The sequence below is a fragment of the Theropithecus gelada genome, chromosome 4, assembly GCF_003255815.1.
Source record: "Theropithecus gelada isolate Dixy chromosome 4, Tgel_1.0, whole genome shotgun sequence".
Classification (NCBI taxonomy): domain Eukaryota; kingdom Metazoa; phylum Chordata; class Mammalia; order Primates; family Cercopithecidae; genus Theropithecus; species Theropithecus gelada.
Window position 1 is genome coordinate 166,810,859 of NC_037671.1, and position 288,358 is coordinate 167,099,216.

Genomic DNA, 288,358 nt, shown 5'->3' on the forward strand with positions numbered 1-288,358 from the left:
TCAAGGGAATATAAGAAAATGATACAAATAATTTAACATATGAAAGAAAAATTTATCAAAGAGTTAAACACTATATATATATATATTTTTTTTTACATTTTCTTTTTTTATTTTTTATTATTATTATACTTTAAGTTCTAGGGTACATGTGCATAACATGCAGGTTTGTTACATATGTATACTTGTGCCATGTTGCTGTGCTGCACCCATCAACTCATCAGCACCCAACTACTCGTCATTTACATCAGGTATAACTCCCAATGCAATCCCTCCCCCCTCTCCCCTCCCCATAATAGGCCGCGGTGTGTGATGTCCCCCTTCCCGAGTCCAAGTGATCTCATTGTTCAGTTCCCACCTATGAGTTTTAAAGAACCAAATAGAAATTCTGGAGCTGAAGAAGTCATTGAATGAAAAACAAAATACTTGCAAAAGTTTCAATAATAGACTAGATCAAACAGAAGAAAGAATATCAGAACTTGAAGACAGGTCTTTCAAAATAACACAATCAGAAACAAATAAACTTAAAAATAAATGAATAAGGATAATAAAGTATATGTAACATAGGGGACATCTTAAAGCAACCAACTATCCAAACTATTGGTGTCCCAGAAGGCAAAGATAAATGAAGGGGTTAAAAAACCTATTTAACAAAACAAGGGCTGAAAACTTCACAAATCTAGCAAGAGATTTAGACATCCAGAGTCAGAAAGTTTAGAGATGTCCAAACAGATATACTACAAAAAGATATTTTCCATAGTACATTATAATCAAACTATCAAATGTTAAAGACAAAGAGAATGCTAAAAACAACAAGAGGAAAATATCTAGTCATTTATAAGGAACTCCCATCAGACTGAGAGTGGTTTCTCAGCAAAAACCTTACAGGCCAGAAAAGAATGTGATGAAATATTCAAAGTGTTGGAAATAAAAACCAGAATTGACACTCAATGATAGTATATCCAGCAAAGTTATCCTTTATAAATGAAGAAGAAATAAAAGCTTTCCAAGAGAAGCAAAAGCTGAGGAAATTCATCACCAGTAGACCAATCCTACAATAAATGCTTTAAAAAGTCCTACATCTGAAAGTGAAAAGATTATATCTATTATCATGAAAACACATGAACGTTTAAAACCCACAGGTAGTGCAAACACATAAATAAAGAAGAGAAAGGATTCATATGTTACCACTACAGAAAACCACCAAGCCATAATGATAAACAATTAAAGAAGAAAGGAACAAAGGATATACAAACAACAAATAAATTAATGAAATGACAGGAATAAGTCTTCAGGTATTGTTTATAACCTTAAATGTAAATGAATTAAAATTTCCACTTAAAAGATACAGGCTAGTTAAATGGAATCAAAATACATAACCCAACTATATGTTGCCTTCAAGAAACTAATCTCAGCTGTAAAGGTACATATAGAGCAGGGGTGTCCAATCTTTTGCTTTCCCCAAGCCACATTGGAAGACAAGGAATTGTCTTGGATCACACATAAAATACACTAACACTAATGATAGCTAATGAGATTTTTTAAGAATCTCATAATGTTTTAAGAAAGTTTACAAATTTGTGTTGGGCCACATTCAAAGCCATCCTCGGCTGCATACAGCCCACAGACTGTGGATTGGACAAGTTTGATATAGACTGAAAGTAAAAGGATGAAACAAAACATTCTGTGCAAACAGAAGCCAAAAGTAAACCAGAGCAGCTATACTTATATCACATAAAACAGACTTTAAGTCATAAATAGTAGAAAACAAAGGTAATTATATAATGATAAAGGGGTTAATTCAGCAAGATAGTATGATAATTTTTTAAATATACACACCTAACACCAGAGCACCCAGATATGTAAATCAAATCTTATTAGATCTAAAGGGAGAGATAGACTCCAATACAATAATAGTTGGGTTGGAACTTTACCACCCTACTTTCAGCATTAGACAGATCATTTAGACAGAAAATCAACAAAGAAACTTTAGATTCAAACTGCACATTAGATCAAAGGGACATAAAAGACATTTACACTTATAGAACATTTTATTTAATAGCTTTAGTATACACTTTCTTCTTATCAGCACATGGAACATTCTCCAGAACAGACCGTATGTTAGGACATAAATAAATTTAACACATTTTTGTATATTGAAATGAAATCATATTAAGTGTCTTCTCAGATCACAAAAAATTAAAACTAGAAATTAATAACAAGAAGAAACTTGGACACTTAAAATTAAACAACATGCTCCTGAATGACCACTGGGTCAAGGAGAAAATTAAGGAGGTAATAAAAAATACTCTTAAAACAAATGAAAATAAAAAATACCTTGAAATCCAGCATACCAAGCCCTATGGGATACAGCAAAAGCAGTGCTGTAAGGGAAATTCATAGCAATAAATGCCTACATCAAAAAAGAAGAAAGTTTCTAAACAAATAATCCAGTGATGGTGGGACCTCAAGGAGCTAGAAGAACCTCAAGAAACCAAACCCAAAATAAGCAGACGGAAAGAAAGAATAATCGGAGCAGAACTAAACAAAATCAAGATTTAAAAACTAATTCAAAAGATCAACAAAATGAAAAGCTTTTATTTTTTGCAAAAAACAAACACAGTCAACAAACTTCTAGCTAGAATAACCCAGAAAAAAAATGCAAAAAGGCTTAAAAAATAAAAACTAAAGTCAGAAATGAAAAAGGAGATATTAAAACTGATACCACAGAAATACCAAAGATCATCACAGACTATTATGACCAACTATTATATGCTAACGAACTGGAAAACTTAGAGAAAATGGATAATTTCCTGGACACATACAACCTACTAAGGTTGAATCAGAAAGAGCTAGAAAGCCTGAACAGACCAATAATGAATAATGAGATTGAATTAGTAATAAAATGTCTCCCCTAAAAGAAAAGACCAGGACCAGATATCTTCACTGCTGAATTCTACCAAGCTTTCAAAGAAGAACACAGACCGATTTTCCTCAAACTATTCCAAACAATTGAAGAGAAGGAAATTTCCCCTAACTCATTCTACAAGGCCAGCATTACCCTGATACCAAAATCAGACAAGTATGCAACAAAAAAGAAAACTATAGGCCAATATGCCTGACGAACACAGATGCAAAAATTGCCAACAACATACTAGCAAACCAAATTCAACATCACATCAAAAAAAAAAAAAAATGCACCATGATCAAGTAGAATTTATCCAAGTAATATAAGGATGGCTGAAAATATACAAATCAATAAATGTGACAGATTATATTAACAGACTGATGGGGAAAAAAGCATATGATCATCCTAGTTGACACAGAAAAAGCATTTGATAAAATTCAACACTGCTTCATAATAAAAACTCTCCACAAGAATCTTGAAGGAAAAATACCTGAAAACAATAAAAACCGTACAGGCCAAACCCACAGTTAACAGGATACTGAATGGTAAAGCTGAAAGTCCTTCCTTTAAGAACTGGAACAAGACAAGAATGTCTACTTTCATGACTCTTATTCAATAGAAAACTGGAAGTCCTAGCCAGAGCAATTAGGCAACAAAAAGAAACAGAAGGCATCCAAATTGAAAAAGAGTAAGTCAAATTGTTACACAATGCAGATCTAGATTGTTACATCTAGAAAAACTAAAGACTCCAGCAAAACATTCTTAAATCTAATAAATAAATTCAGTAAAGTTGCAGGATATATCAACATGCAAAAATCAATGATAAAAATCAGTAATGTTTCTGTACGCCAATAATGAACTAGCTGAGAAACATATCAAGAAAACAATTCCATTTACAATAGCTATAAAAAAATAGCTAGGAATAAATTTAACCAAGGGGGTGAAAGATCTCTATAAGGAAGACTATGAAATACTGAGAAAAGAAAGTTAAGAGGACACAAAAAATGGAAAGATAGCGCATGGACATGGATTGGAATAATTAATGTAATTAAAATGATCATATGGCCCAAAGAAATCTGCAGATTCAATCTAATTTCTATCAAGTTGGCAATGCCATTTTTCACAGCAATAGAAAAAAATCCTAAAATTCATTTGGTATCAAAAAAAGAGACCGAATAGCCAAAGCAATCCTAACAGTGGTAATGAAAACAGTAATAGTATGGGTATAAAAATAGTAATGAAAACAGCATGGTATTGGTATAAAAACAGACACATGAAACAATGAAACAAAATAGAAAACCTACTTATAAATTCATGCATTTATGGTTAACCCGTTTTCAATAAAGTCACCGAGAATGGACACTGGGGAAAGGACACCCTCTTCAATAACTGGTACTGAAAAAATTTGATATCCATATGGAAAAGAATGAACCTAGAGCCTGACTTCTCACTATATTCAAAAATCAAATCAAAATGGATTAAAAATTAAGATGTAAGACCTGAAGTTGTAAAACTAGTAGAAGGAAACGTAAGGAAAACACCTCAGGACATTGGTCTAGGCAAAGATTTTATGGCTAAGATCCCAAAAGCACAAACAACAAAAACAAAAATAGACAAAAAGGAATACATTAAACTGGAAAGCTTCTATATAACAAAGAAACCAGTTAACAGAGTGAAGAGGCATCCGGATGAATGGGAGCAAATATTTGCAAACTATTCTTCCAGAATATACAAGGAACTCAAACAACTGAACAATAAGAAAACAAATAATCTTATTAAAAGGTAGGAAAAGACATGAATAGACATTTCTCAAAAGAAGAGATACAATGGGCACCAGGCATATAAAAATATCACTAATTATCAAGGAAATGCAAATCAAAACCACAGTGAGATATCATCTTACCATAGTTAGAATGGATATTACTAAAAAGACAAAAAAAATCAGATACTAGCAAGTATGTGGAAAAATGGGAATTCTTACAGAAAATCAACAAAGAAACGTTAGATTCAAATAGCACATTAGACCAAAGGGACCTAAAAGACATTTACACTTATAGAACATTTTATATAACAGCTATAGTATATACATTCTTCTTAACACATGCAACATTCTCGAAAATAGACTGTATGTTAGGACATAAAATAAATTTCAACAAATTTTTATAAATTGAAATCATATTGTCTTCTCAGACCACGACAAAATAAAACTAAAAATTAATAACAAGAGGAACTTGTTACTGTTGGTAGGAATGAAAATTAGTGAAAATAGCATGGAGATTTCTCAAAAATTAAAAGTTGAACTGCCATATGCTCCAGCATTCCCACTAGTGAATATAAGGGAAAAAAGATCAGTATATAAAAGGAATACCTGCACTCCTGTGTTTATTGCAGCACTATTTATAACAGCAAAGATACAGAATCAACCTAAGTGTCTATCGACTGACAAATGGATAAGGAAAATGTGGTATATATACACAAAGGAATATTATTCAGCAATTAAAAAGAATGAGACCATATCATTTGCAGCAACGTGAGTAGAACTGGAGATCACTGTGTTATATGACATAAGCCAGGCACGGAAAGATGAATATCATATATTCTCACTCATTTGTGGAAGCTAAAAGTTTGATATCATGGAGGTAAAGAATAGAATGATAAATACCAGGAGCACGGAAAGATGTATAGGTGACTGTGGGGTATAAAGAGAGGTGGGTTAGTGGGTATAAATATACATTAGACAGAGAAAGTAAGTTATAATGTTTGATAGTAAAGTAGGGTGACTATAGTTAACAATGTATTATATCTTTCAAAAAACCTGGATGAGAGAACTCAAAATGTTCCCAATATAAAGAAATGATAAATACTCAAGGCCATGGACACCTCAGTTACCCAGACTTGATCATTATATAGTCTGTGCATGTAAAAAATTATCACATGTACCCCATAAATAGCACAAATATTTGTATCTATTTTTAAAAGCATATAAGTGCACCTTTGTTATCAGACATTACATTAATCTTAAAAGTCAGATTATTTGGAATGGAAAAGTCAAATGACATCAAAATGTGATCTGAACACAATGTGTATTGCCAGTTGTGCCCTGTACAAAGGTATCTGACCAAATGCAGAGGGAACTGATAGAAGCTAAAATTTAGTTCATGTTGCACTTACTAAACCACAGGCTCTAGTTTCATTTGCCAAGGAGGGTACTCTTTTCTAATTCTCACAAGGTGCAATACAAGCAAATAGTTACTCTGTGTAGCACATAAGACATGGTGACAGTTCCTAGGTTTCTTTCTCTCAAGAAGTCTGAAATTCAGAGGAAGCAGCTATCACTGGAGATTCATGTGTTGGAACAAGGCTACATGTATCATGCAGAATGTGAACTGGGTCTCGAAAAATTGGTAAAATTTGGTTCAAAAGATTAGGTGGAAAACTGCTAATGAAAGAAGCATGAACATTTAATACCCAAAGATGAGAATGAACATAATGTATTTAAGAAATGTAATTGTTCCTAGAAATCTGTAAATCCATATTTACATGCATATTTTCGTTACCCAGACATAAACATTAATTTATTGGTGTCCTTTCTCTTGTCCCTTTTTTGTGTGTGCACGTGCATGGGATGTGCATGTACACCTCTGGCTACTGTAAGTGGGAAGAGAATAATGAAACCAAGCAAGGCTATAAAGATGGGAGAAGATCAGCCTGGCCAACATGGTGAAACCTCATCTCTACTAAAAAAAAAAAAATACAAAAATTAGCCGGACATGGTGGCAGGTGCCTATAATCCCAGCTATCCCAGAGGCTGAGGCAGGAGAATTGCTTGAACCTGGGTAGCAGGGGTTGCAGTGAGCCGAGATAGCTCCAGTGCACTGCAGCCTGGGCAACAGAGAGAAACTCCATCAAATAAATAAATTTAAAAAAAATATAAATCAGAAATACATGTATGAAGTTGACTTCTGTTTGACAAAAATAAAGATAGAAAAGTAATATGATGGAAATGCATATGAAGGAGATAGAAAGTGAAGGAGATAGACATCACAGAATAGCCACCAAATTAGAAATAAAACCATGAGAATGATTTTCAGGAGTCCACAGTAAGAAAAAATATTCGGTCAAGAGTTCAATCAAGAAATATTCATTATTATTTACCCTATGCCAAACAGAGAGCTGAGGGTGAGAAAATATAAAGATGAGGAAAGGAAAGCTCCTGTTCTCAAGAAGCCCACAATCCAACAAAGACATAAGACAAGTGTATTAGTTCGTTTTCATGCTGATGATAAAGACATACTCAAGACTGGGTAATTTACAAAGAAAAAGAGGTTTAACGGACTCACAGTTTCACGTGGCTGGGGAGGCTTCACAAGCATGGTGGAAGGTGAAAGACACGTCTTACATTGGCGGCAGGCGAGAAAGAGAATGAAAACCAAGTCAAAGAGATTTTCCCTTATAAAACCATCAGCTTTCATGAGACTTATTCACTACTATGAAAACAGTATGGGGGAAAACACTCCCATGATTCAATTATCTCCCGCTAGGTTCCTCCTACAACATGTGGGAATTAGGAGAGCTACAATTCAAGATGAGATTTAGATGGAGACACAACCAAAACATATCAACAAGTATATCGATTACAGTATTTCAAATCTCATAACCAGAGCCCTAATTAAGGCACACAATGAGACATCAGAGCCAGCTGGGAAATTAGAGCAGATTTCAGAGAGGACAGGGAAAGCACACTCTGAAGGATAAACTGGGCTCAGGTATGTATAGATTAAGAGATAGGAAAGTAAACAGAATGCCTTAGAAATGGCTGAGAGTAAAAAGGTGGAGCCTGTCCAGATGGCAGCAAGCAAAGGGACAAATAAAACAAAGATGTTTTGGAAAGTCGAGTCAATGGAAGTACTATTTCCCTTGTGGATCTTTAAGCAGCAATATTTTTGCTTGTATATATACATATATATAAATTTATATATTTATTTATATTACATATATATTTAGAATATAGAAAGAATATATATTCTTAGAATGTCTTAGAAATATTCTTAGAAAGAAATATATATTCTTATAAAGAATATAGAAATATAGAAAGAATATATATTCTTAGACCACATATATATTATATATGACATATATGTTTTATTCAGAGAGATATAGAAAATACATATGTTATATATAAGATATGTAAGTTATATATATGATACATATGTTTTATATATACATTATTTTACCTGCTAATCCTCCATGGGTGCTGATATGTTTCCATTACTGATGTTATGAAGAAATTGCTACTCACACACACAAATTAATCAGCAATTATGGCCTTTTCTGCTCAAGCACAGTTGATAATTTACTGAAAAGATTTAAAAATAAAAATTATGAGCATATTGCCTACCATGTTTGGCAACAATCCACAACACTAACACCATTTTATACTTCAGAGTTTTCTGCAAATATAAATGTATTTTCAGGCAGGAAACAATTTGAGAAACCACAGTATTCCCTAGCTCATCACTGGAAATGGTAATTAGCGCATCAGTAAATCACCTGTAGAATTTTATTTCCATGAACAAGAAAATAATGTTATCTCACTCAGTGCAGCAGGCCGATGTGAGTTATGACTTTCAGAAAAATGAAGCCTTATGATTAGCCACCAAAGGTGCAAATTTATGAAGATGATCTTGCTAGTACAGCAACATATTATTCTGAAGCACAGAGTAATGTTCACAGAACATTCTAAAGAATTCCCTAGAATAATGTAAGAGCACAAGTATGTCCTGCCCCATTTCCTTCCCCCTGAGATCAGAGTGCTGAACCTTTTTATTATTATCTTTGTTTGGTTTGGTGCTCTTAAATACTCCAAGAGAGTTTCTTTGAATGTATCTATAGCAAGTTGCTTTGTACTATAAATTCATTTTGCTAATTACAATTTTAAGAAGAAAGTTGGTTAAAAGCTGAGACTCCGTCTCAAAAAAAAAAAAAAGCTGATAAAATGATCTAGGCTATTATATAAATAGTCGCTACCTCCACAGTATTTATGCATCACTTTAAAGCTCAATATAGCTTGTAAATTTTTTAATCTACTTGTTCCTTCATTTTTCAGTGATTACTTTTATTTTGGGGTTATTACACAGTTCATAGAAAACATAAGTGTATTTCTTCTGTTTTTCTGCTGAAAATTACTTCAGAGAAAATGTCGTATTAGACTGCTTTGAATTACTCATTTATTAATCTAGAACTCCCTATGACTAACAACGTCACAAAAAGGAAATAATAAAATAATAGAATAAAAGCATGGAAATGGGACCTTAGAGATAATCTATAGAAAATCTAAAGTGGCAATCTACAAGAATCCCACCAAGTTATCTCTCCTGTGCATCCATAGCTTATTCATGGAGAATTTATCACCAGTGCATATTTAATCTTCATCCACCCGTGGCAGTTACTCTTTACATCTCCCACAGGTCTTCTCTGTTATTCTGCATTATACTTGTGTAAGATGAAATAAAATAAAGTCTGTTTGTACATTAGATTGCTTACATATTTTCAGAGAAAGATGGTAGAGTAAAATTGATTTTACCCTAACCCTTCTCAGGAATCAACTAAAAGCAATATTTACATAACGAAAACAAAATTAAAAAGACAACTTCATCTCTAATAAAACAAAGAAGTAGTGACTACCTCATATCACAAATTATGATGATATATATATCAAGTAAAGTAAATTTGGGTCAAATCATGAGATGATGCAGAAAGTAAATATAGATTTCAGGCAACAGTCTGAATTCTTCAAAACTGATGGAATTTTTTTAAGAACCCAACGAAAGGTTGTTATGTAGAAAAGCAGAGCCTAGAAGAGGATTTGAGTTATGACAGCAACCTGTGCTCATTTCATACTTGAGAGGGGAAAGAGAAATAGGGCTTATGAACAATCATCAAAAGGCACCATAATAAAAGTAACAAGGATAAACTATATAATATAAAACCAAAGAATACCTAAGCAACATTTCTGAAAAAAAAATGAGAGTCTATTGTCTATCAGAGTTTCTTAGAATAACATGTTGGAATAAGTGAATATTTGATGAAGAAAGTTTGAGTTATAATAGCATATACACCCCTAATTTCTCAGATAAAAAGCAATATATTTGAAATATTGAATTATTAATAAAATTTCTGACTGGTCGTATCTTAAGGTATTATCATTTCAAATCCAATTTATTTCTAAATAATCTCTATTTGTCAAAAAAAGACAAAAGGGACACAGATTCTTCTTATGAACTAATGAAGAAGCAGAAAGAAATATTTAAATGTAATAATGTTATGGTGATAAATGTCTTTAAAAATAAATAAGGTTCTATAAAATTCAACTAGTGAGATTACATTTCTATTTTTGAAACATCAAAATAAAGGCAGGAGTTTTCCCCATTTCCTAAAAATAATCACCATCAAGTAGCAAAAATGAGAACCAGAAGCAATTATAATCTTAAAAATGATAAATTCATTAAACAAATATTTATTATGTCCCTACATGGTATACATATTTTACGAAGTACCCTGACATAAGTACGAAGACAGGTAAACCAAACATAATTTTTGTTCACATGAAATTTACAGTCTACTGAGAGATTCAAATCTACTATGTTCTACTGCCTTATCTTTAAATAATGAGAGAATTTAAGAATTGAGAAGAAATAACTAATTATGACAGGTGAAAATTAGTTAATGTTTCTTCTAGTTTGATTGTGACAAAATAAATACATGTGACAATGTTGATTTGGAGATGATTAAAATATAAACTAAATTTTTCCTAATTATTGTCACTTTCTTATTATGTGGAATGAATATTTTCAAAAGTCTAACAAAATGTGCTTTGTGTCATATATAATACAAAAAATGTATTGTTATGATGCCAATTCGTTTCAATAAAATATATTTGGCACAATAAAAGACAATAACAAATAAAATGTGTAAGTATTAAAGAAAATTGTTAAAAATTATTTTATTCTCAATCACATATATGGGAAAAATATATTTATCACAAAACATCTATTATGAGCCTACTATGCAAAAAATCTCAATGCACTATTATATATTTTAAGTCCAGGATTTTTACTTTTAAATAATCTCTATGGATTAAGAGAAAAAAGACAGTCTGCTTATTACTTAATAAAAAGTGAGATACTTCACTATAAAGATTCATATGGTGACAAATATATGTAAAGTGGATGAAATGCTGTAGAAATCCAAGTCATAAAATTAAATTTATAGTTACAAAGTTGAGATAGAAGACAGGTGTTCTCCTTACCCCCTCAGCAAATAATCATTCCATGGCAAAACCAAGAATCAGAAGCACAAACTCCATGCCTTTGGAGTTCAGAAACAGTTTACCGAGCACCTTCTTGAAAATAAGTTGTATACGCAATTCTACATGCCATATTTATCTTGGGGGAAGACATACATCTCTTCAAGGAGCATTCTATTCGTGAAACTCAAAAAGGAAAAAGGCTGCATTGAGAGACATAACACTCTGTATTCAGATGTAAAACTCCAATTCTTCTGGTTAGCCCCTCACATAGCTCCGGCCCCACTCCAGTCCTGTGAATCACTTACAAATGGCTGATCTAGGGGAAACTCATGTTACCAAATCCAAGTGAAAATTTTAAAATGACCATTGTATGTGTATCCAAGGATATTTAAAGAAAAAAAAAAGTTGAACACAGAGAAGAGAACACAGAAAAACAAATAGCAAGTTAGGGGTATTCATTAGAAAAATATTGCCACAAAAACAGATAAAAAGATTGATTAACTATATTGCCACTAATGAACAGTATTGATGAAGAAATCTTTTATAGAGATCAAGAGCACAATGTCACAATACAAGAGTTTAGAAATAACAAGTCAAGACCTAAGATGTGATCAGCTTTGTTTACTCTTCTATACTTCTTGAGAAGAAAAGTACCCTATTCATATAAGGGTGTTAATTTCAAAAATATCTGTGAAATCTACTGGTTTTTTTATGTTATACAGGTCTAGATCTTTATTATTTTGTATGTACTTGACTTGACTTGGACTGAGAGTGATATATTTAAATATCTTACTGATCCAGTTTATCTGTAAATTTTATTTTGCATCTCATGCAGTTCCTGCCTTATGATGGATATTTGTTATAATATTTGGTATGCAGGTATTGAAAATTTCTACATCTTCATGGTAAATTGGAAATCTTCACATCATTAGTGTCCTACCTACCTACTTTTCAAGTTGAATTTTTCACTTTAGTACTCCTTAACCCTACATATCCGCCATACCAAGTATCTTACAGTTTCATTAATGAGTCATTCATTGTATCTCTCTCTGTCTCAGTGGAACATGCTACCCCAATTAGTTTACCTGTCACTTCAACAAGACTTTTCTGAAGGTTATGTTCTTTCTTTTTTCTCACTAGACCATATAAATATCTCTGCTACAGTATTAAAAATATAAGGTCAATTATTATTTCCCATTCATGTCCTCTTCTAGACTATAAACTTTTTAAGAATAATTGCTCTGTGAATTGGAAAAAAACTGCTTTAAAGTTCATATGGAACCAAAAAAGACCCCGCACTGCCAAGACAATCCTAAACCAAAAGAACAAAGATGGAGGCATCACGCTACCTGACTTCAAACTATACTACAAGGCTACAGTAACCAAAACAGCATGGTACTGGTACCAAAACAGAGATATAGATCAATGGAACAGAACAGAGCCCTCAGAAATAATACCACACACAGCCATCTGATCTTTTACAAACCTCAGAAAAACAAGAAATGGGAAAGGACTCCCTATTTAATAAATGGTGCTGGGAAAATTGGTTAGCCATAAGTAGAAAGCTGAAACTGGATCCTTTCTTTACTCCTTATATGAAAATTAATGCAAGATGAATTAGAGACTTAAATGTTAGACCTAATACCATAAAAACCCTAGAAGAAAACCTAGGTAGTACCATTCAGGACATAGGCATGGGCAAGGACTTCATGTCTGAAACACCAAAAGCAATGGCAACAAAAGCCAAAATTGACAAATGGGATCCTATTAAGCTAAAGAGTTTCTGCACAGTAAAAGAAACTACCATCAGAGTGAACAGGCAACCTACAGAGTGGGAAAAAATTTTTGCAATCTACTCATCTGACAAAGGGCTAATATCCAGAACCTACAAAGAACTCAATCAAATTTACAAGAAAAAAACAAATAACCCCATCAAAAAGTGGGCAAAGGATATGAACAGACACTTCTCAAAAGAAGACATTCATACAGCCAACAGACACATGAAAAAATGCTCATCATTGCTGGCCATCAGAGAAATGCAAATCAAAACCACAATGAGATACCATCTCACACCAGTTAGAATGGCAATCATTAAAAAATCAGGAAACAACAGGTACTGGAGAGGCTGTGGAGAAATAGGAACACTTTTACACTGTTGGTGGGATTGTAAACTAGTTCCACCATTGCGGAAAATAGTGTGGTGATTTCTCAAGGATCTAGAACTAGAAATACCATTTGACCCAGCCATCTCATTACTGGGGATATACCCAAAGGATTGTAAGTCATGCTGCTATAAAGACACATGCACATGTATGTTTACTGTAGCACTATTCACAATAGCAAAGACTTGGAATCAACCCAAATGTCCATCAGTGACAGACTGGATTAAGAAAATGTGGCACATATACACCATGGAATACTATGCGGCCATAAAAAAGGATGTCCCTTGTAGGGACATGGATGCAGCTGGAAACCATCATTCTCAGCAAACTATCGCAAGAACAGAAAACCAAATACCACATGTTCTCACTCATAGGTGGGAATTGAACAATGAGATCACTTGGACACAGGAATGAGATCATCACATACCGTGTCCTATTGTGGGGAGGGGAAGGAGGGAGTAATAGCATTAGGAGATATACCTAATGTAAATGATGAGTTAATGGGTGCAGCAGACCAACATAGCACATGTATACATATGTAACAAACCTGCACGTTGTGCACATGTACCCTAGAACTTAAAGTATAAAACAAACAAAGAAACAAACAAACAAACAAAAAAACCTTATTTCCTTCTTAAAGGAAAAAAAAAAGAATAATTTTTTATTCTCTGTGGATTTATCTCTGTACCCCCAGGGCCAGCAATGTAGCCAACGCTCAATGGATGTTTATGATTTTAGGCAGTGTGATGAGATTAAAGCTATAATCCAGGCATTGGTTAAGGCTGTAAGAAAAACTACTTAGTTCTATGCAGAACAGCATTCAAGGTAAAGCTCTGGGTAAAATGTCATGGCCACAGCCAGATAGGCTAGGCTCATGGAGAGAAAAGAAAAACATATGATTGGGCACAATTGTTGGGTAAATAAAGTAGAGTTTAAGAGGAAAGATGGTTCCCATGACTGTGGCATATAAATACAGAGATGGCCACATCAGATGCTGGAATCTGGACAAGTACAGCAGGCAGAGTTCTGAGAGGATACTAAGATCCTTGGTTCCTGATACATACATGCCTTCCTCTAATTATTCAAACCAAATCTATGTGCTTCTGTGAAGGAATTTTGCAGTATAGTTAGATCCTAGATCAGTTGACTTTAATAAAGTTGACACAGTGAGTCTGATCTATTTATGTAAGCTATTAAAGGGGATGAGGCTCTTCTTGACCAAAGATATTTAAAGTATGAGAGGGACTCAGTAAGAGCCATTATTCATTGCTGGCTTCAAAGGTGGAGGGAAACATGTGCCAAAAATTTGAGAGTGGCCTCTTCCAGCTGAGATAAACTTTGACTGACAACCAGCAAGAGAGCCAGCCTCAGTCCTGAAACCACAAGAACTGAATTCTCCAACATGAATGAGCTTGAAATAGGAACCTAAGCTCCAGATATAAACAAGTCCAGCAGAAACTTTGATCTAGTATGTTCTTGACAGGTGGGTTACATTATGCTTAAAGTTCTCACATACAAAACTGTGAGCTATTAAGTGGCAGACTTAAGGTAACTTAAGGTATTAAGTTTGTAGTAATACATTGTGTAGCAATGGAAAACTAATACAGTAAGTAACCAATTATATGTCCCAACCCCTTTCTAATGAATGTAGTCAGAATTGTGTCAAAAGCCATGGGTGGGACTTAGTGTCTAGCTTGAAAATCTTTACCATATACTTCTAGACCACATTTAGCAGGGCAAGACTGACGTTAGCAAGCCTTCTAGAGACTGGGTTCGTCCCTCTGAAACTCAGTCCCTGCTACTGGAATATAACTTTCTACTGCGGGAATGCTTGCTGCCTCCTGTGACCTGCAACCAGAAAGCAATCTACTCAGATGGCTTTCAGATCCTATTCTACCATTTAATTGTTGAATGATCTTGGATAATATATTGAACATAACTAACCCTCTGTTTCCTCATCTATAAAATGGGGATTGGAGTAACCATTTTACAAGGTTATCGTGAGGATCAAATGAGATAACACCCTTAAGCTTTTAGCGCATTTTTGAGAATATAGCAAACACTCAGACATATTAGTATTAATTCACTATCTCAGAAAAAATTCTTTCCTTTTCTAATGTTCTTCCTGGCCTAAAAAAAACACACATATGCATGTATAACAGATATAACAGCCAAGAATAAATACCCATATGTTCAGGATATAATACACAAAATTTTGTAAATAATGTCTCTTTGTAAATGTTAGAATATAAATGCAAATAAACACTTATCTGACTTCAACAGCAGGTGGATTTACATAAGCAGCACACAGTTAAAAAGCTGGGACCATGTCCATTTTACTAATACATTTTGTAATATGCTGCCTGCATTTTAATTGCAACACCTGCTCCTGATTCTGAAAGAAAAATGTTTGTTTATTTATCCTTTAATTAGGTTAGGTGAATAAATATTGCCATGTTTTAACCCATCATATATTACATAATTATTTCATATTCCTAGCAAAATATTTTCGTTTTGAGTTCCAATAGTGAAAATTAAGTCAAAAATTTTGTCAAGCATTCTACTGGATTCATGGTTAGTTAGTATGTCTGAAGATATTAGAATGAAAAATCATTGCCCTGACTTGAAACTCAGGAGATACCAGAGTAAGAGAGACTGGATATAAAGCTATTGTAATAATTACTAATAAGAATAAGGAGGTGAAATAAGGAAATGTGAGCTGAAAAGAAAGGGAGATACTGATGTGAAAAGGAGATACTATTGCTGAGATAAAAGAAAAGCATTTGGAAACTGACCAGTTGTGGAGAATGAAGAAGAATGAAGAGAGAAAATGTTTCTTTTTCATTTCTTAGTCCATAAACAATGAGTAAGCAAACCCTGTCAGGCCTATGTCCACGATTCTGAAATCAGAGATTAAAAAAAAAAAACAAAAAAAAAACAAAAAAAACTACATTCTTTTTAAGTTAGACAAACCTGAGTTTGAGTCTCAGTTCTACCATTTATTTTATTATTATTATTAGGTATTGCTCTGTCACCCAGGCTGGAGTGCAGTGGCACAATTACAGCTCACTGCAGCCTCCAGTTCCTGGGCACCAGTTATCCACCAGGATCAGCCTCCCAAATAGCTGGATTATAGGCATCCACCATAATGCCCTGTTAATTTATTTAATTTTTTTGTAGAGACAGAGCATCCCTGTGTTGCCCAGGTTGGTCTCAAACTCCTGGACTGAAATAATCCTCCCGCCTCAGCCTCCCAAAGAACTGGGATTATAGGCATGAACCACCATGCCTGGCCAGTTCTTCCATTTATAAGCACCATGACTGTTGGCAAACCTCTCAATTTCCTTGAGATTTGATCTTGCTGATGGTAAAATACCCATGATAGATGTCTTTGCTTATCTATATCACTCAACTCTCTTGAAACTCAAACAAATGTGTGCAAAAGTCTCCTTAAGTTTTCTAAGACGATGATGTCATTGACTATGGTAGTTATCAGAGGTAGCAAAGTAAATTTCTGTCAGGCTCTGAGGAAGATAGGGAGTTCAGACCATGGCATGTTTTAGATGAGAAAGCATCAGGATATGCAAGTGTAAATTTCAAAATAGACATTTGGAGATACCTCTGGAACTTAGGAAAACAGTGAGTGAGGGCTAAACAAAAATAAACCAAAATACAAAAGCAAACAAAAAATGATTTAAGAATCACTTCTGTAGTACTGATGGTTGAAACTGTGGGAGTATATCAGATGGTCAAAGAAGTTTAAATATTTTACCATAGTATGAAAGAAGAGAGAAAAGAAGTCACAATTATAAAATCAAGCTGTGCATACAAAAGATGATTAGGATGCATTATTTGCCTTTAAGAAGCTTATATTTTAAAGGCAGAATCCCACCCGAGCACATATAATTTTAATTCAATACGAGTACTAATAGAGTATAGAGGCCTTATTTCTGAAGTTCCTTAGAGGCAAGAGAGGTCATCAGGGAAGTTACATGGCTGATGCTTGGGAAATTGAGGAGATTTTAATGAAATGAAAATGAAAAGAACATTGTGTTTCATACTTTGTTGACTCAAGTGGATTTTCCTCTTATGTGGCTTAAATTAGTAAAATGTTTCTGATATTTGGCAATCAATTCTCTCACTGACAGGCAGCCACACAAAAAAGTGATCTTTTCTTTGTGTCCAAAAATATAAATCTGGCTCCGGATTTGTATCTTGGCCCCTTGCATTTGTTTAAAACGAATACTTTAATGAATATCTTCCAATATCAAGCTCGTAATCTGAGTTCACCTTTCCATGACCATATTCTTTAATCTAACCTGTTAGAAGGGTAGGCCTTGTGGCTACAACTATGAACTGCAAAATCTAGATAGAAAGGAAAATAAATATGAGAGGAAGATTTTTGAACACTTGACCCTCTAACATGGCACTTTATAATATAGAGAGTGTATTTAGATTTTAAAACAAATCATTCAAACCTTCTTTATAGTATGCACTCCACAACAATGCCTGTGAATTTCTATTTTTCTGTGCCCTCTACTATATGAAGAATCATCATTGTTGAAACTGTTGCTGATTTCTTAAAGAACACATTAAAAACTGGAATTTTATTATGTCTTTAATGCATTTATTAATTATTGAGTTCAAATATATTTTCACATATTTATTTAAATTTTTGCTTTTGTCATTATCTAGTTGCATCATTTGATGATATCTCAAATAATTAGGTTACTATTTTACCTCTGACCCTCTCTCACCTCTCTCCTTGCCTCCCTCTTTCTTTCTCTCTCTCTATCATTTCTCTTAGTATTCTTTTCTTATACTTTCCTTTAAACATTGGTTTCATAATAACCAAAAACATAATTATGGAGGAAGTAGTAGTACAGTGAAAACATATACCACAAACAGGAAAATTTGGAAACTTTCTTCACCCAAGCTAACCTTTCAGAAGTTACACATAGATTTGCCAAGCCCCAAGAACAGATTACTCACCCCTAGATTACTATTGAAGAATAGTCATTTGGGGAGACTACAAAACAAGGAATAATGACTCAGAACTGTAATTCTGTTTGTGCAGATGACTCAACTAGCTTATTGAAATTTTCTTACTTCCTGGACTCTTTCATATAAAAAGGTGAGTATTTTAGGATCCCAGACTACTATCTATCTATCTGTCTATCTATCTATCTATCTATCTATCTATCTATCTATCTATCTATCTATCTATCTATAAATAGATATATATGGAACACAACCAAATATAGATATAGAGATATAGATATATATATTTGCCAAGAATCAAGATTCTAAAGGAAATGGTAGAAGGGAGAACATGCAGAAAATGACAGAGGAAGCACTTATTCAAGTTTCCACCAATAATTCCCAGAAAGTGGTATGCAAATCCTCAGGTACTATCTCCAAAAAAAACTTAATCCTAACCCTGAAATCTGCATTCAACATGTCCTCCAGAAGATGCTGACACTTGCTCAAGTATAAGATCTGTTGGTTTTGAGGACCATGTGACGACCCACCTACCCTGCCACCAAAATATTATTTACAGGCTACTCCAGCTTTGTCTTGGATCCCTACACATTGCAGTTAGTTGATGCTCACCACTGTGACTATGACTGTTAAGGCTTCTGAAGGTGAAAATACAACTAAACAAGATTTGCAAAACAACATTTCTGCTCAACTAAGTTCTAAGATTAAGTTTTAAGATTCACATTGGGCTTCTTTAGTCTGATCAGGCATTGGAACCTTAAAAGAAGGGGAGGATTCTTTTCTACCTCCATGTCATTATCCACAGTCCCTCCCAGACAGATTCTCGGAGACCATTCACTCATGCATTCATTTGTGTGTTCATTCATGCTTGTGCTTTGTGCCAGGGCACATGCCTGCCACTGAGATACAAAAGTTAACCAACAGATATGGGCCATGGCCTCACAGAAATTAGATAAATGTCTTTTAAAATGTCTTAAAAAGACGATTGATGTGTATTATGAAAGTCCCACAGATATTTAATTTTAAACTCTGATCATAGAAGTATAGAAAACTATGAAAGAAAGAAGATATAATTTCTAAATTCATAAAAATTTTCCCAAATAAATGACAACATAGGAAAATATCAAGGTCTTCCTTGCCCAAATGTTTGTCCATCCCCTCAGGGAATAATAAGACACTCAGCTGGGAAAATTTGGTGTGGTAGGAAGAAAAGAAATTATTTTCTTTCTCTTCCTTGGAGATAAAATAAATATGTGGGGGGAAAGTACACTACAACAATATTTATTCTTTTTACCTATCCTGCTTACTTTCAGGATTATGATTATAAAAAAGTGCTAGCCTATTAATTTAGAATGAAATACTGAATATGTGTTAAATCAACCAACTTACATAAAGGTGAAGATATAGACTGGGTTTTCAACTGAGTAGTTGTACAGCACCTCTTACCTGCAGATATTAAATGCAACCTTGTTTTCATCAAATAAGAAGTGGGGCAGGATGCAGTGGCTGATGCGTGTAATCCCAGCACTTTGGGAAGCCAAGGCGGTTGGATTGCTTGAGCCCAGGGGTTCAAGACCAGCTTGGAGAATATGGCAACACTCTCCCTGTCTCTGCCTGGCTAAAAAAAATAGCTAGGGATGGTGGCATATGCCTGTAGTTCCAGCTAATCAAAAGGCTAAACTGGGAGGATCACTTGTGCCTGAAAGGCTGAGTCTGCAGTGAATTGTGATCAGATCACTACACTCCAGCTTGGGCAACAGAGGAAGACACCGTCTTCAAAACAAAAACAAAAACAAACAAAAAGTGGGTCTCCCCATTAAAGATAAGCTCAAATGATCAAGCATCGCAATGAATGCTTCTATGATCAATGATCAAGATCAAGAATCCCAGGTGTCAAGGAAAAATGTGATCACTAATTCCAAGGGACTGGTGAAGAAAGAAAGAACTCTAGGTCAAGAGCCAGATAGAGTGGTCAGGAAGCAAAGGCAATCAACAATGATGAAATCCAATAAAACAAGCTGTAGGAAGAGGAGCCTCAAATTATGACATTACAGGTGAATGGAACACAACCAAATTTTGATATCCAGTTCCTGCAGTTAGTTGAAGTGGAAGAACATGCCCAGAGTGGTTACAAATATCAAAATATTCATAGGGAAAGATTAGCATGAGGATGAGAAAATGCCGTTTACTAGTCGATAACAGCTCTATAGTTGGTACAAAGGAGAAACTCTTCTGTGACCAGAGGGAAAAGAGTAATCTCACTCCATGGAAAAATTTAGATGAAAGCCAGGATTAGTCTTATGAGCAAGCAAAATAGATTGCAATCTCTGCAGTGAGATATATTTTTCTACTTCTTCAATAGTTACAGTTTTATTCCATTTTCTTCTTATTTGTTCACTTAATAATTAAAGAGCTAGTGCATTTCACGTTTCTAAAAAATTAAAAATGTAAAGAAAAGTTATGAATGGGAAGGAATTCTCCCTGCCACTACTCTGCTCTTTTTGTTCAGCACACCTCCCATAACCATCCTCACCAAGTAACCACTTTATTGTGTATCTTTCCAAATTTCCTTCAAGCATATAAAATAAAAAGCATACATTATTTTCTATATTTGTCTACCATTTATATACCAGATCAGCATGCCATGCACACTGTTCTATGCTTTATACTTTTCATTTAACAAAGTATTTGAATAATCTTCCTGTAATATTAAAGAAAGTTGTTATATTTTACAGTTGCATATCATTGCATTGTATTGAAAAATTATATTTCATAACTAGTACCCTTTTAGGGGACATTTAGGTTGTTCCTAAGCTTTTCCAACTACGAATAATTATCCAATCAATAGCCTTGTTGAAGAATCACATTTGGATGTGCAAATATATCAGAGCAACAAATTCCCAGAAGTCAATGAGTTAGTCAAATTCTATTTGTCTTTGTAATTTTGACAAGTATTAGCAAATTGGCATCCACAGAGATTGAACCAAGATACACCCTCACCAGAAATGGATCAGAGAACCCATATTCCCAGAGCCCAGCTCAAAATATCTCAGGTTTTTCCATTTTTTACTCACGTGATAGATTAAAAATAGGCATTCAGCAAACTTTTTGTATGAATGAGGTTGAGAATTTTCCCATATGTTAAATATCCACTTTGCATTATTTTCTGTGAACTATCTGTTCATATTACTTGTCCTTTTCTCTGCTGAGTTATCAGAAAGTTTGATATTCAAAAATTTTAACAATCAATTTGGCACGATTCCCAGCCAGTGGCAAAATATGCCAGCCTAATTAAAAGGGGTGCCAGATGTAAACACCTGGCATGTCCAGAGCAACACATTCCAGTGGAAAATTAGGCCTGATGGTTGGTCTTTCTCTAGGTGTTTTCAGCATAGAAGAGCTGAAAATACTTTTTCCAAATTAACCATTTATATTTTGACTTTGCTTATGCTATTTTTTGAAAGGCAATTCATGTGTTTTTAATTTTAGATAATTAAATTTTCAAACCTCTTTTATGCCATCTTCATTTTCAATTAAATTAAAAATTTTCCACTCCCAAATGTTTTTAACAAATTCTTTTTATTTTGAGTACATATGATTTCAAATTTTTACATATAGTCTCTTAAGACATTTGGATGTCATCCTAGTAGACGTTGTGAGATATAAATCCATCATTATTTTTACCAGATAGTTATTAGTGGTCCAGCTATATCTATTGATTAATACTTCTTCTTCCCTAATGAAAACAATCTTACCCATTGCTAAATCTCCTTAAGTATTATAACTTATTTCTACACTTTCTATTCTATCTCATGGATCTCCATCACATTAATTTAATTAGTAAGTCTTTCTTGTTTATCTTCTTACATTAGATTTAGAGTCAGTTGGTATAGACTCCTTCTTCAAAAAAGATGTAGGTGTCGTTTTCATATACTTCTCATGGAAACAAAAAATTTAGAGGGGAACTTAGTAATATCTAGCAAAATTGCATGTGCATTTTATCCTTTGAACATGTCATTCTAATTCTAAAGACCTAGCCCAGATATTTATTAGCAAAAAAAACCATAAAAAGACATATGCACAAAACAATTCATTGTAGCACGATTTATAATAGCAAAAACTGGAAAGCCTACACTATTATTGACAGGAGGCTGGTTGAATAAAATATGTCTACCTACACAATGGAGTAAAGAGTAGCTGTTTGTATTGAGGATTATCTCTCTATGCTATTATGGAGTGACCTGAATTAAGTGGTATCTAATGAGTTTTTAAATTTTTCTCTATTTCTCTGAGGTTTTACCTATTGTCACTTGTTTTTAGTGCATTTTTTTAATTAGTGGATTAAATAGTGATTTATCCCATTTTTTTCTCAAAACAAACAGCTTTCATATTTATTCTACATTTTTTCTGTATTTGAATGTATTTTGAGGTTATTTTATAATCCCTAGATTCAGATGCTTCATAACTTTGTTTAAATGTTCTTTATTGTTATGTAACTATTTAAGCCTGTATGTTTCTTTTTAGCACTCCTTCAGTGAATTCCATAGTTATTCAATGTAATGTTTTTATTGTTTTCTAGAAATTCTACAGTTCCAGGTTGCATTGTATATTAATTCTGAAGAAGTTTAAAAATTATTGCTTTGTTCGTTTGTTTATTTTAATTTCCAGACAGAAGTACCTTTTTGTTTTCTGGTTTTGTTATATTTTCTATTTTTACCACATTTCAATCAGACACATTTTCTATACTATTTACATTTTCTGGAATTTCTTGAGGTTGCTTCATGAGCTTTTACATGATTAATTTTCATAAATGCAACAAGGAGACTTAAAAAATTCCATTATCCTTATTTTTCAGGGATCAAAGTTTGATACATACCAATCAAAGGAGCTTTTAAAATTATGTTATTTATTTCATCATAGCCTTAAATTTTGTCCAGTTTGGTCTGTCATAGATGAAGAAAGGTAAATTCATTCGCTTGCAGTAAGTGGATATATTCTCCTTTCATCTCCTATATTTTCTCAGCTACTTCTGTGTATCTCCATTTTAAACTCCTCATATTAGCATTACAAAGGGGCCTTCTCTTCTTCTTTGAATAATTGATGGACTAAGCTGCATTTTGTTTAATATCTTAAAGTCAAGATCTCCACATTATTTTTATTTGCAATGGCCTGGAAATACATTTGCCCATTTCTCCCCCAAATTTTCTACATTGTCTTGCTCGCTGATCTGATTTTCAACCTAGAGTTAGATTAGTTTATGGTCTAATATGAAAATCTATTTCCTTTAATGGATTAATAAGTTCATTAATATTTGCTGTTTGTAAGAATAAAATACCTAGGAATACAGGTAACCAGGGAGGCAAAAGACCTCTACAATGAGAACTACAAAACACTGCTCAAAGAAATCAGAGATGACGCAAACAAATAGAAAAACATTCCATGCTCATGGAGAGAAAGAATCAATATTGTTAGTAACCATACTGTTCAAAGCAAATGTGGTACATATACACAATGGAATACTATGCAGTCATAAAAATGAATGAGATCATGTGCCTTGCAGGGACATGAATGGAGCTGGAAACCAATATCCTTAGCAAACTAATGCATGAATAGAAAGCCAACTACTTTATGTTCTCACTTATAAGTGGGCGCTAAAGGATGAGAACACATGGACACATAGAGGGAAACAACAGACATTGAGGCCTGAGGGTAAAGGGTGGGAGGAGGAAGAGGATCAGGAAAAATATCTAATAGGTACTAGGCTTAACACCTGAGTGACAGAATAATCTGTACAACAACCCCATGACATGAGTTTACCTAAATAAGAAACCTGTACATGTACCTCTGAACTTAAATAAATATATGTGTGTGTGTGTACGTGTGTGTGCATGTGTGTATGTAATCGTTGAAATAAGTTATTTGGGCCTTTTAAAAAATTTCAACTATTATTTTAAATTTGAGGGGTGCATATGCAGGTTTGTTACACGGGTGTATTCCATGATGCTGAGTTTTAGGGTACAAATAATCCCATCACCCAAGTAGTGAGCATAGTACTTTGATAGGTCATTTTTCAGCCCTTGCCACCCTCCCTCTCTCCCCCTGCTAGTTATCCCCAGTGCCTATTGTTTCCATGTTTATCTCCATGTTTGCCCAATGCTTAGCTCCCACTTGTAAGTAAGAACACGTGGCATTTGGTTTTCTGTTTCTGCCATTACTTTGCATAGAATAATGGACTCCAGCTGCACTCATGTTGCAACAAAGGACATGGCTTTATTCTTTTTTATGGCTGTGTAGTATTCCATGGTGTATATATATATTTTCTTTATCCAATCATCATTGATGGGCACCTAGGCTGATTCCATGTCTTTATTATTGTCAACAGTGTCGTCATGAACATGGAAGTGCAGGGGGTTTTTGGTAGAATGATTAATTTTCCTTTGGATATATATCCAGTAATGGAATTCCTAGTTCAAACGCTAGTTCTATTTTAAGTTCTTTGAGAACCCTCCAAACTGCTTTTCCTAGTGGCTGAACAAATTTACACTCCCTTCAACAGTGTATACGCGTTCCCTTTCTCCACAGCCTCACCACCATGTTAGCTTTTGACATTTTAACAATGTCGATTCTGACTGATGTGACATTAATATTTGTTGACATGCAGATGTCAATAAACATTGCGCTGCCAGAAATATCTATCTGTTGCACCACATGGATGTGTGCTTTTAGGGGGATTTCCTCTCAGGTTTGAGATATTAGTTCTTCACCATGTCTTTATCTTTTCTGAGTATCTCTACCCTACTCTGTACATATTTCTCCCTGTGAGATCACATACATTGTCAGTAACACGTTCCATAAAAATGCTTTTTAAATCTATGTAAGTTGAACATCAATCAGGTAATAAAACACATTCTTGTTTGATTTCTGAAATTACACTCAATGCTACATGGGACATTTACCCCTCTAATACTGGCCTCAAGGATACAGTCTTAGATTTCCACTTTCCTTGGAGATATAATGAATATTCTGCCTTCTAATATAGCCAGAATAGAATTCAAAAATGTCTGCCAAGTCACTGTTCTCCAATATGAACTCCGTATTATCCTCAAAAAAATATATAGTAAATTGACAGATCACCGTCCTTTTTCTCATTTCATTCCCCTTGCCTAGAAAGCTATATTCATGTATGGAGAGCTAACTCACCGTTTAAGATCCACCTTCAATTTGAAACTTTAGTTGTCCTCCCAGTGTAGCATATTCTCACCTTCTTTAGAACAAAATCCGTTTGAGATATACCACTGAGTTTTGCATTTATTAAAATTCATCATCGTCTTGTGAATTTCCTACAAGAACATTATTTTTGCAAATGAATTGAAATTATCTCAGAAAAATGGAATTTCCTTATAATTCTATAGACATATACTTGTCAGTAATATTCAACTGCAGAGATTAGACCTCACTAGGAGTTTGTTTATAATTATTAGCACCTTAGTCTAATTCACCTATTTAGTTTACTGGTTTTAGAGTAATTCTGAAAGAAATCTTAATAGAGATATTTAGTGATGAGCAAAAAGTTCATGCATACCTAGAAGCAAAGAAGAGGCAGAAAGAAAAGTGTTTTAGTCAGGGTTCTCTAGAGGGCAGAACTAATAGGATAGATGTATATATGAAAGGGAGTTTATTAAGGAGAATTGATTCACACGCTCACAAGGTGAAGTCCCTCGATAGGCCGCGTGCAAGTTGAGGAGCAAGGAAGCCAGTAGTGGCTCAGTCCGAGTCCCAAAACCTCAAAAGTAGGGAAGCTAACAGTACAGCCTTCAGTCTGTGGCTGAAGACCTGAGAGCCCCGGCAAACCACTGGTTTGAGTCCAATAGTCCAGAAGCGGAAGAACTTGGAATCTGATGTTCAAAGGCAGGAAACATCCAGCACAGGAGAAAGATAAAAGCCTGAAAACTCAGCAAGTCAGTTTCTTCCACCTTCTTCTGTCTTAAATCCAAGCTGACAGCCGATTGGATGGTGCCCACCCACATTCCTCTCCCAGTCCACTGACTCAAATGTTAATCTCCTCTGGCAACACCCAGCAACACCCAGATACACCCAGAAACAATACTTTGCATCCTTCAATCCAAAGGATTAACCGTCACAAAGAGCGAGAAACAAAAAATGGTAGAAAAAAGAAGACAACATACTTTGTTACACTCACATTTTTATTGGGGCAATCCCTTTTCCTAGGTCAAAATTGTTAGTTATAGAACATTTAATAAATCTTTCCACTTACAGATTTTTCCAAAATCTTATAAAAATCTTCAAATATGCAGCAAAGTTGAAAGAATTTAAAATAAACACCAGTACATTCACTTCCTAGATTTACCACTAGTATTTTATTTATTTTAACCCTGTATTTACTCAACTCCCCATCACCAAGCTCTATTCATTTTAAAGTAAATTGCAGAATCTATATTATTCTGCTTAAGTACTTCAGAATGAATATTATAAACAAAAGTGTGATTTTTTTTTACAGTTTCTTTGCTTTTGATCTAAAATTTACTGCATACCATTATCTGACCATACCATTATGTGACAGCTACACTGGGATAGCTCTGTGTTTAACAACTGGAGATGCCTAGAAAAGTCTGGTAGCAAGATAAAACAAGTGGCTTAATTAAAGATTAATAATGTGCTGTTTAATTTTCCCCTTTTATACTTTACACCCAGGACCAACTTGTTTATTGATCACTTACATCTGGTGTAACTGGTTAAATGTTTACTAGCTTGGCAATGTGACTAGTCGGCATAAAAGATCCTGCTGGAAAGATTTTCCTGGTCTCATGAAACTCATATTCCTCATTCCGTATTGGTGGCTTACAATCCACCGACTAAGAGTGTTCTATGAGATAAATCTCTGCGGAGCTGTGCCCAGGAGTCTCTCTGGCCCCCAGACTTGCTTGTACTTTCTTTCTCTGGTTGTGCCATTCTTTTCACCTTGATTCAAGCTTTACATGAGTATTCTCTATGAGGGCTTTTTTAAAAAATCTAATCTTGTAACGGTTTTGCATTTTTATACTATGAAATAAATAAAGTGTAGGAGAGATTTGAGTTTCAATAAATGGATATAACTGGATAACCCAAACTCCTTTTGAGACATAAAATATTATTTTTACCCCAGAATGTTCCCTTATGCCCCATTCCAATCAATCCCTTGAATATTCCCAGAGACAACTCCTGTTCTGTTGGTTTGATTTTTCTCACTATACCTTAGGTTTGCCTATTGCCGGACGCCATATACATGGCACCATACAGCATGTGCTTTTATGGTTAGCTTTTTATGCTAAGCATACTGTTTTTGAGATTAATGCGTGTTGTTGTATCACTACATTGCTGCTTTTTATTGTTGAAAAATATTTTCATGTATTAATATACCACAGATTTATTCTCCTATTCATGTACACCAAGGGTTTTTTTTTTTTTTACAGTTTAAAGCAATTCAGCAAAGAGCAAAATGATTGTAATTATAAAAGCCTTTTGGTTTTCATTTCTTTGGGGTAAATACCAAAGATTAAAAAAAAATGCTAAGTCTCGTGGTAGGTAGATGTTGAATTTTATAAGAAACTGTCAGTACTTTCTCGAAGTGGCTGCTGCATTTTACATTCCCATCAGTAATATATGGAATTTTAGTTACTCAATATCCTTATCCATGTTTAATGTTATCAGTCTATTTACTTTAGCCACTCACATGGATGTATGATGGTATCCTAGCATAGTTTTAATTTATATTTTCTGATGACTAATGATACTGAGAAGTGTAACATATGCTAAAAGGACATTTGTACATGTTCTTTTGTCAAATATCTTTTAAAACATTTTGCCAATTTTTAATTGAATTGTTCGCCTTTTCATTACTGAGTTGTAGCATTTTATTATGTATTCTAGGTCCTTTTGCAGTTATATGTTTTACAAACCTTGTCACCCATGCTGTGGCTTGCCTATACATATATTTAACTACAATGCCTTTTGATAAACATAAGTATTTAACAATTTTTTAAAGCCTAGTTTATCAATTTAACCTGCAGAAGCATAAAAAGTAATAAATCATTGTTGTTTTCAACTGTAATTTTGGGGGTGGTTTGATAAACAATAATAACACACTTGTCTATATACATAGGTTAAAGGTAAATTTTAAGAAAAGAAGTTTAAAAAATGAGAGATTTGATACAGTCTCACCCATCTAAAGGGTAGTGAACTGATAAAAGCTGAACATTTTTATTACAATAAATATAAATCATGACTTTCTTATACATTCCCCCATTCGGGCATGAATACTAAGGAATTCAAATTATTCATGCATTATGCAAAAACTGACACAGAAATTCTTAAAATTTCACAAGAATGGAGCTCCACTTTAAAATTTTGATTGGTACTTTTTTTTAAGTGCTAGCTCTTGATAATTTGTTTGATGTAGCCAATAACACTTTTTCTTTTTATTTATTTATTTATTTATTTATTTATTTATTTATTATTATTATTATACTTTAAGTTGTAGGGTACATGTGCATAACGTGCAGGTTTGTTACATATGTATACTTGTGCCATGTTGGTCTGCTGCACCCATCAACTCGTCATTTGCATCAGGTATAAATCCCAGTGCAATCCCTCCCCCCTCCCCCCTCCCCATGATAGGCCCCGGTGTGTGATGTTAAAGGATGAGTTTGTGTCCTTTGTAGGGACATGGATGCAGCTGGAAACCATCATTCTTAGCAAACTATCACAAGAACAGAAAACCAAACACCGCATGTTCTCACTCATAGGTGGGAACTGAACACTTTTTCAATGTGAAAAATCAGTCGACTAAAATTATTTGAGCCACAAAAAAATTGGAGATGAGATTTATATAGTTATGGTTGTCCTGGTTATAATGTAAAACAATCAATTTAAAAGATTGTAAGAGCGCCTTTCCTCATTTATACAGGGGATAATAATAATATGATATGCTCTTATTGAGGGTATTAACTAATTAATGTCAACGAGGATTGTGGGTGTTTTTTTTCCTTGAGAAGACAATTACAAACTTTAAAGCTGTGTTTGACTCACATATATTTTAATACAAAGAGATTAACAAAATCAAAAATATTTTGTAAATAAATTATATTATTTTGTGTTTTAAAATTTCATGTGTCGCTGGAAAAGAGTAATTTTAAAACCTTAAGAACAGTATAGCCGTCTAAACTTGGGGGAGATACAGAAAAAGTACATTATCTAAAATAATTTTCTTTAATTTGAAATCACAAAAATATACAGCCTAATAATTAAATGATTATATTATGATTAGGATAACTTATTAAAGAGTATTCCTTTACTCAGGTTATTTTGCCTTAAGACTTGGTTTTTATCCTGAAAGTGTATACTAGGATCCATGTCCATTCATTCACTCCACAAATATTTATTAAATACCCAACTTTATGCCAAGTATTGTTAAGAGCTCTGCAAATATACAAAAAAAAAAAAAAAAAAAAAAAAACCTAAAAAGTTTTTACCCTCATGGAGCTCACTTTATAATGGGAAGAAGGAATTCTTAACTAAATTCTATATCTGGTGGTAATAAGTACTCTAGAGACAAATGGAACAGGTTAAAGTGTTAGTGAGTAGTGAAAGAAGAGGGAACACTATGTGCTAGGGAAAGACCTATCTGATAGATGATGCTCGAGGAGATAATTGAAGGGCATGAGAGAGCCAGCCATTTAGCTTGCTGGAGGAAAAGTGGTCCAAGAAAAGGAAGAGAAAGGGCAAAAACCTTGCGCCTATCTTCCAGAAATCCAGTGAGGCTGGCACAGAGTGACATCAGGGATATGTAGCTGGGGTCAAACTGTATGGTGTCTCTTAGGCTACTGTAGACTTCTTTTTTTTTTTTTTTCCCTGACTGAGAAGGTAAACTACTGGATGACTTTGAGTAGAGAAGTGACATAATTTAACTCTTTCATAATTCACCCTTTCTGCTCCATAGAGCAAACATAAAGTTTAAGAATAGAAAGCGTCACAGCAATTAGGAGACTAGACAGTTACACACTTAAGAGATATTTGTGCCTTGGACCAGCAGGGCTAGCACTGGACATGACAGTAATGCGACTGGATAAACAAGTCTGGAATTCAAGACAGAAGACTGGGTTGGAGTTCTAAATTTGAGGGACCATATCATGTAAGTGGTTTTAAAGCTTCAAAATTGGATGATACCTCTTTCTAAGTGGATATGGATAGAAAATAAAGTGTTGAGGGAGACAGAGGAAGAACAAGCTAAGAAAGTGTGAAATAAAACCAGAGAGGTTGGAGGTAAAACAGGCAAATGTTATGTATCAGAAACTAAGTAAAGAAAGTGTACTAAGAAGGAAGGAGAGTCATCTACTCTGTCAACTGGTGCTAGTAGATTTAGCAAGGTGAGGTCTGAGAAATGACTGTTGGATTTGTCAATATGAGTGAAAGGCACTGGTGAAAGGAACAATTTTTTTTCTTTTTTTTCGTTTCGTTTCTTTTCTTTTTTTTTTTTTTTTTTTGAGATGGAGTCTCCCTCTGTTGTCCAGGCTGGAGTGCAGTGGTGCGATCTCTGCTCACTGCAAGCTCCGCCCCCTGGGTTCACGCCATTCTGCCTCAGCCTCTCGAGTAGCTGAGACTACAGGTGCCCGCCACACGCCCGGCTAATTTTTGTTGTATTTTTAGTAGAGGCAGGGTTTCACCGTGTTGGCCAGGATGGTCTCGATCCACCCGCCTCGGCCTCCCAAAGTGCTGGGATTACAGGTGTAAACCATTGCTCCCGGCTGAAAGGAACAATTTTGATGGTGTGGTGGGATAAACACTTAGGAGATAGACCATTCTTCCTTAGACTTTCGGGTAAGAGAGGACTGAGAAATGGAGATGACAATTATAGCAGAAAAGTTGGCCAGACGAAGGAATTTTTAAATGTAAGAAATCACAACACTTTCATAAGCAGCTAGAAATGATGCAGAGGAGAAAAAGAAAAACCGATGACCTATGTAAGAAGAACCTGATAGTAAGACACCATGGAACATTCCTCTAGATTCACCCAATCCCCGTGTTCTGTCTTCACAGCTAACTCTTGCTCTTCCTTCTGCTGCCATCTTTGTGGAATGACTTCTTTTTATTTTATTTTATTTCATTTCATTTTGTTTTATTTATTTTTTGAGATGGAGTCTCGCTCTGTCACCCAGGCTGAAGTGCAGTGGCAGAATCTCAGCAGAGTCACAACCTCTGCCTCCCGGGTTCATGCCATTCTTCTGCCTCAGCCTCCCCAAGTAGCTGAGACTACAGGTGTGCACCACCACACTCAGCTAATTTTTGTATTTTTAGTATAGACGGGGTTTCACCATGTTGGCCAGGCTGGTCAGGAATTCCTGACCTCAGGTAATCCACCCACCTTGGCCTCCCAAAGTGCTGGGATTACAGGGGTGAGCTACTGCTCCGGGCCTTGTGGAACGACTTCCAAAGCCTCATTAGTTGCTTCTAGCTCTTAATCTCTGGCTCCCTTCTCCAGAAATCTATTCCTCAGGCCTCTTCTCTTGTCTCAGTAAAGCATGCCCTCATCCTTCGTTAGACAATTTTAAAATGTTTTCACTTTACTTTCCAAATGTATCCTACCCCTATTTTGAATCTAATAGTCTTAAATAGTTTAGCAGGAGGCATTTGTTACGTGGGTGCATACTTTTGCAATATTTATAAGAAAATGTTCGGTTTTATTCGCACTAACTTTAGAGTCAAGTAAAGAACATTTATTTCTTTATTGGAAAATTCTGAAACGTGTGGATATAATTTGGATATTTATCCCTGCCTAAATCTCATGTTGAAATGTAGTACCCAGTGTTGGAGGTAGGGCCTGGTGGAAGGTGTTTGGATCTAGGAGTAGATCCTTCATGAATGGCTTGGGCTATCCCCTTGTTGATGAGTAAGCTCTCACTGTGAGTTCACTAGGGAGATCTAGTCATTTAAAAGTCTCCGTCACCTCCCCCGCTTCTGCTCAGTCTCCCTCATTTGCTCCTGCTTTCCTCATGTGAGATGCCTGCTCCTCCTTCATTTTCCGCCATGATTGGAAGCTTCCTGAGACTTCCTTAAAAGCCTAGCAGATGCCAGCACCATGCTTCCTGTAAAACTTGCAGAACCAAGGCTAATTAAACCTCTTTTCTTTATAAATTATTCAGTTTTGGGTACTTAGCTATACCAATGCAAGAACAGACTAACGCACCTAGTAAATCATCTTTGGGAATACTCACTAGATTTCCCAAGTTCCTTTGATACAATTTCTCCCACAGGAGGTAATCATTCCCATGAGGAGGCAGTACTCACTTCTCTCCATATTGTCACCCACTCCATCCCTTGTTTTCTAACCTACTTCTCCTCCTCTCCTCTCACTTCTTTTTTTGAAACAGCAATATTTTCTGAGTGGAAAAGGAATAGTCCTTTGTTGCAAAAAAGATATACTGGAAAATATAAGGAAAAAATTTAAAAAGAAGAAAATTACTGAAATTTTAACCACTCACCATAATATTTCTGATTCATTTCTGTTACTTTGCAACTTGTTTTACGAATAGGAAATCACCCATAAAATTTGCACTTAAAATGATTAGAAAATGACCACCATTTTCTAAATATAATAAAAATACTGTTTTATATAACTGTTTTATAGATTTTGTAATATTTCATTGTGTAGACACACCGTAGTTAAGTTTGAAACAGTTAAGTAGTTGCTGGTATTTTGTCATTATAAAACATGTGTTGTAAATTGTTATTCTGTAAATGTTTATCTGTTCTTTGGAGTGTTCCTTAGGGCATATATCCAGAAACACAAATTCTGACTCAAAGCGTGTGAACCTAGGCTCTGGGTCATATGTTCTATGTTCACACATTACAGTTTCCAAAAATTCATGTTTTACATCTCTAGTAATTTGCTAAAAACTGGTGTTGTGATTTACATATTTATTATTAATAAGCATAATCTCGTTCAAATTTGATTAAACCTTTGCCTTTCTGGTTTTGTGAATAGTTCGAGTGCCTTGTCCAGTTATCTATGACTTACTTTAAAGTATTTCCCCCTCTATAAAGTGGTTTAATGTCCTTTTAATTAAGAAAACAAACTATCTTTCACATTTTATTTTAAATACATTCCTGTGTTTTTTAATTCCATTTTGGGTTTTTTAAATTTGTTTGTTTCTGGGGTTTTGGGGGGTTTGTTTGTTTGTTTCTGAGTTTTTTGTTTGTTTTTGTTTTGTTTTGTTTTTACTTTACTCTCTTGAAGATGTTTATAAACAGTAAGATAGAGTGGTTGTTTTTAGCTGTTTGGCTTTATTCCAATTCATAAAGCTTGTCTCCACTCACAAGTCAGATAAATACCTATCTATATTTTCTGCTGTTTTAAAGTTTCATTTTCTATGTTTGGCTTTTTCATCCTTTTATAATCTATTTTGATAAAATGGAGTGAAGTGAAATCAAAATGGATTTTCAAAACTATCTCACCAACACTCTCAGCAATACATTTTGAAAGATCTATCTCTTTCACCTGATTCATGAGGATCCATTTATCATGCATTTTGTTATAGGGTCTGGTTCCATGATAGCTATTCTACCTCATTGATCTGCCAGTCTGTTTTTCACCACTAAGTACAACAGTTTAATCATTTAAATTACACAATTAATTATTCTAGTTGTATATAACATTATCTTCTAGGACTGGTCCCTATATGTTCTTTCCTTCAAAATTTTCAAAATGTTTTACACTTACTTGTTTGTTCAGATAATAATGAAGTCTATTTTTGTTGCAGTTTTGTATAGTGATTGAGAAAATCAACTCTAAATCCAGTTTGCATAGGTTCAAATATCCCAGCTTCATTAAATATTAGCTTTATCACCTTGGGCAAGTTATGTGAATGCTCTTTGCCTCAGTTTTGCTTCTGTAACATGAGTATAATAATATACATACCACATATAGCTGCTGTGATGATAGAGAGAATTATTAAATATATGTAAGGCACTTAGAAGAGTACCTGGCAACATAATACAGAATATTATGTAGAGATATTTTCAACTATTATTTAGTGACAACCACTTTACTGAGTTTTACATGCATCCTATCACTGAATCTATGTTTGATCCCAGTTCTCAGGACTCTCCCCATATGACTTAATGATCTTGTGAAAACTAATGAAGCTAAAATAATTTCATATTTTTTCATGAGCAAAGAGTTCCACAGGGGAAAAACCCTGAGATTCATTTTTCCATTTGTTTCAATTATTTTTATAGGCTACTGATTCTCTTAACTTTCCAACCAACAGAATGGGAAGAAGAAAAAAACAAATGCTAGTGTAAATGTGCTTGTTAACACCATTCCTAGCTTATTTTTATTGAACCATTTCATTATTATGTGTCTTTTGTTGTGGTTTTATTCAATCTTTAAAATAGAATTGTAGAAATGACTTTGCACTTTCTAGTTTGTCTCAAATAAACACCCAGATATAAATGATATTCTCTCAGTTGGTCCTTTGTGATATAGTGTGGGCTCTCACTTGTTAAGATATGTAAGATTTGCTAATAGGGCAGGTTAAAATTCTAACTCAGTAGGTCTGCACATTTAATAAGCCTTCATCCCCAGGTGAGAGAAAGCAAGTGATCCCGAAGGAGGGACACAAAGGGAAGCATCTGGCACTGCCTATAACCATGGCTGCTTCCTTGTTAAAAAACAAAGAGGACAGACTTCTCAGATTAAGAGAGATGTTATCAGATTACAGTGTGAAGCAGAATGGGTCAGGGATGGAAAGAAAATACAGACACAGCTACATATGCTACTGGTGCTCCAGTAACAGCTGCTTAAAATCAATAGCTGCATTGTCAAGCAGGGTCTGAAGATACTTCTCCATGATGCAGAATCCCTACTGCAGAGACACAGTCTACTTCCTTAATGCCACCTCTTCTCTGGTGTCCACTTACACACACACACACGCGTGCGCGCGCGTGTGCAGGCTCAAGACATAGTGACCTGTTAAAAGGTAATATAGAAACCTCAGTCTCCACTTTATGGTAGGCTCTCAACAGATTCCCTATTTGAGTTGAGCCCTTCCCTAATCACCCCAGAACTCTGGGTTGTAGCTTCCATGCTTTTCCTTCGCATGACTGACTCTTCATTCAACTACAGTCATTTCAAGAGGAAGAGAGGAAAATCATTAGATCTTTCTACATTTCAATGTAAGTATGAGAACAATCTCTTTCAAAAACATATCCAGGATTATATAGTCAATGATTCCACACTAATTGAGATTTTACCTCTGGAAATGTCATCACCAATATGTTATTAAATACAAATTAAAGTGTGCAGTTTTCCAGTGGGTCAGCATAAATGTCTTGTCTTGCATACACAGTATTTCCTTTCTCTCGCCAGTCTCTTCTCCTACCAGCAGCACTATGTTGTAATGAATTCCACATATCAGTGAGAGCCACGGTATTTTGAGAACCAGTCTAGAGCTTAATGTTTCAGAAAGTTCGTAAATAGTACAACATTTGAGTAAGAATTATGAGTGAAATGGGTTCTCAGAGAAGTATCAATCATGTGTAACTTGCAAGTTAATATTTCCATAGTCTGACATGTTTCAAGTGTATGATAAGCTTGTACAGGGAGAAAATAAGGGTGGGGATTTTCCCAAAAATTGGTTATCACTCACTGAATTTTTTCAATGGTTTAATATTTGCTTAGAGTTTTACAGACCATTCATTGTGTTCTGTTAAAAATATTCATTAATAAATGATGCTTAAGGATAGTAGGTTTTAACACAGTCAGTTTTCTGAGCAGTGATAAAATTGTCTTAAGTAATAGCATTCATCATTTTCAACTCACTGAAAGCTAATGGTTTTAGTGAATGAATTATAAGTTTCACTGACCAATTTGCTTCATTTAAGGAAGAATCTAAGTACTAGCACAAAGCCCTGTGGAGCAAAACTTCAAAGAAATACAGAATGGGCAAAAAAGGATTACACAAACAGACAATGAACTAATACTCAGGCACACAAAGTGGAATTCAACGAATACTAAAACTCTTAGGTGTGGAAACAATTGGCTCCAAGTAGAATGAAGCAGAAATGGACTCTTTTTCTTAGGCCATTTTAAAAACACTTCTATGGTATTAATTACCCTTGCAAATTCCACCAAGTCAAATAAACAGTTAGGAACCAGAAACTGACAACATTTATACATTTCTGGAGTACCATTTAGGGAACATAAATGGAGCCTAATACGACATTTTAATATGCTGTAAACTATTATTATATGCAGGAATCTCCCCTTTGATGCTTGCCATAGTCTAGTCATTTATGTACACAATAATAATTTACTTTTAGTGACTATGGCTTTTTCTCATCCCCATCTTCATTCCGTAGAATGAAGTGATGTCCGTAGAATGAAGTAATGTCAGTGAATACCATGAGGCTGTAAGGTCACTATCCTAGAGTTCCAGGAGAACTTCAGAGCTGAAACAGAAAGTTGCTAGCATTTTGTGACAAGGTCAACTTCCAGCTGATTGTGGTGGGAGGAATCCTGGACTTTGGAGTCAGAAATTTTGAGTTCAAATCCAGGTTCTTCTGATTTCTACGTGTGCAATCTTGAGCAAATCACACCACCCTCCTACCCCGTTTCCTCACTGTGAAGTAATGATGGTAACTCCTAGCCTGTAGAATTAAATATGACATTATATGCAAAATATTTGTGCTTGTCTAGCACTTGACATAAAGCAAGTACTCATAATTGTGGCCTAAATCTAAATGTTGCAGAGATTCCAGAACCTTTCACTTAATTTCTACTCTCAATCGAATGGAAGAATTCATGTAGACACAACCATAGAGAGCACCACTCCTCCACTGCATACACAGCTTTAGTAAATGTTCTATTTGTTACACATTGGGGGTCTGCAAAGACGTGGCATGTATTTGATGTGCAGGACACTTATTGCTAGGAGAAGTAATTTCATAAATGTTACTGATTTGAATAACAATAATAACAAACACAATGTGCAAGGCACTGTTCTAAATGTATTACCTGCATTAATTTATTTAACCCACACAGTAAGTTCACAAAAGTAAAGAATTAATTTATTTTCTGTGTCGAAAGGTGCAACCAATAAAAATAATAGAATCCCTTATGTCATAAAAATGCTTCTACAATAATCAGAAACCTGATTTTGTGCAGCTGTTCTTTTTGCATCCTCTTCAGCTGCAGTTTGTTTTAAGAATACGGGAATCATGCCAAATCCAGGATGCAGAGTTCCACAGAAATGGTCCAGGTGGCCAACTGTTTAAAGTAGGTGCATACAGTTAGAACTATAAGCTTCTCAGCTAAGGAAGAGGAAAGATCAACCTAATTTAATCACAATATATTAATCAAAACAACTTTTCAATAAATAATTGGAAATTAAAAAGGAAAAAAGAAAATTTCCTTCCTTTCAGTTTTTACTCTTTCTTGATTTTATGTATACTGCTAATACAGGACTTTTTTTTACATTGATGACTGAAATAGTAATTTCTTGAATTCTGTCAGATAGCTGAAAATATTAAGAAGATTTCAGTCTAAGATATCAGAGAAAGAGACAGAACAAAGACAGGCTCATGTTGACAGCATTTAGTGGCATTCAGCGATATTTTCACCCTCTAAGTAACTGTGATTCTTATCATTCTTTCTTCCCCACTAAACTTGCAGCTCTTATATAAATGTTTCCTGATATTCAAAATTTTTTGTTTTAACTATAAAGTTTTTAAAAATATTATTAAATAATATTCCAGCAAACAGCAGCATTTCCTGTATTTGTACATTTTGAAACATAATGAAACAAGAACTTCATAACAGAAATAAGACATTAACCAAACATACAATGATTTTATAGATCAACAAATTTTGAAAGGCTTATATATTAAATTTTCCAATATGATAACAAGACAATGCTTCTTTCTCTCATAATACTCCTTGTTTCTTCATATCAAAATTTTCAGTGCATGATTATTCTACTTTCAAAAGTGTGAGGTTCATTTTTGTTTTCTTTTTAATTGTAATAACTTAATACAAATTCAATAACTCTGTAAGTATGTTGCCACTGCCTACATTTCCACATAAATTGGATTCTCTTTCATTACATAGTTAATTTTTAGAAGGGAACATCTTGAAGTTTATCCATTATTGCTAAGAATATTTTGCATCCCTGGAGTTTTAAATCATTTTAGTTAAATATTGTTTTAATTTAGAATGAAGCAATTTTTAGTTGTTTAAGTTATTCTACATTTATATAATATATAAATTTACAGTTACAATTTATTTGAAATATATAATCAAGAGTTTAAAGTTTAAGCTAAATAAGATAAAACTGAGTCATATTCTACCTTGCTACATTTGGACATGCAATTGTCTTTAAAGCCCTGAATTATAAAAAATGATTAAGATTACCCTGATTTAAAAATGGATAATACTGAAGCATGAAGGAAAAATGTTTAGGCAGAGGAAAATGGGGTGGGGTAGTGGCACTAACTACTGGCTCTGCAAAGGTCCAATGACAAGAGAGCTTGGGGAAAGAAAACATGACCCCAAACAGAGTGACTGAAAGTATTTCTGGATTATCAAAGAAAAGAGTTCAAGTTTCAGAGAAACAAATGAAAGATTAGGGAAGAGGTAAACAAAAGCAGACTTTGAGACACTCTGTAACCATTCAAGGACATTGAACTTCATCCCAAATCAGTGATTCTCAAGCTTGAGTGTGCATCAAAATCAACTGAAAAGGTCTGTTAAGGCAGTGCGGGTACCCACCTCCAGAGCTCCTGATACAGTAGGTTTTGGGTGGGGGCAGAGTATCTGCAGGTTTAATTGATTCCCAGGAAATGTTAATGCTGTTGATTCAAAGACTGCACTTTGAGAAACTGTTCTAAGAGAAACCTCTGAAGAACTTTCAAGAGGGGAGAGATTTACTCTTTGGAAAACTCTCTTTTGCTGTTGAGTAGAAAATAGATTCAAGAGGAGAAAATGTGGAGGATGCCAAGAAGCAGTTTCTATAGTAAAGACAAGACAGCAGAGAAGGAAAAAAGCAGAGCCTAGAACTCTGGACAGGTGGATGTCACAGATTGTTCTCAAGGTTCTGGCTTGAACACCTGGGTGAATGGTTGACATTATCTGCAATAGCACTGGAAAAGGGACCACTTCCAGGGAGAGGACAGTGTGGGACATGTAAAGGTTGAGTGCTAGGGGTATTCTGGTAAGGGTTTCACACCTGTTCTCTGTGGGGAGAGGAAAGCCCTGGTTTGTAGACCTTGCTAATTTACATGGGGTAAACCCTCCCTCTGTGGCCACTGTGATGTGGCAGAAGAGGGAAGAGATGTGTAGTAACATACCATTATGTAGCGTTCCCACCACAAAAATACAAAGCCAAATTCTGGATAGGTGTGCTGCATAGGAGTTGTGGGTAGACTTAAGAGCATAGTAAGTCACAGATACAATGGTAATTTTCAGTAAATAAGCAAACCACAAGCAAGGGTCTGTTTGTGACACAAGATCACAGTCTAGGTGAGCCTATGAGTAACCAAGGTGGTAGGAGCATCAGTCTCAAAAGATGTGCAAGGAGAGGTGTGGACAGGGGCAGTCCTCAAAGAAAAGGAAGTCACAATGGATATAGAGGAGATCAGTTATCAGATAGCAGGCTCTTGGCAACCCATTATGGTTCAAGGCCAGTATTCTTCTCTTCCTAGAAAAGCAGTAGCTAGAATTATGCAGTGACTTAGTATCAAGGAATAGAGATATTAGCTCATCTAAACAAGAGCTATGGTATGAGGCAGAAGCTGAAGTAATATAAGGAGGTCATTCAATGAATATGGTTTTAAGAAAAGTTGAAAACCTAGTTTCCCAGATTGTTGTTCAAGGGATATCACCAGCAAGGACAAAAATGCCCGGCTGGATAACACTGGTATGAACCCAGGCATTGGATCAGGATGGACCCTAGGGTCTAAGATATTTAGGAGAGGATATGCTTTCCAGGAAAGGCTAAAAGAGGTTTTTAGAGGCTGAGAATCAAGCAGAATGTAATAATTTTACAGCTCATTTAGACTAGTCCGTCTTGATTATCCTGCAGAACATCTCGTCCTCATGTATTATCACTGTTCATGAGCAAACAGTTCTTACTCCTAGGACAGAGAAGAAATGTGCTGTATTTAAATGCAGTTTTTTTGTGTGTTGCTTATGCTCACTGGTTAGTAGATTTCATGTATAACGAAAATATTATAAATCATAGGCACCCTCAAGTCCTAAATACAAAGAGAGAGAGTTTGAGTGTCCTAATGTTTTTGAAACTATTTATTTGAGTAGTCAAAAACCATCAGTCTACCTTGTAGATGCCATAGTAAATAAATTCAATGAATCAACTGCAAATTTATCTGAATTGATAGGAAGGGGGAAGCAAGACAATGTTGTTTTCCATATATTGCACTCTTTTAGACTATTTTGCATGAAAATCCTGTACACTCAATTAAAAAGAATAAAAAATATCTTGGTCTAGTTCTTGTTCTGAAACAAATCATTTTCGTTTCCTATTATTTGGATATTTATTGCACTTACATCAGTCCAAATTAATTTGTTTTAAAGCAATAGGAAATTTCAAAAAACAACTTTATATATTTCCATTAAGAAAAAACTAATAGAAGGAGATGTCTATCTAAAATAACATAAAAGACTCAAGGATTTCAGAATGCTGCCGTAAGCAGAGAAAAAAATGTTTTGTTTTCCCTAGCACCTATTTTCTTTTTTTCTTTCTCTTTCTTTCTTTCTTTCTTTCTTTCTTTCTTTCTTTCTTTCTTTCTTTCTTTCTTTCTTTCTTTCTTTCTTTCTTTCTCTTTCTTTCTTTCTCTCTCTTTCTTCCTTCCTTCCTTCCTTCCTTCCTTCCTTCCTTCCTTCCTTCCTTCCTTCCTTTTCTAATTTTTAATTTCTGGAGTACATGTGCAGGATGTGCACATTTGTTACATAGGTAAACATGTGCCATGGTGGTTTGCTGCACCTATCAACCCATCACTTAAATATTAAGCCCAACATGCATTAGCTATTTTTCCTGATGCTCTACCTCCCTCTGCCGCCCCCTTCTGCGGAGAGGCCCCAGTATGTGTTGTTCCCCTCACTGTGTCCGCATGTTCTCATTGTTCAGCTCCCACTTTTGAGTGAGAACATGTGGTGTTTCATCTTCTGTTCCTGCATTACTAGCACTTATTTTCTAGCACCCTTTGTTGTTTTTACCTAATTTTGGAGACCGGTTCTTTAAAAAGAAAAAAAAATCAGTTATTCCATTTGGTTTCTATAGTAACAAAAACTAATTTCTGGGTTTCTTCATGAGCCACGATCATGTTGAAACCAAAGAGCACTCATGGGTCTTGCAAAATTCATAAATTCCTGAACAAATAGGACTGCCATCTTCTGGCATTTGTCTGAAATGACTGATAATTATACTAATTCTGCACTGTAATCATAAGATTTTTATCCTCACTTTTCACCTGCTATTTTTTAACAAAGCATGACATAGTACATGCTCAGACAGTTCTTGGGTGATTTCATCAACTTGCAAATAAGCCATTCGTCCCAAAGGGAACATGCAGAAGTGAGGATATCTTAATATAAATGTTTATTCCAGAAAGTTGGAAGTAAATGCATGGGGTACTGAAAGGATCAAAATCTTTCTGCTTCTTTCAAGGGGTTATTTAATCCTTTTAGAATCAAAACAATTCAAAGCATGCGTTGTGCAGTTCAAGGGAGATTTCACTAGTGATTACTATTACAGTGTTTTTCTCTTATAGGAAAGAACAGAAATAGGACTAATGGAAGAGGGCATATAGGATCTGGAGACTTCCTCCCACCCTTTACAGCTGACAGCAGTGAGTTATGAGGTGTTACAGAGTAAAACAGAGTTACCGTAAGAGCTGTCCAAATAACTTATGGCCTTGAATCACAACACCATCTTCAGAAGATAATTCATGTCACAAGTGAATGTTCAGTAATATGGATTTTCTCCAAAACACCATATTTAACAGGCAACATCATTGAGAGGTGAATTTAATGGCAGAGTGAATTATTTAATAGAATTGAACTATACTCTAACATTGAACAAGAGCTGATTAAAATGTATGCATAGTTGATAAAGAAACTTAAATACTGGATGTGAATAGCAAATAGTAATCAGAATAAAATTTTAAAATCCTAGCCAAATCAAAGATTCAAAAGAGTTAACATTAATACAATTAGAGTTTGGACATATTTCAACACTATCTCGTTATTACAGACATAATATTACATTAAATTTTAAATGTATAATGCAATGTTTATTCTACCAGAATAGTTTATTGTAGCAATATCTATTCATTACAAAATTAGGCACATAAATAATTACTTGAATAAATGAAAGGTTTTGTGAAAACGATAATTTATAAATTAAAGGCTATGTGTAGCCTGTCTCCAAAAGTGAGCTAGAATCTGCTCAATAATTGATTAACTGAAATAACTATGTAACATTATAATATGCAAGGATAGTAGTAATATATGATTATTGATTCTATTTCAACACTATTACTACTATTTGTCTCAAATCTGAAAAAGACCAGAATGGATCTTTAAAGCATTCTTCACAGATTATTGCCTCCACAAGAGGAGAGTTGGAATATTATAGAGTTGGAATACTATAATCAACCATTGATCTTGGCTGTATGATCAGTGTGGCATTCTGTCCTAGTATAAGTCCCCAACTCTGATCCATTGTTAAGTGTATCTGGTTTGTTTGCCCTCCATGTCTAAAGATATTTCTCTGCAATTGATGATGTTACTATATTTCTCTGCACTCTGTTGATTTCAGGTTTCTCTTTCTCTGAAATTTGAGAATTGGTCAGTGTCCTTGCTCTCTTTCCAGCTGAAGTAATTTTCCACCTCACAGACTTTCTCAATAAAAGAGTTAATTGTACCAGTCATAAATTTTATAGACAAGCAATGATTAAAGTAAAAAATAAGCACCTAGTAAAATTCTATGTATCATATTGAATATTCTCTGTGTTCAATTTTTTGCTAAATTATCCTTTGCATTCACCATCTTCTTTCAATTCTAACTCCAATACCCTAGTTCAGGTTCTCCCAGCTTTCATCTGTATTGTTCCAGGCAGTAATCTCTAACTCATTTACCTCACAACTTCTTCCCTCTACAAACCTTTGTACATACTACTTTCATAGTAGTCACCTAAAGAAACAACTCTGATTAAGTCAACAATTGTACTTAGCTTGCAGCACAGAACCTTGTCTTAGTGTCCCTTTCAAAGCACTCAGTCTGACATCAACTTACCTTCTAAGTCCTATTTCCTCAATTCCACTTGGGAAGTCTATGCTCTCACCAAAATGGACTCATCACCATTCCCAAGACTTGAAAATTATATAATATTCCTTCCTTCATCCCCTATCTCCACTTATTAAATTCTAACTATCCTTCAAGGCCCTACTTAAATGCAACCAGCTCTTTATGCCTCTTCTAGTCACTCAGCATGAGGGAACATGATCCCTGCCTCTCTCATTTTTTGTACATTTGTTGAGATTTCTTTTCTTTTTTTTAAATTATACTTTAAGTTCTAGGGTACATGTGCACAACGTGCAGGTTTGTTACATATGTATACACGTGCCATGTTGGTGTGCTGCACCCATTAACTTGTCATTTACATTAGGTATACCTCCTAATGCTATGCCTCCCCCCTCCCCCCACCCAGTGTGTGATGTTCCCCTTCCTCTGTCCAAGTGCACATTGATTTTCTATCCTTAGACTTTACTGAAGTTGCTTATCAGCTTAAGGAGATTTTGGGCTAAGATGATAGGGCTTTCTAAACATACAATCACGTCATCTGCAGAGACAATTTGACTTCCTCTTTTCCTAATTGAATACCCTTCATTTCTTTCTCTTGCCTGATTGCCCTGGCCAGAACTTCCAACACTATGTTGAATAGGAGTGCTGAGAGAGGACATCCCTGTCTTGTGCTAGTTTTCAATGGGAATGCTTCCAGTTTTTGCCCATTCAGTATAATATTGACTATGGGTTTGTCATAAATAACTCTTATTCTTTTTAGATATGTTCCATCAATATCAAATTTATTGAGAGTTTTTAGTATGAAGGGCTGTTGAATTTTGTCAAAGGACTTTTCTGCATCTATTAAGATAGTCATGTGGTTTTGGTCTTTGGTTCTGTTTATATGCTGGATTATGTTTATTGATTCATGTATGTTGAACCAGCCTTGCATCCCAGGGATGAAGCCCACTTGATTATGGTGGGTAAGCTTTTTGATGTGCTGCTAGGTTCGGTTTGCCAGTATTTTACTGAGGATTTTTGCACTGATGTTCATCAGGGGTATTGAACTAAAATTCTCTTTTTGTGTGTGTCTCTGCCAAGCTATAGTATCAGGATGATGTTGGCCTTGTAAAATGAGTTAGGGAGGATTCCCTCTTTTTCTATTGATTGGAATAGTTTCAGAAGGAATGGTACCAGCTCCTCCTTGTACCTCTGGTAGAATTTGGCTGTGAATCCATCTGGTCCTGGACTTTTCTTGGTTGGTAGGCTATTAACTATTGCCTCAATGTCAGAACGTGTTATTGGTCTATTCAGGGATGCAACTTCTTCCTGGTTTAGTCTTGGGAGGGTGTATGTGTCCAGGAATTTATCCATTTATTCTGGGACTTCTAGTTTATTTGCATAGAGGTGTTTATTGTATTCTCTGAAGGTAGTTTTTATTTCTGTGGGATCGGTGGTGATATGCCCTTTATCATTTTTTATTGCATCTATTTGATTCTTCTGTTTTTTCTTCTTTATTAGTCTTGCTAGTGGTCTATCAATTTTGTTGATCTTTTCAAAAAACCACCTCCTGGATTCATTGATTTTTTGAAGGGTTTTTTGTGTCTCTATCTCCTTCAGTTCTGCTCTGATCTTAGTTATTTCTTGCCTTCTGCTAGCTTTTGAATGTGTTTGCTCTTGCTTCTCTAGTTGTTTTAATTGTGGTGTTAGGGTGTCAATTTAAGATCTTTCCTGCTTTCTCTTGTGGGCGTTTAGTGCTATAAATTTCCCTCTACACAATGCTTTAAATGTGTCCCAGAGATTCTGGTATGTTGTGTCTTTGTTCTCATTGGTTTCAAGGAATATCTTTATTTCTGTCTTCATTTCGTTATGTACCCAGTAGTCATTCAGGAGCAGGTTGTTCAGTTTCCATGTAGTTGAGTGGTTTTGAGTGAATTTCTTAATCTTGAGTTCCAGTTTGATTGCACTGTGGTCTGAGATACAGTTTGTTATAATTTATGTTCTTTTGCATTTGCTGAGGAGTGCTTTACTTCCAACTATATGGTCAATTTTGGAATAAGTGTAATATGGTGCTGAGAAGAATGTATATTCTGTTGATTTGGGGTGGAGAGTTCTGTAGATGTCTATTAGGTCCTCTTGGTGCAGAGTTGACTTCGATTCCTGGATAGCCTTGTTAATCTTCTGTCTCATTGATCTGTCTAATATTGATAGTGGGGTGTTAAAATCTCCCATTATTATTGTATGGAAGTCTAAGTCTCTTTGTAGGTCTCTAACGACTTGCTTTATGAATCTGGGTGCTCCTGTATTGGGTGCATATATATTTAGGATAGTTAACTCTTCTTGTTGAATTGATCCCTTTACCATTATGTAATGGCCTTCTTTGTCTCTTTTGATCTTTGTTGGTTTAAAGTCTGTTTTATCAGAGACTAGGATTGCAACACCTGCCTTTTTTTTGTTTTCCATTTGCTTAGTAGATCTTCCTCCATCCCTTTATTTTGAGCCTATATGTGTCTCTGCACATGAGATGGGTCTCCTGAATACAGCACACTGATGGGTCTTGATTCTTTATCCAATTTGCCAGTCTGTGACTTTTAATTGGAGCAGTTAGCTCATTTACATTTAAGGTTAATATTATTATGTGTGAATTTGATCCTGTCATTATGATGTTAGCTAGTTATTTTGCTCATTAGTTGATGCAGTTTCTTCCTAGCATTGATGGTCTTTACATTTGGGCATGTTTTTGCAGTGGCTGGTACCAGTTGTTCCTTTCCATGTTTAGTGCTTCCATCCAGAGCTCTTGTAAGGCAGGCCCGGTGGTGACAAAATCTCTCACCATTTGCTTGTCTGTAAAGGATTTTATTTCTCCTTCACTTATGCAGCTTAGTTCGGCTGGATATGAAATTCTGGTTAAAAACTATTTTCTTTAAGAATGTTGAATATTGGCCGCTACTCTGTTCTGGCTTGTAGGGTTTCTGCTGAGAGATCCACTGTTAGTCTGATGGGCTTCCCTTTGTGAGTAACTCGACCTTTCTCTCTGGCTGCCCTTAACATTTTTTCCTGCATTTCAACTTTGGTGAATCTGACACTTATGTGTCTTGGAGTTGCTCTTCTCAAGGAGTATCTTTGTGGCACTCTCTGTATTTCCTGAATTTGAATGCTAGGTTGGGGAAGTTTTCCTGGATAATATCCTGAAGAGTGTTTTCCAACTTGGTTCCATTCTCTCCGTCACTTTCAGGTACACCAATCAGATGTAGATTTGGTCTTTTCACATAGTCCCATATTTCTTCGAGGCTTTGTTCACTTCTTTTTACTCTTTTTTTCTAAACTTCTCTTCTCACTTCATTTCATTCATTTGATCTTCAATCACTAAATACCCTTTCTTCTAGTTGATCGAGTCGATTACTGAAACTTGTGCATTTGTCACGTAGTTCTCGTGCCATGGTTTTCAGCTCTGTCAGGTCATTTAAGGACTTCTCTACATTGGTTATTCCTTTCAGCCATTCATCAAATGCTTTTTCAAGGTTTTTAGCTTATTTGCGATGGGTTCGAACTTTCTTCTTTAGCTCAGAGAAGTTTGATTGTTGGAGCCTTCTTCTCTCAACTCATCAAAGTAATTATCCATCCAGCTTTCTTCTGTTGCTGGTGAGCAGCTGTGTTCCTTTGGAGAGGGAGAGGTGCTCTGATTTTTAGAATTTTCAGCTTTTCTGCTCTGTTTTTTCCCCATCTTTGTGGTTTTATCTACCTTTGGTCTTTGATGATGGTGATGTACAGATGGGGTTTTGGTGTTGATGTCCTTTCTGTTTGTTAGTTTTCCTTCTAACAGTCAGGACCCTGAGCTGCAGGTCTGTTGGAGTTTGCTGGAGGTCCACTCCAGACCCTGTTTGTCTGGGTATCAGCAGTGGAGGCTGCAGAAGAGTGAATATTGCTGAACAGCAAATGTTGCTGCCTGATTGTTCCTCTGGAAGTTTCATCTCAAAGGGGTACCCAGCAGTTTGAGGTGTCAGTCTGACCCTACGGGAGGGTGCCTCCCAGTTAGACTGCTTGGGGGTCAGGGACCCACTTGGGGAGGCTGTCCATTCTCAGGTCTCAAACTCTGTGCTGAGAGAACCACTTCTCTCTGCAAAGTCGTCAGACAGGGACATTTAAATCTGCAGAGGTTTCTGCTATCTTTTGTTTGACTCTGCCCTGTCCCTAGAGGTGGAGTCTACAGAGCCAGGCAGGCCTCCTTGAGCTGTGGTGGGCTCCACACAGTTCAAGCTTCCTGGCTGCTTTGTTTACCTACTCAAGCCTCAGCAATGGCGGATGCCCCTCCCCCAGTCTCGCTGCCGCCTTGCAATTTGATCTCAGACTGCTGTGCTAGCAATGAGGGAGGCTCCGTGGGTGTGGGACCCTCCGAGCCAGGCACAGAATATAATCTCCTGGTGTGCCATTTGCTAAGACCCTTGGAAAAGCACAGTATTAGGGTGGGAGTGACCTGATTTTCCAGGTGCCGTGTGTCACAGTTTCACTTGGCTAGGAAAGGGAATTCCCTTACCCCTTGCGCTTTCTGGGAGAGGCAATGCCTCGCCCTGCTTTGGTTCTCACTCAGTGGGCTGCACCAACTGTCTGACACACTCCAATGAGATGAATCCCGTACCTCAGTTGGAAATGCAGAAATCACCCATCTTCCGTGTCACTCACGCTGGGAGCTGTACCCTGGATATGTTCCTATTCACTCATCTTGGAACCGCACCGATCTTTCTTGAGATTTCTAACACATTTCTCAAAATACTACAATTCTGTGTTTAATTCAAGTCAGCTACCAAATTTATTTTAGTTACCCTTTCATTCACAAATTCTATAAACACTTGAGCAGCTACTAAATCTCAGTCCCCATATCAGGCACTGGTGATAGAGATATGCACATGCTAGAACAGATTTGTTCTCACATGGAACTCACATTGTAGAGGAAAACAGACCATAAACAAGGTAATAAATAAACAAAAAGCCTAGATACTGAGACAAGTTTTTAAAGGAAATAAACTTGCTTATATAAATGTGAAAGATTCTTTTACCTTGGGCAGAAGAGATGATACATCTGAGACTTGAAAAGTGAGGATTTAAAGTGGAGGATGGCTCTGGATTAGATGCTGTCAGAAAGTAAAAGTAATTGTATGATTGAGTATGTTAATAAACTGGACCCAGAAGGGGATGTGGAGCAAGATGGTGGAATAAAAAGCCCCACTCCTCATTTATAAGAACCAAAATCAGGTGAACACTCATAGTACCTGGTTTAAATTTCAGATTGCTGAAAAAATGCACTGAAGAGATAGAAAAAAAACAGTACTGAATCACCAACACCACTTCTCCCCGTGGTGGCATGGTGCAGAGAGCCTCTCTGGGTGCTGTGGAATGGAGAGTACAAGAATTACAAATCACTGAAGGAAGATCAGACCAAACTCAACTGATGCAAGCCCATGGAGGGAGCATTTAAATCAGTCCTAGCCAGGGTGAATTGCCAGTCTCAGTGGTCCGAACTTGAGTGCTCACGAATGTCACTACTCAGGGCCAAAAGGCTTTAGGTCTCTAAGTAAACTTGAAAAGTAGTCTAGACTATATGGACCAGAACTCTTCAGCAAGTCCTACTGCTGAACTAAACCCAGAGACAGTGAACTGAGAAGGCAAGAAAAGTACACCCGCTGGGGAGGCTAAAGGAGAGCTGGCATCAACCCTCCCTAGCCCCAGGCTGCACAGTTCATGACTCCAAAAGAGACCTCTTCCCTCCACTTGAGGAGAGGAGAGGGAAGAGTGAGAAGAACTTTGCTTTGGATACCAGCTCAGCCACAACAGGATAGGGCAAAAGTTAGAGTCATAAGGCCCCTTTGTAGGCCCCAGATGACACTTTAGGCATGCCCTGGGCCAGAAAGGAACCCATTGCTTTAAAGCAAAGGACTCAGTGCTTCCATAATTCATCACCTGCTAACTGAAGAGCCCTTGGTCCCTGAATACCAGCAATGATAACCAGGTACTGTATCATGGGCATTGGTGAACCTCTGAGACTTGCTGGCTTCAGGTGACACTCAGCACATTGCCAGCTTTGGTGGCTACAGGGCAAAACTCCTTCTGCTTAAGAAAAGCAGAAGGAAAGTAAAGGAGATTAGTTTTGTACCTTAGGTATCAACAATGCCACTGGAGTATAGAGCACCAAGTGGGCTCTTGGGGTCCCTGATTCCAGAACTTGACATTGGGTGGTATTTCTGTACCTACCCTGGGCCAGAGAGAGAAGCTGCCCTGAAAGATGAGTCCCAGGCCAGGCAGTACTCACAACAAGCTGACTTGAAAGACCTTGGGCCTTAAGAGAACATTTGTGATAGTCTGGCAGTACTCTCGAGGCAAGGTAGCAGCTTTGGGGTAAGTCTCCTCTGCATTTGAAAGGGGTGGGAAGAGTGGGAAGGACTGCATCTTCTGGCTTCAGTGCCAGCTCAGCCACAGCATAATAGAATACCAGGCACACTTCTAAGGTTTTAAACGGTAGTACCAGACTCCCAAGTGGCACTTCTGAGCCCACTCAGGGCCTGGGGAATCATGCCACTGAGAAGGGAAGGACACGCAACTGGTTGGCTTTGCTACCTGCTGATTGTAGAGCCCAGGGCTTTGAGTAAACATAGGCATTAACCAGGGAGTGATTACAGCAGGCCTTGGGTGAGATTCAGCAGTGTCCTGGCTTCAGTCTATCCCAGTGCAGTTGTAGTGGTGGTGGTCAAGGGGTATATGTGTCACTCATCCTCCACCTTTAGAGGCTCAGAACAGAGACAGAGATTTTGTATGTTTGGGAGAAAATAAGAAATGAGAACAAAAGTCTCTGCCTGGTAATTCAGAGAATTCTCCTGGATCTTGCCCAAGACCATCAAGGTGGTACCTCTAGGAGTCTGCAAGAACCAAAGTGTTATTTTGTTTGCAGTATCACCTAAAACAGAAAAAAGTTAGATCATAATACCCGAGTGCTTTCAAATATCTGGAAGACCTTCCCAAAAAGGACAGCAATAAATAAGCCCAGAGAGTGAATACTACAGTAAATACCTAACTCTTCAATGCCCAGATACTAAAGAATATCTACTAGCATCAACACCATCAAGGAAAACATGGCCTCACCAAATGAACTAAACAAGGCACCAGGGATCAATCTTGGAGAAACAGAGTTATGTGCCCTTTCAGACAGAGAATTCAAAATAGCTGTGTTGAGAAAATGCAAAGAAATTCAAGAAAACACAGAGAAGGAATTTGAATGCTATTGAATAATACATTTAAGGAAAAGAGATTGAAATAATTAAAAAGAATCAAGTAGAAATTCTGGAGCTGAAAAATGGAATAGGCACACTGAAGAATGCATCAGAGTCCTTGAATAGAATGGATTAAGAAGAAGAGAGAATTTATGAGCTTGAAGACAAGCTATTTCAAAATACACAGTCAGAAAAGAAAAAATATATATATATGACGCACACCCACAAGATCTACAAAATAGCATCCACAGGGCGAATCTAGGAGTTATTGGCCTTAAAGAGGAGGTAGAGAAAAAGATAGGAGTAGAGTGTTTATTCAAAGGGATAATAACTGACAACTTCCAAAACCTAGAGAAAGATATTAATCTGCAAATGCTAGAAGGTTATAGAACACCAAGCCAGTTTAACTCAAAGTGATTACCTCAGAGCATTTAATAATCAAATTCCCAAAGGTCAAGGATAAAGAATGAATTCTAAAAACAGCAAGAGAAAAGAAATAAATAACATAAAATGTAGCTCTAATACATCTGACAGTAGACTTTTTAGTGGAAACTTTACAGGCCAGGAGAGTGGTATGACATATTTAAAGATCGAAGGAAAATAACTTTTGCCCTAAAATAGTATATCTGGCAAAAAATCCTTCAAACATGAAGGAGAAATAAAGACTTTCCCAGACAAGAAAAACTGAGGGATTTCATCAATATCAGACCTGTGCTACAAGAAACACTAAAGGAAATGCTTCAATCACAAAGAAAATGACATTAATGAGTAATAAATAATCACCTAAAAGTACAAAACTTACTGGTAATAGTAAGTACACACACAAAAAAAACAGAATATTATAACACCGCAACTGTGATATGTAAACTACCCTTTTCCTAAGTAGAAAGACTAAATAATGAACCAATCAAAAATGAAAACTACAACTTTTCAAGATACAGTCAGTGCAAGAATATTTCAGCAAAAACAACAAAACGTTAAAAAAAAAAAAAAACAGGAGGAGCGGAGCAAGATGGCCAAATAGGAACAGCTCCAGTCTCCAACTCCCAGCGTGAACGACACCAGTGATTTCTGCATTTTCAACTGAGGTACTGGGTTCATCTCACTAGGGAGTGCCGGACAATTGGTGCTGGTCAGCTGCTGCAGCCCGACCAGAGAGAGCTGAAGCAGGGCGAGGCATCCCTCACCTGGGAAGCTCAAGGGGGAAGGTAATCCCTTTTCCTAGCCAGGGGAACTGAGACACACAACACCTGGAAAATCGGGTAACTCCCACCCCAATACTGCACGTTAAGCAAACGGGCACACCAGGAGATTATATCCCAAACCTGGCCAGGAGGGTCCCATGCCCACGGAGCCTCCCTCACTGCTAGACAGCAGTCTGCGATCTAACCACAAGACAGCAGCAAGGCTGGGGAAGGGTCGCCTGCCATTGCTGAGGCTTAAGTAGGTAAACAAAGCTGCTGGGAAGCTCGAACTGGGTGGAGCTCACAGCAGCTCAAGGAGACTCCACCTCTGGGGACAAGGCACAGCTAAACAACAACAACAACAAAAAAAAAAAAGCAGCAGAAACCTCTGCAGACGCAAACAACTCTGTCTGACAGCTTTGAAGAGAGCAGTGGATCTCCCAACACGGAGGTTGAGATCTGAGAAGGGACAGACTGCCTGCTCAAGTGGGTCCCTGACCCCTGAGTAGCCTAACTGGGAGACATCCCCCACTAGGGGCAGTCTGACACCCCACACCTCACAGGGTGGAGTACACCCCTGAGAGGAAGCTTCCAAAGTAAGAATCAGACAGATACACTTCCTGTTCAGCAATATTCTATCTTTTGCAACTGCTGCTGATGATACCCAGGCAAACAGGGTCTGGAGTGGACCTCAAGCAATCTCCAACAGACCTACAGCTGAGGGTCCTGACTGTTAGAAGGAAAACTATCAAACAGGAAGGACACCTACACCAAAACCCCATCAGTACATCACCATCATCAAAGACCAGAGGCAGATAAAACCACAAAGATGGGGAAAAAGCAGGGCAGAAAAGCTGGAAATTCAAAAAATAAGAGCACATCTCCCCCGGCAAAGGAGCGCAGCTCATCACCAGCAATGGATCAAAGCTGGACGGAGAATGACTGTGACGAGATGAGAGAAGAAGGCTTCAGTCCATCAAACTTCTCAGAGCTAAAGGAGGAATTACGTACCCAGCACAAAGAAACTAAAAATCTTGAAAAAAGAGTGGAAGAATTGATAGCTAGAGTAATTAATGCAGAGAAGGTCATAAACGAAATGACAGAGATGAAAACCATGACACGAGAAATATGTGACAAATGCACAAGTTTCAGTAACCGACTCGATCAACTGGAAGAAACAGTATCAGCGATTGAGGATCAAATGAATGAAATGAAGTGAGAAGAGAAACCAAAAGAAAAAAGAAGAAAAAGAAATGAACAAAGCCTGCAAGAAGTATGGGATTATGTAAAAAGACCAAATCTACGTCTGATTGGGGTGCCTGAAAGTGAGGGGGAAAATGGAACCACGTTGGAAAACACTCTTCAGGATATTATCCAGGAGAACTTCCCCAACCTACTAGGGCAGGCCAACATTCAAATCCAGGAAATACAGAGAACGCCACAAAGATACTCCTCGAGAAGAGCAACTCCAAGACACATAATTGCCAGATTCACCAAAGTTGAAATGAAGGAAAAAATCTTAAGGGCAGCCAGAGAGAAAGGTCGGGTTACCAACAAAGGGAAGCCCATCAGACTAACAGCAGATCTCTCGGCAGAAACTCTACAAGCCAGAAGAGAGTGGGGGACAATATTCAACACTCTTAAAGAAAAGAATTTTCAACCCAGAATTTCATATCCAGCCAAACTAAGTTTCATAAGTGAAGGAGAAATAAAATCCTTCACAGATAAGCAAATGCTTAGAGATTTTGTCACCACCAGGCCTGCGTTACAAGAGACCCTGAAGGAAGCACTAAACATGGAAAGGAACAACCGGTACCAGCCATTGCAAAAACATGCCACAATGTAAAGACCATTGAGGCTAGGAAGAAACTGCATCAACTAACGGGCAAAATAACCAGTTAATATCATAATGGCAGGATCAAGTTCACACATAACAATATTACCCTTAAATGTAAATGCACTAAATGCTCCAATGAAAAGACACAGACTGGCAAACTGGATAAAGAGTCAAGACCCATCAGTCTGCTGTATTCAGGAGACCCATCTCACACGCAGAGACATACGTAGGCTCAAAATAAAGGGATGGAGGAAGATCTACCAAGCAAATGGAGAACAAAAAAAAAAGCAGGGGTTGCAATACTAGTCTCTGACAAAACAGACTTTAAACCAACAAAGATCAAAAGAGACAAAGAAGGCCATTACATAATGGTAAAGGGATCAATTCCACAGGAAGAGCTAACTATCCTAAATATATATGCACCCAATACAGGAGCACCCAGATTCATAAAGCAAGTCCTTCGAGACTTACAAAGAGACTTAGACTCCCATACAATAATAATGGGAGACATCAACACTCCACTGTCAACATTAGACAGATCAACGAGACAGAAAGTTAACAAGGATATCCAGGAATTGAACTCATCTCTGCAGCAAGCAGACCTAATAGACATCTACAGAACTCTCCACCCCAAATCAACAGAATATACATACTTCTCAGCACTACATCGCACTTATTCCAAAATTGACCACATAATTGGAAATAAAGCAGTCCTCAGCAAATGTGCAAGAACAGAAATTATAACAAACTGTCTCTCAGACCACAGGGCAATCAAACTAGAACTCAGGACTAAGAAACTCAATCAAAACTGCTCAACTACATGGAAACTGAACAACCTGCTCCTGAATGACTACTGGGTACATAACGAAATGAAGGCAGAAATAAAGATGTTCTTTGAAACCAATGAGAACAAAGATACAATATACCAGAATCTCTGGGACACATTTAAAGCAGTGTGTAGAGGGAAATTTATAGCACTAAATGCCCTCAAGAGAAAGCAGGAAAGATCTAAAATTGACACTCTAACATCACAATTAAAAGAACTAGAGAAGCAAGAGCAAACACATTTGAAAACTAGCAGAAGGCAAGAAATAACTAAGATCAGAGCAGAACTGAAGGAGATAGAGACACAAAAAACCCTCCAAAAAATCAATGAATCCAGGAGTTGGTTTTTTGAAAAGATCAACAAAATTGACAGACCGCTAGCAAGACTAATAAAGAAGAAAAGAGAGAAGAATCAAATAGACGCAATAAAAAATGATAAAGGGGATATCACCACCAACCCCACAGAAATACAAACTACCATCATAGAATACTATAAACACCTCTACGCAAATAAACTAGAAAATCTAGAAGAAATGGATCATTTCCTGGACACTTACACTCTTCCAAGACTAAACCAGGAAGAAGTTGATTCCCTGAATAGACCAATAGCAGGCTCTGAAATTGAGGCAATAATTAATAGCCTACCAACCAAAAAAAGTCCAGGACCAGATGGATTCACAGCTGAATTCTACCAGAGGTACATGGAGGAGCTGGTACCATTCCTTCTGAAACTATTCCAATAATAGAAAAAGAGGGAATCCTCCCTAACTCATTTTATGAGGCCAACATCATCCTGATACCAAAGCCTGGCAGAGACACAACAATAAAAGAGAATTTTAGACCAATATCCCTGACGAACATCGATGCAAAAATACTCAATAAAGTACTGGCAAACCGGATTCAGCAGCACATCAAAAAGCTTATCCACCATGATCAAGTGGGCTTCATCCCTGGGATGCAAGGCTGGTTCAACATTCGCAAATCAATAAGTGTAATCAAGTATATAAACAGAACCAAAGACAAAAACCACATGATTATCTCAATAGATGCAGAAAAGGCTTTTGACAAAATTCAACAGCCCTTCATGCTAAAAACGCTCAATAAATTCTGTATTGATGGACGTAACTCAAAATAATAAGAGCTATTTATGACAAACCCACAGCCAATATCATACTGAATGGGCAAAAACTGGAAAAATTCCCTTTGAAAACTGGCACAAGACAGGGATGCCCTCTCTCACCACTCCTATTCAACATAGTGTTGGAAGTTCTGGCTAGGCCAATCAGGCAAGAGAAAGAAATCAAGGGTATTCAGTTAGGAAAAGAAGAAGTAAAATTGTCCCTCTTTGCAGATGACATGATTGTATATTTAGAAAACCCCATTGTCTCAGCCCAAAATCTCCTTAAGTTGATAAGCAACTTCAGCAAAGTCTCAGGATACAAAATTAATGTGCAAAAATCACAAGCATTCTTATATACCAGTAACAGACAAACAGAGAGCCAAATCATGAATGAACTTCCATTCACAATTGCTTCAAAGAGAATAAAATACCTAGGAATCCAACTTACAAGGGATGTAAAGGACCTCTTCAAGGAGAACTACAAACCACTGCTCAGTGAAATAGAAGAGGACACAAACAAATGGAAGAACATACCATGCTCATGGAAAGGAAGAATCAATATCGTGAAAATGGCCATACTGCCCAAGGTTATTCATAGATTCAATGCCATCCCCATCAAGCTACCAATGAGTTTCTTCACAGAATTGGAAAAAACTGCTTTAAAGTTCATATGGAACCAAAATAGAGCCCGCATTACCAAGACAATCCTAAGTCAAAAGAACAAAGCTGGAGGCATCACGCTACCTGACTTCAAACTATACTACAAGGCTACAGTAACCAAAACAGCATGGTACTGGTACCAAAACAGAGATGTAGACCTATGGAACAGAACAGAGTCCTCAGAAATAATACCACACATCTATAGCCATCTGATCTTTGACAAACCTGAGAGAAACAAGAAATTGGGAAAGGATTCCCTATTTAATAAATGGTGCTGAGAAAATTGGCTAGCCATAAGTAGAAAGCTGAAAATGGATCCTTTCCTTACTCCTTATACCAAAATTAATTCAAGATGGATTAGAGACTTAAATGTTAGACCTAATACCATAAAAACCCTAGAAGAAAACCTAGGTAGTACCATTCAGGACATAGGCATGGGCAAAGACTTCATGTCTGAAACACCAAAAGCAATGGCAGCAAAAGCCAAAATTGACAAATGGGATCTCATTAAACTAAAGAGCTTCTGCACAGCAGAAGAAACTACCATCAGAGTGAACAGGCAACCTACAGAATGGGAGAAAATTTTTGCAATCTACTCATCTGACAAAGGGCTAATATCCAGAACCTACAAAGAACTAAAACAAATTTACAAGAAAAAAACAAACAACCCCATCAAAAAGTGGGCAAAGGATATGAACAGACATTTCTCAAAAGAAGACATTCATACAGCCAACAGGCACATGAAAAAATGCTCATCATTGCTGGCCATCAGAGAAATGCAAATCAAACCACAATGAGATACCATCTCACACCAGTTAGAATGGCAATCATTAAAAAGTCAGGAAACAACAGGTGCTGGAGAGGATGTGGAGAAATAGGAACACTTTTACACTGTTGGTGGGATTGTAAACTAGTTCAACCATTATGGAAAACAGTATGGCGATTCCTCAAGGATCTAGAACTAGATGTACCATATGACCCAGCCATCCCATTACTGGGTGTATACCCAAAGGATTATAAATCATACTGCTATAAAGACACATGCACACGTATGTTTATTGCGGCACTATTCACAATAGCAAAGACTTGGAATCAACCCAAATGTCCATCAGTGACAGACTGGATTAAGAAAATGTGGCACAAATACACCATGGAATACTATGCAGCCATAAAAAAGGATGAGTTTGTGTCCTTTGTAGGGACATGGATGCAGCTGGAAACCATCATTCTTAGCAAACTATCACAAGAACAGAAAACCAAACACTGCATGTTCTCACTCATAGGTGGGAACTGAACAATGAGATCACTTGGACTTGGGAAGGGGAACATCACACACCGGGGCCTATCATGGGGAGGGGGCTGGGGGGAGGGATTGCACTGGGAGTTATACCTGATGTAAATGACGAGTTGATGGGTGCTGACGAGTTGATGGGTGCAGCACAGCAACATGGCACAAGTATACATATGTAACAAACCTGCACGTTATGCACATGTACCCTAGAACTTAAAGTATAATAATAAAAAAATAAATAAATAAAAAATAATAAAAAAAAACAGAGAGATGAAGTTGCGGTAAGTTTTTATTAGTTTGCATTTGATTTGTTTATTTATGCAAATAGTGTTATTATCAAGTTAAAATAATGGATCACAAGATAGTGTTTGCAAGCCGCATGGTAACCTCTAACCAGTAAACATACAATGGATACACAAAAAGTAAAAAGCAAGAAACTAAATTATATCATCAGAGAACATCATCTTTACTAGAGGCAGAGAGAAATAAAAGAAAGAACAGAAGGCCACAAAACAACCAGAAAACAAATAATAAAATGGCAGGAGTAAGTCCTTATCAATAATAACATTAAATGTAAATGGAATAAACTCTACAATCATAAACATAGAGTGGCTGAATGTATGGAAAAAACAATACCTACTGATCTGTTGCCTACAAGAAACACACTTCACATATAAAGACACAGATAGACTGAAAATAAAAGGATAGAAAAAGATATTTCATGCCAATGGAAACCATAAAAGAGCAGGAGTCACTATATCAGACAAAATAGATCTCAATACAAAACCTATAAAAAGAGGCAATGATGGTCACTATATAATGACAAAGAGCTCAATTCAGCAAGAGGATATAGCAATCATCAATATGTATGCACCCAACACTGGAGCATCAGTAAAGGAAATATTATTAGAGCTAAAGAGAGCAATAGGCCCTGATATAATAATAGCTGGAGACTTCAACACCTGACTTTAAGCATTGGACAGATCATCCAGAAAGAATATAAAAAATAAAAAAGATCAGGTTTATTCTGCATTATAGACCAAATAAATCTAATGGATATTTACAGAATATTTCATTCAAGAGCTGCAGAATACAGTCTTTTCCTCAGCACATGGATCATTCTCAAGGATACACCATATATTATGTCACAAAACAAGTCTGAAAACATTCAACAAATTGAAATAATATCAGGCCTCTACTCTGACCACAATGGAATAAAACCAGAAATTAATAACAAGAGGAATTTTGGAAACTATATAAATACAAGAAAATTAAACAATACACTTTTGATGACTAGTCAGTCAATGAAGAAATTAAAAAGGAAATTAAAAATTTTCTTGAAACAAATGATAATGGAAACACAATATATCAAAATCTATGGGATACAGCAAAAACAGTACTAAGAGGCAGTACTAGGCTGTAAGTGCCTACAACAAAAAAGACAGAAAACTTCAAATAAACAACTTAACAATGCATATTAAATAACTAGAAAGCTAGAGCAAACCAAGCCCAAAATTAGTAGAAAAATGAAATAATAAAGATTAGAGCAGAAATAAATAAAATTAATCTTAAAAATACAAAAGATCAATGAAACAAAAGGATGATTTGTTTGAAAAGTTAAACAAAATTGGCACACCTTTAGTCAACCAGCTAAGAAAAAAGAGAGAATATCCAAATAAGTAAAATCAGAAATGAAAAAAGAGACATTACAACAGGTACTGTAGAAATCAAAAGGATCATCAGTGGCTATTGTGAGCAACTATATACCAATAAATTGGAAAATCTAGAAGAAATTGAAAAATGTCTAGATACATACAACCTACCAAGATTGAACCAGGAAGAAATCCAAAACCTGAACACACCAGTAACAAGTAACAAGATCAAAGCCTCCCAGTAAAGAAAAGCCATCATGATGGCTTTACTACTGAATTTTACCAAATATGTAAAGAAAAATTAATAACAGTACTACTCAACCAATTCTGGAGGGAATACTTCCAAACTCGTTCTATGAGGCCAGTATTACTCTGATACCAAAGCCAGACAAAGACACATCAAATAAGAAAACTACAAGCCAATATCTCTGATGAATATTGATGCAGAAATCCTCAAAAATACCAACAAATCAAATTCAATAATATAATGGAAAGATCATTCATCATGACCAAGTGGGATTTATTCCTGGGATGCAAGGATGGTTTAATATAGGCAAATCAATCAATGTAATACATCATATCAACCAAACGAAGGGTAAAAACCATATGACCATTCAACTGCTGTTGAAAAAGCAGTTAATGAAATTCAACATCCCTTCATGATAAAAATTCTCAAAAAATTGGGAATAGAAGGAACATAATAAAAACCATGTATGACAGACCCAGAGCTAGTGTCATACTGAATGGGGAAAAACTGAAAGCCTTTCCTCTAAAATCTGGAACATGACAAGGATGCCCACTTTCACTGCTGTTATTCAACATAGTACTGAAAGTCTCAGCTAGAGCAGCCAGACAAGAGAAATAAATAAAGGGACTTCAAAGGGAAGAAAGAAGTCAAATTATCTTTGTTTACTTATAAGATCTTATATTTGGAAAAACCTAAAGACTATCTAAAAACTATTAGAACTGATAAACAAATTTAGAAAATTTGCAGGATACAAAATCAACATACAGAAATCAGTACCATTTCTATATGCCAACAGTAAGAAATCTGAAGAAGAAATCAAGAAAGCAATCTCATTTACTGTAGTCACACATAAAACTTAACACCTAGGAATTAACTTAACCAAAAAAGAGAAAAACCTCTATAATGGAAATTTGAAAACATTGATGAAAGAAATTGAAATGGACAACAAAAAATGGAAAAGTATTCCATGTTTATGGATTGCAAAAATCAATATTGTTAAAATGTCCACACTCCCCAATGCAATCTACAGATTCAAAGCAATTCCTATCAAAATACCAATGACATTATTCACAGAAATAGAAAACAATACTAAAATTTACATGTACCGACAAAAGACCCAGAATAGCCAAAGCTATCTTGAGCAAAAAGCACAAAGCTGGAGGAATCTCATTACCTGACTTCAAATTATACTGCAGAGCTATAGTAACCAAAACAGGATGATATTGGCATAAAAACAGACACATAGACCAAGAGGACAAAATAGAGTATTCACAAACAAATCTGCACACCTATAGTGAACTCATTTTCAACAAAAGTGCCAAGAGCATACATTGGGATAAAGATCATCTCTTCAACAAATGGTGCTGGGAAAACTGGATATTCAAATGCAGACGAATGAAACTAGACCCCTGTCTGTCACTACATACAAAAGTCAAATAAAAGTGGATTATTAAGACTTAAATCTAAGTCCTCAGAATATAAAACTACAATCCAAAAACATTTGGGAAAATCTCTAGGACATTGGTCTGGGCAAAACATTTTTGAGTAATATCTCAAAAGCATAGGCAACCAAAGCAAAAATGGACAAATGGGATCACATCAGGTTAAAAAAACTTCAACACAGCAAAGGAAACAATCAACAAAGTGAAGAGACAACCCACAGAATGGGAGGAAATATTTGCTTATTCCAAACTACCCGTCTGGCAAGAGACTAATGACCAAAATATATAAGGAACTCAAACAACTCCAAAAGAAAAAAATCAAATCATCTGATCAAAAAATGCACAAATGATTTGGATAGACATTTCTCAAAAGAAGACATACAGATGGCAAATAGGTATATGAAAAGGTACTCAACATCATTGATTATCAGATAAATGTAAATCAAAACTACAGTGAGATATCATTTCATGCCAGTTAAAATGGCTTATATCCAAAAGACAGGCAATACCAAATGAACAAATACTAGCAAGGATGTGAAGAGAAGGGAACCTTCACACACTGTTGGCAGAGATGTAAATTAGTATAACCACTACGGAGAACAATTTGCAGGTTCCTCAAAAAAACTAAAAATAGAGCTACCATATGATCCAGCAAACCCACTGCTGGGTGTATACCCAAAAATAAACACATCAGTATTTTGAAGAGATATCTGCACTCCTGTGTTTGTTGCAGCACTCTTTACAATCACTAAGATTTGGAAGCAACCTAAGTGTCCATCAACAGATGAATGGATAGAGAAAATATAGTACATATACACAATGGAGTACTATTCAGCCATAAAGAAAGAATGAGATCCTGTCATCTTCAACAACTTGTATGGAACTAGACGTCATTATGTTACATGAAATAAGCCAGGGACAGAAAGACAAATATTGCATGTTCTCACTTATTTCTGCGATCTAAAAATCAGAACAATTGAACTCATGGACATAGAGTAGAATGATGGTTACCAGAGGCGGGGAAGGGTAGCAGGGTGTGGTGGGGAAGGGGAAGGGATGGTTAATGCAAACAAAAAAGAGTTAGAATGAATAAGACCTACTATTTGATAGTGCAACATGGTAACTGTAGTCAATAATAACTTAATTGTACTTTTTTAAAAGAGTGTATTTAGGTTTTTTGTAACTCAAAGGATAAATGCTTGAGGAGATGGATATACCCCATTCTCCATGATGTGCTCATTTCACATTGCATGCCTGTGTCAAAACACTTCATGTATCCCATAAATATATGTACCTACTATGTACCCACGAAAATTAAAAATCAAAAAATAAATAAATAGATAAAAATAAACTAGAACCAGACAAACACTGTAATTGAAAAAGAAGAAGCAGCTACTCATTTTAGCCTGGATAGACGGCTTTGGAGTAATTTCTGTGGCTTCGACAATGCGCATGCTTTGTGTTCAGATATTACTACACCATGGTATTGCTTTTTCTCTGTTCATCCCAGTCACAGCACTGCCTTGTCTGATGTTAATACTTTGCCAAATTGTTTATGTTCAACAGAAGAACACTGAGGTCTAGCTAAGGGCACCTCCTGCATATCAGACAATATTTTTGTCTTTCTCACAAGTTATTCTATATAGTTGCAGTGGATTTCCATAGCTTAGTTAGTTTGTTTGAATATACACAATAAGTTTTCCCCAAACCCCTGCTAGGACAACAGTGGCTGCCCCTCTTAGAGGTAGGCATATGCACCAAGCCTTAGACATAATGTTTAATCACTATTGCACAATTGACACCCAAGAAGAACTTATCAGAGTTCTTCTCAGAGACTATGTCTGGGTGAGGAAATATCTCTCATTCCTCCGATGTTTTTAACCTAGGGCTGCCTGAGATCTTGTGGACTGACACTTGAAAAAAGGATAGCAGTACATTTTTCTTAAAAGAAACAGAGATAAGAAATTAATACTAAGTTTGGAAGTAATCTATAGGCTTGGATACAGCTTTTCCTAAGTCCTAACCCACCCTTAGATTTCCCAATCATATGAGGCAATATGATTTATCAGTAAATTATTTTTAAAATTGCATTTTAATTAAATTTCTGCCATTTGTAGTCAAACACATCTAGAATAAAGTATAAATACCACATACATAAGTAAAAGTTCTCCATTCAAGAACTGAAGGTTAACTATTAACACTGGTACATAGTCTATCAACCAGTCCTGGCATATATACTTTCATTTATATCTTATATTTGACCACTTCTCCCTGCATTGCCCCCACGCAGATAAAACACATTAATGATACATCATTTTCATGTGCAGTAGCAGTGGCCTCCTTACTTCACTATTTCTTTCTACTCTATTCTCCACACAGCAGTCAAAATAATCTTTAATAAATATAAATAATAAAAATCCATTGGCTTGGTTAAAATTCTTCAAAACTTCCAATTTCACCTCAAATAGATTCCAAAGTCTGTCATGACCAGATCACTCTTCACCTCCAAAACCTCATTTCTTTTTAACCTTCACCTCATCCACTCTGCCTCAGCCACCCTGGGTTCCTTTTGACCCATCAAATATATACTAGTGTTTTTTGCCGTCAAGACTTTATATGAATGAATTCTTCTGCCTGGAACATTTTCCTAGCTACTACAGTTCCCTCATCCCCATCTCTATCTCCCTAGGAATCAGTCAGATCTCCTAAAGGTGCAAGTGATGTATAAAGCAATATCGATAATAAAAGGGTTTTCAAAACAGCTATACTGTAAGACTTCTTCTCATGCTTCCTCTCAATTTAAACATCAGCATTTTTCCCATCCCCACTCCCACATTGTCACTCTCTTTCACAGCAACAGCACTCTATTTTTTTTTTAAAAAAGCACCAGTCTCACCTTATAATTATAAATGATATTTTGGGAATTTTTTGGTAATAGTATCTCTCCCACACTTATTTATAAGGTCTGTGAAGACTGGACACTTTAGCTATTTGACATTTGTTTCTGTCTATATTTCTTGCCTAGCGCTCCAGTTTCCATTTAGTATAGAAATTCTTAATATGTTTGCCAGGGTGTGTTGCTGACAGCTAAAGATTCTCTTACCAAGTCTATTTTCTTCACACCATATACCCAAACTTAATAGAGCACCTATTGTAGACTTTTTGTTCCATAATATTTTGCTGTTTCTTATAGAAAGTGTAAATCTAAGAGTTGTTGCTATAATACTTCACCAAAAAAACCTAGAAAAGTAATCAAATCAACATAGTTGAAGACAGACTCTATGAACAAGTCCAGGCAAAGAAACTCATTATAATACTTTTTTATCTGAGGCAGAGAGAGATTTTGAAATCCAGGAAACTAGTGATTTTGCATCTGGTCAGGACTTTTATCATCTGGAGATTTTGAGATTAAAATCAACATGATCAAATATAAGGTCTATAAAGTAGACCACTGTGCAGAGTAACAGCTGGTTTTCAAGAATTTCACAGGCTTAAATTGTATGGTTTGTACATGTTTTCCTTACTACTTGAGTCTCCTGAGTAGTTTAATGTAAAAAATATTGTCTTGAGAAATTTAACCTTGGAGTTCCAAAATACAGTGTTTTTTATCTCTAACATGGATCATAACAAAAGAAAAGGAAAGATGACCTATCAAGAAAAAATGTTTCAGACACTGAAGCTGTACACTATAACATGTTACTAAGAAAGCTGTACAGTGGTTTCTTATGGAGACTTTAAGGGTGAGATACCACAGTTCTCCTACTAGTGGTTTAGGTGTCATCTAACACTCAGATAAAGCTTCACACAGATTATGGTTCTAGCAAACTACAGTTGTTGAAAACCTAATGCAATGAACCTGTAAGTAACCACCGTGCTCAAAATTGGTTATCAAAGCCACAATTTAAATGCCATTTTACCTTGGAAGATTTAAGGATCTGAAGAGGAGACCCTAAGTTAAACTTGCAAAGGACAGTCCCTAGTTATCCTGATGTGTTCTATTTCACATTTATCCCAAGGTTGATTATTTCCCCTCTTACTAGAATTTTGCCAATGTTTACATCTGGGAAACTTTATTTTTGTGTTTTTTATTACTTAAAACAAGAAAGTATAAAAGAATAACAGACCAGTCATGTTTATCTTCACCTTCATTTTCTGTGAGTTAATGAAACAGTCTCTCTAGATCAAGAACGCATCTGGTATCCATATGTTAAAAAGCAAGAATTATAATTTTAGCTGTTCTCACTGCTGTCGCTTTATTATCCCTCAGCATTTTTAGGTAATATGCATCCTAGTGACTAAGAAAACCACATTTCAGTAACGAACAGTGGTAAATAATGCAAAGTATGAAACTTACAGCATTCAGAATTTCCTAATTTTGGATACAAGAACTAGATCAGATAGCTAAGTAATCACAACAGCAAATGCCACAGCTGATCTAAGTCTCTGGCCTATGAATTCTAATCAGTCAACAATATTCAACCATAAAACAGTTGAACTGGAAAATATATGATAGGTTTTTTATACATTTTATATATTACTTAGAAAGCAGATTGATCAATTTTATGAGTAACTTAACACTATCCTAGATTATATTGCATACTAACTCTTTTTTCCTTTTTCTCACTTTGTAGAACTATCAGAAGAGAATACAGTCGTTTTTTAGTTATAAATCCACAGAAAGGGAAGGGAACCTTCATGCAGGTATAATGGGAATCTGGATTGCCTTCCAGCTTCAGGGGAAGCATGATTCCCACATCATAAAGTGACTGCTTTAACCTACACAAAGGATTTTCAGGGGCATAAAAAGTTGCTTCCTGATGAGCAACTGTGAGCTTTCTTCTCACTATAAACCACAAAGTATTTAAGAATAAGGCAAATCTAAAGGCACAAGCTTCTCATGTGGCTTTCAGGACAAAGGTTCCAGTTGCACTTTATGCCCTTATTGTTTCTCCTAAAAGATATCATCCAAATGATATATTCTAAGAAACTTTAAGCTTTGAGAGGCCAATAAAACAAATCTGTCAAATTCTATGGATTCCTGACCTGGAGGAATCCATGTTTATATCTGCATAGTACTGAAGAGGATATAGGCAGGGTATAAAACAATGATAAACTCAATACTTCATAGAATTGGATCAATTAAATCTAATTTCTATTCAAAAGAAGTGCTTCTGTTTTACATCAGGTAAGAAAGAAGGTTGTAGAATAATCCCTTGAGACATTCCACAAAACGTTTCCATCTTTTATTTTCAGGTTCTCTCTTTATCTCCCAACCCAGTACCACTCAACACTTTTTTTTTAAATTATACTTTAAGTTCTAGGGTACATGTGCACAACGTGCAGGTTTGTTATATAGGTATACATGTGACATGTAGGTGTGCTGCACCCATTAACTCGTCATTTACATTAGGTTTATCTCCTAATGCTATCCCTCCCCCCCCTCCCCCCACCCCATGACAGTCCCTGGTATGTGATGTTCCCCTTCCTCTGTCCAAGTGTTCTCATTATTCAGTTCCCACCTATGAGTGAGAACATGCGGAGTTTGGTTTTCTGTTCTTGCGATAGTTTGCTGAGAACGATGGTTTCCAGCTGCATCCATGTCCCTACAAAGGACACGAACTCATCCTTTTTTATGGCTGCACAGTATCCCATGGTGTATATGTGTCACATTTTCTTAACCCAGTCTATCATTGATGGACATTTGGGTTGGTTCCAAGTATTTGCTACCATGAATAATGCCACAATAAGCATACGTGTGCATGTGTCTTTATAGCAGCATGATTTATGATCCTTTGGGTATATCCCCAGTAATAGGATGGCTGGGTCAAATGGTATTTCTAATTCTAGATCTTTGAGGAATTGCCACACTGTTTTCCACAATGGTTGAACTAGTTTACAGTCCCACCAACAGTGTAAAAGTCAACACTTTATAACACTTACAATTACTTGGTGAGCACCAACTACTTTAAACTACATTCCAGGAACTACTTAAGCCTTGGGGATATAGTATACACAGACAAGTCCCTGCTCTTAAGGATTTATATTTAAGATGAAGGAGAAAGACCATACAAGTAAGTGAAGAGACAAGATAAGTGCTATAAGTACATAAATCAGGGCAAAATAATATGATGAAATAATCTGGTTGGGCGCAGTGGCCCACACCTGTAATCCTAGCATTTTGGGAAGCCAAAGTGGGTAGATAACTTGAGCCCAGGAGTTTGAGTCCAGACTGTGCAATATGGTGAAACCCTGTCTCTACAAAAATTACAAAAATTAGCCAAGAGGGATGGCATGCACCTGTAGTCCCAGGTACGCAGGAAGCTGAGGTCTGACGATCACCTGAGCCTGGGGAGGTCAAGGCTGGACTGAGTCAAGATCACACCACTGCACTCTAGCCTGGGTAACAGAATTAGACCTTGTCTTAATAAAATACACATATATGTTTTACAACTGATGTGAGAGTGCTACTATAGATTGATCATGGATAGCCTTTTTCGCAAGAGTTAGTCATGTGAATATCTGAGCAAAGAGAGCTATAGACACAAGACACAAGTGCAAAGGCATGGAACTGGGAACTTTTTATGTGCTTAAGGAATACAAAAGAGTGCTGGTGAGACTGCAGTCCAGTAAGCTAAGTGGGAAATGAATTTGAAAAGAGAGTCAGGAATCAAAATATGTAGACTAAACAAACAGCTTTCACTTTATTCTAAGTGTATTGAGAAGCAAAAATGTGACGTGCTCTAATTTAGGCTTATCATGATTTTTGTTTGCAGGGTGGAATGTGGATTTAGTTTGGGACTGGGTGAAAGCAGGGAGATTAGTTAAAAAGTTGTTGCATTAATCTAGGCAAAAAAATAGGTCACTTGTGTGTGACAACCATGGCAATGAAGAGATAGTGAAAATCTCAGGATACACATACTTTGGAAGTAGAGTCAATCAATAGGACTTGCTGATAAATTAGATGTGGAGGGGCAGAAAATGAGGAACTAAAAATGACACTCCTGAACTGAGCTTATGTTCCTTCAGTAAAGGGTAGAAGTTATGACATTTACTAAAATACAGAAGAAAGGATCAAGTTTGAGAACAATGAGTTAGCTGTAGACACATTAGCTTTGAGATGACTGAAATATTCAGAGCAGATGTCCCAGTAGACAGAGGAATTTGCAGGTCTGAAGCATAGTTGTGCCCTCTTCAAGGCTCCACCCAACATCCTTGCCCCTTGCCTCTTGGGCAAATTGGCCTCTGAGCTATAATTTGAAAATGAGTGTTACAATAACTCAACAACCGCAACCCATTTTTTCTCTTCTATTTTCTTACCCTTTAGTGGAAATCTTCCTTTCCTTACTCCCAAAGACTTGAACTGTTCAGCTCAGGACACTGGAACATATTTCAGCATAGCTTTGAGACTTCAAATGATTAATTAGTTGATGCTAAACATACCAACACCATGAAAAAGAGTTCAATCCTATCACCGTTGTCTTAGTAATGACTGATGGTGAGTGCACTTCCGTTGGACTCCCTTAGTTTATACACTGACTTTGAAAGACCCAAACACAACTCATCTCTAGTTGGTTAATTCTACTTAAGTCTTATGTTCCTCTTCAAAGTCTTCACTACAAATAAAAACAGAAAACAGTGTCTCCTTTATTTGTTTCATAAGTTGTGAGTCATTTTATGAAACAACCTAGTGACTGCAATGATAAACAGCAGTTTCTAAAGTTCTCTAGAACCTTCATAAAAGAATGCATCAAAGACAGCTAACAGTCTATACTAAAGCAAGAGAATGCTCTTTGAAATATATAAAAGCTATCATATATAACATTTTGCATATACTTCCCTGATAAAGAAAAACACCCAATAAAATAAGCTCTTATTAGTTACATTTCTGATTTTTTTACTCTATGACTTTTTTTTTTTTTTTGCTTAAAAAAGCCAATTTCTGCCTTTTCACAAGGAATTATATATAGAGAGGCAATTTCTTTGATATACCTGTTCTCGTTTTTGTCTCTTACCTTCTATATCTAATTAGCAGGTTTACAAAAGCATCACTGATTATTTGTAGTGGTTATTCTTATTCCTAAGAGATCTTACATACAGAATCTTAATTATTTAGATTTTTTAAAATGTATTCTTTATTTTTCTTTAAGGATGATTAGCAAGTGACAGAGACATTAAGAAAAAAATTGATTTCGTATACTTTGAGGTAACTGACTCAATTAAGAAAAGAATATAAAACTTATACTAATAAAATAATTTATTTGTATTTAACCTAGCCACTAGGATCTAATAGGAGATTTTAACCTGCATCAACAAGAAAATATTCAGATAAGATGAAAGTTTCAAATAATCATATAGTGGTTTCATATAAACACCAAATATTAAGAAACAGATGATATGTGAATATTTTGTTTTCTATGCAAGTGTTTTGACACTCCATCAAAATACTATTGTTTTTAAGTCTCTAGAGAACAAGTATGCTATCCTACCATAAAGTATGTGTGCAAAAAGGAATGAAATATTGTCTTTAAAGATCAATCAAGTGCAGCAATTTTTGCTTCAAGATTCCAGACCCATCTTTCACTTTGCGAAGCAATAATTACATTATGAAACTTGAGTTAAGACACTTAAACATTTGTCACCACTTTTGCAGCCTTTCTATTAGAATAGCTTGAGAGTGAGTATACTAATATTTATTAAATCCTATAATAATTTTTAAAAATATGCTCCAAGAAATATCTTTTTTAATCATTTCAGAAGACAGTTACATCAACATAAAATCATGCAAGTAATCCCTATACTCGACAAAACATGATACATCAATTAAACTATTGAAGCTGAGTACATGTCACACATTGAATTAAAAACTCTCTCAAAAAAGTATGCTGAAAGGGCAAGATTTTCTGTTTTCATAAAATATGCAGTTGAAATCAAACCCAAGATTTTTTCATTCAAAACATTTGTGTCTGAAAAGAGCAACTTCAACTTTATTTCATTTCTCTCTAATCTTTGCAGATTTCGAGTTTCCTAAATGTGACTTTTCTCCTGTTTGTAAACAAATAAAAATTTACATTCAAATACAATTTTTTGTAGGTACTTCTCAGATTATATGCCCGTAATGAAGTTTTATAAACTAATGTTTATAAACTAATGTTTATTACAAGAAAAAATTATTCATGCTACACTAAGATTTTTTATTTATTAAATTAAGAAATACAAAATTAATTACATGTGATTTAAATAAATAGAATAAGTGCAATCAATAACTTCTGTTTTATCAGTGAGGATTAACTCATTAAAAGGCACAATGTCAAAATAAATTCAAGCATATTCATTTCATAAATTTTAGGATGAAAAGGAAAACATGATTCTGAGATAGACAGGGGGAAAAAATCCTGTTGGAATTGCTTCCAATTTTATTTGAATTAAACTTATTATTTCTTTAAAATAAGAGGAGACAGCAATGCCAATATATCAAATACAATTATTAATTCCACAATTTCACACAATTCTACAATCCATATGTTGCCAAATATTAAGTCAAAGATTTAAAGACATTTATCATCAAGTCCCATACTTATAAAATCTAATTATTTAAGATTTAAAATAATGGAATGAGTATTAATTAAAAACAGAAAAAAAACTAAAATCATGTTAGTTTTAAAAATTGTAACAATCACAACATGGGTTTGTTTATTATTTATGGTATTGTTTTCCCTCATACGTACTTCAAGCTGCCATTCCTCTACCACCATCACCTTGAAAAACATACTATAAAAGAAGAGCTGCCATCTTAGAACCAAAGGCTCAATTCTTTGGCAAACTGTTCTCATGCATACTTTAGAAATCTAATTGGCATTAATATGGTTGAGACAATAACATTAATGCTCTAAATAATTCTAGGATAGGATGGTATGTCACTGAATCGAAATACACCTGAATTTTTAAATTTCAAAAACTTGTGTTCAAATAAAAGAAAATTATTCTATTTTTATTTTTAATTTTTGTGGGTATATATTAGGAGTATATATTTATGGGATACATGAGATAGTATGATATAATCATACCATGCTTAATAATCACATCAGGGTATATGTGGTGTCTATCACCTCAAGCATTTATCCTTTCTTTGTTTTACGAACAATCTGATTATACTCTTTTAGTCATTTTTAAATGTACAATAAGTTATCATTGGCTGTAGTCACCCTGTAATGCTCTCAAATAACAGATCTCTTTCATTCTAATTTTATTTTGTACCTATTAACCATCCTCACTTCCCCTTCCCCTTCCACTACCCTTCCCAGTCTCTGGTAACCAACTATTCTACTCTCTAACTCCATGAGTTCAAATATTTTAACTTTTAACTCCCACAGAAAAGTGAGAACATGTGAAGTTTGTCTTTCTGTGCGCGACTTATTTCATGTAACATAATGACCTCCAGTTCCACCCATGTTGTTAGAAATGACAGAATTTCATTCTTTTGTAAGTCTGAATAGTACTCCATTGTGTACCTGTACCACATTTTGTTTATCCGTTTCATCTGTTGATGGACACTTAGGTTGCTTCCAAATCTTAGTTGTTGTGAACAGTGCTGCAATAAACATGACAGAGTAGAGATCTCTTCAACATACTGATTGTCTTTCTTTAGGGTATCTACCAAGAAGTGGGATTGCTGAATCATATAGTAGGTCTAGTTTTAGTTTTTTGAGGACCCTCCAAACTATTTTCCATACTAGTTGTGCTAATTTACATTCCCACCAACAGTGTACCAGGGTTCCCTTTTCTCCACATTCTTGCCAGCATTTGCCTGTCTTTTGTATATAAGCCATTTTAGCTGGGGTGAGATGATACCTCATTGCAGTTTTGATTTACATTTCTCTGATGATCATTGACGTTGAGCACCTTTTCATATGCCTGTTTGCCATTTGTATGTCTTCCTTTGAGAAATGTCTATTCATATCTTTTGCTCATTTTTAATCAGATTTCTATTTTTTTTTCCTCTGGAGTTGTTTGAGCTCCTTATATATTCTGGTTATTAATATCTTGTCAGATGAGTAGTTTGCAAATATTTTCTCCTATTCTGTGGGCTGCCTCTTCATTTTGTGGATTGTATCCTTTGCTGTGCAGAAACTTTTTAACTTGATGTGATACCATTTGTCCACTTTTGCTTTGGTTGCTTGTGCTTATGGGGTATTACTCAAGAAATCTTTGCCCACTCCAATGTCCTAGAGTTTCCCCAATGTTTTCTTGTAGTAGTTACATAGTTTGAGGTCTTACATTTAAGTCTGTAACCCATTTTTATTTGATTTTTTTATATGGTGAGAGATATTTGATTTTTATATGCAGTGAGAATCTAGTTTCATTCTTCTGCATATGGATATTCAGCTTTCCCATCACCATTTAATGAAGATTATATTGCTGAGAGCTTTCTTACACTTTTTTGCTTGAAGAATCTAACAGAACACCACACATGAGAAGCAAATAGATAGATTTCTAACACCCAGCAGAAAACTAGAAGTTTTAAGATGCCCATGTTTCTCATTAAATTTTATCAGCATATGAAAAAAACAATTTGAAGATTCTTATGCTTGTTTTTTTCATATTTGATTATCTACAATACCCAAATACCTCAAATGTTTACAAATTTCCCCTTTAAATAGTTCTGTTAAGTATCATTAAATATTTTGTAACATACGTTTTAGGTTCCTAAGTGGGTTAAATTTACATTTTTCATCCACCATGAAGAATAATGAGTAATTATTATCTCATTCTTGCCCAAAAGGAGAGTTAGTTCCCAGAAATGAAATCTTGGTTAAGTTTTGCTGTATACCATTTCCAACACAAATTGCCCACCACAGATTAAAACTTGGCTCTGTATGTAAGAACGTGTCCTGTTTGAAATTGCAGTAAGATACAACATATGGGGGAAAAAAATGGAGCACTTAGAATAACTTGGCAAAATAATTTAGAAAATGAAATGTTATAAAATGCAATGTATATGTAATGTTTTCTCTAATGATCACTTAAAGATGCACTTACAACAAGACATTCTTTTGCACTCTTCTTTTTACTCTCTTATGGCTTTACAAAAATGACTTTCTACACGAAAGCTGACTTATTTGCTCACACCTTTTCCATTTGTTTTGAAAAAGTCTAAGAAAAACATACATACATACATATATATATATAAAAATTTACTCAAAGTTGAAATACACATGCTTACTCTTTCTTAAGAGAAGCCTAATGGTTGGAACATTTCATTTCTCAGAAACTTTGTGTAAATATTTTCTGAGTGAGCAATGAAGCCAGTAATAAAATATTAATACATGGAAATACATACTTACTCAAAATGTAAATTTAACCCACTTAAAGCTGTATAGGATCGTATAAACATTTAAAACTTGTTCTAACAAGCAAATAGTCAAATGAAATACGTTTCAATATCCAAAATGTTCCATTAATTTTTATTCTCTTCCTCCTTTTTTAATATAGCATGTGCAAAAGGAGGAAAGAAATTTAGGAGCAAAAACTACGCTCCCACCTTTTTACATATGAAATTTATTTCTATAACGATATTCACATGACCCAGAATTTAAGCTGCTATGTTTCCCTAGGAAAGACAAAGGCAAACTGAGAGAACCATTCTTTTTTGTCCTCCATTGTCAGGTAACCTCTGTATTTCAGTGAGGAAAATGTTGACATGCATACTCCTGTGTTTCAATGAATTACCTGAATTCCAGACTCCTGAAAGTATTGACTATAGATAAAATATATGAATTTAAAATCAAACAGATAAGAGTTCAACAGCAAGTTCTTCCTTCCTTATCTGCCTCAAACACAGGATGGAAACCAGAATAGCTTCTGCCTTATAAGCTATTACGATGCATCACTATAAAATAATATAGCACAGGGTCTGCTACACAGGATACGTTTAATCAATGTTTATTATTACTTTGTTACACGAGGGACAATAACTTTAAAATATAATGATAAATGCTATATTCACTGAATACTTACTTCAGACATTGAGTAAGTACCTTACAAGTGTTACGTAATTTAATTCTACAATGTTATTAATCCATTTTACAAATGCCATGATTCACAGTTAGCAGTCTCTGATTCAAAGTATTCCAACATTTTAATTTGGAAATTAAAACCACAATGAGATACCATCTCACACCAGTTAGAATGGCAATCATTAAAAAATCAGGAAACAACAGGTGCTGGAAAGGTTGTGGAGAAATAGGAGCACTTCTACACTGTTGATGGGACTGTAAACTAGCTCAACCATTGTGGAAAACAGTGTGGCGATTCCTCAAGGATCTAGAACTAGAAATACCATTTGACCCAGCCATCCCATTACTGGGTATATACCCAAAGGATTATAAATTATGCTGCTATAAAGACACATGCACATGTATGTTTATTGTGGCACTGTTCACAATAGCAAAGACTTAGAATCAACCCAAATGTCCATCAGTAATAGACTGGATTAAGAAAATGTGGCACATATACACCATGGAATACTATGCAGCCATAAAAAAAGATGAGTTCGTGTCCTTTGTAGGGACATGGATGCAGCTGGAAACCATCATTCTCAGCAAACTATTGCAAGAACAGAAAACCAGATGCTGCATGTTCTCACTCATAGGTGTGAATTGAACAATGAGATCACTTGGACAGAGGAAGGGGAACATCACATACCAGGGCCTATTGTGGGGAGCGGGGAGGGGGGAGGGATAGCATTGGGAGATATACCTAATGTAAATGATGAGTTAATGGGTGCAGCACACCAACATGGCACATGTATACATATGTAAAAAATCTGCACGTTGTGCACATGTACCCTAGAACTTAAAGTATAATAATAATTTTTTAAAAAGTATTCCAAGGATCCCTTTTTTTTTTGTATTTTTTAACAACTCCTGGTTTAAAGAGGAGATTCACATGAAAGGGCATATATATCTTGTATCTACATTACAAATAATATTTTATGGATATTTATCTTTGTTATGGCAGATATTACCACATTACACGTTTTCTGAAATATTTTCTTGAATTAAGATATTACTAGATTGAGTTACAAAAATCAATAAATTAATTACATTTTTCAAAAGGCTATTTCAATGTATATATGCTTATTTTAACAGATGTTTAGCATTTTTGTTCTACTTCTGACTTATAGGCATCATCAGTTTGATTTACTTCTGTAGTGTGATTTCATAAATAAATGTGAGATTTATTTCTTTTAATATTATTATTATTGTTAGTTTTGAGACAGAGTCTCACTCTGTTGCCAGGCTGGAGTGCAGTGGTGCAATCTCAGCTCACTGCGACCTCCAACTCTGGGATTAAGCGATTCCCCTGCCTCAGCCTCCCAAGTAGCTGGGACTATATTTGTGCGCCACCACGTTGGGCTAATTTTTTTTTTTTTTTTTTTTTTTTTTTTGCATTTTTGTAGAGACAGGCTTTCACTGTGTTGGCCAGGATGGTCTCGATCTTCTGACCTCGTTATCTGCCCATCTCAGCCTCCCAAAGTGCTGGGACTACAGGCATGAGCCACCACATCCAAATATTATGATTTGATAATAAGAACAATGAAATCTTCAAATACCCAGAAACAAATATAAATATTTATAAAAATAAAAGTGTAAAACAAGTGTATACGAATATATGTAAAATTCAACAAATGCAGAAGTTTAAAATCTAATTTTAATATGAACTCAACATCATACTGTGTGTGTGTGGGTATGTGATAGTTTGCAAAGCAAAGGAATAATATGGTTTGACTGTGTCCCACCCAAATCTCATCTAGAATTCCCATGTGTTGTGGGAGGTACACGGTGAGAGGAAATTGAATCATGGGGGCAGGTCTTTTCCATGCTGTTCACATGATAGTGAATAAGTCTCATGACATCCGATGGTTTCATAAGGGGTAATTTCCCTGCACAAGCTCTCTTCTTTTGTCTGCCACCATTTGAGACATGCCTTTTACCTTCCACATGATTGTGAGGACTCATCGGCCAATGGAATTATAAGTCCATTAAACCTCTTTCTTTTGCAGATTGCCCAGTCTTGAGTATTTCTTTATCAGCCATGTGAAAATGGATTAATACAGTAAATTGGTACCAGTTGAGTGGGGTAGTGCTGAAAAGACACCTGAAAATGTGGAAGCATCTTTGGAACTGGGTAACAGGCAGAGGTTGGAATAGTTTGGAGGGCTCAGAAGAAAACAGGGAAATGTGGGAAAGTTTGAAACTCCCTAGAGACTTGCTGAATGGCTTTGACAAAAATGCTGATCATGATATATAGGAACAATGAAATCCAGGCTGAGGTGGTCTCAGATGGAGATAAGAAACTAGTTGGGAACTGGAGCAAAGGTGACTCTTGTTATATTTTAGCAAAGAGACTGCTGGCATTTTGCCCCTGCCCTAGAGATTTGTGGAACTTTGAATTTGAGAGAGATGATTTAGGGTATCTGGTGGAAGAAATTTCTAAACAGCAAAGCATTCAAGAGGTGACTTGGGTGCTGTTAAAGGCATTCAGTTTTAAAAGGGAAACAGAGCATAAACATTTGGAAAATATGCAGCCTGACAATGTGATAGAATAGATAATCCCATTTTCTGAGGAGAAATTCAAGCTGGCAGCAGAAATTTGCATAGGTAACAAGGAGCCAAATGTGTCACCAAGACAATGGGCAAAATGTTCCCAGGGCATATTAGAGAACTTTGCAGCAGCCCTTACCATCACATGCCAGAGGCTTAGGAGGAAAAAATGGTTTTGTGGGCCAGGCCGAGGGTCCCTCTGCTGTGCACAGTCTAGGGACTTGGTGCCCTGCATCCTAGATGCTCCAGCCATGATTAAAAGGGGCCAAAGTACAGTTCAGACTATTGCTTCAGAGAGTGGGAGCCTAAAGCCTTGGCAGCTTCCACGTCGTGTTGAGCCTGCAGATGCACAGAAGTCAAGAACTGAGGTTTGGGAACCTCCACCTAGACTTCAGAGGATGTATGGATATGCCTGGATGCCCAGGCAAAAATTTGCTGCAGGGGTGAGACCCTCATGGAGAACTTCTGCTAGGGCAGTGCAGAAGGGAAAAGTGGGGTCAGAGCCCCACACAGAGTCCCTACTTGAGCACCACCTAGTGGAGCTGTGAGAAGAGGGACACCATCCTCCAGACTCCAGAATGGTAGATCTACCAATAGCTTGCAACATGCTCCTGGAAAAGCCACAGATAGTCAACACCAGCCCATGAAAGCAGCCAGTAGAGGGCTATACTCTGCAAAGCCACAGAGGCAGAGCTGCCCAAGGCTGTGGGAGCACACCTCTGACATCAGCATGACCTGGATGGGAGACATGGAGTCAAAAGGGATCATCTTGGAGCTTTAAGTTTTGACTGCTCTAAGTTTTGACTGCTCTGCTGGATTTTGGACTTGCATGGGGTCTGTAGCCCACCACTTTGTTTTGGTCAATTTCTCCCATCTGGAATAGCTGTATTTACCCAATTCCTGTCTCCCCACTGTATCCAGGAAGTAACTAACTTACGTTTAATTTTACAGGCTCATAGGCAGAAGGCACTCGCCTTGTCTCTGATGAGACTTTGGACTGTGGACTTTTGAATTAATGCTGAAATGAGTTAAGATTCTGGGGGACTGTTGGGAAGACATGATTGGTTTTGAAATGTGAGGACATGAGATTTGGGAGGGCCTGGGGCAGAATGATATGGTTTGGCTGTGTCCCCACCAAAATCTTATCTTGAATTCCCACATGCCACGGGAGGGACCTGGTGGGAAGTAATTGAATCTTGAGGGCAGATCTTTCCCATGCTGTTCTCGTGGTAGTGAGTAAGTGTCATGAGACCTGTTGGTTTTATAAGGGGGAGTTTCCCCGCATGAGTTCTCTTCTCATCTGCCACTATGTGAGATGTGTCTTTCACTTTACACGTGATTGTGAGGCATCCCCAGCTACGTGGAATTCTCAGTCCATTAAACCTCTTTCTTTTGTAAATTGTCCAGTCTCAGATATATCTTTATCAGCAGTGTGAAAACAGACTAATAAAACTAATATGCAGAATCTGTAAGGAACTTAAAACAAATCAATAAGAAAAAAACAAATAACCCCATTAAAAAAGTGGGCAAAGACATGAACAGACATTTATCAAAAGAAGACATACAGGTAACCAACAAACATGAGAAAATGTTCAACATCACTAATCATCAGAGAGAGGCAAATCAAAACCATAATGAGATACCATCTCACACCAGTCATAATGGCTGGTATTTAAAAAGTCAGAACATAATATGTCAGAGACGTTGCAGAGAAAGGAAACACTTATAGACTATTGTTGGGAATGCAAATTAGTTCAGCCACTATGGAAAGAAGTTTACAGATTTCCCAAAGAACTGAAAATAAAATTGCTACTTGACACTGTAATCGTATTACTAGGAATATAGCTAATGGAAAATAAATTGTTCTAACAAAAAGATACCTGCAATCATACGTTTATCACAACAATGTTCACAATAACAAAGACATAGAATCAACCCAGGTACCCATCAATGGTGGACTAATGACAATGTGGTGCATATACACCATAGAATACTACATAGCCATGAAAAAAAAATGAAATAATATCCTTTTGTAGCAACATGGATGCAGCTGGGGCCATTATCTTAAGCAAATTAATGCAGAAACAGAAAACCAAATAATTCATGTTCTCACTTACAAGTGGGAACTCAACACTGGGTACACACGAACACAACCATGGGAAAAACAGACACTGGGGACTCCAACAGTGGGGAGGGAGGTGGACAAGGGTTGAAATCTACCTAATGGGTACTATGTTCACTACTCGGGTGATGACATCATTATGAGCCCAAAGCCAGAATTATGCAATATACTGATGTAACAAGCCTACACATGTACCCTCTGAATCTAAAATTTTTAAAAAGTAATAATTTGCACAGATAATCCTCTACCTGCTTACTTTGTTAACAGAGCTACTAAGTGTTGACTGGATCTCCAAAAACAAAAGCTCCATATTTTTAAGTTATTTAATATCTCTGAACCTCAATTTCCTCATCTATAGAGATAATAACAAGACCTTCTTCAGAGGTAAATTTACAATGAAATTAACAAAGCCTAAGTTCAGGGGTCTCACATGATCTGTTGTTTCTGCAAAATTTTCAAAATCATGTACTCTTTCAAATAAAAATACCTTACCCAAAATTGCATAACTTCATACCTTGCCAAAATTAGATCCTTCTCTTGTTCACCTCAGTGATTACATTGATGACTAAATTAGATAGTACATGTAAAGCTTTAGGACTATGCCTATAACATAGAAAACACTTGATTAGTGTTCACTATCATTATTATTATCAAATATTTTAATTTGTATTTATTCTAATTGTTATATACAATTGAATATGTTATATCTTAAATATCATGAGTTGTGGGTGTTTAAGGAAAAGCTTAGTATACTAATAGAGTCTTCTCAATTCTGGAAAAAGAAATAGTATGAAATATATTTATTTAAATATTAGATTTATTGATACATGCTTTTAAAATGGTAGTTTTTAAAATGCAAGCAATACATTTGCATTTTCCTAAAAAAAAAAACACATTCATTCAGAGAAAACTGTGGTATCATGCAGGAAAAGCAGAAAAAAACTGCCTAAGTGTGATCCCACATACTTGTCAGTTGGATATTGCAAGAGAGGATGAGTAAATGGTTGAACTCACCGGAATTATACAAATCTTATCACATCTATACAAAATCGTCCAAATATTCAAGGATTTAGCAATATACTAAGATGGCCATGCAAACTTGTGAGTTGTAGTTTTGCAATTTGAGACATATGATACCTATTTTACATTCATAATATAAATCATATTCATATCATACCTATTTTACATTCATAATGTAAATCATATTGATATCATACCTATTTTATAATTCATAATATTAATTTCATTATATCTGTTAATCACATACAAGTTACAGACATGAATTATTTCTATAAATTATGATTAATCACAGAATCACAATAAATACTGATGTGATTAAGCTCCACCTTTGAATTTTTTATTTTCTTCAAATGAAGGATGTGTGTGGGTGTGTGTGTACATATATGCATATATATATATATATATACATACACACATACATGCAATAGTTGTGAATTGAATGAAATTCACCAGGACAATCTGACTTGTATTTCAAATAATAGGAGTTTGAATATTACCTTCACTGAATCATTGAGTCAATATAGAAATTTATTTCATGTTTCGAGATAAAATGAACCCTAAGAGAAATATGCTAGAATTGGCTTTAGCAACAGCCTAAATACTAAAGCAATGTTAAATTATACATATTGCATTGGTTTGGGGATCATTTTTAACGTGAAATACATATAATGTACATGTGTGTATGTGTGTGCAAATACATATATATACACACATATATGTATTATATGTAGTAATTTAAAGTCTTTTCTCCTATTCTAATGATTAGGAAATGAAAAGAGAAAAAAATAAAGTCTAGTGTAGAGAAAAAATGTCTTGCATTTTCTGAGTCAATCATGCAATTGCCTAATAAATTAGCTAAGCAACAGCAAGAATAGGATAATTATTTAGTTCTGATCTGCTGAATAGGAATTTTAACAGTTACTAAGTTCTCTCCAGGTAGTGAGTTGAATGGCCAAAATCACAGTGCCATTTCCTGCTTCATGCTGTGCCCATTTAGTAAAACAGAATTGGTCACCATGTTCTTAGCATTGCTTTTCAGAGATGTCATAGGCACTGCTGAAGAGCTGAGTAGGTAGCTGATTCCACTCTCCTGATAGGACTTCCTCCCACAGCAGAGTTGGCTGTTGAAATGCCTCCTGAAGCTTTCACTGAGTAGGTAAAGAGCAAATGGGTTGACACAAGAATTGCAAAAACTGAGAACCCGGGCAACTAAGGTGACAATCATGTGGCCTAGAGATGGATCAATCTCATTATAGTTGAAAGACCGATACATGTAAAGGATGTGGTTTGGGAACCAACAGAAGATGAAGCAGCCCACAAAGACAAGCACAATTTTAGCCAGGCGTTTCCGTGTTTCCATCTGCAAATGTAAGAAATTAATCCCATTGGTTAAAGTGAAAATGGAATCAGCCACATCCCAACTTTATCAAGTCGGGAAAGAGCAAAATTTACAGCATGATAATACATCCAAAATACATAAATTATTTATTTTCCTCACCAAAATGGTAATGGATTTTAACAGTTTGAGAAAGTTTATTTTGGTCTCTACATTATTTGCATTAAAAAATATTTGACAGCTTATACAAAACTAGGTGGTAAATTAATAAATGCTATGTCTTCATATTATTTATTTATTTTCTTTTTGCTTAATGCCTCATTGTGTGTAACATAAATATAAATCATTTCTGTTTGTATTAAATCCACTAAATGAATAAATCACAGAATATATTCTAATGAGGCAGGCCTTGACCCTTTTTTTTTTTTCTTTTTTTTTTTTTTTTGAGACAGAGTCTCGCCCTGTCGCCCAGGCTAGAGTGCCGTGGAGGGATCTCCTCCGCTCACTGCAAGCTCCGCCTCCCGGGTTCAAGCCATTCTGCTGCCTCAGCCTCCCGAGTAGCTGGGACTACAGGCGCCGGCCACCACGCCCAGCTAATTTTTTGTATTTTTAGTAGAGATGGGGTTTCACCTTGTTAGCCAGGATGGTCTCGATTTCCTGACGTTGTGATCTGCCCGCCTCAGCCGCCCAAAGTGCTGGGATTACAGGTGTGAGCCACCGCGCCCTGCCAGCTTGACTTTTTAAAACTACCACTCCATAGGAAAACAAAGCAACTTGAGATTTAAACTCCTGACTTACACAAATCAAAAGCATCTGATATAACTGTGAGTCCTGTAAACATTACTGTATTGTCACATTTACAAATAAAAATAAATTTTCCTTCTCCATAAAATTTACATATTATGTTTACTGTTTCTAAGAGGGTACTCAGAAATGTAATAAATAAACAAAATTCAAAGATTGGGCATCAATATTTTTTAATCTAAAAGCGATTTCCTAACTTCAGTAGTTCAAGGGGTAGCTTATATCTGTCTAATTTGTTTAAATATTTAATTAAGGCAATATGAAAGTGGAATACTAATTTATTGAAAGACATTCGTTGTAGGTATCATAATATCTTCTGAGTGAATACTATTGGTCGTCAACTAGAATATTCCAAAGAAGACTGGAAAGGTTTGGGATTGGAACACATCTAATGGTAGGTAGCAGTACAGGGGTGATGGAGGAAGCAGAGAAAGGTGGAACTGAAGAGGAACCCAGGCCAGGAAGCAGAATGTGATATTCCACATGGATCCCAGTGGCATAAGTTACGCGACCCAACAATCAATCCTAAGAAAATCAAATGTGAAATTTATCTTTCTAAGCAGTGTCATCCCTTGCAGGTGGAAGATGAGTGCAAGAATGTCACAGTGGTCTATACTTGGAGATTCAAGTGCACAGGCAGGCTGTTGGCATTGAGATTATTTCTTAGCAGATGTCAAGACCCAGTTGCCCTGCCAGAGTTTATGGGTCCCAATAGGGAAATTCACGAAAACAAGGCAGACAGGCCAAGGCCATTAAAAAATTCAAAAGTGAAGCAAGGGCTGTGTATATGAGAAAAACTCAACTTTAGAAACCAAAAGCAAATACTCAAATACCTAACTGAGATACAGATTGGATCACAGGGCTCAGATAAAATAACTGATTATATAAAATAGAAAGCACAGTGAGACAATGATCTGAATACATTGCCTGACTGACGCCAAATATTTAGGTAAAATCTGTGAATTTATCAATGCCTTCATAATTGGGTGATTTTTTAAGTCTTTAAAGCTGATGTTGATCTTTGATGCTGATGGCCACCAATTCATAAAGGTTACCTTCCATGCAAGAAATCTTTACTAGTTTCTGCTGCTGCTAACATACCCAAAGCCCCAGCCTAATGCTCCATCTATGTTCCAGTAAATTTTAAATGATCTGTGATTCAATTTCTTTGCTTTTAATTTGGAAACAAGCATCAGTAACTACTCTGTACCTGCAAAACCCATTAGAAGTTCTTTTCTAGCTGTACACAAATGTGTAACCAGACACTCTTTCTCACAAGAACACTATTTCTGTCTCTTTGTGTATTAACACAGTTGATTTTTACCTTAAATTAGTAGTGCATATTCTTGAAGAAAGAAAAAGTACATAAGGTTCATGATGTAATTTTTAAATGAGCATATTATCTTTGTAGGGAAAGTTACAACTTTGAGTTGGGTCACATATTGCTTCAACACCAGCCCACCTTTGGATTGCACCTTTGGGTTCCTTTTCTGCTACTGCTGCTATTCTCCTCATCTCTCATTCTGACTTCCACCCAAATCCCATCCCCAGATTCCAGGCAGTGTCCTATAGTCCTTTCCTGGTGCATCCTTCTTCTATACTCCCTGCCATCCTTAGTGGGTTAATGGGAGAAGAAACAAGAATTAAATTAATGTGTGCTCATATGTGAAATTTTTCTGGTTTATTATGTTGTTTGTTACATAAAATTCTGCATGTAAAACAGGTCTTTCAATACATTAATTTCTAATGGTGGAATGTCAGGTCTTATCACAGATCCAGATAAATGATAAACTGAACCTAAGTGGGCCTTTGCGGGGCTCTGATATGACCATATATTAGAGTTCCCCACATATCCCTTCTACTTAAGGCCTGTGAAGGCCCAACTCTGTAATCATCAGTCATAGGATTAAAAACCCACAAAATAAAACAATAATAGCAGTTACTTGTTCTGACCAGCACACCACCAACCCACACCTACCAAGCTTACCTGTTTTTTGGTATGTTCATTGTATTCTCCAGGAAGATTGTGTGCACTCTTAATTAAGGTCTTTGCAATATGATAATAATAAATGCTAATAATAGCAAGTGGTGTGAGGAAATAGACCAAGAAAATGAGTACTGAATGAATCTTTGGATGTAATTCATCTGTTTGAGGGTAGGGGATACATGCTGTGAAGCTGCTATTATCCAAGCTACTGATGCGTGCCACTTCTGAAAACACTGCTTCGGGAACTGCCAACAACACGGAGACCACCCAGATACCCATGGCCTTCACACAGGTCCACAGCACTGCCCCTGACGTCTGCATGTCCATGGGGTTAACGATGGCTCTGTACCTGGGAAAATGATACATCTCAAGTTATTCCAGAAAGAAAGAAAGGAAAGAGAAAAGAGAAAGAAAGAAAAGAAAGAAAGAAAAAGAAAGGAAGAAAGGAAAAGAAGCAAAGAAGGAAAGAAAGAAAGAGAGAAAGAGAAAAGGAAAGGAAAGGAAAGGAAAGGAAAGGAAAGGAAAGGAAAGGAAAAAGGGAAGGAAGGAAGGAAGGAAGGAAAGGAAGGAAGGAAGGAAGGAAGGAAGGAAGGAAGGAAGGAAGGAAGGAAGGAAGGAAGGAAGGAAGGAAGGAAAATGAAGAGAAAGACATCCTGCTTAGTAAGAGAGATGCCAACAATATTCTGTCTTTGTAGCTCAAATTTATTTATTCCCTGGCTGCTTAAAAGTGTATGTAAGACCTAAGATTCCTGGTGCCTCTCAGTCTACAAGTCATTCCACTACTTATTAGCACAGAAAACAGGAAGGGAGAGAAAAATATTTTAAATTGGCATTTCCTAAATCCTAGTTATTTCATTTCCAAAATCCTGGACATTTGTTTACCTCTTAAATTCTTCTAAATCTATATATGTTACATCTATCATAATATATTGAATACCAAAATATAAGATGTTCACAAAATAATGTTATTCAATCCTTCCTTGATACTTTCCCATAACTTCTGAGTGTGAACCCTTTCACTCTTTTTCTAAAGACATTAATGAATTTTAGAAACTAATCTAGATTGGTCATACTGTATTTTGACAAAATAAAATAAATAAAAGACTAATCTAGATTGGGATTTTCTCCATAATCCAATAATAAGGACTGAAAAACTTGAAAGCAGAACAATATTTTGTCTTTATAGCTCAAATTTATTTCATGTCAAGATCCCATAAAGTTATTTTCTCCTCTAACCTAAAATATTAATGACAATATACCAGCAATGTACTAGTGATAAAGGAATCACACTCCAGGACACAGTAAACAATCCAAAACTTTCTGCAGCTAACTCAAACACACACATTGAGTAAGGCAATGATGATGCAAATAATTCAAAATGGTATGTAAAACTCGAATTTTTTATATTTCTCTTTAAAGTATTTCAAATGATAATATACCTAGCAAATAAGATGCAGTACCACATGATTTTAGTTAGACAAATCTGAATTATTACCCAATCTCTGACATTTTTTGGAAAATCACATTTATCAAGCAGAACTTCACCTTCTTCTTGATTTTAATTTCTAAGATATTCTGTAAGCTTTACTTTCCATCATTTTTTCTGAATTTTAAAATTTCTATCATCTTTTGTTGATATAAGTTCCTATAAGTTTTTTTATGTTTTCAAATTTTTTTATAGTGTCCTATTCCTATGTTATATGTGCACATTCTTGCCATATATCTTTTTTTTTTTTTATGACAGAGTCTCACTCTGTCACCCAGGCTGGAGTGCAGTTGCCTGATCTCAGCTCACTGCACCCTCCACCTCCCAGGTTCAAGCAATCCTCCCACCTTAGCCTCCCAAGTAGCTAGGACTACAGGCATGTGCCACCAAGCCTTGCTAATTGTTGTATTTTTGTAGAGACAAGGTTTTGCTATGCTGCTCAGGCTGGTCTCAAACTCCTCCTGGGCTCAAGTGATCTGCCCACTTAAGCCTCCCAAAGTGCTGGGGTTATAGGTATGAGCTACTGCAACCAGCTCTTGCTATGTATCTATAAAACTAATATAGAAATAAACATTTAATCTCTTTCCAGCCTAGTTCCAGATTTGTTTGTTTGTTTGATCTCTTTGTACTGTAATCTCTCCCAATAAATTTGCATTATTATTGACTGACAATTCATATTTAAGAGGAAAGTACCAAAAAACTGATTGCAATTTCTTTTTTCTGTGGAAGAAGACAAGGAAAGGGCAGAGAGGTTATCACTACAAAAAGATCAAGCCTTCTTTCTAGATTATCAAAAACTGTGAAGGGTATTCTGAACTTTCCTCCACATATTTAAAAAGGAGAAGAAAATGTCACTTCTCTACCTCATATCTAAGCACATGTACTATTGTAGAGGTACTGTCGTAGTTTACTTGGGCTGCTCTAATAAAGTACCATACACTGGGCAGCTTATAAACAACAGAAATTTGTCACAATTCTCAAGACTAGGAAATCTAACATAAAGGCATTGAGAGATTCAGTGTCTGGTGAGGGTCCCCCTTTTTTTTACATAGATGGATCTTCTTGCTGCTTATTCAAATGGTGGAAAGGTCAAGGGTCTCTTTGGAGTCTTTTATAAGGGTGTGAAACCCATTCACGCGGGCCCCACTCTCATTACCTAATCATCTCCCAAAGGCCCACCTCTTAATGCCATCATCTTGAGGAGCAGGATTTCAACATATGAATTTTGGCCAACATAAACATTCATACCAAACAGGCATTATAACCATAAAAGATATAGAGAAATTTTAAATAGAAATTAAAACAATAAATCTCTCATTTTGACAAGATTGCTAGAAACGGATGCAAAAATCTTGGTTTAAGGAAAGCAAGAAACCTAGCAGAAATGTTGGCCTTTCCAACAAGGAGGATTATGAGCCACCTCCTGCAAGAAAAGGATAGACCCCAGTGATAGTCTCTAAATGATACACATTTGAATAAAAGGGCAGAATTGAAAATCCTACAAAAACAGAATTATAGTTGAAAATACTATAAACACTTACCAAAATGTTATTAGTACTGAGACATAGCTTACGATTGTTGAAGAAAATGTTGTATACCAATTGTGTGTATCTTAGAATTAAAAAGCAAAAATTAAAATGAGATAGTGCAAATTAATGTGGGCATGTTTTATCATGCTTCCTTCAAATATTTATAGAAATGTGAGGAAAAGAATTTCTTAGCATAAAAAGTGTTTCACTGTGTATATTAGCATAGGAGGTATGTGTAAAAAGGTATATTTTCCCTTACAGATGGTCTCAGGAGGATATCCCTAACTGAAAACTAAATACTAGAGAATTTTGATCAAAAGGCATATAAAGAGAAAAATAATCACTATTCATGTATTAAATCTCAATAAACAAATAGATTTCTTCATCAATTCTTATTTTTGATCTCGTTTGTAACATCTGCATAGTTTAAATTTTAATGTAAAGAGATAATTACATTTAATCATGAAACAAAATACCTAATAAAAATGGGATCTTTTTTAGCTCTTATAGAGTCATCATAGCATCTCAAAAATCTCCATCTACACTAATCTTTCTAATGACGCTACCCAAAATTTCTTTCTTTCTTTCTTTTTTTATTAAACTTTCATCTATCAGGCAAGGAATAGGTCCACAAAAAGTCTGAGTGTAAACTGTATAATAAGAGAAAGGTCTTGCTCACTGTTATATCTCTAATACATAACACAATGCCTGGCCTGGCCAATAGAGTCCATAGGGTCTCAATAAATGGTTGAAACTATAGGCTGGGCAACAAGGAGATCCTTGTTAGGAGCAATTGTGGTAGGAGTTGTTGGGTATTATGTTGAAGTGGGAATGGCGATGACAAATGGAGACTGAGTCTAATCCAGTGATGCCTAAAATGCATCAATATTCAGAAAAATCTAGAGAAGTAAAAAAAAAGAGAGAGAGAGAGAGAGAGAGAGAGAATATGATTAGGCTTCTCTGTAGACTTACTAATGCAGAGTCCCTAGAATGTGAAGTGTGGGATTCTGCATACTAAGATTTCCAGGTGATTCTGATGATAAGCTGGGTTTAGAAACCATGTTTTAAGAGAGTTGTGTGCAACAGTGAGCATCTTTGCCACAGGCTTCCAGCAAGGCTGTCCAGTGCAATGGGTGCACATTCAGCAAAAGAATGGATAGTATCCAGAATCCAGCAGAAATTAAGTATTTGAAGAATCAGATGCCTGCTCTTTAATTATGATATGTCACATCATGAGGAAGACATGAATCTTATTTTGCAAATAAGGAAAACACCACCTTATGGCCATGAGTTTTGTGCTGTTTTATCATTTTTCTCCAACTAAAACATTTGGATGTAACGGATACATGGTTAGCACCCAGGAACCATAAACCCAAGTCTGATGCAATCCCTCCTTATTTGTAGTGTGCCCCAAAAGTTTCAGATCAAGATAGATGGATAATCTTCAAAAGCTATAAGCAACATATAAATTATGGCAATATTATGAATCTTGTGAGAATTATACAGTGCCTTTCTAATTCAGTGTGTGAAATTACTTCTAAGTATAAAAGAAAGAGATAAACTAGAAGTGTTCAAGATCAATGAGTAAAAGATATCTAATTTATTCGAGTCAAATATAATAACCTTTATTCAACAATAAGCCCTGTAAATTCAAATTAAAAACTAATAAATTATGTGCAGAAACTACAATGGATTCTGTTTCTATGGTTATATAAAAATAACAACAGAGCATTTGTTATGGAAAGCAATTTTTTCTTTTTGAAAAGGCAACTAGAAAGCTCTCAGAAAAACCTATGACTCGCATTTTGTGAAAGTATGGATCATTTTATATTTTCCAACTTTTCTTTTCCCCACCCTTGATTTCCTCCCTTTTTAGTCCTGCGGTGTGTTGTTTGTATCTTTATTTTTAAGCTGCCTTAAATTCTCCTGTCACAAGTTTGATATGGTTTGGCTCTGTATCCCCACCCAAATCTCATGTAGAATTGTAATCCCCAGTGTTGACAGAGGGACCTGATGGGAGGTGACTGGATCATGGGGGCAAATTTCCCTTTTCTGTTCTCGTGGTAGTAAATGAGTTCTCGTGAGATCTGGTTGTTTGAAAGTTTGTAGCACTTCCCCCTTAGCTCTTTCTCTCCTGCTACCATGTGGAGACATGTTTGCTACCCCTTCACCCTTCTGTCATGATTCTAAGTCTCCTGAGGCCTCCCCAGGCATGCCTCCTGTACAGCCTGTGGAACTGTGAGTCAATTAAACCTCTTTTCTTTATAAGTTACCCAATTTCAGGTAGTTCTTTATAGCAATGTGAGTAATACAAAGTTGAACAAAACTAAGTTTAACATAAACAAGTCATCACTCTAGTATTATAGGGTGAATGTGAACTATTCTTCTAAAGAGTTAGAAGCACACTCTTGGTGCCAATCTCACTACCAATTAAGAGACTGAGAGGCAAGGGCTATGGAGCAAAGGAGAAAACATCATCTCCAGTCAGGGGCAGCTGGTTAACCTGAACCTGAGCTTCAGTTAGGAGTTTTGATGAGAAAGCAGCAAACAGTTAACAGCATGCCCTCCCACCACTGGATGAAGACTGATGGAAAAGTCCTATGAATCCTAGGGAGTGTTAGACCCAGGGCCTGTATCCAATCTATTTCAGTATCTTAACAAATAATTACACTCAATAGAATGTCTGTTTGCATTGAAATAATATAAAAATAATATTAATGATTCAAGAATTTGTCTACTGACCTAGTTATGGAATAAAATCTGATTATCCTAACCAGCGCATAAAAACTTTGATTTTTTATTAATAATTATTAATACAATAGAAATTTAATCAGATTTGGTAAAATATTATTTTTACATTTAATCCAACATTGGCTATTTGATATCAGAAAAAAATGTCACCCAATACATTAAACTAATATTAGTTTATTTTTTATAGTTTTTATAATTTGTATTTTAAAATTTAATTTATAAGTGCATTTTGGTTAGCATATAAGAAGCCAGAATAAAGAATTGATATCTAATTTTATATTCGTTAATACATGAAATTATAAAGTTTACAGTTTAGCACTAGGAATCTGTGAGAATTTTTCCTATGAAGGAAAAAGGAAAACTCCATTCCTAAGAGTTATTAGCATTTTAATAATGTGCCATCAGAGGCCAAAAGGTCTTCAAGAATCAAATAAATAACATTCCAAATTTGGAAATATAGCTACTCATAGATAGAGGAGATCACTATAACACCAACCATAAGTAAATATGGCTTATGGGGCGCCACCAACCTGATGTCACAGCACACACGTCCCAATACTCCACGGTGGAAGGTGGGAATGTGTGTGTGTTTGTGTGTATGTGTGTATGTATAAAACTGTTAGAAACATCATACAACATAAAATATAGAAATACTTTTAATCAACTACTTTATGTAAACAAGCAAACAATGTACATTTTCAAAATTGTAAGAAAAATGTCTATCAAGATAACAGTAAAAAATGATAATAAATTAAGATCACCACTATCACCACTTCATACCATGCACTGTCTCTCCTCCAGCCATACTGGTTATGATGATGTGCCTGTGAGGCACGACTGCAGTGGGCACAAATGCTGTTGCCTAGGGATGTGTCTGCTGAAACTCCTTGGAGGAGTATGGAAAGTCAAGGATTAATAATCACAGACACCAGTCAGGCGCGGTGGCTCACACCTGTAATCCCAACACTTTGAGAGGCCGAGGGAGGCAGATCACTTGAGGTCAGCAGTTCGAGACCAGCCTGGCCAACATGGTGAAACCCTATCTCTACTAAAAATACAAAAATTAGCCAGGTGTAATGGTGTGCACCTGTAGTATCAGCTACTCGGGAGGCTGAGGCAGGAGATTTGCTTGAACCCAGGAGGCAGAGGTTGCAGTGAGCCAAGATCATGCCCCTACACTCCAGCCTGAGCGACAGAGCAAGATTCTGTCTCAAAAAAGTAAAATATAATAATAAACACAGATACCAGTGTCATCTGACCACCCTTTGGCCTTATCAAACAAAGTGATTTAGGCCTCGAGGTGGATTCAAAATATTTGTGTTTTTCATTTTAGTCTCTGCAATCTAATGATACTGACATCTGACATCACTGAAGTATAGAATAAGAGTATCCGCTTCACGTTAGAATATGCTTTCTGAAATCTAATTATCTTCCTGATTTTTACTATGTACTGTGATCTCTATTTTTTAACTCTCTACTGTTACTTTATTAGGCAAAGACACTTAGGCCATGTATGAAGACAGGATACATATACAAATAATTGAATTTATTGTTTAAAGACTCTAATAACAGAGTTTTGTTTATTTGTTTATTATAGTTTTATTTTTGGAACTACTACTTAATTTTGAATTCAGGGCACTTTTTTATTTTGCAGTTACATTTTATGATGCTTTTTCACTGTAATAAATCTCATGAATCAGCTCCTGTACTCTTTTTTTTTTTTTTTTTTATGTTTGGGTGCTTTGTTTTAAACTGAACTTTTAAGTCCGCAGGTAAATAAAAAATACTATTAGTAATTTCTTACACCCAGAATTGTAATAATGTGGATTAATGGTGAAGTGTTCAGACTTTAAATGGCGTTCAAACATGTTGGCACCATGATGGCTAGCTGTGTGATCATAAAAATGGTACTGAATTTTTAATCTCAGTTTTCTTAGCTTTAAAGTTTTTAATTTAAAAATAATAGTGCCTATCTCACAGCGTTGTGAGGATTGAAAAATCACACACACACAAAAATAGCACTGTGCTAAGTGCAATTAATCCTACAATTGATTCCACATCCACAAGAAATGTAAGAGGTTATCAAGTACTAATCAACTACTGATTGCTATGCTCTAGAAGAAAAACAGAAGTGTAGACAATATATAACAAACCATTTCCAACCCATGTTAAGTGAATCATGGAAAATATTGCATAACTTCATCAACAGTTACTCAGGTTTCCTAGTTTATATTTCCTGAACACACTCGTAGACAAGTGTAGCCTACAGACCAAGTAGAAGAGGCATCTCACTTTTCCTTATCATTATTACTAAATTATTCATTCTGTATTCATGGAGTATACGACACACAAATGAAACAGAAAAAGTCAGTAAATATATGAGGATTATTATTTTTCTCTGATCTTGGCCAGGGCAAATTTACCTGTGTAAATCGTCATGTGTCGCCATGACAATAGATTGTAAAACCTAGTGTGAAATAAACTCCAACCCTGGGTCTTATTACCAATGCCATGTCTTTAAAATGAAAGCATAATGATAGTAATTTAAACTATTGTGGTTGCTAATCATTAAGATTTATTCTAATCATTAAGTAGGTTTTTTAAACTTTCTAGGTAAAATAAGATTGCATAAAGAGGGGCAGCTAAACTAGTCATGTTTTTGCTTTGGAATTCAGAGAAAACATTTTAAAAGATAATAGAAATGCTGCCACATAAACAAAATTAGGTACATAATTTATACAAAAAGCACCTAAATTTCCAGGAGTGTGGTTTTCAAGAAAGTGAATCACTTTCAGTTTCTCAAGTCTCTGTTGAATGTCGTGTTTCCCTCAATGAAGATTAACTCTTCAATGCCAAAGTAATATTCCAGTATTGTTGCAAATACCAGGAAATTCAGATACAGATTCATTTTTCATTAGCAATTGAATATGTAAATTAAAGAGGAGAGTGAATACCAACTTAATTATCCAAGTTAATTGTTTATCTAAATAGTTTAAGTCAGTCCTCCACTCCCACTGAGGCAATTAAAGCACAGCTCCATGTAAAGATAGCTAACTTTGCATTTTCCCTCACCCCTATCCAAACATTCCCTTCTGCTTAAATGGACCTGGAGTCAGGAGACTTGGATTTTCCTCCCTTGTCTTCCATTAGAAATTACATTCCCTGGGCCTCAATATGCACATCTGAAAAATGACAAAGTTGAACTAGTTGATCTGCAAAAAGACACTTCACACCCTTAACATATGTGAAAAGCAGATTTAATATCAAAGATGTATTTTGGGTACCTATCTGTGGGGGAAAAAAAAAAGTCTCTTAGCTTCAGGTATTAAGAAGAAAGTGAGAAGTCATCTGCTTAAAGAATATTTATTAATGTAATTGGTTTTACTTCTACAAAATAGTAAAATTCAGTTAATAAATGTAAGTAAGTTCTCCTCCTACTTGAAAAAAAATCAAAATTAAATATTTCCCTAATATTAAGCAGACATTCTTACCTATTAGATTCTTATTCTACTGCATAAAGGAAAGTACACTTACAAGATTTTAAGCACACACAACAAGCTTCAACAAGATACTCTTTTGCACATTTTTTCTATAGCTTTTCTATGAAATAATATTCCCTAAGTGTCAGGAGTCAGACTAGAATATGCAATTTTAAATGCAATTTTGTTTTTTAAAACATAGTAATTTTCATATATTTTTCCAAGCCTCACATCTCAGTCCATTTTAACTCTGTTTACTCTGCTTCCCAGGTACACACTCTCTCCCTCTCTTCCTCTCAACACCCAACCTTTCCTTGCGTCCTTCTGCCAGTAGGTGCATTCGGGTGAGTCTTCTCTCCCCGCCCCTCTCCACGACTTTTCCAAGCCACCCACAGCTACCTGTGCTCTTACCTGTCGGCGCTGAGGGCAGTGAGAGTGAACACGGAAACCCCCACGGAAGTGAGCTGGATGAGCGGGATCAGTTTGCAGCCCACCTTGCCAAACATCCACTCGTCGAAGAAGTAGCGCGAAGCGTCCACCGGGACGCAGGTGAGCAGCAGTAGCAAGTCCCCGGCCGCCAGGTTAGAGATTAAGATGTTGGGGACGTTCCTCATGGCGCTGTTGGTGACGAAGATCTTCACCAGCATGATGTTGCCCAGCAAGCCCACGGTGATGATGAGCAGGTAGAGGGACGGGATCACACAGCGGATCACCAGCTCCGCGGTAGTCCCGTCCGAGGCCGGCAGGAAATCCCTTTCCCACCTCTCTGGAACTGAACCGCTCTTGTTCGCGCCGGCGGTCACTGAGAGGTTGGAAAGAGACTTAGAGTGCATGATCTCCTTTCCAGCAGAGTCCGCTGGAGTTTTCACGCACTCCGGTGCCCTGAGGACTGCACGCCCACGATTTGGGTTTAATCGATGTTCCTCCCTTTCCCCCCTGCAATTTTACTGCCCGCGGGGCGCGCGTCACTGCGCCCCGTCCGTAAGCGTTCAGGACCTGGGGAGGGTTCTGTCCACACACTCGGGAGCTCCGCTTCTAGAGGGGGTAAATGGCTCCGGCTAACTCTGAATTTAAATTAAAAAAAAAAAAAAAAAAAAAAAAGCAAAGCGGTTGCGTCTTTGTTCCGTATTCAGTGGTTTGTTCTCACGGTTAGCTAGGGGAAAACAGCCTTTCAGGAACAAGGAGCTGTCCCTCGGGGATCAGTAGAAGCACCTGCCCGACTGTTAGCCCAGAGAAGCGGAAGTCATCCTGGAGTTGTCCAGCGGGCCGCGGCTGAAATCCTGAGAACTAGCGCGGGGCCACCCGCAACCTGCTTTTCCCACAGCTTTGCTCTTGTTTGTGAAGTTCCTGTTGTATTGTGTGGAACCGGACGGGAGCTCAGTTCTCCGTGTATGTGTGCGTGCCCCTGTATACATCCATCCTCACCCGCCTCCAAGCGGGAGGAGCCCCAGGCAAGAACTTTGGAATCTCTGAGGATTTAAGTGCTGAGTTGGCAAGTCCCTAATTCTGAAACACAGAATTTAGGGGGAAATAAATGAGTGCCAAAGAATAAAGTTCATAAATAAAATCCTCTCGCTACTCTTTTTCTGATCATCTACTTTTCTTACCTAAATGTGAAAATTATTTCCTATAGTTGGTGTAGTATTTTTAAATTTACATTTTATCGAATTATAACATGTATAACGTACACATTTCTTAATCGTTCTGCTTAATCTAACCATCATTCAGAGCCCACAATCTAACCACCTTCTCCCAAAATAACCACCATTTGGCTTGTTATTAGATATGTGTGCCTCCTATTGAGCATCGTATAAATTGAATCATTCAGCATACCCTCTTGTGTCTAGGTTCTTTCACGCGACACCATATCTATGAGATCCACTCATGTTTTCTCAGGTGACATTTTTCATTACCGTATGCTATGTCATTTTATAAATATACCACTGTTTGTTTACCCATTCTATATTGATTAACATTTGGGTTCCTTACAATTTTAGCCAATCTGAGTAATGTTTCTATGAACATTCTTTTACGTGTGTTCCGGTGCACATTTGAATAAATCCCAGATGTGGATTAGTCAGGTCATAGAACTTGAGTACGTTCGGCTTTACTGGAAACTGACAATTTTTCAAAATAAATTACTATATTATTTTTTCTTTGGGAACCTTTCTTGACAATTTTAATTGTCAATTCTATCTATTAAGACAGAATATATGTATGCTTATGATTGAGTAATGCCATTCGTAGATATATATTCAATAAACATCTGATATGCTGTTTTAAATAGGCTGTCCCTAAAACAAAACAGCTTCCTAAATCACCACCATCTGAGTCTAATGTAAACTGATCAGAAACGGTGGCTCAGTTCTGGAGCTGGCTAAATATCACTCTTCATTAGGGAAAACATTTGGCTAGTTCTTTATTATTAAAGGATAAAATTGAATAATAGCATTGTAACTAGCCAGGGACTACCTATGATGATCTAGCCACAAACTGATAAAATGTGTATATATGCAACATTATTTATATATTAAGGAACTTTTCCAGATATTGCCCACTAAGAGCACTGTCACCTCATAATTGAATTAGACAAGGTAAACATTTGCATTGTAATCAATTTTAAGTTTTGTGTTTTCTATCTCAAATGAAAGTCATTTTTGTACTTTTCTGGAATTTCACTACATAAAATAATTCATTATAAAATTAAGATTAGTTAAATAGAATATTAATATACAAATATCTTCAAATATATAAATATTCTATAGTTATAAAAATTATGCACATATGTAGAGGGAGAGGGAGCCAGAGAAAGAGGGAGAGCAAGGAAATTAATATTACATATAGGTTGAGAAATGTGTCTAGGAATTTTATCTCCAAAGTTATTTGTTTTCTTTTTAACATCCAATCTTCCTATACAAAGTAAATTACTAGAGCAATCTTCTAATTATGAAATGTCTAAAATTCAAACTGCAACTATGCGATTTTAATATATTTTATATAAAATGTATTGAAATCGAAATCACTGCATGAATTTTTATATTCTTCTCTGATTGTGCCTGTGTGTTCTTAATCACTTAGATGAGAAAAAAATGTCTAGTCTAAAAGCTGGATTAATAAATATCCAATTGACAGGCATTGTAGAAACAAGACATCTGGATTGAATTTTCTTCATTTTAACTAAATTTATATGTATTTACTTAAAGATTTGTGTTCATTGTAGTGAAGAATATAATGAATATTTTAATAATATTTATTTTATTGATATTTTATTGAAATGTTATAAAGTTATTATAATAATGTATTATTTAAATTCATCACAAAATTACATATAAGAACACAGTATTGTCTCATATTTATAGAATGCATACACATCAAAGGTAAACATCTACTGGAATGAAATACTGTTTGTTTCTTTATGTTTTGAGACAGGGTCTTGCTCTGTCACTCAGGCATATGCAGTGGCATGAAGATGGCTCACTATAGCCTCAACCTCCTGCATTCAAACAATTCTCCTGCCTCACCTTCCCCATGTAGCTGGGACTGCAGGTGTGCCAAACCATGCCTGGCTAAGTTTTCTAATTTTTTGTAGAAATGGGGTCTCACTTTGCTGCCCAGGTCTCAAATTCTTGGGATCAAGCAATCTTCTTGCCTCAGCCTCCCAAATTTCTATAATTATAGGCATGAGCCATAGCTCCCAGCCATACAAACCTTTTTGTTGTATTCAATGTGTCATATACCATATTAGGTTCCTTAAACTCATATACTTAATGTTTATCAATATTCTTGGATAAAAATACTTGAGTCTTAATTTAACATGATCCACAGAGACAAGATAAATTGTCTAATTTCAAAGAGACCTCATAAAATTGCATTTTGAAATTTATTGTACTTGAAATCAGTGTGTGTTATGTCTCTTTGTTTCTAGAGAAAACAATTGTGTGAAAAAAACGTGATTTTTGTATAAACGAAGTATACACTTTTAATCCTGAGTATTCTAAGTTTATAAATACACACTTTATATTTTATTGCCTAATATAGGAACTGTTCAGAACCATATTGATGCCGTTTCAAATCCATTGACATGAGTATTATTGTTGTAAGTGAATATGAAGAATTTGAAATGTAAACCAATTGCATAATCCTCATCTGCTTCAATGTATCTATCCTTCAATGTATTATGAAAAAATATAAAATATTATACTTATGGAGACATTTTATAGATTTTTCTTAAGATCATGACCAAGGCAAGAATACCCACTATTATCACTGTTATTTAACACAATAGAGGAGATTCCAATCAATGCTATTACAACAGAAATGGAAATGAAAAGCATAAAATTTGAGAGACAGGAGATACTAACACAAGGATATAATATTAAAATCAAAATGGAATTGGCAAAAGAACAGAAAACACATCAACAGAAGAGAATAGAAAGTTCAAAGACAGTTGCATGTAGATAAGGAAACAGCACTAAAATGTGTGTTGCAAGAAATAAACACTTAGTAGATAATACTGGGAAAACTGGTTCACAGGCAAGGAGAATAAAATGGAGTCTGTATGTATTACTATATGTAGTATTACAATTCTAGTGCATTAAAGGTCACAGTATGAAAAAGTAATTTGGGGAACATAATAGAAGAAAATCTTAAAGAATACATATGAGACCATGTGGGTGGGAAGTGATTCCTACTTCAAGTCAAGGTGGAGTAACAGAGAATACACTGAAAAAATAAACACCAGACAAAACATATTAAAGAGTAGTTTTTATACACTGGCAGCACAAAAGAGGCAGCACAAAACAGTGATCCCTAAGACAGGGTTAACAGATGAGATGAGCTCTGCCATTGCTCTATCTTACTGCCTAGAGAAAGAGTTTTCAGCCCATGCACAAGGATAAGGAATCCACACTGAGCCTGGAATTTTCTCTTACTTGAGATGGAATTAGAATCAGCAGAACAGAGAAAAGTGAGTCATATAAAGAAAGAACTCTGGAGATTCACAGAATTTCCCCTTGGGTTTTCAGCTAAATACATGTTTCTATTTGCATGTGGGAAAATTAACCAATTCTCAGGAAAACACTTAACCAAAAGGGGTCAATTAGTGATTTAAAGAAGCTATGTTCCTACCAGCCAGAGTATAACAACCTTGTAAAGGACATAGTTTCAGGTACATTACTTAGAAGTGTATTGTATCTGTAGTTAGGAAAAATTAGCCATAGACCAAAGGCTTCTCTGGTCTTTCCCTCAAAGCTTAAAAGCAAGGATTAAAATGGGAAAACTAGTTCTAAGAAACCTGATGGTATCTTAGAGCAAACCTTAGGAATATTTAAAGTACTGATGCTCCTCGATTTATATTTGGGCTACATCTCAATAGATGCATCATAAGTTGAAAATATCCTAAATGGAAAATGCATCTAATACCCTAACAAACCCACCATAAATAAAGTTTAAAAATCATAAGTCACATCATTGTAAGTGCAGATGCTCCTCAACTTAGGATGGAGCTACATCCTGGGAAACCCATGATTAAAGTCAAAATATTGTAAGTTGCACTCTAGTAAACTGGGGCTCTCTATAATGTTTAAACTATGTAGAATTCAACAAGGTAAAATTAAAATGTCTGGCTGACATGCTCTTGGAAATTACCAACCATGAAAATCAGCAGGTAATTACATCTAAAAGTAAGGACAAAAGTCAGTTAATTGAAACTAAACCAATAATGGCACAGATGATATATATGTATTTAAGAACATTAAAAATGTTAACAAGACTCTGTTCCACGTGTTGAAGAAGGAATTTGCATATTAAGGAGAGACATGAAAAATATAAAAATACATACATTAAATTTTAACAGAAGAAAAAAGTCATAAAAGTAAACTTCATAAAATTAATAGCAGAAAAAGAAAAAACACTGCAGGAGAAAAGGTAAGTGAATTTCTCAATGTAGTAGTAGAAAGTACGCAAAACAGAATATAGAGAGAAAAAGACTGAGGTAAAAATTGAACAAAGCGTTCACTCTGGGAAACTTTAAGTAACTATAGTTGGATCTTCAAAGGACAGAAGAAAAAAGAATGGAAGAAAAAATATTTGAAGAAAAAGCAGCTCCAAATTTTTCATAGTTAATGAAAGCTAAACCCTTCACATCCAAGAGGCTCAACAAACCCCAGGCAGAAGAAACACAAAGAAAAATGTGCCAACATGAGAAACTAGAAACTATTTTGTTAACATCAGGAACAAAGAAAGGATGTGTACTCTCACCATTCCTTTTCAATTTTGTACCGGAAGTTCTCATCAAAGCAATAAGACAAGAAAAAGACATAGGGTGATAATGATTGTAAAGGAAGAAATAAAATGTCTTTGTTAACAAATGACATGATTATCTATTAGAAAATCTGAAAGAATCAACAAAAGACTTTTGCAACTAATAAGTAACCATGGAGAGGTTGCCAAATAAAAATTAATATACAAAAGTAAATCACTTTCTTACATACCATCAATTACTAAGTGGAATTTGACACTGATAACACTAAAAAATTTTTAGTCACCCCCAAATATGAAGTACTTGACTAACTCTAACAAAATGTGCATGATACATAAAAGGAAAATTACAAAACTGAAGAAAATTGGAGAACTAAATAAAAAGATATTCCACATTCATGGATCTGAAAACTCAAGTTTTCCTTGTCAAGTTGTAAGTTATTTTCACCTTCATCTATAAATTCAATGCTATCTTAATCATAATCCCAGAAAGGTAATTTGTGGATATCAGCAAAGGGAAAACAGGCACAAGACTCAGAATAGCCAAAGAGAAAACAAAGTTGGAAGATTGACACTACCTTATTTCAAGATTTATTATAAAGCTGTAGTAATCAAAACAGTATGGATATTAATGAAAGAATAGACAAATAGATCAATGGAAGAGACAAGAGAGCCCACAACTGGACCCACATAAATATAGCCAATTGCTCTTTGACAAGGAACCAAAGGCCAAACAATGGAACCAAGAAGTCCTTTCAACAAATGGTGCTGGAAAAAAAGGATGTTCTCATGCAAAGGGAATGAATCTAGACATAGAGTTTACACCCTCCACAAAAATTCACAAAAAGTAGATCATAGACCTATAGGTAAACTACAAAAATTATAAAATTCCTAGAAGAACACATAGAAGAAAATCCAGATGAACTTGTGTATTTGTCCGTTTTCACAATGCTATAAAGAACTAACTGAAACTGGGTAATTTATAAAGAAAAGAAGTTTAATTGACTCATAGTTTCACAAGCTTAACAGGAAGCATGACTAGGAGGCCTCAGGAAACTTACAATCATGTCATAAGGAGAAAGGGAAGCAAGGACCTTCTTCACATGGTAGCCGAAAAGAGAGAGACTGTGAAGGGGAAGTGTCACACACTTGCAAACAAGCAGATCTTGTGAGAGTTCACTCACTGTCATAAAAACAGCAAGGGGGAAGTCTCCCCCATGATTCAATCATCTCCCACCAGGCCTCTCCCCCAACATGTGCAGATTACAATTTGAGATGGGATTTTGCTGAGGACACAGAGACAAACCATATCAACTTGAGTATATCAATGACTCTTCTTTTTTTTTTTTTTTTTTATTTTAGAACAAGCTTCTCCAACTGACGTCTCAAAGGTTGCATGAGGCCCAGGATTTGAATGCAGCCCAACATAAATTTGTAAACTTTTTCTTTTTTTTTTTTTTCTGAGACAGAGTCTCTCTCTGTCACCCAGACTGGAGTGCAGTGGCGCAATCTCAGCTCACTGCAAGCTCTGCCTCCTGGGTTTATGCCATTCTCCTGTCTCAGTCTCCCTAGTAGCTGGGACTACAGGCGCGTGCCACCACGCCCAGAGAATTTTTTTGTATTTTTAGTAGAGATGGGGTTTCACTGTGTTACTCTGGATGGTCTCGATCTCCTGACCTCAGGATCTGCCCGCCTCGGCCTCCCAAAGTGCTGGAATTACAGGCATGAGCCACTGCACCCAGCCACAATGACTCTTAAGATACAAAACCGAAGAGATAATCCATGAAAAAAATAATTGATCATCTATACTTAATAACTTATTCAAAACTAAAAATTCTGCTTTGCAAATGACACTGTTAAGACAATAAGCAGGCTAAAGACTAGGATTTATGATCCAACACATACAAGTATCACAAAGAATTCTTACAACTCAAGATATTCAAAATACACAAAGAATTTTTTAAATTCATCAATAAAAAAACAAAAAATCCAATAAAAAATGGACAAAACACCTTAATAGACATCTCACCAAAGAAGATACACAAGTGTAAATAAGCATATTAAAAGTTGTTTACATCATTTCATTAAGCAATTGCAAATTAAGACAACAAGATACCCCTATACATTTATTAAAATGGCACAACATTGCAACTTTATTCAAAACACTGCCAACCTTAAATGCTGAGCAGGATGTGGAACAATAGGAATTCTCATTCACTGATGGTGAAAATGCAAAATTTGGAAGACAGTTTGTCAGTTTCTTACAAAATTAAACATGTTCTTACTATGCTATTCATCCATCACTTCTTTCTGTTTACCCAAAAGATTTGAAAGCATACGTCCACACAAAAACCGACACATGGATGTTTATAACAGCTTTATTTGTAATTGCCAAATGTTGGAAGAAAATATGTCTTTTAGTAGGTGAATGAACAAACTGTGGTACAACCAGATGATTGGATATTATTCAGCCCTAAGAAAAATGAGATATCCAGTCATGAAAAGACATGGAAGAAACTTAAATGTATGTTGCTAATTGAAATAAGTCAATCTGAAAAGGCTGCATACTGTATGATTTCAACTATATGACATTCTGGGAAAGATCAAACTACAGAGACAGTAAAAAGTGCTTCCCAGGGGAAGGGAGGAGGAAAGGACAAATGTATTTATTGCAGAGGATTTTGCAGTAGTAAAATTACTCTGTATTATACTATAATTCTAGAAATGTGTAATTACACATTGGTTCAAACCCAGAGATTGTACAACAGGAAGATTGAACTCTAATGTAATCTATGACTGAGTAATAATGATGTCTCAATATAGGTTCATCTAATTGTAACAAATGTGCCACTTTCATGAGGAAAGTTGATAATGGGAGACTATGTATGTGTAAGGGTAAAGGGTACATAGATGAGACATAACTATACTTTCTTCTTAATTTTGCCATGTCAAAGCAGATTTTACTGTCTTAGTCTGCTCAGACTGCTATAACAAAATACTATAAATTGGGTAGCTTATAGAAAAGAGAATTTTATTTCTACATTTCTGTTAAAAGAGAATTCTTAGTCAAATTAAATTTTACAGTTTAAATGAGCAGAGAACAATTCACAAATCGGGCAACCTCCTGAGCCAGAGTAGGCTCAAAGAGACTCCAGCTCAGCCATGTGGTGGAAGGAGATTTATGGACAAAAAAAGAAAAGTAATATACAGAAAACAGAAGTGAAGGAAGATATAACCAGATTGGTTCTAGTTCAGCATCTGCCTTATTTGAACATGGGCCCCTTTGATTGGACCAGTCTCAATGATTAGCACAAGAGCAGGTTCCAGTCTTCTATTCAGGTGATAGTTCACTAGGTACAGAGAAACCTTTATGTCAAACTTAAAATATGTAAGGAAGCAGCTTTCGGCTACACTTGAATTAACAATTCCCTGTTTTGGGTCATCCTCTCAAAATTGATCATTGATCAAAACTTTATCATTGATGTCACTAGCACCATGATAAATGTACTTATTTGGTCTCAAACCCCATTGGGAAATGCAGAACAGTGGGTTTTTTAAGGTTAGAACAAGGACTTCAGATTAATTTCTTTGTAGGGGTTAGGTTAGGGGGTAGCTCTTTATGGTGGAATCTCCTGTTTACAGGAGAAAAACAAAACTTGGTTTGTTCTAGGATCTATCTTTTTCTTTAAGGTCTTAGTTTGATAATGTCAGATTTAGCATAAGTGACTCTAATTTGGTTTAAAATGGTCTATTGGGGCCTAGGGCATGAGCTCAATCCAAAACAATGGCATCTTATAATTTTGCTTAAAAATAACCCTCTTTGGTCAAGTTCTCACTTAGGTGAGAGAACGACCAAAACTTCAGGCCTTAGCACCACTCTCAGTTACCATCACTTTGGGTTTCTGGTCTCAGCACATCATTTAGAGGCTGCAGTGCCCTCATGGTCACAGATTTTTTTTCAGCTCTTGTCATTCCAGTTGAAGAGAGACCATTTAACACTCTAAAGATGGCTGTATGCAAACATTTAAAACTTTTAAGAGAACAGAGTGCACCACGGAAACTACTATTATGACTATCGGGGGATAATACCGAGAACTTGGAGTATGCTCCTTAGCCAGGATTGCCGTGAACCAAACCAACTACAATCAAACAGATCAAGGAATGAGCTAAAGAGTCTGCTTGCTTTACTAAAGCAGCCTGTTTATTGATCCACTACAACTGAATCTCTATAATACCAGATTTTTTTTATCCATGGGAAACAAGAAGTACAAGCAACTGCACAGATACTTCTGCTTAGCCAGTAAGTAATTTAAAGCAATTCTATTATGTAGTATAACTTTCACAAGAGAATTTAAAGTCTATTCTGCAACCATTAAAGCCTCCTAACAATGTTCTCTTTAACCTGTGATGTTGGTTAAGAGGAGTGGAACCTATAATGTAGGTTAAGAGGAGTGAATCAGTGTTTGCTTCTGACTAACTATGAGGCAACAAATGTACCATTAAAATTTCTCACCTATGTTGTCCCTTCATCTTCCATTTATCAAGGCATAAGGTTGTCCATGTATAAAGCTGACTGCAAAATTCTTCACAAATAAAAATAGACGCCATGAGTGTACACAACAGACCCCCTTTTCAGTTCTATTGTTCAAAGAGACATAAGCAAGGGAAAAATGGAAAGACAAAAGTCTCATGATAACAGAGAAATCTTGATCCATGATTATGGGGAAGAGCTGTCCATATCAAAGATGCCATCTGCTTCTGGGGAGAAACTTCCCTGGTTAGCTTTACCTTAAGGTTGTAAATGAGTGTACAGTTGCAAAAGCGCAAGACACCTATGTGAATTGTGAGATTATGAACCCAAGGTTCAAGGTGCCAAAGTTTTGCTGCAATGTGCATGGCTCAATGGCAGCCTTTCTCTGATACTCTGAGAAGACCATGGAGTCTAATCCTTGGGTTCTAGATTATGAAGGGATTGATTGTCCCCAGTCAGTAGACCATGAAATGCATTCATTATCTGGTGAAAATACACTTTGGCAAAATGACCTTCTGTTATAAAAACAGCCCTCTTGAATGGGAAAGCTCTTATACAACCAGAAAACATGCATTAAAAATTGCAATTGAATGAAATCCTTTTATAAATGTTTAAATGGTCCATCAGGTAACAGAAACGTACATAAAGTTTTAAAACCCAGAAATGGGTTTGATAACAAAACATTGGCCAAAAACTATTTGAGCAATTTAGAACAGTCATCAAAATAATACATTTTTTAATTTGGATAATTTTATTTATTCCATGATGGGTCATGGAATGCAGAGCTTCTAATAACAAACACTTTAAGGACTCAGGGTGAGGTGGCTGTCCAGAATCTCCATGAATCCATTCTTAACACTTGATTTACATTTTTTAAAATACCAGTTGTTTCTCCTATTTATATGCGTAGCACTGATAACTGATGGGCTATCACAAGCAATTTGACTTGCACTATGGAGTTTATTCAAATTGTATATCTAAGTATTTCAGTACTGCCTGGTTTACCATGAAAATCTCACAAAGTATTTTCTTGGTATCAGTTAATTTTTGCCCTGCCTGTGTTAGCAGTTTTATAAACCGATCAATCTGTTCATCAAAGTGTTGAAAATTCTTACCCAGTCCAAATCATGTATTCCTAAAGTTATCAGAAACTTGTATTCAAGAGTGCTTGTCAGGGTTCTTTCTATACTTTCATGAACCTCCTTAAATATAACATACTCTGGGATTTTTGTGAGCAAAATCAGAAACTGCATTAGAAACTGCATTAGAATTAGACAATCAACTGTGAAAATAACTGACATGGAGTCTCACTATGTTGGCCAGGTTGGTTTGAGCTGCTGGCCTTAAGGTATTCTACCACCTCTGCCTCCCAAAGTGTTGGGTTTACAGGCATGAGCCACCACACCTAGCATAAAAGGTCATAGTTAAAGACACAACTGACTAGGAAATGTGGTCGTTTCTGTGGCCTGCAATAACTAAACCATAATTACGGTTGATAGCATATAGCTAAACATATTAGAATTTTAGAAATTTTATACAATTTTGGAACATCTATTAATAATTTCATTAAAATATAAAACTTGAAGAAGGTTGAAATCATTTTTTATTTGGCAGTGGTTTCCATGTAATTTAACATGTCAAAAAATCGGCCTGTCGCTCCTTTGGATGTTTTAGGGGCCTTCTGCAGCATCCCAAAGTTAGAGATCAAAAAAGACTTAACTTTGAAGCTGAAATTTGATTTTGGAAAGCTCATCAAATATTTCAAAGTATTAAAACACTTGACCAAAATAGAATCACAGGTCACCATAAAAATAAGTCATTCATTTAGCCAAAGTGATAATTAAAAGATTTTTAAAAATCAAAAACCTGTACTCTTTAATAGAGAAGGCTGCTTTCCAAATAAGGAAAAGACTTAAGACAGTGTAAGATAGAATCTCTCTCTTCTTCTCTCCTCTCTCTCTTTTTTTCTTTTTACAGTTTACTCAAAAAGTGAGGAAAAATGTTTGAATATGTCTGATTAATGTCATGCACATCCATTCAAAGAGACCACCAAACAGGCTTTGCGTGAGTGATAAAGCTTTTTAATCCCCTGGTTGTAGGCGGCCTGAGTCCAAAAGGAGAGTCAGCATAGGGTGGTGGGATTTTCATTAGTTCTTATAGGTTTGGGATAGGCGGTGGAGTTAGGAGCAATTTTTTGTGGGCAGGGGGTGGATCTCACAAAGTACATTCTCAAGGGTGGGGAGAATATTACAAAGTACCTTCTCAAGGGTGAGGAGGGTGTATTGTACAAAGTACATTCACAAGCGCAGGGGAATATCACAAAGCACATTATTGAAAGGGCGGAGAGGGTGTATTGTCACAAAGTCAATTGATCAGTTAGGGTGTGGCAGGAACAAATCAAAATGGTGGAATGTCATCAGTGAAGGCAGGAACTGGCTACTTTCACTTCCTTTGTGGATCTTTAGTTGCTTCAGGCCATCTGGATGTTTAGGTGCAGGTCACAGGGGATATGATGGCTTAGCTTGGGCTCAGAAGCCTGATAATTAATACTGTGTAAAATTTTCATTCAAAAGAGAAAACCAAACTTTAGTTTTGCGTTGTGTATTATCAATGCTAAAGCTTATTTTAATAAAACTCGATAAATAAATTTATAAAATCTGTCATCTTTTAACCACACAAGATTTCCATAAAACTTCTGTTTTACATTTTCTCCAACTTTATATATTCATCTAGATTTATCTATTTTTTTACTCCTTCAATTTGAAATCTGTAACTTCAAACTAGACAAAATTTTTAAACAAGCACACATTTTTATGCCTTTATATATTTTCTCATTAAAAACATATTTTTGTTTATACTTTTGTTTATATATTCTGTATACAGAATTGTTTCTCTAATATTTAGTAGTTTTAGTTACATATATTAACTGCAGTTTTAACTCTCAGCAATCCCAATTTGTAGTGAAAACTCTAGAAAGTAATTTTGAACTGTTTGTTTTATATCACCATTTGTAGATAAAAAACATTTTATAATTTTTTTAGAAGGATAGTTTTTCAAATTATTGTTTATTGACAGTTTTTTATAGCATTTAAAAATAGCATGTGAAGGTATATAGACTTAAACTCAAGTTTAATAATTAATATTTCAGCATTTTATCTTACAAATGATTCAGACATTTTATGATTATCTATTACTTAATCTAACATAATATGACTTTAAGATTTTAAATTACTGAAAATGATTTGGAACTAAACACAAGAACCCTCCCTAGTGTCTTCCGCAGTCATCCAGGGTCCCAAGTAACCATGCGGCATCCAGGAAGGTCAGGATTATGAAGGTCATGACCTGTCTGAGTCCTGAATTCACATGCTAGGTCTAAAAGGATCAAAACAGAAGACAAAGCTGTGAAGACTACAACTGGACAATCTAACTCTTCCTAAAATAGCCAGGAGGCAAAACAGGGAGAGCAGGGAAGAGTGGCCCTATTGGGCTTGATTCTGGCTTGCAGTTGCTAGTCTGGGTACTGAGAACTTGTCTTGTCTCTAGACCTCATCATGTCCACCTATCCCGAGGCTCTAATCTGAAAACATAAACTCTAAATCAAATCAAGCAAGTTTCTAATTATCTTTAACTGGTAATTTTGAAACCATTCCTGTTTACCAAAAAATTTTAAGCAGCTTTATTTACTAAATAATATCACATACACATAACACATACAGACATACAAACACAGAGAAGCAATTCTTATAGCTTTTATAAAGGATTGCAATTTGCTGGCTTTTAAATAGCTTTTCTTTTCCCCATTCAGACTATCAATCTCCCAATTACTTGTTTCATTGCCCTAAGCAATTGTTAACTAGACAACAAATTTGCATTTCTAAAAGACAACTCTTAAGTGAAACTAAAAGAATTATATTTTGTAAGCACAGAGCTAAGATTTTAGGCTTAAATATTGTACCATCATTTGCTCAAACTAAGGGAAAAATACAGTGCCCAACTAAAAGTTAAGTCAAGAAAAGATGGTCAGAAAAGCACCTTAAACAAAGGTATGACTTGTGAAGTAAATTTAAAACAATGGTAAGAGTTGCTAAGGTATACCAACACACATCCTTAAAAATGGAGACTTCCTTTATAGAAGCAAATTTCTTGTACCAAAGTGTTTCAAGATTGCCAGTTAAATTCCAGAAAGGTGTATTTTAGGTTCATAAGTGTTCTTGTTAACTTAGCTACTGTTTGTTAGCTAGAATTACGAGTTCAGGAAAGAGCTCATCAGGAATAGGGCAAGGTATTCTCTGCCTGAACTCAGCGTGGATAGATCTGAAAAAGAAGCAAGCCTAGTTTACCTGAGGGCCTATATTTTATAAACACTGTCTAGGAGACCTTTTTTTCCTCTTGGGGCAGAATAATAACTAAGCCAAAATGTTAGCAGATGTAACTTTCTTTATCAACGAGTCGTTTAAGCTTTTTATTTACCTTTTATAAGGAGTCTTTAAATAAAAATGTTGAAATCTTTTTAGAAGATTCTGCATATCAATAGGCATTCCTATATGAGACTAATTTGGGAGCCCTCATTTTCAAATGCACTTCTTTAAGTGCAGTGTTGTTCATTTGGAACATTCCCTTGTAACTTTATTTTTTTTAATTATTTTCTAACGGTTTTTTTGTTTTTGTTTTGTTTTGTTTTGAGACAAGGTCTCACTCTGTCACCCAGGCTAAAGCGCAGTGGCATAATCTCAGCTCACTACAACTTCTGCCTCCTGAGCTCAAGTGATCCTCCTTGCCTCAGCCTCCTGAGTAGCTGGGACTACAGGCATGTACCACCATGCCTACCTAATTTTCGTATTTTTTGTAGAGACGGGGTTTTGCCATGCTGCCCAGGCTTGTCTTGATCTCCTGGACAAAAGCAATCCACCCACCTCAGCCTCCCATAGTGCTGGGATTACAGATATGAGCCACCATGCCTTGCCTCCATGGTAACATTAAATTATCTTTAGTAAGAGTTTGCCATTTCTATAAGTCTTTGCTGCTTCTGGAATTTAATACTTATGCATGTGTAAGCCAGGACGTAGTCAATTGAGAAATTCAGGATCCTATTTGTACCTCAGATATTGGCTTTGGCTCTCAGATCTCCTTAACCAACTTAACCAATTATTTATTTCCCTACCTAAGTGTTCAAGAACAAAGAAAGGCGATAGGGAGCACAAAAATCCCTTCAAATTTCCAAAAGCCAAAGTTCACAGCCCCTGCAATATTGCCACTTAACTACCAGTTTCTTTGTGACCTAGTTAAACATAAGAGGACTCTAACTGGATCCAAGCCAGTTAATTATCAGAACCAATCTGATCTTAGACCCAGTCTAATTTCCACTGGAACTTCCAAATTCAATTAGTATCAAAAATTTGCTCAAACAAACTTGGAGAGTTCAAAACAAATCCATGGAGCTTGGGAACCCAAAAGAGAATTTACCATGATTCCCAGCTGCTGCAAGAGAATAATGAACACAATGGGCCCGACAGGTACCTCACTCGGTTACTTGATGTTCCTGGGGGTCATTAGAAGCTCTAATTTGGATCTCACTTCTGATGCCATCTGTTAAAAGAAAATCCTTAGCCAAATTAAATTTAACAGAGTTTAATAGAGCAAAGAAAAATTCACAAATCAGGTAGTTTCTTGAGCCAGAGAAGGTTCAGAGAGACTCCAGCGCAGTCACATGTTGGAAGAAGATTTACATACAGAAAAAGGAAAGTGATGCTCAGAAAATGAAAGTAAGGTACAGAAACAGCAATTGGGCTGGGCGAGGTGGCTCACGCCTGTAATCCCTGAAATTTGGGAGGCCGAGGCGGGCAGATCACCTGTGGTCAGGAGTTCGAGACTAGCCTGGCCAACAAGATGAAACCCAATCTCTACTAAAAATACAAAAATTTGCTGGGCGTGGTGGTGCATACCTGTAATCCCATCTACTCAGGAGGCTGAGGCAGGACAATCACTTGAACCCAGGAACTGGAGGTTGCGGTGAGCTGAGACTGTGCCATTGCCTTCCAGCTTGGGCAATGAACAAAATTCCATCTCAAAAAATAAAAGCATAAAAAGAAACAGCAGATTGGATACAGCTCAGTGTTTGCCTCTTTTGAACATGATTTGAATAACTGTTCCCCTTTGATTGTCCAAAACTTGGTGATTGGCATAAGAGTAGATTATTGTCTGTTTACACTTTCATTTAGGTTGTAATTCACTGTGTACCGAGAAATCTTTAGACTAAACTTGAAATATGTAAGGAGGCAGCTTTAGGCTAAACTTGATTTAACACTTCTGAAGGTTGAGAAGTCCCAGGTTAAGTCACCAGCAGATTTGCCATCTAGTGAAAGGTCATTCTTCACAGATGCTGCCTTCTTCCAACATCTTTACATGGTGGAAGGAACCAACAAGCTTCCTCAGGCCTCTTTTTTAAGGGCACTAATTCTACCCATGAGGTTTCTGCTCTTATGGCCTAATCACCTCCCAGAGCCCCCCCAACCGTCACACTAGGAATTAGGTTTCAACATATAAATTTGAAGGAAACAAAAACATTCACATCATGGCAGTTACCTTGTTTTTGTTTTTTAAGAACAAAATGTAGAGATATTGAAGCATGAAATTCCCCATGACAATGTGGAAATCACGAATGGAGTCACGTACTGGGTACTACAGCACCTATAACCCAGTTGACCTATGAAAGGCCCTCAGGCAAAAACAGTTAAAGGTATATTGGGGTAGTCTTTACCACTTAAATATGTCTTGAGAAACACAACATTTATGTGTGTAAATAATGTTTCCTAATTGCCCCAGGCAGTTAGCAAACAATGGATAAAGCATATATATGGTAGATAAAACAAAGCCATACTACCAGATTAAAGAGATATTTTAGAGAAATAGAACATGACATAGGAAAATTAAGGCAAATAGAATTTACCTTTAAGGTAAAGAGACATTCAGGGGATAGAAGATTCTTGCAAGAATGAGATGGCTATCCTATTGCAGAAGGAAGGCAAATAATGGCAAGATTCTTAGTCTGATAAAAAAGTTTAACTACATGTTTTTTCCAAAATGAAAATAAAATGTGAAAACAACATAGCCAAATGATAGAAAGGAGATTGTACTCTAAATTAAGCAGGAATTTTATATATAATATTACAAGAAAAGAAGCAGAAGTAGCCCAGGGTGAAATAACTAATTCTGAAATGGCAGCATAAAGAACTCCACAAACACCATCCCCAGTGAAAGAATTGTAACCAGTGAAAATTATAAACATGCTTAACCATTTAAAAGCTTTAGAAATCGTCCAAAGTGCATACAGCAAATGAAGAAATGTTTTCCAATAATATCTATTAAAACCAGCCAAAGTCTACGGCATTTGAGACTTGACCCACTCTCTTTATTCCACACAACCACAGCTCAGCATGACAGAAGCTTCTATTCATGTGTGTTCAGCCAAGAACACAGGACTCTCTCTCCCCTCAACCCTCAGATATATACTGTAGTATCCCCCGGGGAGGGGAGGGGCAGCCACCACCAATTCTCATTCTCCCTCCATCTATGCTCTATTCCAGGCAAAATCAGTTGAGTGGTTTGGGCTTTCTTACTGTATACAAACAACATTAATAGGCCAAAAGTTCTACTGCAGGTACAGTAGCCCATTAATCAGCCTCACCCCAACTCACTTGTAGCGGGTAGATTCCATGCTGGGAGAGACAAGCTGAGGAGACGGGAGGCTACCACCCTAGCCTGTGACTCTATTTGTAAAGCAGTGGTGTCACTCAGAGAAAACAAGTCACTACCCCTACCCCCAGGGCTGTAGCAGAAATTTTGTGGGAGGGTGGGCAGGAGCAAGTTCTAAAAGCAGAGAGTTCCAAAGCTCTCTCCAAGAGAACTGACTTTATTTGAAACAGCGTGGGGAAGTTCAAACTGAACGCCACTCTTAAAAACAATGAAGATTATGGTGGCAAGAAATTTTGAAGAAACTGGTAGTTCCATGAGAAGAACTATCTAAATTATAAACCAACTATATGTTTGTCAGAGATAATTAAAGAAAAAGATAGCTAAGAAGAGCCCTCCTATGGTTGGAACAAATGTCAAAGAAAGGCCTCACAAACCAGTCTTTCAAAGGGAGCTGAATTTAATTGGATTACACTGTGGAACAATTAATGCCCCCAAGGCACTATTGAAAACTATGAAGCAATCAGTCAGCAATTCAAGGAGGCTAATAACTGGATGTAATACAATGGCAGACAAATTAACAATGAAATTAGAGAAAGAAAGAATCAAAGAGAATATTGCTAAAACCACTTCATCCCAGGGTAACTATGCACACACCCAAGGCTTCACCCTCTGAGTAGTGACATCAGAGGTTGAACATTGTGGAAAAAAATAGATATCACTGAAGTGGTACACCATGTTACTAAAAAAATCCAACAAGTTTTAAGGGATCCACATACAGATTTACTACAGTATGTTTTCTAAAAATCTAGGTTTCAACCCAAAATTATGAAACATACAATGAAACTGAGTGTGACCCTTATACTGAAACAAAGTAGACAACAAAAACTGCCTTTGAGAGAATCCAAATGTCAAACTTAACAGAAAAAAAGACTTCAAAGCATCTAATATAAATATATTTTAAAAAACTAAAGAATACCATAAAGAAGTGAAGAAACGTATGAGGACAATGTCTCAAAAACTAGAGACTATCAATAAAAAAGTAAAAGTTATTTTAAAAAACAAATGGAAATCCTGCAGTTTAAAACTACAATACTTGGCATGAAACATTTACTAGAGTGCTCAGCAGTAGATTTGAACTGGCAGAAGAATCAGTGAAATTAAAGATGGATTGACAGAGATTATATAATCTGAAAAACAGAGAAGGACAAAGAAAAGAAAAAATAAACAGACCCTCATAGAAATGTAGAACATAATTAAGCAAACCAAAATATGCATAATGAAAGTAACAGAAGTAGAGGACGAAGAGGAATGAGCACAAACGTTATTCAAAAAAGTAATGACTGAAAACCTTCCAAATTTGACTTAAAACAATCTATGCATCAGAGAAACTCAATAAATTCCAAATAGGACAAAGAAACCTACACTTAGACATATCGAAGTAAAAATATTCACGGACAATGATAATAAAAGCAGCATGATAAAAATGACTTCTTACATAAAAGGGAACACCAGTAAGGTTATGTACTAGTCTGTTCTCACACTGCTATAAAGAAATACCTGAGATTAGGTAATTTATAAAGGAAAGAGGTTTAATTGACTCACAGTTGTGCATGGCTAGGGAGGTCTCAGGAAACTTACAATAATGGCAGAAAAGGAAGCAAACACATCCTTCTTCACAGAACAGCAGGAGAGAGAAGTGTCAAGCAAAGGAGGAAAAGCCCCTTATAAAACCATCAGACCTCATGAGAACAATTACAGGAACAGTATGGGTGCAACCGCTCCATGATTCAATTACCTCCCCCCAGGTCCCTCCCACAACATGTGGAGATTATGGGAAGTACAATTCAAGATGAGATTTGAGTGGGGACACAGCCATACCATATCATTCTGCTCCTGGCCCCTCCCAATATTATGTCCTCACATTTCAAAACCAATCATGCCTTTCCAACAGTCCCCCAAATTCTTAGCTCATTCAGCATTAATCAAAAAGTCTACATCCAAAGTCGCATCTGAGACAAGGCAAGTTCCTTCCTCCTGTGAACCTGTAAAATCAAAAGCAAGTTAATTACTTCATAGATACAATTAGAGTACAGGCATTGGATAAACACACTCATTCCAAATGGGAGAAATTGACCAAAACAAAGGGGCTACAGGTCCCATGCAAGTCTGAAATCTAATAGGGCAGTCATTAAACCTTAAAGTTCTGAAATGATCTCCTTTGACTCCAGGTCTCACATCCAGGTCACGCTGATGCATGAGGTGGGCTTCCACAGCGTTGGGCAGTTCCAACCCTGTGGCTTTGCAGGGTACAGCTCCCTGCTTCAGCTGTTTCCATGGCTTGCATTGAGGGTCTGAGGCTTTTTCAGGCACATGGTGCAAGCCATTGGTGGATCTACCATTCCGGGCTCTGGAGGACAGTGGCTGCCTTCTCATAGTTCCATTAAGCAGTGCCCCACCGGGGACTTTGTGTTGGGGCTCTGATCCCACATTTCCCTTCCACACTTGCACCCATGGTCAGCAACTGCAAAAGTCACTGGGATTCAAGGATATAAGGTCAGAAGTAAGAAAAATATGCCTTTTTTTTTTTATCTCCTTCACGTACCCCAGGTATTCCTTGGAAAGAGAAAGAAATACGTTTCTCCAACTCTTTGCTATTGTGAATAGTTGCGGCACTATTCACAATAGCAAAGACTTGGAATCAACCCAAATGTCCATCAGTGACAGACTGGATTAAGAAAATGTGGCACATATACACCATGCAGTACTATGCAGCCATAAAAAAGGATGAGTTTGTGTCCTTTGTAGGGACATGGATGCAGCTGGAAACCATCATTCTTAGCAAACTATCACAAGAACAGAAAACCAAACACCGCATGTTCTCACTCATGGGTGGGAACTGAACAACGAGATTACTTGGACTCGGGAAGGGGAATATCACACACTGGGGCCTATCATGGGGAGGGGGTAGGGGGGAGGGATTGCATTGGGAGTTATACCTGATGTAAATGACGAGTTGATGGGTGCTGATGAGTTGATGGGTGCAGCACAGCAACATGGCACAAGTATACATATGTAACAAACCTGCATGTTATGCACATGTACCCTAGAACTTAAAGTATAATAATAAAAAAAAGAAAAAATAATAAAATAAAATAAAATAAAAATAAAAAAATTAAAAAAAAAAGAAATACATTTCTCCAAAGAATATACATAAATGGCCAATCAGCACATGAAAAGATGCTACCTTATTACCCATCATGAAAATGCAAATCAAACTCACAGTGAATTACTATGTCACGCTCGTTAGTATGACTACAGGGATGAAATGCTATGGTCTGAATGTTTGTTACTCTCTTAAAATTCATACATTGAAACCTAATGCATAGGGGTATTGTATTAAGAGGTGGGGCCTTTGAGAAGTGATTCAGTCATAAAGGTAGAAACCTTATGAATGGGATTGATGCCCTTATAAAAGAGGTCCAAGGGAGTTTATTTGCCCTTTCCCACATGTCAGAACGCAGCAAAATGGCACCATATATAGATATGAGCCTTCACCAGACACCAGAAGTCGCCTTGATGTTGGACTTCCCAGACTTCAGAACTGTGAAAAATAAATTACTCTTGTTTATAAATTACTCAGTCTAAGATATTTAATTATAGCAGTTTGAATGAACTAAGACAGATGGCTACAACCAAATACGTGGACACACACAAAAAAAGCGTTGGCAAGCATATAAAGAAATTCAATCCCTTACACATTGCTAGTTGAAATTTAAAGTGGTGCAGCCACTTCGAAAAACAGTCTGGCCATTCCTCATAAGGCTAAACATAAAATTACTATATTATCCAACAATTTCACTCCTAGGTATATACCCAATACAATTAAAACTATATGTCTACACTAAACTATATACAAATCATCACAGAATTGTTCCTAATAGCCAAAAAGTAAAAACAACCCAAAAATCCAATCAACTAATGAATGGATTAAATAAAACATGTTAAATTCATACAATGGAATATTGGCTGTCATTAAAAAGGAATCAATAAGCAATAATATGGGTGTATCTTGAGAGTATTATGCTAAGTAAAAGAAGCTAATTTTGAAAGGTCACTACTGTATGATTACATTTATATGAAATGGAGTGCATGAAATTTATATGAAATGTTACAAGAGGCAAATCTAGAGAGACAGAAAGATTAGTGGTTGCCTACGACTAGGTGAGTTGGGGGGAAATGCTTACAGATGTGGATTTTCTTTTGAGACTGATAATACATTTAAACTTACTATGGTGACAGTTGCACACTCTGAACATAACAAAAACTATTTAATTGTACACTTTAAATGGGTAAATGGCATTTGATATGAATTTAAATGGGTAAATGGCATTTATATGAATTATATATCCACAAAGGTGTTAACTAAAGGAAGAAAGAGAAGGACGTGGAGGAGGACCTGCCCAGATCATTAGCTTTTCGTCTTAACTGCCAAATTCATTTATAGAAAATCTATCAGAAACCCCTAATAATGGAGGTTTCCAAATGAGTAATATAGCTTACATCAGTCTCTTTAACAGCTTTGATAAAAATAAAGTGTAATTAGACATAGATCAAATAAGACATACTGGCTGGGCACGGTGGCTCACACCCATAATGCCAGCACTTTAGGAGGCCAAGGTGCATGGATCACTTGAGGTCAGGAGCTTGAGACCAGCCTGGCCAACATGGTGAAATCCCGTCTCTATTAAAAAACAAAAATTAGCAAGGAGTGGTGGCATACGCGTGTATTCCCAACTACTCAGGAGTCTGAGGCAGGAGAATTGCTTGAACCTGGGAGGCAGAGTTTGCAGTGAGCAGAGATCACGTCACTGCACTCCTGCCTGGCCAACAGAGTGAGACTCCATCTCAAAAACAAACAAACAAACAAACAAACAAACAAATGTCTTACACATTGAAATCACTAAATCACTGAGACACAGGCTTAGCCTTTATACCACCCTACACAACAAAACCTGGTACCTAAGAAGAGGTCATTTCTATTAGCAAGGGGCAATGAATACAACAATCATAATTTCTGATTTATTGATAAAACACAAAGAAAATTAAATGATTTTCTTAGTGAGAAAAGTTGTTTTGGTTATATAATAATATGATTTCTATGAATTTTCCAGTTATTAATATTACTTGTTAAAAAAACCACTAGCTTGTCACTTATGTATTCGTCTCTTAACCATAGTCATATTTGAGGGAACTTCTTTAAAGTAGTTTTATCCATCCACCAGTTTCAAATAGGATTATAAAAAAGTGAATAAATCATTTTATGCAAATTGAAACATAGAACTGAGATGAGATTGGTTTTTACTGGATGAAAATTGAATAGTGAAAAACTTAGGGTACCAGAAATGTCAATGCTGATTTAATCTGTGTAGAAAGGTGACCAGAGAACATGTATTAGTATGCTCTAAGTAAATGCCTCTGAATTCCCATTTAAAACATAGCCCTTTCTTTCTTGGTGAGATGGCACCCAAATAGCTTGTTCAGGAACCATCAGGGCACTCCCCAACACAAAAGCCAATGTCATATTTGCAGCTTAATTCTTAAATTGACAAGGTAAGCAAATACTTCAACCCTGTCTAATTAGGTAGCATTTGTTTATTCAAAATATGTATTTAATAGCCATAGTACATCTGATTTTCATTCCAAATGTTTAACAGAGTCAAAAAACAGTAATTTTCTGGCTAGGTGCAGTGGGTCACACCTGTAATCCCAACATTTTGAGAGGCTGTCAGGAGAATCACTTGAGGCTGGGAGTTCGAGACCAGCATGGGCAAAATGAAAAAGAAAATAGTAATTTTTAAACTTGGAACACTTGGCCTGAATGGGAAACTGGTAAATAACCTGCTAGGTATTTTTCAAAGATAAGCAGGAGTCTAATATCTAAGCAATTAGTAGCTCCCAATAATCTCATTTGAATTCGGTATTTCATGTTTAACAGAATCACCACAATATAATCTAGTTTTTCTCCTCTTGCAGCATATGTCAGGGAAGCACTTCATTTAGGTGAAAAACTAGGCTTAGTTTTCAGTGGAAAAAGATGCTTTTTTTTTTTTTTCCCAAACATTATGAAGTAGACAAGAAACAATAAACATTATGCTGAAATTAATATAAAGCATGGATTGAATAAATCTCTCAAATAATTTGATGTGGCATCTGCACTCCTCAAATGAGAGACAGTACAATCAGCCTGCCTTTACTCCCAACATCCTTATTACTCAACTCAGTGATAAATCCTCTGTGGCAATAGAATTTGACAATTCGATATTGTACGTCTCGTGAGCGCCACCTACTGAGTGCTGGTCACATTTTGTAAATCTCAGTTACAAATCACTGGCTGAAAATGCAAAAGGAAACAAATCAAAGTAACAAAAGGATGACGATAGAATGATGACATTTCCAGCTTTTTATTTTCATCAGTGTTATTTAAGTATAGGTACAGTTACCAGAGCAGTGAACGTCATATCAGAAAAAGAATTCGTTATAAATTACAGTTATATAAATATGACAGTTACTTTGATTAAAAGAGGATTTACATTGACAAAAGCAAATATTATTAAGCCGTACCTGCCTTACCCATCTCACAACGTATAACAAAAATTATACAAAATAATTTATGTGAAAAATCCTTGGGAACCACAAAACATTAAAAATGTAAAAGCATTATTCCATAATGCAATAGCATTTTCATTTTATACATTTTTTTCAAAAATTTTTTAAAAGCCACAGCTGAATTTGTGATACATGCTAGATGCTACTTTTAGGTGCAATTAAGCTTAGCATTCAGAAAAGCTGAAATACATACTTTCAAAGGCTGAAGATGTTCTACATTAAATGATTTAGAATCCCTTTTATATTGTTTTCTCATTTCTATAAAAATAGACAAGCTATTTTATAGTCTAAAGTCATATTTATTTTTCAGTTCTGAAAATAGATTGAATCATACACACTGAGAGTGGCATATGAAGACTTCATTAATAAAAATAAAGTTGGTGATTCAAACTTCTGGTTTTGCTGAAACTGCTAAAGTATTCATGAAGCGCATGAGGAACTTAATGTGATTAAGTATCAAGTTTATTGACATTCAACTGTTGGTAAGGTCTATAAAATAGATTTATTCTGTATAAGAAATGTTCCTCTCACAAGCTTTGACTCTTTCATCACCTTTCTGTAGGTCTTATCTGAAATAATAAAACAATATAAAATAATTAAAAATAAAATAGACATTAGGTGATTCCATATATCTGATTAAATACATTCACTACATTTATTCTTTCTATCATATACATAGTGCAGGTAGAACACAAGTTTTCAAGTATCAAATGATGCTCACTTTGCATGTTTTCTTATCCACAATATACAAGAATATCAAGCAGCCTTACCAAATTTGGAAGCATCTAAATATCTGCAAACCTCTAAATGATTGTCATAAACATAAAAGATAACTGCCTGAAATGTTACCTTTATGTGGAGGCTTTGACATTTTGTAAATATAAATGTAGCCAAAATATTGAAGTCAATCCCACTTCCCACATGCAAATATATTAATGTGTAACAGAAATCATCCTTTTGCCCAATTCCCCGTACATGGCATCTTCGTGGCCATCCCTCCTGATCCCCCAAGGGTTTCTCAGCATGAAGAGCCCAATTACAAAGTAGAAAAAGCGCCACTCAAAGCCTATATATACATGCAGTTGCAAAGTGTTCTGGAGAGGTTAAAAGACTGGTATAAATTTGGTCCACTGCATATAACCGGCAGCAATATTGCCAGAAAAGAGAATTTGAATGAGCCCAGGTTGGAAAAATAAATTACCTTTATGCCTTGAAGGCAATCTCCATGGGTCAAGGCTAATGCCTTTTTCTTTGCTATTGTGTGAGATAATCATCTCTATCACCTTTTTTTCTTTTCATTTTTTAAGATAACTAGGTGGTTTTGACATTTTTGTGGTTGGTAATCTAATACTTTTTCACAAATTTTCTTTCAGGAAATGGAAAATTTTTTCAGTAATTGAATGAGAATGATGGATCATGCTAATAAATGTCTTTCTCAAAACCTGTCATAACTTTAAATCAAAGTCAGGGTATTAATATGAGACTCCTATATTCCTCATATTTATTTCATGTCAGCATGTGTCTAGCTGATGTCAACAGCAGAGGAAAATAACATCAGGGTTCAAGAAATGTGGTACTGTTAATATTTACATGAGGTATTGACTTGATAATGAACATCAGTAAACATTTCAGTCAAATATAAATAAAAATGTATTTGTGTCTCTAACTATATTTAATAAACAGAAACTTTAAGGAGAAAAACAAGTAAGCCTTGAGAGTAAAGGTGGTAACATAACACATAATTGTTGTAATAGTCAGTGTAATTTAATGATTAGAGTTTATGAGCCAGATATCACGCTGCTAATTTACCTTCATTATCTCTTATCATATTCATGGCAACACTGTGAACTCCATATTATTATTCCCATTTTACAGATGACAAAAGTAAATCTAGAGCAGTAAAATAATATATTCAAGTCCACTCAGCTAGTGACAGTAAAGAGAGCTGAACCTTAGCAGATCTCTAATCAATAAGTCATACATACTAGCAAGGAGCTAAATCTGCAAAGATTGAGAGAGACTCCTTTCTAATTCACTCAGAGTGATTATTTGCTCACCAAGCTGTGTGCCTTCAGGACTTTCTGCTCAAATCGAGTGGTTTTTCTAATTTATACAAATATATCAAGTGACCTCATATTAGCCTGTGTGTTGCCAAATGTTCTAAAATTTCAAAAAATTTGCTTTTACTCAGTTACCAGGAATGAGATCATAGAGAAAAGAAATTTAAATTTAACCTAAAAAATAAATAGGATTTTAATGGGGAAGATGGAGAGTACATTGGGAAGGTAAAATAGGATCTTTTAGAACATGCAAAGGATCCACATGCAGAAAAAAAATAAGGCATATTTGAGGTATAGGAGTTAGGATTGGCTGAAGCATAGATTTTCTAGAAAGATGGGAGATCAGACTAGAAAGGCCAACTTGTGGAACACTCAGAATGCTAAGTTAAGGTGTGTAGTCTATGGTCATGAAGCTCTGGAGAATTAGGAAGGAAACGACAAAGTCAAAAATAGGATTATTACTCTGGTAGTGGGTGTAGATATTTTTGAGCAGGTAATATGACAATAAGAAGACAATGGAGAAACTTTTAAGGCTAGACCTGAACTACACTAGTGTAGAAGTAGTAGAAATGGAGAAGAGAGGTAATCTATCACTAAACATAGAAGTATTTCTTCCTGTGAACAATAGCTGTTTTTCAGTTCTTAGATTTAATGTTTGCTTCTGTGGTTATCAAATTTAAACACTAAAATGTTTTGGAATTTGATAATAGTTGTGAAAATTATCTAACGACTTTGCTTTTATTTTATTTTTATTTTTATTTATTTATTTTTTTGAGATGGAGTCTCACTCTGTCACCCAGGCTGGAGTGCAGTGGCCAGATCTCAGCTCACTGCAAGCTCCACCTCCCGGGTTCACGCCATTCTCCTGCCTCAGCCTCCCGAGTAGCTGGGACTACAGGCGCCCGCCACTTCGCCCTGCTAGCTTTTTGTATTTTTAGTAGAGACGGGGTTTCACCGTGTTAGCCATGATGGTCTCTATCTCCTGACCTCGTGATCTGCCCGTCTCGGCCTCCCAAAGTGCTGGGATTACAGGCGTGAGCCACCGCGCCTGGCCAACTTTGAATTATGATTTTAAGAGTTCAGTCAAAGAATGAACTTTAATAACTGATATGTTTTGGCTGTGTCCCCACCCAAATCTCATCTTGAATTGGAATTCTCACAATTCTCACGTGGTATGGGAGGAACCCGGTGGGAGGTGATTGAATTATGGGGGTGGGTCTTTCCTGCGTCGTTCTCTGATAGTGAAGTAGTCTCATGAGAACTGATGGTTTTAAAAATGGGAGTTTCCCTACACAAGCTCTCCTTTTTTACCTGTCGCCATCCAAGTAAGATGTGATTTGCTCCTAATTGTCTTCCACCATGATTATGAGGCCTCCCCAGCCTTGTAGAACTGCAAGTCCAATTAAATCTCTTTCTTTTGTAAATTACCCACCCTTGGGTATGTCTTTGTCAGCAGTGTGACAATGGACTAATACAATACCCATTTCTCTCTTCACCCTCTTAGTCTCCCAAAAAGATACCCAAACACATATGCCCACATTGACACAAAAATACCTCTTCAGCCTGCAGTTACTGTAGGATGCAGTATATAGAATGGCTCTAAGAGGGTATGTAAGTTATTAACATCTTGTTTGGACACAAATAGAGGCCCTCAAGGAGCTCTATTTTCAGAGCCTTTTAGGAGGAACTCAAGGATAAATTAATAGGACGATACATCCACTAAATAGCAGTATTGAAACCCTACACAGGTATTGATGCTTTTGAGTACTGACATCTTGATATCAAGAGAAGTCCCTTATATCATATCTGTGATATCATTTGATTCCAAATTGTTCTGTCTACCACTTCAGGGAATTCATTCCAGCAGAGTCTTCCTTTTTGTAAAGATCTTTTTGTATCATTTGACAACTGATAAGCAATTTTTAGCCAGGTATTATTTAGGCACATTCTTTTTATTTCTTACCTATTCATGTTTCGTTAAAATTTGTTATAGATTTTTGCCAACTGATTTATTGGTATAAATCATCTTTCAGCTTATTATTATTGTAAATGTTATTCACTGTTAGACAAATAAGTCATAATTATTATTATTGCCATTAGCATAATTGCTTTTTACCAATTATTAACTTCTGCTAGTATGATCATGATTAATATTATTAGAAACCTGCCACCTCACTGAAAATGTTAAGAAATCCTATGTTTATTTTATAGATAAAAACTGTTATTAAAAACTTGCAGCACCTTAAACTCATATCTTAAATTGTTTCCATTCCCATCCCAATAACATAAATAGTAGGACCGGCTTCCATTTATTTGTGTGTACAATAATGCTTGAGATGAGAAGGTCACTAAACGTCACCAAGACATTTACAGAAACTTTCACTACTCCTTGAAAAGTATATAGCCCTAACATACAGAGCTAGAGAAATCACTTCTTTTGGAACTATCAGAAAATATGTGATGGTTTTAATAGTTTTAGTTCATATGACTCCAAAAAGTCAAATAATTGTAGTTAGCAGCATATTAATATAATCACCTCGCATATGGTTTTATATTTTGCCAGCTCCAATAAATCTACACTCTTATATCTATACTTATATTTTAAATATAAATTAGCACATCTCAATATTTAATAAGTAGAAATTCAAGGAATAATGGACATTAACTTTTCCTTATAAAAGGAAGCAAAGGTGTCTTATAAATTAGGTGTTCACAACAGGAAAAGGCATTAATCAGCTTTCAAAAGCTAAATTTGTCTCAAGCTCATTATTATTCAAAGCAGTGAATTTTCCCTGGTAACATGTCACAAAGGGAATAAGTAACGGAAATTCTAATGATAGCCCAGCAATTTAGCATGAGGTTTTAATTAATTAATCTGGAGTTTATGCACATAAGACTGATTATATGAACCAAAGTTCAATTCTACAAGTATTTCACAAATTAAAGGAATGCTATGTATTTCAGTGATGTCAAATATGAAAAAATAGTAAAAAATATGATTCAGTATATACCAAAATTAAGAAGTATAGTACACTGCTTTGCCAAACAAGGCAATCATTAATTTTTCTCACACTAAAGTATGCAATAAAAGCATTTATAATTTCTCATTATATCCAACATTGAAAAATGATAGCAAATTGATGATCTATGGGATTTATATTGATGAAAATTGGGATGACATGAGGAATAAGCACTGATATAGGAGTAGTATTAAACCTGGGCTTTCTGAGTTTGACTCTTGTTACAAATAACTTCGCAAAAACCATTGACTATTAGATGTATCTGTCCCTACACAGAAAAAAAAAAAAAAGAAAACTGGGCATGCACAAATTTTAAAATCAGTATTTTCCAGAAAGATGAGTATAATCTTCCTACTAATAAATCTAATTGATCCAGTTCTGGTGCCATAATGTTCATTAACTCCTTTTGTATTAAAATGATTTGAAATAACATAAAAACCTGAGCATGTTGAATGTTATATGCTAACAGTCGAGTTCTAATACACTTATATTTGTGGTCATTACTAATAACATTCGTCACATACACACAGCCAACCTTAATGCAAATGTTTCTCATTTGCTAATGACAGTTTTTGATTACTTCAGATGAGAGCTCCCAAAGTTAGGTTTATATGATGCAGATTGTCTCATAATGGAAGAACCTGTTAATTGAAGAATCACACTTATATCCCTTCAGTTTTAGGTAGGAATATCTGAAGGACTGACCTCTAAGTTGCTTAGAGCTATCATTTTTTGAATTTCAGAAGGCACTGTGCTAGTTGCCTCTGCTTCTACACTTTTTCTATAACCTTTCTTTCTCTTTAAGCTCTTACTCAGCAGGCATGAAATGTATTTAGGAACACATGTTTTATAAAAGTCTTTCAGTTTAAAATTAGAAAACATTTACAGACTTGTTAAGGCAATAGAAGGTTTTGGTTAAGAAACCCATGGAAGGAAGGACATAGAAACCATCTTAGCAGTTGTACAACTTTTTATCTCAGTACTTCTAATTGGCCTATGTCAAGTCTCACGAAGGGTGAGAGTAGCGGATTGTCAGCACCCAGAATACAGCGTTCTCTTATTTGTGTGTGTCTTACATTCATACTCCCCAAGGGCATTAGATTGGGTTCTGTAGGAAAAGATTCTGAGATAATAAGCTCTCTGCAGAAACTTTATTGAAAAGTATTCTCAGGAATTGCTTGCATAAAGAAATGAGGAAGGCAGGACTGAACAGAGAAAGAAACACCTGCAATGTCATTGCAACGGAAGTGTTAGGCAATGCCAAGGGCAAATGGAATGAACCCTGACTATTGTTCTGAATTGAGATGGAAGTAGGCCATTTAGCACCACATCAGCCAGTTACTGGTTATGTGTCAGCCTCTAGGAAGTGACATAAACTGGCTGAAATATTGCCCTGCAATGGAGGGTTATGCTCAGTGAGTGAAATAGTTGTACACTGTCAGCAGCCAATATTCCCAGCAGTAGAGAAATGGCGCTTAGGTGAAGGATCAGAGTATTCATCACACCAGGAAGGGACATATGACTGGGTCAGGATACCCTCATCTAAATAGGATCATCTCATTAGGCTTGGCTTATTATACCAAGTCTATTCATGGTTGCCATTGGCTGGTGCCCTAAGAGCTGGTCTAACCAGTTATGCCAAGTAAATTGGTCTGTTCTCACCCAAAACATAAAGTGTGAAGGATTGCCAAAGAGTCTACATGTGGCAGGGATGTAAAGGTTTACAAACTCATCTTCAATATAACAAATTACCAACTTCTCAATAACAACACAGAAATAGCAACAATATAATAATATTGTATGTTAATTTGGCATCTACTGTCTAAATACTATGCTAAATACTTTACACAATTTATCTAATTTAATTGTAACAGGAACCCTATGAGGTAAGTGTTATTTTACTGTTACAGAAAGAAAATTGAAACCCAGAAAAAAAATGGAAAATGTATCCAGTAACATACAAACAGTAAATCACCAGCCTTGAAACAAAGAGTTTCAGAGTCTTTCATTTTAAGAATTTTACTAAACAACCCACAAAGTCTGGCTTATTAATGACTTTATACTACTTGCCACTTGCATGGAAATCTGTTGGCTTCATTTTACATATAAATCATTTTAAGTATAAAGCCATGTGTACTATATTACAAATATTGTAAAATTGACATTGTATTTATTCAGAGGTCCTATATCCAATGATCTTAACTCTTCAGAACATTATTGAGAACCACAAGACCAGTTTAGGAGACTTTTGCGTTCTGGAAGAAATGGAATAATAGGGATTGAATAATCTCTTCTGTCCTAAACAACCAGATGATTGGACAAAACCTGTAACAGTCATTATAAAAGATGAGACTGCTATTGGAAAACAAGTAGCACAGGACTGTAATCTCTGAGAAAAGGGAAACAAGTTGAGTGATCCCTGAATGTATCAGCTTACTCCAGAGGCAGTTTTCACACCACCTTTTAGGAAGATGGAACTCTAACAGAGCCCAGTGGTCTCACTGAATTGAGGAACCAGAGATCAACATTGGAGGAATAAAGATGGGTAGAATTTGCTAAGAATGTGGTATTGTAGAGGTAGAAGCTAAACAGGGAGAACTTCAGAGATCTGCAGAGAGGTCTACTTGAGGCTCTGAGTATTGACCTGTTCATGTGTGACAAGTAAATACCCAAGGCCAGAGAGACACTTGAAAACATTTGAAATACAAACAGGGCTGAAAGTAATTTGTCTCCAGAGCAGAGTGGAAAGACCTTGCAATGTAAGGTCTATCCTGTAGAATGCTCACAAATATGTTACTTTGGTTGTGAGCCTAAATTTGCCCTATATAACAAGCTAATCTAGACCTACCTTGCCAATGTTTAAATAAAGCTTCAAAGATATCTACCTGATTCCTGTAAACTAACTGCATGCCAGAACAAATTCTAACATTATTTAAAATTCAGCAAACAACAAAATAAAATTTACAACATTGGATATCCAGTCAAAAATTACCTATTACAGAATTACCTCATTTTATTGTGTTTCATTTTATTGTCCTTTGCAGATAGCGCATTTTTTACAAATTAAAGGTCGGTATCAACCCTGCATCCAGCAAGTCCAACAGCACCATTTTCCCAATGACATGTGCTCATTTTGTGTCTCTGTGTCACATTTGGGGAATTCTCACAAAATTTCAAAAGTTTTCATGATTATTACATCTTTTATGATGATCTGTGATCAGTGACCTTTGATGATACTATTGTAATTTTTTCGGGACACCTCAAAAACTACCTATACAAAATGGTGAATTTCATTGACAAGTGTTGTGTGTGTACTGCTCTACCAATTGGCTATTTCCCCACGTCTCTACATCTCCTAGGGCTCCCTATTCCCAAAGACTCAACAATGTTCAAATTAGGCCAAATAATAACCCAACAAAGGCCTCTAAGTGTTCAAGCAAAAGAAAGAGTCACGGGTCTCTCATTTGAAATCAATAACTAGAAATGATTAAGCCAAGTGAAGAAGGCATGACCAAAGCCAAGCCAAGATAGACTGAAAGCTCCATCTCTTGCTCTAGTTAGCCAACTTGTGAATGCAAAGGATAAGTTCCTGAAGGAAATTAAAAGTGCTACTACGATTAATACAAGAATGATAAGAAAGCAACAAAACCTTATTGTTGACATGGGGAAAATAATACAGGTCTGGATAGAAAATCAAACTGTAACTCAGTAGCTTAGTTTCAAAACACATTTTAAAACCTTTTTTTCTTTTTCTATTTTCTCCCACGTCTCAAGATGTAACCTTGAAGCAAATGACAGAAATCTTTTATTCCCTCCTTAGTCTTAAAAAAAAAATGATTAAAACATGCTTTAAAACTCTTTGTTTCCCTCCCTTTCCCACTCTACACTCTGTTACACCATGCACATTTACCTAACTATATACTTGTATTTAATTTTGTGCTTACTTAGAAGTTCCAGGGGCTAATTTTGAGACAGACCAGGAATGGAGATCTAAGCTGCAAAATTCTAGAGATTACCTCAAGGTGGTAGTCAATACCCAGCCATTGTTGGTATGACCCCAGACCACACTCCAGGTGGACCATGACTCAAGATAGCTGCCAGAACAAGACACACAGACCCTGTACCCAGCACTACTCCCCTCATGCCTCTCATTCCCAGTTCCCTTTTTAAGTCCCTCTCCTTAGCATAAAGTTGGAAATGGTTCCATTAAGGCATGAACCTTGGCCATTTCTCCCACTGTTAGCTCTGGAATAAAGTCACTTTCCTTTCACTGAATTTTGTCCATGTTATTGGCTTTGCAAGAAGTCAGCAGCTGAGTTTGTATTGGGTTACAAAACCAGCCGCAACATTCCCTTAAGCCAAAACCTAATCCAGAAAATACCCTCTCTTCAGTCCTATGAAGGCTAAGAGAGGTAAAGAAGCTGCAAAAGAAAAGTTTGAGTCTAGCAGAGATTGGTTTATGAGGATTGAAGAAAGCAGCCATAAAAATAACCATGCAATGCAAGATGGTATATCGCCATACCATATTGTCATACCATAAAAATGCAAAATGAAGTGGCAAGTGCTAGTGTAGAAGCTATAGCAAGTTATGCAGAAGATCCAAAATAATTGATGAAGGTGGCAACACAAAACAACAGATTTTCCATGTATATCAAATAGCCTTACACTGGGAGAAGATGCCATTTAAAACTTTCATAGCTAGAAAGAAGTCAATGCCTGGGCTCAATGCTTCAGCAGACAGGCCTGACTCTTGTTAGGAGCTAATACAGTTGGTAACTTAAAGTTGAAGCTAATATTCATTTGGAATTCAAAAAAATCTTTTAACCCTTAAGAATTATGCTAAATCTACTCTGCCTGCATTCTATAAATAGAATCATAAAACCTAGATGAGACAACATCTGTTTATGGCATAGTTTACTGAATATTTTAAATGCACTATTGAGACTTACTGCTCAAAAAAAGGGATTCCTTTCAAAATATTATTGCTCATTGACAATGCACCTAGTCACCCAATAGCTCTGGTGTAGAGGTACAAAGAGATTCATGTTGTCTTTATGCCTGCTAACACAATATCCGTTCTGCAGCCAATGGAACAATGAGTAATTTCAACTTTTAAGTCTTATTACTTAAGAAATACATTTAATAAAGCTATAGATAGTGATTCTTCTGACAGATCTGGTCAACGTAAATTGAAAATATTCTGGAAAGAATTCATCATTCTAGATGCCATTAAGAATATTTGTGATTCATAGAAGGAGGTCAAAATATCAACAGGAATTTGAAAGAGTTGATTCCAAACCTTGTGGAAAACTTGGAAAGTTTCAAGACTTCAGGAGATGAAGTAACTGCAGATGGGATGGAAAGAGCAAGAGAATTAGAATTAGAAGTGGGGTCTGAAGATGTGACTGAATTGCTGTGATCTCATGATAAAACCAGGAGTTGCTGCTTATGGATGAGGAAAGAAAGTATTTCTTGAGTTGGAATCTACTTCTGGTGAAAATGCTGTGAATATTGTTGAAATAACAACAAAGGATGTAGAATATCCCATAAACTTAGTGGATAAAGCAGCAGCAGGGTTTCAGAAGATTGGCTCCAATTTTGAAAAAAGTTCTACTGTGGGTAAAATACTGTCAAAAAGCATTGCATGCTACAGAGAGATATTTTATGAAAGGAAGAGTCAGTTGATGTGGCAGACTTCATTGTCTTACACTAAGAAATTGCCACAGTTACCCCAACCTTTGGCAGCCAACATCCTGATCTGTCAGCAGCCATCTACATCAAGGTAAGATCCTCCACAGTGAAAATGTTACAACTCCCTGAAGCCTGGGGTGATCATTAGCATTTTTAAACAATAAACTATTCAACTCTGACCTTGTGACAAAAAGCAATCATAGACAATATGTAAATGAAAGGATATGGCTAGGCTACAGTGAAACCTTATTTCACAGAAGAGGTGGCACACCCATGAGCTATAGTTTGTGGAACCCCTTCCTAGAGCTAAAAATACCACATTGGATATTTTTTTAAAAGCCATGAATAGTATTAACTTCAGATGAGATTCTATAGCGAAGAGATTAGTGAAATTAACACAGTAACTCTTCATAATGAAATATAATGAGAATGAAGATGGAAAAGGAGGAATACAGAGAGGATCAGTTACCTTTGAAACCATATGAAGCAGTCTAGCCGAAAAATTGGAGTCCCTGAAGACAGAAAGGGGACAGAAAAAATATTTGAAAAAATAATGGCTGATTATTTTTCCCAAAATTTATTGAAAACAAACCCACAGATCAAGACAGCTCCAGAAACCCCAAGAAGATGAGGAAAGTAGGCTTAGACGTGTTAGGTAATTTTTCCAAGGTTTTTTTATTACAAGGTATGTACCTATTCATGTTTGTTTATTCAAGAACCCAAGTTTATACCTCTTTGGTACACTTTCTCCCAAACTTGCCAGAATGAGTCTAGTCTCCGTAATAAGAGTGAAAATACTGCTTTTGGAGAAACATATATGTATCGGTCACTGTACAAGATATTATCTCATGTACTATCTCATTTGGTCACAACATGTCTAGTAGGTAAGAATCATTTTCTCCATTTTACAGATGGAAGAACTGAAACTAGCAAAATTAATATTGTGTGTTTAAATAATTGCCAGTAAAGTAGCGAAAAAAATGCACTCTCAAGTCTTCTGGATTTCTAGGCAGGGCTTTCCTATGGAGATATGTGGATGGCATATCGCTCAGCAAAAATAATAGCTGTAGATATGTGGGTGACCTATCCAAAAAAGAAATTGTTGTATGTGTTATACAACTAGAAATCATGCAGTTTAGGAATATTTTAAATATGAACTCATTGAAAAAGGAGGAAAATAAGACCTTCAATTTAACCATTAGGTCAAGCAATTGCTGGCATCGTCTAAATTACTGACAATAAATCTCAGAGCAAGTACAATACTTCTAAGTATGGTTATAAGAATTAGAATCATAAAAGCATAGAATTGTGAAATTATTTACACATCATAGAATCCAATCCCTTCTTTTTGGAGAAATGGAAACATACCCCAGAAGGTTAAATCATTTGTCCGAAATAACATGATTGGTTATTGACCCTTTCTACTAAGCCATCCCCAGTTTCATTCCAGAAAATATAAATTATTCATGCAGAAAGACAAACCTAATTTTGGCAGGTCAGAGATTTCAGTGAGATGTGAATTGGCTAAGGGTTGTGATTTATGAATCTAGGCAGCTATTCAGATTGCCTTATCTCAGCTGTCCCTCTGTGAAACATACTATTCTGAGTACCTAAATTGACCTCTATTCAACCCCACTTTACCATCATTGGGTATGTCATGAGAAGAAGGGTAAATTACTCTGACACAATGCAAAATACTGAGAATCAAAAAACGGTAGAGAGGAAACATATATAGAGATTACTTTCCCTTGTTTTCCAGATGTAAAATAAGCCAAGACAGCTTGTGACCATACTCTGAAGGATTAAATATAAATCATGCTTTATTTTAAGCAAATTATCAGCAGCATACATTTCAACCATATACACATATACATGTATATGCACATACACATACACATACATACACAAGTACTCATGCTATTATGTAAGCCCCATGGAGGCAAGGGCTACACTGTACTCACAAATTTCTAACACCTCGCACAGCAGCTGGTATTATAGATATTCAAAATTTATTTAAATGAAAAAAATGGGTGAATAAGGACAAAGACATAGAAAAGCACAGCTCTAAAGCAATGAATGTAACTTGCTTTTTTATTTTCAGATTTATTGTGGTATAGCTAACAAACAATTGTATGTATTTAAGGTGTACAACTTCATGTTTTGATATTCATATACATTGTGAAATAATCACCACAGTAAAGCTAATTGGCATATCCATCACCTCCCATAATTATCTTCGTGTGTGTGCGCACATATTCACAGTAAGAATATGTAATATGTAAGAGTTACCTCTTACCAAATTTCAAGTATACAATACAGTATAGTTAACTATAGTCACATTGCTGTACATTTGATTTCCAGAAGTTATTCATCTTGCATAACTGAAACTTTCTAGTTTTTGACCATCTCCCCATTTCCCACTCCCCACTAGCTTCTGGCAATCACCATTCTACTCTCTGCTTCTATAAGTTTGACTATTTTACAGATTCCATATATAGTGAAATCATATAGTATCGGTCTTTCTGTTTCTGGCTTATTTCCCTTAAACCTAATGTCTTTCATTTTTATTTATGCTGCAAACGGCAGGATTTTCCTCATTTTAAAGGCTTAATAATATTCCTCTCTCTCTCTCTCTCTCTCTCTCTCTCTCTCTCTCTCTCTCTCTGTCTCTCTCTCTCTCTGTGTGTGTGTGTGTGTGTGTGTGTGTGTGATTTCTTTATACATTAATCTGTGGATGGACATTTAGGTTGTTTCCATACCTTGGCTATTGTTGAATCAGGCTGTAGCGAACACTGCAGTGCAGATAGCTCTATGAGATAATAATTTCATTCCCTTCAGGTATATACCTAGAAGTAAGATTGCTGAATTATTAAGGTAGCTCTATTTTTAATTTTTTGAGGAATCTCCCTACTGTTTTCCTTAATTACTATATCAATTTACACTCCCACCAACAGTATGTACAAGTGCTCCCTTTTCTCCACATTCGACCAACACATCTTTTTTTTATAATAGCTATTCTAACAGGTGTGAAGTGATATCTTATTGTGATTTTGATTTGTGTTTCCCTGATAATAAGAGATGTTGAGCACTTTTTAATATACTTATTGACCATCTATGGTTCTTCTTTTGAGAAATGTCTATTTATTCTTCTGCCCATTTTTGAGTCAGGTTATTTGGGGGAATTTTTTTTTTTTCTGTTGAGTTGTATGAGTTCTTTCTATATTTTGGATATTAACCTTTATCAGATACACAGTTTGCAGATAATGTTCTCCCAATCTGTAGGTTGCTATTCAACATTGGGTTTTGGGTGGGGGGGTGGTTATTTGGTTTTGGTTTTGAAGGTTTTTTACTTTTGTGTGTGTGTGGTTTTTGTTTTGTCTTGTTTTGTTTTTGCTGTGCAGGAGCTTTTTAATTCAAATAACTTATCTTTTTTTTTGTTTCTGTTGTCTGGTTTTTAGTGTCCTATCCAAAAATCCATGCTCAGACCAATGTAAAGAAGCTTTTGCTTTATGTTTTCTTCCAGTAGTTTTATGTTCTCAAGTCTTACACTTAAAACTTTAATTTATTTGGAGTTGATTTTTGTACAGGGGGTGAAATAAAGGTCCAGTTTCATTTTTCTGCATGTGGATATCCAGTTTTCCCAGCATGATTTGTTGAAGAAACTATCACTTCCCCAATGGACTTTCTTTACATTCTTGTTGAAGATAAGTTGACCTTCTGGTGGACTTATTTTGGGGCTCCCTTAAGTTCCATTTGTCTATGTGTCTGTTTTTATGTCAATACTATACTATTTTGATTATTGTAGTCCTTATAGTATATTTTGAAATCAGGAAGTATGATGCCTCCAGCTTTGTTTTTCTTGATCAATATCGCTTCGATTATTTGGGGTCTTTTGTAGTTTCATATAAATTTTAGGATTATGTTTTCTATTTCTGTATAGAATGCCATTGAGATTTTAATAGAGATTGCATTGACTCTGTAGATCACTTTGGATAGTGTGGACACTTTAATAATATTAATTTTTCCAATACATGCGTATGAATGTCTTTCCATTTATCTTTTTTCTTCATCAGTGTTTTATAATTTTCATTGTACAAGTCTTTCACCTCTTTGGATAAGTTAATTCGTAAGTATTTTTTTTCTTTTTACAGCTACTGTAAATAAGATTGTTTTATTAATTGCTTTTTCAGATAGCTCATTTTTTGTTTGTGTGCAGATATGTCACCGATTTTTGTGTGTTGATTTTGTGTCCTGCAACTTTACTGAACTCATTTGTTAGTTCTAACAGAATTTTTTTGGTTAAGTCTTTAGTGTTTCCTGCTTGTATAATTATGTTATCTGCAAACAGAGATAATTTTACTTCTTTTTTGTGATTTAAATGTTGATACGGTTTGTATTTGTGTTCGTGTCCAAATCTCGTTGAATTGTAATCCTCAGTGTTGGAAGTGGGGCCTGTGGGAGATGTTTGGCTCATGGGGGCAGATTTCCTCCTCAGTGCTACTCTTGTGATAGTGAGTGCTCGTGAGATCTGGTTGTTTAAGTGTGTAGCAGCTCCCCACTCTTTCTCTCTCTCTTCCTCCTACTCTGGCTATGCAAAGATGTGCCTGCTTCCCCTTCGCCTTCTGCCGTGATTTTAAGTTTTCCCCAGCCATGCTTCCTAAAAAATCTTTAGGGCTGAAAGAGCAGAGGTATATTTTGATGATTAAATTAACTAACAGCCATAAGCCTTTCTGGGGTTCAATCCCACTAGTCCTTGCTGACAAGTAGATGTCTTGGTATCCTGATAGACTCAGAAGGAAAATGCACTCAGTTTCCAAGTACAGAGACAGAGAGAGAGAGAGAAAAGACATTGAAAACAGACATGGAATTTGTATGTATTATTTATTCTTCCAAAAAACACTCTTACTCTGGCTAACACAAAGGTTCTTTACCCTCAAGGAAGTAGTGACTTTTCTTTGCTTAAGGAGTATTAATTTGTTAATATATTGTAGTCTGTATAACAAGGAGACCATAGTTGGTCCAGGCTCTCATTAACAACAGGATAAATGTTTTCCAAATCCTTTAATAATCCACATACAACAATCATTTGAGGTAAGTACAATTTTCATTGCCAGTTTGAGAAACTGAGATTCAAAGGTGTGAAATAATCTGCTTGAGACCTCAAATCTCTGGTTCCAGAGCCCGTGATCTTAGGTACTGTGGGCTCCCTCCCACTCACATTGATGCCATTCATTTATATGGGGTCCTTTGTATTTCTCAACTACACCCCTGGTATATGTTGTACTTGGTTACTTCTCTGCTTGGCCTTTGTTCTTCATATTGAGATCTGATGAGGAGTGTAGATAAGGGTCAAGCTCTGCAGCACCATCCAGGTGCTATGTACCCCAATAATTTTCTGAGCTCTTCAGAGGAGAAAATAAGGTCAAAGTTTATTTCCCCCTCACTTACCCATGTTTCAGCAATCAATCAACATTACCTTGTAAAGAGACCTGGAAATGAGTTTGCAGGAAAAACTTGGAGAAAATATAGAGAGGTCGGGACTGGCTACATGTGAATGTTTTTTCTCATTTCTAGTCTCCCTAGCCAATAAAACTTTCTAATGTAAGAAACGGTCTTAGGGTAAAAGTCAAATCAATGGTGTGGCTACAATGTCCTTTGATTAGACTTTTTAAATATTTAAGGCATGACTAATGACTATCTCAATTAGACAAAAGATTTCTAACTATCTTAAGAGCACTTCAGAAAAGTCTAATCCAAAAACAGCCATAAATATATTTGTAGAGAGAGATATTTATTTAATTATATGACTCTTACTAAAACTAAGTATATGAAATCTATTACACAGAAAGCCAAAGAGTTATTAAGAGGTTTGTATCAGCAAAACAGCTATTACTTTGGCTTAAAAGACCAGATATTGGTCAAATTATAAAAAAGACTTCTGGCCCCCCAGCTTTTATCTAGCAAGAAGCAGTCTGAGCAAGTTATTTATTCAAGCATAATCATTTCTTTTTTTAAAGAAAAAGGGAAGATGCTTTCAGCCAAGAACACAGAGAATGGAACTACAGGCCACTGACAACAATGGACCAGGGAACCACTTCCATTAAGGAGAGTATAATATACTGCGGAACAGCTTTCAGGGTAATACAACCATGCCTCAATCATGGAATGTTCCCTGCCTCCAGAATAGGGACAACAGGCAATATTTTCCCTTGCACAATTTCAGAATTGTTACGGACCAGTGACAGTTACATATCTCCTGTTCTTCTACTTTTGGAGTGGAAGTGTCTATTGTAGTCATCCTATTCCTGTATCACCATTGTATATTGATGTCATGTAGAATGTAACTTTTCCCTTTGTTTCTCCAGATTCTAGATCAAGAGTAGCCACATCCAGATACAATGCAAATCACAAAATCCTGGACTTCAATTTTAATTCTACAATTAGATGATAGTTTTGGCATCCTATAATGAAAGTGAAGACATGCAGGAGGGATGTTAATATTTGTAATCAGTGGGCACATTGTGATAGAATATAAAGTTGGCCACAAATACTTTCTTTTCATACATTCACAACTCTGCAACATGACTTCACAGATCCATCAAGAGGTAGATGATGTTTCTCAAACCTGGGTTCATTTTGAAACTTTCTTTGCCTAATGTAACATTAGCAAACATGAAGCAAGCTGAGTGCTAAACAATGCTTGTGCATTGAGAATATTGAGAATCACCCTTTTTCTGCTTTTGGAACATGCGGCTATGGAACCTGCAGCCATTAGTATGCAAGAAACCCAGGTTGTCACTTGAATAAACACCCTTACCAATTGCCATACATTTGAGGCCAGTCTCACTAAGGATCACACTTTCCTAAAAAGATAAGCAACATCCCTCCTCAGCCTAATCTTTATGTGTGATATTTTGGCCCACATATGGTTTATTCCTTTGTCTTATTACCCAATTGGATCAGAACATGTAAGAGAAAGATTGGTATTAATTATTTGGCCCCTTATAGATCTCAGCAATGACAATGATGCTACACTCCCTTCTTCTACACATGCAATTAAGGTTCAAGACAATTTTATATACCCCTGAAAGGAGACACTGATGATTTCTATATGTCTGACAATTGTATACAGTTGACTAAACAATAGCATTCACTACTGTACAATGGTAAAAGCCAAAGCACTATTCCTTCTTATGCAAATAGTTGTTAGGGCTTTTAGATGTCCCTTCTTGGGAATCAACACAAAGTAAACCTGAAATTCTGATTCTGAGAAGATGGGAATATACACAAATATCTTTTATCTAACCATTCTGAGGGATCATTAAGCTGTCCATTTTTATTTCTTCCTATCCAGCACAGCACTCCTATTCAACAAGAACACTGTCCCTTGTTTATTGGTTACAAATACATGTATCATGCAGTCACTTCTCCACTTGCTAGAAGAAAGCAATGACATTGTCTGAAGTTACAACCTCTGGCAGATCACAAGAAAATGAGAAAGGCAAGTAAAGAAAGCAAATATAATCAACAATTAGCTGTATGACATTATAGGTGGATGGAAGATAGTAAGCAGATATGTAAGTCAGAAGGTAATTACTGGTCTTGGTGCCTGCTGGTCCTCAACACCCACAACAATGTCTAATAGATGATGTATCTACTGAAGGACAAAAGAAAGGATGGGAAGGATTGTTCTCATGATATGTGCTAGCTCCTGGTCTTGCCTTAATTAGCAGTTCGCTATCTTTTTCCTTAGCCCAGAGATCTAATTACAGATTTTTCCAGGTCTGTGGCAAGCATTCAACAACTAGACAAATATAGCAATACATCAATAATATTCAATAATGCAATAGTTATTATATCCTGTGTTACAATTTCTTAAGACTTCCCAGAAATTAGTTATACTCTATGGAAGTAAACAATAAAGAATCAGGAATATTTCCCATGTACTATCCCTTAGGACACACCTAAATAAAATAAAAAGGAAAATAAAAAGATTACTTCAACATTATCAGAGAAAACTCCAAGCTAAAGAGCCCACTAATTTAGATACAGTCCATTTTTAGGTAATTGTAGAAGCGTTGAGTGCTCAGAACCTTTGTGGGGCTGGTCTCTTGCTTTGCTGGCATTCCTGGCTGGCTATGCTGACAGTGTAAGTCAAGGGATTATTAGATTGGCCACATGCTCTCCGCTTTTGTTTCTTTGTTTTTGTTTTGTTTTTGGGACAGAGATAGGAAAGTTGAATGGGGCCCCAGAGATCTAAGAGAAAAGGAAGAGGGGAGAGAAATTTGTAGTGATGAGTGTTTTCTGCTGTAAGAGTCCTGAGAGAATAAAAGAGCTTGATTCTGGCAGAAGCAAACTGGCAATGTGGGTCAAGAATTAACCCACAGGAATGCCAGGATAACATCTCCTGAGACATGTCTCTAAATTACATCAAAAACTTCTATGAAGGATGTGTAAGTATTATCCAAACAAAAAAGCAATTGTATGAGTATTTTCTGAGTATTTTAACCTGAATTGCATAAGTCTTGGTGAATAAATTCTCTACATCTATGGAGAATACTGTAAGTATCAACCATATACTTCAAAATATTCTGAATTTAAAACTCTAAAGAGAAAAATTCAGGAAGTATCTTTAGATGTTGCTGTTTTAGTGTGGCTCACTCTCTCAATTTCATAATTAAGAAGTAGGGGAAAAAAGCTTTAATTACAATTAATAAACATTATTTAGTTTTTAAGGTAGTGTATGGACTGAGCTTACTACTGGATTTGTTATCTAATTTTCAAAAAGAAGTATTAGATATTCTGATTTTACTGCAAATGGATTACGGTGGTGGGGATATTAATTGAGTTCAAAGCTGTTTAAATATTTCCAAAATTACACATGTCCCTATCAAATGTTGCTTTTCATATTTTAAGAGTGAGAAATCTCATAATGCAGGAATTATATTTGATTTGATGATCTCTAAGGGTCAATTTGGCTTCAAAACTTCTTGAATCTTACATTTTTTAAATGCGATATAAGGATGTTTTTTAAATATCCTCCTTTAATGTTTGTGTTTAAAAGATTTTTTTTTTCTCCTAAAACCATAACAGGTTAAACCTCCAACTGTGATTGGTCAATTCCACACCCTTTTCTTTTGATCAATCCGAATGTTCTTCCTCGGGGTGCTAGGCTTTGCAGTTTATGGGAATGAGGCCTTGCACTTCAGTTGCGATACAGACAAAAGAGAAATAAATCTCTTCTGTTATAATCAGTTCAGGCCAATCACTCCACAGGTAAGTTTTTCTGTGTGCACATAAACATTAACTCTACAACAAACTCATTTTCTCTTTAAATGTAAAATAATGTCATAATGTGAGAAATACCCTAACAGGTTTTTTTTTTTTTTTTTAAGGATTATGTTACTTTTTCTTTAATTAGCTGTATATTTCAGATAAATTGAGTTTTGGGGAGTTTCTTCCAATTCTGGCATTTTGTTATCTACTAATGTTATCATTATTCTCCAGACCTATATTTGGAATATAGAAATTAACTGGCTAATAAAATAAACTACTTCATCATTATCAGTCATTAAGAGGCAGCTATAGTAATATATGACTATGTTTTCACAATAAATATGTTTGACATTACTACCTTCATTATATTAAGACATATATATGATATTTATGAAACTTGGAATTTTTAAGTTAGTCTCTGTTGAGAGTTAGTGGCGTTTTTAGTGTATTTTTAGTTACACATATTGATTAATTGATTTACTAAGATATTTCTGACATACTTTAGGTGTTCTGGGCATTACAACTAGTGATTGTCCTGGTTCCTGGAGCTATTTTTCATCTTTATGCTGCATGTAAAAGCATCAATCAAGAATGCATTCTTCAAAAGCCTATTTGCACTGTAATTTATATACTCTCTGTTTTATTAAGAATTAGTCTAGAGGCAGTAGCATTTTGGCTTCAGATTTACCTCTTTGGTTTCCAAGTAAAATCTCTTTACCTGTGTGATGCTAGATTTCTTGGGGAAAACATGATTGTAAGATGCATGGTTCCAGAACACTTTGAAAAAACCATTTTTCTCATTGCATTGTATACATTTACAGCAATTACAATGGTATTATGTGTTGCTGACATTTTTGAGATCATATTTAGAAGACTATACGTTCCATTCGGACAATGACAAAAGAATGGATTACCTATTGTCATGTTACAGTTCTTTATCATTTTTATTTAGTTTTATCATACTTAGTGAGTACCACAATTTCAAAACAAACTTACTTCAATGTGTCTGAAATTCATGTCTACTATAAAATATAATGCCTGTTTGTAAGATAAGGATTCTTGAAGAACTATTTCATTTTATTTTAATTTTGATCACTTTTATTAGAAAATATAAACAGAACTACTGTTAATTTATTTTTAAATGGTGCTTTTACAGAGTTCTCTCACATACATCTTAATTGATCAGTTTTTTGTGGCCAGAGAAACTTTTATTGTCTTTTTTTACGAAGTGGAAAATTGATGGACAGGTAGGTTAATTTGGGTGGCCAAAGTCATAATCCAGATCTTCATATTTTCCTTTCTGTGGAACTATACAGTTTTAAATTTGAGGGTGTAATTATTTTGCATTCATGTAAAATATAACTTATTTAAGCACAAAAGTTATAAATTAATTATTAAGGAGTAATTCTATAGTTTGACCATTACTTTGAAGAAATTGAACAATTACATTTTTAAAATTTTATTCAATCGTTTTCTTGAAAGTTTCAATATTAAAATGATATAGAAATATAGTTACCAAATAAATAAAAAATGCTATGGATAATACTGCACATGGGATCCTTGTTTCTTCTCAGGAAAAAAAAAAACCTTTCTGTGCCCACAGATGTTCTGTAACTGTAACTTCTATATTTATCAAAAGGGAACACTGTGTTTATATTAAGTTAGACTTCCTCAATAGCTATGAAATTATTTCAGAGACAATTGTATATTGATTTAGTGCATTTCTTTTTATCTGCCTGCCTTACCAACAATCATTTGATTCATTCGATATTATTTAAAATCCTTATGTATTACTGCTTTATACTGGTAACTTAGTAGGGAAATGAGTATACTCAGATAGTAAGGTTTTCCATTTTTCCTTAAGCTTTATGCAGCCTATGTTTGACATCATGAATTTCTGTATCTAAGGTTTTCATCACTGAGGTTTTCTCTACATGAGAGCACAGGAGAAAATCCAACTTATCTTCATTCCACAAATAGCTACTGATATCTATTTGTTAACAAGTACTGCATTAAAAAATTCGTATAAAAAAGATCATCAAGATTTAATACCTTTATAAAATCATAATCTAGCACGTGAGCTATAAAATCATACTATAGCAGTGGCATGCCAACAGGGTGGGGACTGGTAAAAATTGTCCACTCTACAAACAAAGGATATGTATTGACTTTCTTTGTTTAGAATAACTAACCGTTGGTGTTAACAAACAGCAACCATGTTTAGTATTTTATCCTTATTTTTAAATTCTCTATAGATAACATACCCCTTGATTGCCTGCATTCAAGGTGGAATGCTCCTGCCAATCTGCTGGCAAACATACACATTTTCATTATGGGTCCTATTTTTGCTGCATCTTTCCAAGGTGGATAATTTTCTATTGAATGTCAGGCATTGTGTGTTTTATCCTGTTGGATGACGGTTATTTTTCTTCTCATAAATATTCTTCAACTTAGTTCTGGAGCACAGTTAAGTTACTTGGAAACAGATGATCCTTTCTGCTTCTTTTCAAGCTTTGTTATATATGACCAGCGTAGTACTTACGGAAAGGCCAGTTTTGCCCCAATACTAAGGGAGAACCTTTCTGAGTGCCTCTTTTGTGGTTTGGAAATACTATCCTTTCACTAGTCTCAAAAATCTTGAATTCTTCCCTCCTGCTGGTTGACTTGTGGTGGTGACACTAATTACCATTGCTACAGGAAACAGGTTCTCTCTGTCCAAGGCAAGAAGGGAGATAGGGCAAAAGGACCTTATTCTGGTTTGCCTCTCAGGATTCTTTCCCAGGGAAGATCATTTTTCCAAAAAATCCCACAGAAGACTTCCCCTTAATATTATTGCCCAATCATAGATAAACACTTGGATTTATTCTCACTCTGATTCATCTTTTAGGGTAGGGCATGGTCAACATATATCTCTTTATTAAGAGATTTTTCCACTCTGACTTTGGGAACAGCAAATATTCTCAGTCTTGTATGAATCTTGAGTATTGTTCCTTTTGATCCTTTCAATTAGTTCTTTTCCTAGAAAGATATTTAAAGATGTTGCACTGATCAGGACTCACTGAAAAGCCCTTTGCAGATCTCTGAAGCTCTCTCATTTTCCAGCTCTCACCTTACTGTAGCATCCATTAAAATCTAGCTTCCTCAGCCTTCCTGAGCTCTTGATCTCTTCAACTGACAAGGTGGAAGGATGGCATCTCCAAGCCACCAAAGAAACCTTGCTTGCCTCTACTTCTTTGAACTAAACACTACATATTGTTATGTTTAAAGACAGAGATAAGATGAGAGAGGTGGTTTAGACAGTCTTGGAAATTCACTACCGACCTACTATGATTTCATTTTATTAGTAATTATATCAGAATTGTTAACACACAGCTATATAGTCCTGAATATATAAAAATTCATATTCCAATATGAAAACTAATTTTTCTGACTAAAATGCAAATATAGTAAAAATTAATAAGAACATCAAAACTAAACAATATCTAACCATTTGAAATGCTATTTAAAACCATTTCATAAAAAGCTCTTGGGTCAAATAAGATAACTTAAACTGAAGCTTTTCTGACTATTTATATGAACAAGAAGTGAGATGCTACATATTAAAACCTATGAGATATGAGCAAATTTGTATTGTACTGAAAATTGACAGCTGAAAATAAATCTATTATAAAAAAGGAAACAATAAATGTAATTCAAAAAGCAAACATAAGAACTTATTAAACAAAGATAAACAAAAATAATTTAATAAGGATATACGTAAAAAGTAACATTTTAGAAAACAAAGTAAAATAAATCCCAGATCACTCTTGAAAATAACAATAAAATTGATAAAACTTGGCAAATCAAATCAAGTGTAGAAGTATACTATTATAAGATTCTTGTAATATAGGTAAAGTATGTTATCATTTGAAGTTTGCTGTGATAACTTAAAGTTGTATATTATAAAATATAAAACAACCAGTTTAAAAAAGCAACACAATTTTGGTTTAACAAGCAAACGAACAAAATTAACTAGAATCATAAGACATTCAATTAATACGAAAGGTAGCAGGAAAGGAAAAAAGAGAACAAAAACAGATGAAACAAATAGAAACAATAACAAGGTAGTGGAACCAAACCCAAACATATCAATAGTTAACAATAAATACAAGAGATCTTGCCACTCCAAAAACATAAGAGATTGTCTAAATGTGTTTTTTAAAAGCCAGACCAAATTATTAACAAGAACCCCACTTTAAACATTTTTAAATATTTAAAGGTTTAATATTTTAAAATCTTAAATATTTTATAGAAAATAAATGGGAAAAGATGTATCATGCAAACCCTAAGCATCAGAGAGCTCAATTGACTATATTAATATGAGAAAACTCATGTCAATTTTACAGCAAGGAATGATGACAGAGATTAAAGAGACATTTCATAATGTTTAAAGTATAATTTCATCATGAAGCATAATAGTTATAATATGTATGCCACCAGTTAATAGAGATTCAGAATGCATGAAGCAAAACCTGGTAGATTCAAAAAAGAAATACATCCTATTATAGCTAAAGATTTCAACACTTCTCTCTCAGTAATAGCATCTAAACTGACAAAGTAAATAGAAAATCAGAAAGGATACAGAAGATTATAAATTATTAATACATAACTTGAACTAATTGATATTTATAGAATACTCTACCCAGCAACAACGGAACAGACATTCTTTTCAAGTGGGTGTGTAACATTCACCAAAAGAGATCGTTGTAACATTCACCAAAAGAGGTCCATAAGAAAGCCTCAAGGATTGAAATCATACAGACTATAGTCTCTGGTCACAATGGAATTAAACTAGAAATTAATAAAATTAAGATATCAGGGATACATCCAAATGTTTGAAAAATTAACAACATACTTTTATTAACCCATGGATCAAAGAAAAAAAATACCTGGGAAATTAAAAACTGCTTTAAACAAAATTGCGATTACAACTTATCAAAATAAGTGGAAAGCAGTTAAAACAGTGTTTGGCGGAATATTGGAAGTTCTAAATATTATGTTAGAAAAGACATTATATAGTAATTTTAACTGTTCATTTTCTGAAGTTGTTGGGGTTTTTTGTTTGTTTGTTTGTTTGTTTGTTTGTTTGTTTTTGAGAAGGAGTCTCACTCTATCATCAGGGCTGGAGTGCAGTGGCGCGATCACGACTCACTGCAACTTCTGCCTCCTGGGTTCAAGCGATTCTCCTGCCTCAGCCTCCTGAATAGCTGGGATTACAGGCATCCGCCACACATCCAGCTAATTTTTTATATTTTTAATAGAGATGGGTTTTCACCATGTTGGCCAGGCTGCTCTCGAACTCCTGATCATGCAATTCACCCGCCTCGGCCTTCCAAAGTGCTGAGATTACAGGCATGAGCCACCATGCCCAGCCTGAAGTTTTTAAAAGATATGTTAAATACAAATTAAATAGAAGGATGCAAATAAAAATACGAATATAAAACACAGTGATATAAAACCCAAAGACAATAGAGAAAATCAATTAAACCAAAATCTCGTTCTTTGAAAAGATTAATAAAACTTATAAATTTCTGGTTTGATAATATGAGATAATAAGGGAGAAAATGAAAATCATAAGATAAATCAGAAAAGGGAAATTATAGTAAAACCTTGAAACAATTATAAGGAAACATCCAGAACAATGTTAGGTCAGTAAGTTTTTGATACTTAGATGAAAAAATTTCTAAATTCCAAACTACTAAAAATTGACAGACACAAACAAAAAATATAACTATCCATATATGGATTTTTAAAATTTTAAATCCAAAACCTTCCCATAAAGAAATGTCAGGCCCTGATGAATTCAGCGGTCAATTCCATTAAATCTTTAAGGAAGAAATAATACTCCAAAATCTTTTTTAAGAATTAGAAGAGAATATTTGCCATTTCATGTAAGGAGGCCAGCATAATGTTGATATTAAAAATTCTTAGCAAAAATATATTTACAAATAGAATTCAGCAATATATATAAAAATAATACATCATGTTAGGTGGGATTTATCCCTGAAATGAAAAGTTATATTATAAACACCCATTTATAATGAAACAAACCAAAAACCCTAAACCTCTCACTTTAAACGAGATCTACCTAAGCTTGATAAATAGCATCTAAAGAAACTTACAGGAATTAACAATTTCCCCTGTAGTCTCAAAACAGGCAAGGCTCTGTACTTTTCCCACTTGTGTTTAACGTTGAACTAAAATTCAATAAGACAAAAACAAAATAAACATATACATACTAAATATATATTTATTCAATAAGTACAATAACACAAACAATATATAAATTGCAAAATAATAAATATCTTTATTCACAGACGTGATCACGTACATAGAAAATTCTAAAGAATGTTCCAGAAAATTAAATTTATAAGCCAAGCACTGTGGTTCATGCCTGTAATCCCAGAACTTTTGGAGGTGGAGCCAGGAGGATCGCTTGAGTCTAGGAGTTTGAGATTAGCCTGGACAATACAGCAAGACCCCCCCCTGCAAAAAATAAGGAAATTAGCTAGGCATGGTGGTGCCTGCCTGTAGTACCAGCTACTCCAGAGGCTGAGGTGAGAGGATGATTTGAGCCCAAGAGATTGGGGCGGCAGTGAGCTATGATTGTGCCACTGCCCACTAGCCTGGCTGGCGGAGCAAGACTCTGTCTCTTAAATAAATAAATAAATAAACTTATGAAGAATAATTTTTCTGTAGAGTAATAAAAAATAAAATTTAAATGTAAAAAAAATCATTTAAAATAGAATCAAAAATATGAAGTGCATAGCGATAAATTTTTCAAAATATGTGCTAGACCTGCACAATGAAAACTACAAAACAGTGGTGAAAATAATTAAAGATTTTTTATTTTAATTTTTATTTAATTTTTATTTTTTATTTTTTGAGATGGAGTCTCGTTCTGTCGCCCAGGCTGGAGTGCAGTGGCACAATCTTGGCTCACTGCCACCTCCACCTCCCAGGTTCAAACGATTCTCCTGCCGCAGCCTCCCAAGTAGCTGGGATTACAGGCATGTGCCACCACACCCTGCTAATTTTATGTTTTTAGTAGAGACGGAGTTTCACCATGTTGGCCAGGCTGATCACAAACTCCTGACCTCAGGTGATTCGCCCACCTCGGCTTCCCAAAGTGCTGAAATTACAGGCGTGAGCCACTGTACCATTTTAAGTGGAAAAATTAACCATGTCACATCCATGGCTTGGAAGTCTTACTTATTTGTAACTTTGGTCATTATAAACCGATCTGTAAATTCAATATAATTCCAGTCAAAATCCTAGGAAACTTATATAAAAATTGACGTGATGTTTCTAAAATTTATATGTAAATACAGGAGATCTAGAATAGCCAACACAATTTTGAAAAATGAAAGGAAAACAAAAATAAAAACAAAAACAGACAGAGGACTTACATTACATACTCTGAAGACTTCTTTAAAGGTACAATAGATCGCACCACTGCAGTCCAGTCTGGGTGACACAGCAAGACTCCTTCTCAAAAAAAAAAGACAGGGGTGGAGTAAGATGGCCGAATAGGAACAGCTCCAGTCTCCAACTCCCAGCGCCAGCGACACAGAAGACCGGTGATTTCTGCATTTTCAACTGAGGTACTGGGTTCATCTCACTGGGGAGTGCCGGACGATAGGCACTGGTCAGCTGCTGCAGCCCGACCAGCTAGAGCTGAAGCAGGGCGAGGCATCGCCTCACCTGGGAAGCGCAAAGGGGAAGGGAATCCTTTTCCTAGCCAGGGGAACTGAGACACACAACACCTGGAAAATCGGGTAACTCCCACCCCAATATTGCGCTTTAAGCAAACAGGCACACCAGGAGATCATATCCCACACCTGGCTGGGAGGGTCACACGCCCACGGAGCCTCCCTCATTGCTAGCACAGCAGTCTGTGATCTACCGGCAAGGCAGCAGCGAGGCTGGGGGAGGGGCGCCCGCCATTGCTGAGGCTTAAGTAGGTAAACAAAGCTGCTGGGAAGCTCCAACTGGGTGGAGCTCACAGCAGCTCAAGGAAACCTGCCTGTCTCTGTAGACTCCACCTCTGGGGACAGGGCACAGCTACACAACAACAACAACAACAACAAAAAAGCAGCAGAAACCTCTGCAGACGCAAACGACTCTGTCTGACAGCTTTGAAGAGAGCAGTGGATCTCCCAACACGGAGGTTGAGATCTGAGAAGGGACAGACTGCCTGCTCAAGTGGGTCCCTGACCCCTGAGCAGCCTAACTGGGAGACATCCCCCACTAGGGGCAGTCTGACACCTCACACCTCACAGGGTGGAGTACACCCCTGAGAGGAAGCTTCCAAAGCAAGAATCAGACAGGTACACTCGCTGTTCAGCAATATTCTATCTTCTGCAGCCTCTGCTGCTGATACCCAGGCAAACAGGGTCTGGAGTGGACCTCAAGCAATCTCCAACAGACCTACAGCTGAGGCCCCTGACTGTTAGAAGGAAAACTATCAAATAGGAAGGACACCTACACCAAAATCCCATCAGTACGTCACCATCATCAAAGACCAGAGGCAGATAAAACCACAAAGATGGGGATAAAGCAGGGCAGAAAAGCTGGAAATTCAAAAAATAAGAGCGCATCTCCCCCGGCAAAGGAGCGCAGCTCATCACCAGCAACAGATCAAAGCTGGACGGAGAATGACTTTGACGAGATGAGAGAAGAAGGCTTCAGTCCATCAAACCTCTCAGAGCTAAAGGAGGAATTACGTACCCAGTGCAAAGAAACTAAAAATCTTGAAAAAAAAGTGGAAGAATTGATAGCTAGAGTAATTAATGCAGAGAAGGTCATAAACGAAATGAAAGAGATAAAAACCATGACACGAGAAATACGTGACAAATGCACAAGCTTCAGTAACTGACTCGATCAACTGGAAGAAACAGTATCAGCGATTGAGGATCAAATGAATGAAATAAAGCGAGAAGAGAAACCAAAAGAAAAAAGAAGAAAAAGAAATGAACAAAGCCTGCAAGAAGTATGGGATTATGTAAAAAGACCAAATCTACGTCTGATTGGGGTGCCTGAAAGTGAGGGGAAAAATGGAACCAAGTTGGAAAACACTCTTCAGGATATCATCCAGGAGAACTTCCCCAACCTAGTAGGGCAGGTCAACATTCAAATTCAGGAAATACAGAGAAAGCCACAAAGATACTCCTCGAGAAGAGTAACTCCAAGACACATAATTGCCAGATTCACCAAAGTTGAAATGAAGGAAAAAATCTTAAGGGCATCCAGAGAGAAAGGTCGGGTTACCCACAAAGGGAAGCCCATCAGACTAACAGCAGATCTCTCGGCAGAAACTCTATAAGCCAGAAGAGAGTGGGGGCCAATATTCAACATTCTTAAAGAAAAGAATTTTCAACCCAGAATTTCATATCCAGCCAAACTAAGTTTCATAAGTGAAGGAGAAATAAAATCCTTTACAGATAAGCAAATGCTTAGAGATTTTGTCACCACCAGGCCTGCATTACAAGAGACCCTGAAGGAAGCACTAAATATGGAAAGGAACAACCGGTACCAGCCATTGCAAAAACATGCCACAATGTAAAGACCATTGAGACTAGGAAGAAACTGCATCAACTAACGAGCAAAATAACCAGTTAATATCTTAATGGCAGGATCAAGTTCACACATAACAATATTAACCTTAAATGTAAATGGACTAAATGCTCCAATTAAAAGACACAGACTGGCAAACTGGATAAAGAGTCAAGACCCATCAGTCTGCTGTATTCAGGAGACCCATCTCACATGCAGAGACATACATAGGCTCAAAATAAAGGGATGGAGGAAGATTTACCAAGCAAATGGAGAAAAAAAAAAAAGCAGGGGTTGCAATACTAGTCTCTGATAAAACAGACTTTAAACCATCAAAGATCAAAAGAGACAAAGGCGGCCATTGCATAATGGTAAAGGGATCAATTCAACAGGAAGAGCTAACTATCCTATATATATATGCACCCAATACAGGAGCACCCAGATTCATAAAGCAAGTCCTTCGAGACTTACAAAGAGACTTAGACTCCCATACAATAATAATGGGAGACTTCAACACCCAACTGTCAACATTAGACAGATCAACGAGACAGAAAGTTAACAAGGATATCCAGGAATTGAACTCATCTCTGCAGCAAGCAGACCTAATAGACATCTACAGAACTCTCCACCCCAAATCAACAGAATATACATTCTTCTCAGCACCACATCGCACTTATTCCAAAATTGACCACATAATTGGAAGTAAAGCAGTCCTCAGCAAATGTACAAGAACAGAAATTATAACAAACTGTCTCTCAGGCCACAGGGCAATCAAACTAGAACTCAGGACTAAGAAACTCAATCAAAACCGCTCAACTACATGGAAACTGAACAACCTGCTCCTGAATGACTACTGGGTACATAACGAAATGAAGGCAGAAATAAAGATGTTCTTTGAAACCAATGAGAACAAAGATACAACATACCAGAATCTCTGGGACACATTTAAAGCAGTGTGTAGAGGGAAATTTATAGCACTAAATGCCCTCAAGAGAAAGCAGGAAAGATCTAAAATTGACACTCTAACATCACAATTAAAAGAACTAGAGAAGCAAGAGCAAACACATTCCAAAGCTAGCAGAAGGCAAGAAATAACTAAGATCAGAGCAGAACTGAAGGAGATAGAGACACAAAAAAACCCTCCAAAAAATCAATGAATCCAGGAGTTGGTTTTTTGAAAAGATAACAAAATTGACAGACCGCTAGCAAGACTAATAAAGAAGAAAAGAGAGAAGAATCAAATAGACGCAATAAAAAATGATAAAGGGGATATCACCACCGACCCCACAGAAATACAAACTACCATCAGAGAATACTATAAACACCTCTACGCAAATAAACTGGAAAATCTAGAAGAAATGGATAATTTCCTGGACACTTACACTCTTCCAAGACTAAACCAGGAAGAAGTTGAATCCCTGAATAGACCAATAGCAGGCTCTGAAATTGAGGCAATAATTAATAGCCTACCAACGAAAAAAAGTCCAGGACCAGATGGATTCACAGCTGAATTCTACCAGAGGTACAAGGAGGAGCTGGTACCATTCCTTCTGAAACTATTCCAATCAATAGAAAAAGAGGGAATCCTCCCTAACTCATGTTATGAGGCCAACATCATCCTGATACCAAAGCCTGGCAGAGACACAACAAAAAAAGAGAATTTTAGACCAATATCCCTGATGAACATCGATGTAAAAATCCTCAATAAAATACTGGCAAACCGGATTCAGCAGCACATCAAAAAGCTTATCCACCATGATCAAGTGGGCTTCATCCCCGGGATGCAAGGCTGGTTCAACATTCGCAAATCAATAAATATAATCCAGCATATAAACAGAACCAAAGACAAGAACCACATGATTATCTCAATAGATGCAGAAAAGGCCTTTGACAAAATTCAACAGCGCTTCATGCTAAAAACACTCAATAAATTCGGTATTGATGGAACGTACCTCAAAATAATAAGAGCTATTTATGACAAACCCACAGCCAATATCATACTGAATGGGCAAAATCTGGAAAAATTCCCTTTGAAAACTGGCACAAGACAGGGATGCCCTCTCTCACCACTCCTATTCAACATAGTGTTGGAAGTTCTGGCTAGGCCAATCAGGCAAGAGAAAGAAATCAAGGGTATTCAGTTAGGAAAAGAAGAAGTAAAATTGTCCCTCTTTGCAGATGACATGATTGTATATTTAGAAAACCCCATTGTCTCAGCCCAAAATCTCCTTAAGCTGATAAGCAACTTCAGCAAAGTCTCAGGATACAAAATTAATGTGCAAAAATCACAAGCATTCTTATACACCAGTAACAGACAAACAGAGAGCCAAATCGTGAATGAACTTCCATTCACAATTGCTTCAAAGAGAATAAAATACCTAGGAATCCAACTTACAAGGGATGTGAAGGACTTCTTCAAGGAGAACTACAAACCACTGCTCAGTGAAATCAAAGAGGACACAAACAAATGGAAGAACATACCATGCTCATGGATAGGAAGAATCAATATCATGGAAATGGCCATACTGCCCAAGGTTATTTATAGATTCAATGCCATCCCCATCAAGCTACCAACGAGTTTCTTCACAGAATTGGAAAAAACTGCTTTAAAGTTCATATGGAACCAAAAAAGAGCCCGCATCTCCAAGACAATCCTAAGTCAAAAGAACAAAGCTGGAGGCATCACGCTACCTGACTTCAAACTATACTACAAGGCTACAGTAACCAAAACAGCATGGTACTCGTACCAAAACAGAGATATAGACCAATGGAACAGAACCGAGTCCTCAGAAATAATACCACACATCTACAGCCATCTGATCTTTGACAAACCTGAGAGAAACAAGAAATGGGGAAAGGATTCCCTATTTAATAAATGTTGCTGGGAAAATTGGCTAGCCATAAGTAGAAAGCTGAAACTGGATCCTTTCCTTACTCCTTATATGAAAATTAATTCAAGATGGATTAGAGACTTAAATGTTAGACCTAATACCATAAAAACCCTAGAGGAAAACCTAGGTAGTACCATTCAGGACATAGGCATGGGCAAAGACTTCATGTCTAAAACACCAAAAGCAACGGCAGCAAAAGCCAAAATTGACAAATGGGATCTCATTAAACTAAAGAGCTTCTGCACAGCAAAAGAAACTACCATCAGAGTGAACAGGCAACCTACAGAATGGGAGAAAATTGTTGCAATCTACTCATCAGACAAAGGGCTAATATCCAGAACCTACAAAGAACTCAAACAAATTTACTAGAACAAAACAAACCACCCCATCAAAAAGTGGGCAAAGGATATGAACAGACATTTCTCAAAAGAAGACATTCATACAGCCAACAGACACATGAAAAAATGCTCATCATCACTGGCCATCAGAGAAATGCAAATCAAAACCACAATGAGATACCATCTCACACCAGTTAGAATGGCGATCATTCAAAAGTCAGGAAACAACAGTTGCTGGAGAGGATGTGGAGAAATAGGAACACTTTTACACTGTTGGTGGGATTGTAAACTAGTTCAGCTATTATGGAAAACAGTATGGCGATTCCTCAAGGATCTAGAACTAGATGTACCATATGACCCAGCCATCCCATTACTGGGTATATACTCAAAGGATTATAAATCATGCTGCTATAAAGACACATGCACACGTATGTTTATTGCGGCACTATTCACAATAGCAAAGACTTGGAATCAACCCAAATGTCCATCAGTGACAGACTGGATTAAGAAAATGTGGCACATATACACCATGGAATACTATGCAGCCATAAAAAAGGATGAGTTTGTGTCCTTTGTAGGGACATGGATGCAGCTGGAAACCATCATTCTTAGCAAACTATCACAAGAACAGAAAACCAAACACCGCATGTTCTCACTCATAGGTGGGAACTGAACAATGAGATCACTTGGACTCGGGAAGGGGGACATCACACACTGGGGCCTATCATGGGGATTGCATTGGGAGTTATACCTGATGTAAATGATGAGTTGATGGGTGCTGACGAGTTGATGGGTGCAGCACACCAACATGGCACAAGTATACATATGTAACAAACCTGCACGTTATGCACATGTACCCTAGAACTTAAAGTATAATAATAATAAATAAATTAATTAATTAATTAATAAAATAAAGGTACAATAATCAAAATCATGTAGACCAGGCATGAAGATAGGCATATGGAATGGGAACAATCAAGAGACTGGAAATATGTTTGCTCGCATATAGTTAGCTTATTTTTTTAAATGTGTTAATGTAATTCAATGATGCCGAACAACTAAATATCCATGTTTAAAACATAAAATGTAATGTTTATAATGTCTGCATGTCCCAGCCATGGTCGGATGGGGTGGCAAATGGTCCTGACCAAGTTTTCAGGGTCTTCCCTATCATTCTTCTGCTGGAACTTTTAAGGAAAAATTATTTCTACTTGTGGGGATGCGAAAATAATAGTATGTAAGTCTCATGATACTGGAAGCCAAATTTCTACCACATACAGTACATTAAAAAGATACAGCTATAGATATATTATCCTGATTACATTGACTGATGCCCTGTCATTTGCCACCAAGATGGTTCTGACCAAACTGACACAGAATATTTTTATTGCCAGATGATCACAACATGGAGTCTAGGGAATGTTACAAAAAGTTTTTTCCCATCAAAACACCTGTCAGCTCTAGTTCCTCTCCCTTTTCTTCTTCCTATGGTTGCCCTCACCCCCTATTTTGTCCTACAGCTCTGCCCTCCCCTTACTTGCCAAGGTTCTAGCCCAGTCCTGGAGGGTGATGTCAGATCCTTCAGAAACTGGTCTGAGATGAATGGAGAAGAAGAATTTAGGTCTTTCTAGTAAAATATCATAGTAAAACAAGAAAAAGCAACCTCATAGTCATTAATATTTACTTTGTTTCATAGCCTAATTTCAATGTGTGTTACACTAACACTGTCTCTGTACTGTTCTCCATCAAATCAATTATCATCTCATGAAAGGGGTAGCATATTTAGAAAGAAGAGAGTATGAGGCTCTTGTCTGTAATCTCAGCACTTTGGGAGGCCAAGGCAGGAGTATCACTTGAGACTAGGAGTTCAAGACCTGCCTAGGCAACAAAAGAATAATTATTAGCCATGGTGGTATGTGCCTGTGGTGCCAGCTACTCAGGAGGCTGAGGCAAGAGGATCCTTGAGCCCAGGAGTTCAAGGCTGCAGTGAGCTCTGATAGTGTGCTGCACTCCAGCTTAGGTGACAGAATGAGAACCTGTCTAAAAAAAAAAGAAAGAAAGAAAAAAGAGAGGAAGGAAGGAGAAAAGAAAGGAAAGGAAAAGAAAAGAAAAGAAAAGAAAAGAAAAGAGCATATATTGGCAGATCAGAGAGTAAAATCCAATTCCAACCACTTCACTTTCTCATTTTTCCCTCGGCCCTGCTCATGAGGGTATACAAATAAGAGTACACATGAATGTATGCAAATGAGAGACTGGCAAACTCTAGTCCTGAAGACAGAACTGAGTAAAAAAGCCCGACCCAGAATAAGATGATGGACTTTGCAAATAGGTCTAGACAACGTATGTGGAGTGGGATAGTATAAGGACATGGAGCGGTTTCTTCTGGGCATGAGAGAGTGATCAGAAAATAGTAGGCAGAGGGGAATTTCCGAGCTGCAGATTGTGGCTCTTGGGGATAGTGTGATTTCAGTGCAAACTAGTTTTAAGATGAATCCTCAAAACTGAAGACTGAGATAAAATAAAGAAGAAGGTTATTTGAGGAAGTAAATGAAGTGTACAGTCCTGAAGGATATAAGTATGGGATGGAGAGGAGTGGAAGAGAATTGAAGTCATTGAGGGTAGAAGGAAAAATTGATGCCTACTGTACAATGGTTAAGAGTTACCAGCGTTGAAAAAGTCCCAAACACCCTATCTTACATTAAGAAAAGATAATAAATATGAAAATATTTTGCAAATTGTTAATCACTTTCCAGGAAAAAAAAAAAAAAGGTGATCTACAGGTTATTCATTCACTAAAATACATACCAGATAGCTGAGAACAAAAGTTCAATCTTCTTTACGCTTCATGTGTTTAGTGTTTTAAGTTGGGGCGAAATCTGATTATTTTATCCAGTATGTCAACACAGAAAAATTTAATTTACAATTTAAACACATTATTTCTCTCTCATGCAATTACTGAAATTAAAGCTTCTAAAATCAAAAAGGCTGCTAATGGACACTATTATATGGAATATTAACATGGAATATTAATTGGAAGTGGTAATTCCTGAATGACACCAAAGGCGATTCTTGCCTTTACACTTTCTCCCAGTCAACATACATTATTTTCTTGTTTTTCCTTTTCTATCCTTCCTTTTGCCACAAACGAAAAACCAAACAAAAAAGCGAAACAAAACAAAAACCCTTCCTCCTACCAGCAGAGAGCGCTACCGCCATGCGCGGCATAGGCGCCAAAACGCTCAGTGTTTTGTGGGCTCTAACCGTCGAGAGCCGAGCACACTGAGGTTGTCCCAGCTGGGGATCCGTAGTTGTCTTGACGGCGCTGAGCAACGGAAGAGTGGGCAGGATTTGCTCTGAACGCTCGTGCGCGCTACCGCCCAGGCGGAAGCGGAAGTGTCGGTGGCGCGCGAGTAGGAAGTGGTGAGTTCTGAGTAGAGATGGCCGCGCTTGCATCGCTGCCCCCGCTGCCCGCACAGTTTAAGAGCATACAGCATCATCTGAGGACGGCTCAGGAGCATGACAAGCGGGACCCTGTGGTGGCTTATTACTGTGAGTCTTTTCGAGTGACCGCGCCCCTCTTTTCCCAGTTGCATTTTAGGGCCCACACACCTCTCCGAGGTTCTTGGGGCATGCCCCGCCCCCCTGGCTTTAAACCTGAGCTTTGACCTCGAACCTACCCAGGGAACTCCCTGGGTCCCCACCCACTGGCAGTAGGAATCCCAAAGCATCAGGGCGTCCACTGCTTCACCTATCTTGTGCTTAAATACTCCAGTACTGACTACACGGGCTCTTGAACTGTGGAATACGATCTTCCAAGGTTTTATCTCTGTGTGTAACACACAAGAGCCTCCTGTCTCAAATAGGAATCCTGAAAATAAATCGAGTTAGGTTTAAAACGAAGGTGAGTGTCCGAAAGAAGTAGTGATGTGGATAAAAGGACAATAGACTAGTTGAAAACATAGTAATAAGTGAAAGTTACTTATGACAGCATGCAAGCCCATTCAAAAACTCAGATGGTTAAATGGGGAGTATCTGCTACTAAATAAGCAGTTGAATTTGACCATTCCCCTTTCCCCACCCAACTGCTCTCTCCTACCGTACAGAATTTTTAGTTTTGACTTCTTTGAATAATACTTGCTATTGAGACCTTTGAAAGCAGTATTTTCACTTTGAGTGTTATACATTTAATTTACAGTTTGGTTAAAAAAATACATAGGTTAACTCTGCTCAGACTTGCAGTGAGTAAAAGGAATAGTTCCAGTAATTCTGTGTTAACTTTATTTTGTATTCTGTACTCTTTACTGCAAAATAAAACAAGTAACTGAACAACTATAATTCAGAAAATGATTTTTAGAGTTGAGAAGTTGGATATAATGCGTCCTTTGTTGTGTATATTGTAAGTTAGCTAAAATCTGGTCACTGTTATCTGTGCCATACTCCAAATGTACCCTCTTTCTCAAATGTGCAAGGCCCTTTCAGACCTCCCATGTTCCACTCTTGGAATGTGCACCTTTTTCTTGCACTTCGCAAACTCATGATTCAAGATTTAACCCAAATGTCATCTCTTCTGTGGGCAACAAATTGATTATTCTCTGTGCGTTACTTCATTTTGTTCAAATCTTACAGCGTCATTTCCTTTATACTTGTTCTTCAGTTTCCTCAAGCAGGGTCCATATTCATTCAGTATGTGTTAATTGAGCTACCTTTGTGTCAAGCATTAGTAGGCGCTGTGACTGCAGTTGCTGCATTTTTGGAGCTTACATACAATGGGGGTAGAGAGTTTCAACAATATAAAGTCTATCATACGTAGAGTATTAAGAGCTTATGAAGACAAATAGAGCAAGGAAAAGGAATAAGAGTATCAGGAGTAGTGGTGGCAGGGAGTGCAGATGGGATTTCAGTTTCATAGTGGTCAGGGAACACTTCACTGAGTTGACATTTGGGGAAAGAAAAGAGTGAAAGGCATGCCTTGCACCATCTGGGGAAGAGTATTCTCCGTAGAGGATATAGAAGTCCCGAGGTAGAGGCTTGCTGGAAGGAGGAGCAAGTAGACCATTGTGACTGGAGTGGATGGGGCTTAGGAATGATGGGATAAGGACAAAGTATCTCTCATCCCTAAAGGAAATTCCTGTTCCTGATCCCTGTATTATGTATCTTTGTGACAAACCAGGGACACTTTATTCATTGTCGTCCTTTCCCTCTAGATGTTTCTAAACCTAATCCAGTTTCCTTTATTTAAAAATAAAACAGAAACTCTCACCATGACATTCCCTAAAGTTGCAGCTCTGCCTTTCCAGCCTCATAGGTAAGCTTGAAATAGTTGTCTGTAAGTTAGCTTTACGCCTTTATCTTGTAGAGCCTTTCAGCCTGTGCAGTCTGGTGTTCATGCCCAGTATTTCACTGAAACTGCTCTCATCAGGCTTACGAAGAAATATTTTTATTGCTCAGGTGACACTTAACAATTTTAGTTATGAAGCATGTGCATATGAAAGCGTATATAATGTGCAGTTTAAGGAATAATAAAATGAACACTAATATGCCCACCACATTTGATTTATTGAACTTTTTAATTTTTGACAATCTGGTGAGTGTGAAATGGTAGTGTCTCATTGGAGCGAAATTTGCAATTCTCTGAGTCTTAATGAGGTTTAGCATCTTTTCATATGTTAATTAACCATTTGTGATTCGCTTTTGAAATGCTTGTTTATTGCTTTTGCCCATTTATCTGTCACAGTCTTGTCTTAATAATGTTAGATGTTAATCCTTTGTTATATGTGTTGTAAATATCTTCTCCCATTTCAGTTTCATTTTTCACTCTATGAAGACCTTTGATGTTCCAAAGTTCTTAATTTAAATATGTTATCAATGTATGAATTTCTTAGGACTTAACCTTCTGATTTTATAAGCTTTCATTTATTTTTGTGTATTTGTTTGGGACTTTGGCATTCTAAATCTGTAGATGGGTGTTTGTAATCAATTTTGGAAAATTTTCTCTACTATTATTTGTTCAAATGTTGCTTCTATTTCTATTCTTGTGAAAGTTTGATTAGACATGTTTTGTACTTCTCCCATTTAACTTCCTTGTCTTTTGAGTCTGTCATTTTTTTTTTATCTCTGTTTTTCTGTGCTGCATTCTGTGTAATTTCTTGAGGTCTATCTTCACCTCTCTGTATATTATTGTTTAACCTTTTTAATTTTTTGAGTGCTCTCTTTTTGTTTTCATATTGACCTGGCCATTTCTGATAGTTTCTTGTTACTGATGTTTTAAACACTCTATTTCTTTGAACACTTTAAATATATCGATTTATATTTGCTGTTTGATAACATCTGTAGCTGCTGTATTTGTGGGTCTGATTCTGCTTTTCAACAGAACACTGCTCATGGTGACTTCTTTCCTTACAATTGTGGGCTATTCGGGCTAGACCAGCACTCTTCAAACTGGAGTAGGCAAATAATTCCAAAGGAATCAATTTTCCAATTCTTGACTTCCGTGTTTTCCTTCCAAAAACTGATCTTGACAAAGCTCCTGTGATCAGAGTAGCAAAGTAGTATATAATATGCTGCTTATCTTTTCCTACATCCTGTTCACAATTGTGTTTCTCCCACTTTAATGGAGAACGGCATACTCTCAGGCATCCTGAGTGTTTTTTATGTTGTATTGCCTTGAAAGAGAAGGTGGAAAATCCTCCAAGGTGTCCAGACAAAAGAGACAATTCAAATTACCAATGTCAGTGAAGCCTCAATTAAGGCATTGGATAGACCTTCCTATCTTTCCTGGTCTTACATTGAAGAAAACCAGCCAGAGCAAAGAATAAATGCTTCATTCGAGAGTTCAACACCAGCCTGACCAACATGGAGAAACCCCGCCTCTACTAAAAATACAAAATTAGCCGGGTGTGGTGGCGCGTGCCTGTAATCCTACCTACTTGGGAGGCTGAGGCAGGAGAATCACTTGAACCCAGGAGGCAGAGGTCGCAGTGAGCCGAAATCATGCCATTGCACTCCAGCCTGGGCAACAAGAGCGAAACTCTATCTCAAAAAAAAAAAAAAAAAAAAAAAAAACCAATGCTAAGCATGAAAGGTTCCAAAAGACCATTCTAATTTGGGGGAAAGGGGGTGGAACTTTGTATAAGGGGGATGCTGGGAGTCACCTGGAGTTGTATATGGGGGATACAGGGAGTCACCTGGAGTTGTATATGGGAGATGCAGGGAGTCACCTGGAGTTTGTCTCTTTTCAGGAGCAGTTGGTCAGTGGCTCTCAGAAGAGGGAGGAGTTATTCTGGGATATTAGCAGCCATTGTTAGGTCATTTTGGATTTTATCAGGAGGGTGAGGAGGAACAGTTTGGGGCCAAGGTCATGTGCAAGAAGATGTAAGGAAGATTAGCTGTAGGGACAGGGACATGGAGGGACCACAGTGGGAAATCTCAGACTTTCAGAGTCTCTTACATTTATACATATATCTGTTAAGGGTAATGCCTCATTTTAAAAACTGTCCTGTGTTGCAGTATTCTGAATTCTCAAAATGATAAAAATTTTCATGAGTTGACCTTACCGCCTCATTCTGCATGCCTTTTAAAGAATACCATTCTTGAGTTGAGAGCAAAACCAAGAACAAAGAAGAAATACTGAAGGTGAGAGTACCTTTTTTCATCCAAGCAAGCTCCTGCAAGGCTCTGCAGCTTATTGCTGTTTTAGAATTAGAATTCAGAAATAAAATGGGGACATGAATTGACATTCCAACTGGAATATTAAGTTGTATTTCTCTGAAAAAGTAACTCTTAGTTGGCTGATTGGTTTGGCGTTAGCAACTGACAGTGCCTTTTAAACAGTATGGTAGACATTCTCTTTAAATTAAATGAGCTAAAATCTTCAGCTCTGAGTTTTTTTGTTTTGTTTTATTCTTCTGGAAATACATTTAAAACAGCTTGGCCGGGCGCGGTGGCTCACGCCTGTAATCCCAGCACTTTGGGAGACTGAGGTAGGTGGTTCACCCAAGGTCAGGAGTTCAAGACCAGCCTGGCCAACATGGTAAAACCCCGTTTCTACTAAAAATACAAAAATTAGCTGGGCGTGGTGCAGGTGCCTGTAATCCCAGCTACTACGGAGGCTGAGGTGAGAGAATCGCTTGAACCCGGAGGTGGAGGTTGCAGTGAGCTGAGATTGTGCCATTGCACTCCAGCCTGGGGAACAAGAGCAAGGTTTCGTCTCAAAATAAATAAATAAATAAATAAAATAAAAAGAAGTAGGAGAAGGAGAAAGAAGAAGAAAGAAGAAGAAAATAAAGTCGCTGATAAGATTAAACCTTATTTGTTACAATTTTTTTTTTTTTTTTTTTTTTTTTTTTTTTTTGCTGAGGGACGTTGGAACAAGTATTTCAAGTTTTCCCAATCTTTTCTGCATCCTACAATAAATAAGAAGGCTCTGATTGAAAGAAGATGATGAAACTTTGTAATATATTTTTGCATACATCACAGGAATTGAGAAAATGAGTAATGGTGGGGTAAAAAATCCTTTTTAATTTTTAAACAAATTTTAAAGTGGGCCTAATTTGTCAGCTTATAAATTATTTAAAATATTCGATGATAGATGATTATATGGTTTTTAGCCTATAACCCAGAAATAATTTAAAGAATTTGGTGATTTTGCTTTGTAACGTCAGAAAAACTGGGATTTTGGGGGGATTATTTTTTGTGAATTTAATTTATAAAAATAAAAATAACAGTAGAACCCCAATAGTCTCTTCTTCATTATGGGAGTAAATAATATTAATACATAAATATTTGATTTAATTCATTGTAAGCTGTATTGCCAATACAATTTTATTTTTTATATTTAATGATTATTGAAATGTGTGTTATTTTTGTTGTTTTGATCAATTATGTATTATAACAATTGCAGACTCAATTTTGGAAGAAGATTTTAACACTTAGCACCTTATTTCACAGGAAATTTTGTAAAAATTTAAATTTCAATTTTCAATCTTTTGTTGCAGAGAAATGTTATGTTAAGTAAAAATTTGAGCATACAAATCTATTCCTTTAAAGTGAAATTCTGTAGGCTAAGTAAATGGAAATATGGGTTAAAAGAAGAAAATAGTGTAAAATTTCTAACTCTTAAAAAAGAACTTTTTTGTATTTTTAAACATGATAAATATCAAGTTGCTATGATATTTTAGTTTGAAAGATATAACTATTGTCAATATTGGATGAAGTATAGAAATCACATTTTTTGTACCTGTGAAACCTTCTTGTGAAAAGATGTAGACATCAACATAAAAACGTGTTAAGGGATACATTTCTATACTCTTAGAGCATATAATCATTTTATAAATCCTAGAGCAAGGGAACTTTTTTTTTTTTTTGGTGAGAAAAAAATTCAAGATTATTTTGCTGAACTACTTGCTGATTCATAAAAGCTCCATGGGCTATGTGCTACCCTCTGCCAGGAATCCTTCTGCATTCCTATTAATTTGGCTAACTTTCTGACTCAGTACAAATTTTACCTCCTACAGATTATTTTTCATGACCTCTTAAAGATGATCTAGGAATTGTTCCTGTGTGCCCCTCATCACATGTGTTATAATATAAACATCTGTTTATCTTTCAATCTTGATTCTCCTGGAGGACAGGGATTATCTTTTTCTTTTCTTACCACCTGACACATAAATGGAATTTATAAATTCTTAATGAATGCCTCCTCTCTAAATATTACTAATAGTCCACTAAAATGTAAACTCTATGAGAACAAGAGTATGTCTTACGATGATCATTGAATTTCCAACTCCTAATATAGCATCTAAGACATGATAGAGAACCTGTAAAACATACCTATTGATTGAGTAAATGAACTATACAGTAATTCACAGCTTTTTTTTGTTGTTGTTAATGTTCTACTACAGATCAATGACAAAACATAATGGAAACAATCCCAGTACTCTGTCTTAACTCATTACCTTACTATGTTTATAATAAATTTTTGATTGAGTCATAGGTCATTATCATATGATTTACACCTTGTGCCCTCTCCTAGTATTTATATCATTTCCAAAAATGATTCACTTCTGGCCTTAATGGGAATTTTCTAGTGTTTTATCACTTTTTAAAATTACCTTAATATTCCTACATTTCGAAGTTGTTTGGTCTTGTTTTCTTTTTAAATCAGGAATGAATGTTGAAATAATGTATATCAAATTACTTTTGGCCATTTTTTTTTACTGTAGTTTTTGCTTTTTAATGTAGTTAATGTTTTTAACTTTTTAATGTAGTAAGTAGCAAAATAGTAAATTTTCTCATATTTGAAACATCCCTCCATTTCTGGAAAGAATCCCATTAGTTTTTGCATTTTTTTTTTAATTAAAGTTTTACCCTTGAAATAGTTTTAGGTCCACATGCAGCACATGTAGTTGTAAGAAATATTGCGGCGAGATTCTGTGTACCCTTTACCCAATGCCCCCCAATGATAATATCTTAAAAAACTAATAATATACCATAAGCAGAATATTGACTGGTACAATTCACTGGTTTATTCAGGCTTCCTCAGTTTTACATGTATTTGTGTGTGTGTATGTATTTAGTTCTAAACAGCTTTGTCAGGTGTTGATTTCTGTACCCATTACCACAGTCAAGATAGAGAATAGTTAAGAATTCCTCTTGTAGCCCTTTTATTAATACAACCTACCTTCTCCCTTTCGCTACCTCACCCCCATCCCTTGGTAGCCAGTAACTAGTTGTCCATTTCTAAAATTTTATCATTTAAAATGTGCTGTTGGCTTTTTTCATTTGGCATACACTCTGGAGATTTATCCAAGTTTATTCCTTTTTTAATGCTCAGTAGAATTTCACGGTATGTGTGTACTATAGTGTAACAGTTCAATCATTGAAGACATTTAATTTGTTTTCAATTTGTGACAATTATGAATAAAGTGAATATAATCACATATAGTTTTTGTGCGGCCCTAGTTTCCATTTCCCTGGGATAAATGCCCAAAAATGCAATTGCTAGATCATATGGTAATTGCATGTTTAGTTTCATAAGAAACCGTCAAACTGTTTTCTAGAGCAGCTGTACCATTTTACACTCTTATTGGCAACACATGCATGATAAGTGATCCAGTTTCTCTTCATTCTCACCAGCATTTTGTGTCACTATTTTTAATTTTAGTGTTAATAGGTACAGTGATACCTCATTGTGGTTTTAATTTTTCTTTCCCTGATAGCTTGATAAAGTTGAAAACTTCTTCATGTACATAATTATTTACCATATGGGTATCATCTTCAGTAAAATGTCTGCATGTCTTTGCTCATTATTGTTGAGTTTGAGAGTTCTTAATATATTGTAGTTATGTTATCATTTTGAGATTTTTGTAACAATGTTACTCTGGTTTCTTAAATATTGTTGAGAAATTATTCTTTTTCCTCAAATGTGAGTTGGGTTAAAAAGGCAGCAGATTTATCGCTTTTTTTAGATTAAAAAAAAATCATTGATTCAACACAACTTTGCACTTTTGGGGGAAGTTACATTTCTCAATTTCTTCCATTAGAAAAATATTTTCCTCTTGAGCCATTGTAGATATAGTAGAGTTTTTTAGGAAATCTTTCATTTCTACTGTATTTTGAAATTTATTAGCTGAAAGTTAAAAACTTAATCTTTCTTTTGTTCTTTCATATGTCTCATAATCAACCAATCATAAAAGTTTTAAAATTGTTTTTATTTTCTCATTTTCTCTGTTACTGTATCCATGCCTTAGACATTCTAAGCTAATGTCATAGCTTCCCAGTTTTTGCTTCAAACGTGTAATCCCTGTTGCCACTAGAATGATATGCTTCTAATGCTTAGTGAAAATAACACGGAGTAAATGATGGAGTGGACTGTGAAATTTAGAAATTGTGTGTGACACAAGCAGTACAAATTAACAAGTACTGTATCAGGAAAAAACATTTCCAGTAGATGAGTGACAAAGAGCCAATATCCCTGATATATAAAATGCTTATAAATATCCCTTAAAAATAAAAAAGATCCCCATAGATTAAAAATAGGTGCATACAACTACTGAAAGAGGGAATACTAATCATTAACATTCATCCTAGTTAGTAATAAATGTAAATTAAAATGGAATAACAATTTTTGACTGTAAAAATATGACTCAGTACAAATGAGTATGTGGTCAAATCCTTGCTGTCATGGTTGTGTGTTTGGTACAAAGTTTGGAAAGCATTTGGCAAAATGTAGAGTATCTAATTCAGTAATTCCAATTTGGGGAAACGTGTTCAGGAAATAACCATACATTTAGTAAGACCTTTATGCAGAATTTCCTGAATGATTATTTATACATTTGTGATAAGCTCAAAATAACCTAAAATATATATCATTATGTAAATGGCTAAATAAATTATGTTATATCCGCTGCATAGAAAGTAATGTAATTGTTTAAACATCACAGAGCATCTTTTATAACATGGGGGGAAGTTTACATGAAAGTGTAGGATACGGAATTATTATACATGCAGTTCCATATGTCTATCTGAAGAAATCTTTGTCTTCAGTGACCCCTCATGATTTGAGTTCTGAATCACCTTTTGTAGTTTTACAAATTAATTTCACTTTGCTACTAAAACATTAGGCACTTTGTATTGTCTCCAAGCCTTTTAACATTCTACTTTCTCTGCCTTGACACCTCTTGTCTTCCCCACTACACTCACTAGATTTTTATCCTTTGGGTACTAGCTTGAATGTCACTTTCTCTGGGAGGCCTTTTCTTAAGTCTCCTGGTTTTAAGGTGTTTCTTTTTGTTCTTTGTACTTTGGTGTAGCTTTACCATAATTGCTTTTTCATTTGCTTCTCTTTCTTCTAGACTGTAAACTGAGGAAGGCTTACATTCTGCTCCAGTCTTTATTCATTTACTCTGCCTGGTAGTGCTAGGCCACTGGAGATATTTACATATTAAAGAACGCCTGCTCAAAAAATGTTAGCCAAATTGACCTGAATTTTAAGGCAGTTGTGGTCCCTAGAGGGAAGCATGGCCATATAGTTGTCACCTAATAAGGAAGGCAAACAACTAGCATTCCTGTAGCTGATTGGCATTTTAACAGTGCTTTCTTTCAGGATGTCGGATTTGATCCTCACAATCTTTCTAGTCCTTTTGTTACTAAGTGATTGAACCAGGACCTGAATAACCGAAGTCAGATTAAAAAAAAAAAAAAAGGTTAAATGAAAAATTGTTGGTAGTAGCTAGTAATTAGAGAACCAGTTATTGAGTGAGCCACAGAGTAACTGAGGGGAAAGGGAATAGTACAATCCATGACAAAAGAAAAAGGCAAAAAAGCCAGTGAAATAATCTGGGAGATTCCCTAAGTGGAGAGTGGAAAATGAAGGAGATGCTTTCTCTTAACAGTATGTCTCTGAGCTCCATCTCTTTATTTTTCTTTAATGAAGCCAGAAAATATTTGAATCTGTACTAAAAGTGGGTACTCTTACATGAATATTTTGATTCTGCCTGGTTTAGTACTGTAGATAAAGCTAAACTTGGAAAGAACTTTCCCCTTCCTTTTTCATTTTGCAATGAGTAAATGTATAAAATTTCAAGTTTCAATTTTTAAAGCTTCCTCTAGGGGGTGACATTGTAAAGTTAATAAACGTTTAGTGAAAGTATATACACAGTCTCAAGAGTCTTCATTTGTTTATGTCATCAGAAAATTAAATATAGTACAGTTGTTCAGGAAGCTGTAAGTATAAATAAAGTTATTTCAGTTCTGAGATGTTACAGGACATTCAAGCAGAAAGTATTAGTGTAAATGCTAAATAATAATGGATTTCTTTATTGATATATGGTAAACTACATGGATATTAGCATTAATAATCACTAGCTCATGTCTGTAATCCTGGCACTGTGGGAGGCCCAGGTGGGCGGCTCACGAGGTCAGAAGTTCAAGACCAGCCTGGCCAATATGGTGAAACCCTGTCTCTACTAAAAATACAAAAATTAGCCAGGCATGGTAGCGTGTGCCTGTAGTCCCAGCTACTCGGGAGGCTGAGGCAGAAGAATCGCTTGAACCCAGGAGGCGGAGGTTGCAGCGAGCCGAGATTGTGCCACTGCACTCCAGCCTGGTGAGAGAGCGAGACTCCACCTCAAAAAAAAAAAAAAAAAAAAAAAAGAACTTGCCTTTTATTATTTTTTGTTGTGTTAATCACATAGAAATTGGATTTTAAATTCATTCAGACAAATTTAACTAAACCAATAGAGAAGCAGTTCCTTTCAGTCTTTGCTTGTTCCTGAATGATAAACTAGAGTCTATAGTCTTATTGCTTGAGTACTTACTTTTTTTTTAATTAATAAGCTTTCTCAGGGTACTTTACTGTAGCAAAGACAATAAACACACAGAATGTTGGACTACTGTTTTATCCGTTAGCCTTCCATTCCTCGTATGTTTGTTTTGTGAACATACATGCAAACATGAATTTTATTTTTTTTAAATTGTCATTTAATACTTTCCTTTTTGAGTAATGTCAACTCATTTTACATCTCTTTAGAAAAAAATGTAAAGTCAAAGGGGCTATGCAGTCAAATAACACATTCTTAACTTTCATTTCTTTTTTGGCATTCATAGAAGTTTAAGCATCTTTGATAAGGTTTGTCTTCTATGACAATTATATTTGGCTGTTCAAAGTGGAAGCTTATATACTCTTGAACAGTCAAGGAGTATATATAGTAGGTTTCAATGACCATGCTTGATATAAGTTCCAACTTTCACTGAAATCCTTCATTGGGCTGTTACATTTACATTTTTTATGTTTTTTTATGTTTATTTTTCTGTGGCTTGTCAGGTTTTTATATTTCTACTATTTGGGGTTTTGTTTTTTTTTTTAACCTCAATTTATTATTGTTTCTATTTGGTGACACTGTTAACATCTTGGAGGAACAATTCTTTGTTGTCAGGGCTGCCCAGTACATTTCAGGATATTACTGTTTTAAATGGTAGTAGTACCCCCAGACATTGCATTTTAAAATGGAAGGAAAAAAAAAAAAAGCCTCCACACTTTTTTAGCTCCCCCAAGAGCCAGTATAATTGAAAATCTAAATTCCCATCAGTATGGAAAGTTTATATTATGTAACTGTTAAAGATATGTGGAGTTACATTTATCACAAAAGATGCCATAACCCACAGCATAATGTAGAAATGAAGGGTGCAAACAAATTACGTGTTGCCATGTATGTAAAATTTGTGGTTATATATAATTTTATGTATGTGTATGAAGAGAGACATCTTGCCGGATGCAGGATACAGTGACTCTGGAGCCAGACTGCGCCTGAGTCAAATACTAACCTACCATTTATGGCCCCCCATGACCTTACGAGCTTCAGGTTTTTTATTAATATACTCAGGATAATAGTAAGATCAACTTCACAAGCATTTTTGGTAGATTAATCAATTTTTCTATTTTTATATGACTAAATGAGTACATGATCCATGGTGATTACTCATTTAATATTAGTTATTATCAAGTTATTACTCCAGTTCACTGGGATCTTGTCGATAGTATATTGCTAGGTCTTATGTTTTTATCCATTATGCAACCTCTACCTTTTAATTGCAATGTTTAAAACATTTATAATTAATGTAATAAATATGTTTGGGTTTAAGTCTTGCTATTGGTTTTCTATGTCTCATTTGTTGTTTGTTTCTTCTTTCTCCTTTTTCTGCCTTTTTGATAATTGAAGTTCTCTTAGAATTCTATCGTAGCTCCACTGTGGAGTTACTAGATATTCCTATTTTATTTTTTTAGTGGTTGCTCTAGAATGCTTACAATAGCTTGTCATAGTCTACTGTCTCATACCACTTAACATATAAGGAAAGATCTTTACTGTCTTTTCCCCCTCATGTCCTTTGCCTATAGTTGTCATACATTGTATTTATACTTATACCGTAAACCTTATGTATGTTTTTAACTATTCTCTTTTAAAGAAATTTATAAAATGTAAAAATAAAAATTTTTATATTTTGCGACATAAATATGATTTTTAGTACTCATCAAGATCCAAGTTTTAAATCTGGTATTGGTTGGGCATGGTGGCTCATGCCTGTAATCTCAAAACTTTGGTAGGCTGAGGTGGGTGGATCACATGAGCTCAGGAGTTCAAGACCAGCCTGGGCAACGTGGTGAAACCCTGTCTCTACCAAAAATACAAAAAGAAATTACCCCGATGGGTGGCCTGCGCCTGTAGTCTCAGCTACTTGGGAGGCTGAGGTGGAAGGATCATCTGCACCCAGGAGGCGGAGGTTGCAGTGAGCTGAGATTGTGCCACTGCACTCCAACCTGGGCAACAGAGCGAGACCCCATCTCAAAAATTATGTAAACTACTTTGGGTAGTTTATATTGCAGTGCTTCAGAGTTTACTACTCTTTTCTTTTTTGGTGTCTGTACTATTAGTCCTACCCACTGAATTTTTCAATTCAGGTATCATCATCATTATTATTATTATTTGAGACAAAGTCTTGCTCTGTTGCCAGGCTGTAGTGCAGTGATGTGATCTCGACTCACTGCAGCCTCCGCCTCCTGGCCTCAAGCGATTCTCCTGCTGCAGCATCCTGAGTAGCTGGGACTACAGACACGCACCACCATGCCCAGCTAATTTTTGTATTTTTAGTAGAGACGAGGTTTCACTGTGTTGGCCAGGATGGTCTCAATCTCTTGACCTCATGATCTGCCCTCCTCAGCCTCCCAAAGTATTGGGATTACAAGCATGAGCCACCACACATGGCCCAGATATTATATACATATTTTGTTTGTTTGTTTTGAGACGAGGTCTCGCTCTGTCACCCCAGGCTGGAGTGCAGTGGCACCTCTCTGCTCACTGCAAGCTCTGCCTCCCGGGTTCATGCCATTCTCCTGCCTCAGTCTCCTGAGTAGCTAGGACTACAGGCGCCTGCCTCCACGCCCGGCCCACTTTTTGTATTTGTAGTAGAGACAGGGTTTCACCATGTTAGCCAGGGTGATCTCGATCTCCTGACCTCGTGATCCACCTGCCTCGGCCTCCTAAAGTGCTGGGATTACAGGCGTGAGTCACCGCGCCCTGCTGGTATTATATTTTTTGCCTCTAGAAGTTTCATTTGGATTTCTTTGTGTATGTACCATTTCTCCTTTCTATTCATTGTTTTCTTTAAATTCTTTCTATAGTTCTCTAGTATGTTAATGTCATTATCTCCTGTTTTTATTATTTTGTCATTGTTTGATCTGCTCATACTGTTGGCTTATATTTTTTCTTCTTATGGATCACATTTTCCTATCTGTTGGCCTCTTCGGTAATTTTTTACTGGCAGTAGGACTTTGTGAATTTTACGTTCTTGAATGTCTGGAGTTTGTGGTCTTTCTTTGAAGGGATTCCATCTGGCCAACAATTAATAAATTTGGAGTTCAATTTGATTCTTTTGCGTATTGTTTTTTGTTTGTTTTTAGCTTTTTTGGGTAGGTCTAAAGTAGTCTTTGCTCTAGGGAGAGTTTTAACACCACTACCAAAGTATGCCCATCTTGAACTGTCTACTGAATACCCAGTGTAACACATAGGACTTTTCACTCTCTCTTGTTGGAACTTGAATGCGTTCTAGCCCTGTGTGTGCATTGGGAACAGTTCAGCTTATTGAACAGGTTTTGTTCATTCTTTGGCCTTGAGGAGCTTCCCCCTGCACACCACATGTTAGTATTCAGCTGTGTCTCCAGGTTACCCTTATTCAGGTTTCTGGGTTTTTTCCTGCACAGCTCCCTTCTCTTTAGAACTCTACCCCTTAATGTACAACTGCGTCAGTCTCCCTGAATTCACTCCAGTGTGTTTTTTCAGCTCAAGAGGACTGTTTTCTGCTTGGGACTCCTCTTCCTGGGCCTTAGTTTGGCATGTGCTTCCAGGCAGAATGCTGGGTTGATCATTGGTGCCACCTCATTTGTTTCCTTTCTCCAGGTATCATGGTCTTCCTCCGTCTTTGTTGTCTGAAAGCTTGTTTCATATATTTTGTCCAGATTTTTTCTGTTTACACTGGGATGATAACCATAGTTACTTCATTAAGTCCAGAAGTCGAATCCGTGTTCTCATTTTAATAATCAGATCATCACTTAGTGTTTGCTATGTGTCAGCACAGTGCCAATATCCAGAATCCCAGTGATTATCCGTTTATTCTTTGGACAATGAAAAAGCCAGATATTCTTACCCTATACTTTGATTTTCATTACATCATTTAATAGGAAGTCAGGAGTGACTTTTTCTTAAAATCACTGTTATGATAGGAGTTCCAAAAGTTATCTATTTAATGAAGGGACGAGTGAAGTAAGTATTCTTCATTAGCAGGCATTCATTCATGCTTCCTTCCTTTCTCCTTTTTTTTTCTTTTTGGTCAAATAGTGTGCCTAAATTATTTAATTTGGAAAGTAGTTGGATATATTTTGTATAAAAACTGTGTAATAATCATTGACTCAGAAAGCCCTTCACAAAGGATGATACTAACCATATAGAAGAGATCTGCAATATACTTAGGAATAGAATAAGATTCAGTTCTATTTTTTGGAATAAAGTTTGCTTTTATGTATCAATATGTATTCTGTTGAGTGCCACATTTTTTAACCTATCAAAGCCTCACTCCTCATAGTTGCTTTTATATCTTTTTGCATATGATTTTATCATGCATATTTCATAGTTTTATGTTCTTATGGATAAGCAAGGATGTGTTAGAATGTTAATGTTCAAATTCTGAGGAACTCTGGATTATACATACCTTCAGAATTAGTAAATGTTTGTTTTCTAAATGTCTCACATTAAATTAAAGTCATGTTGGAAAGTATTTAATCCTTTTGCAAATATGCTTCATTACTCATCAAATATAATATTTATTCATAAAAAGAAACACATTTCCTTGATGAAATAAATCGAATATATTTTCATATAGATGATTTTAGCTACATGTGTATTTGTTCTGTTTTTGTAGGTATTTTCCATGTTAGACATTAATTTTTCATCATATTGCTGCTGCTAGAATGAATTACTTGTCTCAGAGTTCTTTATGAAAGAGATCCTTTTTTCATCCCTGTGGCAAAAAGATGTTTTAGTGTACTTAAACTGAGTTTTCTTAAGTGAATTCAAGGAATTTTCCTTTTTATTAATAGTAGAAAATGTATCTTATGGTAAATTTTTTGTACTTAAGAATTCTTTGCAACATAAGGTATTTAGAAATATAAAAGCCAGGCCGATTTTTGTCCTAAATCTTTTAATGCTGAGAGGATCCAATTCTTCAATTAAAGGTATTACCATATAATAATGTCCTTGCAATTGCAACGACTAAATATGCACACAAACTAAGAAAGAAATGAATGTAGGCCAGGCTAATTAAACTATTATTATTACACTGTGTTTAACTATTAGTTATCTGGATTAGGTTAACTTCAAAAGGACAAGAAGTGGAAATTTTGTTTATATTTGTATGTGCTGTATTAATTATCTGCATGTTTGCTTAATGGTTACATCCTGAAATGGCTGTCACTAAAGCCAAGGACAGTCTTGGAATCAACCTTATTTCTTTACTGACTGGGTTGTTCCCTATATTTCTTCCAAAAATTGATCTATCAAGTAGCTAACTCTGCTCCATGAATGGTAGGCCTCACATAGTGTTCACTACTGTGGTTACAGAAAAAAAAAAAAGAGAAAGACCTGTGGGGAGATGACACTGTTGGTAGCATCCTTCAAATTATCATTTTTTTATATTGGTCAGTGCACATTTAGATCATGAGTAATTACCTAATGTGTATGTATGTTTGGGTAAGACAGTTGTCTTAGAGATTAAAGTGTGTTTGAAATAGTCAATTGGGATGTTGGGAAAGCAAGTATCAAGCCCATTTGAGATTGATAATTATGATATTTGTAATGAAGACAATCTGTCATCAGTCTCTGCTACTTGGATGCAGGTACAGAGAAAGAGGATAGTTGGGTTTATGTATAAGTATGCTTTTGCCAGAGGGATGTAATAAAAAAAATTTAGAGGTAGAAGGAGATAGTAAAATAAAGTTCTTAAAATGTAACATCAAAGCTAGTTGCAGAGAGAAGTTAAAAGAGAGAAGACTGATAGTAATGAAGAAGTAGTAAGAAGCCAATGAACTGGAAACCTGTAGTAATGCACATAGTTGAATGTTGGAAGAAGAGATTATGTTTAGAGAGTGGGTGCTTGATGTATTGATTTTGGCAGTAGTTTGGGATGGCAATTTAATTATAGAATGACCACTGAGTGAAAGAGAGCACATAAAATTATTGGAGGTCAAGGGTCAATAAGAATTGAGAATATGGGCTGTGTTTACATTTGAATCTGATTTACTCTCTTATTGCAGAAAATCCAAAATAACAATGGGTAAGTAAAATAAGGATTTACTCTATAATTTAAGGAAAGTCTGATGTTGGCAGTACCCTGTGCTAGTGTACCAATTCCAGTAAGTCATCAGGGACCCCAGCTGATTCCAGTTTCAAGTCTACCAGCCAGCACATGGTTACCATTTTCAAGGTTGCTTTGTAGCCTAAGATAGGTACTAGGGCTTCAGTCATCTAGTATTTATATTCTAGGTAGTAGGGAACAAAAAAGGGAGAGGGTCTGCAAGATATTTCCCTGCTGTCATTCCCCCTTTTGTGGAGACATTACAACAGTCTTTCCTAACTATTTGTGGGTACATAATATTAGTGTTGGTTACATGGCCATACTTTGCTTTGGAGAATACTGGGAAATGTACTCTTTGGGCTAGGTACATTACAACTCCTTAATAATATAGCAGCTTGCCAGTCCTAAGGAGGTATGTGATAGATTTTTTTTTTTTTTAAGTTACTAAAGAGGACTGCAAATACAGTGATTTCTTCAAGTGATACCTGCTTTTAGTTAAGAGAGAGAAGGAGAAGGAATCAGAAAATATAGAGGAGTATGCTGATGAAAAGCAGTGGTTCCATGGGATTTTGGTAGAAGGTATGGGGGTGTGGGGAAGAGGCGTGGGCTAGGTTGGGGCAAGAAAACATCGTTCATAGTTGAGACGAGTGAGGATGCCATAAAGCAGCAATTCTCGACCTTTTGAGCACCTATCCATATGAGTTAGAAAAAACATTGAACACACATCTGCAATATGTTATGTAAACTATTTATGAATTACATTTACATATTGATGTACTGAGATATGTAAAATATAAATTTTTAAGGAGTTAGATAAAATATCAATAGAAATGCTAATATTTTATTTTCCATACTCTAGCCAATTGTTTTGCTAATCCCTGGGATCATATGGGTCTCAAGGACCTAGCTAGCTTCAGTATAACTTAGGGTGGTGGCTCTCTTAGGGGAATATGAGCCACCTGGCATGGAACTGATCCCACTTTCTGCTGGAAGTATCCTCTTAAAAATAAGATAAAGGATACCTAATATTCTTTGGGAAATTTTGGCAATACAGTAAAATACAGTAAGCTTAAATTTGAGGAGGAAAGAGCAGATTAAGATTTATAGATATTATCTTGTGAGAAGATAACATTTAATCTGAGATCAAATTAGAATCCCTTTGTATGTCAAAGTGATCTCCAGTGCTAGTTAGTGTGCATTGAAAGCAACATGCACTACACTGGGTAGCAGTAAATCTCGGTGACACTTTTGGAACTCTGTTTTTTTCTCTCTCTCTCCTTAATATCTAGATGGATCGAATCCTTAAAATTGATATGTGGTTATGAATACATTATTAAATTAAACTTCAAGCTCTGTAATATGACGCCCTCAAAGCCTAAGCACTAAAAAGCAGTTCCTCCGGATAAAACCATTAAAATTAAAAACACACAGATATGATAAATAGATAACTGTTTCACACATGTATTAATTTTTAAAGAGAATTTTTGACATGTAAACATAATTGTATGGGAAATTCTGAGAGTTACAGATAATTCAGCTTTGTTATAAAGCTCTAGTAAATCAAACAACAATAGACCCGTAGAATAGCACAGCAGGCAGGGTAGGCAGTATACAGAGCTGGGCCCTGTTATACCATGGAAACTTAATATATGATAATGAATGATAAAAATGACATTTAAATCAGTAGGACAAAATGAGCTATTCTTTCATTCATGTGTTTATCTATTCAGAAAATGTTTATCAAGGGCCAACCTCTATCATAGATGCCAGGGATACATCAGCAAACCAAATAGACTAACATCCTTGTCATCATGGGGTGTAAATTCTAGTTAGGGTAGAGACAGAATAAACACGTAGAATATTTCATTTGGTGGGGGAACATTATATCTCTACTTCATACTGTGTAAGGAATTGCTACAAGTCAATTTGTTTAAAAGCAAACCAATTTGGCAGAAGATTATTTTATTTTGATAACTATCCTTAATTCATAAATGAGAATATAGGGCTATTCAGTAAATACCTAATAGTTTTTTAGTGGTTAGGAAAGAAAATATAAAAGCAAACAGAGTGCTTTCAGTCTTCAGGTTGATAGGAATGTAAGTTTAATAAGTTTTTTGTGAGTTTAGGCAAAATGAGTGCTTGTATATGTTGCAGGTACAACTGTGTATTGATACTTTTGTTTTGGGAGCGCAGCTTAACAGTAGGTCTCAAAATGAAAAAAGCACAGAGACTATGACCCAGGAATCTCACCTCTTGGTTCCCCTGGGAACTTTCTTGCATTGTGCACAAGGAGGTATTTTGCAATTCATGAGTTTTACCATCAGTCTTCATTCAAAAATTTCGTTGCATTTTGTTGTTGCATTTATGCACAACATTAGTTATAATGAAATTTTGAGAGCTGCCTGAATGTGCTCTTGTTACCTTGATGCATTCATTAGCACAGAACATTAGCACTGACACAGATCTCCAGGACATATTGTTGAATGTAAGGGGTAAATTACAGACATCGTATGTATACATCAGTGGTAACAGCAATTACCACCAGAGCTGTTCACAGTTCTTATCACTGGGAAAGCAACAGAAATTGTGGTGTCAGCTATTTAGGTTTAGCCTTATCTCAGTTGTTTTTATTAACTCTTTAAAGAGAAGGTACATTTATTCAAAGAGAGAGTATATGTAAAATTACTGTAGCAATTCTTTCTATAAACTGCAGTTCAAGTCTTATTTCCCACTATCCCAGCCCATTTTGTATATTTTGTCAGTATCACTTATTTGGCATTTGGCAGGTGCTCTTGTACATATGGTTGTTTGCTGTGTGCTTTGTCCTACCAATTAAATTATAGTTGCCTTTGACAGCTTAGGACATACCTCGTCATTTTTTTTTTAACATAATGCCAGAAGAGAAGGCCTTACTTGATTAAAAAAAAAAAAAAAAAAAAAATTATCATGGATATCTTGCATTCTTTGAATAATATTTTTGTGCTTTTTAGGTTTATAACTTCCATAGTAAATCAGTTTTATTTCTAAATGTACTTGAATTTTAAATTATTTATTAGCAATTATATTTTAAACACTCGTAAACATGGGTTTTTAAAAATGAAATTGTTCAAATTATCTTTTCCTTCTAGGTCGTTTATACGCAATGCAGACTGGAATGAAGATCGATAGTAAAACTCCTGAATGTCGCAAATTTTTATCAAAGTTAATGGATCAGTTAGAAGCTGTAAGTTGAACACTAATCATTTATTTTCTGGTTATGGTTAAAATACCATTTTATTCATTTGTGTGTCTGTGTTGTCATTTTAGTTCTTTCCCTTGGCAACAATCAACAATGCCATTATACCTGAGGAAAAACTAGACATAAGTTTTTTTCCAATTATTTGCTGTATACTTCCAGAGGAGTTATGAGTGTTAATTAAAGTATGTTCAAATATCTTTGCATATGCCATCATATCTTGTTCCACATTATTATAGATAGCCTTTGGCTCATCCTTTTATAAGTGAAAAACCTTTTCTTTTTTTTTTTTTTTAAATTGTGACAGGGTCTCACTCTGTCACCCAGGCTGGAGTGCGTTGCAGTGGCATGATCTCTCAGCTTGCTGCAACCTCCACCTTCCAGGTTCAAGCAATTCTCCTACGTCAGCCTCCCAGGTAGCTAGGACTACAGGCACACACTAAATGCACCCAGCTAGTTTTTTTGTATATTTTGGTAGAGACGGAGTTTGACCTTGTTGACCAGGCTGGTCTCCCACTCCTGACCTCAAGTTATACACTCACCTCAGCCTCCCAAAGTGCTGGGATTACAGGCATGAGCCACCATGCCCAACCGTGAAAAACCCTTTCTAACCTTCCCTTGCAGTTACATGGGTGATTAATTTGGGAATCTTAATATTTCTTGTAATAATGAAATAATAGGGTGTGTATTTAGTGAAAGGAACAATGAAGGAAATGATGCTAATTACTTATCTTTTCTTCCTCCCTCTCTGGGGTCCCAGGGCAAGATATTCTTAGGGTTTAGGCATCCCTCCTAGCAGGAAAGTGGTAGGTGACTAATTAGTCACCTTCTTGAACCTAATATAACTTCGCAGATCACTGTAGAGGTACTTACTGAGAAGTGCCTATTGGATTGGATATCAGTGCACAAAGACGGCAGTGCCAACCTTAGTAGTCTACAGTGCCTACCTGTAACTCCTGGACTCAGCCATACCTGGTTTCTCTTCTAACAAAGTCAGGGTACACTCATTAATTCATCTCCTCCAAGACTGTTACATTAATAGTCGTGATTTACTTTTTATTTGCTTATTTAGATATCCAACCTCAGGAGAATTAGAAACCTATTTATTCTATCAGTTGTATTATTTTGCTTTGAGAAAATTTAGACAAAAACCAAAATGAAAACACTTTCAGCCCAGAGCTTTTCATTGTTTTCATTATTTTTATGTATTTTTAGGAGGTTATCATTCAAACAAGACTTACGTGAAGACAGAACTTCCTACCTAGTTGTATAAAGCAGCCATGGGCAGTAGTGTTCTCTCACTTGGTGTGGCTCTCTGGCTTATTGACTCCTGTCATCTGCTACTGTTAACTACCCAAAATCAGCCTCATGGCAACACTGAGGAAATTCAGCTGTTCCTGGAGCCTATCTGGCCTTCCATTTCTACAGCTGCTTCTGTGGATACAAGATAAATTTGAGTACTCTCTTTTTAGGCAATGGGTTGGGGTAGAAGGGAGAATGTTTCTCACACATAGCAGTATATTTGTAAAATCCAACTCTAGCATTTTGTATAGTATAATGTCTCTTTATTAACTTCACTGTATAGCAGTAGTAGCTCGGATAATAGTTCTTGGATAAAACAAAATTCAAACAGATTTCTGAAGTGTAAAATCACATTTATAAAGGGACTCATCAGGAATTTATCACTACGTACATTAAATGACAGGTAGGGTAAGTTTATTCCACGGTGAGGGCACACTATAATGTTTGCATTACAGTTTTAAAACTTCAAATATATTATGTTTTTGCTGTCAGATATTTTCTGATGAAGATGAGATGAAGTGGCCTACTCTCACTAAAATTATTCTATAACGAAATCTGCCTTTACAAATGATTTTGCAGTTTAGATACATAAATTACTGTTATCTGTGGGGATTTTTTTTTCTTTTTTCTGTTTTGTTCAGGATAAACATAGATAAAATTGCCTTAAATTTCAGCGTTAAATCTCTTCTGGACCATAAGTTATTCTGTTTAATTATGAAAGTATTTACTTTGCTGATTTTATGAAAAGTCCTGGGGCTTCTTTTAATTTTAATTTTTTACTTTAAAAAAAAGCAGGTTTTTATCAACTACTATGATGCTCAGATCTGATACTCCAGGGAGTTATTTTATTCCTGTATTGTAGTCTGAGTAAAAATTAGCAACTTTTTTTAATGCTTTAAATTATTTTGTCTATAGAAAAGGGCTAAAAATTTACAGGTATAAGTTGCATTGATTGCAGGTATATATTTGTCTAAATTTTAAAAGCTTCCATAAGTTGATTCTGAGTTTGTTGTCTTATACCTTACTTAGAATTAGATCTTTTTTGTTTTTTACATGATGTGCTCTGAGAGACATTATTATATTATTATTATTTATTTATTTATTTATATATTTTTGAGACATAGTGTAGCTCATTCGCCCAGGGTAGAGTGCAGTGGCGCGATCTTGGCTCACTGCAAGCTCCTCCTCCCGGGTTCATGCCATTCTCCTGCCTCAGCCTCCCGAGTAGCTGGGACTACAGCTGCCCACCACCATGCCCAGCTAATTTCTTTTTGTATTTTTAGTAGAGATGGGGTTTCTCCGAGTTAGCCAGAATGGTGTCGATTTCCTGACCTCGTGACCCGCCCCCTTGGCCTCCCAGAGTGCTGGGATTACAGGCATGAGTCGCTGTGGCCAGCCGAGAGATACTATTTTAGGACGTGATGAACCTTCTAGTCTTTTTTTTTTTTTTTAGATTTGACAGAAGAAATGGGAATAAAATAAAATTTTAAGTTATATATGCCTAGAAATTATTTTCTAATTCTATTTTTAGGATAACTTATAGTTTGGGTAATAAAACATCATTTTGAAGTATTTGATGCTTCCTTCATATGGATAATTGGATATGTTATCGTTTTATGCTTGGTTATTTTGATTGTTAGAGCTAAATTATATTTTCAGTTTATCATAAGTGTGTTTCTTCAAAGTTGTAAGCATTGGATTTTGTTTTAAATGCATTGGGCTGAGGCATAGCAACTCTTTTTGCAAATTTCATTGATAACATCTTTTATTGAAATTAATGTAAAATAATTTACTTAAAATGATTATTAGAATTATTTGTAATTAAGCCAACACTTCTAAGAGTCCAAAATCATAAGCTATGTATCTGATTTTATTTTAGCTAAAGAAGCAGTTGGGTGATAATGAAGCTATTACTCAAGAAATAGTGGGTTGTGCCCATTTGGAGAATTATGCTTTGAAAATGTTTTTGTATGCAGACAATGAAGATCGTGCTGGGCGATTTCACAAGTAAGTAAAGAGAAAAATAAAAATTATTTTATTAATTTTGTAACTGTATAACCAAAAGTAACTAGTTTTCTCTGGAACACTTTCTAACCTGCTGATTGATTTAGGTTTTTTTAGAAAAAATTATCGAACCTCACAGTGATTTTAGGTTACAAATTCTGGCCTTTCTCATAAAAGAAAATGGCTGAAAGAAGAAATACCCAGGGCAGATTTATTTACTTAGTAAATATACTCTACTTAGCTGTTTTTTTAACATTTAGTAAAATCTGAGTTGATTTTAGGCAAAATCACAGCCTCGCCTCATGATTTTGATTTTGATTTTGATTTTGAAGGTACCCACCCCAGTCAATTCAAATGATTTTTCAGTATAATATTTGCATGTAAAGAAATACATTATGGTGTCATATGGAGTCAGATAATACTATAATTACATTTTTCTAAAATCAAAAACATACAAAAAGTTTTGCCATGGCACATTTACTTATAATATGAGCCCTGTTACTTTCTCATAGTAACAGATTATAAAATGATTTTTGTTACTTTCTTGAAATCTGATTTTATTTAAAACATTAATTTCAGAGTGCTTTTATAAAGATAGGAATTTTTTTTTCTTATAACTACATGACAAAACTACATTTTAATGTGTTTCATATTTAAACTAGACCGACTCTCTTTTCTCTTCCAGAAACATGATCAAGTCCTTCTATACTGCAAGTCTTTTGATAGATGTCATAACAGTATTTGGAGAACTCACTGATGAAGTGAGTGTACATTCTTTATTGTCTTAGCTGAAGATCAGTAACGTTTCTGTTTATCAATATTGTTATTGCATTTTTTATTTACAGCAGAATGTCTGTCAGAAATTAATGCAAGCAAAAAATGTAATTTTGCATTTTTTATTGGCCATTTTCAAAAAATAAATTATTTCTAATAATATACTTTAATTTTGTACTAAGTTCTCTATTTTTATTTTTGTGTTTGTTTTTTGAGACAGGTTATTGCTCTGTTGCCCAGGCTGGAGTACAGTGGTGTGATCTCAGCTCACTGCAGCCTCAGCCTCCCCGGGCTCAAGCAATTCTCCTGCCTCAGACTCCTGAGTATCTGGGACAACAGGCACAAGCCACTATAGCTGGCTAATTTTGTATTTTTTTGTAGAGACATGGTTTCACCAAGCTGCTCTCGAACTCTTGAGCTCAAGCAATCTTGCCTGCCTCAGCCTCCCAAAGTGCTGGAATTACAGGTGTGAACCCCACTGCACCTGGCCTGTAATAAGTTCTTTAAATCCAGCATGTATTTTACACTTCAGCATATGTGTGACTACAGTATTGGACAGCATAGGTTTAGAGTTTGATCTTATTAAGTATTAACATATTACTAATCCTGTATGTTGTTAAGTTTTTACACCGTAATTTGTTGAACATAGTGGAGGTAGAATCTTCTTTTTTTTTTTGTGATGGAGTTTTGCTCTTGTTGCCCGGGCTGAAGTGCAATGGCGCGATCTCGGCTCACTGCAATCTCTGCCTCTCGGGTTCAAGCGATTTTTCTCCCTCAGTCTCCCTAGTAGCTGGGATTACAGGCAGATGCCATGACACCCAGCTAATTTTTGTATTTTTACTAGAGACCTGGTTTCACCATGTTGGTCAGGCTGGTTTCGAACTCCTGATCTCAGGTGATGTGTCCACCTTGACCTCCCAAAGTGCTGGAATTACAGGTGTGAGCCAACACACTGGCACTGGAGGTAGAATCTTTTTATGATCTTTTTTTCTGTTTCATTTCTAGTCAGCATTATTGTTAATGGTTTGTTTCCCTTGTAAAATGCATATAGGACTTAATATTTTATAACATACTTCCTGTTCATTTTATCAATTTGATTCCCATAATGACTGTAACGTAAGCAAAGCACATAACCATTTTATACATGGGCAAATGGGGGCTAAATGACAAATTTACTGCCTTAAGTTCAGTATTATTTTCACCATAATAGGCTTTACCATTCAGGTGGAGAATTTATTTTCTGAGAGGGAATGTATTAATCTAGAAAAAGAAAGAGTTATAAATGAGATTGATACATATGTGAATATGAATGATTTGAACACTACGGGCAATGTTGTTTTCTGTGATAGAATTTTTTTTTTCAAAATGATGACTAGCTCTTAGTAAAGTCCCAAACAAAACAAAGTACAATCAGTGTATAAGGCATGTTTGTAAAAGATTGTATAGCAAAACTGCAAAAAGTTATTTTTTCTTTATATTCAAAATGAAGTTACTCTCTAAGCTTGATGAGTATAAGCAGGGGTTTTGCCAGCATGAAAGTTGTTCAGGACATTTCAAAGTTGTGACAAATGAAGGACTGTTTTGTTTTGTTTTGTTTTGTTTTGTTTTGTTTGTGAGACAGTGTCTCACTCTGTCACCAGGCTGGAGTGCAGTGGCACAATCTCGGCTCACTGCATCCTCTACCTCCTGGGTTCAAGCGATTACCCTGCCTCAGCCTCCCAAGTAGCTGGGCCTACAGGTGTGCGCCACCACACCTGGCAAATTTTTTGTATTTTAGTAGAGACAGGGTTTCACTATGTTGGTTAGGATGGTCTCAATCTCCTGATCTCGTGATCCACCTGCCTCGGCCTCCCACAGTGCTGGGATTACAGGCATGAGCCACCACTCCCAGCCAGGATATTTTTTTTTAATGTGACTGTCCCTTTTATTCCAAAACATAAAGCAGTTTTGGCCCTTGCCCACACACTGCCAGTGTCATTTCCCAGTAACTGAGCTAACCAGAAACCACCTGAGATATTTTCAGTTATGGAGCAATGCCCATTCAGAGCCACTGCTCTCAGATGTTTTAACTCTTGTACAGAGTCGTATAAAGGAGAACTGATAACCTGGAGTGTGAAAACCTGAACTGTTATTCAATGAGTATTACCTTTTTATATTCTGATGGCCTCATGGATCCACGTTTTTAACTCCCTTTCACTTCATCTCCTGTTATTAATGATCCAAATTTTCTTTTCTTCTCTGTTTTACTAGTGTGAGGAACTATGCTAAATACTTGGGGATACAGAGGTAATATAAACATGACATGATGGAAAGCTTTGAGTGGTTCAGTAGAACTTTGGAGAGTACCAGGTAGGTGAAGGAGAATGGTGAGAATTCAGAGTAGAAGAGTATGTCATAAGCCAGGTCAGACAGATGATGGAAGACCTGCAATCTTCAATTTGTATTTTTGAGTAAAGAATTATGCCTTGGCGTGCTTCGTATAATAGGAGTCTGTACAATGAACTGTAGTGAGGGAGAACTACAGAACCATTTGACAAAAAAAGAAAGAAAAAAAGGAAAAAAAACTGGTTGATGATTAACTGTGGGCCTTAGTTGAGAGGTGGAGAACCATACATGATGAGTTGTTTTTGATTTGAGAAACAATAATTTATTGAAACTTAGATTTTAAAATTAGAGTTGCAAGTTTGACAACCAAAAAGGAATCATCAGAAGCCTCTTGGAAATAAATAAGCAAAAGACAGCAAAGTAGAGAGGACAATTCAAGTTATAAGATTAGACCAACCCTTCAGGTAAGTGGATTGTTTTGAATGAGAGAGAAGATGACTAAGTAAAAACCCTTGGTAAACACCTATTTTTTCAATGTAAGAGGAAGAAGTTAGTAAAGAAACACATTTGTAGATGTAAATGGAAATTCAAGATATGAGAGGAGAGGATCGTGATAAGGCAAAGTAGCAGATCAGAATGCCACATGGTTTATTGTGCTCTCCTTGCCTTCTGCTCCTTCTTACTTAGGGAAGCTACCTTCGCCTATGTATTTTAGAAGCAAGCACATAATCCTTTAAAGTTATAACTGCTAACAATGGTGAACCCAGCTAACAGGTTAAGTAATAGTCATAGGAAAAAGAACAAAATTTCCAGAAATCTTAAGTGAGTAATAGGTTCTTTTCACTTAAAGAATATGTAACACTTCCACGTACATAAACTACATAATTTATCTGTATTTCAGGAGAAAAATCTAGGTTTACTTTTAGCTACTTTTAGCTACCATCAATGAAGAACCAGCTTCCTTAGTTTTTTGAACATAGAAACTAGGGCAAACACTGTAAATGAGGCCAATGAGAAGGCTTCAGGTGAGATTGGGGTGATGGGATGGGATTTGTGTAGATATGAGAGTTACTAAAGAGTAAGGGTACAGGGATTTTTTTTACCCCCTATCTCACTACGTAACCTGCTCCCTAAGCCCCTTTGCCTTGCACTAGTGCTAGAATAAAGTAGGAGATTGCGTCTTTGTTGGTAGATAAAGGATTCTAGATAGTTGGAGGGGTCTGGAATGGGATGGAAAGAAGAAATTAAACCTATATGACCAGAGTGGAAAGGGACGTCTCTGTGGTCATATGCTTTGGGCTGAAGTATATTCTTGGGCCTTCTGTAAATCCTGCATATCTGTGTTGAAAAATGTGTGTATACACAGTTAATATGTAATTGTGTAGGTGCTTTTTACTAACTTAAATTTGTTATATATAAAGTTTGCACTTAGTGTACAAATTGCTTGACACTCAAAATACTAACTTTTCTCATATGCAATATATTACAGTGATCTTACCCTTACATGGCTAGTAAACTGATTTTTGACTACGAACTAAGGTTGACTAACTATATAAAGTCAGCCAAAGAAAGGAAAATACTGTTAAGTCTATCCATATGCCTCAGGCCAACCAGTGTGATCAGCCTTATTCAGACTTGTTTTCTCTTATTTTCAGTATTGTATTTTGTTCCATCGTTTTCCATTTTAGAAACAGAGTCTTCATGGTGATTACTGAGTTTTTTAAAAAATGATGATTTAGGCCGGGTGCAGTGGCTCACACCTGTAATCCCAGCACTTTGGGAGGCCGAGGCAGGTGGATTGCCTGAGCTCAGGAGTTTGAGAACAGCCTGGGCAACACGGTGAAACCCCTTCTCTATTAAAATACAAAAAATTAGCCAGATGTGGCAGCCTGCACCTATAGTCCCAGCTACTTGGGAGGATGAGGCAGAGAATTGCTGAACCCAGAAGGCAGAGGTTGCAGTGAGCCGGGATTGTGCCACTGCACTCCAGCGTGGGTGACAGAGCAAGATTCTGTTTAAAATAATAATAATGATTTAAAATGCCAGGAGTTTTCAGTAATGCTTGTTTAGGTGGAAGAGGGAGAAGTACACTTCTGTGTACTTTTACTAGCCCTTAAAAATACTGTGATTTTACTAGCCCTTAAAAATACTGATAAGCAAGATAGTTAGTGGCATCAGCCCTCTCACAGGTCCTCATTGTTGTCTAAGAACATGGAAGTTTTTTTATTTACCTGTCATTTAAGCACTATATGCCTAAAACAAGACACAAACTATTATAACCTTTATTTCAAAAACTATAAAAAGATGAGTTGTTCCAAAACCACGAATATAAACTGGTCTTCAAATCATTTAGCAGTGTTAAGTCATTTCCTCCTTTACAATTCCACTTTAGTTTAATTGTGTAATTTGAAAACACTGGTAGAGACAAAGACAGGGAACAGAAAAGTGGGGAAAGAATGAGTTTGAAGATTTCAGGTAGACAAGATTTTTTTTTTTTTTGATATATACTCATTAGATACGTTTAGATATAGTTCAAGACTCACCATAACTGGTTTGTTTGTTGATAAGGAAAGGCACTGGTGTTATTTAACTGCTTGATATTCCGTAGCTTTTTAACAAAGCTGAAACTTTCTTCAAAATTGGTTGTTTTCCTTCTCATGGAATGTGTTTTGGGAAACACTGAAATCTAAAATAAAAAAAGAAAATGGGCAAGGGAATGGCATAATTTTTATTTGTATATTTGTCTTTTAATTTAAACATCTTTATAATGCAGACAATTATTTTTAATTGATTTAAAGTTTGAAAATTTTTATGGTTGTCCCAGCTGCTCCAGTTCTAGCTGTGCCTCAGAGGGCCGCAGGTATACCTTGGGCCACTGGTCCAGAGTACATAAGCTGTAAGCCTTGGCAGCTTCCACATGGTGTGTTAAGTCTGCAAGTACACAGAATGCAAGAGTGAAGGAGGCTTGGCAGTTTCCATCTAGATTTCAGAGGATGTGTGGGAAAGCCTGTATGCCCAGGCAGAAGCCTGCCTCAGGGTTAGAGTCCTCACAAAGAGATCCTAGTAGGGCAGTGCTAAGGGAAATGTGAGGTTGGAGCTCCCACACAGAGTCCTACCTGGATCACTGCTTAGTGGAGCTGTAGGAGCGGGACTGCCACCACCCAGGCCCACCTGAGTGGTATAGCCACTGACAGCTTGTACCCTGAGCCTGGAAAAGGTGCAGGCTTTCAACTCCAACCTATGAGAGCAGCCACAGGGGCTGTACCCTGCAAAGCCATAGGGGCAGAGCTGCCCAGGGCCACCACTTGTACCAGTGTTCCCTGGATGCTGGTCATGGAGTGAAGCATTATTTTGAAACTTTGAAGTTTAATGTCTAACCTGTTGGTTTTTGGACTTGTGTGGGGCGTATCGTGCCTTTTTTGGGGTAGTTTCTCCCTTTTAGACTGGGGATGCTTACCCAATGCCTGTACCACCATTCTTTCTTAGAAGTAAATAATTTGCTTTTAATCATACAGGCTCACAGGTGAAAGGAATGTGCCTTGATTGTTAGATGAGATTTCAGACTTTTGAGTTGATGCTACAATTAGTTAAAACTTTAGGGGGCTCTTGGGAAGGGATGATTATATTTTGCAGTGTGAGAAGGACGTGAGATTTGAGGGGGGCGGGAAGCAGAGGTGGAATTATATAGTTTGGATGTTTGTCCCCCTCGAATCTCATGTTAAAATGGGATCCTCAGTGTTGGAGGTGAGGCCTGGTGGGAGGAGTGGTCATGGGGGTGGATCTTTTTTGAATGGCTTGGTGCCCTCCCCATGGTAATAAGGGAGTTCTCGCCCTGTTATTTCACGTGGGAAGTGGTGGTTTAAAAGAGTCTGGCGTCTCTCTTGCTGCCTCTCCTACCTTGTGACACGCTGGCTTCCTTTTGCCTTCCATCATGAGTAAGAGCTTCCTGGGCCTCACCAGAAGCGAAGCAGATGCTCGGCCCTTGCTTGAACAGCCTGCGGAACTGTGAAGCCTCTTTTCTGTATAAATTAGCCAACATCAGGTATTCCTTTATAGCAGTGAAAATAGACGAATATAAGATGTACACAATCTGAATAACCGAAGCCTTCTGTATGATATCTGTATGTGATGATTTGGGGTATTCTAATTAAGTTCTTTTTACTTAAAATTCCATCCCTTTTTAAAAAGGCCACTGATTCACAAGATGAATTATGCAATTTGCATAACTAATGCATCCTATTTTGAGCTTTTTTTCCCCTGCAATTTATTCTTCTGTCATTGAAGAACCTACAGGAACCTCTTATTTCCTAACACTACAAGTCCATGCTCCTCTGTCAGATTTTCAGGTTTTCTGTCATGCTCCGTACTCTGCTTGCAGCACTATTTGCCAGTCCTACTTTCTTTGTAGATCAGGCTGCTCACTGTCTTCTCATTTTTCACCCTTGGAAATGTTGTGTTTCTAGCTGGCTTTGCCTAAGTTTTATCTTCTCTTCGAGTCTCACCTACATTATTCTAGTCCTTTCTTGAATTTCTCCATTCTCTCAGCTCTCCACCACCTGTATTTAGAGTTCTAACTTTATGAATATTACACTATGAATGTATTAACTACATTTTTGTGTATTATATTTTTGAATAAATTATATTGCAAGTACTTGAAGAGGGGGCTTTGTCTTCTTGATTAGTTTCTGCTTGAAAAGTTGCAGTAGTGTTTCATTTTTTAATCTGTAGATGGAAAAATGCCTTATACTTGTTTATATATAACTTATATTTCATAACTTTTCTAAAATGTAATAGATCTCATTTACTCAATGATATTTTTCTTGGTCATGTCTTGATTTTTTTTTTCCTTTTAATTTCATGTCATTACTCACTTGTATAAAACTAAAGTCTATTTTCTCTAGTCCTTCAACATTTTTGTTTTTTTATTTTTTTAATATTTTGTCTGCCACTATTCTATTTCTCAGTTATCTGTATACTGTTTATAGCAGGTGCTGTTCAAATACAAAGATAAATATTTTGAAAATGAAAATATGGAAAAAGATGCTCAATGCAGATACTAAGTAAATAGAATCCCAAGTGGCCATAGATAAAATAGACTTTGAGTATATGTGTTACTAGAAATAAAAGGGAACATTTTATAATAATAAGGGAGTCAGTTCATCAAGAAAACAATGCAGTTACAAATATCTGTGCACCTAAGAATAAGACTTTCAAACTATATGAAACAAATTGACAAGAAAAATAAGAAAAAATTCATAATCATAGTTGGAAATTTTAACACCCCCCGTTAGTCATTGATAGAATAGTTTTTAAAAATCAATAAAATAACACGAATAAAGAGTGGCCACATAAACTGTTGTCTAGAATGTGAAAAACCAAGAGCTTTCATACATTGCTTGATGGAGATGTTAGATGTTACATCCACTTTAGGAAAAGAGTTGGCCGTTTTTTTTTTTTTTTTTAATGCTAAACATACTCCCTTTTACCCAGCAATTCCTTTTCTGGTTTTTTTCCAAGAGAAATAAAAACATATGTCCAGAAAAAGACTAGTTCAGGAGCACTTATGGGAAGTTTATTCATAATAGCCCAAAGCTAGAAACAACCCTGATGTCCACCAACAGGGGCACTGGGGGCACTGGCAAACACATTGGGGTGTTAGATACAAAAAGGAACTGACTACTGATATAACCTGCAACATGGATGAATCTAGTAGACATTATGCTGAGGAAAAAAGCCGGAAGAATGCAAACTATACGACTGCCTTCATACACGTGTGTGTATGTGTGTGTACATGCATGCACACACCAAAGGAAGTTGCTCTAGGAAGGGATATAATTAGAAGTATGGTTTACCCAGGTATACTAATCTGTTTGTCAAAATATTGTGCACTGAAGATGTATACATCTCAAAGTATGTTCATTTTACTGCAGAAGTTAAATATTGAACTATTTTGTTTATAGGTTTGGTTTGTCTTAGTATGGGTTGGCAGTTCTAAACCTGCTTATTCTGTATTCTAGGAGTGACCAAATGATTAAATATATTGAGGGAGACAGTTTTCTCACTTTTGGGGAATTTAATTACGATGTGGAATGAGAGAAGACTAGATTGTGTTATGCTGTTAGGTTGGAATTGTAATCTTATTAATTCATGCTTTTAAATATATTAGATGAATAGATATATAGGTATAATATGTATAGTGTATGTGTGCTATTTGTATGTCTCTGTGCTCTCCTAGGAGCAATGATGCACCAGTAGCAGTGAGTGCACAGTGAGCATCCCTAGTACCTGATTTTCTATTCTAATTTTATTCTGCATAAGGAACCAGGACTTTCACAGAAAGTACTTAATCTAGGACTGAGTCCAGGAAAGCTATAGATAAGGCTGGACCTTCTTGTGACAGAAAATAGGAAAGTGTTATCATAATCATAGGACCCAGAAGCCGACTTGAAAGGGTTCCCATTGTCCAAGCCAGGGACAGTTTGAGCATAAAAATTAGAATGATAGTAATGAGTGATAACTCATTGAATAAAGAATCTGTATGGGTCCATACTGATACATACGAAGAAATAAATAAATGAATAAATAATAAAAGAGCAGAGAAGGCTCTTTTTCATAGGATTCTAACTATAAATGTACAAATGATGATAAAATTAGAAAATTATTAGTGAGCTTTAAAAGTAGTAGGTGGAAAGTTTGATAAGAAGTAGATTTACATGTCTATGAATATCTTACCAAATCGCTTATTTCTTTAAGAGGAAAATAGTAATTCAATAATGAGAAAACTTGTCACACACTTCTTTAGGCCAAGTCATTAAACCTAACACCACTGATGTTGGCACAACCCACATCATGTGCATCCTAATAAGATGATCTGAAAAAGACAAATATCGCTTCAGTGATAATGCTGCCAAAAATGTATAACCCAAACCTAATCATGAGGTGACATCAGACAAATCAATAGACATTTTACAGCTTGGTTGGTATTTTTTAAAAAGTCAAGGTTGAGGTGGTTCCAAGATAGCCGAATAGGAACAGCTACAGGCTACAGCTCCTGGCATGAGCAACACAGAAGACGGGTGATTTCTGCAACTGAGGTACCAGGTTCATCTCACTGGGGTGTGTCAGACAGTGGGTGCAGGATGTTAGGTGCAGCCCACCAAGTGAGAGCTGAAGCAGGGCAAGGCATCGCCTCTCCCGGGAAGCGCAAGGGGTAAGGGAATTCCCTTTCCTGGCCAAGGGAAACCGTGACACACAGCACCTGGAAAATCGGATTACTCCCACCCTAATTCTGCACTTTTCCAAGGGTCTTAGCAAACGGCACACCAGGAGATTATATTCCACGCCTGGCTTGGAGGGTCCCACACCCATGGGGCCTTCCTCATTACTAGCACAGCAGTCTGAGATCTACCTGCAAGGCAGCAGCAAGGCTGGGGGAGGGGCACCCACCATTGCTGAGGCTTGAGTAGGTAAACAAAGCAGCCAGGAAGCTCGAACTGGGTGGGGCCCACCGCAGCTCAAGGAGGCCTGCCTGCCTCTGTAGACTCCACCTCTGGGGACAGGGCATAGCCAAACAAAATGCAGCAGAAATCTCTGCAGATTTAAATGTCCCTGTCTGTTGGCTTTGAAGAGAGTAGTGGCTCTCCCAGCATGGAGTTTGAGATCTGAGAACGGACAGACTGCCTCCTCAAGTGGGTCCCTCACTCCCAAGTAGCCTAACTGGGAGGCACCCCCCAGTAGGCACAGACTGACACCTCACACGACTGGGTACCCCTCTGAGACGAAGCTTCCAGAGGAACAATCAGACAGCAACATTTGCTGTTCAGCAGTATTCAACTTCTGCAGCCTCTGCTGCTGATACCCAGGCAAACAGGGTCTGGAGTGGACCTCCAGCAAACTCCAACAGACCTGCAGCTGAGAGTCCTGACTGTTAGAAGGAAAACTAGCAAACAGAAAGGACATCCACACCAAAACCCCATCTGTATGTCACCATCATCAAAGACCAAACATAGATAAAACCACAAAGAAGGGGAAAAAGCAGAGCAGAAAACCTGAAAATTCTAAAAATCAGAGCACCTCTCCCCCCTCCAAAGGAACGTAGCTCCTCACCAGCAACGGAACAAAGCTGGACGGAGAATAAGTTTGACGATTTGAGAGAAGAAGGTTTCAGACGATCAAACTTCTCCAAGCTAAAGGAGAAGTTCGAACCCATCGCAAAGAAGCTAAAAACCTTAAAAAAAGATTAGACGAATGGCTAACTAGAATAACCAATGTAGAGAGAAGTCCTTAAATGACCTGATAGAGCTGAAAACCAAGGTACGAGAACTACGTGACAAATGCACGAGCTCCAGTAACCAATTCGATCAACTGGAAGAAAGAGTGTCAGTGATTGAAGATCAAATGAATGAAATGAAGCAAGAGAAGTTTAGAGAAAAAAGAGTAAAAATAAATGAACAAAGCCTCCAAGAAATATCGGACTGTGTGAAAAGACCGAATCTACGTCTGATTGGTGTACCTGAAAGTGATGGCGAGAGTGTAACCAAGCTGGAAAACACTCTGCAGGATATTATCCAGGAGAACTTTCCCAACCTAGCAAGGCAGGCCAACATTCAAATTCAGGAAATACAGAGAATGCCACAAAGATACTCCTTGAGAAGAGCAATTCCAAGACACATAATTGTCAGATTCACCAAAGTTGAAACGAAGGGAAAAAGGCTAAGGGCAGCCAGAGAGAAAGGTCGGGTTACCCACAAAGGGAAGCCCATCAGACTAACAGCAGATCTCTCTGCAGAAACTCTACAAGCCAGAAGAGATTCAGCACTCTTAAAGAAAAGAATTTTCAAACCAGAATTTCATATAGAGCCAAACTAAGTTTCATGAGTGAAGGAGAAATAAAATCCTTTACAGACAAGCAAATGCTGAGAGATTTTGTCACCACCAGGCCTGCCCTGCAAGATCTCCTGAAGGAAGCACTAAACATGGAAAGGAACAACTGCTATCAGCCACTGCAAAAACATGCCAAAATGTAAAGACCATTGATGCTAGGAAGAAACTGCATCAACTAACGAGCAAAGTAACCAGCTAACATCATAATGACAGGATCAGATTCGCACATAACAATGTTAACCTTATATGTAAATGGGTTAAATGCTCCAATTAGAAGACACAGACTGGCAAATTGGATAAAGAGTCAAGACCAATCAGTGTGCTTTATTCAGGAGACCCATCTCACGTGCAGAGACTCACATAGGCTCAAAATAAAGTGATGGAGGAAGATCTACCAAGCAATTGGAAAACAAAAAAAAGGCAAGAGTTGCAATCCTAGTCTCTGATAAAACAGACTTTAAACCAACAAAGATCAAAAGAGACAAAGAAGGCCATTACATAATGGTAAAAGGATCAATTCAACAAGAAGAGCTAATGATATATCCTAAATATATATGCACCCATTACAGGAGCACCCAGATTCATAAAGCAAGTCCTTAGAGACTTACAAAGAGACTTAAACTCCCACACAATACTAATGGGAGACTTTAACACCCCACTGTCACCATTAGACAGATCAACAAGACAGGAAGTTAACAAGGATACCCAGGAATTGAACTCAGCTCTGCACCAAGCGGACCTAATAGACATCTACAGAACTCTCCACCCCAAATCAACAGAATATACATTCTTCTCAGCACCACATTGCACTTATTCCAAAATTGACCACATAGTTGGAAGTAAAGCACTCCTCAGCAAATGTAAAAGAACAGAAATGATAACAAACTGTCTCTCAGACCACAGGGCAATCAAACTAGAACTCAGGACTAAGAAACTGTCACAACCGTCCAACTACATGGAAACTCAACAACCTGCTCCTGAATGACTACTGGGTATATAATGAAATGAAGGCAGAAATAAAGATGTTCTTTGAAACCAATGAGAACAAAGATACAACATACCAGAATCTCTGGGACACATTTAAAGCAGTGTGTAGAGGGAAATTTATAGCACTAAATGCCCTCAAGAGAAAGCAGGAAAGATCTAAAATTGACACCCTAACATGACAATTAAAAGAACTAGAGAGGTAAGAGCAAACACATTCAAAAACTAGCAGAAGGCAAGAAATAACTAAGATCAGAACAGAACTGAAGGAGATAGAGACACAAAAAACCCTTCAAAAAATCAATGAATCCAGGAGCCGATTTTCTGAAAAGATCAACAAAATTTGTAGACCACTAGCAAGACAAATAAAAAAGAAAAGAGAGAAGCATCAGATAGATGCAATAAAAAATGATAAAGGGGATACCACCACTGACCCCACAGAAATACAAACTACCATCAGAGAATACTATAAACAACTCTACGCAAATAAACAAGAAAACCTAGAAGAAATGGATAAATTCTTGGACACATATGCTCTGCGAAGACCAAACCAGGAAGAAGTTGAATCCCTGAATAGACCAGTAACAGGCTCTGAAATTGAGACAATAATTATTAGCCTACCAACCAAAAATAGTCCAGGACCAGACGGATTCACAGACAAATTCTACCAGAGGTACGAGGAGGAGCTGATACCATTCCTTCTGAAACTATTCCAATCAATAGAAAAAGAGGGAATCGTCCCTAACTCATTTTATGAGGCCAAAATCATCCTGATACCAAAGCCTGGCAGAGACACAACAAAAAAACAGAATTTTAGACCAATATCCCCGATGAACGTGGATGCAAAAATCCTCAATAAAGTACTGGCAAACCGAATCCAGCAGCACATCAAAAAGCTTATCCACCATGATCAAGTGGGCTTCATCCCTGGGATGCAAGACTGGTTCAACATATGCAAATCAATTAATGTAATCCAGCATATAAACAGAACAAAAGACAAAAACCACATGATTATCTCAATAGATGTAGAAAAGGCCTTTGACAAAATTCAACAGCCCTTCATGCTAAAAACTCTGAATAAATTCGGTATTGAGGGAACATATCTCAAAATCATAAGAGCTATTTATGACAAACCCACAGCCAATATCATACTGAATGGGCAAAAACTGGACGCATTCCCTTTGAAAACTGGCACAAGACAGGGATGCCCTCTCTCAGCACTCCTATTCAGCGTAGTGTTGGAAGTTCTGGCCAGGGCGATCAGACAGGAGAAAGAAATGAGGGGTATTCAGTTAGGAAAAGAGGAAGTCAAATTGTCCCCGTTTGCAGATGACATGGTTGTATATTTAGAAAACCCCATCGTCTCAGCCCAAAATCTCCCTGAGCTGATAAGCAACGTCAGTAAAGTCTCAGGATACAAAATCAATGTGGAAAAATCACAAACATTCTTACACACCAGTAACAGATAAACAGCCAAATCATGAGTGAACTCCCATTCACAATTGCTTCAAAGAGAATAAAATACCTAGGAATACAACTTACAAGGGATGTGCAGGACCTCTTCAAGGAGAACTACAAACCACTGCTCAACGAAATAAAAGAGGACACAAAGAAATGGTGGAACATACCATGCTCATGGATAGGAAGAATCAATATCGTGAAAATGGCCATACCGCCCAAGGTAATTTATAGATTCAATGCCACCCTCATTAAGCTACCAATGACTTTCTTCACAGAATTGGGGAAAAAAACTACTTTAAAGTTCATATGGAACGAAAAAAGAGCCCGCATTGCCAAGACAATCCTAAGCCAAAAGAATAAAACTGGAGGCATCACACTACCTGATTTCAAACTGTACTACAAGGCTATAGTAACCAAAACAGCGTGGTACCAAAACAGAGATGTAGACCTGTGGAACAGAACAGAGCCCTCAGAAATAATACCACACATCTACAACCATCTGATCTTTGACAAACCTGACAAAAACAAGAAATGGGGAAAGAATTCCCTATTTAGTAAATGGTGCTGGGAAAACTGGCTAGCCATATGTAGAAAGCTGAAACTGGATCCCTTTCTTACACCTTATACAAAAATTAATTCAAGATGGATTAGAGACTTAAAATGTTAGACCTAAAACCATAAAAACCCTATAAGAAAACCCAGGCAGTACCACTTAGGACATAGGCATGGGCAAGGACTTCATGTCTAAAACATCAAAAGCCATGTCAACAAAAACCAAAATTGGCAAATGGGATCTAATTAAACTACAGAGCTTCTGCACAGCAAAGGAAACTACCATCAGAGTGAACGGGCAACCTATAAAATGGGAGAAAACTTTTGCAAGCTACTTATCTGACAAAGGGCTATTATCCAGAACCTGCAAAGAACTCAAACAAATTTACAAGAAAAAACCCCATCAAAAAGTGGACAAAGGATATGAGCAGACAATTCTCAAGACATTTATGTATCCAACAGACATATGAAAAAATGCTCATCATCCGTGGCCATCAGAGAAATGCAAATCAAAACCACAATGAGATACCATCTCACACCAGTTAGAATGGTGATCATTAAAAAGTCAGGAAACAACAGGTGCTGGAGAGGATGTGGAGAAATAGGAACACTTTTACACTGTTGGTGGGACTGTAAACTAGTTTAACCATTGTGGAAGACAGTGTGGCGATTCCTCAAGGATCTAGAACTAGATGTACCATATGATTCAGCCATCCCATTACTGGGTATATACCCAAAGGGTTATAAATCATACTACTATAAAGACACATGCACACGTATGTTTATTGCGGCACTATTCACAATAGCAAAGACTTGGAACCAACCTAAATGTCCATCAATGACAGTCTGGATTAAGAAAATGTGGCACATATACACCATGGAATGCTATGCAGCCATAGAAAAGGATGAGTTCATGTCCTTTGTAGGGACATGGTTGAAACTGGAGACCATCATTCTCAGCAAACTATCGCTGGAACAGAAAACCAAACACTGCATGTTCTCAGTCATAGGTGGGAACTGAACAATGAGAACACCTGGACACAGGAAGAGGAACATCACACACCGGGGCCTGTAGGGGGGTGGGGGCAGTGGGAGGGATAGCGTTAGGAGATATACCTAATGTAAATGATGAGTTAATGGGTGCAGCACACCAACATGGCACATATATGCATATGTAACAAACCTGCACGTTGTGCACATGTACCCTAGAACTTAAAGTATAATAAAAATTAAATAAATAAATAAATGAAAGAAAACAGGCACCTTAGTCCTACAAACATATGATGACCTGAATGAGCAGGAAGTGGTTCTCCTATTGAGCCTCCAGAAGGGCTACAGACTGCTGAAAGCTTTATTTTATTCTGATGAGATGTGTAGCAGACCTACTGAACTGTAAGATAATAAATTTGTGTTGTTTAAAAAACAAACAAAAAAAAGTAAGTTCAAGGAATACTAATCATTCTCCTTAGATTAGATCTGGACCTGGGGGGAAAATAACTACGAAGGACATGATTGGGACAATTGACAAAATTTCTTGGGACTGTGGATCAGACAGTAGTGTTGTTGAAATATTAAATTTTCTGATGTTTGAGATTGTCCTAGATTTTGGAAAGTGCAATGAAAGGGAAAGGGGACACAGTGTCTTCTATTTATCCTTAAATGATACAGAAAAAAAATAGATACATACAGACACACAAGCTTTTTTTTTTTTTTTTTTTTTTTTTGAGACGGATTCTCGCTGTGTCACCCAGGCTAGAGTGCAGTGGCGTGATCTCAGCTCACTGAATGTTCTGCCTCCCGGGTTCATGCCATTCTCCTGCGTTAGCCTCCTGAGTAGCTGGGACTACAGGCGCCCCCCACCACACCCAGCTAATTTTTTGTGTTTTTAGTAGGGATGGGGTTTCACTCTGTTAGCCAGGATGGTCTCAATCTCCTGACCTCATGATCCACCCGCCTCGGCCTCCCAAAGTGCTGGGATTATAGGCATGAGCCACCGCGCCTGGCCCGACACACACACTTTTTATATTTATATATATATATTTTTTTATACATTTATATATAGAAATAAATGAATAAAACAAAAAAATAGTTGGAGAATCTGAGTAGAAGACGTGGGAGTATGTTGTCCTATTTTTAAAACTTCCTGTAAGTTTGATGAAAACTATATATAATTTTTTTTTCCAAAAAATAATTAACATTGGTTTCTTGTCTTACCCCAGTAGATTAAGTATTAAACAGTTACTGACCATACCTTGTTTGGAAATCTTTTGTTTACTTGGAACATATATTCCAATGTTATGATATTTTAAAAATAGAGGAGTTATATTTAAGTATTTGTATATTAAGTTATAGTTTTGATTTTGAGAGTATAGTTTTGCTCTCCTTTTTAAAAACTTGTTTGGTGAAATTATAGTTGCTTTGAAAAATATAAAGGGATTAAAATGTTGAATAAATATCAGGAAATACATGTAATCTGTGACTATAAATATTTCAGTATCTGAATCATTTTGATAATACATTTGTTTAATATGTGTTTTTCAAGCATTTCTCATTATACCACTTCTCAGTGTTCTCGGAGTTATGTGGAAGTCTTGTTTATATAATAACTTGGGAGGTTGAGGGACTAAGAGTATAAATGTATTTGTGATGTTGCCACAAAGTTAGAGATTATTAATCCCATTGTTATCACTGACTACTTTGAAAGTGTTATGAAAGCTGTGGATTCTCAGGCTAATGTGTATTGCATTTTTGCATGTAATTTGGGGAGTGTTCCAGGAAGAGGCAAGATAAAGTGCTACATTTTTGAGACTACGGTACAAGCTACCTATTCTTGTTCAAGAAATAACAAGGAGAACAATGTGGCAGAATCCAGAATGAAAAGGAGTGATAGGATAGGAGATGAGGATGAGGGTGTTGGGGGGGGAGGATTCAAACAGAGAATTGATGAATTTTGACTTGTATTTTTAAAGTATTTTTCCTTTCTGTAATGGACAAGATTGGAAAAGGCAAACTCATTAGTACATTATTAAATAATCAAGGTAAAAGATCTTGCTAGGATCAGAGTTTGCAGAAGAAGACATGGTGAGTAGTGGTTGGATTCTGGATGTATTTTGAATGTAGAGCTGACAAAATATAACAGATTCATTGGCAAACTGTAAAAGATACAGAGAACTCAAAAATAACTCCCAAGAGTTGGACCTGACAACTGTAAGATCATTCTTAACCACTTTAGCCATTTATAGACTTGTGGGGGAAAATCTGGAGTTGGTTTTAAACTTATCAAATACACAGGAGAAATGTGGAATTGGATATATACTTATACAAAATCCTAAGGTTTAGAGAAGTCTGAACAGAAGATATAAATTTGGAAGTTAGCAAATACACCTCATGGTATTTAAAGGTGGTATATTTATTAGACTGCATGAGATCATCAAGTGTAGAAAGAGGAGACAAGGAATCCAAGAGCTGAAGCCTGAGGTACTCCTGACACTGGGACATGAAAAAGAACAAGTATAAAGGACTGAAGGAGCACAGCAAGGGAGAAGGAAAACCAGGAGGTCTTGATAACCAGGAAAGCAAGTGTAAAGTGGGGCATCAAGGAATGGGGTGGGAAATAATCACCTGTTCATGCTGATAGGGGTCAAGGAAGATGGCATGTAAGCCTTGAATTTAGGTGGCAAAAACCACAATTACTTTCACACCAACCTAATAGGAATATAGAAGTAATCTGTAACCTTGACGAAAACTGTTGCAGTGAGTAGTGGGGATTAAAAACTTGCCTAGGATGGGTTCAATATAAAATCAAAGAGGAAGAATTAGATAGAGACAGCTAGTATAAAACTTTGTCTTTCAAGGTGACTTTTTGGTATGCTAATGGAGAATAATTTATATCAAATTTTTCATCGTTCTAGCCAGGAATTTATTATTACACTCTTGTGATTCTTAAAGGTACTAAGTTTAAAAATTCCTGCTCCAGCCTGCGGTTACTGTTCTCTAACCAGTCATGCTTCAGTGTAGCAAGTGATTTAAAAATTAAATGAAAATTCATGGTAATTCTTAAGTGGCCAAAATTTGCAGTTGTCAGTGATTCTCATCAATCCAGTAACAAAACAGGAACTTAGAGGCCAAGGACAAAAGTAAAAGTTCTTTTTGCAGTTCCTGTTTCTTAGAAAGGATGTCTAATCAGCAAAAAGGAGTTAATGAATTTCAAAAATACATCTTGAAAGTTTCCTTTAAAAATATTATTTAGTATCCAGCATCCTTTACATCCTTTATTTTAAATAAAACAACATTGAAAAGTGAATTAGTGGAGTTACAACTGCCAGAAATTTCTGCTAAATAGTGTATGCATCAGTTTCTAGGAATAGGGATGTTTTGGAAACAGTATGATAAAAAATAGTTAAGTTGCTTTACTAAAATGAACCTTTTTCAACTTAGTTTCTTAAATTTCGCTTACTAATGCAGAAACCCAAATTGTTTTAAACTTCTCTACACTGCTAATACTTAGATATTAGGACTGAAAGAACCTTCTAAAGTCATTACAACTTTTCCACTAAGTCTTTAGACAGGATTAAATTATTTCAGATAGAAAAAAATTTGGCCCAATTTTAAAGACCCTCAAAGAAGGCAGTTTAAACTTTCCTTAGCAATTTATTCATCTACTTTTAAAATAGTTTTCTTTGTAACTACCAAAAGGTACATTCTACATTGATAAACACTAAGTAGCTGACCTTTAAGGCTTATTTTCTATTATTTCATATATTTTAATCTGAATTGCAAATTGCAGTGTGGTAATTGTAGTTTACCAAGATAGACCCAAATGAGTGGCTAACTTTACTACTAAAACAGTATGACCTTCAGTAAATTACTTTATTTTTGTAATGACCTTTCTTCGTCTCTAAAATGATAGGATTATAGAATCCCAAGAAAGAAGGATGAAGAAATATGGGACTTCAGATAAGACATGTGCCAGATTTAGGAATGTCAGTTATTGCCTGGTTTCACATTAGACTGTAAAGCTCATGCTTGACTCATTCATCTCATGGATCCCCAGCACTTAGCATAGTAGCTGACGTGAGTAAGTAATAAATAACTGTTGACTTAGTGGAAATGAGGGCGCTTCATAGGGAGTAAGCATTTGCACTTAGCCTTGGAGGAAAGGAGACTGGGCAGAAAGGAAACCATGTTAGATAAGAGAGAATAACAGTAGAGAATGCAGGTAAGACAGGAATCCAATCTTGATTGAGGGAAATGGAAATAAGACTGAGTGTCCACAATGTGGAGGGCCTTGAATGCCAGATTAAACTGTATTTACATTGAGCCAGTCCTATAATGTCTCAAAGCCTTAGTGTGAGTACAATGTGACCTGCTTAAATTTCGAGGTTCTGATGAGGACCAAGTAGAGGAAAATATGTGGAAATGCTTTATAACCTGTAGGATGTTCTAAAGATGTCAGTCTAATACTTTAATCTTGTCTTGGATTTATCTTATCCAACTAGCATTTAATATGTGTCTTCTATCCATGGCATATTGATTTCTTTATCTTTATTCCCCAAATATTTCCTTATTTCTACCTTTGCTTGTACTTGTCCTTCTCTCCAGAATCTTGTTACTGCTTCAGTTTTTTCATAACTTACCCATCCTGCATGGCCAAACTAAAGCATCATTTCCTTTACCTTATTCTGTTTTTTCTTTATTCTCTGAACTGTTCCATGTACTTACTATAGGAAACAAGTTTAATACTTCCTACTAAGTGTGTTTTTATAGTAATAGTTCTTTGTATTTTAATTTCATATCCATAACCAGATGATTAGCTCCCTAAAGGCAGAAATAACGTATTGACTTACTTTATATATCCTGTATTGCTAATTAAAGGTCTTAATTAATAGCAAACTTTTCAGAGCCTAAAAGTATGTTGAGGTTAACTATACATATCTTATGTTTTCCCCCAAAGAGGGAAAGTTTAAACCACTAAAAATATAGAGTAGTTAATTACCTTCATTAGTTTTCATTGCTGGAGCATAGGTTAATAATAAACGTTTTAAAAGAATGTCATTTTGCAGATACTGAATTCAAGTGGACATGTGAACATAGAGATTCAAATCTGATAATAATCTAGCATTTGTAGCCCTTCAGTTCTAATTGCTCAAGATTTTGAAAAATTAAAAATCTGGAAAAGTCAATGCTTTAGCATATATTTTTTGCTCTGAAAGAATGAAAACGGAAGAAAAAGGTGAACCACAGGTTATTGCTGTTTCTATAGGCCTAAAACAAACACTGGAAATTTCAAGTCATTCTATCTAACTGTATCATAAATGTAACAGAACTTGCTAAATCCAATAGCCCCTTACGTACGACAGAAATAATGATCTCTTGTACTACCACAGAAACATCAGTTAGAATCAGTTAAGCTGTCATACGTTGGAGATGTGTATGCATCTTGAGCAACTACTACATACTGGTCACAAAGCCAAGTGGTTGGTATAAACAACAGATAGACTCTTCTTTTAATGAGTTTATATTTTAACGTGTGTGTGTGTGTTTTGAGGGTTGGAGAGACACTTTGTCAGCATCCTTATATAATTACAAACTGTGATAAATGTTGTTTTAAAAAAAGATGTAAGATTACTGGAGAGTCTGACCTTAGATTGGGAACATCAGGAAAACCTTTCTTAGGAAGTGGCATTTGATCTGGCATATGAGGAATGAGCTGAGTAGGAGTGAGTTAGCTGGGTGAGGAAGAAAAAAGACAACAGGCGAACAGGATGTATGGGCCGTGGCATGTGTAGTAACAGAAGAAAAATGCATAGCTGGATAGTAGTCAGTGAATGGGATAGGGACATTGAGAAGAGGTTGGACAATCAAGAATCAGGTAGAGTAGATCCTTGTATCCAAACTTAGAATTGATTTTGCATTTTACATGAAAAGATTGATATGAGTGGATTTATATTTTAGAAAGATCCCTGAACTCGGAGTATTAGATGAGGAAGATGTGGTAGGGGCTAGGGCAAGAATGGAAGTTGGGACAAATTAGGGGGCTATTGCAGCGAAAATGAGGAGATGAAGACAAATCAAGGTATGTTTCAGAAGGAAAATCAACTGGATTCTTGGTAAATTAGGTAAGGGAGTGGGGAGAGAGGCAAAGCATAGGGAGAACTGTTAAAAATGACTCCTCCCATTTACTTGAGAGTGAAGTTCCCAGAGGAAAGGAAAGGTGGTAGGGGGATCAAAAGGACAGTTTTAATTTTAATTGTATGTGAGACATCCAAGTGCTGGTGTCACATAGTGAGTTGGATATTTGTCCAAGGAGATTCTGGCTAGATTCATAAATTTAAGAATAATAAATTTATCAGTAGTGCTTAAAGCTATAGGAAGGCATATGAAGAGGTAAAAAAATAAATAAATAAGCTAGATGGCAGGATCATGATGCTTGTTTGAATCTGGTAGGTGGTATAATGACTTAAGACAGCCCACTGTAAGATAACAAATGGCAGCTGATATGTTGTACGAACTTGAGATGGGGGAGAGGGAGAATGAATGAATGTACATTATCTGAAGGGAACTGCCTGTATTCATTCAGCTCAGATGATTATTACTAAATGTGCGCCCAGATCTTTCATTTTTAAAAGAGAAGTTAGAAATTTGCTTTCTGTAACTTTTCCCATATTTGAATATAGAAAACATAATTCTTATTTAAAATTCTAAATGTGTTATTATTGATTGCGCCCACTATTTTGCACTCTCTGCTAGGACAGAGTATTTAAAATTACTTGAAGGTCAGCTAGAAGATTAGGAGCCAAAGGAGATAGGAAAGAAATCAAGAGAATTGAGTGTCACAAAAACAAGAGATAGAGAATGTTTCCCAAAGATTGGCATAGTCCAGGGCTTTTAATATATTTACAGAGTGTAGCAGTTTGGTAAGATGATACCTAAAAAGTGTGCCTTGGATTTTCTAGAGTGGACTAGGCAGTTGATATTAGCAAGATCAGTTCCTCAAATGAACTGACAACTTAAGTGAGGTACAGGCTGACACACGTGGGCTCCCTACCAGTAAAAGACACAGGCATATTCAGATTCCCTAACCTTTTGTTTTACTGGAGAATATGAAGTAAACAGAAAAGAAATACACCCTCCCCAGCCCCAGAGCGAACTGAATGGTAAAGAAGTGAAGACTTTAAATGTGGATACTTCTGTTGGAAAGCTCATTTGTGAAGTGGAGCAAAATGTCACACCTGGAAGAAAATCAGAATCCATGTATAGATTTTTTAATTGAATATGTAAGAGGAGTGTTTGATAAGAAGGAAATATGATACAAATTCAGTAATTTAGGGGTTAATTTTTTTAGTTTTCTGTACAGAAGCTACCTCTAGTAGTATCTAGAGACTCACATTATAGAATACTCAACTAAGTATCTGGACCACATGCTGCATTTGTACTCATCAATGACCTAATGGATCTTTGCAGAAGGTTACTCTATTTCTTTTTTTTTTTTTTTTTTTTTGGCCAGGGGGAGGTCCGGAGCCGGGCTGGTGCAGTGGCGCAGTCTTGGCTCACTGCAACGTCTGCCTCCTGGGTTCACATGACTCTCGTGCCTCAGCCTCTTGAGTAGCTGGGATTACAGGTGCCTGCCACCATGCCTGGCTAATTTTTTGTATTTTTTGTAGAGATGGGGTTTCACCATTTTGGCCAGGCTGATCTCCAACTCCTGAGCTCAGGCCATCCACCCTCCTTGGCCTCCCAGAGTGCTCGGATTACAGGCATGAGTCACTGCGCCTAGCTCTCTATTTCTTTTTTTTTTCTTCTTCTTCTTTTTTTTTTTTTTGGAGACAGACTCTTGCTCTGTTGCCCAGGCTGAAGTGCTGTGGCATGGTCTTGGCTCACCACAACCTCTGCCTCCCGGGTTCAAGTGATTCTCCTGCCTCAGCCTCCCGAGTAGCTGCGATTACAGGCGCTTGCCACCGCACCCAGCTAATTTTTGTATTTTCGGTAGAGACAGGGTTTCACTATGTTGGCCAGGCTGGTCTCGAACTCCTGACCTCGTGATCTGCCTGCCTCAGCTTCCCAAAGTACTGGGATTACAGATGTGAGCCACCATGCCTGTTTTCAGATAGTAAAACCACATTCGCTCTCAAACTCTAATGTGCATATTTTGCTCTCAAACTATAATGTGCACCTGGGGTTCTTGTAGTGCAGGTGCAGACTGGCACTTGTAGATCAGGTTCAGTAGATCTGGGGTGGGCTTGAAGATTCTGCATCTCTGACGAGTTCCCAAGTTATAATGATACCACTATAAAGGTCAGTTGAAAATATAAACTAAAAATCACTAGCACATCCAAAATTCTAAGAGGTTTTTATATTTTTTAAAGCAAATTTTAATCTTATATCCTGTAACATTAGCATATCATGTAAAATTAGTTTTAAGGCATAGAAGAGGCAACTAACATGTTTTTCATGATCTTTTCAGTTCTTCTTATAACCCAATCAGGTATTATTTTTCCCTTTTTAGAATCAGTGTGACTGAGGTTCAGAGCTGTTAACTAGCACGTGACTAGTTAAAAAGTCAGGTTTACCTATCAATCTAGCATTTGCTTTAACCACTACATCATCTTAATTTTTTTTTTTCTTGATTTGTACAGGTTTTTTTTTTGTCTTTAGTGAAAATAATTCAATCTATTGTTATTTTTATATTTAGTCTTAGAATTCTACTTTAGCCTGTTTCTCCCCTGTGCAGAAGAGATACAAATTTTGCTGGAAGGACACTCCTGTTTTTACCTTGCATATCCTTTCTGAAATGTTAAATGATAAAAGAGAACTGGGCATGTGTTTTGAGGACAATAGCTTTTTATGAATTCTGTCAAGCCTTAAATACTTGGTGGATTCTAGCAATAGGGTGGGAGTTGCCAGTTTCTTTCAGAGCTGTAATCTGCATAAATAGGTTTTATCTCAGAAATATGATATAGATCATCATAAATGTTTACTTTTTACTTCTTTACTGTAGTCCAATGTTGATATAAAAATGCTCTCTTTTAGAATGTGAAACACAGGAAGTATGCCAGATGGAAGGCAACATACATCCATAATTGTTTAAAGAATGGGGAGACTCCTCAAGCAGGCCCTGTTGGAATTGAAGAAGATAATGGTATGTATTTATTTATTCTGAGTAAAAGGACTTAGTAGAATCATAATTATTCAGTAGATTATTCAGAGTTTTTGGAGGGAACAATACAATTTTGTTTTCATCAGGCCCAGAATCTATAAAAGTATAAAATCATAAACTTAGGGATAGTGAGAAATAGAAATAAAGGTTAAACTTGTAATACCTGTCCATGTCAACAAAATGACTTACCTGTCTCCTACTTTTAATCAGATTTCATTCCTGTTATATAGGAAAGGCAATCCATTTATAATTTATAAAATGTTTTAAAACTGCAAAGAATACTGTATAAGTTTTTGTAAATCTCTTTGAGTTGTGTAGGTTATTTGGGGAGTTAGTAATACATTCACATGGTTCGAAAAAAATCATAGAGTATGTAAAAAATATGAAGTGCATTTCTCCTGTCTACCACATCTCCTATCTTCCCAGATCCTACCAAAACTCAAGTAAGCATTGTTTTTAGGTTTTTTGTGTATCTTTACAGAGATCATTCTTTATGAGTTTACTACCGAGTAGAAACATATATGCTCCCGTTTTTCATACAACTGGTAATATACATGCTGTTCTGCACCTGGCTGTGGTTTTTTTAAACTTAATATGTACAGGAAAATTTTACCATCACATAGTGTGTGTTACAAATTTTAATGATGAAAAAATAAAGGTCTTATTATTTTACTTGGCCTTTCAGTTAATGTATAATAGAAAAGAGAAACCTTTTTTCACTTACTTGTTTTTTATGTATTAGACGTAGTAAATAGATGGTTATAAAGAGAATGACCACTGTTCTTGGAACTGAGAAAATTCCAAACGATCCTTGCATTTTGCTACACACTTTTAGGCATATGTGAAGATAATTATCCATTGCAGGCATCAGTAAACTTTCTTAAAGGATCAGATAATAAATATTTTCAGTTTATGAATGATACTGTCTTCGTTGCAACTGTTTAGCTCTGCTGTTATAGTACAGAAGGAGCCATAGATAATATGTAAAAAAATGAGTGTAGTTGTGTTCCAGTAAAGTTTTATTTACAATAACAGGCCACCAGCCCACTGGCCATAGTTGGCTAACCCCAATCTGATTAATCTGTTTAGATCTAGTATTATAATGAATTATATTGAAATATTGCCTATTATTGAACCAACTTTACATTGTGTAATAAACCCCACTTGGTGATGATATGTATTTTTTTTTATTTATTTTTTTATTATACTGATAGGTTCATTTCACTACTATATCATTTAGGATTTTTACATTGACATTTATAACTAAAAATGGTCTACAGTTTTCCTTTTTGGTATCAATGTTATGATGTTATGCTTACTTCATAAATATAATCAGAATGTTTCTGGTCTTTTTCTGTGCTTTGGAACAGTGGAATTATCTGGTCTTTAAATTCACCCTAGACATTTTTTTGTGAAACCAACTAGCCGTTTTACTTTTCAGGACTATTTTAGATGTTTCATTTTAGGTATATTGAAATACCTAATAAATTGTCAATTTGGGGTTTTTTTGGCTTTCTTTCAATATCAGTGACTTCTTTAAAAACTCTTTAACATTTTGCCTTTGAAAGTAGGAAATGTGCATTTTGATTATCACGTTGATCTGTTTTGTTCTGAAATGGTTATTGTAGGCCCTTACTATTAATAATACCAAATAGATTATTAAATGTAGATAGTTTTTGTTTTCCAAAAGTCAGCTTAAATGGAAGTTGTCATTTCTGTTATTTTCATACAGATTTGATGGAGTTTCTGGATAGTAGAAAATTGTAAGCTATAGAATATTAATAATAAATCCTCTGCAATATAAAGAAGAATATGTTCACTGCATACTTTTTCAACTCATTAACTTAAAACATAACCTGGTGTCATAATCAGGGCTTAATGTCATAACATCTAATAATATCTTCTCAAAGATAGCCTATATATCTACAAGATATACTGTCATTAAATCTGAATTTGTGTGAGAAAACGCTTAAGACTTTGATTTGTTTTCTTTTTCTGAGTGTAGAATTATATTCTGTTGTGTTTTAGGATTAACTCTTGCATCATAGTCTTAAGTGTAAAAGGTAGTATATTTCACAAAAACCTAATTTTCTATTGTTCTGGAATTGAATTTCTAGTAAAACCAGTATAAAATAATAGATATTGTACTTTAGTTAACTTAGATAAAGAACAAGAGTATATACTTTTGAAGACAGTACTGTGTATTAAGTTCTAGCTGAATACCACATCACCATGACATTTTAATAGATATTACAAACAGGCTTCAACTTATCGTTTAACGTATACTTTTTCACCTTTAAGAAGATAGCAAAACAATATCCATTCAATAGAAACTGTACTTCGAGAACCCTTACAAAGTCATCATTTTTCACTTTCAGTACAATATTTATTAAATTACATAAAGGCTTTGTGTTAGATGATTTTGCACTAATGTAAGTGCTCTGAGCATGTTTCATGTAGGCCAGGCTAAGCTATGATCTTCAGTAGGTTAGGTATTTTAAATGCATTTTTTACTTAGATTTTTGACTTACAGTGGGTTTATTGGGATGTAACACCATCATATGTTGGTGAGCATCTGTAGAATTAATGATAAAAAAAGAACAATAGATCATTGAAACCACTCATTTTATGTGGTAAATTTGTTTTGATACAATGTCAAATTTACTGGAAAGTTGCCAGAATGATATAAAGAATTCCGATATGCCTTTGATCCCGAATTAAACATTCTCTCATTGATTCATAGTCTCTCTCTCTTTCTCACCCCTTGTCCCCTTTTGTCTCTCCCCACTCCCCCTACCACACATACGGAAGAAAGGACATGAGGTTATTTTATAGATAGATTATGTGTGTGTGTGTGTGTGTGTGTGTGTGTGTGTGTGTGTGTGTAAAATTTTAAAATACAACTTGATATCATAATCTGGTGTTAATGTCATGATTTTTAGCTGTATCTCCTTAGAAATGACTTATGGCTTCACAAGACATATATATATATATATTTCTATATCTGTATTTATTTTCTATATATATATTTATTTATTTTCCATATTATATATATAGAAGTCTTTGTTAGTAAATTAGAGATATGCTCTTTTACTCCTGAATACTTCTGTGTTTCCTAAGAATAGTGGCATTCTTTTTACTACAGTGTACTTACCAAAATTGAGAAGTATAGTATTTATTCAGTGTATCAACTGATCTCCATCTGTATTCAGATTTCAGCAGTTGACTCAGTAATACCCTTTGTAGTTTTCTTCCTCATGCAAATAGATCATACGTCGCCTCTGGGTGCCATATCTCTTTAGTGTCCTTAATCTGGAGTAGCTCCTCAGGATTTCCGGTGTTTCTTTGCCTTGATGTTTTTGAAAAGTACAATTACTTGTTAACTGTTCCTCAATTTGTTTGTCTGGTGTTGCCTCATAATTAGTTTAACCCTATGCATTTTTTGCAGAATAGCCCAAAATAAGGTTTTGTCCTCCCTGCCTTACATTAGAAGTATACGATTTTGGTGCAATATTGGTGATGTTAAGTGATCACTTGGGTAATGTGGTGTCTTCTGAGTTATTCCCCATTAAAGTTATTTTTTCCCTTTGCTATTTAATTTAAGGAAGATACTTTGATATTACGTAAATATCCTATATTTTTTATGCAACTTCACCCCGTGGGTTGATGATTTATCATTCTTTTTGTTTTAATTAGTTGGCACTCCACCATGAGGATGGACTTTCCAGTCTATACATAAATAAATGTGTGTGTTTATTCATTTAATTATTTACATCAATATGGGCTCATGAATTTATATTCAGTGATTATAATTCATTACCCATTATTCTTTATTATGTTCCTTTATGTGACTCCTGTTGCAGCTTCTACACCAGTTGTGGTTTCATTACTTGAGCAAATTAACATTCTTTGGTACCCAGTATACAGCTGTTGATCTGGCCTTTTTCTTCATAGCTGTCCATAAGGTTCACTAGAAGCAGTTTGCTTTCAGCTGGCATGGCCCCAGTACACCTTCACTGTCCTACCTCTGCGGTGTATCAACTCTCCAGCTCTGTGTCACAATTTAGTTTGCAGGGATCTTAATAGCCTTCTTACCCTTCCACAAGATATTACACTGGTCCATTATATTGATGATATTATGCTGATTGGACCTAGTGAGCAACTAATCTGGACTTAGTGGTAAGACATTTGCTTCTCAGAGAATGGAAAATCAATTTGACTAAAATTCAGGAACCTCAGTGAAATTTCTAAAGTTCTGGTAATATGGAGCATGTCAAGATATTCATACTAAGGTGATATTGTTCTATCTAGCCACTCCTACAACCAAGAATAGAGGTATGGTACCTAGTGGGCCTATTTGGATTTTGGAGTCCACACGTTCCTCATTTGGGTGTATTACTCTGACCCATCTGCTGAGTAACTCAGTCTTTTCTTTTTCCTTCATCTTAACTATTCTGTCCTTTGAGTGTCCACATAAATTTTAGAATTAGATTTTCAATTTCTCTTCTTTAGAAAAAATGCCTACTGGGATTATGATTAGTATTAAACTTAGGGAGAATTAATTATCTTTCAGTACATGAACATAATATATCTTTCCATTTATTTAAGCTTTCTGTAATTTCTTTCAGCGGTATTTTAGATTTTTTGGAGTAGAGGTTTTGTACTTCTTTCGTTAAATTCAAGTATTTTGTGTCCTTTCATTCTCTTGTAAATGAAATTAATTTTATAATTTAGTTTTCCAGTCATTTGCTTCTAATATAAATTACAATTGATTTTTGTATAATCTTTTATCTTGCAACCTTGCTAAATTTACCTGTTGATTCTGATAATTACTTTGTAAATTCATTGAGAGTTTGTATGTAGATAATTATGTCATCTGCAAGGAGAGACAGTTTTGCTTCTTCCTTTCCAATCCTCATTTCTTTTTCCTGCCTATTGTGCCAGGGGCAATAAATATGTCCATTGTTTTGTTTGGTTTTTTGCCCTATGCAATACTGAGAAATTTTCTTTATTTCTAGGGTGCTGAGAAGTTTTGTCATAAATATTGAATTTTGTCAAGTGCTTTTTATGCACTTATTGAAATTGTCATAGGACTTTTCTTCTTCTGTTAATATGAGTTACATTGATTGATTTTTCAAATGTTGAACCAACCCTGCACTCATTGGTAAGCTTAGTCATGATGAGGCCTTGTATTATATGACAGGATTTGATTCTGATATTAAGAATTTGTATGTCTACATTTCAGTGTTTGTGAGGTTTGGTATCAGGGTTACACTGGCCTCATAAAACAAGGTGAAAGTAATCCCTTCTGTTTTCTGAAAGTGTGTGCATAAGATTGGTATTTTTTCTTACTTGAATGTTTGATATAATTCACTGCTTATTCCATTTAGGCCCTGCATTTTCTTTGTAGGAGGGTTTTTAACCATGAATTCAATTTTCCCAATAGATTTAGGACTATTCAGATCATCTCTTTTTGGGTGAGTTATGGTATTTTGTATCTTCAAGTGGTTTGTTCATTTCCCTGAGGTAGCGCCGTTTATTGGCATAATATTTTCTTATTGTCTTAACTATCCTTTTAATGTCTGTAGGATGTATTTGATATCTCCTCCTTCATTTGTCATATTCATAATAGCTGTTTCCTCTTTTTCCCCCCAACCTCTTGACAGAGATGTTTTAATTTTTTTTTTATTATTTCAACAAGTACTTAGTAAATTTTTTTCTTTTTTCTTTTCTATTCCTTTTATTTTTTCCTGCACCACACTTGGAGTTTAATTTGCTTTTGTTTTATTTAGCTTCTTAGGGAGGAAATGTGGATCTTTGATCTTTAAATCTTTCTTTTCTGATAGAAGAATTTAAATCTATCAGTTTCCCTCTAAGCATTGGTTTTTAGTGACATTCTGCAAATTTTGGTATCACTCAGTTCACCATAATTACAGTTTTCTTTGTGATTTCTTCTTTGAGTAATGGATTATTTATAAATATATTAATTTCAGAATGTTGGAGGTGTTTCTAGATATCTTAACTGATTTCTAATTCAGTTCCATTTTAGTCGGAGAACATACTATAAAAGATTTCGGTATTTTGTAGTTTACCAAGATTTATTTTATGGCCCAGCATATGATCTGTCTTGGTGAATGTCCTATGTGCAGTTGAAAAGAATGTATTCTGCAGTTATTGGTTATGATGTTCTGTGTTAAGTCTCCAACTATAGTGGTTTTACTAGTTCTGTCAATTTGTTTTATTTTCAGACTCTGTTATTATATTAGGCACATGTACTTTTATAGTTATTTTTTATGAACTAACCTTTTTATTATTATGGAACATCCCACTGTATCTTGCTGATATTCGAGGTTATTAATTCTGTTTGTCCTCATTTTAAAGTTTACCACTCCAGCTTTTGTCAGCTTGATATTTATGTGACTTTTTTTATCATTATCAAATGGTCCTTTTTATCTCAGCTAATATTCCTTGTCATTGATTCTGTTTGTTTATTATTAAAATTAGTCACCAGCTTTTGTCTACTGGATATTCGCATGGTATGTCAATTTTCATCCTTTTAGTTTAAACAAATCTAGGTCTTTGTGTTTTAAAGTACTTTTCCTGCAAAAAGCATAAAGGCACTTTTTTATTCTGACTCTCAGCCCCTGTGTGAGAAATAGTGTTTAGTTCATTTACATTTGATGTAATTGCTATAGCTAGATTTTTGCCATTTCCTTTCTGTTAATCCCATCTGTTTTTTTTTCTCCTCTTACAATTTTCCCCCCCTCTGGTTAGTTTTTTCTCTTTCATTTGTTATGTCTATGTTTTTCTTTATGGCCTTGAACAAATTTATCATAGTTGCTTTAAAGTGCTTTTCTGCTGCGTTCAGTATCAGGGTCATTTTGAGGTCTTTTTTGTAGACTCCTTTTTTTACATTTTCCTTTTCTTCCCTAATTTTTAATAACTTCTATTGTTGATAACATGTTGAAGCTCCTCTGCAGCCTGTTGTCTTTCTCTGCAAAGTCTTGATTCTTGTTCAAGCAGACCATTGACTTGCCAGAACTCAAACTTTGTCCCCCACTTTCAGCTGTAAGTTGTTGCTTTTCTCCAGGGCCCCCTAGAGTCTTACCTGAGTGTGCATAATTCAGGAACTTGTAGGTATTTAGTTGGGATTCATACAAACATTTCATGGCTCACTTCTTGGCAACTCTTTCTTTTGTGTAGACTATTGAGTGCCCTCAGATGAAAAGCCACATAAAATCAAATGTTACCTGGTAAGATTTCCTCTTACCCGTACTCTCATTTCTACCAACTTTTGGTTGTGCTCTAGTGCTTTTATGTTGTGGAGCGTTTTTCTTTCTCAGAATGTATAAATGTTAGAGTTCTCCAGTATTGGGGAAAGTCATGTTAATGTGTGTAAAGTATAAATATATCCACAAGGCTGCTTGATAAAATGCTCATCTCAGATTAGTGAGTAAATTTAACTTTTTTTCCTATTTGAAATTAACTACATTGAATAACCTGTTTATAATCAGACAAAAAAGTTATTTAAAGATGTGGTAGGAAACAATAAGATCTATTCTCTTTGATGAACCTGTAGCTCTAGCTTGCTTTTATTTTAAGTTATTATGATTACCAATAGTGGCTGATTGTCATTTTATACTCAAAGTTCAGTTTTTCAAGGTAGTTTTCAAATTCGGCTCATGATACAGTATATTTTAAAAGTTTACATTTCAGGACTTTTCAAAATGAAATATCTCATTTCTTTCTACATAGCTAAATGCAAAATTTTATTCCTGTTTTTGTTTATTAGCTAAATGCATTGAACAACTCACAATCATTTAGTAGCTACTACACAGTAAATCTTAAGTAAAAGTCAGCTGTCAGAAAATGGAGTTCTTATTGGATAGCATAAATGTGACATGTTTTGCCAGAAATATCCTTGAGTCTTCATAAGTTTAAAGAAAGTTTATTTTAAAGAAAAATATAGGTCAGGCGCGGTGGCTCACACCTTTAATCCCAGCACTTTGGGAGGCCAAGGCAAGCAGATCACGAGGTCCGGAGATCGAGACCATCCTGGCTAACACGGTGAAAGCCCGTCTTTACTAAAAATACAAAAAAAAAAAAAAAATAGCTGGGCGTGGTGGTGGGCCCCTGTAGTCCCAGCTACTTAGGAGCCTGAGGCAGGAGAATGGTGTGAACCCAGGAGGTGGAGCTTACAGTGAGCTCAGATCATGCCACTGCACTCCAGCCTGGGCAACAGAGCAAGACTCTGTCTCAAAAATATATATATACACATATATATTTGTTTATATATATATGTTTGTGTATATATATATAAACATATATATATACACATGCACACACACTATATGCAGAGATTTTATAGAATTAGAAAATATTAACCTGAAAGAAGTGATAATCATATTGTCAGGTGCGTTTACATTTTTTAAGAAAATAAAAAAATTAAAAATACTGTTTTAAGAATAGAGAGCCTGCTTCTCCACTGCATTAAATAGAATTGCATTTAAAGATTCCATTTGTCATGTGTATAGTGAAATAAGAATACTTAGCATTTGTATTTCAAAATACCTAGTGTAACATTGTGTATATGTGATCTGATAGATGTTGAAGAAAATGAAGATGCTGGAGCAGCCTCTCTGCCCACTCAGCCAACTCAGCCATCATCATCTTCAACTTATGACCCAAGCAACATGCCATCAGGCAACTATACTGGAATACAGATTCCTCCGGGTGCACACGCTCCAGCTAATACACCAGCAGAAGTGCCTCACAGCACAGGTAGGAAACTATTACTGAATGATTTATTTAATTCCCCTTTTATAAATAAGAACTGCATTTCTTATCATATATGTGCCTCATAATGATGGTCGTGAAACATGACAAGTTCCTTGAATTCCATTTGAACCCACAAGAAACATTAAATTATTTTAATTAAAGTTTTAATAAAAGTTGTGTTCTAGTTATTTGAGAAATGACAAGTATTATGTGCATTGATTGCTGTTAACCTTATATTTTATTAATAAGATTAGTTTCTATGCTTTTCATATATATGCTGTTTTTCTTTTTCTTCTCTTCCCTTTCTTTTCCCCTCACTGTTGTTTTAGAATGGCTCAGAGGTGAGTGGGGTTGATTATAGGATGTGTCAGTTAGGGTCTCACTGTGATACCTAGGTTTGTTTCATTCCCTTGGGACTATGCCTCTGCCCGTGATGGGGAGTAGGCTTTAAGGCATAAAATCTCAGTAACAATGAAATCATAAGACAAGTGAAAGGAGGGATTTGGGTTATTTTTTTTTTTAACCTTACAAATGTGACACTTTAAAAAACTAACAGGAAAGAGAGACCCATCTTTGAATAAATCAGTGCTGTATGTGTATGTTTTTATTTTTAAAAATCTGACAAAATTAGTCCTCAGTAGTTAAGTCAGGGTCAGTAAAGACACTTTGACAAAATTTCAGTTACTCTTCCCTTTAATTGCATTGTTGACAGAGTGTCACCTTTATCTCCAAGTAGGATACTTGTAACTATAATTTAAATTTTACATTTAATTTAATTTTTTCAGAAACTTTTCTTAAAAATTTACTTTTATCCCAGGTGACTTATGGTCTAAACTATATAAATGCTTTAAAATACTTAATGAATGGAATGATAGTCATCCTTTGAGCCCTGATTTCTACTGTTCCTATTATGCAACACACTGTTACTTTATTGACTTTCATTTGTCAGCCTTATTTTACCCAAACCTTGTAAGTTATTTTACGTGAATTACATTATATGCAAGTTTTCTATTTTGACCATCGTAACATCAAGTATGATTAGTGTCTTTCCTCCTATTTTAAACTTTCAAGTTTATATTATCTGCAAAAATATTGCTAACATTTTCTTTAAGATTATTGATGAAATGATAATTTTAGCACTGATCTCTTTTTGTGTCTTCATTCAGCATATTTTACCCTGACATTTCAATATTTTATGGCCCATGTGATGACATTATTAGACAAACCTATTTGCATTTATTTTGGAAGTAAAATTTCTTGGAACACTATTAAGTATTTTGTTATGTTTAGAAATATTCGTTATTTCCAGTGTAGAATAATGTAAGTGAAACCAGCTACTTAGATCTCTTTGTCTCAGATGAATACTGTTCAAATTATACTTGAAGGTTTAAATCCGATCAAGAGTCCCAGACACAAGCATTCTATAGAGGAGCCAAGAGGAAATAAAATGCATTTAGGAGGCAAATCATATTGGTTATTTGTTTCTACCCCGTGCTAAAGCATAAACTCAGCTGATACTTAACTTCTCATGACCTTAATTTTTCCTCTTTCGAATATGAAATTAATCATACTTCTCATGGTTATTTTAATTATTAAAAGGGAAAAACTATAAAAATGGACTAGTAGTAGGCCTATCACAAAATCAGTGTTCAGCAAATTAGCTTCCTTTCCCTCTTTTTTCCCCTCTTCCTTCCTGTTTCTGTGCCAAGGAGAGACAAGGTATTTAATGGCAAGTTAATGATCACTTAAAATTATTATGCAAATCAAGAGAAGTATCACAACTGGGGGTAGGATATTAACCTTATAGAAAGACTATCCAAAAAGTTTTGGTTTAGACAGTATATCTCCAGGCAGAGTTGTGGCATAGGCATATCAATGTATATTTTATATATAGGCAAACTCTATGAGTATACGAAAGAGAAAACACTTTTAGTAGGAGGCTATAGTAGATTGATCCATATGAAATTGCTAGTTTTGTGTAACAAAAACGATACAGTATTGGTAGTCTTATATGTTCAAACTAATACACAATGTATCTCCTGGCTAGAATAGTCATGACATAAAGATAAATATTAGGTGGTTTTCCATTAGAAAGTTTTCTGTCATAAACAGTTCAATTTGATCCAGTTAACTCCAGCATGAGCCTCTTGTTTTCTCTTTTGTTCCTTAGTGGGAAGAATAAAACTAAAAACTTAAAACTTTTATAGAATGAGATCCAAACATATTTTATACACTCTTGTAGCCTTACCAGTCAAATGATTATCATAGCTAATTTCCACACTTATTCTCGCACAACTATATTATATGTTACTGTCTTTAATTCACAGACTCTCAAGAGACTAAGCAGTTATTCTAAGAAAACAAACATACCCGGTAATGACAGAACCAGGATTTGAATCCAAGTTTTTTTGACTTCATGTTTTGGCCACCTGCCTTCTATGTTCCTTCCTCCAAGGAATTCAAATCCTCTCAAAACCTACTTTTCTGATAGTATATTTCCCCTTAAAATTGGTTTGAGATGTTGAAATCTCCTTTTAGCCCCAGATTTTTTTCTATTATATTTGAAACGGTAAAAAAAAAAAAAGTTCATAGTTGCCTAATAAAAAACAAAATAATGTTTTTAATGTATAAATAATAGCAAATGTTTCCCTTCTTACTCACTTTAAGAATGATTTATTTTCTCTCATATAAAGGTCCAGGATGCACTTTTATCAAAGGGAAATCCTTAAGATAGCTGAAAAGAATAGTATGTACTAATTTGCAGTTTTCAGTTCTTCCACAAAAAAGCAAAGGGGGTGCAATGAGGACAGGGATAGTGATTGTTTAAACAGGCGAAATGTTTGCTTTCTGTGCTTTCACCACTGCACAAATATCACATGTAGTTGATACAGTGTGTTTTTTTCTTTCTCAGGAAACATAAGCTTCTTATAGTTCATATTACAGGAGAAGATTTTAGTAATAAAGCTAGATTAAATAATAAAGTTATTTTTTGATCAAAGCTAGCCTTTCATTGTAAAATGCAACTCACTTCATAGATCAAAATATAGGCTGTGTACTTGTGTCAGAAGTACCATGTTTGCATTCTTCTGTAAGCTTTGATATCCTATTGTTGATACTCTGGCCTACGCATTTCTGTCAACACTATTTCTCATGATTAAGGTTTCACTCATTCTTTGCTTATGCTGTTCCTCATAGGTAATGTAGGTAACATGTCTTTCTGTCTTTTTCTGTGTCTCTCCAAATGTTATGTTCTTTCAGAAGTCTGTTTAATCACACTTTCTGGATAGCCTTCTCTATTTAGAGATTTGTTTGGAGTATTTTAATTTAGGCAAAAATGCAAATTACTTAGCAACGAATGGCATTGATCTATAGATTGGACCGTTAAAGTGTGGTAGATTTACCTTGTTTATAAAGATGTATATGAAAAATACATGTAATCTACATAAGCTATAGGTACACCTGTTTCAAAGCACTAGACACGACTAGTCTCTGAAGATCCATCGCAGATTTTACATTCTAGCATTTTTAAAATAATATATATTTATGTGCCTTTCAGTGTTTGGCAACTTTTATGGAGAAAATTGTCAGATGTTTATAATTTAAATACATTTGGTGAGTATTTATCAAAATCAAGCAAAAAATAGTCATTGAATAGATCAGCCTAAAATTGGTCTGTCTCCTCACTTTGGATTTATATTTTATACAGTTTTCTATAAATGTATTCATATACACAGTATATAAGAATATTTACTGCAGCATTATTTGTAATAGCAAAAGATTGGAAATTAAAACTTAAATGTCCATCAGTAATGGATTGCTTTATAAACTATGCAATGCAGAGAATGGGACACTAACCATTAAAAACAGCACAACTTATATGTATTAATCTGGAATTATTGCTAGGACACATTAAGTGAAAAATGCATAAAACAGTATAGTATGCAGAACTTACTACCATTTGCAAAACACGCACATGAAGTATGCCTTCTGGAAGATTTTGGTTTAGACAAGTACACAAATTTCTCAGCAGAGAATAGCATTGACATATATGTGGATTGGATTGGACACACAGTTATTTGTAGGTGGGTGGAAAGGTGTCATAGAAACTGGTGCTAGCCCTAAAGTGCTTTGGAGTAGGAGAGGCAGGCTTTCTCCTTTATATTTTTTTGTACTATATAAAATTTGTACTTCACTGTTCATCTGTATCCCTATGTACTTTAAAATTTTTCAATTTTTAGTTAAAAAACAAGATTTGTATGGCTTTTAATAGTTCCAAAGGGTATAAATACGGAGCGAGTTTGTCCCTAAGCACAATTAAGTGAGGTAAATAATGTATATTTAAACCATTTTTTCTCTTAGGTTAGGAATGAGAAAAATCTTAAAAGTTAAAACTTCATACCAGAAAAACTTTAGACCTTTAGAAAATTTTAGAACTTCAGCCATCTTTTGTGAAACCATTATTCTAGAACTATCAGTGGATACATATCCATTCCCCTAGAAACTTCCTCTTTATTTAACCTTTTTCTCTGTTTGCTTTTTCTTATTCCAGTATTTTTCCCACTTTACCCTTGCTACAAATTGCCTATTCGAATTCAGTGTATTAGTTTGGCAAACAATCCATTTTGAAAGACTGTTTAACTCCATTGATTTACCATAATCAACTTTTCCTCATTTTATTTTCCTGCTGATAGAATCATTTCAGTCCTTTTTGGTGGGTGGGTGGGGGGGGGGAACTTTTAACACTTTTTGTTAGTTTTTTAGATGATTAATAAATAATCTTCACCTTTAGTATATTCCTTACCATTAATCAAGAATGCTAAGTTACTCATTAATATGACAGTTTTGAAACATTCTAACAAAGTCAAAACTGTTATTTATTGGATAATTGTTAGGATATATAAAAATATCTTAAAATGTGTAAACTAGAGAATTACAGATATTAATTTGGAATTTCATGCACAGTGATGAAATTGGATTCATCTTCTAAGTTAAACTAAATTAGAATTTTGTCCTACTTTATCACCAAATTAAATTGGCTGAGAAATTGAAAAGTAGGAAGTCTGTTAATTCTACAGAATTTGGTAAGCTTTAATTGAGAAGTAATCTGAAGCATTAGACAAAATATATATTAGGAAAGCATAACCCATACACATATGTAAACACTTGATACCCTCCAACATCAAATAAGTATATCCAATTAGAATCCATTGATGTTTCAAGAAAATAAACAAAGTAATGAAATTGCCTCATGATTTTTAAGTGCTACCCTACTGTATAATTAAAAAGTGTAATACTTTTATACTCATTTATGCTTTTCTGATTTGCAGGTGTAGCAAGTAATACTATCCAACCTACTCCACAGACTATACCTGCCATTGATCCCGCACTTTTCAATACAATTTCCCAGGGTAAGTCAGCTGACTGTTTTGTGAGATACATTTATCTCCTGTTTTGGGTTGCTGTTTTGTAATTTTACCTTGACAGTACCATATATTTAAATGTTGTTACTTAAATTTGCATTTCTAGGTAATTTGAAATAAATTTCCTTGAATGCCTAGGTTCACTAGATTCTCAAATGAGCCAGGATTGTTTGATATTAAAAATACCAACATCCAAAGGTGTCCTCTTTTGTTACAGTTCTTTTCTTCATGCAGTACCGAATATAAAGGAGCAAACGTATAGCCCAGGCTGCCATGGAAGCCTATGCTAGATTATATTAATTTAGTTCAAGATTATTGTGAGTTCTGATTGTGACTTATCTACAGCGTTATTAAATTATCTAAAAAGAAAGGAACTGACCATTATTGAAAATAAAAATCTCTGAGGTTACTTTGGTTGGTTGATTACAGGCTAAATGATTGGTTTAAGTATAATCTTTACTTCTCTGTTTTTTAGCCCAAATCAGGCATTGTGTTTATTTTGGTCTTTCTCATTCAGACTTTTGTTTTCTTCATATGTCAGATGATATTTAATCCTTTTATATTCAAAGTAAAGATCTTTTTGGTTTTGTTTTGTTTTTTGAGACGGAGTCTCGTTCTGTCGCCAGTCTGGAGTGCAGTGGCGCAATCTCAGCTCACTGCAACCTCTGCCTCCGGGGTTCAAGCAATTCTCCTCCCTCAACTTCCCCAGTAGCTGGGACTACAGGCGTGCGCCACCATGCCCAGCTAATTTTTATATTTTTAGTAGAAATGGGGTTTCACCATGTTGGCCAGGGGATGGTCTCGATCTCTTGACCTCATGATCCGGCTGCCTCAGCCTGCCATAGTGCTGGGATATTTGGTAAGCTTTAATTGAGCTACCGTGCCCAGCCATTTATTTCTAATAGCTGTTATTTAGTTTCCTCTGATACTGTCTGTCGGTGTGTTTTCACCTCGAATTTTCTGTTCTCCCTGTATGAGTGGGAACTTGCTAATTAAGCCTTCCTGCCTCTCAGCCATGGAATGAGGAGAGCCTTTTGTGGGTGAGCTGGATATCATACCTACCTTAAGAGTCCTAACACTGTCTGGGCAGTTTGTTACACAGTTTTAGGGAGATGTTCTTTAAATCTCTTGTCAATTTTCCCTTTTCAGTTTTTTCATTCTTTTTCTCTTCTCTTCTCCTTTTCAGTTTTGTAGATTTATTTCCTTTTGTGTTACTTTATCATTTCATTATGGTTTCAGGAGGAAGAATAGTTTATATATGCTTAGTATACCACATAGAACCAGAACCCTAGAATTCTTTACTCATCTAAACTGTCAGGCAGGTGTTAGGGCAAAATAATTTTTATATATGTAAGAATTCTCACCTTTTGCCTAGCACATACCTTTTTTAAGGAACTTAACTCAGGATGTACTCCATCAAGATAAGGGTGGTAATTAAGCAAAAGAGAAATATGAGATATACGAAATGGTGAAATATACTTCTTTAGATACTCTAAAGAAGAAAGATTCTATGATAGCTTTCCCACATGCTTGGAAAGCAATTGCTCCAAAATTAGAATAGGAAATTGGAGAACTCCCCTCCTTTAAGAAAAGTAACATGAATTTCATGTAATATATAGAATAGAAGCTTCAGAATATGAAAGACATAGATAAGAAGCCATAGAATCCTGCCAGTAAGAAGAAAAAATCTAAAACAAAACATCTAAGAAAAATTTTGATATTATATAAGAAATCTCAATTTGGAAGCAAACAAAAATATGCCATGATTTTGAACAGTAATAGAATTATGGAATATAAAAGAAAAGGATTTCATTTGACTTAGTTATGACAAAACATAGAGTACTTCATTCAGGATGAAATATAAACATCAACACTGACATTTTAACATTATACTGGAAGTCCTAGCTAGTGCAGTAAGAAAGGAAAAAGAAATAAAAGCTATAAAGATAGGGAAAGAAAAAATAACACTATTTTTGTTCATAGATGACATGATGGTCTGTAGAAAATCTGGAAGAATCAATCAAAAAACTGATAAGCAATTATAGCTGGATTGCTGTATACATGATTAATATGCAAAAATTAATTGCTTTCCACATAGCACAAAACAAGTGGGATTTCAAATTAAAATACACTGCCATTGTGTTTGTATTTACATAAACACAACAATCAAAAACAAAGTACCATTTACATTAGCATTCCACCAAAAATATTCAGGCATAAATGTAACAAAACCTATTACAAGATCTATATGAGGAAAACTACAAAATGCTGATGAAAGAATCAAAGAATTACATAAATGGAGATTTCATAATCATGCATAAGAAGACTCTGTATTCTCAAGATGTTAGTTCTTCCCAGCTTGATCTATAGATTATGGACAGTTCCCATCAAAATCCCAGCAAGTTATTTGGTGCATATGAACTCCAACTATCTAAAGTTTATACGGGGTGGTAGAAGACCCAGAATAGTCAGCATAGTATTGAAGGAGAAGAACAAAGTTGGAGGACTGACACCACCTAGACTTCAAAACATAAATCTGCAGTAAATTAGACAGTATGGTATTGGCGGAAGAACAGACAAATAGATCAGTAAGACAGAGAGTCCAAAAAATAGACCCATATAGAAAAAGTCATATCATCTTTGGCAAAGGAGCAAAGGGAATACCATTGAAAAAAGATACTCTTTTCAACAGATGGTGCCGGAATAACAGGACAGTCACATACAGCAAAAAAAAAAAAAAAAAAAGTGAATCTAGACACAGATCTTCCACTCATCTCAAAATTTAACTCAAAATGGTATGATGCCTAAATTTGAACTCCAAAACTAGGGACTTCTGGTTCCAAAATGGCAATGTAGAAGCATACTGACTTCATTCCCCACCAACAGAAAACAAAAAAAACAAATATACAGCACCGAGATCGACACCAGCAACAACCCAGAGCCCAAGTATGAGGATGAAATAGTTCCTGGGGCCACAGAGAAGTGGAAAAACTTCAGTAGGAGAATCGGACTTTCACTTTCATGATGCTTCTGCCCTGTCCTTATGCCCACACAGAAAATCTCCGCCACCTCATAATTTCTACACTGGAAGAAGTAAAATTGAAGTGGTCAACCATCGTCCCCACCTTCTTGGGTTCCTTGGCAGGAGACCTGTCCTTGCCTTAACCCACAGGTAGCATCATGACTGCCTGAAGGGAAAATACCACTGAAGACCAGCAGCGACTATTATTCCCAGCCCCAGGAACTTCACTCTACATCTTGGCCAAAGGAGACACCAAATCAGAGTGGCTGTTCAGCAGTACTAAGCTGCAGGAGGTATATTTCCTAGGTCCTGTAAGCACAAACCCCTACCTCGTCTGCCTTCCCACACTGCCAGTGTAATCCATTTGGGACATTCAGTGCTCCAAACATTTACTAGAACTGAGGGAAACCTGGGCTTACGGCGCCACCTAGAGCTGAAAAGGAGGTAGCGACATAGCAGTGAAGATTTGTCAGCAAATACATGCAATAAAAACCAAAACAAGCTGGACAGAGATAACTGGAATAAATAACTAATTCTTCCAGTGCAAAGACTTGGGAAAGACCCACAAGAAACAACAGCAAACAGGGAATCATGACCTTCTCAAAAGGACAAAGCAAAAATCCTGGCCCAGCATGGTGGCTCAAGCCTGTAATCCCAGCACTTTGGGAGGCTGAGGTGGGCGGATTACCTGAGGTCAGGAGTTCAAGACCATCCTGGCCAACATGGTGAAACCCTGTCTCTCTACTGAAAATACAAACAAAAAAAATTAGCTAAGCGTGGTGATACATGCCTATAATCCCAGCTACTTGAGAGGGTGAGGCAGGAGAATCACTTGAACCTGGGAGGCGGAGAGTGCAGTGAGCCAAAATCACCCCACTGCACTCTCCAACCTGGGTGGCAGAATGAGACTCCGTCAAAAAAAAAAAAAAATCCCAAAACTAACCCTAACAAAACAGCAGTTTGTGAGCTCTCTGACCAAGACTTCAGAATAACAATTTTAAGAAAACTCATTGACCTCTAAGATAATACAGAAAAGCCATAAAGAAATTTGACAGATACTGGAATACTTTTTCAAAACAAAAAAATAAAATATTGGAACTGATAAATACATTTGCTGAACTGGAAAAGTCTTTTGAGGCTCTCAACAGCAGAATGAACTAAGCAGAGGAAAAAAATCGGTGAGCTCAAAGACCAGCTATTTGAAAATACACAGTCAGAGGAGGGAAAAAAGAGAATGAAAATGACTGGCTACAAGATATAGATATCTACCTCAGAAGACCAAATCTAAGAGCCATTGATGTTCAAGAGGGAGCTGAATGAGAGGTAGAAAGCTTATTCAAAGAAATAATAACTGAAAACTTTTCAAAACTTGAGAAAGACATAAATATCCAGGTACAGGAAGGTCTTTTAACACCGAACAGATTCAACCCCCAAATAAGACTACCTAAAGGCATGTAGTAATCAAATGCTAAAGGCCAAGGGCAAAGAGAAGGTCCTTAAAACAGCAAAAGATAAGAAGCAAATAGCATATAAAAGAGCTCCAAGTCATCTGGCAACAGCCTTCTCAACAGGCCAGGAGGGATTGGAACAACATTTTCAAAAAAAAACTGTCATCTAAGAATATTGTATCCAGCAAAATCGTCACTCAAATATGAAGGAGAGATACAGTCTTTCCTAAACTCAAAAGCGGACCCATCTTGCAAGAAAAGCTAAGGGGAGTTCTTCAGTCTGAAAGAAAACACTAATGTGCAGAAGAAAACATTTCAAGGTATAAAATCCACTGGTAGAATTAATACTTTGTATAGAATTTTTTAGTATGGAGCAATTTTATAATACAGAGAATAGAGCAGTTAGGCAAAAGAAAGAAAGTTCATCCAAATTGAAAAGGAAGAAAACAAATTAGCCTTGCTCACAGATGACATGATCTTATGCCCATAAAAACCTGAATACTCCACCAAAAAACTGTTGGAACTGATAAATTTAGTGAAGTTACAGGATACAGAATCAACATACAAAAATCAGTAGCATTTATAAACACCAACAGGAGATAATCTGGAAAACAAATTAAGAAAGCAATCCCATTTACCACAGCTACAAAAAATATAAAATACCTGGGAGTTGATCTAACTAAAGAAGTGAGATAGCTATGTAAGAAAAACTATATAAAATTCTGATGAATGTAATAGAAGTGGACACATAAAAAATGTAAAGATACTCCATGCTTATGGATTAGAAGAATTAATATTATTAAAATGACAATGCTACCCAAAGCAATCTACAGATTCCGTGCAGTCCCTATCAAAATGCCAATGACATTCTTCACAGAATGACATTTCACCAAAAAATAAGAACCCTAAGATTTAAATAGAATAATAAAAGACCCTGAATAGCAAAAGCAGAACTGAGCAAAAAGAGCAAAGCTAAAGACATCACACACTGTCTGATTTCAAAATTTACTACAAAGCTATGATAATCAAAACAACATGGTACTGACATAAAACCATACACATGGAGCAGTGGAACAGAACAGAGAATCCTGATATACATTTATGCATTTACAACCAACTCATTTTTGACAAAGATGCCAAGAACCTACAATGTGGAAAGAACAATCTTTTCAATAAATAGTGCTGGGAAAACTGGATAACTGTATTCAAAAGAATGGAAGTAGACCCCTATCTCTCATGATACACAAAAATCAAATCAAAATGAATTAAAGACTTACATCTGAAACTTCAAATCTAAGACCTATGAAACTAATACAAGAAAACATTAGAGAAATGCTCCAGGACATTGGCCTATGCAAAGATTTTTTTGTGGAAGACCTCGAAAGCATAGGCAAATAAAGCAGAAATAGCCAAATGGGATTAGATCCAGCTAAAATGTTTCAGCATGGCAAAGGAAGAAACCAACAAAGTGAAAAGACAACCCATGGAATGGGAGAAAATATTCACAATCCATCTATCTGACAAGGGATTAATAACCAGAATATATAAGTAGCTCAGACAACTCAATAGCAAAAAACAAATAATACAATTTAAAAATGGACAAAAGATCTAACATTTCATATATGAAATGTCAAATATATGAAAAAATGCTCAGCATCACTAATCGTCAGAGAAATACAAATCAAAATCACATTGCAGTATCATTTTACCTTAGTTAAAATGGCTCATACCAAAAGACAGGCATAGAGAACAGTGCAGAGGTTTCTCAAATAACTAAAAATAGAAGTACCATATGATTCAACAATTCCAAAAGAAAATCCAAAAGAAAGGAAATCAATATGCTGCAAGAAATCTACACTCTCATGTTATTGCAGCACTATTCACAGTAGCCAAAAATAGAATCAACCTAAATGACAATCAGTGGATGAATGAATAAAGAAAATGTGGTATATATACACAGTGGAATATTACTCAACCAAAAAAATAAAAGAATTATATTATTTGCAGCAACACGGATAGAACTACAGGTCATCGTTTTAAATAAAATAAGCCAAGCCCAGAAAGACACATATCATATGTTCTCACTCACATGTGGGAGCAAAAAAAGGTGGATCTCATGAAAATAGAGAGTAGATTGGTGGTTACCAAAGGCCAGGAAGGAAAGGGGGAAGGCGTGGAGGATGAAAATGGAAAAAAAAGAATATATGTTTTTATTACCACTGAAATGTATGCTTTGAAATTGTAAAGATGGCAAATTATATATGATTACTTTACCTTAATAAAAATAAGTTTAAGAAGTAAAATGCAAAACTATAAAACCTCTAAAAGATAGCAAAGAGAAAATCCAGATGATCTTGGACTGAGCAATGACTTTTTAAATGATCCATAAAAGAAAGAAATGATAAGGCAGATTTCATTAAGATTAAAATTTTCTGCCCTTCTAAAGATGCTGTGAAGAAAATGAAAAGACAAGCCACAAACTGAGAGAAAACATTGCAAAAGGCTTATCTGATTAAGGACTGTTAACAAAATATACATAGAACTCCTAAAAAACAGTAACACAGACAACCCTCTTTTAAAATTAGCAAAAGACCTGTACAGTCACCTCACCAAAGAGGATATACAAATGGAAAGCAGACATATGAGAAGATACTTCACTGCATATATCATCAGGAAAATGCAAATTAAAACAATGAGATACCACTACACACCTGTTAGAATGGCCAAAATATACAACTTTGACAACACCAAATGCTGGTGACGATGTGGAACCACAGAAACTCTCATTCATTGCTGGTGGGAATGCAAAACGATACAGCCACTTTAATAGTTTGGCAGTTTCTTACATAACTAAATGTATTTACTTTAGGATCCTGCAGTTGTGTCCTTGGTATTTATTTACCTGAATGAGTTTAAAACATATATTCACATGAAAACCTGCAAGCAAAGGTTTATAGCAGCTCTGTTTATAATTGCCAAAACATGGATGGAACCAAGATTCTTTCTGTAGGTGAATGGATAAATAAACTGCAGTACATCTAGACAATGGGATATTATTCAGTGCTAGAAGGAAATGAGCTATCAAGCTATGAAAAGACATGGAGGAAACTTAAATGCATATTACAAAGTGAAAGGAACCAATTTTAAAAAGCTATATACTGTATAATTTCAAGTGTGTGACATTCTGAAAAAGGCAAACAATAGAGGAGGTAGAAGATCAGTTGCCAAGAGTTAGGGGGAGAGGGAGGGATGAATGAGTGGATCACAGAGAAGTTTTAGGGCAGTGAATCTGTTTTGCATGACACTGTGTATTAGTCTGTTCTCATACTGCTATAAAGAACTACCTGAGACTGGGTAATCTGTGAAGAATAGAGGTTTAAGATTCACAGTTACACAGGCTTAACAGTAAGCATGACTGGGCGGCCTCAGGAAACTTAAATCATGGAGAAAGGTGAAGGAGAAGCAGGCATCTTCCTCACATGGCAGCAGGAGACAGGGAAGGGGGAAGTGCCACACACTTTTAAAACATCAGATCTCATGAGACCTCACTATCACAAGAACAGCAAGGGGGACATCCACCCCCATGATCCAGTTACCTCTCACCAGGCCCCTTCTTCAGTTCAACATGAGATTTGGGCAGGGACACAAGTCCAAATCATATCATTCTGTTCCTGGCTCCTCCCAAATCTCATGCCCTTCTCATATTGCAAAATACAAGTATCTCTTCTCAATAGTGCAGCAGTCTTAACTTGTTTCAGCATTAACTCAAAAGTTTATAGTCCAGACTCTCACCTGAGACAAGGTAAGTCCTTTCCACCTATGAGCCTGTAAAATCAAAAGCAAGTTAGTTACTTCCAAGATACAGTGAGGATGCAGGCATTGGGTGAATGCTCCCATTCCTAATGGGAGAAATTGGCCAAAACAAAGGGGCTACAGGCACCAGGCAAGTCTGAAACCGACCAGGACAGTCATTCAATTGTAAAGCTCCAAAATAATCTCCTTTGACTCCGTGTCTCACATCTAGGTCATGCCAATGCAAGGGGTGGGCTCCCAAGGCCTTGGGCAGCTCCACCCCTGTGGCTGTGCAGGGTACAGCCACCTTGGCTGCTTTCACAGGCTGGTGTTGAGTGTCTGTGGCTTTTCCAGGTGCATGATGTAAGCTGTCAGTAGGTCTACCATTCTGGGGTCTAGAGGATGGTGGCCCTCTTCTCACAGCTCCACTAGGCAGTGCCCCAGAGGGGATGCTGCATGGGGGCTCCAACCCCACGTTTATTGTCTGCACTCCTCTGATAGAAGTGCTCCATGAGTGCTCCACCAGTGCAGCACACTTTTGCCTGAACATCCAGGCATTTCCATACATTCTTTGAAATCTAGGCGGAGGTTCTCAAACCTCTGCTCTTGCCTTCTGCACACCTATAGGCCCAACACCATGTGGATGCCACCAAGGCTTGGGGCTTGTACCCTCTAAAACCATGGCCCAAGCCACACCTTGGCCCCTTTTAGCCATGGCTGGAGCTGGACCAGCTGGGGTGCCATGTCCCAGGGCTGCACAGAGCAGCTGGCCCTGTATCTGGCTCATGAAACCATTTTTTCTTTCTAGGTCTCCAAGCCTGTGATGGCAGGGTCTGCCATGATGGTCTGAAATGCCCTAGAGACATTTTCCCCCACTGTCTTGGCTGTTAACATTTGGCCCCTCTTTACTTATGCACATTTGGGTGATAGGCTTATATTTTGCCCCAGAAAATAGGTTTTTCTTTTGTACCACATAGTCAGGCTGCAAATTTTCCAAACTTTTATGCTCTGCTTTTTAAATATAAGTTCCAGTTTTGGATAATCTCTTTGTTCATGCATATGAGCGTATACTTTTAGAAACAGCCAGGTCACCTCTTGAATGCTTTGCTGCTTAGAAATTTCTTCTGCCAGATACCCTAAATCATCTCTCTCAATTCCAAAGTTCCACAGATCTCTAGGGCAGGGGCAAAATGCCTCCAGCCTCTTGGCTAAAGCGTAGCAAAAATGACCTTCCTCCAGTTCCCAGTAAGTTCCTCGTCTCCATCTGAGACCACCTGAGGCTGGATGGACTTCATTGTCCATATCATTATCAGCATTTTGGTCAGAATCATTCAACAAGTCTCTAGGAAGTTTCAAACTTCCCCACATCTTCCTGTCTTCTTCTGAGCCTTCCACACTGTTCCAGCCTCTGCCTGTTACCCAGTTCCAACATTGCTTCTACATTTTCAGGTATCTTTATAGCAGTGCCTCACTCCCTGTACCAATTTTCTGTATCAGTCCGTTTTCACAGTGCTATAAAGAAGTACCTGAGACTGGGTAGTTTATGAAGAAAAGAGATTTAATTGACTCACAGTTCCACAGGCTGCACAGGAAGCATGACTGGGAGGCCTCAGGAAACTTACAGTCATGTGGAAGGCGAAGGGGAAGCAGGCACCTTCTTCACATGGCAATAGGAGAATGAAGGAGGAGGTGCCACACACTTTTAAACCATTGGATTTCATGAGAACTCACTGTCACAAGAACAGCAAGGGGGACATCCACCCCCATGATCCACTCACTTCCTACCAGGCCTTTCCTCCTATTCAACAGGAGATTTGAGTGGGGACACAAATCCAAACCATATCACACTATAACAATAGATATATGTCATTATAAATTTGTCCAAACTCATGGAATGCACAACATCAAGAGTAAACCCTAACATGGACTCTGGGTAATACTGATGGATCAATGCAGGTTCATCAATTGTGACAAATGTGCCACTCAAGTTGGGGAGTTTAATAATGGAGGAAGCTATGCATGGTGGGGAAGAGAAGATAAGGGAAATCTCTGTACCTTCCTCCCAACTTTTCTGTGAACTTAAAACTGCTCTAAAAAATAAAGTGTTTTTTAAAAAATAGTGCATTTATAACCACTGTCACTACCATTACCACCACTTCTAGTACTTCTTATATCCCTTTTCTGCTACATATTTCTCCTTCGTGCTTAGTACTTAATCACCTTTTAATGCATATATGTGTGATATTAATGGATATTAAATATATTGTAATGAATTTGTGGCTGACTCTGGAGAGTGGGATTGCATAGGTAGGTATTTGAAGCACAGTGTTTACTTTTTTACTTTTACGTCTCTGAATAGTATTAGAGTGTTAATGACAACTTACCTCATAAAGTTTTTTGAGTATTGGCTGGGCGTGGTGGCTCACACCTGTAATCCCAGCACTTTGGGAGGCCGAGGCGGGCAGATCACAAGGTCAGGAGATCGAGATCTTCCTGGCTAACACGGTGAAACCTCCTGTCTACTAAAAAAAAAAAAATACAAAAAACATTAGCCAGGTATGGTGGCGGGCGCCTGTACTCCCAGCTACTCGGGAGACTGAGGCAGGAGAATGGTGTGAACCCAGGAGGTGGAGCTTGCAGTGAGCCGAGATTGCGCCACTGCACTCCAGCCTGGGTGACAGAGCGAAACTCTTGTCTCAAAAAAAAAAACAAAAAAAAGGTTTTTGAGCATTAAGTGATATAATATCTGAATAGTATTTAGCACAGCCCTTGACATAATGAAATTCTGCCTGTATGCATTACTACTGTCGTTGGAATTGTTAAGTGACATCTCTTAGCAATGCCTGTATGTATGAAGGTTCTGTCTGTGTCCTATGCGTTCCATCCAAGTCAAAGGATAATAGAGTATACCAGAATGAGATTATCCAAGGCCCTTGACATAAGAATTTCTAGAACTATCTAGTAAAATTGGAAAGAGCCTCATTAGACTCATTTTGGAGATTATTTACAAGTGTTCTATCCTGTCTTATGACGTTAGATATATCAACTTTGGAAATGGATGCTTATGTTAACTGGGCACGCAGTGTTTTCTCTTCACACCAAGTGATGTTATCTTTGATCCAGTGTGGACCCAGGCTCTCTTTGCCACTGTAGTAGAGAATTTAACTGATAGTTCTAGCTCTCTTCTGCCTGATCTTGTCCTGACCTCTGAAGAGATGAAGCCCTCTTATATATAGATGATCCTGTCTGCAACTCATCTGGAACTTATAAGCTAAGATTTCAGAAGAGAGATATATTAGACAACCCCTCTAATCTTTGAAACATCTTTTAGGTCCACTTGCACACACTGTGGTTCTGATTATGGCCTCTAGTAAATGTTAATGATAGAAAAAACAGCTTTTATTTTGGTGCATTAAGCTTATATTGACCATTTTGAGCATAAAATCAGGTAAACTGAAATTTAACACTTGTTCTCTTTCTGAAATGTGTTTACTCTTATATATTTTTTGTTTGTTGAGTTTTTAAATGCTAATTTTAAAGACTCATAATTAGGTGACATTTTTACTCAGTTTAAGAATTCAATTCATATTTTATTAATTGTAGACTACTATATTTTTAAAATAAAGGAGAGCCTATGTGTTACAAAATAGCAAGTAACGTGGTTTTTTAGCTTGTATTTTTCATTGTTGAAAATAAATCTAATATCTTTATGTCTCTAAATTACATTTTGGATCTAAATCTATACACTGGTTGTTATTTAGTTCTTGTATTTTATATATGAGTTATAATTAGTTATGCATGTCTGTGAACTTTATATATTTTGTATCTAATTATATTTTTCTGTTAATATATTTTCATTCACGTTTTATAAATATTGAAATTATTTCACAAAAATACAGTATTTGTGTTTTAAAATAATTTAATCCTTAGTAGATAAGTTTATAAAACAAAAATAGTAACAGAGATCTTGCCATTATACACATTTTACCTTATTAATAAGTGATACGTCAGCCAAACAGTGCTAAAGCTAATGCTATAGAAATAAGATTAATCTGACCATTGCGGCCTTCTTTCAGCATGTCCAGTAAATTCTGGATGGATGCCCTGTATATTTAAAAGAGTGCCCCGAGAGAGGAGAGACTTAAAGCACAAAAAGTAGCATTAAAGTAAACTCAATTTTCAACGATGTTTCCTCACCTAGATAGCATATGTAGGGTAAATATATTTTGAAAAACCATTAAAGAATCTGGTAGGTATTTTTCAAGATCAGAAATATGAACTGGAGCATACCTGACTAAATTGTAAACAGAACTTCAGGATAGCTGATGTTTACGTTTAATGGGCAACAAACGCCAAGGCAGTAACCTCTGTTAAAATTGGAATCGGTAATCCCTGATTCACCACAGTGAAGGCCAAATTTTATGTAATCTTATATACTACTAGTTCAACAAATATTTGAAGACTTACTAAAGACTTACTATAGCACCCTACACTAGTAAATATATGTGTATTTTAAAATCTGCAATTTAATTAATGTTTCATTCTATATGAACTTAGTTTTAAAATAGGCTAAATAATTTAAAATACAACTTTTTCGTATTCATGCATTGAAGTTACTGAGTACCTAGAGATGCCTGGCACTGTGCTGAAAACTATAGCATATATTGTTTCAGTACTCTTTTTTGAAAATTTTAGAAAGTAATAATTTGGATCAGAATATTGTATCAGCTTGCCTGGAGTTGCTACCTACTTTGAAATCTTTGATATATAAAATATATACATATGGCAAAATTAAAAGCAACTAAATGAAGTCATTCTGTTTATCAGTACAGTCTTCCACTTATTTCAAACAGAATTGAAATATGTTATCTGCTTGTTATATTCTATGCCTCCCAGCCTTCTGATTAGTACTCCTTAGAATTCTTATAAAAATTTCCAAAGAAAATGGTGGTTATTTCAAAAGACAAGATATAATGTCCATTTTTAATTTTGTCTTTAGAAGTATATATTCAAGGAAATTTGTATCTTAGATTAAATGAAATGTTTTTAATTTTTTGTTACTGAAATTGTTTATTTGGGCCCTACATATTAATCATACGTATAACTAGAAAACTTGCTAAGAATAAATTTTAGAGAAATAATATGTAATGGTTGTTTACATCTTTAATTGCATATTTCAGTGATATAAAATTTAAGAAACCTTAAGAGATTTTTACATAGATGGCACAAAAATGTAAAATATTTTCATGCTTAAAATAAGCTAGGCAACCTGGTTTTCTTTACATAAAGTTTGTTATTCACTTTTTTTTATTGAAGGTGATATTTATATTCCAGCTCAAATGAGGGTTGAATTGGTTTAGTCTGTGTGTATTGTTCCATGAAGAGAAAGGCTAAGTGATTCTAGCATAGACACCAAAGCTACTATCCTTGTTTGTCCTTGTTGCTTCTTGAAGGAAAATCTTGTTCATCTAAGTTATTACATATTGATGTGTCTATGGTTTATATTAGTAATAAAAAGACAATTGAAAAGAATGAAGAAAATGTATCAAAGTTCTTATGAGATTGACTAAAACTACTGTTTTTACATAGCCTTAAATATATTTTTTAATCTTAAACATAAGCATTTGCCCAACCTTACAGAACACTTTTTATATTCTTATAAATATCTTAATTGTTTTTTTTCTTCTAGGGGATATTCGTCTAACCCCAGAGGACTTTGCTAGAGCTCAGAAGTACTGCAAATATGCTGGCAGTGCTCTGCAGTATGAAGATGTAAGCACTGCTGTACAGAATCTACAAAAGGCGCTCAAGTTACTGACGACAGGCAGAGAATGAAGCCTTTGTATAACAGACCCATGTATTTTTGGCATGAGGAACTAACAGTCCATTACTCTATCTTCAGCCTATCAGGATCACAGTTTTAAGGAAGACTTGGTTTCATTTAATACGACAATGAAATCTGTGTGTATCAGATTTTTATTGAAGCATTCATCAGCAGCCTCAACCAGTTTTCGTTGTCCATTTAGTAGATTCAGTCATCTCTGAGTATATAGGGCTGATGTCAGCAAGACCCTAAAAATTCTCATTGAACCCCGCTTCAACAAATGAAAACACATCTATAAAATGTATACTGGGAATAACCTTTGTATTTACATACATTAGGGGAATTTTTAAAAATCTGTAATGTTTGGACAAACAGATGATGTTACTTTGCTATAAAATTATAAATGTAACTTTTAATAAAGATTGCCAGAATATTCTAAATTAGAAATTATGTTTTTGTTTCCCTCAAGACATAAAACAAATATGAACATTCTAAACTGGTGGATTAATCTGAAAAGACATTCAGTTCAAATTTTAATTTATTCTCATGTTAAATATAACTCCATTAAAAGTTTAATATTTCGTGGGAGAAAATATGATAAGGTAAAGAGGTAGAATCACTTTCAGACTTAAGAATAATGTTGATTCCCCAACTGCTTTACCTTATCTATTAAAGCATAAGATGAGTTGGTATTTGCTTCATAGGCAGTTTGACTGCATGTATTAGAGAATGAAAAGAAGATATTTGCCTGGAAACTTGGTGCTCTAAATTAAGGTACTCCTCTGCTGCTGTAGAATGGATTCCACACAGTGGATAGCTATGGATGATTCAGAATATTATGTTTAGATTCCCATTTGTTAAGTTTATAAGTTTTGTGGGAAATTATGAACTTGCTGTGTACCACCTGCATTTGTACTGTGTGAAAAATAAATACAAGGATTCGTTTAGCTAATTCAACTTACTACAAAGACAAATGTCTGTTTTTATTTGCCTGCTATAATTGTCTTTTTAAAAAGTCATTTTTATTTATAGGAATATGGGTGTTTCTATAGGAAGAAACAGGTTTTTTTTTTTTGTTGCTGTTTTTAAAGATAAATTTGACAAAGTTACCTGAAATTTATCTGGTCCATTTTATTCATGCTACTAAGATGGAAATCTTTAAACACAAGGGTGAGAAAGCTTTGGCCCATGGATTGGCCACCTGTTAATGTAAATAAAGTTTCTTTGAAACAAGCCTATACTCATTCATTTATGTTTTGTCTGTGGTTGCTTCACAACTGCAGAGTTGTATGGCTTGCAAGTCTGAAAACATTTACTGTTTGGCCCTCTAAGAAAAAGTTAGACACCTAGTCTAATGGCCTGTTTGGGAAAAAAACACATCACTAACTCAATCATTTATATCCATTATTTTCTGCATAAATGTAATGCTATTGTACAAGGTTTGGTAGAATAAATATTCAGACTGACTAAACTATTCTAAATTATCACAAAAATATCCCCAAAAAACATGCCTCCTAAAAAACATTTTCCTATCTTTTATAAGATGTATGAACATTTGTAGGGTTCCACATTTGCATCTAGAAATCCAGTGCTCTTCAGAATGTTACTAGATCGCCAGGATGACCTTTAGTGTTATATGATGTTCAGCAAATTTTAATTTAAACCTTGGTATGTCTGTACACTAAAAAGTAAACCCATCACCTCCCATTTCATACCGTACCTTTTGGTTCCCAGTTGGGAGAGCACATGGAGGGAAGGAGATGATATAGAAACTATGGAGTCTGCTGATAGCGGGCTGCATGGTGTGACAGAGCCCTTCTCTGTGAAATGGAAATGACACCACTAGCCATCTCAATAGTCATGAGAATTAAAAGAGATACAGTACCTGAAGTGCTTAGCACCTTGGTAGCATTTCATAAATGTTTAGTGTCAATACTAATGCTCTAGTAATGTAAATTGTTAATTTATTTCCCAAGTATCAGGAAATCCCAGTTGTCTATGTGGCCCAGTGCTTAAAAATGCCTTCTTGCATGAGGGGATTGAACTATACAATGTTTGTTAACTTTGTATTTGTATTTTTTCCTATAAAATGTTACAGTAAAATTAGGAGATGTGTTCTGATGTAACAATAGGATGAGCAATTTTCATTTATTCCTTCAATATATGTTTACTGAATAGCTACTATGTGCCTGGTATTGTTCTTTGCAAGCAGAAACAGCAGGAAAAAAAGTCCCTCCATCACAGAGTTTAACATTCTAAAAGGGAGGAAATAGATAATAAAATATACAGTACATTTCATCAGTGGCTCTCCGAGTGTGATTGGAAATACAAATCTTGGGCCCCACCTGTCCTACCCAATCAGAAACTCTAGGAATGGGTCCCAGCCTTCTGAGTTTTAAGAGACACTGAAGTTTGAGTGGTTTAGTTCTACCCAAATCAGAAATATTGCAAGTCTGAGAACAGATTCTCCTGAAACTGGTTCTCAAAGATGTGGTGTCTGGATGACCGGCATCAGCATCACCTGCAAACTTGCTAGAAAGTTCTGGGGACCACACTATGGGAACTTCTGTATTAAATAGTGATAAATGCTATAGAGGAAACATTGAGGACAGGATAGGAGATGTTTAGGTGTGTACAGACATACGCATATTTCAATAGGATAGCCAGCGTAGACCTCCCCGAGGTAACATTTGAGCAAAGAAGGAGAAGAGTAGTTAGGCAGATACATAGATAGAGGAAGAGCATTCCCAACAGGTAGACAGAAATCAGGTCAGAGGGTATAAGTGGGAGAAAAGCTGGTGAGGGAGCTAAAAGCTTAGGATCATACAGCTTTTTTGTTAGGGCCTTGACTGGGAGCTATATGGAAAGATTTTCAGCAGAAGCGTAGCCTGATGTGACTTGACTTTTCAAATAATCATGTTGTCTCCTATGTTGAGAATAGACCATAAGGAGGGTGGTAAGTAAGGAAGGAAGCTGGGAGACCAGTTAAAAGAGTATTAACAACAGGCCCGGGGTGGTGGTTCGCACCTGCAATCCTAGCACTTTGGGAGCCGAGGCAGGCGGATCACCTGAGGGCAGGAGTTTGAGACCAGCATGGCCAACATGGGGAAACCCCGTCTCTAGTAAATATATATGAATATATATTCATTAATATATAAATGTATGTATATAAAAATCATATATATTAGCCTGGCGTGGTGGCACGCACCTGTAATCCCAGCTACTCAAGAGGCTGAGGCAGAAGAATCACTTGAACCCAGGAGGCGGAGGTTGCAGTGAGCAGAGATGGCGCCACTGCACTCCAGCCTGGACGATAGAGCGAGACTCCTTCTCAGAAAAAAAAGTATTGCAATCATCAAGGTGAGATGTTACGATGTCTTAGTCCAGGAGTAGCCTTGGGGGTAATAAAATGGGATTGGTTTCTGGCAGCTTTTTTTTTTAAGTAGAGTCACAGGATTTCTGTAAACTGGATATGAGGTATGAACATAAGAGAAGGAGTAAAGGTTGACTCCAGATTTTTCACCTGAATGCCTGCAAGGAATAAGTAATCACGTACTGCAGTAGGGAAAGTTCCTCTGCAGCGGAATTCCTCTCACAGTTAGATTGAAGTGCAATGTTTCCAAAGTTGTTGTGACCATTCCAAGTGAAATTGATAACAGTGTTTTGTCAATGCGGCAGAGGGAGAAGAAAAAATAAGGTTCTGTTGACAATGATTGCCACAGATATCTCACCAAATCACTGCTGAATGGAGCTGCAAGCCAAGAATAGTTCCCACGGTTCACATGGCCGAGGAAGTTTACTGACATCAGGACTACATCAAGAAAAAGACTCCAGTTATGGGTCTTGAAAATTAATATCCTCATATGTTTGTGGAATTTATATATGACTTGTAATTCTAGAAATGTGAGAATTCTAGCTATACATTAAAAGGTTATATGCTGTCTTTTCTAAAGAAACGCCCTAATAGCAGCATTGTACAAATATTTTCAACTCTCAAAGAATAATAGCTAATGCAGTTGATGGGTTTTGGTTATCGGCACTGCTTCCTCTCTTCACCCATTTCTTTCTTTCGTTTTCTTTTGTTTTTTTTCTTTTTTTTTTCTTTAACTTGACTCATTTTGGAACATTTGGATCAGATCTTCTAGTTTGGCCCACAAACAAAGCTTCATCAGTAGAAAAGTTAAGACATCCTTCATATGAGAAGTATCCTTCCCTGGTTGGTTGTAGTCGTTGAAGTCTATGTGGAATTCTAAGACTGCAGGCTTGTTCATTGGAGTATACTTAAGTAGGACCAATTCTAAGTAAGCACTACCTCAATAATAATCATAATAGCTAACATTTCAGTGTTTACTAAATGTCAGATACTATTCTAAGTATTTTGCATATATTAATTCATTTAATATTGCCAGTGGTCCTGAGAGGTAGGCTTTATTTCTGTTTTAAGATGAGGAAAGTGAGCCACAGAGTAACAAATTTGCCTAAGGTAACACAGCTAATACTTACTTCTAAGCTCAGACTGCCTGTTTCAGATCATAAGAAGTATCATCCATATAAGTAAGTCACCTGTTACATTATGAGTACAATGAGACGTTATGAGTTCCACATTATCAAGGTCGATGGACAGTTCCTTTTATTAGTGAGAGGTGTTAGCAGCTAAATTTTTCTATTATCTGGGCCATATGTTCCAATTGACAGTGAGTGCTAGGCAGTTAACACAGGATATGAACTTGAAAATCTGATTGCACCCTCAATATCTGGAATATACACTGGTCTATGACCTGAAATTGTCTGGACTGCAGCAATCCAAGGGAATAATAAGCAGGGTTTGAGTAATGCTACAATGGAGTCATAGGTCATTTTGGAGAAGCTGTTCCACATCATTAGGGAGTCTGGGTTTCCCAGATGTGCCTGTTTTATCCTTTTTATTTTAAATAACATCACTGTCTTTCCTAACTAAAAATTCTTCATCTTCAGGAAATAAGATTAAGATACGGACTGAAAATATAAAATTAGCAATAATGTTTATTATTAGATATTTCCTCAATTAAATTTCTCCCTGAAAGTCTTAGGCAAAAGCCCCTGTCTCTTACTTCATATATCAAGTTTGGAGGGAAAGACATATATTCCATGAATATAACTTAATGGAGAACTGGCTTCAGAATTCCACAATATTGAGAAGTCTTATCAAATATTAAGTCATTCATATGTTCAAAAATATTCATATTTATTGAGCATCTACCATCAAATATTTAATATGATAATGCCATACTGGAGATTATATACGAGATACAATAATTCTTCCTAAAGAAAGTCAGGGAAAGCTTCACAGACAAGGTTGAGCTGAAGGTTTGGCAGGCGGGGAAGCAAGGAGAAGTAAGCAGAGAGAAAAGCACAAGCAACGCCATGGAGGAAAAAAATGTGGGCAATTCAGGGAACTCAAGTAATTTAGTGGTGCTATGCATATGGCCTATGGGGGCCAGAAGTGTAAATGTGTTATGGCTGGGGCGGGGGGGGGGGGGGGGGGGGGTGAATGTGTTATGACCAAATTGTATCCCTTCAAAATTCACATTTTGAAGCACTGATCTCCAGTGTGACTGTGTTCAGAGATAGGTCCTAAAGGGAGTCAATTAAGGTTACAAGAGATCATAAAGGTGAGGCCCTAATCCTAAAGGTCTGCTGTCCTTATAGGAAGAGGAAGAGCCACCGGAGCTGGCTCATTCTGTACGTGTACAGAGAAGAGGCCATGTGAGGACATGGAGAGGCTCGAATATGCTCTTAATCCTATCAGTTTCCTGCTTTAATTCATCCCATGGAATTGTTTTGTCTTTTCGACCCCTCAGCTATATTATTTATATTGTGATATAGGGGATAATCAGAGTCCCCTGAGAAGGAACAAGGACATTGGCTTGTCTATTGTGCTATGCTTATATACTTTCTGTATATAACGCTTTCTGTAGAAAACCAGTAATACCCCAGAAACAACAGTAACTTGGCAAAATTACTATTTACCACTTCACTTTTTATATCACGTAAGTTAAACTTTATTTATTTACATGTGTCTCCCTCATTAGATGCCAAGTTCCTTGATATTTTATACATTTGTGAATTCCTGGTAATTCACATGTAGCCTGATGCATTATAAGTATTCTGAACTGGTGAAATAAATATATGAATGGGCAAAAAATACATATACTAAAATGATCAAATAAAGGTTATGTTCAGAAACCTCTGTTCTGTTAAATGGTAGTGTGATTTAAGATTATAATAATTGCATAAAAATGTTCTGAAATCACTTGTTAATCTTACTTATTCAAAACATCCAGTCCATGCCACCCAGCAAGTCTCGATTCTTAATTCAAATGCGTGGTTCTTTTTCTTTTGACCCCATGAAGCATGACGTCAGGTATGCTCAGGACATTCTTAGAATCTACACTAATAGCATCCTAGTCACAGACATACATGATATTTGTTAGCAGCTTATATGTTCTTGGTCTGTCTATACTCTGACAGAGATTAATATATTCAAGCTCAATGGAATGAAGAAGTAGCAAGGTGTATCTTAAAAACAAGGAAAAAATATTTAGACCACAGTGAAAATGGAAAATATTTACAATGTCTGAGGAAATTGTAAGTGGAAGGTTATTTCTCCAGATGAAGGGGAAGTGGAATTTTAAAATGAAAGCCACCGTTGACATATGAACATTTTGGGAAAGTCAGAACTCATTTGATTCTTTTTCCTCAATATTTAATCTTTTCTTCTGTCTACTGGTTCAAAGATAAAAAACTGAAACAAAGGTGTGAAGATGATAAAACCATAGGCACAGGACGCTGCCATTCAGAAGGGTCTGTTCTGAATCAGGAAGCTGGTGTTTTGGTATACTCATTGTGGCAATCTGTTATTTCTACCAGAAAATCGGCCCTTCTGAACCTCCTGTGAGCTTTAGTTTTCCCACAAAAACCATGAGCAGGCAAAACTAGATTTCTATCTTGTTTTGAAGATCTGAAATTCAAGTCTCTGAATAATACTTAGACTTCTGCAAGCAAAATTTGGGATTAGGTCTGTGGCCCTTGAAACGCCCTCATTTTAACTAGACATAACATGTTTTTAAAACTTAAATCTTGACATTCATCCTATTCTGTGAGTAAATATCCCCTGAACATCTTCTGTTAATATACCAAGAATTAAGTAAACAAATCCCTTTGAACTAAGTTAAATGAAAGACCATAGTAGCAAAAGAACTGCTGTTCCTTTGGGCAGGGAATATTCTTCTGCCAGTGTAAAGACTGTCAATGAGCACAAACCTGAAGAAGGTTTAAGAGCAAAGAGCATTACCAAGGATAAACAGTCATTTCATAATGATAAAGTGACTCAGTCAAGAGGATATAACAATCTTAAAGGTTTATGTGCCTACCCACAGAGGTTTATAATAGGTGAAGCAAAAGCTAATACAACTTCAAGGAGAAAAATAGATTTTGACACCCTCTCAATAATTGCTGGAACCATTAAAAAATATGACTAGTGCCTTGGATCCAAAATAAATTGGCCCTTATGACCCTGAATGACACGGTGTTTTTTTTTTTCTCTTCAGTGAACTCTTTTTGGGGGTGACTCCTATATAGAATGGTATGAAAATGATTCACTGATGTTTTTCTCCTGAATGGAGATTTTATTTCTACGCTGATGAAGATTGCAAACAACATGTTTGCCTTTTTTGGTCCTGAATTTAAAAGGAAACACAAGATGTGTTTAGTTATTTACAAACGAGTATATATTCTTGTTGATCCTTTTTTCAATACTGTGTTGAGATACTGTTTGTAAGTATCCCCCTATAAGTATTTCCAAATGTATGCCAACCAAGCAGCTTAGAAGAATTTATTCCAAGTTCCTATAGCAAAAACTCTGAGATGAATTTATTATTTTCTGGTACCGTTTATGAGAAAAGTCTCAGCTTTGAAGGTACAATAGCATACAGAAACCTGTTAAATAGTACATTTGTATATGTCTCTGTATGATATATATCAGATATACACATATGCATCACTAACCCCTCTGAAAATATTGTTTTAATTGTGTGGAACAAAAAGCAAAGTAAATCAGAAAATAACTTATTTTCTAATCTCATCTGCCAATGTTGGAGATGGCTTTTTGTTCCTGTCATACGAGGTAGTTATGTCTCCACAAAATCACTGCAAATGATTGAACCATTTCTGATGAATGATCTTTGACCTACTGCATAGACACAGTAGATATTCAATTAATATCAACTCAACACTTTGGTTAAGTGCAAAGCACTGAGAACATAAAGTTTTCATTGGAGGTGTCTGCCACTCAGGAGCTTAATGTCTATTTAGGGACACAGATGTGCACAAACATAATTGAAGGCATAGTTTAAATGCCAAAAAGAAGACACATTAATGCATTGCTATTGAAACTTAATTTTTTTTTCAAACTGTGGTAACTGCATCACTACATTTCACTGGGATGACAGCATTTGAGTTGCACGTTACAGAATGAGTAGAATTTCAATAGGTAAAGGGAGATGGGTAATTAAGGTAAGAGGAGGCATAAGAGGAAAAATATGATTGTGGGAAAGTAAGTAACTTGTGTCAATAGCAGCGAAATGGCCATGTTAGTCCTAAGGAGAGGCTATTTAGTTTATATATCTATTCAATATATCAATGAATATATTTTTGAAACAAATTACTCCTTGTTTGCATGTTTTACTAATTTGAATTTTAAAGTTTAGCCTACTGCCTTGTCTTAGCCCATTCAGGCTACAACAAAATACCTTAGACTGGGTAATTTATAAACAATACAAATGTACTGCTTATAGTTCTGGAGACTGGGAAGTACAAAATCAAGGCACCAGCAGATTCGGTATCTGGTGAGCGCTCTCTGCTTTATAGACGGTGCCTTCTTGCTGTGTCCCCACATGGCAGAAGGGGTAAACAAGCTCACTCCGGCCTCTTTTATAAGGGCACTAATCCATTCACGAAGGCTCTGCCCTCATGACTTAAGCACTTCCCAGAAGTCCCTGCCTCTTTTTTTTTTCTTCTTCAACTGTTACTTCAAGTTCAGGGGTACATGAACAAGATGTTCAGATTTGTTACATAGGTGAAAAGGTGCCACGGTGGTTTGCTGCCCAGATCATCCCATCACGTAGATATTAAGCCCAGCATCCATTAGCTATTCTTCCTGATGCTCTCTCTATCCCCAGCCTTCCACCATCTGCAGGCCCTAGTGTGTGCTGTCCCCTGCCCCCAATATGTCCATGTGTTCTCATCATTTGGTTCCCACTTATAAGTGAGAACATGTGGTGTTTGGTTTTCTGTTCCTGCATTAGTTTGCTCAGGATAACAGCTTCCAGCTCCATCCTTGTCCCTACAAAGGACATGATAGTGTTCTTTTTATGGCTGCATAGTATTCCATGGTGTATATGTACTATGCTTTCTTTATCCAGTCTATCATTGATGGGCATTTGAGTTGATTCCATGTATTTGCTGTTGCGAATAGTGCTGCAGTGAACATATGCATCCATGTATCTTTATAATAGAATGATTTATATTACTTTTGATATAGACCCAGTAATGGCATTCCTGGGTCAAATGGTATTTCTGGTTCTAGGTCTTTGAGGAATCAACATACTGTCTTCCACAATGGTTGAACTAATTTATAATCCCACTAACAGTGTAAAAGTGTTCCTTGTTCTCCACAGCCTTGTCAGAATCTGTTATTTGTTGACTTTATAATAATTGCCATTCTGACTGGCATTAGATGGTATCTCATTGTGGCTTTGCTTTGCATTTCTCTAATGATCAGTAGTGGTGACCTTTTTTTCATATGTTTGTTGGCCACATGTATGTCTTATTTTGAGAAGTGTCCTGTTCATGTCCTTTGCCCACTTTTAAAGGAGGTTGTCTGGTTTTTCTTGGAAATCTGTTTAAGTTCCTTGTAAACTCTGGATATTAGACCTTTGTCCGATAGATAGAGTGCAAAAATTTTCTCCTATTCTGTAGGTTGTCTGTTCACTCTTTTACTGTGCAGAAACTCTTTAGTTTAATTAGATACCATTTGTCAATTTTTCCTTTTGTTGCAATTGCTTTTGGTGTTTTTGTCATGAAATCTTTGCCTGCACTTATGTCCTGAATGGTATTTCCTGGGTTTTCTTCTAGGGTTTTTATAGTTTTGGGTTTTACCTTTAAGTCTTTAATCCATCTTGAGTTGATTTTTGTATGGTGTAACAAAGGAATCCAGTTTCAATTTTCTGCATGTGACTAGCCAGCACTTCCAGCATCATTTAGTAAAAAGGGAATCCTCTCTCCATTGCTTGTTTTTGTCAACTTTATTGAAGATCAGATGGTTGTAGGAGTGCGGTCTTATTTCTCAGTTCTCTATCCCATTCCATTGGTCTCAGTGTCTGTTCTTGTACCAGTACCATGCTGTTTTGGTCACTGTAGCTTTGTAGTAGAGTTTGAAGTCATGTACTATGATGCCTCCAGCTTTGTTCTTTTCACTTAGGATTGTCTTGGCTATTCAGACTCTTTTTTTGCTTCCATATAATTTTAAAATAGTTTTTTCTAATTCTGCAAAGAATGTCAATGGCAGCTTAATGTAAATAGCATCGAATCTATAAATTACTTTGGGCAGTATGGCCATTTTCACCATATTGATTCTTCCTATGCATGAGCAAAAAAACATTTCTCCATTTGTTTTTGTCCTTGCTGATTTCTTTGAGCAGCGGTTTGTAGTTCACTCTAAAGAGGTCCTTTATGTCCCTTGTTGGCTGTACTCCTAGGTATTTTATTCTTTTTGTAGCAATTGTGAATGGGAGTTCATTCATGATTTGGTCTCTGCTTGCCTGTTTTTGGTGTATAGGAGTGCTACAAATTTTTGCACATTGATTTTTTTTTTATTATACTTTAAGTTCTAAGGTACATGTGCACAACGTGCAGGTTTGTTACATAGGTATACACCTGCCATGTAGATTTGCTGCACGCATCAACTCATCACTTACATTAGGTATTTCTCCCAATGCTATCCTGCCCCCTACTCCTGCCCTCTGATAGGCCCCAGTGTGTGATGTTCCCTGCCCTGTGTCCATGTGTTCTTGTTGTTCAACTCCCACCTATGAGTGAGAACATATGGTGTTTGGTTTTCTGTCCTTGTGATACTTTGCTTAGAATGATGGTTTCCAGCTTCATCCATGTCCCTGCAAAAGACATGAACTCATAGTTTTTTAAGGTTGCATAGTATTCCACAGTGTATATGTATCACATTTTCTTAATCCAGTCTATCATTGATGGACATTTGGTTGGTTCCAAGTCTTTTGCTATTGTGAATAGTGCCACAATAAACATACATGTGCATGTGTCTTTATAGTAGCATGATTTATAATTCTTTGGGTAAATACCCAGTAATGGGATTGCTGGGTCAAATGGTATTTCTAGTTCTAGATCCCTGAGGAATCATCACGCTGTCTTCCACAACGGTTGAATTAATTTACAATCCCACCAACAGTGTAAAAGCATTCCTATTTCTCCACATCCTCTCCAGCATCTGATGTTTCCTGACTTTTTAATGATCACCATTCTAACTGGTGTGAGATGGTATCTCATTGTGGTTTTTATTGGCATTTCTCTGATGACAAGTGATGATGAGCATTTTTTCATGTGTCTGTTGGCTGGATAAATGTCTTCTTTTGCAAAGTGTCTGTTTATATCCTTTGCCCACTTTTTGATGGGGTTATATGTTTTTTTCTTGTGAATTTGTTTAAGTTATTTGTAGATTCTGGATATTAGCCCTTTGTCAGATGGGTAGATTGCAAAGATTTTCTCCCATTCTGTAGGTTGCCTGTTCACTCTGATGATAGTTTCTTTTGCTGTGCAGAAGCTCTTTAGTTTAGTTAGATCCCATTTGTCTATTTGGGTTTTTGTTGCCATTGCTTTTGGTGTTTTAGTCATGAAGTCTTTGCCCATGCCTATGTCCTGAATGGTATTGCCTAGGTTTTCTTCTAGGGTTTTTCTGGTGTTAGGTCTTACATTTAAATCTTTAATCCATCTTGAGTTAATTTTTGTATATGGTGTAAGGAAGGGATCCAGTTTCAGCTTTCTCCATATGGCTAGCCAGTTTTCCTAGCACCATTTATTAAATAGGGAATCCTTTCCCCATTGTTTGTTTTTATCAGGATGGTCAAAGATCAGGTGGTTGTAGATTTGTGGTGTTATTTCTGAGGCCTCTGTTCTGTTCCATTGGTCTATATACCTGTTTTGGTATCAGTATCATCCTGTTTTGGCTATTGTAGGCTTGTAGTATAGTTTGAAGTCAGGTAGTGTGATGCCTCCAGCTTTGTTCTTTTTGCTTATAATTGTCTTGGCTATGCGGGCTCTTTTTTGGTTCCCTATGAACTTTAAAGTCGCTTTTTCCAATTTTGTGAAGGAAGTCAGTGATAGCTTGATGGGGATAGCATTGAATGTATAAATTACCTTGGGCAGTATGGCCATTTTCATGATGTTGATTCTTCTTATCCATGAGCATGAAATGTTCTTCCATTTGTCTGTGTCCTCATTTATTTCATTGAGCAGTGGTTTGTAGTTCTCTTTGATGAGGTCCTTCACATCCCTTGTAAGTTGGATTCCTAGGTATTTTATTCTCTTTGTAGTAATTGTGAATGGGAGTTCACTCATGATTTGGCTCTCTGTTTGTCTATTATTGGTGTATAGGAATGCTTGTAATTTTTGCACATTGATTTTGTATCCTGAGACTTTGCTGAAGTTTCTTATCAGCTTAAGGAGATTTTGGGCTGAGACGATGGGGTTTTCTAAATATACAATCATGTCATCTGCCAACAGAGACAATTTGACTTATTTTCCTAATTGAATACCTTTAATCTCGTGCCTGATTGCCCTAGCCAGAACTTCCAACACTATGTTGAATAGGAGTGGTGAGAGAGGGCATCCTTGTCTTGTGCTGGTTTTCGTAGAGATGGTTTTTTTGTTTGTTTGTTTTGTCTTGTTTTTTTTGAGACGGAGTCTCGCTCTGTCACCCAGGCTGGAGTGCAGTGGCCGGACCTCAGCTCACTGCAAGCTCTGCCTCTCGGATTTACGCCATTCTCCTGCCTCAGCCTCTCGAGTAGCTGGGACTACAGGTGTCCGCCACCGCACCCGGCTAGTTTTTTTGTATTTTTTTTAGTAGAGACGAGGTTTCACCATGTTAGCCAGGATGGTCTCGATCTCCTGACCTCATGATCCGCCCATCTCGGCCTCCCAAAGTGCTGGAATTACAGGCCTGAAAAAAAACAAGCAATGGGGAAAGGATTCCCTATTTAATAAATGGTGCTGGGAAAACTGGCTAGCCATATGTAGAAAGCTGAAACTGGATCCCTTCCTTACACCATATACAAAAATTAACTCAAGATGGATTAAAGATTTAAATGTAAGACCTAACACCAGAAAAACCCTAGAAGAAATCCTAGGCAATACCATTCAGGACATAGGCATGGGCAAAGACTTCATGACTAAAACACCAAAAGCAATGGCAACAAAAGCTGAAATAGACAAATGGGATCTAATTAAACTAAAGAGCTTCTGCACAGCAAAAGAAACTATCATCAGAGTGAACAGGCAACCTATAGAATGGGAGAAAATCTTTGCAATCTACCCATCTGACAAAGGGCTAATATCCAGACTCTACAAAGAACTGAAACAAATTTACAAGAAAAAAAAAACAAATAACCCCATCAAAAAGTGGGCAAAGGACATAAACAGACACTTCTCAAAAGAAGACATCTGTACAACCAACAGACATATGAAAAAATACTCATTATCACTGGTCATCAGAGAAATGCCAATAAAAACCACAATGAGATACCATCTCACACCAGTTAGAATGGTGATCATTAAAAAGTCAGGAAACATCAGATGCTGGAGAGGATGCGGAGAAATAGGAATGCTTTTACACTGTTGGTGGGAGTATAAGTTAGTTCAACCATTGTGGAAGACAGTGTGGCGATTCCTCAAGGATACAGAACTAGAAATACCATTTGACCCAGCAATCCCATTACTGGGTATATACCCAAAGGATTATAAATCATGCTACTATAGAGACACATGCACACGTATGTTTATTGCGGCACTATTCACAATAGCAAAAGACTTGGAACTAACCCAAATGTCCATCAATGATAGACTGGATTAAGTGTATATGTGGCACATATACACCATGGAACACTATGCAGCTATTTAAAGTATGTGTTCATGTCCTTTGCAGGGACATGGATGAAGCTGGAAACCATCATTCTAAGCAAAGTATCACAAGGACAGAAAAACCACCACCATATGTTCTCACTCATAGGTGGGAGGTGAACGAGAACACACGGACACAGGGTGGGGAACATCACACACCAGGGCCTGTCGGGGGTTGGGGAGTGGGGGAAGGATATCATTAGGAGCAATACTTAATGTAAGTGATGAGTTGATGGGTGCAGCAAACCAACGTGGCACATGTATACCTATGTAACAAACCTGCACGTTGTGCACATGTACCGTAGAACTTAAAGTAAAAAAAAAAAAAAAAAAAAAAAAAAAAAAGAAGAAGAAGAAGCTTTTGGGCTAAGACAGTGGGGTTTTCTAGATATAGGACCATGTCATCTGCAAACAAAGATAATTTGACTTCCTCACTTTCTATTTGAATATGCTTTATTTCTTTCTCTTGCCTAATTGTCCTGACCAGAACTTTCATTACTTTGTTGAATAGGAGTGGTGACAGAGGACATCCTTGTCTTAAGCCAGTTTTCAAGGGGAATAGTTTCAGCTTTTTCCCATTCAGTATGATATTGGCTGTGGGTTTGGGTTTGTCATATATAGCTCTTATTATTTTGATGTGTTTTCCTTCAATACCTACTTTATTGAGAGTTTTAACATGAAGGGACGCTGGATTTTATTGAAGGCTCTTTCTGCATCTATCAAGATCATCATATAGTTTTTGTCTTCACTTCTGTTTATGTGATGAATTACATTTATTGGTTTGTGTACATTGAACCAACCTTGCGTCCCAGGGATAAAGCCAACTTGATTGTGGTGAACAAACTTTTAGATGTGCTGCTAGATTCAGCTTGCCAGTATTTGGACAAGGATTTTTGCATTGATGTTCATCAAAGATATTGGCCTGAAGTTTTCTTTTTTTGTCATATTTCTGCCAGGTTTTGGTATCAGGATGATGCTGGCATCATAGAATGAGTTATGGAAAAGTCCCTCCTTTTCAATTTTTTGCTCAGAGGATCACTGGTGATTATTGCTGCCATGGTCTGTGCTGTGAATATTTAGGGTAAATCATGAAAATACTACAGTGCTTGTTAGAAAGCTGTGGAAAAGTTCACAATATGCTTTCATTTAAAAAGTTTCCAAGGCCTTCACCACCTAATCCTGCTTTGATCTAGATGTAAAACTGTTTAACTAGGACTGGAGACAGAGTATCACTCCAAATGAGTCTTGACAAGAAGGAGCACATATTATTAGAGGCGTGTTTAATTTAGTCACAATTTACCTTCTCAGGAAAGTCTTAGTGTTTAGGCATTTAAATTCCTATACTACTTGGGGAATGTATTAGTCAGGGTTCTCTAGAGGGACAGAACTAATAGGATAGATAGATAGATATAAAGAGGAGTTCATTAAGTATTAACTCACATGATCACAAGGTTCCACAATAGGCCATCTGCAAGCTTAAGGAGCAAGGAGAGCCAGTCCGAGTCTCAAAAGTGAAGAACTTGGAGTCCCATGTTCGAGGGCAGGAAGCATCCAGCATGGGAGAAAGATGTAGGCTGGGAGGCTAGGCCAGTCTCTCCTTTTCCCTTTTTTCTGCCTACTTTATATTCACTGGCAGCAGATTAGATGGTGCCCACCCAATTAAGGGTGGGTCTGCCTTTCCCAGACCACTGACTCAAATGTTAATTTCCTTTGGCAATGCCCTCACAGACACCCCCAGGATCAATACTTTGTATCCTTCAATCCAACCAAATTGACACTCAGTATTAACCATCACAGGGAAGATGAATAATTCTGGAAACTTGAATTCAGTACTAATGAAGTATAAAAAGCTTTAGTAATGTTGATGAAGGTGATCTAAACTCTTTGATTCACAAACTCTTAAAGGCGGAAGGGACCTCAAAGATGATATTATTCAGTCCTTCCATTTTACAAAGGATGGACTTGAGACCCAGGAGAGACGCAGTTATTTACTCAGGATCACACAGCTGGTTAGTGAAAGAGAAAAAAACAAAACACCTCTGACTCTTTTCTTATATCACGTTCCGAAGACTATTTCAAAGTGACTCAGCTAGCTAAACACATTTTGAAATTTGACATTTTCCCCAAAATATACATGTAAGTTTAGTGGGGATCATTAACTGATTAGTCAATTCCTTCATAAATATTCACTAATTATTACTCTAAAATGCCCTCAAAACTCCACAAAAGTACAAAGACGTATATCACTTCTGCTTACAGAGCTTCCAATCTCCCTAGAGCAGTAAGAAACATACAGTAAAATGATACCTAATGTCCCAAGATAAAATGTCAAATTGAGATGTTGTAAAATAACATGTTAAATTGAGACATTGTGTAATAACATGTCAAATCGTAGGATAAAATGTCAAATTGAGGGAGAAAACAACAAGAGTGTAGGCTATCATTGTGTCCTTAAAAATGTCCAAGAAGGCTTTGTAGAGTAAGCAGAGCTTGAAGATATTTGGATTTTCCTGGCATTATGGAAACTCTCACCCTTGCTGTTCAAGATAATTTGCATGACTTGTAGAACAGGGTCTGTACTCTTTTTGCCATTCCCAGGGCAACATCAGTGTTTTAATTCTTGATGTCTCCTTAGAACAAGAAGTTCTTAACTTGGAAAAGGGTCGATGATCTTGGATAGGATAGGAGAAAAAACCGTATCTTTACTTTTTTATATCTAGCTGAAATTTAGCATTATCTTTCTCTTTTTTTCTCTCCCTTCCCTTCCTTCCCCTCCCCTCCCCTTCCTTCCCCTCCACTCCCCTCCCCTTCCTTCCCCTCCCCTCCCCTTCCCTTCCCCCCCTTCCCTTCTTTTGAGTTTCAATTTTGTCGCCCAGGCTGGAGTGCAATGGCACGATCTCCGATCTCCGCTCACCACAACTTCCGTCTACCAGGTTCAAGCGATTCTCCCACTTCAGCCTCCGGAGTGACTGGGATTACAGGCATGCATCTAATTTTGTATTTTTAGTAGAGACGGGGTTGCTCCATGTTAGTCAGGTTGGTCTCGAACTCAAACTCCTGATCTCAGGTGATCCGCCCGCCTAGGCCTCCCAAAGTGCTGGGATTATAGGCATGAGCCACCGCGCCTGGCCAAAATTTAGCATTTTCTACAATTATGAATATAAACAACAAACCACAGTAGTATTAGCAATTTCTGTGACCATCACCAATAGAAATTAATTACAGATATTTTCAAACCTCATTACAGTCATTGCAGAAAAATAATTTATGTTCATCACTGTTTTGAACATATGGACATTGTTAGATCTGTTCTAGATCTTGTTATTTAACGTGATAATAAAGACGAACATTTATTATTATATCAAAAATATGGCTTTTAATATAGTTTTATTACTGATTTCCACATAATTATTTTATCTATAGTTCTACTAGGTAAAACAATGGCCACCAAAGAAATCGAAACCCTAATCCCCAGTACCTGTGAATATGATCTTATAAATGGCAAAAAGAGACTGTACAAATATAATTAAGGTTAAGGAAACCGCTGGGGAGATTCCACCAGGTGGGGAGATTCTACCAGGTGGGGAGATTATACTGAATCGCCCAGATGGGCTCATCTAATGTGTTTATAGAAGCAAAGAACCTTTCCAAGCTGTGATCAAAGACGACTATGGAAATGACTTGATCACCATTGCAGCCTTTGAAGATGAAAAAGGGAACCATGAACCAAGGAATGTTGGTGGCCTCGAGAAGCTTGGACAGGCAAGGAAACACAGCCTCCCTTAGATCTTCCAAAAAGGAATGCAGCCTTCTCAACACCTTAATTTTAGTCCAGTGCGACCTCTATCAGACTTCTGACCTCTAGAACTGTAAAATAAATTTGTATTCATTCCCCAAATTTGTGGTATTTCGGTACAGCAGCAGTAGAAAATGAATACTCATTTTTACTTTATTTTACTTTATCCATTTCAAAATATTATTCTGAGAAACTTCACCAGACAAAGCTGCTGAGGCACAAAATATATATATATATATATAGTTTAAAAAAAAAAAAAAAAAAGAAAACCCTGCCTAAGTAGTGTATGCAGCTGCCCTTACAAGGAAAACCTTATGTAATTCGACACTGACACCAGTCAATGTCTAGTGGGACCTAAAAGGAAAAACTCTATTTGTTTTCACAAATATCCAGATGCTCCAGTAAAAATTTTTGTAGCAAAATCACAAGTTAAGTTCTCACTCAAGCTTGGCTTTTCCCTTGACTTTCTTTTTCAGTGGTTCTTATTTTTTCTGGCTTCCACCATTTCCAAATTTGGATTACATTCATACAGGCAATTCATTCATGCAGGAATGACAGCCAAGGGAAGAGTGTTTTTAATCCTTTTGATTGACATTATTACTTTATGAGCCTTCGAATGAACCCTAAAATGCCATGCTAGGGAATTGTAGGAAAATGATAACCCAATAAAGAGGGCAAATGGGAAAGGAACCGTGTTTCTCCTTCCCAAGGGTGATTGGGTCTCTGGAGATTTCTTGATTGGAATTCTCAGGATAAATTACTAATCCTGTTATAAAATGTTAATGCCAAAACAATTTTTACAATAGTTTTAATTTTCTATCTGTTAAATATAAATAACACTTTTTGAAGTATCTGACTGACTAAAATTGCTAGTGATATTTAAGTTTTGTCAAGTTCTGGGGAAAGGCCTTATATAATTTAAAAGTACATTCTTAACTATTATTTTAGAGTCTGTCAGTCAGCTAAAAAAAAACAAAACAAATTATTTGTAATCCAAAAGAATTGTTTCTTTCCTTGTGAACAACCACAACCATGAAATAACCAAACCTGAGTCTCTAAGAATTGTTTCTTTCCTTATGAACAACCACAACCATGAAATAACCAAACCCGAGTCTGTCTTTGTCAACAGCAGCCCAGTCTGTTTGCTATTAGGCATAATTTGCAGTGTACTTCCCAGCAAAACATCCACATCTTCCGGTAGCAAGCAGTTTTGTTTAAAGCACGCACTCAGATCTTAAGAGAATGAAAAATTAAAACTGTCGATGCAAACAATGTAAAATTCCAAATTTTTGATCAATTTGCTTTTGAAAATATGCATGAAGGAATATAATCATTCTTTCCCAGGACTAGCTCCTTTGAGTAATGAAAGACAGATGTGCTAAAGATGTCTGTCTCTAGTCTAGGTAGAGAGTTACATATAGTGTATAATAAAGTATGATATCTGGATCTTAGACAAAACACAATGCCAAAACCAGAATGTTGCCAGCTTTCCACTGTGCAAGGTCTAATTTAGTTGATAAATCTGCTTTCTATCCTTCATGGATCTCAATGTGTTTTCAGGAATTCAAAAGTAATATTTCTCAGTATTTAGGATATGTCGTCATTGTGGCCTCAAGTACATGAAGTTGTATTAAATGACAACTATTTTAACCTTGGAGATTTTAGAATATCTTACAGAGAGTTTTCTCATATGTGAAAAAAAAGTTGTGACGTTAAAATTCAGTTGAAAAATTCTAAAAATTTAAATTGTGCATCGTAGAGTTTTCAATTACTTTTTCATTGAAGCAATTGCATTTCCCCACACATGAAAAACATACCTCTAACAGTAACCCTCGGCTAAGACCAGCATTTTTTTTTTAAGACCAGCATTTTATTGGTGTTTTCATATACTAAACAAATCATAAATGCCTGTGCATTGTAGTGACAATTTTTTTTTTTTTTTTGAGACAGGGTCTTGCTCTGTCACCCAGACTGGAGTGCAGTGGTGCAATCTCTGCTCACTGCAACCTCCATCTCCCGGGTTCAAGCAATTCTCCTGCCTCAGCCTCCCAAGTAGCTGAGATTACAGCTACCCACCACCATGCCTGGATAATTTTTGTATTTATAGTAGAGACGGGGTTTCACCATGTTGGCCAGTCTGTTCTCAAACTCCTGACCTCAGATGATCCTCCCACCTCGGCTTCCCAAAGTGTTGGGATTACAGGTGTGACCCATTGCGCCTGGCCGACAAATAGTTTTTTTAAAAGGCAGAAAATATTTGTTGGTGATGCAAATGGTTTGCAGTTATTAGATCTGATTTTTTAAAATTAATTTTAATCTAATAGAGAATGTCTACAATTTCATGCTACTAAAGAAAACCTGTAGGGGTTCACAATACCAAAAGTGGATTATACTACTATAACATATGTACTCCAAAATGCATAATAGCAAAAACACAATATAAGTTTGTTTTTCACTATTATGAAAGTCCAAGGAAGGTATATCTGGTCAGAGGGTGGCTCTCTTGCAGGTGGTGATCAATGAAGCCGGGTTCCTTCTCTCTTGTGGCTCCATCATCACCCAAAGTTGTTTCATCATCCACATCCAGTGGGAGGAATGGGAAGGAGCCCTTGGAGGTGGTATTCCATCTCCTTAAGGCCTTTCCCCAGAGATTGTACTCATCACTTCTACTTCAATTTCATTGGAAAGACAGTCATATGGCTACATCTGGCAGCAGAGGAGGTTGAGAAATAGAGCACAGCCATCTGCCCAGAAATAAAGGGGAGTGGATTTTGTGAGAAGATTTGCTTGGGGTAATTTCTAATATTCAAATCATTCTAGGTTAATTTTCATGGATATGAATGAGATACATAGCTTCTCAGAAAAACAATTCATTCTCAGGGGAAAAAATCCAAAAACCATAGGAAAAAAAGCAAAAAAGTAAAAAATCCTCTCAAGCCCAGAGACAATCACTGTAAACACTTTGTATTATGTATAGAAAACATGGGTATATTTGGATCTATGCAAAACAGTCAAACTATGCATACCCATTAACCTATGTTTACATTCTCAGGAAGATAATCTTCCCTCTTTTAATTATGAGATGCAATTAAAATCAAACAGAAAACAAGTAAATTTTGATGGGACATATCTCAAAATAATAAGAGCTATTTATGACAAACCCACAGCCAATATCATAGTGAATGGCCAAAAACCGGAAGTATTCCCTTTGAAAACTGGCACAAGACAGGGATGCCCTCTGTCAGCACTCCTATTCAACATAGTGTTGGAAGTTCTAGCCAGGGCAATCAGGCAGGAGAAAGAAATAAAGGGTATTCAATCAGGAAAAGAGGAAGTCAAATTGTCCCTGTTTGCAGATGACATGATTGTATATTTAGAAAACCCCATCGTCTCAGCCCAAAATCTCTTAAGCTGATAAGCAACGTCAGCAAAGTCTCAGGATACAAAATCAATGTACAAAAATCACAAGCATTCTTATACACCAATAACAGACAAACAGAGCCAAATGATGAGTGAACTCCCATTCTCAATTGCTTCAAAGAGAATAAAATACCTAGGAATCCAGCTTACAACGGATGTGCAGGACCTCTTCAAGGAGAACTACAAACCACTGTTCAACGAAATAAAAGAGGACACAAACAAATGGAAGAACATTCCATGCTCATGGATAGGAAGAATCAATATCGTGAAAATGGCCATACTGTCCAAGGTAATTTATAGTTTCAATGAAATCCACATCAAGCTACCAATGACTTTCTTCACAGAACTGGAAAAAACTACTTTAAAGTTCACATGGAACGAAAAAAGAGCCCGCATTGCCAAGACAGTCCTAAGCCAAAAGAACAAAACTGGAGGCATCACGCTACCTGACTTCAAACTATACTACAAGACTACAGTAACCAAAATACCATGGTACTGGTACCAAAACAGATATATAGACCAGTGGAACAGAACAGAGCCCTCAGAAATAATACCATACATCTACAACCATCTGATCTTTGACAAACCTGACAAAAACAAGAAATGGGGAAAGGATTCCCTATTTAATAAATGGTGCTAGGAAAACTGGCTAGCCATATGGAGAAAGCTGAAACTGGATCCCTTCCTTACACCTTATACAAAAACTAATTCAAGATGGACTAAAGACTTAAATGTTAGACCTAAAATCATAAAAACCCTAGAAGAAAACCTAGGCAATACCACTCTGGACATAGGCATGGGCAAGGACTTCATGTCTAAAACATCAAAAGCCATGACAACAAAAACCAAAATTGACAAATGGGATCTAATTAAACTAAAGATCTTCTGCACAGCAAAAGAAACTACCATCAGAGTGAACAGGCAACCTACAGAATGGGAGAAAATTTTTGCAAGCTACTTATCTGACAAAGGGCTAATATCCAGAATCTACAAAGAACTCAATCAAATTTACAAGAAAAAAACAACCCCATCAAAAAGTGTGCAAAAGATATGAACAGACACTTCTCAAAAGGAGACATTTATGCAGCCAACAGACACATGAAAAAATGCTCATCATCACTCGCCATCAAAGAAATGCAAATCAAAACCACAATGAGATACCATCTCACACCAGTTAGAATGGTGATCATTAAAAAGTCAGGAAACAACAGATGCTGGAAAGGATATGGAGAAATAGAAACACTTTTTCACTGTTGGTGGGACTGTAAACTAGTTCAACCATTGTGGAAGACAGTGTGGTGATTCCTCAAGGATCTAGAACTAGAAATACCATTTGACCCAGCCATCCCATTACTGGGTATATACCCAAAGGATTATAAATCATGCTGCTATAAAGACACGTGCACATGTATGTTTATTGCGGCACCATTCACAATAACAAGGACTTGGAACCAACCCAAATGTCCATCAATGATAGACTGGATTAAGAAAATGTGGCACATATACACCAAGGAATACTATGCAGCCATAAAAAAGGATGAGTTCATGTCATTTGTAGGGACATGAATGAAGCTGGAAACCATCATTCTTAGCAAACTATCAAAGGAACAGAAAACCAAACACCGCATGTTCTCACTCATAGGTGTGAATTGAACAATTAGAACACTTAGACACCAGAAGGGAAACATCACACACTGGGGCCTGTTGTGGGGTGGGGGGCTGTGGGAGGTATAGCATTAGGAGATGTACCTAATGTAAATGACGAGTTAATGGGTACAGCACACCAACACAGCACGTGTATACATATGTAACAAACCTGCACGTTGTGCACAGGTACCCTAGGACTTAAAGTGTAGTAATTAAAAAAAAAAAAAAAAAAAAAAAAAACCCACATATTTTAAAAAGGACATCTTTGTTAAAATAGTATCCATGATGGTATTATTTGGCTAATTCTAACTGACTATTCTGGACTTTAATGGCTAAAATAATTCAAAGAGTTGCAGGAATCTTGCTCTCTGAATATACTAAATAAAAATAAGGCGTCACCTTGCCACCAAAGGCGTTGGCCTAAAGGGAACTGGGCTTCATGATCAAGGCTCTGTCATCATGAGTCACATGACATTAGCCTCCTGTCTTTCGGTTTTCTTGAGGCCCACAACATCCAGTTAGATCTGTTGTTTTTCTAAAACATTACAACATATTTGTGAAATAAGTCTTCCTCTCTCCCTCTTTTCAGCTTTCAGTACTAAGTATCCCAGAACAAAGAACTACAGGATGATAATGTTGCTTTCAGCCGTATCTATTACATGTGATGCCCTGATTCTGGGACAGGCCCTCTACAAAATGCATGATGTGTTCTTTCATAATCTTGCAATAACTCTGGAAGGTAACTGGTTTCTGTTTCCATCAAAGGACATAAAGCCGAAGAAAGTGATTAACTTACCAAGTCCATACACCTAACAACGATGTGATGTAGGATTTAAATCGTATCGCTGTGACTGCAAAGCCTGAACTTCACTGTTAGGCATCCCCATGTTCTTGTCACTTGGTGCCATCGATATTTCCTGGGCAGTAAGAGTGTGTCATAGTCGCAGAAACAACTCTGGTTTTTCTAAGATGTAAGATTAAAATTTCCCTAAAAGGTTGCTGTAGCTTAACTATTTAGTTGTTTTGATATGTATGTGTGATGTGCCTTGGGTGAATTTTTTCGAAAAGTTTTTTTTCTGATTATAAAAATACATTTTTTCATTTTAGAAAGTTAAGAAAGGAGTCGGGTGCAGTGGCTTATGCCTGTAATCCCAGCACTTTGGGAGGCCGAGGCAGGTGGATCCCCTGAGGTCAGGAGTTCGAGACCAGCCTGGCCAACATGGCAAAACCTTGTCCCTACTAAAAATACAAAAATTAGCCAGACCTGGTGGCGGGTGCCTGTAATCCCAGCTACTTGGGAGGCTGAGACAGGAGAGTCGCTTGAATCCGGGAGGCAGAGGTTGTGGTGAAGCAAGATTATGTCATTGCATGCCAGCCTGGGTGACCAGAGCAAAACTCCGTCTCAAAAAACAAAAAGTGAAGAAAGTTAACGAAGGGTAGAAAAAGCTATATAATAAACAGTAAGGATCACCCATAATCTCACTACTCAGAAAGATTCCTTGATGACATCAATGTCCACTCCTCAGACCTAGGGAGGAAGGGCAGGTTAGCCTAACTAATACAGTTCCTGCCTGGTCCTCTACAGAAAATGATTTGTGACATGTATCATAAAACATTACGGCAAATATTTTAGCCCAGAGAGTTCAATACTGGGTAGTACTAGTAATTTGAGAGATGTTCAATATCTCTCACTCATATATTCACAATTCTTTAGAATATCTGGTTTAAACTGCACTCTAGTCTGATGGACCTGCCAGGAGTTAGCTGTAAAATTTACCAAACTAGCAGAATCAATTGATTTATCTGAAGAGTGACTTGGAATTGTACATTCGAACATTAGAAAATGTCTACCAAATTTGTGTGTGTGTGTGTGTGTGTTTATAGAAGTTAATATTATGACGTTGAGTTGTTCTTTCAGCAAGTAATTAGTAATCAGGCCCTATTCTTAAGAACATCATGGTTTATGATAGAAAAATTGCATCACCATTGAAGAACATAATGCTTTTTTATTGCATTGACAAGTTGGCATGTGTCCAACTTATCTAAAAATGGAATCATTTAGATATGTTAGAGGAGAGGTACGCAGGGCTTGTCCAACCTCTTTTCTATGCTTAACATTGAATTTTGATCTGCCAAAAGACTATCTCTTTAATTTCCAGGGACAGCAGTAGAATTTTGATACTTTCTGTGAAACATGGTTGTTAAAAGTATGTCTTCTTCCTCTCTCCCAGTGTTAAGTATAACCAGTAATTGCATGCTTGTGTGCATAAACCAACTTCTAATTATTTATTTTAGAGGTTTGGCAAATGTTAGTAATGATTCTTTGTGGGAAAAAATAAACAAATAATAAAAATATAGTTCCTGATATTCCATCACCATAATAAAATCGGGCTCTACAACTTGCTAACCATGTTGCCATTGACAAGTTACTTGGAACCCACACAACTTCCTTGTCCTTATCCACAAAATGGGGGAAATAAGATTACTTGAATAACAAACTGAATACTTGTGAAGCACTTATATGATGTCTAGTATGGAGTAAAACATAAATGGAAGTGTTTCCGCCTACACTTACGATGATTGATGCAGATGTCCTTATAAGCCTTTTCCATCTCTGTACATTAAAGTTGGTGATAGATCAATAAATGGTGCAAAGTGTCTTAATCAATGATTGGGGGAAAAAGTACTGCATCTTCTGAATTTCCTCCACGAGAAGAAAAAGCACAGCAATAATCACTTGTGGAAAAGTGACACCTAAAGTCTGCTTCCTCCTTATTCAAGGTCCCCAGAACTGTAGCATCTTAAGAAAAGGAAGTTAAAATATGAACGAATGTCTAAAGTGGAAGCATAATTTGTAAAACACAGAAGATTACTTTTTTTGAAAATAGGGAAGGCAAATGCTTCAAACATGTTCCTCTCAAGAAGTCAAAAGAGAATGAATGGATGCCTGCCAAGTGTTCTGAAATAAAGGAGATACACAGGCCACGTCTCTGAAATCATGAGATGTATCTTATGATTCATGCTAATGTTATATTCTCTATCTTATTTTTATGTTTGTTACCTTCAAATGTTCTTAAAAATCTCAGTGACAAGATGCACTGTGTGTGTTTGAAGGCTTTTTGCCACACTACTGTTTATCAGATGGGAAGTACAAGGGCACAGGAGTTTGTCTACAGTCTACAGACATTATCGCTAAGGAATACATTAACATAGGAGAGAAAAGAACCTGTCACCTTGAACAGCAATCGAACAGTCATAATGATAATTTATGGAGTTAATGTGATATTGACAAGTCACTATTAAAATAATCCTTTGGGAAAATTGTTAGATATCTGCTGTAAGGTTTTATTTCAAGGGACCCAGTGACAACCTTCATCTTAGGAAACTAGTTATGTAATGAAAAGAATGAGGATTTTGCAGTTAATGTATTCTAAACCTAGGTCTGCCATTTACTAGTTGAAGGAAAGTTATATAACTTCTCTGAGTCTCTTCATCTACAAATGGGAGTACCAATAAAGAGTTATTTAAAGGATCAGAAATAATGAGTATAAAATGCTTAGCTTGAAGTGGGGTGTGGTGACTCACACCTATAATCCAAGCACTTTGGGAGACTGAGGCGGGTGTATCACTTGAGGTCAAGAGTTCCAGACCAGCCTGGCCAACATGGTGAAACCCCGTCTCTACTAAAAACACAAAAGTTAGCTGGGCGTGGTGGCACACACCTGTAGTCCTGGTTACTCGGGAGGCCAAGGCAACAGCATTGCTTGAACCTGGGAGGTGGAGGTTGCAGTGAGCTGAGATCGTGCCACTGCACTCCAGTCTGCGCAACAGAGCTAGACTCCGTATCCAAAAAAAAAAAAAAAAAGTAAAAGAAATGCCTAGCTTGGTTACTGTGTATACTGGATGCTCAATATAATATAATTATACTTTATAAGGTTTTAATTATTCATTCATATATTCACTTACTCATTTTGGCAGAATTGTGTGTTCCTGAGACAACGTGAAAAATATAGTCTGAATTCCATTCTTGACACATATTTTATTGATATCTACACAGAAGTTTCTTCAGATGATCAGTATAGATCATAGTGTTCACTGGCCACTAAATAACCCAGAGCAGTTTGAGGAATTTATTTTCTATAAAGCAATGAGGTTAGAATTCCAGTAGGTTGTGTGTGCATATAGGTCTATCTCAAACTAGTTATTGAGCTTTCAGTATGCAAAAAAAAAAAAAAAAAAAAAGCATCATACTAGCTTACAGAATGAACAGAGCTGGCATAAAATGGAATAAAATTGCTGGTTCTAGTGTATAAGGGGCTCACCTCTAAAGGGGATAAAACAGTAAGTATGCAGGAATGCTAGTGTATTTGTTTTTGAAAAATAGAATGAATGTAGGCTCTAGGAATAGATATTCTCAAAGCTTATGAATAAAATGTCAACATAAATGGAACACTTGCTAGAAACATGAAGCCTCCAAATAAAACTCTGCAGTGTCAGCTCCAAAATTGCCATGTGGGAGGAGTCTAAGACCATCTGGGAGGAAGGAGGGCCAAACAGACTTCCCTTGAAGCTTTGTTTACCTGTACACAGATTTTACTTGCGGTGGTTGTGGTGGTGAAGGAGATTTGGAGAATGTTTAACCACAAACACTATCCACCACTCCCACCCAATGTCCCCTTAAAATGTGGATTTTAGAATTGGTTTTATCCTTATATTTGGAAGCTGAAATTTGTTATTTTAATATATATTGAGCACCTTATAAGTAAGGTGCCAGCTGAAGACACAATATCTTTTCCCGGGATGCACGAGTTCCAGTCTATGGGATAGAGACCTGAAAACAAGTAAGTACAGCATGTCATAAGCGTCTGTCTGGATTTGTTTCTTTCTAACACCCGATAAACTGGGTAGAAATCAAGTTTCTATCCAGAACAGGCAAGGTAGTTTTCACAGAATTGGGGTTGTTGAAATCAACTTTGAAGGAAATCTTTCTCCACAGTACAATTTCTGTAAAAGAAAGCTAAATTTCAAAGCACATGTTCCCTATAAATATTATCTTCACTAGTAAATTTAAAAAATCACCCAAAATTACAAAAACTTGTACATAGCTGTCCTGAAAACCCACAGATTGAAAAAAAATCACTGGTGCCTTAACATTCCACTGAAAGAAAAAGAAAAATACTTTGGCTGATCATAGCTAATTTATTTAATAAGGGCCCAATGAAAGCTAAACCTTATTTTGTAAAATGCTGAGAATACTGAGTGATTACCATAAGCCAAGATAGCAGTGGGTGATTTACACACATTACATTTATCAAAATTCTACAGAATGCTTCTTATACAAATGTATATGTTAAAGGCCTAAATTATTCTTCCCAATGACAGTTTTCATTTCCAGGATTGCCCTTCCCTTCAGCTACCAACTATCAATCCAAGAGCAGGCCTTAGAAAACAAGGCCCTAAAACATTTAATTTCCTTTTGGTTTTGGTTTTATGTGTGATCACAAATATTTGGCTTAGAATTCATAGCTTCTATTGTGCCTTAAAAGAGTCAAATTCTAATGTGAGTCTCTGTGAAATGTTTTCCAAAGACTTGAGGCTCTCAGTATAATATTGACTAGATAAAGAAAGAAACTTTACAGAAGTATAAATGTGCTTTTTTCCTTTTGCTAAAAAGTAGTTAGTTCAATGGTATTGGGCTGCTAGTAAATAAAAATCAAAGAAAAGGAAAATAAGGAAGAAGTATTTAGTTCAAGATGAAAATGCTTAATGATATATTGAATAGAACATTTACATCTCAGGTTTAACCAATACCAAATCAAATACATTTCAGATTTCAAGAGATCAAGATCATCCTGGCCAACATGGTGAAAACCCCACTCTACTAAAAATATAAAAATTAGCTGGGTGCGGTGGTGGGCGCCAGTAGTCCCAGCTACTGGGGAGGCTGAGGCAGGAGAATCGCTTGAACCCGGGAGGTGGAGCTTGCAGTGAGCCAAGATTGCGCCACTGCACTCCGGCCTGGCGACAGAGCGAGACTCCGTCTCAAAAACAAACAAACAAATAAAACAACAACAACAACAACAGCAGCAAAATAAACACCTCAGATCATGTACTGTAATGAACAGAACTATAGGGACAGGGTATCCCAGTCTGCTCACTTTATGGATGAGGCAGCAAATCCAAAGAAGGGAAGAGTCTCTACAGACTGTGCAGCGTGAAGACAAATGCGGGTAGGGCTAGAGTACATTCCACACTCCATTCCATTGCCTTTTCCACTGCACTTGTTTTTCTTTCTGCTGGTGTATGTGGTATTTGTATGCAGAGTTCCCAAGGACCACTCTCAAAATGTATGATGCTGGCTATACCTCTGCATTTTCCTCATTCTATTGTTTTTCTCAAGTATCTCTAAACTTCAATAAAGGTCACTCAAGATTGCAAAAACATGCTGTCATTTCTCTACAGCAGGAATGCCCTTATTCCATTGGATACCAGAAAGTTCTGATTTGTAATGACAATAACAAATAATTCATTGTAAAGCCAGGATAAAACATGACCAGAGTTTAGTGGGGGGATGGGCATGCCAACCTTGGGAATAGCTAAGAGTTGATAATGGCATAAGCTCAAAAGAGTATGCTCCTGTTTTTATTAATTGATAGGGGCACACAACTAATAAATAATAAAAGACAATGATTAACCTATTAGTTACCAAACGCATAAATTTATTTAGTTTTCTGGGTTTTATTTTTTTATTTATAACATTTTGTATAACTAGCTGTCCTCCCCTTTTGAGTTTGTTTTCCCTTGGCTTCCTGGATACTTCATTACTAGTTGTCCCATTTTCCCCACAGATTTCTCCCTTCATCTCTCTCCTTCAGGTGCCTCATCTAGGTACTGCTGAATATTATATTTCTCGGATGCTCTTGTTTTCTACTCTCTCTCTCTCCTTCCCTGTCCTGATTTCTCTGTGGAACAATAATTTTGCATATTAAACACCCACAGAGAGCTTCCACTATGTATTTCCAAGACTTCTCAAACTTTGTGTGTCAAAAATGAACTCATTTTATGTACAAACATCACCCCCAAGGAAGTGGTGCATAATTCCCCATTTCTTAAGTGCAGGCTGTGCATAGAGACTTCCTTCCAAAGAGCACAGTAGAATAAAGTTGGGGGGAGTGTAACTTTATGTGGAGAATCCTGACAAACCCTGCCACAGCCTGGTGACCAAGATCAACACCAACAGTGATAAGTCATAAGTCATATTGACACATATACCCTTACTATTCTGTGATGAACATGGTACCCTTACTGCCCTGTGATCTCCAGAAACCCTTACCCAGACTAATCATGAGAAAAATGTGAGACAAATTCCAGTTGAAGGATTTTCTACAAAATACCTGACCAGTACTCCTCAACACTGACAAGGTCTTTGAAAACAAGGAGAGTCTGAAAAACTGTCACAGCTGAGAGGAAACTAAGAATACATGACAATTAAACATAACCCACTATCTTAGGTGGGATTCTGGAGCAGAAAAAAGGGATGCTAAATGAAAATTAAGACAATATGAGTAAAGTATGAACTTCAGCTAATTACAATGTATTAATATTGGTTCATTAATTTTGTAAGAAATGCACCACACTAATATAAGACTTTAATAACAAAGGAACTGGGTGTAGGGTATAAGAAAGCTTTCTGTACTACCATTACTATTTTTCTGTAACTCAAAAACTATTCTAAAATAAAAATTTTATTTTTAAAAAATTTATCAGGTTGCCTTCCCAGCCTTTTTTCTCATTTTATATTCCCTATTTCTGCCCATGTAATTATGATGGAGCAAGTGGAGCTTTGCCCCAAGGATCCACATTTATAAAGCACACAGGTGTTAGTGAATGAAGTTTTATTAATTTTGGAACTTAACATCTAAGTTAAATTCCACATCAATTAAAAAACAGTTAAAATAGGAAACTTCCAGATAGTCCCTATTGTTAACAACAAAAATCTGGGTACCACACCATGAAATACAGAGTTGATTTGAGGCAATCTAGAGTGGAGAGGTCAAAGTGGACCCACTGTGATTCTGATTCAGAAAACTGTAAATTTATTTCTCTGTAACTTAACTGGACTGACTCATTAGGACCACCTCACAGGGCCTTCTGCCTCTTTTGCTTGCCATTTTACATTTATTAGTTTTTCCAATTAAATTCTATACTCATTTCCCTGGTTAAATAAGTGCCTATTGAATACATACAGTCTTCACCTTTTTCTTCTTTCTACTTGTCTTCTCAGATTTAATGTCTCAAGCAGGCTCAGTGACCAGTTGCCTGAAGTAGCACCTGGTCTGCCACCCTTCCCTGTCCTGGTGGCCCCTGCTGTGGTCTGGTTGCACCCATTTGGTCACAAACATGCTGAGCCTGTGTTCATACCACAAGGCACTGCTGAGTTCATCTATTCTCTCAGGTTCTATACTTCTCCCCTGCTGAGCTCTCAGCTGTGGCCTCTAGTGCTGGTGTTCTGCTCACTCTTCAGCCTCTGCTTCCTGATCTCTGGTCTCTTCCAGTTCTCTTACCACATCCACATTACTTCCAGGGCATGCAGAAACTTCGAGAACTCTTGCACTCCAAATATAGGCCCTGGAAATCAAGAATAGTATCTCAGGCCCATATACTTAAACCTCTTCTTTAACATTGGCTTAATGTTTAATCATCCACTGCTATATTTCCAGGTTGCCGTGTTGCTCTAGAATGATGCTAAATGCAAGTATTCCTGAAGGGGCCATGCCATAGGAAAGAAGGAGCAAATCCTCTAGCTTTGGGGTTATTCCAAAACGATTGGGGTTCTTCTACCACTGTGACTATCATCAATAAGTCCCTCTTCACCTTTGTAAGACAGCAGCAGAGCATGGACTAGACTCCCCAAATTGGTCAGCTTTTGTTCTTGTCTTCACGCTTCATCATGCTCACATGCTCTCTCTGTCCTTCTTCTCATTCTCCTCTCCTACCAGACTCAACTCCTCCCCTTAGATATAGAAAGGACTTTTATTTCCTTTACCTCCCTAATAGGAATTGCTGTCACTTATGTCATAGCCGTATCCTTCCCTAATGTGTAGTTATATTAAATCTTCATGCCTTTGGGGGAGGCCTAGGAGGGAGAATCATTTGAACCAAGGAATTCGAGACCAGCCTGGGCATCATGGTGAAACCCCACCTTTACAAGAAATACAAAACTTAGCCAGTTGTGGTGACAGGCACCTATAAGTGCCAGCTACTTGGGAGGCTAAGGTGGGAAGACTGCTTGAGCAACCTCCACAACTGCAACCTCTGTTGTGGAGGTTGTGCTTTAGTCCTCTGTATATGACTTAATATTCAAAGCCTAGATTTGGAAATTCTGGAAAAACCAGTTTAGTGATCATTAAGCCAGGATCTTACAAATAATAATTTAAAAAAAGACTTCTTTTGAGATTATCATCTCACCATAGACTTCAAAAATACCTATGTTGAAATTCAAAGCCGACCATTGCTTTCTTTGGTCTCGGCAGTGTCTGCCCTCTGCTGCCCTTAGAAATAAGATGAGGCTTAGATCTGAATATTCATGGCAGAAGGGCTGCCAGGGACAAACCTCCATTACTCAGAGGAATAATGCCATAGGTTATACTTAAGCTATTATTTCAAAATAAATGTCTGTATTCTCCTTGGCTCAGATTCCAGCAATGAAGGTGATGGCTTTGGACAGAACTCCCATTGTCCTAGTTACCAAGGCAACTAACAATGGCGTTTTGTTTAACTGCTTTCTCTGATTTCATATTCAACTAAATATCAAGTATTGTCAATTCTATCACTATACTTTTTCTACCACTTTTCCCTCCTCCCAATTTCCATTAATTCTCCCCTTACTTCTCACCTAGAAGTCTTTACACCTTCAGTTTATTTCAGAGATTCTTTCTTTAGGTTTGGAACATGCAACTTGGGGTTCTGTAAACCTTAGATCCAATTCTACTTCTACATTTGCTAGTTTGTGAATTTGAGCAAGTTTTTAAACCTATATTTCCTCGCCCTTATAAGGCTATCAGGAGGACAAAATAAGATAATGCATCGTGGTGTCTAGTGCAGAGCAAGGCAAATGGTTGCCATTGTTACTGTTAACTATTATTCTGCTCAAATGTCAAAATGTTTCATACAATCCAAGAAAGAGATCGATGTTAAAGGCAAGGTAGGCTTCAGAAGAGTGTAGCAGTGGGGAAAGATCATGCACATGGGTGTCACCGGAAGTACAGAGTGGTAAAAAAACAATTAAATGGAAGCAGACAGGGTCAGGGAGGAAGGGAGAGAAATGTTGAAGAGGTGGACTCAGAATTGGTATTTTATTTCACAGGCATTGAAGAGATGTTTCCTTTATACAACAAAGTTGTGCATGTGTAGTGTAAGTGTGTGTGTGTGTGTGACTCTAAAATTAAAAATAAAAGCCAGAGGTTCGAAAGATAGCAAAAATGAATGGTTCTAACAATTAAACATGCTTATATTTTCTAAATCTGAAGCAAACTTCAGATTTTCTAAAAGAGATAAATCTTTACAGGTGAAAGTTAACTATCAAAATCTCCCCACCCCATTCTATCAACAAAATATTTCATTTAGTTTGTACGTAATGTCTGTTAAATATTTTAATTTTTTAACCTTAATTTTAGCTTTGCAATTAGGCCCTCCTGCCTTCAAATATGTTTACTGTTAACAACAAAAAGGGAGAAAGAGAGACATACGTCAAAACCCAAGAGAAAGGGAGACAGAAATTACCAGCAGAATGAGATTTGGAAAAAGCCAAGGATAAAATCTTAAGGATGAGAGGCATGAAAAGAAAGTATGCTTACGTAGAATGGCAATAAATGAATGCACATACTTAGAATAAACATTCGATAACTGCCCCACCCCCAGACAACAAATAACCCAAAAAGAGGAATAAGACATACAATTAGTCAAGTAAGAAACTGCATCTATTTCACATTCAGAAGCAAAAGGCTCCAAGTGAACATGGTTCATTGACAGTCACGTTGGGAAGAATTCAAGACTCAGCTCATCAGGTGATCAATTGCCAAGCTCTTAGCAGAAAGGAACTGTATCTTATTTACTGTATCAGCTCTGGTTATCAACACATAATTGGCCTTCAGTAAATTTATTGAACTAAATGAAACACCCGAGGGTTATAGAATATGAACTCTAACCATGGGACTGAGCTGGCTTTTCACCAACCTTTGAAAACAGGTCTATATTATCCTCCCTCAGCTAAATGATACCGTAGAACTGGTTGAGGCGAGTCTTGCATCACTTTACATTCTGTCTGAGGAAAGTTTATGGGCTTGTTTTTTCTTTTGTTGACCCTCCATTGTAAAGAGAATTTATCACAACTTTATTTATTTATTTTTTTTTATTATACTTTAAGTTCTAGGGTACATGTGCACAACGTGCAGGTTTGTGACACGTGTATACATGTGCCATGTTGGTGTGCTGCACCCATTAACTCATGGGTTCCAGTTGTTTCCTTCTGCTCAGGTTATCAGGAGTTGCACAAAATGGGCTGGTACCTGGGACACTTTGCTGTCCCAAAAGGGTGATATTCAAAGTCTGGTTCTACTAACTCCACTCTCCTTCCTGTAAGACCCTTCCTAAGAGACTGTCAGCTGTTCCGCAAGGAGTTCAGAATTACTAATTATGAGTGACTGAAGACAATGAGAAAGGTTGAGAATGCTAGGATGGGCAGAGTAATAAAAATTAAGAATTTCAAATAATGTTTTGTATCTTTTACCCCATGTCCTCCAGGCTATTAATTAATTACCTGTTTCAGTGTACAAGAAAAATAGGACCTAACTCCCGGTGGATGAGCATCCTTGAAACCTTTGTGATGCACTTGAATTATAGCTATTAATAGCAAGCTCATGGAACAATGAGTAAGACATTCCTACTCATTAAAGTTCTCCCAAATGATATATTCAAAATTTTAAGTTCCTTAAGTGGCTGTAACTTTCCATTAATAGTGAAGAAAGTTTCCTTTTTAAAAAATTTATAGGAAATGGGGTCATCTTCTCTAAAAAAATGGTCAATTCCTTTGTGACTAATTGTCTAAGGTATTTTTTTCTTTTCTTTTCTTCTCTCCCATTATTGGAGTGGAAGAAGGAGTGTGAGTAGCGTCCTATCCTTTATTTCTAGGCTTCTTCAGGAGTTTATGTGGATCGGTGAAGACTAGTAAGGATTCAAAAAATGTGAAGACATAACAAGTGTTGAAACCATTGTTATTTATATCTTTTTTGCTACTGCTGTTACCTTGCTAATTTCCATTTCACATGTTAACTTTCCATTTTCAGTCAGTGATTTTCACCTGCTCAAAAGTCTTACTTTCTATCAATGCTCACTGTTAAATATCAAATAAATAACAAAAGTTCTTACATTTGCATGGAGGTAAAAATAAAATAGTAAAGAAGGGCCAGGTGCCGTGGCTCACGCCTGTAATCTCAGCACTTTGGGAGGCCAAGGCAGGCAGATTGCTTGAGGCCAGGAGTTTGAGACCAGCCTGGCCAACATGGTGAAACCACGTCTCTACTAAAATTATAAAAATTAGCTGGTCATGGTGGTGCATGCCTGTAGTCCCAGCTACGTCAGGAGGCTGAGGCACAAGAATTGTTTGAACCCAGGAGGCAGAGGTTGCAATGAGCCAGGATCGCAGCACTGTACTCCAGCCTGGGCAACAGAGTAATACTCTGTCTCAAAAAATATAATGTAATGTAATATAATATAGTATAATATAATATAATATAATATAGAAGGAGGGGGAGAGATATGCTCCTTGAAGAACTATCAAACACATTTTGGGGATGTCTTCATCCAAGGACAACTCTGATTACCTGAATCTTTCACCAGAAAGATCTAAAGAGAAAACCAAATTTTATTATTTATTTTTTGCAAGTTCTATTTTGGATTCAGGTTTGTGCAGGTTTGTTACATGAGTGTATTGCATGATGCAGAGATTTGGGGTGCAAATGATCCTGTGACTCAGGTAGTGAGCATAATGCCCAATAGTTTTTCAGCCCATGTCCTCCCCCGAGTAATCCTTAGTATCTGTTGTTCCCATCTTTATGTCCATGTGTAATCAACGTTTAGCTCCCACTCATAAGTGAAACATGTAGTATTTGCCTCTCTGTTTTTGCATTAATTTGCTTAGGATAATGGGCTCCAGCTGCATCTATGTCAATGCAAAGGACATAATTTCTTTCTTTTTATGGCTGTTTAGTATTCCATGGTGTATATATACCACGTTTTCTTTACCCAGTCCACTGTTATTGGGCACCTAGGTTGATTCCATGTCTTTCCTATTGTGAATAGTGCTGTGATGAACATGTGAGTGTATGTGTCTTTTGATAGAACTGTTTATTTTACTTTGGGTATATACTCAATAATGGGATTGCTGGGGCAAACAGTAGCTCAATTTTAGGGTCCGCAAACCTAGTTTTCTTAGTTTGAAAAGCAGTCATATAATTTTATTATTATTCAGTTTGTAAATCTGGAATCATTTCTCAATAGGCTGATAGTGTGTTAAAAAAAAAAAAAGACAAAGAAAATCAGAACATTTAAATTCTAATCTTCTGGGTTCTTAAAAGAGCCCAGTTCAATTTGTTTTGTTTTGCTTTCTCACACAACTGAGATATCACAGCTTTGTAGCATCTACAAAAGATTATTAAGGTAAACTGTGGAAGTTGTTGATTGGAAAGGAGGACTTTCCAGTTTTATTTTTATTCAGATTCCTGATTGATTAGGCTGCAGTACAACCTGGTTGGTCACTGTGTAGGTTGAAGGAATCCTGCAGAGAAAATGAGTAAAAATCAGAGCCCAAACCAAATCCACATGTTTTCTATACACTAATCCCCAGGAGCTTTAAATACATAAAACATGTGGAAAAACATAATCAAGTAGCTACAAATTCCATCATAAAAGTTTTCCAGTGGAACTGGGCAATAAGTCCATTCAAAATAAACCACAACAGGGATTCTTGATGGTGGAAAACATTACGAGTAACTTGCAAGCTGGCAAGAAATTACAGCCAATAAGTGTGCTCTAAGAATAGTAGATACCTATAATAAATGATTTCCAAAGGAAATTCCAGCTATTAGAAGAAGGCCAGCAAAAGATGTGGAGATGACTTTAGTTCCAGCATGCTCTGTTTCTCTCCACTGGCTTGTGTTAAAGGGAAGAACTGTTTTTTAATTCCCCATTTCAAGTAGTTGCCATGCTTTAATATAGTCAGAAACTGGACATGTTTTCCCCATAATGTAAAAGACAGCCTCATTTTTTAAGAAAAGAATGGGAATTGCAAACAATTATTACCATTAGCATGTCTAGAGAGGATCATATTGATATATCTTGAAAGACGCATCCACGGAGTTTATAGATGAAGCCAGGTGGTAGAAATAAGGACTAGTCCTTTAAGAAATATAGGCATTTGGCCGGGTGTGTTGGCTCATGCCTGTAATCCCAGCACTTTGGGAGGCTGAGCAGATGGATCACCTGGGGTCAGGAGTTTGAGAGCAGCGTGACTAACATGGCAAAACCTCATCTCTACTAAAAATACAAAAAATTAGCCAGGTGTGGTGGCGGGCACCTGTAATTCCAGCTACTTGTGAGGCTGAGGCAGGAAAATCACTTGAACCCGGGAGGTGGGGGTTGTAGTGAGCTAAGATCTCACCACTGCACTCCAGCCTGGGCAACAAGAGTGAAATTCCATCTCAAAAAAAAAAAAAAAAAAAAAAAGAAAAGAAAAGAAAAAAAGAAATATAGGCATATAAGGCATAAACTTGCTTTGATTGCCCACTAACAGGCCCTAGGGATTTGAAGTCAGACAAGACCCTGGCCTTTCCATCAGTGATTATGCCTGGGTGGAGGATGGGGATAAATACATACATTATCATGTTACCATATCATTTGTACAATAAAAGAGGTAAGCAAAAAAGCTCCAAGGAGAGAAATCTAAAACATACTGGGAGGCAAATTGCTTAAAATCCTGTGACCTGGATTTTCTCATCTGAAAAATAGAAACAAGGATAACCAAACTGTGGAAATATTGAAAGGATCAGATGAATCACATTATGATGAAGAATGCTATACAAATGTGATCTATTGTTAATATACTTCTAAAACAGGGGTGTCCAATCTTTTGGCTTCTCTGGTCCACATTGGAAGAAGAATTGTCTTGAACCACACATGAAATACACCAACACTAACAACAGCTGATGAGCTATTAAAAAAAAATTCACAAAAAAACTCATAATTTAAGAATGTTTACAAATTTGGCCAGGCATGGTGGCTCACGCCTGGTGGCTTGAGCTCACGCTAATCCCAGCATTTTGGGAGGCTGACATGGGAGGATCACAAGGTCAGGAGATCTAGACCATCCTGGCTAACATGGTGAAACCCCTTCTCTACTAAAAATACAAAAAATTAGCCAGGCGTGGTGGCAGGCATCTGTAGTCCCAGCTACTAGGGAGGCTGAGGCAGGAGAATGGTGTGAACCCGGGAGGCGGAGCTTGCAGTGAGCAGAGATGGTGCCACTGCACCCCACCCGAGGTGAGAGAGTGGGACCCCCGTCTAAAAAAAAAAAAAAAAGGTTTACAAATTTATGTTGGGCCGCATTCAAATCCATCCTGGACTGCATGCAGCCTTTGAGATGTGAGTTGGAGAAGCTTGTTCTAAAATAAAAAGCCTTTAATATGTGCTAAGCACTGTTATTGCTATTTGCATATATAAATCAATCCTCTCAACCACCCTATGAGGTAGATACTATTGTTAGTACTTCACAAATGAGGAAACTGAGGCCCAGAAAGATTAGGTAACTTCTGTACAGTTACACAGCTAAGTTTCAAACCCAGGCATCTGGCTCCAAGCAGAGGATTTACATCGAAGCTATTGATGCTTAAGCTTTGGGACTTCTCCTTTACATGTGTCACACCAAGACTCTAGGTGGGGTCCCAGTAGTGTCTTCATGTGGCCATATGTACTTGTAAAATTTGCAAAAGTAAGACATATTATCCAATTAGTTCAGAATATTCTCCTTTTTGATTCCAACTTCAGATGCCTCATGTTTCCCCCCTTGCCAGGTAGAGTTAGAGTAAACATGTCATTTTTGAAATACAGCTAAGGGCTAGTTGAGTTGATGTTGATGACACATTCACTTGGGTTTAGTGAGGTCTCTTTATGCAGCTTGCAGTCACTCCCATTACTGGTTGTTGGGGAGGCCTCACATGCCAGTCAGGGTAGAGACGGAATCCAGAGGTTTGTCTGACTCTATTGAAAATTCTCCTGACCCTACACTCCTTTCATGTGTTCAGTAATCCATAAACAGTTTTCTTAATTCTTTAACTGAGACATGATAGTCTACCCTCAGCCACCAACAGCATTTGGTACTACAACTCATGTCCAACCTGGCTTTAACACAACTTTTTAGTTTATGTCCCCTCTAGATCTCCCTTTACACCATGCTCCAGCCAAAGGGCACTTCTTCCTTTGCTGGGCCATACTCTTCGCTCTTGCTTAGGCTTTTATTAATTTCTTGCTGACATGGCATGAAATCTGATATCAGCGAAGATAATATACACTCCTAATTCACCATAAAAAAACATCAGTGTCACATTGGTTAGTGGGCATTAACATTTAAAATAAGTCACTACACAAGAAAACTTGAAATGGCAGAAAAATTACAGCTTATATATAAAAAAGGAACTACAGTGTTTTTAGATTTGATGAGAATTCTAAAAATATATATGTCATTACCAATAATGGAGTTTGAAGCTGAAAGTTTTCTAAACTATCAGTAACTATAAATATTGCCTAATAATATTTCCCTCACAATGGTGGAAAGACTGAATTTGCACACTATTCTTGCCAAAATAGTGATATAAAAGTTGTTAAAGGTCAGGCACAGTAACTCACACCTGTAATTCCTTTGAGAGGCTGAGGTAAGAAGATTGCTTGAGGTCAGGAGTTCAAGACCAGCCTGGGCAACATAGTGAGACCCCCCCCCCATCTCTACAAAAAAAGAATGTTGTTATATGCAGCAAAATTTACAGTAGAAGTAGTATAAGGTGTATCAGAGGTTAATAAATGAAATATTTTTTCTGGATTTTCTGATTTGCAGAAAGTCTTTGAAAACTGTTCTTTTGTAACCTTTAATAAATACTTGTTTCATACCTAATTTTTTTCTATCCTTAAAGAGAGTTCCACAAAATGTATAAGATTTAGGCCTGACCAGGCATGGTGGCTCACACCTGTAATCCCAGCACCTTGGGAAGCTAAGTCATGAGGATTGCTTGAACCCAGCATTCAAGTCCAACCTGGACAGCATAGCAAGACCCCATCTCTACAAAAAATAATTTTAAAAACGAGCTGGGTGTGGTGAACATGTGCCTGTAGTCCCGGTTATTCAGGAGGCTGAGGTTGAGGATCACTTGAGCCCAGGAAGTCAAAGCTGCAGTGAACCATGACTGCACCACTGCAACACAGCAAGACCCTGTCTCAAAAAAAAAAAAAAAAAAAAAAATTAGGGCCCCAAAACTTGGCTTTGTCTCTCATGTTTTTTCCCCTAACCCGTTTCCCCAATCCATTTTCTGTAACCTATTTTTTTCTAACCCAATAGCTTTTGGTTTAAGCTGTTCTGTTAGTTACATACTGCTTTGAATGAACATATTGCTTTGTTATATGAATTTTGAGTGGTTACATTAATGCTTTAAATGAACCAGAGGGTGACAGGAGCACAGACTGGATAGAGTTCTGCTGGGAGTGACCAGGTTTGTATTCCTACCTCTAGCTGTGTGTGTCTTGAATCCTAGTGCCTCTTTCCACTAGGTAAGTAAAGTAGTGCCTTCCACTACATGGTGTGCAGTGATTGTTCTGTGGCTCTGGGTTCTGTGGGCCTCTGATAACTATATGAAAAATATTCTCTCTCTTTACTCTGTTATTTTTAGTTTGGCTAATAGGAAATGAATGTGGTTATTGGAACAGCAGAAAGCAAATAACCAATGACTTCTTGCCTTACTGCTTAAATTTGCTTATCACTCTATTACCTGCATCATTGAGGCTTCCTTATCAGTATTGTTAAGTATTAAATATATTAATAGAAACTCTAACAAAATCAATTGCTGTGAGTTAAAGAAAAGCAAAGGAAGTTTCTGGGGCCAAAGGAGCCCAAGCAAAAATCAGAATGCAATAGTAAATGTGGCTCTGGGAAGTAACAAGCCAGGTTGATGGATTACATTACACCTAAAGCAAAATTATCATCGTCAGAGACCTAGCCATCCCAAGTAACAGCTTAGGTCTGTGGTTCTCAATGCCAACTGAATATTAGAATCACCTGGACTTTAAAAATTAAGTGTCCTGCCCTGCTCCCTTCTGAGAGTCTGATTGCGTTTCCCAGGTGATCCTATGTGCAATTAGATCTGAGCACCTCTGATCTAGGTGTTATGCTTTCTGGGGCAGTGGAGAGGCTGGATGCTTATAAACCTTCTCTTAAACAAAGGCTAATATCAGAGCTGGATCCATTTAGTAAAAGAATTCAGTTAAATATAGCTCTCCCAGAAGGAAAAGTATTTTAAGCTATTATTAGTCATTTATACTTCAGTGCAACTCTGTTCAATAAATAGAAGTTTCTGTGATGGAAATGTTCTATATTTGTGCTACTTTCTTAGTCCACTAGCCTCATGTGTCCATTGAACACTTGAAATGGGGCTAGAACAACCGAATGACTGAATTTTAAAATTTGTTTTAATTCATTTAAATTTAAATTGTTGCATGTGGCTAGTGGCTACCATGTTGGTCAGTGCAGTTCCCATGTGAATGGGTAATGAGTAAAGCGATAAAGTAGGGGTTACTGTATGCCTGGGGAGAGGAGTCAGAAGGACACCAGAGGATGGAAAAAAAAAAAGGGAGTAAATGAGGTCAGGTTCCCCGTGAAAACTCCATAGGGAGAGCAGAGGAGAAGCTATAGCAAAATGTGGCTTTGGGAATGCCTATCACTCTTGGTGCCACCCCAAAATAATGTTGAAGAGGAATTTCTGAGCTGGGGACTTTGGCTCTGATCTGCCCCACCTCTCTTCTACAGACCAGTGACTGACCAAATAGTAAAGCTCACAGAAGCCTTTGCTGCTGGGAACTGTTACTAGGAAAGCAGCAAAGAGAAGTGGAAAGAGTAAGGCACTGGTGCTTACAAGCCAATAAAAAGTCACCTAGTATCTCGGAATCACTGTTGTTTCATAGCACAAGTGGTAAGATGTAAGTGTCTACTCAGTGCCATTCAACACATATTATGTTGCCAGATCGTATCAGGCTATAGATGGAAGCCCCTTGGACCCTAAGAGAACCACTGAAATTATTGATTATTCCTGTGGAAAGAGCTGATCCCACTTAAATACTACCTCTTCCAGAGGTATTGTGAAAGAACTTCCATAGGTGCATGGTGGTTCAGTGGTAGCATTTTTACCTGCCATGCGGGAGGTCCAGGTTTGTTTCCTGGCCCATCCAACTTGTCATCCCATTTTGACTGGGTGCGGTGGCTCACGCCTGTAATCCCAGCACTTTGGGAGGTCAAGGCAGGCAGATCACTTGAGGCCAGGTGTCCGAGATCAGCCTGGCCAACATGGTGAAACCCTCTGTCTACTAAAAATTAGCCAGGCCTTGTGGTGCACTCATGTAGTCCCAGCTACACAGGAGGCTGAGGCATGAGAATTGCTTGAACCTGGGAGGCAGAGGTTGCAGTGAGCCGAGATTGCACCACTGCACTCCAGCCTGGAGGACAGAGTAAGGCTCTGTCTCCATAAAACAGAGAAAAAAAAGGAACTTCCAGGCCGGGCGCGGTGGCTCACGCCTGTAATCCTAGCACTTTGGGAGGCCGAGGCGGGTGGATCACGAGGTCAAGAGATCTAGACCATCCTGGCTAACACGGTGAAACCCATTTCTACTAAAAATACAAAAAATTAGCCAGGCGTGGGGGCGGGCCCCTGTAGTCCCAGCTATTCGGGAGGCTGAGGCAGGAGAATGGCGTGAACCTGGGAGGTGGAGCTTGCAGTGAGCAGAGATAGCACCACTGCACTCCAGCCTGGGCGACAGCAGGAGAGTCTGTCTCAAGAAAACAAAACAAAACAAAAACCAAAGAATTTCCGGAGATATGAAGAACATGATGTCTGTAGATATCAAGACTGGAAGGAATTTTCTAAGCATAAATCTTGGTCCTATGATGTTACAGGCCAAAAGAATGAGGCTCATGATCAACTCAGTATACCACTGGAGGCTATATGAGTAAGCAACAAAACTGTTTGTCATAAATGCAGAATGTTGGCAAACTGACAAAACTGTGTCTGCTACCCAGAAGGAATGCTGAGGGCAGTCACGCCCCAAGTGCAGTGTTTCTTGTGATTAGGTATATCTGAAGCCTGTTAGTAACAATACGAACCTGTGATCAATTAAGCAGCTGACCAGTCCTTACCTCCTCCTCCTTGCTCTTGTTACCCAATAAATAGGAGCGACTGTGGAAGCTCAGGGACTGCCTTTGCTCACTAGAAGTGGGGAGCTCTCTTTTTCTTCCCTGGCTCCCCTTCCTTCAAAAGTTTCTTTTGTTTTTTGTTATAATTTCTACATTTGTCCCTTGCTTCAGTTTGTAATGACAATCTCAGGCAGTAACAACAGTAACTGCTATAATCACGGTCTCAAGTAGTAACCATGGCAGTTGGCTACACTATGACAGAGCCTATGGCAGGCCAGTCGGTAACACTTTGTAGATGGCTACCTACGCTATTAATTCTCATGAACTGTTCTTTGACTTTAGTCTTTACCCTATTCCATAACTAGGGAGTTGATTGCATCAGTCTCTGCAAAACATTTTTTAAAACTTGACAATATGCATTGACAATGAGTTTATCTAGTTAAATCATTCCTATTTAAATACCTGGTTAATGATATTTGGGTCTTATATCTACCCTCAAATCAATTTTATATTTTTAATGACACTACAGGTCAATTCCTTTTAAGAAAAATTGGCAAAGAAAATATTTTCATGTTTTATTTGGATAATGGTCCCAGAGCACCCTGGCACACATTTTGACAGAGTGAAAAAAGTTCAGGAAAAAACCCACAAGCATAATTAAAACAGAGGGAAAGGTAAAATAAACAATAAGTCTTGGATAGAAGCGAAAGTGTGACCATTTGCAATAGCAAAGAGTATACCTGGCCGTCTTTCACAATTCACCTAAGGAGTTGCTAACAGATCTTGCACGGTGGCTTGAACTCTAGCATATTCCTTCTGATCTTGACCATGCAGCAGTCCTCTGCAGTCTCAATAGCCTCACATTACATGTGTGAGGCCCAGTCCCAAACCAACGATCTAGAGTCCTTAGGTGCAGCACCCTTCCTACTTACTCTTTCTGATTCCAGAACTCTGACCTCTTCTTCCTCAGCTGAGTAGGGCCACAGTTTTCTTTCTGGTTTCATTCTACCTCTTTGTGCTCTGCTCAGAAAATTTTCTCCAGGCACAGAGCTAGCATGAAGTGGGAGTCATCTCATGAGATTCTCTTCTGTTAGGGATTGAAGGCTTGCACTGTCAATGTCCAAAGTCCACTGTTTGGAAATCATTGCTTCACATATTTTGTCCAGTCTTTTAGCTTTATGTTTCGTATGGGTAAAAGTGAAAGTCATTACTGTTTGATAAGATTTTTAACAAACCATTGCAATGTTTATAAGAGACATCAAAATACAGTGAATACAATAAAGAGATAGAAAATGATAGATTAAAAAAAAGACTACCAAGCAAAGCTATTGAAGCCTTATTAATAAAATATACATTCCAGCAGCATAATGATAAGCAAAAGGATTACTTATATATTGCTAATGGGAAAAGTTTATAGGAAAATATAATAAAGATGAACTTGTATGAGCTTAAAACCATAGCCCCGCACAAAAAGCAAAATATTTAAACACATAGAGAAATTCCATCAGAGTTGGACATTTTAGCCCACCTCTTCCCATAATTAATTGATAAAGTAGATGAATAATTAATTGATATGAACATATATTTGAAAAATATGATTTATAAGCTTTATCTAATGAACAGATGCACAATTCTGCACCCAGAAATTGAAGGTACACATTCTTTAAAAACACACATGGGATATATATAAATGTTGAACACTTAATAATTAACAGTAAGTTTTATCAAACAATATAATCATTTATATTTATTAATTTAATATCTATCAGAATCAAAACCCTCTTCTAGATTATTTTGACTCTAAGAAAAAATTATAATGTACATTAGAAACTAGAGCAAAACAATGATGACCATATTATATTAAAAAATGTAACCTGCAGCTATAAAAGTGTCCATAGAAAAAGGTATAATGTTAAATACTAGCATGAAAAGAAAGGCTGAAAACCATGAGTAATCAACAACTCATAGTTTAGAAACAAAACAACCCCAAATGTAGGAGAAAGAAAATATTGACAAGAGAAAAAGAAAGTAAACAAAACAAAATAGATACGACCAATCAACAAATACAAACCCCAAACATTGTCTACGAAGATGAACAAACCTCTGTTCATTCACATCAAAAGTGATTGATGAAAAGGGCACATTATATTTAAAATAGAGATTTTTTTAAACACAGAAGACTACATGAATAATTTTATCTTTGATAAATTTTAATACTTAGATAACACTTAGATAAACAATTTCTTGGAAAAATATTAATTTAACTTCAAAAAACTAAACTTGTATTTTTAAATCCACTTATCATTAACAAAAGAGAAAGAAAAAGTCCTGAAAAACACCACACAACAATGTTTTTCTTGGCAAATTATATGTAATCTTCAGGTAACATATAATACCTGTCTGAAAAAACTGTTACAGAGGATAAAAATAAGGCATAACTCCCTAATTTATATCAAGAAGTTAGGGTGGAGTGGACAAAGAGAATATGAAGTAAAACATTCTAAAGTTCTCATAGGGGTAGGAAGAAAAGTTATAGGGAAAGGATGGTGAAAGTTTTCTAACATTGTTATGATATTGGGATGGCAGAAAAATAAGGAAAAATGAGCATATTAAATGGTAAACTGAAATTTAGGGGGACATGTTTGGGTTATTTTTGATTGATAATGTGAGCAAAGAAAGAAAAGTCAGCCATTGATGAAATGTAAAATTACATCAGAAATTCTAAAACAAGGTAATTAAAAAATATTTAAAAAATACAAATACAAATTTGATCAACCCACAGCAATAATAAGCAATAAAGATATGAGAAAATAATACAAGTAATAAACCTGAAGAAAGAAGGAATACATTAAGAATAATCCAAATCTCATGTTGAAATGTAATCCCCAGTGTTAGAGATGGGGCCTGGTGGGAGGTGTTTGGGTCAAGAGAGTGGATTCTTCATGAATGGCTTGGTGCCATCTGCACAGTAATGAGTTCACCCAAGAGCCAGTTGTTGCTCTTGCTCCCTCTCTCACTCCCACTCTTGCCATGTGAATGTGTCTGCTCCTCCTTTGCCTTCTGTCATGAGTAAAAGCTCCCTGAGGCCCTTACCAGAAGCAGATGCTGGTGCCACACTTCTTGTACAGCCTGCAGACCTGAGAGCCAATTCAACCTCTTTTCTTTATAAATTACCCCATCTTGAGTATTCTTTTATAGCAATGCTAGAATGGCCTAACACAACCATGTATAAAATATGCATGTCATGTATAAAATGTAATTATAAACAAAAGGACTACTTATATACTGCTAACAAAAAATTCATAGGAAAATATAACAAAGCTGAACTTGTGTGTGTTTAAAAACACAGCCCCCAAATGCAAAAAACAAAATATTTAATTAAACACATAGAGAAATTTATAAATAGTGCATTCCATCAGAGTTTATCACATGAACAGACATTTCTCAAGAGAAGACATACAAGTGGACAAAAAACATAAAATCAACATCACTAATCATCAGAGAAGTGCAAATTAAAACCACAATGAGATATCATCTCACACTGGTCAGAATGGCTATTACTAAAAAGTCAAAAAATAATAGATACTGGTAAGGCTGTGTAGAAAAGGTAATACTTATACACTGCTGGTGGGAAAGCAAACCAGTTCAGCCACTGAGGAAAGCAGTTCAGAGATTTCTCAAAAAACTTGTAACTATTAGGTTGGTGCAAAAGTAATTGAGGCTTTTGCTATGATTTGCAATGGTAAAACATGCAATTACTTTTGCACCAATTTATACTATTCAACCCAGCAATCCCATTACTGAGTGTATATCCAAAATAAAAGGAATTGTTCTACTAAAAAGACACATGCACTCACATTTTCATCACAGCACTATTCACAATAGCAAAGACATGGAATCAACCTACATGCCCATCAGAGGTGGACTGGGTAAAGAAAATGTGCTGTATCTACATCATGGAATACTACACAGCAATAAAAAAGAATAAAATCATATTCTTTGCAACAACATTGATGCAGCTGGAGACCAACATCCTAAGCAAATTAACTCAGGAACAGAAAACTAAATACCATATGTTCTTACTTACAAGTGGGTGTTAAACATTGGGTACTCATGGACAAAGAAGGCAACAATAGATTCTGGGGAATATTGGAGGTGGGAGAAGGAGGCAGACAAGGGTTGAAAAACTTCTGGGTACTATAGTCACTTCCTGGGTGATGAGATCAATTGTACTCCAAACCTCAGCATCACACACTATCCATGTAGCAAACCGGCATATATATCCCCTGAATCTAAAATAAAGGTTGAAATTACAAAAACAAACAAACAAAAAACCAACAAACAAAAAACAGGAATACCTGTCATCACACTAAAATTAAATGGACCACATTCAATTCTTCTGTTAGAGAGAGTATTTCAGGTTACATCTTACAAGAAGTCTGCAGAGTTAGGAAACACAGAATCAGCTTATTTTTAAGCAGTATATTAGTTGTATTGTTTTAAGCAGTATATTAGTAAGTTTTTTTTTAACTTAAAAAAAACCCCTTCCAACACATTTTCAAGTGATGCATGTCTGGATTAAAAGCGTTGGCTTTAATTTTGAATATGACCTGTTCAAAAGTTTAGAAACACAACAAAAGTAATGTATTTATTGTACTTTTTTCAGATTAACATTAAAATTTGGATGTAAAATTTTAATGAGAAAACTTTTGTAAGAAAATCTAGGAGCAGAGAAAATTTTCTTAACCAACACTGAAAATTCAGAATTATATAACAATTTCAAAATTAAAAGCTTCTGCTAGGCACAGTGGCTCAGTGCCTGTAATGCGACTCTGAGAGACCAAAGCAGGTGGATCACTTGAGCCCCGAAGTTCCAGATCAGGTTGGGCAATATGGCAAAACCCCGTTTTTACAAAAAATTAGCTGGGCATGGTGGCACACACCTGTGGTCACAGCTACTCAGGAGGCTGAGATGGGGGGATCAGTCGAACCTGGGAGGTTGAGGCGGCAGTGAACCGAGATCATGCCACTGTACTCTTGCCTGGGTGACATAGGCAGATCCTGTCTCAAAAAAAAAAAAAAAAAAAAAAAAAAAAAAATTAAAAGCTTTTATGCTTTTATATAACAAAACTGTTACAAATAAAATCAAGAGGTGATTATAATGATGGAGAATGTTTGTAATGTGGATGTTAAAGCATTAATGTATACTCATACAAAGAGCTATTAAAATTGACAAGAAAATGACAGCTCAATAGAATATCCAATAGCATAACCTAGGAGTGCATCATAAACCAAAGAGGAGTTAACCTAAATAGGCAAGAAACACTTAAAAGAAATGCTTATTTGAAACAAACAAACAAACAAACAAACAAACCTAAAAAAAAAAAAAAAAAACCAGAAAGAACACTTTGTACCCATCAGGCTAGTAAAATTTAACAATGAGCTACAACATCACATTGTTGTCAAAATGAATCTAAAGATTACTTTCATACTTTCAATGTTAATATGATGTGTTACAACTTCTTGGAAAGCAATCTGGCAAGATACACTAAAATTAAAAATAAGTATATTCTTGACCTAGCCATCTCTCTTGTGGGACTCTGTCCTAATGAAATATAAGCACTAACATGTAGGAACAGATGTATAAAACTATTTATTGCAACCGTGTTTTAGTGGCAAGAAAACAAGCAAAATGTTAATATCCCCTAACAGGGGAGTGAATGAAGAAATTATAGAACACTTACTCTTGTAAACCCTTGTTTATAAAATCTTATTCAACCATTAAAAATTATTGCTATACTAGTTTACTTGGAAGTATTTTCATGAGCTACTATTGAGTAGAAAAAATGATGCAGAAAATATGTATAACAATATTATCTCATTTTTGTAAAACAATGATGTTTTTAAAAAAATCTTTCTGCACATGTGTTTATACTATATATAGAGAGAGAAAAAGAAAGGTTAGTGTCTCAGCTCATGCTTCTAGTCCAAGAGTCTAGTATAGTGACAGCTTGATGTATTACAGATCAGAAGGGCATTACAGCAAAGCATTATAGATCAGTAGAGAAACGATGAATGTTTAAGAAATTGTTCTGAACTTACACACACAGACACACAGAGGAGAGAGAAATAGAGAGAGAGAGAGAGAGAAAGTTTGAGACCAACTTGTCACTGGAGTGATAGTTTTTGTTACATTGCTTCTTCTGAAAGCCTGGAGCTGGAGCAAAGAAGAAGGAAGCCTGAATGATGTCCCCGCGTGTGTAAGTTTAGAATTTCCGATTTTTGTTATAGGATAGAGGTTATGAGCATATTTATTTATTGAGTTTTAGCATTCAGTAGCTACCTGAGTTCATGACAGGCACTGTTGGTCTTTTATCCAATATCTATTCTCCTCTTATTAACAGAATTTCAGTTTTGTTTGGGGCAACAGTGTACTAGGTTTAAAATATTCTAATCTTCATACTTTTTTGTAGCTGGAGTCACTTATTAACCTGTTCTAGTCAACTGGATGTAAACAGAACTCTACTGGAAAAGCTATCATTTTCCTGATTAAAAGAAATGAATTCAAAAAAAAAAAAAAAGAAATTGTTCTGGAATAATTAACTGGGGGAGGTGGAAAAATGAAACTAGATGTGTAGTGCACATCAAATAGACATAAAAATTCTGGAAAAAAAATCAAGACCAAAACTTTAAAACTAAAAGGTGTGGTTTTTTTGCATGAACATGGAAAAATTGTTATGCTATTAGGCAAAATATTTGCTTTTAAAAAACAATGACAAAAAGCACAATCCATAAAGGAAAATATTAATTAAAATGGCAGTTTTAATTAAAAACTATGCTTCACAGTGGGGGAAAGGTGCTCCAGATTTGGAGAAGGTATTTGAAACTTTATACATCCACTTTTTTTTTAAAAAAAGCTACTAAACATTAATACAAAAATAATTCAACAGAATAATAGGTAAAGGATTTGTATTAGCTAAGGCAATGCTGCCAGCTTCTGTAATAAACAAATCTCCAAATTTGATAATTTAAAATACAGGAACATGAATAAAAATTAATGAAATAACTATTGCCATATATTAATAAAATGATTCATACGTATACTTATATTTTCCTCTCTAAATGTATTTGACAAAACCTATAGTTTTAGCCTTAGTGCGAGGTAGCAGTTCTTATTCTGTCAATGAAATATTTACATCATTAACTAAAGGACTTAAGTAACAACTAAGAAATGGTAAATTTGATATCTGAATCCCCGTTTATCTTGTTTCCATTTCTTATTATTAAACACTAAGTAATACTCTCTTAATTTCCTTATCTTTAACACACAAAGGATTAAATGAGAAAGTCACTGGACCGATACATTGCAGTTTCTCAAAGTGGTTGATTGTCTCTGTTCTTAGTGGCCAATTTATAGTGATTGTTCTTGCCCAAGGTCTTGATAAAAATGTATAGTGATCGGCTCACTTCTATCTAATATTGTGTTGCTAAACAGGAATGACAAGTATGTATATTCAAAGACACCAGTGTATTATCAAAAATTGTGCTGAAGCTATTTTGTGTGTGTGTCGAGTTCTCAAGTTAATTTTCCTTCCTGAATACTAATAAAAATGTAATATGTGTTTAAAAAGAATTATCATAACATACTAGATGAAAACACTTTCTCATGTGACTTTAAATGATGGCTGTAAACTCTCCTGTTTAATTGACTGAGAAGACCCATCCCCCATCTTGGTATTCTTCTAACACAAATTTAATCTTGCAAATAATACCCTGTTCTTTTACAAAACACATCTGTAAGTGAGAATAGTTAATAGGGACAAATTAAGATTTTTTAAAAACTATGATCAATAAAATATGACAGAGCAGTCAGAGTCTGATCATTATGAGAAATTTGAAGATTAATAGTGCTATTGTCTGTATAAAAGCCATTTTATTCCTGAAAATTACCATATCAAAAAAGAGACCACCACTCACTACCTCCTTATAAATTCATAGTTCCATGTAAATAGGAATACAGTAAACTTTGCAAAATTTCAGACTAAGCGAATTTAAATTTTTTAATACAGGACTTCTCAGAGCCTTTATTTTGTTATTCTGATTTATGATCCTTCAAGAGAGGGGTTTACTGTACATGACTATGTGACTCCCCCATTTTATTCAGATTCTCTTACTAGATAAATGTTTCTAGGAATATTGAGGACTTCTGCCCCTGAAAGCTATGTATTTTAATGTCCTGTATTGCCTTCAATTTAGTATATATTTGTTTCTTTATTGAGTTTCTGCTGTGTACCTTGTACTATGTTGAAGGCTGGAGAGGTAGTGAAGTTCAAAGTCTGGTTGGAAAAGCAGATATGCAAACAAAGTGTTATAAGATAGGCTTAGTTCAAGGTTGGCTCTGGGTTAGGACAGTGGAAGATGAGAAGGAAGAACAAACTATTGTCTCTATAGTGGAGAGTAAAGTTCTTCAATTGCAGGTAGTCAGAGGAGAAGTAAAATTTAGAACTGGTCCCACACCAGACTGAGAAGTAGCGAGTTTACTTTTAGTATCTATAATGAGACTGAAACTCTACCTGAGACAAACTTTTATTTCTTTTTCTTTTCTGCAACATCTCTCAAGTGCCTCCCACCTTAGGCTCAAATCTCTACCAGGAACTCATCTAGAACACTCTTCTTTGGAACTCATAAGTCTAACTCTTTGTTTTCAAACTCACTCCTTCAGGGCTGGACACCTCCTGAAACTCTGTTCTTACTCATAGTTGAAGATCTCTTTCCTGAACCCATTAAAAGACGACTTCCTTTAGCTTCTCCAGCAATTTGTTTTCTTATCCTATCTCTCAAAGTCAGACTTTTTCTATCGCCTAAGAAAACTGTTACTATATCTGATATTCTGATTCTTACTAATGTGTTGATGGGGGTGTGTCAGTTTTAGACCTCAGAGAAACAGATGCCAAAACAGGATTAGAAGTGCAAGAGAGATATTGCAGGAAATGCTTACGAAGGGTTAAGGGAAGAGAATAGAAGAGGAGGGGAGTTGGGTCTGCAGCGCAGTTCTGATGCCTGTGGAGGAAAAGGACTGGGTAGGAAGACGTGCAGTCAGCAGCACAGCTCTAAGAAGACATCCTCTCATGACAAGTATTAGGTGGTGGTTGTTATTTTCAAAATTACTAGAACTCATGAATATGAGCATAAATGATATGCTTTCATCTATTGTATTTTTTTTTATAGATGTCGCATCTTTGGTAGGACCATGTTAGATTGGATCCTGATTCATTCTGATGCAATTATAGTCTTTGATAAATTCATTGCCATCTGATATCATAACAGATTCCAAAATCATTTCATACAATTCCTACTCCAGACCTCAGAATTATACATATCTAAGATATGTTTCTTTTAGTGGGATATATGATTTAGGAACTGGAATCCATTCCTTAAGGATATTGTGGTTATTCCTGATCATTTCTAGGCCTTTTCCGTGGACAGAGCTATAAAATATACATTAATTTTGATACATTCAATGCAAATTCAGAACTGTATTGTTTCTGCTTACCCTAAACTGTCTTACGATTATAGAATTTTTTCTTTTATCCAATGCCAAGTGTCCTGGTTTTCAAAGACAATGGTGACACTAAAATTTGAGTATTACATAACTGTTCATTTGATTTAGTACACTTGAGTCACAGAACACTCTAGAATAACATTAGTACCACTAATAACATAATTGCTGAAATAACTAAATATTTAGTAGCTCTTTTGTTCTCTGTATACCCCACTGAAACTATACAAATTTCTGTGTTTTAAAATCATAGGAAATAATTCTACTTAGTGTGGTTGTGCCACCAATTGGTACAAAATTGGTTCATTAAAAAATTTATTTTTAATATTTAGAAATTTTTAAAATTTTAAACTTTTTAAATAATTATGTTAAATAACATGTATGTTTCAAAAAACAAATCTACAAGTAGAAGATATACTCAAAGAACTGTAGCCCCCGTCCCTGTCCCTTCTACCTGAGTTCCCCTCTTCACGTATTGCTAACTAAAATAAGTAAGATTTATCCTTCCTTTGTTCTTTTAGTAATATAATATATTACAAAATATAATAAGATATTATATTACAAAATATACATATTTTATATTACCAAAAGAACAAAGGAAGGATAAACTTTACTTGGTTTACATGCATTTTCTTTTTGATAAATAATAGCATTCTAAACACATTTTATCTTGCTTTTTGGACTTAAATCTTGGAGACCATCCCATAGTAGTATATATAGATATTCCCCATTCCTTTTTTACATCTCCATAATATTCTATTGTGGTTTATATTTTATTCAACCAGTCTCTTGATGACATTTTGAGGTGTTTTCAGTCTTTTGCTGTAACAATGGCCCAACCATCTAGATTGTTATACCTGTATAATTTTTCCCAGGGTAATAGGTGAGAAATTGTATTCAGTAGAGTTTTAATGTGCATGTCTCTTGTGAGAGAGTTCGTGTGTCTTTTTTATATAAGTAAGAACCATATCCCTTTCTTTTTGTGTGAGCTGTTCATTTTGCTAGCTTATTTTCCTACAGTATCAGTCTTCTCTGTTGCATAAATGAAGCAAGAAAGGGATTGAGAGATATGGAGAAATAAAAAATAAATTGTAATTTGGCTGCTGATGATGAATGAATCCCAGAACAGCTTTCTTACTGTGGCTGTAGACATCTATGAGACCACAATTCAAACTTTCAACAACCACAAAAACACTGAATTGTTAGCATGGGTAATTCTCTGAGTCCTAGTGAGGCCTCCAATGCTTCACTTAAGTGATCTAAGATACAGAGTACCTAAGATTTTGTTCTTACACATATTCCTCTTATTATCTGCTGGCTAAAAGTAGTACTCTATAAGGAATTACTTCCCATCCTTTTTCAAATAATGGCAAAACAGACAATTAATAGTGTTTACATAGTACACCAAGATAAGCTACTAGTAGTTTGGGGATGTTTATATGAGACTTTCTGAAATTATCTTTACATTACTTAACTATCATAAAAACCCAAATTATTACAGATGATATTAAAAGTTGAATTTGTATATAACCTCAAAATTACATTTTTTGAATTGGTTAATGAGAAACTTAAGCTTGATTTTGTGAATACATCTTTTTAAAGTTAGTCTGAAATAGCGACATGAAATTCTTAATTTTCCACGAAGAGATACTTTGTTAACAAAATGAAGTGATGAAAATATTGCAATCTCATGTTTTAATCATTCCCAAATTTATAACTTTTGAAATTTTATTCATAAAACGAATGCTTCTCACTCTTCTTTCAATAGTAAATGTCATATGAAAATTTCCTAAGATCTGTGAAAACTTACATTTGGAGCTACCCCCTGGTGCTGCTACTGCCAGTGCACCTGGCCAAGCTTCCTTAGACCAGCTCACCTCGGTCTATGGGCCTTTTCCTCGGCCACGAACTCTTCCCGTGGCTCTCCTAGTGTAGAAACATGATGGGTAAAGTGGCATTCTCTGAGACGAGTTGCTCCAGAAGTTGTCCAGGTGGTGGATCATCAATTTGGCTTCCCCAGTCATTTCACTGAGGAGAGGTGGTGTTAGATGCGGCTCACCATGCTTGTCACCTGCAGCGGTAGCAAGACACACCATTAGACCTTGTGCCACCAGTTACTACCGAGGAGCTCCAAACATGCCTTCTTTGGTAAGAAATGACCATCCCTAGGGCTCCATCTACCTTACAACTGAAGGGTCAGTATCTCCTGGCACACAGGTGACCCACACAAATTGAGAAGAGCTGCTACCATGCAGTATGAATAAAATGCATTGGTTAGAAATAACCATTTCTAAATTCTTTCCTTACCACTCCTTAGTGGGTGATATAAGGGAAATAAAAATTTCCAAGGGTTGTTTTTAAATGGAATGTTTGCTAAATTAAAAACAAATTGAGAAGCGACTCTGCTGAAGATTTTATCTTACTCATTTGTGTGGAAATGAGAGTTTTAGGTAGAAAAAAATTATATATGTGTAAGAACTGTGTTTCCTGGCTTACTTCTCACATTGTCAGAAAACTGTACTTAAGTGACAGGCTATCGCAAGGCACCCTCAGATTCCAAAACTCACCATGGCTTTGCCTAACATTCAATTCAGTTAGACAAGTGTACAAGTTAGAGGAAGAACAAGAAACATCATTGATATGGGTTGGCTGTGTCCTCACCTAAATCTCATCTTGAATTCTAGCTCCATAATTCCCATGTGTTGTGGGAGGGACCCGGTGGGAGATAAATGAATCATGGGGGTGGTTTCCCCCATACTGTTCTCATGGTAGTGAATAAGACTCACAAGATCTGATGGTTTTATAAAGTTTTTGCTTGGCTCTCATTCTCTCTTGTCTGCTGCCATGCAAGACTTGTCTTTCGCCTTCCACCGTGATTGTGAGACCTCCCCAGCCATGGGAACTGTGAGTCCACTAAACTTTTTTTCTTTATAAATTACCCAGTCTCACGCATGTCTTTATCGGCAGCATGAAAATGAACTAATATAATCATCTTACCAAACTTGACTTTCTCTGGCTTATAATAGATATGTTTGCCCATAATGTTATACTTTTTGAAGAAGATATTCTAAATCAACTGGCCTATAGACATCCAAATTCTGTGGTTAAGGACAGCATGACTTACATTTCTTATGTGTTCAGCAGATGTAAAGAATATTGTCAAGATCTCTCTCTCTCTCTATTTGTGTGTGTGTGTGTGTGTGTGTGTGTGTGTGTGTGTGTGTGTGTGTGAGATGAGGAGTCCAATAACATGAGGGAATGATGGGAAGAGAGAAAAAGTAAAGACAGGGAAGAAGCACGGAGAGGGAAAGGATTGGATGACCCGGATAGAGGAATAAATAGAGATAGGTGGTTAAAGATAGAGATTGTTATAGCACAGAAGCACCCAAGTTATAAATTATTACCTACTTAATTCCACAAAAATTTAAGTGCCTACTGTATCAGGAGCTGGGATACAACA

At 36.3% G+C, this 288,358-nt stretch overlaps 3 protein-coding genes across 6 annotated transcripts; 2 read left to right on the forward strand and 1 right to left on the reverse strand.

The window, feature by feature from the left end:
- Positions 1–79,771: 79,771 nt before the first annotated feature.
- NMBR (neuromedin B receptor) lies at positions 79,772–154,635 on the reverse strand. 2 transcript variants are annotated; one of them, XM_025382069.1, is made up of 4 exons: positions 154,576–154,635; positions 144,720–144,794; positions 84,117–84,465; positions 79,772–81,349 (listed from the first exon to the last, which is right to left on the reverse strand). In XM_025382069.1, the coding sequence occupies exons 3-4, from the start codon at positions 84,441–84,443 to the stop codon at positions 80,948–80,950; spliced, it is 729 nt and encodes a 242-aa protein (XP_025237854.1). In that variant the 5' UTR covers positions 84,444–84,465; positions 144,720–144,794; positions 154,576–154,635; the 3' UTR covers positions 79,772–80,947. The 2 variants fall into 2 exon arrangements, with proteins under 2 accessions (XP_025237854.1, XP_025237852.1); XM_025382067.1 differs by lacking the exons at positions 144,720–144,794; positions 154,576–154,635 and adding an exon at positions 93,773–94,333.
- GJE1 (gap junction protein epsilon 1) lies at positions 137,697–139,456 on the forward strand. The gene is given in 3 exon segments (XM_025382073.1): positions 137,697–137,735; positions 138,376–138,570; positions 139,064–139,456. Coding segments are annotated over 3 exon segments (627 nt in total).
- Positions 154,614–233,866, forward strand: VTA1 (vesicle trafficking 1). Of its 3 annotated transcripts, XM_025382070.1 has the most exons (8): positions 154,614–154,930; positions 174,907–175,001; positions 178,195–178,322; positions 179,005–179,080; positions 203,328–203,436; positions 212,059–212,235; positions 217,560–217,640; positions 231,604–233,866. In XM_025382070.1, the coding sequence occupies exons 1-8, from the start codon at positions 154,819–154,821 to the stop codon at positions 231,747–231,749; spliced, it is 924 nt and encodes a 307-aa protein (XP_025237855.1). In that variant the 5' UTR covers positions 154,614–154,818; the 3' UTR covers positions 231,750–233,866. The 3 variants fall into 3 exon arrangements, with proteins under 3 accessions (XP_025237855.1, XP_025237856.1, XP_025237857.1); XM_025382071.1 differs by lacking the exon at positions 217,560–217,640; XM_025382072.1 differs by lacking the exons at positions 174,907–175,001; positions 217,560–217,640 and having other exon boundaries at positions 154,694–154,930.
- Positions 233,867–288,358: the final 54,492 nt, after the last annotated feature.

What these genes read in the sequence shown, in the direction of transcription:
- NMBR (XM_025382067.1), bottom strand. Translation starts at nt 94,194, where the DNA reads ATGCACTCTAAGTCTCTTTCCAACCTCTCAGTGACCGCCGGCGCGAAC. An exon ending in ACTGCCCTCAGCGCCGACAG is followed by an intron (nt 84,466 to 93,772) that starts GTAAGAGCACAG and finishes TCATTTTCCCAG; the next exon opens with GTACAGAGCCATCGTTAACC. An exon ending in ATGAACATACCAAAAAACAG is followed by an intron (nt 81,350 to 84,116) that starts GTAAGCTTGGTA and finishes TTACATTTGCAG; the next exon opens with ATGGAAACACGGAAACGCCT.
- VTA1 (XM_025382070.1), top strand. Translation starts at nt 154,819, where the DNA reads ATGGCCGCGCTTGCATCGCTGCCCCCGCTGCCCGCACAGTTTAAGAGC. An exon ending in CCCTGTGGTGGCTTATTACT is followed by an intron (nt 154,931 to 174,906) that starts GTGAGTCTTTTC and finishes TTTTCCTTCTAG; the next exon opens with GTCGTTTATACGCAATGCAG. An exon ending in TGGAATTGAAGAAGATAATG is followed by an intron (nt 203,437 to 212,058) that starts GTATGTATTTAT and finishes GTGATCTGATAG; the next exon opens with ATGTTGAAGAAAATGAAGAT.